The sequence below is a fragment of the Balearica regulorum genome, chromosome 18 (assembly GCF_011004875.1).
Source record: "Balearica regulorum gibbericeps isolate bBalReg1 chromosome 18, bBalReg1.pri, whole genome shotgun sequence".
In the NCBI taxonomy this organism is placed as follows: Eukaryota; Metazoa; Chordata; class Aves; order Gruiformes; family Gruidae; genus Balearica; species Balearica regulorum.
This window is the reverse complement of record NC_046201.1, coordinates 6,726,161-6,988,214: the sequence shown is the minus strand read 5'-3', so window position 1 is coordinate 6,988,214 and position 262,054 is coordinate 6,726,161. Positions and strand designations below refer to the sequence as shown.

The 262,054-nt window shown below is 42.7% G+C and overlaps 7 protein-coding genes and 2 long non-coding RNA genes across 27 annotated transcripts; 5 read left to right on the top strand and 4 right to left on the bottom strand.

Annotated features, from left to right (window-relative positions):
- The first annotated feature begins 13,046 nt into the window (after positions 1–13,046).
- Positions 13,047–18,635, top strand: WFIKKN2 (WAP, follistatin/kazal, immunoglobulin, kunitz and netrin domain containing 2). Its single transcript, XM_010298393.2, has 2 exons — positions 13,047–13,718; positions 15,931–18,635. The coding sequence occupies exons 1-2, from the start codon at positions 13,521–13,523 to the stop codon at positions 17,440–17,442; spliced, it is 1,710 nt and encodes a 569-aa protein (XP_010296695.1). The 5' UTR covers positions 13,047–13,520; the 3' UTR covers positions 17,443–18,635.
- Positions 18,636–39,503: 20,868 nt separating this feature from the next.
- TOB1 (transducer of ERBB2, 1) lies at positions 39,504–44,406 on the bottom strand. Its single transcript, XM_075770405.1, has 2 exons — positions 44,138–44,406; positions 39,504–41,449 (listed from the first exon to the last, which is right to left on the bottom strand). The coding sequence occupies exon 2, from the start codon at positions 41,310–41,312 to the stop codon at positions 40,335–40,337; it is 978 nt and encodes a 325-aa protein (XP_075626520.1). The 5' UTR covers positions 41,313–41,449; positions 44,138–44,406; the 3' UTR covers positions 39,504–40,334.
- Positions 44,407–78,703: 34,297 nt separating this feature from the next.
- Positions 78,704–83,954, top strand: LOC142604453 (uncharacterized). The gene is made up of 3 exons (XR_012838333.1): positions 78,704–78,922; positions 83,209–83,371; positions 83,687–83,954. It is a non-coding gene; the product is annotated as an uncharacterized LOC142604453 (long non-coding RNA).
- Positions 83,955–109,956: 26,002 nt separating this feature from the next.
- SPAG9 (sperm associated antigen 9) lies at positions 109,957–175,196 on the bottom strand. Of its 6 annotated transcripts, XM_075770902.1 has the most exons (30): positions 174,681–175,196; positions 168,084–168,204; positions 157,055–157,125; positions 148,426–148,520; positions 143,417–143,570; positions 139,140–139,350; positions 138,526–138,625; positions 137,268–137,389; positions 134,079–134,136; positions 133,356–133,508; positions 133,217–133,268; positions 132,656–132,786; positions 131,356–131,412; positions 130,317–130,490; positions 129,430–129,559; positions 129,083–129,175; positions 128,644–128,811; positions 127,719–127,890; positions 126,613–126,840; positions 125,616–125,811; positions 124,315–124,437; positions 123,679–123,759; positions 123,119–123,186; positions 121,744–121,892; positions 120,414–120,585; positions 119,317–119,430; positions 117,546–117,584; positions 116,498–116,674; positions 115,566–115,703; positions 109,957–113,650 (listed from the first exon to the last, which is right to left on the bottom strand). In XM_075770902.1, the coding sequence occupies exons 1-30, from the start codon at positions 174,984–174,986 to the stop codon at positions 113,535–113,537; spliced, it is 3,969 nt and encodes a 1,322-aa protein (XP_075627017.1). In that variant the 5' UTR covers positions 174,987–175,196; the 3' UTR covers positions 109,957–113,534. The 6 variants fall into 6 exon arrangements, with proteins under 6 accessions (XP_075627017.1, XP_075627018.1, XP_075627019.1 ...); XM_075770903.1 differs by lacking the exon at positions 117,546–117,584; XM_075770904.1 differs by lacking the exon at positions 126,613–126,840.
- Positions 175,197–175,294: 98 nt separating this feature from the next.
- On the top strand, positions 175,295–184,389 carry LOC104629446 (nucleoside diphosphate kinase). Of its 4 annotated transcripts, none has more exons than XM_075770808.1 (5): positions 175,295–175,425; positions 181,003–181,135; positions 181,658–181,759; positions 182,507–182,619; positions 182,954–184,389. In XM_075770808.1, exons 2-5 carry the CDS (start codon positions 181,007–181,009, stop codon positions 183,069–183,071), a joined length of 462 nt encoding a protein of 153 aa, XP_075626923.1. In that variant the 5' UTR covers positions 175,295–175,425; positions 181,003–181,006; the 3' UTR covers positions 183,072–184,389. The 4 variants fall into 4 exon arrangements, with proteins under 4 accessions (XP_075626923.1, XP_075626924.1, XP_075626922.1 ...); XM_075770809.1 differs by lacking the exon at positions 175,295–175,425 and adding an exon at positions 179,967–179,990; XM_075770807.1 differs by lacking the exon at positions 175,295–175,425 and adding an exon at positions 180,138–180,296.
- On the bottom strand, positions 181,760–185,597 carry LOC142604423 (uncharacterized). The gene is made up of 3 exons (XR_012838283.1): positions 185,203–185,597; positions 184,537–184,615; positions 181,760–182,337 (listed from the first exon to the last, which is right to left on the bottom strand). It is a non-coding gene; the product is annotated as an uncharacterized LOC142604423 (long non-coding RNA).
- LOC104630957 (nucleoside diphosphate kinase) lies at positions 185,523–188,278 on the top strand. The gene is made up of 5 exons (XM_075770811.1): positions 185,523–185,654; positions 186,036–186,168; positions 186,759–186,860; positions 187,497–187,609; positions 188,028–188,278. Exons 2-5 carry the CDS (start codon positions 186,040–186,042, stop codon positions 188,143–188,145), a joined length of 462 nt encoding a protein of 153 aa, XP_075626926.1. The 5' UTR covers positions 185,523–185,654; positions 186,036–186,039; the 3' UTR covers positions 188,146–188,278.
- A 3,814-nt stretch (positions 188,279–192,092) lies between these two features.
- MBTD1 (mbt domain containing 1) lies at positions 192,093–228,187 on the bottom strand. Of its 11 annotated transcripts, none has more exons than XR_012838280.1 (20): positions 227,659–228,187; positions 225,881–225,928; positions 219,315–219,516; positions 218,034–218,173; positions 217,066–217,180; positions 216,887–216,972; positions 211,153–211,270; positions 210,373–210,507; positions 209,802–209,890; positions 208,240–208,474; positions 206,908–206,963; positions 206,524–206,628; positions 205,512–205,659; positions 202,833–202,915; positions 202,286–202,520; positions 201,575–201,652; positions 200,542–200,623; positions 194,142–194,228; positions 193,824–193,884; positions 192,093–192,871 (listed from the first exon to the last, which is right to left on the bottom strand). XR_012838280.1 is itself a non-coding variant. In XM_075770800.1 (17 exons), the coding sequence occupies exons 1-17, from the start codon at positions 227,677–227,679 to the stop codon at positions 192,753–192,755; spliced, it is 2,013 nt and encodes a 670-aa protein (XP_075626915.1). In that variant the 5' UTR covers positions 227,680–228,186; the 3' UTR covers positions 192,093–192,752. The 11 variants fall into 11 exon arrangements, 5 of the variants coding, with proteins under 5 accessions (XP_075626915.1, XP_075626916.1, XP_075626917.1 ...); XR_012838278.1 differs by lacking the exon at positions 200,542–200,623 and adding an exon at positions 196,605–196,796; XR_012838279.1 differs by having other exon boundaries at positions 193,824–194,228.
- A 143-nt stretch (positions 228,188–228,330) lies between these two features.
- Positions 228,331–237,847, top strand: UTP18 (UTP18 small subunit processome component). Its single transcript, XM_075770805.1, has 14 exons — positions 228,331–228,693; positions 228,916–229,043; positions 229,145–229,240; positions 229,911–229,990; positions 230,222–230,307; positions 230,952–231,077; positions 231,958–232,132; positions 232,472–232,572; positions 233,367–233,457; positions 233,783–233,906; positions 234,807–234,981; positions 235,640–235,782; positions 236,988–237,047; positions 237,717–237,847. The coding sequence occupies exons 1-13, from the start codon at positions 228,388–228,390 to the stop codon at positions 237,010–237,012; spliced, it is 1,656 nt and encodes a 551-aa protein (XP_075626920.1). The 5' UTR covers positions 228,331–228,387; the 3' UTR covers positions 237,013–237,047; positions 237,717–237,847.
- Positions 237,848–262,054: the final 24,207 nt, after the last annotated feature.

The window sequence follows — 262,054 nt, the reverse complement described above, 5'->3', positions numbered from 1 at the left end:
CAGGATGAGTATCCTACTCTCTCATGTTTGTGCCAAGCCCTGTTAAATGCAACTCGGGTTCACCATTGCTTAGTTACACAATGTACTTCTCCCCGGAGTCATAAGATTTCCTCCCGCAAGAAAGACTCTGCGGAAGAGGATTAGCAGCAAGTCCCTTGATTTAAAACTCCCCACTGCCGCTATGAGCCTTCCTGCTTCCGCCTCGCTTGGAGCCTCAGGCCTCCTCCATGTTTATTGGCACACGCGTTGCACAACCAAAACTGAGCAAAGCCGAGACCATGTTCTCTCCCTGCTCCTTCCCTCCCTTTTCCCATCTGGCAGCTGGGTTTGTGCCCACGCTTGGCAAGCCCCTACGGTGCCTGTACCTGAGCAGGGCACACGTGCCCTACTCATCTCCCTACTGAGAGCAGCAGGGGCTGCATCTCTGTGCGCGGATCCGGAGGCACAGAGGCCGGTGCCGGCGGAGGGCTGGCCATCGCCTTTGGAAGCTGCTGGGAATCACACCCGCTGCTGCGTGCTCATGGCTTGGCTGCGCAAAAGCGAGCAGTCCCTTCGCCTCCCAAATGTCCCTGCTAAATGTCCTTGGCCTTCAGCAGGAACACGCTGAGCTCTGAGCCGCAGCAAGAGTGTTCGTATGAGGAGCCCGGATCAGGAATATGTTGCTGTCTTTGTGATTTACAGGTGCTCAGTGCTCCCTGTGCGTTCACCACTCGAGGGGGAACCGTATCCAGCAGCCTCGGGTGCAGCCCCGGCAGCCTGCAGGCGATGGTGGGAGCGCTGGGACATGCCTGGCAGCGCAGAGCCAGCCCTTCGCTCTTACGCGCTTGAATGTCCTGCTGCTGCTTGGAGTAACCACAAGGGAGAGTTGGGCCATTCTTTGTCCTCAGAGCAAGTTTTCCAGATTTTATTGGTTTAGTTTTAATATCTGTCTTTTTGCAAGCTTCTGACTGTGACTGAACCTCTGGATTGGTTCTTTTCTCCTTTTTTGGAGAAACCATGGTCTGCCTGTTTGGTATTTGCTTCTGGTATTTTTTTAAGCCTTATGAAGTTTTTCACTCCCTTTGTATTTCAGGTTTCATTCCCCAAGTTCTCAGTCATTTAAAATTATTATTAAACATCTTTTTAAAGGCTTAATTCCTAGTTACACAGTGATACAGCTGTGCGATCGTATCTGAAACACCCAGTCCGCACCCAACCCCAAAAATAATGTTTCTGGCAGTTTCAACCAACTTTTCACTTGTGTAAAGGGGTTAGAAATAAGATTTAGGGATAGTCAGAAACCGTAAACATTATCCTTAATGTGCATACACACAGAGAGATTTAAAGCCCTTATGGCATTAAAGCTCAGGGAAATGGCAGGACTGGTGGAGGATAAAGATGGAATAAATTAAAAGTGAAGCCACATATTCGCCTAGATTTAAACTAATTTATGCTGCTTGCTTTGGGCCTTTCACCGAGTGTTTGAATGCAGAGGACATGGTCTCAGAAAGAGACGTCAAAGTCACATGGGAGAAGCAGTTTCTATTATACCAGTGTTTGTGCTGGACCCGTGGAAGTCCCTGTGTGAAAGTTTGTAGGTGAATTAGGTTCACTTCAAAGCTCCACGTTATCAAGTCTGAGCCTGCGTCACCCAATGCTCGCTTCGTGCCCATGGGAAGAAACATGCAGCACAGAGGCTGATTCATCTCATCCCAGGGCAAGTGTCTAAGAATAGCGTAGACAAATCATCCTCTGGAGATACCTATTGTGTTCTACCTCCTGTCAAATGAGCCAAAGGTAACAAGCTTTGAACCCAATAATTTCCAGCTGTCGGGTGTCGGGAAGATGAGCACTTGAGGCAGGGCGGCTGGGGCCCTTCCTTTAGCTTCTCTATTTTGATGGGATAAATAAATCCTTCCAGTGAATTGCAAAGTTGCAGGCAACTCGCCGATCACTTTTCTTTTGACCTTAAATCATGGCTCTTTTCACCAAATCACCAAGCGGCAACGCCGATAGTTGTACAAAGGGCTTGGACTTAGGACAGGTCTTAGCCAGCTGGAGCATCCCTGGACCACAGTGCAACCAGCTATCCCATGGTTTTTTAGCCCTGCTGAGCATCCTGCAGGGCCTGGAGGGGAAGCTGAGTGCCTTAGGAAGATTTTTCAGGCAGTGCGAGCACACACACATGCACACAGACGGACACGGCTGCAGCACGGAGTGAAATTTGGTGGGGGGTTGGAAAACGGCATTGATATTTGGGGGAATGATTTTCTGCAGGGGAGGGATCTGCTCAGGCAGCCAAATCCCTTTAGAAATCAGGCATGGTGTGCAGCTGATTTTTTGTTCATTTGTTAATTTAACATTGTACCTTTTTGTAGGACAAATAAATCATTTCTGAACAAACAAGTCAGAGAACTGGAACCTGATGGGGGTGGTACATCAGCTCAGGGACTCGTGGTTAAGAAGGCCAATAGATTTTGATAACAACTGGAAATTGTTCAGTGGATTAGTGTCTAAAGCCAGGTTGGCTTCAAGTAATGACAAGCCTGAGCTGCAGTGCCATGGATCCAAACTTCTCTCCCGGAGGGTTGTTGTTGCTTGTGTTGGGGCTGTGAGTAGGGTCCCCAAGCGTGAGCCCAGTCCCCCCTGAGCTAAGAGATGTCCTAACCCAGAAAACTGAGCAGATGAGGGGCCACCTTTGCTTTTTCTCCAGACATCTGGTTGCATTCCTCTCTGCCTGTGTGTGCAGTCCCTCGCTTTGCTCTCCCAAGCCATGACACAGGCTCATCTGGGGGACACAGGGCAAATGTATGTAGTTGCCCGACTCCTCCACAGGGCCATGTCCTATCTAGGTGTTGGGAACCAAAAGGCTTCTGTGGATCTTGTCCCAGTTCATCTCCCGCAGGAGCTGACTTATGTGGAAAGTGCACATGCTGTTAACAAGATGATGGAGATGCTTCACCTGCATTCCTAAGTAAAAAATTGTTTTGCTAAGACAAGGTCTACATTTGTTTCTGCAGGGCTTTTTTCTTTACAAGAAGCTGGCTCCATGCAGGAGACCAGATCAAGGTGTCTGGATCCTCCTTAGGTTGTGTTTTGGCCTTCACGGAGAAAGCCACAAATGCAAATCATAACTGGTTACACTTAGGGGCTATGCCCTGTGCATTCTTCATGGTCCTGAGACATGGCCAGTCAATTAGAAACTCTCCACTGACTTGGATGGGCTTTCAACCAGACGCTATACAATTCAACAGAGTAATTAGCAAAGCTGTAACTAAAGATGTCTCCATGGAGATTGACAGCATCACCTCCCAGCTGGTACATTCTCTGCCTTCTATTCTAAATTTGTTCTCGCTGTCTTCCTGGCTCTAATCCATAAGGTTAGCTAAATCTTCCAACATTTGTGATACATCAAAGCAGTGGAGAGGACAAAGGCAGTTGGGAGGGGGCAGAGAAAGAAATATCCCGGTGCCTTAAGGAAAGCAGCAGAAACTGTTCAGACACATATAGTCAGAGTTTCAAGAATGGGATTAGGCAGCACAGCACCTCTGCCTGCCTGTCACTTGCAAATTCTTGCTAATACTTTAGGAGCTTATTGGAGGTCAGCACCAAACACCCAAACAGACTAATCTGTATTATAGACACATAATCAAAGTCACAAGGTTTTACATAATATATATTGGTGACACAAGAAGTGTTTGTTCGACTAATTTTGTCATCAAGATTAGTGGCCATGAAAGCCTCTACTGTGCACTAACCTGGTTTTCTATGGCCATTGGTACGCCAGATTCCTCAAAGAAGTCGGGAAGGAGCTGGGAAAGTACAAGCCAAGTATATGTTCTGAAACAGCAACAGTATTAGGTTTCTAGCTATGGTAAAGTTAACAAAAAAAAGTATATGTGTGTGTGTGTGTGTGTGAGCTAGAAAGGGTTGTGCTTTAGCTGCAGCTTAAGACACGGAAACAAATGGTGGTAGATACAATTTTTGCGTTTGTCATTTTTTTCAGACAGTTTTGGGGTTGCAGCAAATCACACCTCACACTCACACATCACTTCTGCAGCAATGGCAAGAAGTGGGGATTTAGAAGACAAACTGATGTCACTTGACCCACTTGTGAGCTTTGTGTTCCCCTTTGGAGAGGTGGAAGCTGTGGCAGCGAGGGAGTAAGCAGTCTAGGCTCACAGAATAAATCAGTGGCAGAGACAGGAATGGGTCCTGTGTAGGTAGCAATACTGACAAAGCCAATTGATTTTAAAAGGGAATTAGTTCATGGAAACGTTTGGAAATGTACGACAATAACTGATTTTCCACCCTGCAGAACTTTGTAACTACAGTGTTAGAGAAAGACAAAAGAAATAGCTGTAAAATTACAAAAGAAGAAACACAAAAGAAAAATTAATTCAAGACCATTTTCTCTGTCTCTTGTCTAGGAAGAGACAAAGTCACAGCTCATGCCATGGGTTGCAGAGAGGATGTAAAGATTTTCCAGGCACATAGGCCACCTTGTTCTTATGGCTGACGCACAGCAAAGCCAAAGGCTTTGTGAGGGTACCCCAAATCCTCCTGCCCCACTGCAGGAGTTCACCCCACCAAACTGAAGTACCTAATTAGGAATCCCATTGCCCCAAACTTCCCCACAGTCGAGGAGAGAGCAAGAGCGATGCCAGCCAGACATCTGCAGAAAAGAAATCAGAACTTGGGAGGGCTGAATAGGCCTCTGGATTTGCCGCAATTCACATGCTGCTACCATGTGAACCCAGGGCTAAAATCATTCCGGCGGCTTTTACAGGACTCCTGAAAGCTCCTTTGTGGAAGCAGAGCTGACTGAACTGGCCTTCAGGTCAAGAAAAATCAAGCGCTGGGTGGGATTTCCAAGAGCGTTTGGCTGTAACCTCACCCCGCTCCCCTTTGAAGTCAGCAGAATATTTACCATTGACTTCAATCGGAGAAAAATCAGGACGTTATAGAGCGTGTTTGAAACGCTCACCTCTAACGATGCTCCGATTCCTTTATACCTCCCTGCTCAGAGGCAGCTTGCTGCGTCTATCATTAAAACACAATCCTAGCAATTGGTTAGATAATGCAATGAGCCCAACGTGCAGGCCCTAGAGGCACAGGAAAATTGTAACGATTAAACCACGTGAATCTCTTAAACATTACCTGCAATCGCTCTGCCGGCCACCATCACGTCAGGCAATCAAGGACTGGTTATCTTCAAAACTGCCATGGAAAAGAAAGTGCTGCATCTCAGTGAACCCTGCTACGATGTACGCTGCAGGTGGACTCTTCACGCTGCAAACAATAAAAGATCAAAATAAAAACGTATGTTGAATTAGCTGAAATCAGAAAGAGCAACAATGAAAAAAAAGCCATTAAATGCCATGACAAACATCCCATTGCCAGGGCAGGCAGGATTGGCTTGCTACGCTAAAGATCAGTGGAAGTAGATCATCAGTGCTTTGCAGACATGACTGGCGCCTCTAGCCTGTATTCAGATCTGCTGCGGAGTGAATGTCGGGAGAAGAACACCCTGTGTACACCCGATCTGCATTTAGTCTCCGTTGAGCGTGTGGAGTGATGGTGTCAGTGGCCCAGAAGGGATTTACTAACTCTCTGATGGCCATCATCTGGGTTCAAGCAATGCAGAGCATAAGATGTCTTGCATCCGGTGGTAAAAGAGTACCCAGGGCAAAGTGAGACAAAACAGTTCACCTCTTGGAAAGGCTGTTAGTATGCCCGAACACCAAGCCTTTAGGTCACACTTTGAGCATGGTCAGAGGACATGCTGTGCGATAGCCGGGACTGCGAACAACCAGCAAAGCCAAACGAAGGCAATAACTCTTCAGTTAAAAAGAGTTATTTTGTCCTAATTTAGATTTAAATTCCAAGAAGGCAGAATTGACACTAAAAGGATTTCATGATATTTGCAGAACTGGAAATAGTTCCCTGTTGTGAAAATTAATTATTGTTTATAGCGAAGTTTTGGATACCAAACCCTCAGAGGAGCTCTGGGACTTCCAGGTTGTCTGGAGAAGCCAACGCTCATTGCCTAATGACAAGCCCAGTCGCTGGGAGCTGCTCCGCATCTCCTGGAGAGGCTCCCAGCCACTGCGAGGGCTTCCAAACTTCAGTGGATTCAGGAGTTTGGTAAAGTCTCACGACGAAGCACAAACCCAGGCAAATCTGCAGCAGTTTTATCTCATCTTACAAACTGTCAGCTCAGGCCTCATCCACTGAAAGATTCATAAACTTTCTAAATGGATCAGCTCAGACTGATGGTGAGGTGGTACCTTCCTGCTGAAGTCACGGGGAATTAAGGCTTACAGAACAAACCAGGAGAAAGTCTGGTCTTTCAAGGAAGAAAGATGACAGCTGAGGGGGTTAAATTCAATTAGCACAACAGGTTAAAACCTTACTGTTTATATAAGTTGAATCACATCACAAAGAAACAAAAGCAACATGATATTTCTATATTGAACTAGCTTTTTGACAAGCAAATGGTGCCTCTGAGGTTGGAAGCAGGGTCTTGGGACTCCAGCCTTTCCAAGTGATTTTTCTCCCAGCTTTAAATTCCTAAAAGTAAATAAGGGAGGTTAAATTAGGGTCATTTGCAGACTGAACTGAATCTGTGCAATGGGTTTAATAATATTTATTAGCCTCCTACATGTGGAACTAAATTAACCACGGTCCTGGAGAAACATGACTGGCTTTGGTGAAAGATGTGCTGAGCACTCAGCCTGAGCGCGCACCCGGCCCGCACCTCGCTTTTATTCTGAGCCTTCATTCGAATCAAGCTGGAACCAAGCAGAAAAACTGAAAATCATAAACAACAACAACAAATGTACCAGTTCAACTCTGAGGTTTTCATGCGATGGCTTATACAACCACAGCGGTGCTGCAAGATGTGGGAACATCTCCATTTGTACACCGTGGATTTGGTGCCAGAGTTTCCTAAAGTGCCGTTACTGAAACTGGCCACAAAACTAACCACTAGTTACTGAAACCTGCAGCAAAATGAGGTGCTCAAGCCTCTCTGCCACAGCCGTGCGTTTGTGTGGTGCGGGTTTGCCCATGTTCCGCAGGCGCCGGTACCTTTGTCCAGCCCGTACACCATGCAAGTAGATAAAACTGAGGGGGCCTAACATGGAAAGTGCCGGCCGTGCAATGATGCCGCTGTGATTTCTGATTCTTGGCTTTCCAGGTTGCATTACAGAGCTCAGATTTCTCTAACTCGAAGCTTAACTGGTGGAGCAAGTCTCGCTCGATGGTGAGGGTGACAGAGAGCAGGGCTGGAAGGGACTTGGGGAGTGACTTTAAGACCTTCCTGCTCCGAGGCAGGATGAACTCATTCCCAACATTTGACCTTGGCAATCCAAAGACACCACCTCCGTGGCCTCCCTTAGATATAGGATATCTAAGGTTTTGCCTCTGAAAGAGAGAACAAAAGACATGGGCCAGTGAAAGACAAGCCTCTGAGCCCAGCTTTTCCCCATCTCTCACTGATAACTGGTTGATTATCTCCCTTCGTACCCTCTTTGCCTCTTGCTGTGCTGTTTCAGATGGAATAAACCTAGCAATAATGAACCATCATCAAACTGGCAATTGCTTCCTGCCCAGCTTACGTTAGCAGAGCAAGAGAAAGCAAATGATGATTAGTCGTATGTCTGCACTCAAAGATAAAACCCCTGAGCAGAAGCCATCTGCCGAGGCATAAAATAATAATTCTGGCGCTAGCCTTGTCTGAGTGCAATGCCATCAGCTCTCACCGAAACACAATGTAATGCAGGCCTGATGCTGAGTTCTAGCAGGTGGCCCATAACCCTGTAATAAACTCCCTGACATTATTGATTTTTCCCCCCAAACTGAGCCCTTTTGTCTAACTACATTAACTTCTGCTTACTGAGCATCTGCGCGTGAGGCAGAATGCACATAAACAGCAGCTCATTTCGGTGAGCAATCGCTGCTCTAAATGTGCCCCCGGTTCCCTGAGCCTGTCCGTACACGCTATTATCTGCTCGGATGGGTTATTTCAGAAGTCAAAACCAGCACTTGTTAGTTACGGGCGCTTACAGGGAACCCTGACAAAAATCTTAACTAGGGGGAACTGAAATATGCTTCCACTGCTAATTATACATACAAACGGCCCCAAAAACAGGACCCAGGCATGCCATTACCAATGTATACCTTCAGCCCAAATCTGCCCCCATCATATGCATGTGCTTCCAAAGCATGTGGCCAACGCAGCCTTTGCCTTTGCTTTGATGTTCTGAGGTGCATCGCACGGTGCCAAAAAATCCTGCATGAGACACTCACCCTTCTGAGGGATGTGGAAAGGCGTCCAGGCTGGGCTCCCCAGCCGTCCCCGCAGCCCAGGCTCTGAGCAGGGCCTGCTGATGTTCGTGGGAGCGGGGCATTGCCCGAAGGGGAAGATTTGGCCCTTTGCAGCCCAAAGCAAGCTAAAGGCGAGGTCCTGAGGCATCATCTGGATTTCTGTGTGGGTTTGGAAGCAACGTTACTGCTTGAGGCAAGCGGTTGGCAGCTGTGCTCCAAAAGGGATCTGGCAGTGACGTTCCCTCTCAAATGTCTGGCTATCAGCTTTAAGTGCAATAAGCTTTACATACAGACTGGAAGATCGTTACTTCCTGATTTTTTTAAATTACTTTTCTGTTCAGGCATTACATTTTCATCTGTGCTGTGGACAAGAAGCCACCTAAGGAGCATCAGTGGTGATGGTGAGGATGAAGAAGAGCGTGTCCTTGGGGCTGCCTGCGAGATCCAGGCAGGTTTCAGTGCCTTGAGCAACAGGCAGGTCGCTGGCGGGGGCGGTGCAGGGCGTCCGTCCCAGGTCCTGCTGTGCCTGGCTGCCCTGCAGGGAGGAGGATGGAGGGCTCAAGGACCAGAGTCTTTGCTTTAAGCTAAGCTTAAAGGCAGAAGAGGTCCAGCGGAGGCACGCAGGTCCAACCTGCAATGCCCAGGCTTGCCTCTCCCGGCGGTGGGTGCCGCGGGCATCCATGGCACCCCCGGCACAGAGCAGTGCCCGCTCCAGCCATCAGCCCTTGCGTGAGGGCTCTCGATGCCGCAGCGAGCGAACCAGCGATGAATCACAGCCATGCCGGGAAAGGAGGTGGTTTGTGTTTGTATTGGCACAACTGGCTGCGAGTGGCGGCAGGCCCAGACAGCACGAGAGGCCGAATCTGGAAGGGCCCCTTTGCCGAGGCAGAGATCAATGGGAGATGGGAGGTTTAACATCGCAGTGTGACGGTTCCTGCCAAGAGCCCTTCCACAATAAAACCAGCAAATCAATCCACCATCCGCTGAGTAACTCCAGATGCGGATTGCTTGTTTTGCCTAATAAATTCGATCAACAGTTCGCTGTTCCTTTAACCGTGGTTTAAGAAAATAGCATGATACAATTATACTTTCCAGTGTATCAGAGAATCCTGTTTCCCTCCTCGATTAGAAGGGGTCATACCAAACACCGGGTCAGCACCTGGTACAGCAGAGAAGGGCAAGGACATCCCATAGGATCTCGGGAAGAGTAAGAAAAAAGGCAAAGAAATTATCATTTACAAAACCAGCCACAGTTAAACCAATTCTAGATCAACAGCTCTGAGGAGGACCCTGGGCATCCTGGGAGGGCTTTTTGGGACTGTGGTGTACAGACGGACATCTGTGGAGCACAGGCTGGTCAGAGACCGCGTGTCCCACTGCCGGGAGCAGATCCGGGATGTTGCTTTGTGGCATCAGGGCTCAGGTTTGTCCATCTGAGATCCACAGACAGCTCATCCCAGCTCCCCAGCCAACAGACTCAGATCAACATCTTGAGCAAAAAGGGGGATTTTTGGGGTAGTAGCAGGGTTTCTTCTAAGGCTTGAACTCATTTGGGAGGATCTTTATCACATCAGTATCTGACAGGGATGAGACAAGATAAGCTGTAAACTCGGTGATCATAATATATTTTTTTATAAAAATGGAGCAGAAGAGTTATTTTATTTCTTACATAAATTAAAAAAAATGCACAAAGCTTTATAAACAAGGTAGAGCAGAAAAACTATGCCCAGGGACCTTGACAAAGACCCTGATTCACAGCTGGCATTAGTCGGTGTTGTTCTGAGTACCAAGTCAGATCCTTTGAGGTCAGTGGAGCTAAACTAATTTAAACCAGGCGAGAAAACAGCCCTCGATGAAACCCAGGAGATACTGAGTGCATTAGGCAAAGCTTGGCTGTCCGTGCTGGGACAATCAGGGTCCCCGCTGTCCCCGAGCCAACCTGGGGCAGCCTGCATAGTGGTGTCCCCTCCTGGACGTGTCCCTCAGGTTGGGTAACAGCAAGCCTGGGATGTCCTGGCAGGGACGGGGCAGCTGTCGAGGGTTATTCAGAGTCCTCGCTGCCTCCTCTGACCCCAGGAGCTGCCTGCCCGCATTCACAGCGAGATTTATAGTGCTGTTTTCCTCTCTCTCCTGGCTGTATTCTAGTAGCCAAGGGACTGATCCTTCATGGGGCTGAGCACTCCCTGTTCCTGGAGCAATGGGAGTTGGAGGAGCACAGCGTCTGTCCGGTTTCCATTGGATTAGGCCAGGATTTGATTCCCCAAGAGGCTTCCTATGCAAAAGTTTTGCTGAAAGCATGATTTCTCAGTTAACATGAGTTTCCTGTGCCTCATTTATAATGTTAGTGCAGTGACCTAACAAAGCCATCATTGTCATTAATGATAATTGTTTTGTACTTTTCCCCAAGCTCGTATGGGATGTCCCTGCCCGTCTCCGCTGTGCCAAGTGCTGGCCCAGCATTTGGGGTAACAATACATCAAATGCAGCCATTCAGATGGCCTTTCCTTGAACGACCCCACTGACCTGCAACAGGAACACAATTAAATCAGCTGAGTTCCATGTCCTGTGCAACTGCTCCTTCAGCTGGGCTCATTAACCTGTCACCTCTTGAGCTCTACCATCCTGGCCGTCATGCACTGAACATGGTACCTGGGTGCAGAAAGCTGCAGTGAGACTTACCTCTCCCTGGAGAATAACCCTCTGGATGGAGGAGGACATATAGCAAAGCAGAGGATTGCTCCGTCTATCTGATGCAAACCGGTGTCTGATTTTTCAGAGCCCCACTCCGCTCCCCTGCAGCTGAAATGTGCCTGTGGGTAAGGGATCCTTGATCTGGGAGGGGGAAAAAAAATAAGATAGTGTTATTTTTCCCACCTTGGAAAGGAGTCCCACCTAGGGTGAGTCCACACTGGTGAGTCTCTCACTCAACATGGCGAAAGCTTGCAAGGAGGTGGCTTTCTGCCACCAGGAGAGGAGACGGAGGCTGCAAGAGCACTGTGAAGCCATCAGCTCCCCACCTCTGGCCCAGCGGGTAAGGGGTTAAAACAGCACAAAAAGACTCGAGATATCAGGGGAAAATGACATCCACCGCTACGCGATGGCAACATCACGCACTGAGGGCAAATTCCCTGCACATACAGCAGCTTTTGGGGTCATCAACAGCAGCTCCTCCAGCGCCCGGGATACCCGCACTCTTTGCGACCCACATACAGCTGGTTTCAAAGCTTATCTGTAGTCAGTTTTACAATATAGAGTGTCTTTGTTTAGTCAACAGAACCACTAATACATGTGATTTTGTTGTTAATAGAGCTGTAAGAATTTTAAGTACCTCTTGGGAATGTGTCATTTTTGGTTGGCTTTTTTAGGCATCACAGGGTGCTGCGTTTGTCTTTGTAAACAAGTATTGAATAAAACATTTTGCGCACAGCCGCTCTTTGTACAAGTGTCATGCAGGTCTCTAAAGTTTCAGAGAGAATAAATCAACGGCACACTGCTGCCTGGCAGTTGACTTCACTCCTTATAAATAGCTAATTTGGACAACTTCTCTCTGCACGTCACATGAAATTCAAATACTGTGCATATCGTTAATGCGGTCACACAAATCAAAACTGCTAGTTCCTCTTTTATAAGCCTGAGTTGCCACAGAAATGCCACATCCGAGGGCAGACCAGCCCCAGGTTGCTCTCCCTTCCTTTCAGAGGCAATCCTCGGGAAACACCAGCAAGTCACTGCATGATGCTGCCTTGCCCCAGGGGAGGAGCAGGAGCCCCATGGCCTGGGGCAGTGCCTGCATGGTGGCCCAGTTCACTGCTGGTTGTACTGGTTGGCAGCCGTCATCACTCAGGTGAGAATTAGGCCCAAACTCAGCCATGAAGAACAACCCTGGTTTAATAAACCCAACGGAAAAACTTTAGAAGTAAGGGTTGATTGCGCCCGGGTCTGACGGCTTTGCAGATGCACGACCTTCCCTCCTCCCAAAGCGCAGCGCTGCTGGGCCGGCCCTGCCGAACCCCGCGTGGGATGCAAACTTACCTGGTCCTCCCAGGAGGCTCCGAGCACCATGCGGGATCCATCCAAGCTAGCCCAGAACTCAGCCCAAAGGCTGTAATCCTGGAAGGTGCTGAGCAACTCTGACTTCTGCCACTCGTCTCTGGATTTTGGCACGTGTTCAGCACGAGCAGGATCAGCCCCTTGCTGTAAGAATCAGGGAACGAGGATCTCAGCTTGACTGAATTTCCCCCCCCCCCCGCCCCCAAATGCAAAAATGCTGTACATTCCTTTATGCAGGTTTCCATAGAGTTGAACTTCTACTATTTTTTTGTTGTCGCTGTTAAAGGGGTCAGCAATGCACTGTACAATGGGATCTGGCTGTCAGGAAATGTGGAGGAATTCGGGGACACTTTTAACATCTTGCTGGTGGGGTTGGAGGGCAGCATTAAAACCTGCATCCTGGAAATCTCCCCACCAAAGAGAAGAAAAAAGCCCAGAGGAACCCCGGGAGAAGTTATGAAGACATACTGTTTTGCCGATTCTAAGTTTAAATAAGTTATTTCTTCCCTACTTCCTTTGTTAAAATATGATATTCTAGCTTTAATTGCTTCAATCCTATTACTTGTTCCTTTTAGCAAGTGATTGTGTAGCCCCTTGCCGTGGGGAAATCCCCTGACCGCGGGTCCGTGTTATTTAGACAAGTACTCTTTCAGAAGTAAATGCCATTCTTAGCATAGGGAAGTACTTTAGGTCTAAAGGGGTTAAGAAGGCCTCCCTGCATTCAGAAACATGCAGGGGTCCCACCGTGCCAGTTCCAGCCTTTTAAACTCTTTCCAGCTTTTTTTTCTTGCAACAAATCTGTCTGACTGCCACCAGGACATAGGAAGCGTGTGCCTGTCAAAGAAATCAAGTTTACTTTTTCTGACTTGTTAACAGAGGCAGGGTATAAATAGAGCTAACTCTGCTCAGACTATTAGCATTTCTCTTAAAATAAGGGGGTAACTTCCTAGGACCTTTAATCCAATGAGGTCCAGACCAAACTGCACTATCAACAGAGGCAGCAAAGGAGCTTGCTGAAGTTTTTACAGAAGTCAGGTGCATTTGGGTTCCTCGAAAATTTAAGGCTTACCAAAAAAAACAAAACAAAAAAAAGAGCAAGCCCAAGCAAACAAGAACGACCTCCAGCTCAGTCACTGCCATTGCCCTGGAGAAGTTCTGAGATGTTGGTGCTGTTCACGCGGTGGATGTGGATCTTGCTGGGGAAGAGCAGTGTCCTGTTGCTTCTGGAGGTCTCTCTGAAAGGGAGAGCCCTACCTCCAATCCGGTATTCCCACGCTGGGATATGCCCCAATGACATGAACCCCAACCTGTGGGTAGATGCGCAGAGCACTTGCAAGAGAGAATGTGAAGCTGATCTGGTGAGTGATGCACATTTTTATCTCTCTGCAATGCGGGCGATGGGGTTTGTCGGTGGGCTTGTTTGCACCGCAGTCTGTTTCTGTTGCAGATAGAAAGGCGCCGGCACCATGCAGGACTTGATGCAGACAGCGCACGTATTTAATTGACCCGTGACCTATAGAAAATGTTTGATGAGTTATCAGTGAAGTGGGGAGGTGTGTGGCAGCTGTCACTTATGCCGATGTGGGTACAGCACTTGCTCCGTTGCATCATTTTCCATACTTTCTTGTCAAAAGAAACATCCGAATTTGATGCTCCAGAACTCAGCATGCCTTGGGGTCAATCCACAGTATTTTAGCAGTGTCACCATGTTCTTTGGTGGTGGTGGCCATCATCAATGCTTTATATTCCTGGGAGGAATCATGTATGAAACCGTTTGATTTAACATGTAAAGCATCAGCCTTTGCTGCACTTGAAACACAAAGTGTGCTTGGAGTGCAGTGCAGGGGCATGGTTAAAATGACCATGCAGACGTTCTCTGTGATGCTCCCAGCTCAAAATGTGCTTAGCTTACAACCTCAAAATTCATTTTTCAACCCGTCAGCACTGCCAGCTCAAGCTGGCATCTGAAAATACCTGCTCCTCCTGCCTCTTACATCATGTCCGACGGCAAAGGTCCTGCAGCCCAAACCAGGCTGACAGCACCGTGCACCGTGCTAAAACAAGTCATTGGGTTTGTGTTCTGTAGGCAGGTTGCTTCTGCAGTGCTAAAAGGAGTTTTGGAGGTGTAAGTAGAGAAAAAGGCTGGCCATCAAGTAAACAGTTTTGCTCAGATGGATCCCATGTGTTCTGAATGAAGGTGCTGGTTTTACTTTTGCCATTCCCAACTAAGCCCCCTTTATTTCAACTACCAGGCGCAGCAATGAATATTAAATCATCCGCAAAAACTCAGCAGCAGCAGCAGCAGCAGAGGACATTGTTTTAATAACTTACTGGTCAAAAACTGAAAGCCAGAAGCCACTGGTTAAAACTATTCGCTTTTGCCTCGTGGCAGCACAGCGTCCTGGGACCTCGCATGGAGTGAGTGGTCTGCAAGCAGCCAGGGACTCTGCCACCAGCTTTGCTAAAGCCACGCTCCTTACCCTCAGCTGAAACCGTTACCCGTTCTGGTTTCTAGCTTTGCTTCTGAAACCTAGTAATGTGTCGCTGGAAATGGGGAGAGAGTTATGTTATTAGGTCATCTTTTTTCCCAATAAGGAAAGGATAGTGGACTCAGGGGAAGCTATTTAGTTTGGTAGCTTAAAAAAACATTTTGTTCTCACTTAGGGAGAAAGCCGTTGGATTTCAGGGGGGTTGTAGAGGTTTAACACATGGTGGAAGTGTGCCCCGTTGGGTACACGGTAGCAGTGTTCATGGTCCCTTAAAGTAATCCGTAACAACACAGCAGCTGTGATCACACATATCAAATACCTTTTCTGCACAGAAGATGAAAATTATGCTAAAATTAACCGCAATTTAGAGCTGACTGTAGCTGAGACGGGTTGTAATAAATCACTAGAAGAGCAATGCTGCATTTGAAAATAGGACTAAAATAGGACAGAGAAGCCATAATGAGCTGTTTTGGGTTTGTTTTTCTAAATACCATAGAAAAATTATTTTTGGAGCAAGAATTTCCTTACTTTTGAGATACTCTATTATTTCCTCTACAATGTGAACAATTACAAATCCTTGGCAGTTTCACCTCCAAGAGTAGGCTGTTAGTCTCAGGGAATTCAAATAATACTTTACATACTTCTGTGGAAAATAAGAAGGATTACTGCCTACAGCCATATGATAAGACTTTCCATCCGCTCTTGTTTCTCAGGGCTTGTCCTCAGGCATTTCGGAGAGTGCGGAAGGGGGGTTGTTGGTTCGGTAGTCAAGAAGTCCATGTGACTCTAGGAAAGGCTTATGATGAGGCTAGTGTTTAAGAAATACATTTTCCTTCTCGAGAGTCTTCTCTTGAAGCACTTCAGAAACCCCAGTGTGTTTAGACACCTCTCGGGAGAGGCTGGAGGGATGTTTCCACTCATTGCCAGGTGGGGACACTGAGTTTCAGACTGCAGATATCTGCGGCAGACCAGGTCCCCTGAGCTAACACCTTGGAAGTTTCTGGTCTCTTTGCTTGCTGCGTCTCTAAAAAGGACTTTACTCTGTCCCCAGTAATGATCGGGTTCTTTTCCTTCCCTACAGGAGTGTGAGACCTTTGAGAAGTGCTGCCCCAATGTCTGTGGAACGAAGAGTTGTGTGGCGGCTCGGTACATGGATGTCAAGGGGAAAAAAGGGCCAGTGGGAATGCCCAAAGAGGCAACCTGCGACCGTTTCATGTGCATCCAACAAGGCTCAGAATGCGACATCTGGGACGGGCAACCCGTCTGCAAGTGCAAGGACAGGTGTGAGAAGGAGCCGAGCTTCACCTGTGCCTCCGACGGGCTCACCTACTACAACAAGTGCTACATGGATGCCGAAGCTTGCATCAAAGGCATTACACTGAATGTAGTCACCTGTAGGTACCATCTTACCTGGCCAAACACCAGCCCTATCCCACCAGAAACAACAGCTCGCCCTACTACTGCCTATTCCGAGACAACAGTCATTGATATCTTGCCACCCGCCCTAGTGAACAACCCCGTCCATCAGTCGGTCTACGTGGGAGAGACCGTCAGCTTCCTCTGTGATGTTACAGGGAGACCCAAGCCAGAAATCACATGGGAGAAGCAGGTTGATGGGAAAGAAAAAGTCATTATGAAGCCAAATCACGTCAGAGGGAATGTCGTGGTCACCAACATTGCCCAACTGGTCATCTACAACACGCAGCTCCAAGACGCAGGCATCTACACCTGCACTGCCAAAAACAGCGGTGGCCTTCTCAGGGCTGATTTCCCCCTGTCAGTCATCAAAGGAGAACCCACATCTAAAGAAGCTTCCCAAAACAAAACACATTTTCCAACCGATGAATGCCTGAAACAACCAGACAGCGAAGACTGTGGGGAAGAGCAGACCAGGTGGTACTATGATGCAAAGAAAAACAACTGCTTTACTTTCATCTATGGGAACTGTAACAGCAACCTCAACCACTTTGAGACCTACGAGAACTGTATGTTAACCTGCATGAACGGCCCAATCAACATTTGCAATCTGCCAGCCCTCCAAGGTCACTGCAAAGCCTATGAGCCCAGATGGGCCTATAACAGCTTGACAAAGCAGTGCCAGTCCTTCATTTACGGCGGGTGTGGAGGCAATGAGAACAACTTTGAGAGTCGGGAGGCCTGTGAAGAGATGTGCCCTTTCCCGAAGAACACGCACTGCAAAGCTTGCAAACCACGCCAGAAGCTGGTGACAAGCTTTTGCAAAAGCGACTTTGTTATCCTGGGCCGTATAACAGAGCTGACTGAAGACCAAGACTCGGGACATGCTCTGGTGACAGTGGAGGAGATTCTCAAAGATGAAAAAATGGGATTAAAATTCCTGGGGAAGGAACCACTAGAAATCACGCTTTTGAACATGGACTGGAGCTGCCCGTGTCCCAACATGACCACGGTGGATGGCCAGCTCATCATCATGGGAGACGTCCACAATGGCATGGCTGTCCTACAGCCAGACAGCTTTGTGGGGACCTCCAGCATCCGGCGCGTGCGGAAACTTCGCGAAGTCATCCACAAGAAAACCTGCGAGCTTTTGAAAGAGTTCCTAGGATTGCATTAACCTCCTTCACGCGTGTCAGCCTTCCAGACCCGTGTGTTACGTAGGGCTAACGAGCGCTAGGCTAGTGCACAAACTAAACAAGCTGTTTGAAGATACACCGTAGGAATTATGCAGAACCCTTATTTTAATCCATTAATGATGCTTAGCAACAATGTAGTATGGTCTTTGGCAAGCACGTAAAACAGGGGCAAAAGGCTATTAATCTTGCATTGAAATCAATTTGTCCATATAGGAGTGCCATTTAACTAGATGACTCACTGCAGTAATTATACAATTTTTATGTAGCTTCCATCATAAATGACGGAATTCATAGCATTTGTTTAGCTAATTGGTACACAGCTAAGTAATATATAATGTCAACTTAATCTGTCTCATTTATGGTATGGAAATGCTATGGTAAGTCATTATAAGTAAGTCACACTCTTGTCTCTTTATAGCAGCACTAATATTTCAAGAGAAAAGCCTGTAAATTATTGTCTATATTTACAATTGTGCACATTTAACCAATCTATGCATTATGAATTTGCTTCTTTTAATTGAAATTTTCCTAGCCCTTTTCTTTGGAATGTACCTCATTTTTAAATGGCAACTACTACCTATCTTGCCATCTTTACTGGAGAAAAAAATTCCCTTGATCCTATGCCCAGGACAACAGGTCCCTGTAGAAGCTCAAGGCACAGTCTCACCCCGAAATGACTTTTCTGTCATCAGAACAAGGTCAGTGAACACCCTCATTCCATTGCACTTCCCTATTCTTGTTTTAATCAATATATTGTCTGTCACAAAAAGTCCAAGGCAGTAGGATGGCAGTGTGCTGCCAGCTGTCTTGCTTTTGAAAATCCTTTACACCAAATTTATTGCTTATTTTCATTAGAAATCCTGCTTTTATAGGTGAGAGAGTAAAGTAAGAGGAGTCAGAACAAAATTCAAAATAGAAAAGTGCAGTGCACGGTCTGCAGACTGTATTACACAGACACAAAAGCTGCTGCAACCGAACTGCACAGGCACAGACGCAGCGAGTGGACACCCTTTAAAGGCATTTATCGGTTTCACCCTTTTAGAGCACTCTTTCAAACCGTGGAAAACATTTTCCGCCAGGCCACTGTATATACGCGTATGATTAAATACCCTAAGACAGACAGCACGGGCTGTGGCCGTGAGCACGTGCATACACATAGGATCGATCTTTTTAACGTTTGCGTGTCCAAAAAATGTAACATTTGCCTATGCAAAAATCCTTAAATAAAGAAAAGGCTGATCCTGGAAAAATCCTGCCTCGCTAAGGACTGTCATTGCAGGGAAGGGGGAACGTGGTGCGGCCAGCCTTATCACTGCTCTTTGTTCCCTGGGTTCAGGGAGCGACCACGGCGGTGCCCGGAGCTTTCTGCCTTCCACCAAAGGCCGGTGCGCAGCTGGCCCGGTGTCAAGACGTGTTCGGGCGGGAGGAAGGACGGTGCAGTCGCACTGCTCCATGGTGCCATCTGACGGACTTGCTGCGGGGCGGGCGGCAGGACGGTGGCTGGTGCCCGGGCGGCACGTGTCTGCTTTTGCAGGCATGCGTTGGGGTGGGTGCGATAAGGGCTGGGGAAAGGACATTAAATAGGCAGATGCTGGGCTTCAGCATGACCTGCGAGGCTCCAAACCCCCCCAAAGCCTTCACACCTTGGGTATTTTGCTGAAGAATAGCAGTGAGGGTAACAACCTTGAACGTGGGGGCAGCTGCTTTCTGTGAAGGCTTTCCGTGCCCCGCACCAGCAGCCGAGCTATGGGCAGAGACCACAGCATGATGGAGACCTGGGCTTCTCTCCCAGTGGTCTGGGCTTGGCTCGTGTCTGAAATGCGCCGGCAGCAGGAACGGATCTAAATCTCCGGTTTTCTGTATCATTCCAGAAGAAGCTGGGTGGGAGGGAGAGGAGTCTGGACTAGATTTGCTGGCCAAGAAAATACCTGCTTTTTTTTGTTGTTGTTGTTGCACCTTTCCTAAGTGTACCTGAGAAAAACTCCAATTAAAGGTCCGTAACGTTTGTGTATGTTCTTGTGAAGACTGTTTTCTGGAGCCAGGAGATGCCAGCCCCGCTGCCCTCCTCTGCCGGATCATCCCTGGCTGTGGCAAATGCCAGTGTTTTGATGGCTCATCTGTCATTTTTCAAGCAAGCCGTAGGAAGTGGCATGTTCTTGCCATACTTTCTAACACAGAGGCATCGAAGGATGAAGGTTTAATAAAGACTGGCTTTATATGGCTCTTTTTTTCCAAAAGCTAAAAGATTTTGCAAGTGTGGGAGTGTTGGAGTGACTCGGGAGACACGTATCTGGTTGTTCCAGCAGAGCTGGGATGCAAACGTAGCTGAGAGCAAAAAGCGCACGATTCATTGCTGCTCCAGCTAGCACATTACAGCACTTAAGCCTGAGGTCTAAAATGCATTCTTAACTTCTGCTCCTAGTTAAACCCCTGGGAATAAAGCCTGCACTTAAAGCGAAGTGAGCGTGGAAGTGATCTGCTGCGTTGCGACCCAGGGTTGTGCAAGGCATAACGTGCCTCCCAGCCCCCTTTGGGCATGCAGTCCTGGTGTGCAAGGGCTTGCTTGCACAGGGGACATTTTGGATCAGTTTTCCAACGTGGTGCAGTGCAAGGGGACACCGAACAGGCCAGCCCAGCTCCCAGACATGGTACGGCCACGCTCGTGTAGCTCCTGCCTGGACCCACGGAGCCCGGCTGCTTCCGAGCCCTGCGGTATCTGCGGGACGGCTCAGTGCCGGGCAGACGCACCCTTGGCACAGGGCAGCACGGGCGAGTGTCACACGCAGCTGCCATTGCACATCGGCCCCGCACGGGCACGCAGTCCCTCTCTGCGCCAGGCCAGGCCGATCCGTTCAGTCCCATGGTGCCACGCAGACACGTCGGCCGGGACCAGCGGGGTGCCAGCCAGCAGCCCCGCAGTGACAGATCACCCAGAGAAGACAAATATTGACACGACCAGCCGGGTTGGGAGTGACGAGCTGTGCTGTGACCCCCTGGGGCGCACAGGGCTGTGCTCCGCTGCACAGCACACCACGTCTGCCCCGGGGCAGGAGGAGCAGTGCCACGGGCATCCCCTTGCCCGCTCGACAGGGGACGAACCGTCCCTGGCCATCCCGGGAGCACCACACCTCCCTGTGGCATGGGACTGACCCTAACCCCGAGCCTCTCCACCTTCTGACCTTGAAGAATTTAGCTCTCTCAAAGCTAGTATTTTAGTTCAGCCTCTTATTAAATCCTTAAGAAGCCTAAAATTCAAGTCTGACCAGTCAGCCAGCCTGAGGAAAGCCTACGCACAGGGTCAGGCGCTGAAGCATGTCGTTAAAGCCTTTGCAAGGCTAATAGGTACTTGCATGTGGCTCCTGATCAGAAAATCCCTCTTGTGTTGCTCATGCACTCAGTTTTCCGTCCTGCTGTCTGGGGTGCATCTCTCCAGGCTGTCAGAAAGCTGGAAGGAAGTGCCAGTATGTAAAGTTTGCATTAAATGTATGAAAGGAGAGAGAAAAGGAGAAGCCTGCTTGACTCCTCTCCTGGCACGGCAGCGGGCTGGGAAGGAGCACGAGCGCCTGTTGGAGGCTCCAGGGAAGAGCTGGAGGAAGGATGTCACCTCCAAAGCCACTTGGCCACGGCCAGCAGCCGCTGTCAAAGCTCTCCTCTGTGCGCGGACACCATTTCCCGCAGACACCAGCCCGGGAAGCAGCAAGGGAGCAGACCCATGTTAGCTGGGTCCAGGACCTGCAGGAGCTCCCCAGGGCTTGGGGATGGATGTGACGGACACTTCTGGGGAGGCAGGAGGATGGTGCAGAGCCACTGGCACCAGCGCGGCGTGCTCACCTCCCAGCCTGGAGTGAAGATGAAAAGTGCAACAACATGAATCTGCAAACCCTGCAGCCAGAGCTCAATGGAAACCATCCGGCATATGGATCTGAAAGTGAGTCACAGGTATTGTGCAAACCGTCTGTGCAGCCCAGCAATAGTAACAGGGGGGCACAATATCACCAAAAAAGTGATGGTGTGCAGCCTCTGCACAGGGACTGCTAGAGCACGTCCAGATTACAGCTGGCGGTGCAGGGCACGAGGGCCCCGCATTAGTGCGCACGAAGAGATGGCTGGATGGTTATTTAGAGAGAGGATCCTGCATCACCACAAAGCCCAGAGCAGCTGAGGTCAAAGGAAAGAGGAAATTGAGTGTGTTCTCATTGCAGGGGCTTGAGATGAGGTCAGGCAGTTTTTATGGGCAACCAGCTCCAGAACTAGGAGCAAACAGAGATGGTGACGCCATTGGAATATGATTCAGACGGCAAAGGTATTTAAGAGCTTAGCTCCTAGTTGTTTCAAAGGGAATTAGGGACCCCTGCGAGAATTACTGCCTGGCCACAGGTCTCTCGGTTCCTGAGGGAGGTGGCTGTGACGAAGGTCATGCACGGCTTCAGCCAACACCTAATGACTTCCTGCAAGAAGGAGGAGTGATTCAGCTGGCACTAAATTAGCACCTTGCAGCACGAGACCCACTTCCTCCACCTGAAGCACCTTGCTCCCCGGTTCGCTGTAATTCCTGCGGTGTGCACGTGCTGTGAAATTCTCGTGTAGGTAATTACCAGGAAAAGATCATGGCCAGGCTGGGTATCAACACCGAGGCTGGATGGAGCCAGGTTTCCGAAGGCACGGCTGTCAAAATGTCACCCTGAGTGAGAACTTCAAGTTTAGAGCCTGTGTTTTTATACCAAATTTTTAGTGTTTTCCCCTTTGTCGGACTGGTTACTGATTGCCTACGAGTGACCTCCAACTGCCTTATTGATTTGCAGTGGCTGTCAAAGGACAAAAAATGAGCCCCATATCCAGGATCTGAGAAATACTCTGAATGGAGGTTGCACAACTGAATAAATGTTCTGCCAGCTCTTTAAATCTTGAAAACGAAAAAAAAAGAGAAGTCAGCTTGAGCTCCTGATCTACAATGCAAACACCAGTGGGATGTGAAGATAACGCTGCCACACTAGCGGACGTATCTATTAGCCAAAAAAGCAGCGCAGCCTGTTTAATTCACAGCTATTTATGGCTGGGAGAATGATGTGACATTCAGGCCTGAGAGTTTAGAAAGCGAATGGAAAGTCTTCCGCAGGCTGCTATGTGGTTCGGGTTTCAAAGTCAGGAAACTCTCAGATTTCGGTGTTTTACATCCCTATGGCACCTTTCTTCTCAGCTGAGCCCCACGGTGCCTGCACTGGGTGCTTACCCATCCGACCGCTGAACTGTGAGCCCAGCCCACAGCAATTCCTGCCCCCTCTCACTTGTGCCAGCGATGGCTGGAAACGCAGGAGGAAAGGAGAAGGCTGGAGCAAAGAGAATGAGGAAAAAAATTCATCTAGAGGGAGGAGGGAGAGCATTTTTTTTTGCCTTAAACTGGCATGACAACATGGTAGTTGGACTGGATTGACTGGCAGAAAAAGGAACTACCCATAGGCTTGTGCCTCCTCTTCCTCCTTGGCTCCGCTCCTAACACACCCAAACCAGGGGGGTATTGTAACATGTGTAAAGGACATGACTAGCTCGACTACTCGAAATAAATAGAAAAACAACAGTAATAAATCTCTGGGATCGGATGGTATTCACCCAAGGGTAAAAGTACTCACATAAAAAATGGCTTAACCATTAACTGCAGTGGATAACCTTTGCTTCAGTCTGCGGCAGGACCAGAGGATGGAAGGTGGCAAACATGGGGCTAATTTTAGAAAAGGATTCCTGGGGGCTGGGCATGAAAACTCAGCAAGTCTAGTAGAAACCGTAATAGAGGATAAAATTCACAGCTGCACGATAAATATGATGTAAAGAGGAAGAGGCTGTGGACTTCAACAGAGGGAAGTGATGCTCTGTAACACTTAACTTTCTTTGAAGCAATCACAAGGACAGAGATGGTCCAGCTGATAGAGTTGATTTGGATCAAGGCCTTGGAGCAACTTCCTCACCCAAGGCTTCTAAAGACATTTAGCTGTCCTGCAGGGAGAGGTAGGGCTGTAAGGCAGTCCCTTGAGCCAACAACTGGTTGAAACGTCGGAAAGAAAGGGTAAGGCCGAAAGGTCAGTTTTCACAATGAAGGGAAGTCAACGGCAGCGTCCCAGGGGATCTGCGTGAGGGTCTGGGCTGCTTGATGGTCTGGAAGAGGGATGGGAAAGGTGCATTACAAAGGCTGTTAGTAAGATCAAGTTATTTAGGGCTGCAAAAATGCAAGCTGACTGTGAGGAGCTGCAGAAGGGCATCGTAATACCAAGTGACAGGATGATAAAATAGCAGATGAAATGCAATATTGATTAATATACATGGGGGGGAAGCGAGTCCTGGCTGTGCATTCCTATAATTACTTCAAACAAGCTGTTCCCATTGGAGACCTGGATGATCCACACAAGGATCTGACCAGGGTGGCTGGTCCACCCTGCTTCTGGAGTGCAGGCAGCCCCCGGAGCAGATCCTGCACGTCGCACCTCTCAAAACAGCACCAGCAGCTTAACGACTTGCAACACTCCCATTAACAAGCACAAAAGCCTACGGACATCTCAAAAACCCAGCAGCGCTTGCACATCATGCTCAGGCTGCATTGGTTACTGCCTTGCTAAGAAAACACTACTTGCTGTTAAAGACTTGCTCCTAAGATCATCAGATAAATCCCAGCCACATCCCAGCCCCATAAAGTCAAATCTTGATAAAATAGGAACCTTACCTCCATCCGCCTCCACAAGCGCACCATGCTGCAGGAGGGACAACGGTCATAGTCACACACCCTTCCAACAACGGAGCCCAAGTCTCTTTAGAAGGTGTCCCGCAATTGCTGCATCTGCGGTGCTTGGGGAACGTGCTGGAAATCACAAAGCTCCATCGGGAAATGACTCCAAGGTTGGCCTTGGCCAAGTGACTCCATCCCTGGACAGAAAGCAAGGTGCAACCAGGATATTATAGAGACAGAGCAGGGGAGGCCTCGTTGTCCTCAACAGGACTCACCATATCAACAGGCAGGGTCAGGTTTTCCATCCATTTATCCAACACAAATAATTTAATTACACGAGCCAAAACCAAGCACCGGCACCCAATTAGTCACACACACAAGTATTGCACCCACCGTGGCCCCGGCATGAAGGACCCAAGGTCTTCCTCGCACGGCCACGTCCTTCTATTTTTGCAAGATTTGTGGTGCAAAGGGAGAAGAAAAAACCTCATCCCTCAGCACTGAAATGACGTCAGATCGCTGGAAACTGGGGCAGGAGCGTCCAGCTGCTCCCAGTGCCCGACACGAGATGGCGTGTGGCATCACAGATTGGGGACCTCGCACTTTCCATTGCATCCCCTGGTTTATTTGCTTCTTAAAGTGAAGCGTTCTCCAGTTGTGGTTAGGTTTGCCTTGCCCTAGTTAATTTAACTGTTGCACAGACACTCATCTGTATAACTTAAATTTTCGAAGGCGAAAGCACCCTCCCCCGAGCTGGATGGCTGGCTCCCGTTTGACTGATTTCATCCTTGCCTGGTTAGTAATACAGCAAGAGAGATTTTAGGTTTATCAGGGCAAAAAAAGAGATATAGTACGGAGTGTGATAAGGCAATCAAATCCATTTCCAGAGCCGCAGGAAAAAGACATAATGCATAATTTATTTGAGGGTTTTTCTCTCCCTGTTTGCAGATTGCACAGTTTCTAAATATATTGGTCCAGTAATTCAAAATTATTCATGAATCTCTTCAGTGAATACTACTTGACCTGCAGATCATTGCAAAAGTGAATATTGCAATCAAATTCCCCATTTCTGCTGTAATTTATTGTAGCGACCAGATGTATACTACTCAGGTAATTAACTCAGGATGAAACTCAAATTGTATATTTGATTATAATACTTGCAATTCACAATTTTTACTGTGCTAGCCAGCTCCAAAAGTCATCTAATCAAGAGATGGGCAAAAGCATCTTATCTCTGACATAACGAAATTGCTACTTTTATCAGTGGGTTTGGCGTTTCGGCGAAGGAGCAGCCGTTCACGAGCACGTGCGACCGGCGCTGCAGTGCCGGAGGGCTGTATATAGGCACAGCAGGCTTGTGCAGCATCAGCAGTGAATAAACATAGATTAAAAGGCAAAAGTTAATGGCTTTCTCAGATCTGCTCCTCTAACAGGTGTGATAAGCGGGACTCACACCAAATTCTCCTTAGCTGTCGGGTCTCTCTGATGATGCTTTTTCCCCTGAAAATATCGGGAGCAGGGTGGGATGGGCATTTTTCTCCCTGACTCGTCCAGCCCATGTCTGTGTTCAGGATTATTTACCGTGGAGTTGCCTGGTTCACGTCACTGTGAACAGCGACGGAGAGCTGCAACTTACCTGCGGAGAGCTTACGGACCACACGGACGGGTGACGGGACGGGGCGAGTGGTCCCTCGGTGCCACGGCCCGGCGGAGCATCCATGGTGCCGCTCGGAGGGGCTGGCAGGGCTGAACCCCCTTTCTGCGATTGTTACTTGTTGGGCTTTTGCTTACAGAAATATCTAAGCGTGCCTGGAACCCAAAGCATTTAGGGATTACAGTCACATCTCCCAGTGTCACAAACTTGGCTTTAAAAATCTTGTTATTTCCTTTAAATAAATAAATTCTTGGGTGTTTCGATCGTTCTTTTAATTTGCCTTCAGACTGCAGAGCCTTTCAGCGATCACAGGTTTATGCTTTCCTTTGCCACCGCCAGCATTCAGCGCATACTCTTTTTCTCACTTTTATTTGTGAATGGAAGTTAAGGTCTCACTTAGTCACCAAATCTCCAAAGCAGGAGCTTTCGGAGATCTATCAACCACGAGGAGACTCACAGGAGGGTCGGGAGGAGCAGTGTTGCCACCTAGGGACCTTCTGTGAGCTCGAAAAAAGTAATTTTCTCCAAGGTAGGATGCTCTGCTGCATTTCGCTCGGGTTGTGGCTGTTCGCCTGCTCGCTGTAGGTGTGCTGGGAGGGAAGCGGGTTTTGATGATGGTCTTTTTGGCTTGGCTTTTGTTTTCCCGCAAAATTATTAGCCCTCGTGGTTCAGCAACGCGTGCCAGCCAGACATCCTGCCCCACAGACACCAGCCGCCTCATAAAGCCTGTCACCCTCCGTCGCGGGCTCCGGGAATATATTCATCCCAAGATGCATCTCTACACCTGTTACTTATCGATTCAATTTTTCATGTTTACCTATAGAAGTTTTTTGGCAGACAAAAATTGAAGGAGGATTTGCTGCTCCTACCCTGGCAGGAAGATTTACACATGAGCAAATGATTTGTAACAAATACAGTGTAAGATAGATGGAGCTGCTTCTCTTGCTCACAAATTATTCACAGACTATGGGCTTGAAGAGGAAGAAATTTTTTCCTTGCTTTGTAAAATACACACACATGCATTTTTATTATTATTATTTATGGCTACTTTCACTGTAAAAACCACTCCTGAGAGCATCTTTTGCAGAATTATTGTAGCTCACAGGTTGTTTAGTTGGTAATCTGGAGAGAGGACAGGTTGGGTGGGTTTTTTTCCTTTCTCCTTGTTTTAGTAACTGCTGTGACCAATGAAACTTTTGTCCTGGGTTTGAGCCTCTGGGCATTACAAGGTCATAAAATTTAAGTTCCTGGCCTCCAGTTTTCTCACCAGTCTGCTCAAGGGAGCGTATCGCAGCAGCAGCTCCTGGATTTTGCTGGGCGAGCACAGCTCCTTAAATCAAGCTCCAGGGTAAATGCTCATGGCCAACCATTCAGGATTGCGCTCTGCAAGCATTCCTGAGGTGATGAAAAAAAGCTGTTTCTACAAATATTTCTGGCTAGAAGGGAGGTTTCTAGAGCCTCAGGTGCCACCACAGAAGGAAGCGGTGGGAGACGGACACGTAAATAGAAACAGGGACCCCGACACTCTGGAGGGCTCAGAAAGATATTTCCAGACAGAACCTTTGGAGTTTTTCTTATATTCCGTATTTCCCATATAAGGGATTAGTTTTTCTGGATAAAGCTTTCTTTTCCATACTTCCATAGCTAGAATTAAAATGCATCTCCATGTACTTGGCAATGCTGTGAGCGGGGGCAGATCCTCCATCCAGCTGTGCTACACTCAGGTGTAATTCGGAGTTTTCCTTCGTGGCCAGCCAGGGGAGTGAAGCAGCTCCAAACGTCGTTCTTGCGGTAGCTGCATCCTGGCAGGAGTCACGCAGCCCAGTGAAACCAGCATTGCTACAGCCTGGCTATTAAAATCTAACAGTTCATTAAAAAAAATAAATAGAGAAATATAATATTTTTGCCTTGAAGATCCAGACACTGCTGGGTGCTAACTAGGTCGCTATTCAAATCCCTGTCTTCACGGCTTCTGCGTTCCAGATGTGAGCATGTGTGTCTACGCTACGTATCGATTTGTGCAAATCATGTCACGTATGCAAAACTCATTGGCCTGTGAGCTGAGCAAATACACAACCGGTCTGTGAATCCATTATTGGCAGGAGCAGATGGGTTGCTTGCTTAAATAAATGCATTTGCAAACTCCTCTAGGTCTGCATTCGAAAACACCAGTTTGTTTATACAACGTGGTGTAGCCAGGCTCCTACACTCTCTGCTCACCAAACCTTCCCTGGCCTGCAGTTCAGGTGCTTTCATTTTTGCATAAAGAAAATCTGAACATGAATACGTTTTTGCAAACATAACTAAAAAAAAAAAAATAGTCTCTTTTGATTTGTGATGTATGAGTAAAGCATTGCTTATTTTCATGCACTGTTAATTGGAATCATCCATTAAACGTCAGTCGGAGACAGAGCAAAATAGACACAGAATAAAAATATCTGCAGTGACCTGGTCCTGCAAATGCTGAGTAACTTTGTGCTCTGGAGCAGAAGTGCCTTGAATAACATAATTTTATTCATTCGTTCTGGAGCTGCACATACGGGATGGCTGGAGTCGGCAAGAGCAAGGGAGAGAAATCAAGAGCGACATTTTCTTCCTCTGCTGTTGCACCCTCAGCTGACAAAAACAGTCAAGGGGCTGGGGAAAAGCACTTTTGTTTGCTCTGCGGCTGCTCGGGTGCGTGTTGCTCCTTCACCTGGGGAAACCTATTTCCACCCTATTTCCTCCGTCCCGGCTCGACCCAGCCAGCTCTCACACAACCGTACAGCCTGCAACCGGCCACCGCTCCCCAGACACCCTGGAGACCTTCTGCTGGAGAGGAGGAGGAGGAGGAGGAGGAGGAGGAGAGCACGCGCACGTGGCTCATCAGCTGCCTGTGCAAAAGCAAGCTGGTGGTTTCAGCCCGGTTCCCACAGCACAATCGCTGCGAGCACACGCACGGCGGGCTCTCAATGGCCACCTTTGTTGGCAGCCACGGGGCAGGAGCACGCAGGCTGCTGACGTGGCACCCGGCTGTGTCACCTTGTCCTGTCCCCAGGCGCACCGGGAGGCTGGACCGGAGCAGAGCCCTGCCCTCGGCCACGAGCAGGGGGTCCCACTACCTCCTTCCTAATTTTTATGTTCGCTTTTATGTCTGAAAATAGAAAAGAAAACCAAATGAAGAGTCTGGCAGAGGAGGGAGGAGGTGGAGGCATTTCCCCTTCGACAGATCCTTCCTCTTTCTTAATTTCCTTATTTTCCCCCTTCCAGTTTCTTCCCCTACCTGTTGAAACGGGGTTACCATGACACGATGACAGAAAAGCTGCAATTTTAATGTGTGAAGCTGTTACAATTTTAAATAATTGCTATAAAAAAACCCCCCAAATTCAAAGAAAGCGATCCCCCCCCCCACTGCTCTCCCATCCGCAGCACCCAGCGCTGCCGACCGCCCCGCTTGGCATGCCGGCGCTTCTCGGCAGACACACTCCCACCCCGGCAAAAGTCAATGTTTACATTTGTCACATATATTTTTAGTGCGTCCTATACCCAGCCATGCCTCAACCCAGCCTGGTGGGCCAATTGCCATGTTGAAAGGCACCTCCCAGCAAGTGTTACTTCATTTCTGGAAGGACCGAGGAAAGAAAAACCCCCAAGTGAGTCCTGGCAGGAGCTGGCTGCAGGGTCCCCGTTTCACCAGTCCTGCAGGTTCTTCCAGTTCACGAGGACAACGTGCACAGCAAAGGCATTTGCTCTGCAAGTGGCCTCCCAGTACCTGACCTCTGTGAGTGCAAACAACACTCACAGCCCAGCACAGACCCTTCACCTGGGGCTGACTGCACCCCCGAGGGATGGTCAGGATAAATTCACTGGGTTTTGGTGGGCTTTGGGGGTCTGCTTCTAAGAGGACTTCAAAGAGTTACAAGTAATAGTGACCAATTTCCAATTTTCCTTCATTTTGTCTTGACTGGCTTGTCCCTGTACTGGCAGGATGCTGTTGAGTGTTGTACACCGACTAGCATCTTCACCAACTAGCATGAGCACCGCACAGCCCGGGTCATCTCCAGCACAAAGGATTTGTGCCCCGTCTCATTAAGTGACAGCCACTGCCATTTAGTCCCACTTGACATCAGCTCCCCTGAAAACATCCCCGTAAAGCAGCTGTCCCCCGTTTAAGCACATCCCAAGGATATTGAATGGATGGAAAGCAAATAATGCTTTGTCTTTTCCCGTGCTGTGAGAGGGATCGTGCATTTCACAGGAGAATAAAGCCAACCTTCACGGTGCCAAAGTCCACGGCTCACCTCATCCCCACTCCACAGGGGATGGCTGGCGGCTCCTCCATCCCTCCTCTGCCCCGTCCCCACCCTGGGGATGGGGACAGCGATGTCACACAGGGCTTTTCTAAGGATAAAAGTCTGTTGCTGACTGGGAGGTGCTTTACCACAGGCTCACCCAGAGCTCCCAAGCGAGAAGGAAACCTCACGGCAGCGCTGCAAGGCACAGAAACGGGGTTATACCTCGTGCTGATGGGGAACAGAGGCCCAGAGAAATCGGAACTGCTGCTGGAAGCCAGGAGCAGGCGAGCACGGTGAGCAGGTCACATCCTTTCATTCGCAGCTCTCCACGGCACAATTTATCAAGTGGTTATAGAAAAAAACAAGCAAATAAAGAAAGAAATAACTGGCTAGAGGTTATACAGCCTGGGCTCCCCTTTGTCTTTCAGCCTGCCCAGATGTGCTGGTTTGGGCTGGGATAGAGTTAATTTTCTTCACAGTAGGTAGGATGGGGCTGTGGTTTGGATCTGTGCTGGAAACAGTGCTGATAACACAGGGGTGTTTCTGTTACTGCTGAGCAGTGCTTACACAGAGCCAAGGATGTTTCTGCTCCTCACGCCACCAGTGAGTAGCTGGGGGTGCACAAGGAGTTGGAGGGAACACAGCCGGGACAGCTGACCCCAATGACCAAAGGGATATTCCATACCATATGATGTTATGCTCAGTGTATAAACCTGGGGGGGGGAGAAGGAAGAGGGAGACGTTTGGAGTGATGGCATTTGTCAAGTAACCTTCCTGCTTTCCTGGAGATGGCTGAACACCCACCTACCGATGGGACGTGGTGAGTGAACTCCTTATCTTGCTTTGCTTGCGCGTGCGGCTTTTGCTTTACCTGTTAAACCACCTTTATCTCAACCCACGAGTTTTCTCACTTTCACTCTTTTGATTCTCAGCCCATCCCACCGTGGCGGGAGTGAGCCAGTGGCTGCGTGGGGCTTAACTGCTGGCTGGGGTTAAACCACCGCACCAGATAAATGTCGGTATGGGAGAGGCTGGAGACTGGATACAGCCCTCAAGTTCAGGAACTGTAACGGAGAGTGAAAGAAAAGGCTCTGGATGAAGATAACTGCAGCAGTTACATGACTAATCCCAACATCTATGGACATTTTCCCTTCTGCCTGTAAGACTTATGTGATCCTAAACATCCTTAAGGAAAACCACCCCGTTTTGGCTAGCAGATGACTAACTCCTTGCAAATAATACAGATATCTTTTTATATACGACAAAAGACCAAAATACCCAAGATGACAGTGCCCCACAGAAGTGACTCAAAGCCGGGCACAACGTGAGACCCGCCCGCAGTGCTCCCAGCCAGAATGAGCCTTTTGTTCAAGCAAAGGCAAATGTCAGGAGAGGGAAGGGGCCAGTTGCCACCCTGCAGCAATGCCCCCGGTGGCAAGGCCAGGCTGGGTGGCCTCGGATCTCTCCAGAACATAGGCAAAGTCCAAATCCTAGCTCTAACCACTCTGACTTTCGGAGAGAGTAATCTCAGTCTTGCAGATGATCCCCTTCTCCACTTACTTATCGCTCGTTTTCTAATTTTGTCAGGCAGACGTCTAAGTATGTGGAGTCCATTTGTGCAGGCATCAAAAAGCCAAACTCACTGGAGATCTCAGACCAAAATGTATTTTAAAATACATTATTAGCTGCGTATTACCCACAGCACATGTGTAGAGGGGAAAAGTTTCAGCGATTGTTAAAGGCAAAAATCTGTCCTGCATAGCTAAGGTTTCCCTCCCCACCGTTACCTCTGCTGTAGGTGAACGGGGTCATCCTCCTCTCCATCCATCCTCCTCTCCTGAGCCTCGGTGGGCACGGGACTGTTTCAACAGCAGTGGCAGAGGCCATGGAAATCAGCCGGGGCAGGGCTTTGGGATGCTGCAGAGAAGGAAAGGGAGAAAGTACATGACGTTACTAAGCAGGATTGTTTACAAGATATAAGAGTCCTGTGTTGCCATTGACAATCAACTATAGATCACCAGAGGAACATCATTCTCTACCATAACTATGTGTATTTTTAGATTAATGTTCCACAAATGTTTTGTAAAGGAAAGTTCTTTGCCTAAAGCATCTACCTCTTCTCAAGCCTCCAGTGGTACAGCATAAACCATGTTACTAATAACAATTGTTCCTGCATTTGTTTCTTGAACATAGATCACAAAATACACAGTTTATTTGAAAGCGTCTGTATACTCCTCTATTTCTGTCCTTTTTATTCAACCCTGTAGAGTAAAACAGGCAACTGTGAGTCTGGAGAGGGACACAGCCCTGCCCTGAAGAGATTACAGTCTCCATCAGATAATACACTGCAAATTATACATGGTGAGGCACAGACCTCAGAATGGGGAGAACAGCTTGGTTTGGGAAAGAACCTAAGAAAAGTAAGTTTTAAGGAAGACCTTGGAGGAAAACAGAAAAATCAAGAGGGGGAAACTTGGGAATTTCAAACAATAAACAAGGTAAGAGAGTTTGTACAGCAAAAAATTTGAAAAAGGATTGATTCGTAGAGATGAGATCCAGACCCTACATTTAACCGACCTTCTGATATCTGACTTGGGGCAGGTAAGCTGCTCCAAATACTGAGTTCTTAAAGCCACAGAGACACTAAGAAATAATGGAAGACAACCGTACTGACCTCTGGCAGTTCATCACCCCCAAATGTGTGCCATCTACTGAGATGATCAAGTCAGCCTTGCTCACAGGTCTCTGGTGTCACCAGCAGATTCGCTTACCTCCCACCAGCCACTGCCACACGGCACGCTCAGGGACAGCAAGGCAATCTCATACAAGGTGGGACGGATGGCTTATAGACCGAGCAGCTCCACCACGTGATGCCTACGCTTACCTCCTATTAATTGGGCTAGTAGAGTACCTCCCAGAGTAGCTCCTCAGGGCTATGCCTTCGTTTGTAGACTCAGCTGAGCAGGAACAAGCACAGTAGTTGTGTTGTAGCGAGGACAGTGCAAGACGTAAGTGAGGCAAGGGCAGGGAGAGGGGACACGGTTTATTAGGTCAGCTGGTGTACTTGGAAAAACTAGACATGCTTTCAGGCGCATAAGGCTTCCTTAGGTCTGAAATAGAAGCAATAACCTTAGAGCTAAATACAGGTTGAGAATAATTGTTCTGAGTTAAACTTCATTATATTAATGAATTAGGCAATTTGAGAGAAAGGATGATTGGTTCCTGTTGATCAAAGGGAGGATACTAGCCAGAGGACAGCTGATAATGTCATTTATGGCACAAAGAGAGGGTGAGAGAGACAGGAATGATTATTGCCTAGGGATGGCTGGTGGTAGCAAAAATTATAATGTAATATGCAATCAATATCTGTGTGATTTTTATATCCTAGAGTCAGGAATTTTAGTACTTGGACTGTCTTTTGAAGCAGTTTTAGAGACCTTCCTCGCGGTCAAAGAGAGGTCAGAGATGCGGTGGTTGATCTCTTACCAAGTGTCTCTATCCTTTAAAGTTTGCACACCTTAACTCAGATTGGTTGTCTGCAGTCGCTGCCACCAGACTGTCAAATCTGTGATGCAAACACTCAGTTCTTCTATATCACTCGGAAATCTGATTGCATTAAGCAGCTGTGGTTAGTTGCCAACACTTCCGTGTTCATCACTATCCCTTAGACATTCTGTTTCCTGTGAAATGCCAGTCCCAGGGAACCTGTGATTTCCTAAGAATCAAAATTTTCACCTAAAAATTAAGTCCTTAGGGGACTTGTAGAGAACAGCTAGAACATTCTGAAGTCTATTTAAGTCTATACCCAGAAGATAAATTAAAAGGGTGTGAGGTTGATTATTATTTACAATTACCTCATAATTTCTAAAATATTCTTGGAGGCCTGAATCACAATTTCTTGAGTGATTTGGTTTGGCAATACTGAAATGAGCCTTTAAGGACCGCACCGTAACAGTCTGGGAGGCACAAACACAGAACATCGTTATGCACTACTTAAAAATGAAACATCAATTGTTCTCAAGTAAAATACGATCTATGGCTCAAAGCAGTTAATAAATACAAGATGAGATTCACAAATATCTGCAAAGTAGGTAACTGCTCCAGGTGTTAACAGTTTCAGCCGCAGTCAGGAATTTTGCATTCTTCCCACTAAATTGCCAAACCGTAGTGCTGCACATACCTGACGAACCCTGAGAGACACAGACGGACTGAGAACCAAAAATATGTTGCAGTTATCTACAACATCTGAGACTCAGCAGGGAGTTAAAGGCTCAAGTATGGTCTTAAAATCATCAAAACTACTTTTGACAAGGCTGAAGCGATCTGTTGAAGACTGGGCAGACAGTTCATAGCACAGCTGGTGGCAGAACCCAGCAGCCCTGTCTCTGTGCTGGCACACGGGATGCTTAACCTTATGGTCTAATGAAAATCAAAGGGGAATTTGTTTTAGTTTGTAAAATCTGTATGCAAGTCTAATTTTGACCAGCAGCAACTTCAGTGAGTAGGCTGGTGTAAAATTTTCACATGATTTGTACTGGAGGAATATATACTTCCATATCTATAGAAACACCCACAGAAATTCTTTTAGAGAATCACAATAGTCAGTATGTGAGATCTCACTGCTCCGGAGGCCTTCTGCTCCAATGGTGGATGAATCAGACTCCATGTACCATGGACAATGAGAATCAAGTGCTTTACTTTTATATGCATGCCTTGTTTCAAAATGTAAAGGTCATCTAATACACGTTAAGTGAACTGTACAACGGAGGAGACTCTCAAAGGCCACAGACACTAAAGGCAATAAAAGGAGGGAACGGTAGGTCAACCTCAGAAGATGTTCCTGTGGCATACAGAAATTGGATGAAGTTCCTTATTGACAGCAAAAAGACAGCAACAGCCAGCTAACGTCTGAATTTCAATGGAGACAGAGGAGGAAATCAACACAGAAAAGGGCAGTGACTTGCGCAGAGTCAGATCCGGAACGTGGGGTGCCTGAGTTGTCATCTATTATACCATGTTCTTCACTAACCTGCCACCTCCCATTTCCATCAATGAGCCTAAAAACTCCCAGGCTGTTGCATTACTGGATGAGGCTGCCCAAACAGCAAATTCACCCAGTTTCATGAGACTGTGAGCAACTAATATAATCCTTAACTGTATTCTGACATTCAGGAGTTCTTTACGCTATGTCTTTAGAGATGAAGTCAAGTAAGCCTTAGCCTACATGGGGCAGAGGAAGAGGGTACCTTTCGGTGGCTAGAGACTTGTGTGATGATGTCTCCCATGGCACAGCAGTTCCCGGCATCGAGCAATTTAAAAGATGAGGTCAGAGAGAAGTGGAGTCTCGGTGAAGAGAAGAGCGGCGTGAAAGCCTGGTGCAGCAGAGCAAGTAGTGAGAGGCAGCAACGCACAAGCCGGTCCTTCCGAGGATGCTGTGGGAGAGGCAGAAAAGACAAAGGAAAGGGTCATGAGTGTAGCAGGGAATGAATCTATTCTGCCATGGAAAAAAAGGTGGGTTTCCAGCTCTGTTTTTAATTGCATTAGCCTGCCCTATTGATACAACCTTCCCAAAGAAGCTCACAGGGGCACTAAACAATAATTAAGGCACTACGTTCCCAGAGTCCTCTTTTGTTTTATGCTATGGGTAATCGTGAAGCTAAGGGGGAAAGGGAAAGCAGCTCAACGAGCTCCATGGGGGCACGGAGCTGACGGACTGTTTAAATGTAATGGTGTCTCAGCTCTTGGAGGAGGAGAGGATCGTCGATTTCAGGCCTCTGAAGCGCTAAATTACCAAACGAAAACTGCAGCAAGTCCCACCAAAAATGCAGCCATCAATACTACAGATCGTTTTTAACCAACAAAAGTTGACAGAATAAAGGATGGAGGTTGAGGGATGTCTGCACTGTATGCCAACGTTTTTCTAAAAATATTTTACACCTGCTATTCGTTCCGCACACTGATCATATTTTGTCTATGAGGTAGAGAACTCGTAGTGCCAAAGGGAATGTGGTTTATGTTCCCGAGTCTTAATGCTTTTTCCCTTCTGTAAGGCAAAACTCCTTACTACCGTCACTAAAATAAAGCCAAGAGGACAAAAGTCATACGCGCACTGCCACGGTAACAGTTTAACTGTTCCTCTCGCTGATCTTTGGAAACAATCCCTTCAGCAGGATTTTACAGCTCTGGCACTTCGATTTAGCGAACTTTTTATGCAGCTCATGAGAGGAATGCAGCCAACTCTGTACACTCAATTTAAATCAACTTGCTGATGATATAAAAAAGAGTGCTGAACCGCCGGTTTGCTTCATCTGCTCCAAAACTACCAACAGAAACTCTGAGGTATTTATTCCTGAAACGTTAATAGAACAGTCTGGGGCGTCAGATCAGTAAATGAACTCTGGTTTGATCCCAAGCCGGTCCAAAGAGCTGATTTAACAACTAGTTGTTTGGTTATTTGATATTTCAGAAATGCAACCAGGCTGTTTGCTACTAAGAGGCTTTTGCACGTTGCAGTACGGTGGGAGCAGCGGGTGCAGCCAGACAGCCGTGCTGTAGCTGGGTAATCACCTGCCACGGTCATCTGGAGCAAGAGACCGTACAAGCAATGTTTAACAGCTTTCTAATTTTGCATGGTGAAGGAGGGATGGATCTTCCTGTGGCTTACACCCAGTCCTTGATTTGTCTAAATTATGATAGCTTAGTTGAAGTTAAGAGAACCACAAAACTTGTACTCACCGAGACTCCAGCGCCAGCCCGTGCCCTCTGGATTCAGACCCGCAGCAGGGACCTTTGACCGCACGAGGCGGTAAGGAAGCACCACGTATCGTGAACTCCACCTGTGAGCTGGCTCTCCTTTGCAGAAATAATCAGATCCATTTAATTTTGGTGACTGCTACTAGACTTCTGATCAAGGTCTGTCGTCTACCCACAAAACAAACACAGCACAGATGGTAGCCATCCATCGACTCCTCCCTGCCCTGCCACACCAAGTGCCTCTGAACTCAGTTTCGCAGATCTCAGATTAGGATTTGCAAAAGTTACCAACTTGTGCTGAACTGGGTGAGCCTCACGGATGAAAGTGCTTTGAACTTGCGCTTCAGTGGGGACTTGGAGTGAACAGACAGGATGCACTAAGCAGCATTGGCGGGGGGGACGGACGACACGGTTTTAACCTTTCCTTCCATGTAAATGAAAGACATCTTCTAAGGTTTAACTTACACCGGCAATTTTACGGCAGTAAATTGCGCGTTCATGAAAGAAAATACAAAAGAACTCGCACAACTGAGCAAATGCTTCCTTTTGCCCCTTCACGCCTTTTCAGGTCCTCCCTCTCACAGCAAACGCGTTTACCTGACAGCACGGCTCAGAGTGCTGGGTGCGTGCAAAGTAAACCAGAGACTGACTTGGCACTCGCTTAGAACAGAATGTTGCAATGTAAATGTTTGATCTAACAAATTCAGCACCAAACTTTAGCAAAAGATAAATAAATGGGTGAAGTAGACTGAACAGAAAGCGCACATCTTTAATTTCTATAAGGAGCAAGAGAAAACATTCAAAATCTGCCCATTTGCATTAAGAAAACTGGAAGCTCTCTCTACAGATTGTCTCCTTGCACAGCACCACAAACCAACCCAGCTTATTCAAATCTTTATATTAAGAGGTGCTGCAAAAAACCAACCTTGTTTCCAGAGATTCTTCCTTACTGCAAACCACTGCCTTTCATACGCAGAGCTCGTTACAGTGGAAGTGAACAAATCAGCGTGGGAAGAGGATAAGCCTTTAAGACAAATCATCTCAGTTTAAGTCACAGGAGTAGAAATATTACAGAACACGTAGAATAGTCTCCACTGTCAGTCGCTCAACCTCCTAGGCAGTTTAGGTATTATTATTGTATTGTAAATGGGAAATTCTAAGTCTTAAAGCCTAGGCATACAAATAGAAATAATACACAGAGCTAACAGTCTCCATTTTCCAGTAACTGATCGAATATTTTCTTCTAATTTTTTTTCAAATTCCTTTTTAGAGCAAAATCATCCACTTAAAATGAGATACCAAGTGATGCACTCCTAAGTATGGTTCTGTCCACTGATGGGCCATTAGTGGAAAGATGAATCAGACAGCAAACTCAATAAAAAGCAGCCAGCTGAAGGCAGCCAGAGGAATGCCTAAAAACCCCTTTGCTCCATTATTGCTTTTGAATTGGTTTTCATGGCATTAGAAACCGATAGCGTTGTCAGCCTCGCATCTCCACCCTGTCCATTTCTTCACAGCCTCTGCCCAAAGATCTCACGCTGGTGGTGAAAAACACTCTGTTCCTCAGAGCACTATTTCCACCAAAGCTCTGTGTGCACCAAACTGGGGGTGCACACGTCCGTGGAATTTACACCTTTTGTAAAATCACGGGCATCGAGCAGGAAAAGACTGATCTTCAGCCTCAAAATCCAGTTGCAGAATACTAAAGATAATTTTAATCCCATACTCCTCCTGTAGCTTACAATTCAACATCATCAGCCAAAAGACTATCCACTTGGCATGTATCTACTCTGTACAACTGCAACTGCTGTGGAAAAGAAGTCAAAGTTTGTTAAATTTATGGACTAAAGAAGAAGTTTCTCTTTCCCTTGACATCGTCCATTAGCCAGGAACACTATTTCCCAAACAGCCGGAAAAGAATAAGGGATGCAACTTCAAAATAGCCCTGGAAAAGCTGAGTTGTTTTGTCAGCCTCTGAATTCTTTCTCCTCCCACTCACATTCATGTTTTGAGAATCTACTAAGTTAAAATCGGTAAATTCCACTAAAATAAAAACCTTAGAATATCACATTGTAGTTGCATTACATTTCTTTTTTTAATAGAGCATATAAAATGAAAGTTTACAATGAGTTTAGTAAACTGTACATCAGCACTTTTATTCAGTCTTGTTTCTGAGCTATTAATCCCCAATACAGAAACAGAACGCTGATGCATTGGTCTAGGACCTCTCCAGATAATAGTTCAAATCCATTCTGATGAGATGGGAAGTGAATGTCATTCAATCACCTGAGTCCCTTCTAGATACGTCATACTGCACAATAACTCAACATTCACATAGCTTACAGTCTTAACTCTCACGGAAAAAAATAAAATAAAATTACCTCTGGCTTCAGTGAGCTGCAGTTATGAAAAACAAGTGAAAGTTTGCTCAAATAATTGTAGACAAGTACTTAATCAGGCTACATGCTTTGTCAGTAGTATTTTAGGTAAAGCAACCCATTATTGTGGTGCATCAATACAGCAACCCTTTCCATCGCTCCTTTGTGATGCACTGAGTCAGACTTTTTTGCATCATTAGCACTGACACCACAATAAACGCAGCACTCTGATCTTCAGCAGAACAGTAAAAACACACACCGCAACAGTCAATTAATTTTAAAGAATTTTAATACAAACTTAATATAAACTATTTCAGTCCCTCTTAACATGTAAGACACTGACTCAAAATACTTTTATACCTTTTTTCAAGTATTGCACAATGTAGGTACAAAATTAATATTTACGATTACATTTTCTTCCATAATATATAGCAAAAATCTTTAAACTTTTAACAGAAAATACAATTTGTGTTTCTTTTGAAAAAAGCAAATATTTCGTACATTTTAATTCCACCACTAAGGAATATTCTGTACACAACTTTTTATTTTTTTTTTAGAATTGATGTCTTTAAGATGGATATCTTACAATTTCAGTAAAAAAAATACAACATGAAGCTGCTGCAGCTGTCACAGATCACTGTAGTAAAAAGATATAAATGCAATACCATGTTGTAGAAACAATATATATACTCTGATATTTTACAAACTTTGTACTAAATTAAATTATACAATTAGAAAAAGACCAATAAACCCACCTATTAGTGCCAATTTTTTAAATATATATACACATATATGTTTGTGTACATATATATATACACACATGAAAAAAATTAGCCACATCCTTGCTATATCTTAAATACTGTAAGAGGCCATATTTTGAGAGTATATTTTTGTAATGTACAGTCAGTATAAAATAATTTTGTGCTTGGTTGGCAAATGAAAAAAATGATGCATGTTGTATTTATCTAACCAAGCCTGAATGTATTCATTACTATAAGCCTTAAAAAAAAATCTCAAGAGGTGGAAAAAAAGATACACCCTTGGGTACGTGCATTTTAACTTGTACAATAGTATTTACTTGTATTTCACTGTCGGTTTATTTTTAGTTAGCCATCACTGGCTGGAATTGCTGGTTAGAATACTGCATGTTGTTTAAACTAAAATTCAAGCCATCCACAAAAGACTTCTCATTTAGACCTCCATACGCTGCAAACATATCAAAGGCATTGCTGTACTGGAGAGGACTGAGGTTAAGGGGGCTGTCACCAGGAAAGATGCTACTGGTACTACCTTGACCCTGCATGTTGGGGAAAATGAACTCCTTTGCGTTAGGAGAAAGGGCAGAAGTCTTCTGCTGTTGTTGCTGCTGCTGCTGACTGCCTAAGCCCAGCCCGTAGAGAGAGTGCATGGAGGAGGAAAGGGCTTTCTGCTTCAACAGGTCATTGACATTCAAGCCAAGGTTGGTGGGAGAGGTGCGGGCGACCTTGTTGCTACGGCCGCTATTCTTCATTTTGGTCGAGCCAAACTTGGTGGCAGCAAATGTGGCAGTGGTGAAGGTTAAAGGCTGAGTGGAGCGGGGCATGAAAGTTGGGCTCACAGCAGCAGAGTGACCAAAGGGAGGAGAAGGAGAACTAGACACTGAAGATGCTGGGTCACTAATTGGCATGAACACCTGGGCCTCTGGGTTAAAGCTGTTCTTGATTTCCTTATCCAACTCACATCCATTTTCATTATCATCCACATAAAGCACTTTCACTGGTCCCTTTTCACCGATTTGGTATGAAACCTCAAACGGGTCAATCCAAACACTAAGATCCTGAGGCAAGTTGCCACGAACATCATCAATGTCCAAACCACTCTCTTTGGATGCTTGTTCTATGACCGGGTCCACTTTCTCCCCTATATGTATACATCTAAACCCTGATCCTTTGTATGGCTTTTCTGGATACCAGTGCCCTTCATACTTCTTCTTAAGAAGTCTTTCAAGCTCTTCACCAAAAATGTTGACACGTCGTCTGGGAAGCTTATTGTACAAATATGAAATAATAAAATTGAGTGCTACTTGGATTTCAAGCTGCATAGCTGCTATGCCACAAAGTTATAAGTCTCTTTCAAAACCCGAAGAAGACAGTGTTCAAGATGCCACAGGGAAACAAAATTTCATTCAAAGTGCTGATTCTAGTTGATTATTATCCTTCACCTTGAGTGCTCTTGTTCCTTTAAGAAAAAACAAAAGCAAACACATCCAAATAAGGAAAGTGTAAGATCAAGCTCCAAGGCCTATTCTTTTAGCTTCACTTTCTCATAAAACAGGTTACTTAAACGTGCATCAAACTATTTATGTTCATGCCTGCGGAAGGTGAGGATGTCAACTACATTCAGTACGACTTACAAACAATACTGCAGAAGATGCGCTAGGCATGTGTTTACATATACAGCATGGGGCATTTCAAAATCACATGAGCTTGCCGTTTAGTTATTCACAAAGCTGCAAGGATATTTTTTTAAGACATCACAGAACTGCCAGGCCTGTCAAGGGTTCAATTACCAACGCGTATTTGGATGATTTATAGTACTCAGCTGCAAAATTTAGCACCAGACTATTAGTTTAGCTTGAAAGGTCTTAGTCCAAGGGTCATTTATCATTTTAAAGTTTGCAAACATATTGGTTGCACTGCCAGCTACAGAATTATAAAAATGTTAACAAGTTGCTTTAGAAGACTTCACACAAATAACTACAATTATGCAACATTTACTTGAAGTCCAAGCAAACCATCTGCATAAACTGCGTGCTGGCAAAATTATGCTAACTGAAGAGAAAATGTCCGCTGTACATATACAACAATTCTTCCTCAGAGTAGGTAAAACGATAATGCGGTCAATGCATACAAAATAGATGCATGTATCTTCTGTCATAAGGGTGGCAATGACGGTGAAATTATTACAATACATTAATTCACAAATTTTTCCCTTTCTACAAATTACTCTGTATTATCAGATACAATATATTAATAGATACTAAATTCATATATTGTGTTGCCTATAGTACAGATTTCAAAAAGTTACTGGAGCTAACAGAGCTTTTGACAGCCTCAAAAACAATTGCTTTTCTCCTTTTCCATGACTCCATTTTATATTTAATATAAAATATGGTTGCCACTCCTTCCAAAGGACAAAAGAGAAATTAGCTAGCTGAAGTTAAAGAAGGGACAAGAATCAAGCGTTAGCACACGTACTGCTAACGAAAATTCCGCAGTACCTTTGAATAAGGTACTCAATCCACAGGAGACACCTTTGTTCAAAAAGTTCCAATGAAACAAAATATGTATTTTTTTGGCTCAAGTTAAACACCCAATGAGAATTTCAGTGTGCGTGCTCTTCTGCACTGCATCACTAGGAACAAAATTTAGTATAGCTGTCACTAAAGATTAGAGAAATCAAAGTCAACATCAAAATCTTTTAACAATATGAATACAATGTTATTTTATTTCCTGCTCCAAACAATCTCCTTTTAAAGTCTGGAACCCTATTTCCAAGCCACTTGTGTTCTCCCCAACATGGTATGGGAATAGTTTGAAAGCCTGTACGATAAGGCGACCTTTAAACGTTTGCTGGATCAGCACTGGGTGGGGATAAGGAAAAGATCAAGGGCAAACAGAAGATATTTACAAAAGGGACACAATCAGTACAGAAAAGCTGATTGGGTGGTTATAAGGGGCATTTAAAAATGATTTATTAATCCATCTGTTTTGTTTCCCTTCCTCCATGTCCTTTAGGAATGAAATGATCCTTTCAAGGTGCACTGGGCAGACGCTATAAATTTTTCTAAGCCCCAAAACTGATCCATGGTACAAGCAGCTGATCAAACAAATCAGGTTGATCATTTAAAACTTTTTTTTTTTTTCCTTAAATTTAAAGAGGACAATATTTCTCAGGGATCCGAGCCCATTTACTGCTCCAGTAGCAGAGCCCTGGCGCTGGGGGTTAAAGGCAGGAGCCTTAAGCAGTGTGGGGAGTTACATAACCAGGCAGTCGGGTCTCATTAGATTTCTGCTCACAGCCCTGGGAGCTCCAGCAACAGGAGGAGGAGGAGGAGGAGAAGGAAGAGCATTTTCTGAGCCCATAAGAAAGAAAATGAAGAAACGGGAGATGACTGGGAAAAAAGGGAGGGGGGGGGGCTTAGGCAAGGCCCCTCTCCTCAGCACACAGGCCGGTACCCCGGGCCCGGCGACACCCCTCTCCGTCCCCCCGCTGGGGCAGGGTCCTAGAGGACGGCTGCCAGCGCTGCCCAGTGAGGCCCAGCGCAAGCAGGAGCTATTAGTCAGCCGGCAACGCTCACCCCTCCCAGCCTGAGCGCGTCCAGGGACCGCCTTGGGAGGGACCCTCTCGCAGCCCGGCTCCCCGGGCCGTGCCCTCTCCCCCAGCCCCCTCTCTGCCGGTCTGCCGGCGGCCCTGCCGGCGGCCCCCGCGCCCTCCTCCCCATCGGCTCCTGTGCCGCTGCGCCCCTCACGGCACCCCGGCCCTTCCCCTCCCCGCGGGGCCGTGCCCGTCTCAGTCCCCGTCATCGCGGGGTCGTGACGGCCTCAGCACCTGGGACTGCCCGCCGCCTCACGGCCGGGCCGGGCCGTGCCCGCCTCGACACCCCCGCCTTAGGGGCCGGGGCCGCCTCAGCGACCGGGTCCGGGCGGTGGCTGCTTCGGGCTCCCCGTCACGGCGGCCGAGGCCGCGCCCGCCTCAGGGCCCGGGCGGTGGCTGCCTCAGCCCCTCGCTCGCTTGACGGACGGGGCCGGACGGGGGCTGCCTCAGCCCCCCGCCTCACCGTCTGCCTTCGGCCTAGCACCCCCCCACACCCCAGCGCACACCCCCGGCCCGGCCGTCCCCCCGCCCTCAGCGAGCGGTACTCACCCGGGTGGGTGTGCGGGGGTTAGTGCAAACAATCCCGGCAGGGGTGTGAGTGCGGGGGGTGTGGGGGGCGCGGCTCAGCACCCGACCCCCATCTCCGAGAGCCGGCTCCCTCGGCGAGGATGGGAGGGGAAAGGAAAGAGAGAAAAAAAAAAAAAAAAGGGAGGGGGAGGGTTGGAAAAAAAAAGGGGGGGGAGGGAAAGGGGGGGAGGGCTGCGCTGCTCACACCCCCACAACGGGCTCGCTCGGCCGCCGCAGCTGGGCTCCTCCTGCTACTGCCTCACCGCTCGACGCGCCCCTATATATCGCCTCCCTTCCCCCGCCCCCGCCGCGCCCCGCCCGTGCGCCCCGCCCGGTCCGGCCCACCAACCCCGCCCTCCAGTGGCTAGCGTCCGGTCTGGCCCCGCCCACCACCCGCCGGGCCTCGCCCACCACCCGCGGGGCCTCGCCCTGGCCCGGCCCCCGGCGCGCAGAGCCCTCTGCTGCCTCCCCTTCCCCCACCCCGGCGTGGAGGGGCTGCTGTCTACGTCAGCTCCCTCCTCACCTCACAACACCGTTGCGTCATTGTCTACGTCAAACCCTGCCCTCGCGCCCCTCATCTCCGCAGGGAAGGGGGGAAGAAGGGGCCCGCGCTGAACTACATCTCCCATGACCGCCGCTGCGGCGCGGCACGGGGGGCGGGCGGCGACGGCCGGCAGGGGCTTCGGCAGCGGCGATCGCGGCTCCGCGGGGGCCGGCAGCCAGCCTGGACGGGGCGGGGGGGAAGGGGGGGAAAGCGAGGGCACCCCGCAGCCCCTCACGCTGAGGGACGAGGGGCCGGGCTGAGTCCCCGAACCAGGGGCGGGGCGGCCCCCCCCTCAGCGAGGGGCCACCGAGGCCCGGTGACGGCGGGAGCAGCCGCGCTCGCCCTCACAGGAGGGGGTACGGAGCGGTACCCCCGGTGGGCCCCTCACGGCCCCCCCTCTCCCCGCCGCGGCTAAAAATACTCCCCACAGGTAGCAACGCTGACCGATTGGCTGCCTGCCCGCCCTGGTAGCCGCCTGATTGGTCAGTCCGTATCGAGGAGGAAGACGTCAAACCCCAGTTTTGGGGGGAAAAAAGTTACCGGGAGGGGGGTGTGAGGGCGCAGCCGCCGCCTCAGCCCCGCCGGGACCCGCTGAGGGGCGGCGCGGGGCGGTGTGAAGGGGGTCAGGCAGCCGCCGGTGCCACCGAGCCTGATTTGGGCCTGTGGGGCACAGCCGTGCGGCCCGGCCGCCTTTTAATTTTAACGTGGGGCACGGCTAAATCCCGAGGCAGCGGCTGAGGGAAGCGGGGGGAGCCCGTCCGCCAGCGCCGCCGCTTCCTCCTCCCGCACCGAGAGCCGGTTGGAATGAGAACCGGTGGCGGGGAGAGCCAGGCCCGCTGTTCATTAAAACATCGCTGGTTTTGCTCTTTAAATATCACCTGCGGGTATTATTAGGTTTGGGGTTGGTATGGTTAGCTTCAAACCGGCCAGCAGGATCGGGGTTTGGAGGACAAACCGCCGAGGTTTTGGTTGGGTTTTTTTCTCTTCTTCCTCCTCCTTTTGCTCTGTGTGTGTATAATAATAAAGCATTTTGGCATAAACGCTGCATGGGCCCCAGGAGAGATTTGGAAATACCAGTCAGAAGAAATGCCAGGACTTTAACCCTTTGGAGCTTAGAATACGTATGAGACCGCACGGGAGCCTGAAAACCAAAATGTTAAGGAGAGGAAGACAGCAAGGACGGTGGTTGGGATTTTCCACAGCTGAAAATTCCTGCCAGAAGGCCTAATTCATTGTAAAACACATAGGTTTTATTCAGCTGTACGAATGTTGGTGCTACCAGGATTGCAGTATTGCAAACAACTTGAAAATTTTAATTAAGACTCAAAACAGTTACAATTTTTCCCCCCTATTTTTCATTCTTTATAACCACAAAGGGTTGCATGAGCCTTCAGTAAAAACTGGGTCATGTGTCATCACTGTGCACCCCGAATGGAAAATAAAGTATGAAGATTATAAAATTAAAAACATTGGCAAGTGGGAGACTACTGAGAATTGCTGTAGCACAGCCAGGAATCCAAATGAGAATCTTGGATTTTTTGTTTTGAACAAGTTGTCATTACTTTTACCACAAAAATTACGAGACAATGTAAAACAACTACTGAAACAGCTAAGGTGAAAAGACAAATACAGGTGTTTTGTTTTTATTTTAATTAAAATTTCAAAATCTCCCTGGTACAACGAACGCTGAACAAATTGACAGATAACATCAGCTTTGTCAGCGAACGGTTCAACGTGTCACTGGTCTCAGTTCTGCGCCGACGGGGGTAGCACCAGATTTCCCTTTGAGGTGGGAAAAACAGCACAACTCCGTAGATCGAAGTTTTCCAGTGAGATTTAGTAAGGAGCTTTACAAACCGAATAACTGTGCTGCTGAGTTACTTAAAAAACATATAAATGAAGGGTTGTAAAAGCAGAGACTTTCTTTTAAAGGGCTTTAACACGACATGAGAAGCATTAGGAACTGAATTAAATATACAGAGCTAATACATTTATAATCAAGGCAGCTGTGGGACCCTTTAAAGCGTAAAAATGGTGATGTACTTTTCTGTGGCTTATGTAAAGGAAGCTTCTAATACAGTCAATGCTAAAATTGCATGCTATTGAGCAAATCTGATGTTAAATGTTAAAGTCAGGTGCTTACCCTAAGAATAACCTCTTCAGGTCAGCAAGAATCAAGCCTGCTTCTTTCTCGTTGTCCAAGGAAAGTTTTCATTTATCCTCATTTGTCTGAAAATTCTGACTTTTAAAGTGCAGGGATCATTATGTCATCCACATATAACACATCAGGAGCAGGTGACCAAACTGTAGTGATGTTAAATTATTAGCACCTAAAACCAGAGTCCAATCCAGGATCACTTGTATTCTTAAAACCCAACTGGCTTTTTGATCCAGAAAGAGGTCAGAATAGGGCCTGCAGTATTTTTCAGTCCTTCTGATTAATACACAGCAATAACAAAATGTCTACCTCTCCTTGCTAGAAAAAATCTTTAAAAATGCAATCAATACAAAATAACAACTCCAGCAGCAAAATTTTACTCCTGTTGCCAATTCTATTCAACTGAAAGATTAATCTTAAAAGAAAAGAAGATATATTCTCGTATTTCCTGACAAACCTCGATGATTTTTCTCCCCAGCAGAGCAAATCAACGGAAGTATTTCAGAGCATGGCAGGGAGGCAGGAGGGAGATTAGAAGTAAGGAGTTTCTTAATCTATAGTAAACGAGAAGGCTTTTGATCTCGTCCCCTGTTTGTATCCGTATCCTGCGATGCTGGCCAGCAAGACAGCCATTACCAGCAAAGCAACTACAATTTCTAATTTCTAAGTCTAATCTCTAGAGCCAAGATCTCTGCGTTGCCAAAGACCTGCATCTCTACAAGACTATATAGTCTCTACAAAGGGGCATTATTTTTTCTACTAAAGCAATCTAAATTTGGTTCTTAAAATAATTGATAACACTTTTTTAAAATCTAAATCAGTATTATTGATCAGTACAATATCTAAAAATAAAATACAGTTTATTAATCTTAAAAGTTTTTTAAAGGAATTAAAAATATCTTAAGAAAATTTCTACTAATCTGTCAACATGGACAAGAATTCTAGAGCAGTAGAAAGCAAGGCTCAGAATTTCCACCACCCATCTTTGTCCTTTTCATCTTCTCTGCTAAAGGAATGTTGCTCTTCCTTACAGAATGTATAAGATTTATCCTGACAGTGGACATAAAACTTTGTAACGTACATTCCTGAATATAGTACAGTTTCTTTTTTTACATTTTCCTATTTAGGAGCACAATTCTCCTTTTAGCGTGGGAGCCTGGGCTTTGATTTTGAAAAAAAAATGGAAAGTTTTTCCCATTGTATTCATCCCTCTCTAGCCCAATTTTATCCATTTGCTGATTTTAATACATGTTCCTTTTCCCCATCATCTATCAGAGTGAGCAACCAAGGCTGGCTGCTCTCCAGCATGTATCTTAACAATGATTTTGAAATGTAGCGTAGATTCTCTTACATTTAATTTTACCAGCTTAAGCAGGGGTTTTTCCGTAAACACAGATTATAGAGGGTGTATATACCTATCAGACATTGCCCAGCTTCAGGAGCTCTCTGACCAAAAAGATTTTTTGAGATGGGAACAACAAAATTAGCTTGTACGTAATGTTGTTTTGATGGAGTAAAGAATAACCAAGAACAGAATTCAGCCAAACCCAGAGCAGTTCATGGGGCATTGTCCCAGCCAGGTCATCTTCCAGGAGGGACCCAAGTTCATCTCTCATTACGTGAAGAGGGCAAGTTCAAGAGCATCTGGCTGGCAGGGGCTGCTGCGTGCAACTTTATATGCCAAGTTAAGCGCAGACATGGCAGATGTGTGTGTCATAATTCTTGTTTGTAGGCTCTTACCCCCAGGGCAAACAGCCACAGTCAGCGACTTGCTGCAAACCAAACCGCTGTGTGCCTCCACAGCAACCCAGGCTGTGCCCAGACTTGTTCCTCTGGAGCACAGGGGGCTGAAGAATGGGATTAGTGTCCTGGGGATGTGGGAACGTGCGGGGAAGGGCTGGGAGGAAGAGGACCAGGCGGTTAGGTAAAAGTCCATCGGTCTTGACGGAGGTGCAGTTAATCCTGCCACAGAGGGGGAGAAATAGTCTTTGAAGTGGAAGGAGGGAAATACTGTGGTAAAAGGGGGAGAAGGGAGGACAGAGGGTACAGTAGTGAGGGGCTGTGATTGTCAGGACAGCCCAGCGTTGTGCGTCCTGTCCTGGAAGCCCAGGGTACCGATCTGCATGGGATGCGCTGGGACTGGCTGCGCCTGCCCCACACAGCTCAGCCAGGCGGGCAATGCCAAACACCAGCAACAGAAGGTCCTCTGCTATTACAGTGTGTGACGTTGGTGGCTCTGATGATGCCAAGACTTTAGAAACTTAGCTATCAAGAGCTGGAGCTTGTATGCCAAGGATTGAGAAGCAGTTTCCAGATCTGGGTCTCTACAGCTCTGTGCAGTCCGTACACTCTGAAAAAAAACCTTCTAAGCTGGTACTTTCTTAGATATTAGTGACTCTTCTTTAAAAAAAAAAAAATTATTTTACTGGGCCAATATCAGTAAAGGGACAGATCTGCAGGAGCTTGGAGCTTACAAGGACATCATTCTCTCCTAAGTGGCACGCTACTAATGTTATAGCTTACTTGGCAAAAGTCCTGAGCAAGACACAGAAGGCAGCTGCTGGGTAAGAAGGAAAAATAAAAACAGGAGAAACCTGACACACTTTAATAAAGAGTGCACCAAAGCTTTGCTCTTGCCAAAGTTTCAGCCACCTTCAAAGATGAAATAAAAAGGGTTTTTTGTCCTGAAGCTGGTATGAGGCAGGATCTGTTCTTGAAGAGGAGCCTGATAAGTGACATTTTGAGAATGGGGTACGGATCCCAAGAAGGCTGGGTAAAAAGAGTGAAACAAGCAGTAAGGGATCTAAATAAAAATGCTGAGAAAAATAACGGTGACAGGTAGATAGATACTGTAATAAGAGGGGGGAAAAGAAAAATCGAAATATTTAATGAGTATCAGAATTTTCTATAGCTATGAATAAATGGGCTGAAGAAGAAGGAAGGAAGATTGATTTTATACCTTAGAGAGGTTAACCTTTGAGAAAAGTTTTATTAAAATCCAATATAATTTTTTCCTCGAGTTCACCTTTGCGCTGGGATTGTGCCAGTTTAATGTCAGTTAGTTCCACAGTATCTGCTAATAGATAAAGTTAGGAGGTTGAGACTGTCCTAGCTGATAGCCATGTAACGTCTTAGATCATCAGCTTCAAATGCTTTACTATGCTCGTTCCAAACAATGATTCATAAACAGTTTTAAAGAGACAGAAAACTGCTTTTTTAAACAGCTGGAAGGATTACTTCTTGTGCCAATGTTTGCCACATCACCAATTTGTCATGAAGAAGCAACTGGAAGATTTTTGCAATAAAATCCAGAGCAAAATAGAATTTTGACATCCCTAGAAGATCTCACCTGGTTCTTGACTAAGAATGTAGAGCAACCAAGAGCAACACAGCTCAGTAAGAAACCATCCATATTTTGAGCTTTCAGGTGATAACCAGTCAATTTTTCTGGAGTCTGTGGCCATTGACTGGGTTCCTTATGCCTGCCTTTTGCAGTACTATTCCTATCAGTAACAGTGTTTTACACAGCGCCCAATACTTGCTCAGGACTTTGAGAGTTTACTTAGTGACTAGTAGATGACATGCAGAATATCACATTTAGGAAAGCTAAAGGTTACAGGTATTGATACCGGCTCTGAGAGCATTAATTTGAGAAGCACCAAGTTAACCTCCTGTGCTGTCAAGCTGTGACAGTGTGAATGACAGTGACTTCAAAGTAAAGCGAGTTCAAATGTCAGTGGCTTGATGAACACAGCTTGATGAAAATCATTCTCATGAGAGGATGATCATTGAATACTATCTTCATATTAATAAAAAAGCAAGGGTTCTTCTTTTCAGATGAACAGAAACCTAGTGACTGTGTTTGTGCAGACACGAAGAACTAGCTGAGTGGAAAGATGCCAGCTTATGACAGCTGAAGGGTTGACCCTGAGTCTTTAAGGGTATTATCCACAGGGGAAGAAAAAAAAAAAAAGCCAATGGAAATTTCTCTTCGAGTTCACTGCGCTCCAGATCTGGCCCTTATTCAACTCTTATTAAAGTCCATCGAGTCATGGCGACGGGAATAATGGAGGGGAATGAAGATTCAAGCTGTGTGTTTGCTCCTGAGACATACAAAGTGGATTTTAACGCAGTTTGTATATCCTGTTTTTAATGCAGTTCATGTATCCTGTTGATGTAAGGAGCAGTTCACGGAAGACTGAACCTGTAACTGGCATTGAAACAATCATTCAGTTTAAATCATTGATTCAAAGCATAGTAAATCACTCATTTCCTCTCCAACTTCTGATTCCTAAAGGTATAATTCTCCAAAATAATATAACACATGCCTTAAAAGATTAAGCAAAAGGCCAGATGAGCATAATAACATCTTTCCTGAACTGATGGCAAAACGCTGTGCAAACCTGGAGCCTCACCTTGAAATCTCCCAGGATGGTACTCTTGGGACATGCCAATGGAGCAGCAGCAGGGAGAGAACACGGGTTCTTCTATTTCACAGGTCACAGGTCTTTACTGTGTGATGGACAGACTGAGCAATCCTCATGTACCTACATATATATAACTCACTTCATGATAACAGAATGTTTTCTCTTGAATACACAAACCAGTAGGAGCTATTATCTCATATGCTATTATTAATGTGCAAGACTTCAGACAGTATCTGCACACAGTGGTGGATCTGTCTAGTCTCAAGAGTAGCCGTAACTAACAACTTCAGAAGAAGGGATAAACCAGCCATGTTGCACAATTACATTGGGTTTGGCAGTGGGAAGAGATTTCTTCTTGATCCCACATGATGATTATCTTATACGCTGGAAAATGAGCACTCAGAGTGACATAGTTTTTATTGTAGCTAATGTAACTCAGATTTGTGAAGGTGATTCTGCTATGTGGCCATATTATCTAAATTGCTTTGTCGCCAACGCATAGAAAACTGAATATAAAATTGCCTGAACATAATTGAGTGCTGACTCACCCTCTGATTAGGGTAAATGGTGCAGTGTTCCAGGGCGTCTTGGAGCTTTCTATAGTCTCACAATCCTATGTGAAATCTCCAAGCAAACTTATGTTTCATGCTCCTATTTGAGGCCAGATGCTACAAATCCAGCTGCTGTCACAAGACATCTTCCCCCTGCTTCGTTATCTTGATCAATTTTCTGCTGAAACTCTCATCTTTCATCCTGGCTGGTGCCGTTGCCTCCCTTGTGATTATTCCAACTCCCGGCTCTCCATATTCATAGCCACTCTCTGAGCTCCAACTCTAACTCTTTAGTTTCTAAGACTACATAGCTGTGAATATTTTCTCACCAAACGCTTTTCCATAAATTCTCACAATTTCATTTCAGTCCAATATGAGGCTGCATCATTTTACATACGTGACACTGCTTATAGCAGACTCTTTTAATAAAAGCACCTGCAAACACGGCACTAAGTATTTTAAATGGAAATCTTTTTCTTTTAAATGGCCTCATATCACAAAGCTCCATTTGGAGGTATAACTATCCTTAAAACAAGAACAATTTTGAGGTTTTGAAATGAAGTGGAAGAAGGGCAATTTTAAGAAGCAATGCCAGAGACCCGAGGTGAACTGAGCCATGGATACTGGGCAGAGAGCTCAAATTTAGCTGACTGTGGCACTAAGACAAACCAGCCCTTGTGCCTTTGGGTAATCCCTGTTCCGACTCTGTCACTCAGGTAGTGAAAAGAAGGAGCAGAAGAAGGGCCATGACCTAAATAATTGGGATAACAGCAATTATTAACCAGCAATCCCACCCACAAGGATTTGCAGAAGATGCCAGCCCTGAACTGGAGGATCTGGGATGGAACCAGTCACGCAAGTGCCAGGACTTGGTTTAGTTTCCAGCTAGCTATGAACATCTCCTTTCTTGCTGACTGAAGTATTTCATTAGTAGCTGTTGAAAATCAGGTAGGGAAGAGGCTGAAATTTGTTTCTTTATACGTGGCACTGATTTTGTACCAGGTAATAACTCAGAAACGAAGGGTAACTTCAGCACGCATGTCAGGCTTAGGTTCTCCAGAAGCACTTGTTGCTGCACAGCCCAACCATGTTCCTTACCAGGAACTTTGACTTTTATTCTCTGGTAATAAATCATACCTGCCTTGCCCCAAAGAAGATAAATCTCATTTATCTCTGACTACAGAGAGATAATAATGCAATTGTTACTGCACACCAGGAGACCGAGGGTCTGTTACCTAGAAGTTCTCTTCCAAGTTGGATCGACTTTTCTCCAAGTACTTCCTTCTGCAGAGTAAAGAGAAACTCTGCTGGAATGTATTTCCAGAGACAAATGAACCCCCAAGATAACAGAATTGATTGTAAAAAAACTCTATAAATATGGTATGGAGGGGTGAATGTGAAATTCAGAGCTGATCTAGAGCTGGGTCAGAATCTGGCCAGAATTAAGGATCAGATCTCCTCTGGTCGATCTGCACAAACACAGTACCTTTGCAAAATACAGACATGTTTAAAAGACATAATAAATTTTAAAAAAAAAAAAAAAGAATCTCCAATGGGGAAGAAAGCAACACGTAAAAAAGATAATAAAAGACTGTCTGAACCCTTCAAAGGTAGCAGTGAAATACATAAAAATATCCATGGCTTCCCCAGAGGGGTTACGGTTGGTTGTTACTCCCAGCCCAGATCTCTCACTTATATTACAAGACGTGCGTTTTCAAAGGGGAAAAAAACCAGACATTCAAGCTCAACATTCCTAATCAGATTGTTCTTGCTAAATGTTTGACACCAGCCTGTCCAAGTGACATCCAAATGGGGATGGCGGAAGTATTAATGTCCCCGATTCAGCTGAATCAGGGAAGTGCCTAGATGACAAGGAAGAACATCTCCGGGAAGACTCGAGGGAGGCACCGGGGCATTTGCGGCACAGAGCGGTGTACGCCGACGTCTGCGTCTCAGCAGTCATGATAGCGACTGAGCGTTTAAACTTCTCGTCTGTAGTGACCGGAGGGTCCCCGGCTGCAATTTACCGTTAGGCTGCTGGGAGGAGCGTGGGCAGAGCGGGGAGGCAGGGGACCCTCAGCTGAAAGCCTGAGCTAATTCTGCAGTGAAGATAAGCCCTCGGATAGAAATTCTTCAAAGGGATGTGACCAGGCAGACTGTCACCCTGGGGGTCTTGAAGCAGGCAATCAGTCCTCCCTTTAATAAATAGAAGAAGATACAAGATGGTCAGGGAAGAGTACACTTCTTAAAAGTGCTGGAGAAACAAGGCTGAAACATCTCTCGTTACTGATCCGCAAGGCTGTGGAGGTTTTTGAAGAAGCGGTAGTGCCCGTGTAATCAAATAGGAGCAACTGTGCTGGTCCTGCCCTGAGGCTTGTGCTCTAAACTATAACTAATGAGTGTAAAGGCACTGAAAAAAAAAATGCTTCCACAGAATCCCTTTTCTAAGGCCTTTGATTTTACTGGAACATGCACAGCAGTAAAATTCACATAGCCAGTGGGAAAGCCATGTCCTGGCCTGACCCTGCCACAGAAAACAGCAAAACAAAGGGGCTGGGATTTGGGGTCATGTTTGGGGAGGATCCATGATTCAGCACGTCAGTTTACTAAATCTCCTCTAATTTGTCACATAATGAGGGAACGGGGTAAATACCTGCAGCTCCAGGCTGCTGCTTCATTGCAAAAAGGCATGGCCCAGACAGTGACGAGCGTCTAAAGAATAAATGACTCTCAATTAGGACAGTAGGTCAGAAAGAGCAAGATGATTCATATCCAAGACACACTCCAACCATCCACAATAACACTCAGCAATTCTATAGAGCTTTACATCTTCAAAGCGCCCACAAACACCCTGTCCTTTCAATGGCGCCGGCAGGTAACAGGCAGCGGGGCTTGAAGTGTGTGCTTGAGACCTGCTAATTCCTGGAGTAATTGAGCTAAGCTGGGAAAAAACGGCTTCCACTGTCCCTCCAGCAATAGGAAGGAATGAGACAGCTCTGTCCTGGTCACAGCATGCCACCACTGGTCTAGAAATCAGGGGACATGGAGATTCACACCCCAAAATTAATAATTAAGGTGCCCAGGATTAATAGCCTCTTTTAGAGAACCGGCTGCATGCAGTTTTCCCAGCAGTAAGCCACAGGTCATGGCAGACGGGGTTTAGGAGTGCTTGGCTCCCAGGTTAGCAGCCTGACAATGCCTCCGCTCAGCTGTGCAAATCGTATTTTACTTGCTTGACTGTGAGTTGCTGGGCAGTGGGATGTAATTTTCCACACTTGCAGCTGGCGCTCGGTTTTACCTTGACTTGCATTTGACAGTGCAAGCTCTGTCAACATTGTTTCACCTCTTAGAAAATAATAATTAAGAAGCCTGGACGATAGGTCTGTATTAGCACCCAAGAATTCCATGGCCAGCTCTAACCTAGTCACCACAGTTTATTACTCTGCAACAAAATGTCTTTTCCAGATTTACCTGAAGACTGGGATATCAGAAAAACTCAGGGATGCCAGACATACACTTGGTTGACTTTGATCTCTCTGAAGACAAATCTTTTAAAGTTTAGATCAAGGAATCTTTTAATGAAACAAAGAAATCGTGCCACTTGTATCAGTTCCAGATATAAATAAATCAGCTAGAAATAAACAGGAGCAAGGCAAATGTAAGGGAGACAGCCACGCTCTGCAATGTCAGTCCAAAGTGACTGTCTGATGGATGATAATACGGCTGGCTCGGAAAAAAAAGAGTTTAAAAGTCTTGCTGCCAGCCATCTGGCAAATCTTCCAAAATATATTGCAGTAAACCATCACTGAATTGCTACCTTTTTTGCATCTCCTGCTCTCAAGACAGTCTGTTTATTTTTTAAGTGTAGTGAGGATTTTGAAATCTCCACTAGGACTCTCTCCTTAGGGACTCGTTACATTCCTCCCCACGGCCAGTTCGTTGTTCCTTCCCTCCACCAGTCTGCCATACATGCATAGTCTTCCCAAAGTAAAGACGCTCTTATACATTTAGGGGGTTGCTAAAATACCGAGCACATCTAACTGTCCAGGCTGCTGCAGACGCACGGTCTGTTCAGAGTTCGCAGGTGCCGTTCCCTTGCGCTGCAAGAGAGGCAGGTCATCGCAGCGGGATTTATAGCACATCCATCCTCTCGCTCCAGAAGCATCATTAATGCTTGGAACTGAAGGGCAACATTTCATACTTCTAAACACTGTAGGGCTTATTTTCATAACTGAGTAATTTGGACTCTGCACCCCAGAAGGCAATAGTAAATATTACCGCTAGCCATTTCCTAATAATCTGTAGCAACATAGAGCGATAAAAATTTATGATCGCTTTAAAAAAAAAATCCTTTTCCATTTCATGAAAATTAAAAATGTCTTTACAGAACAGGCTGCCCTGCTGAATATTAATTAATTTCTTTTCCCTGCTTCATCAGCTCCTCCCACTTGGTCCATAATCAGCTGTAATCGAGTCCACGACCCTCCTGAATTGCTATGAGGCATGATGGCTTGTGGCCATAGTACTGCGAGTACTGGAACGCAGATAACCCTCCGACATGCCGTCTGAGAGGCAGCTGGAGATCCTATCTGGTGACCAGACGCTCCTGGGTTGTAACACGGACTCGGTAAAAGCTATTTTCAACTTAAATGATCTTTGATACTGAAACTAGAGTTATCCTGGGTGGTGAGCGGAGGGGATCATCTGCTCTGAGAAATAAACCAAGAGAGAAGGGGGAGGGAGAAAAGTAGGAGGTAACAAAGGAGAGGGACTCTTTAGGGAGAGGAATTAAATTGAAAATGTGCACTGATGGGAAAAGAAACACAGGAAAAAATATGTTGTTGCATCTCCCCATCACTACTGATCAGGTTGCTGTCCCCCCTTGACTGTCAGCCATCCTCATCGTTTGTAATTCTCAACCTTCTTAGACAGATGGAGCTAAGCAACAAAACTGTCTGTTAGCAGCCCTCCAGCTTGTCTCACCTTTGTTACAGCTAGTTTTAGTAATTTTTAGTCAAATTGGTTTGGTTGTTAATAGGGGCTTGAGTTTAATTTCACCATGTACAGCGGTAACTTGTTAACAAGCTGCTCCAGGAGATCTTGATAGGACAGTGGAAAGCAGGGAAAGGAAATAATTACAGCATTTCCACCTACGGTACTCTGCTTCAGGGCAGGTATAAATAGATCCATAAGTGTTTGTTCACTTAAAAGAGAGTTCAGCCTAACTGCTTTTTCAATTGCCAGCAGCAGAATTGATGGGTTTTTTCTTAAAAATGAGGGCAAAGATCATCTACTAAATATCACCCTCCCTTCCTCCAGACCACAAGTAGCATTATAAAAGTTTCAGAGTTTTTACCAAATCCAGATGTTGAGTGTATAAAAGTATGGGCAATTTTTCAAAACCATTATATTTTTGGGGGGAAGGGAGGGCTAATTAGATCAGAAAACTCAATTCAGCTTCAGAACTAAGGAAATTAATGAAAAAAAAAATTCACATTTCATTCCCTTGGACCATCCAAAAAACTCTGGACTGATTCACGCAAACAGTAACTCCCTTTGGAGCCCCACCACAAAATTTTGAGAAAGCACTTGCTTAAGTGTCTGAAAAGGCCCCATTTCTTGTCCGTAGGCAGCCGAAGAGCAGCGCAGGCACAACGCAGTGCCCAATCCAGATGGGACTGGGGTCCCAGCAGGTCGGGGGGGGGGGTCGATCTGCAAGCAGGGCAGCGGGACCCTTGCTTCCAGCTCATGCATCCCATAAATAACCTGTCTGGCTCGAAGAAGATTAGAAAGCCTCTCCTCGGGGTCCAGTGCACCTTGGTGTGGGAGGAAGAGGAGCCCAAGCATGGGTGGCCCACCCTGGGGTGCCCTGGACCTCTCTCCTGGAGCAGCACTCCCACAGCTCCATCTACCGTCCCACAACTCCGGAGCCCAAAGCCCCACCGACATCCACCTTTCCCTGCAAGAATTGTTTAAATCAACTGCCCCGCTGTGGGCTCGCAGAAGTGCAATAAACATCATTTACGTAGGCTCCTGGGTAGCTCTGCTAATGGGCCGGTTATAATGGCATGACGAAGGCTCTCTAGGCAAATTTGCTGTACTCTGCCTCTGGCCTCGCATGTTAAAGCCTCACCTCCGTGCTCCGCTGCAGCCCATAAGCGCACAAAGCACGTACTCTGCCACTGCCTATTGTTCAAGCTACAGGTACTATATTTAACTGAACAATAGCTAATAAACAACAGACATTTTAAGTGGTTTGTGGTGTCTGCTGAGCACCAGCTGCCCTTTTTGTGTTGTACTGTGTCTTCAGTCCTGATGCTCAGGTCTCCTGGGTCCCATTCAGCTGCTAAAGCCCAAAGCTACAGTGAGAGGAACAAACTAACCTGATAGGGAAATAAAACAATTGATGGCTCATAAAAGCAAAAGGGACAGATATTTGAAAAGGAAAAAAGCAGAACACATTCCAATCTAATTGTGAGTCCTACTACAGGAGTGCCATAGAAGCAGCAAGTTCCTCCATGTTCCTCCGCTCGTGCCTCAAGCCAGCCAGCTTCACAGGTGCCACGACTCAAACCTGTGATTCCAGGTAGCATTAATGAGGTTTAGATCTGAATTAAGCCACTCTTCCGCATGCCTGGGGATCTGATTCAGACCTCCGGTCTTGTGGTGTGCGGCAGCCTTGGCTGCTTCAGGCTGCGCTGAAGCATCTGGAGGTGCACATTTGTGGGTCCCAGCCCAAAGCACTGGGATGGGAGCTGCGTGCAGCCACGGGAGGTGAGATCTGCTGGAGTTTGCAGACAGCCTGAGGGAGGGAAGGAGCTGCTCCCAGGTTTCCCATGGGGAGCTGACTCCAAAATCAACTGTTTTGAAGTCAACAACAGCACAAGCCCCCCCGACAGCGCAGGGATCTGTGCATGGCTCTAGGAGAGGAGGACAGGAGGCTGAGCCCACTTACCCGAACACCCCCTTCCCCCTGGAAGGACGGTGGGTACAGTCAGCTGCTGCTTTTCAGGGGAGAGAGGACCCTGGGACTGGCTCAGAACCCCCCCCCGTGATGGGGGGTGTCATTCCTGGGGCTGGCAGGGACCCCCCATGTCCCAGCTGGTTCAGCTGCAGTGCTCAGGGCTGTCACCTCCCGAGTCCCTCCTCTCTCCCCAAGGCAGCGTAACGAGGCCAGCGGAAATCTGAAGTAGAGAGATTGACTTTACTCAAGGATTCCTATTCAAAGTTACAGCTATTGACAGATTTTTTTTCCTATTCCTACGCACGGTGGGAAGAAGCTGATAATATTTATTAGGCTGATCTCAGGCACCAAAGCTTGATCCTAACTCCAGATACGCAGGCAATCATCAGAGTCTGTTGTGTCTGCATGAATATACTAATCCTGACTCTGCTTTCTGAATACATAAAGCCATGTATAGGACCATTCATCTATCGTAGAGTCTTCTACATGGCTGCAGAGGGCAAGACAGTATTTTTAATATGGAGAACTCCATGGCAAGCTATTTTAGTACCTTAGAATCATTAACATTTTTGAATGTCTGAGAAGCTGCTAACATTTATAAGACTTTACAACCAAGATCCATTCTCCCAAATGGAGAAAGAGCTCGTATTTTTCACACACACTTTAGATATTGATAATTTTCTCATTTTCTGATATGACAGGGCTAGGGGATTTTTTTTCCCCATTGAGACAAGATGACTGACAGAAGGAGATGAGAATTTCTCATAAAGAGAAGCAATGCATTTTTACACAGCCGAGGCTGGAAGAAAGCAATAATTGTTCTAATACGCAGGCACGGTTCTCCAGAAAGGCTGATGATTTATTTCAAGAGACACTGCTGACAAAAATGCCAGGCATGTCCTCCCAAGCCAAGACGCGAGCCAAGATCAGTTTGAACAACCCTGCTCCCCTCTGCCATGCTGCCGTTCGGTGGCGAAGGTGCCGCGGCCGGGCAGGTCCAGCCAGGGACACCCCGTCCCTGTGGATCAGCGGAGCTTCACCGGCACCTCTGCCACGGCGCGTCCGACCCACTGTCACAGAGGTGGCACTCGGCACACGTGTAGTTCAGTGTCAGGGTCCTTCCCAGCAGATGCCGGGGCACTCGGAGGCCCCGGGGAGCTTTAGGCAGAAGTTAGAGCTGCCGCTGCTGAACCCCTCTGGGCTCTGCTTTAGAAAAAAAGCCCAAACTCAAAAAATGGAGAAGCTGCCTGCAATGCTTGGGCCAGCGCAGAGCCTGTGCCCGCCGTGGGGATGCCTGTCCTCGAGGGTCCCCACCACTTCTGTGCCCCCACAGCAGCTGAGCAGCTTTGCTTTCTGCATGGCTCCTCTGCAACCTCCAGCATTTCCCAGCACTTGGCCAGGCCTTGCAGGGGCTGTAGCTGTTTCACTGGTGCCAAAATTTACCCCCCCCACACCTGCTTTCCTCCCAGCCTCCTCTTCCAGCTGTTCTCTGTCTCCTCTGCCTATCTGCATCTCATGTTCTTCTCTGCTGTTCCTAATAGCTTTTATCTATGCCAAGTCCCATCCTACTCATCTCTCATTAAACCCCAGACCTTTCGCAGAGCTTTTCTGCATTGATCTCCCAGCCAGCTTTTGTCTCTTTGACATCTAGGTTCTCCTCGTTTGTACTTTTCTCTCTGGATCTGGGAATAATTCTGCTTCTAGTGACGTTACCAGATCCAGGCCCTTATATTTTATTAAACTCCTCAGGGTAAGGGTCATGGCTTTCAAGGAATAGATGCGTATCTTCTGCTTTGCAGATACGACGATGGGTATGACTGCTCCCTGCGCCAGCAACACCCAGGGTGTCGCGAAAGCCTCAAGAGGCTGATGTGTATCACACACAGTAGGACTCTTATCCTGTGCTAGATACTGGCCTGAGAGAGACGTTATCCCTGGCAGATACCAGCTCCAGAGAAACATTTTCCATGGCAGCCCTGCCCAGGAATAGATCCTGACTTCATCTGAAAGAGGAGCGGGAGCTGGTTGTACAGGGTTGTGCCACTCGCTGAGGATGGCGCGGCCAGAGCGAGCGGGGCAGGGGTGGCCTCTGCCACACCTGTGGTGTATCCACCTTCTCCTGCTCCTTCCCTGATGGCGTGTTTTGCTCTCCTGCAGCCTCAGATCAGTATCTCGATAGAAAGCTGTGGCTGTGAGCAGCCCCTGCCGGCAGCGAGCACTCCCCGGAGCACGAGGGGTCCAGGAGCACGTGCTCTAAGCAGATCTCTTCTTTGGAAAACTAGATGGTGTTGACTATTTATAAACCTAAGCTTAGAGCAAGGCAAGGCCAGCTGGAAAATATGCCACCGTGGGTGAGTGAAGGTGCTTAGTTAGGAGCAGAGCATTGGAGGTTTTCAGCCCCGAACTACAGGGCAGCAGTGAGCAAGCGGCTTTCCTTTTTCTTTTTCCCCTACTGATTTAGCTTGGAAGCATTTCAGAGGGCATTTTCTCCTGTTATACGGTGATAAAACCCTGGGCTCAATAACTGAGCTTTGCTGTCTGGCATCAGAGCAATACAAATAACAATAAAAGAAACAAAATAGTGGTGAGTCAGGCTGGTTTCGACTTGGAAAAACATCAGTTATCCTTATTACTCACCAGCTCTGTTGTCTCCTCTGGGGGACTCTACCGGCCACCAGTGAGTCTGCAGTCTAAGGGAGGCTGTATTTAGCTCAGGCCCTCCTAGAAATGGTTTTCCCTGGGGTTTCGGTGGGTCAGCGGCTGCATACCCTCTTCGTTGGGACTGTGGGTGCAAGCAGCCTTTTGGCAGAGCAAGAAGCATTTTGCAGCTGAGCCCAGTGGGACCACAGGGCTGTAGATCCAACGTGGCATGGAGGGACCACAGCCCAAGGTGGGGTGGACAATCCTTGAGGCCTGTGTCTTCATCCAGGTGGAAAAAGCAGGAGAAGGAGCCTGGAGGGGGGCCATCCCGATCCCTGAATGCTGTCTGTGGTCACCCATGGGCTCCTGAGCGATGTGCAAGCCACAGCTCTGTTGTGTCCTGCAGAGCATCATCACCGCACCCAACACATCCAGAACATGCACAACAGGCCAAGTCCAGCTGGAAGCTGATTTTTGCTATTGAGATTTGTATTTATTAATTTCTAGCCCATTCGCTTTCTTTTGGCACCATTTTTCTCTGCAAGTGAAAAATTTACCCTGAATCACAGGGTGTTATTTCCACTTGTCAAGATAAAGGTTAATGAAATACCAGTAACTGCATCACAAATCTCGCTCTGTATCTATCAGAGATTTTCTATGGCATGTTATACTGCACAGCCTATGCTTAGAAAAGGCTGTGATTAAAAAAAACCCCAAAACTGTCAGAGGTCAAGAAATTCACAGTTAGAGCAGCTGCACGTCTGCCCTTCACTCCTCACCTCTCGCCTGTAGCATGAGGAAAAAGCCCTCCCGCAATTGGCACAAATAAGCGTGGGTTGAGATTTAATCCAACACACGAGATTCTGCAGGCCTGTGCTATTTAAACAGCATTTTCCCATGCAAACATTTTCTGCCTCTGGATAATGGTTACTTGGATATTTATACACTATGTAAATAATATATAAATTACATATATCATAGAATCATGGAATATCTGGTGTTGGAAGGGACCTGTAAGGATCGAGTCCTATAAATACATATAGGATTTAGAAGCAACGTAATGCTATATTTGACATGTAGTCATCTTCAAAGAGATTCGTACCAGAGGTGCAAAGAGAATTTTACATACTTGCTGCAAAGAGTTTCTCATGCCCTGAACGTGAAACCAGGGCTGGCAGAAGGACGCATGGTGAGCTGCTCTGTGCCCTGGGAGTTGAGGCGAATTATACAGTGACAAATTCCCCTCTGGGATCTGCAGGCACAAGATCAGACCCTAAATTAAATACTTGGACATACCGAAGATGCTCCCGTTCAGCAGCAGCACGAGCACGTGAGCTTTCAGGAAGGAAGGGAGGAGCTGCTTTGTTTTCTTCCTAGGGAAGGTCGGTGACGGATGGGTTGAGTGTCAGAAACTGCCGTTTGGGATGAGTCAAGAGATTGGCATGGGGCGGTTTGCATCAATACCGGTATGAACACATGCCAAAGAGGATTTCCAAAGTTCACAGCCAGTTATTTCTTTTCTTGTCATAGGGTTAAAAAATCCTATAGCCTGTTCTTCCACTCCAAGGCATGCAATCAAAAGCTTGCAGAGATTATTCTAAGAAGGCTTGCTTGTTCTGTAAATATGTTTTTGAAATCTTGAATACAGATGACTAAGTTTAAAAAAAAAAACCCCAAAAACTTCTAACAGAGTGAACCCTCTCACCGAGAATCTTTTCCCTCCTCCGAGATGGATTAAAAAGCATTGTTGTGAAATCCCAGTGCAGATTTTATTATGGGCTGAATCAAAATGCTTTGGAGTTTTTGGAATTCACATCTGAAGTTCATCGTTTCAGCCCATATGCTCCATATAAAAGTAAGATAAAGAAAGGGATGTACTTTCTCTTCCTTTTGATATGCAAAGATTTAGATGAAATACTTACTTTCCAATTTGCTTTTTCAGTAGAAATTCACTAGAGATCCTATCGAACATGAAATACCCTGCGGAGCCTGAGGAGCTCCTGAAATGATGGATGACATCAAGAGCCAAAAGAATACGTACAAAGCATCTGAAGAAAGAGATCCTTAATCACTCTGTGAAGCCTGTTGATTTGTTGCCATCTAGTTAACTTAAAGCTTGTGTTGTCATATATCTAACTTTAAAATTTAATGAACCATTTGGAGAAAGGAAATCTCTGTGAAAAAAAAATAAGCAGTTCTGTCCCTTCAGCTGAAGTGTGAGCAATAATACACTTCATCAGATATTCTCAGCAAGTCCCTCGTTAAAACATTAGCACCAGAGGAGATCTAATTTTCCTAATATTTACAGACTACAATGCAAGAAGGAAAATATTTAAGATTTTATGTATTCAGGAATAGTAGTAAAATAAAACCCCAAACAGTGCAAGCTTTCTCCCCCCCCCCAGATTATTTACTGGACCTCTTTCATTTGCAGGTATTTTACAGTTGAAATTGAATATCGATACTATTTTTATTTTTTTAAAAAACTTTTGCCCACTAGATGGCTGTAATTGTTATGGCCATGCTTAATTTTTGGTATCAAATTCCCATCTTTAACAAAGTCTGTTCTTCCTTTTTTGTTATTCTGTATTACACGCTGTCGATCTCCAGCACGGTGTTTGAAGCAATGGGCTCCTCGCTTTGCAAATTCCAGCCGTTCATAGAAAATTTAGGTGTTCAAAATGGCTACTGCAATGGGTTTGTATCACATCTGAGGAACAGAAAGCCGCCACCATTTTGAAGGATAAAGTGGGAATTCTTTTTTCACTATTGAAAGAAATACTTGCTTTTCTGCTAATACGAGCGATCGAAGACTAAGAGCCCTTCGGAAAGGCTTTTCCAATAGCGTGCCATTTAATGCAAGCAGCTTGTGATTACTGTTGGATCACAAAAACGTTGCAAATCTGATGGATGAGAGCCCAGAAGGCAGGATTGAGCATCTCCCGCGTCCTAGATTCATAGAGGAGCTGATGTGAAAAAGAAGCAGGATCTGCTGGAAGGAAAGCTCAAACGATATATCACAGAGAATACAATTTCCCTGCTGTTTGCACAGGCTCTACTCCAGGAGAAGGAGTAAGTCTGCGTAGTGGATTTGCACAGTGTTTGCTGGCTGCTGTTCCCCGTGGCTGCAGTTTTCCAGAAGTTCCACCTAAAGAGAACGACCACGTAGGCTCAGGTGCAGAGAAAGACTTTCCTGATTCAGCTAGCGAGATGTGTTTGACAACTTTTGACTACAAGATACATGGAAAGGGAATCGGCTCTCTTCTCACTTTTTAAGTCAAACACGTGTTTTTCAGCAGTATGGAGAAACATTCATAGCATCTCACCACCAAACGCGAGCCCATGCGGATTCACCGAGCATCACCGCAGCCCCTCAGCACGGTGCATGGTTCTGCTAGCGGCTCTGCAGCCCCGTCCCCTTCAGCTTGCAGATAAATCTGCCCTTAATGGGAATTATTTGTTATTCGCCGAGGAGTTTGCCTCCCAGTTCAGTACTGCACCAAAGGGGGTGATCAGGGTCCGGCAGGTTTCATAAGACTTAAGTACAACTTCTCAATTAATTGTCCGTAAAGAGGGTTTGCTCAGCTGGCGCCTCGTAAGCAGCTTGAACAGAGCAGCGCCTCTGCCTTGGTTACAAGCACCGCACACCCAGCACCGCAGTTCTGCAGATAATCTGGCAGAGAAAGCACCTCTGGCGTAGGAGGTGCTGCAATAAGATGTGGTTTAGAAGAAATTCAGGACCGCTGTAACACGCCGGTTTAATATTTGTCAAGTAGATAATTTCACTTATTGCTCACTCTTGCAGAAATACCACGTCAAAGTGCTTGGCGGGTGCAACTGCAGTCAAAAGCAGTGCGTCCCCTCGCTTTACCTGTATTTCTTCTTCATTGCAATTACACACTCTCTTTTTCTGCGTGTACACACAGGTCCGTGCCAGGACGAGAGTGTCGGCGCACCGTGGCTCGGTCGCGCAGGCGCTGGGCACGCCTGAGCCTTCTCCCGAGAGCAGCGCCAGGCGTTGCCCTCAGCCCACCTCTGACCCGGCTGCCTTCTCGTGGCGTGGGCAGGTCTGCCTCCTGCCCTTCCTGGTGCACGCAAATCCAGCCTGCCTGGATGTTCAAGTCAAGTTCATGGCCGTGCTAGCTGAACACCTTATAAAGTGATGTTAATCAAGAAAGAATAACAAGCTTTCACATTCACCTAAGTAAGGACAAAGTGCTCAAGTAAACCGGCTCTCATTCTAAACTGGTCCTTGTTTCTAAGGCTTCTGCATCTACAGAACACGATAAAGTATTTTTTTGTTCTGTAGCAAACCATTTTGAGACTAATGGATGAAAAGAGCTAGGTACTGTTCAGGAAGATGGAGATCTTTTTTACCCTCTCTTCCTATGCTCTTGAAAGTAATTCCTGCCATCATCCTATGAAACAATCTGAATAAGTCCCTAAAACTCAAGACACTTCTTTGAGATCCCCCAACTTGCTGACTTTTCCGTCTTTCTCGGTCTACAACGAATCTTACTGAACAGGTTTAAGCAAAATAATCTCCATGCAAACATTCTGCAAATAGATCAGTTCCGAATCTGGTATCAAACATCCTACCCGGAGCCCACTGAGTAAGTGGATGTCTTTGCTAGAAAATTATAAACCAGAACTTCATGTAGCATCATGACCATACAGATTTGAAATAATTTAACTTTCAGCACAGACTTGTCAGTACTGTACTAACAGCAGTATAAATAGCCACATTTTCTGAGCATTGCAAGAGATAAGCGCTTAAGGTCAGCGTCCTCACCAGACTATCTGGAGCAGACTATGAAAGGTGCAGGGCACCTGTTAAACTGTGACAGAGTTGTGGATGCTTTGTATTTTCTGGCAATCACTCTGGAGAGATTTTAAGCTGTGCACACAAGAAACAGAAGTATGCACAACGGCAAGATATTTTTGAATAACAGAAGCTCGCTTGCAGAGGGCACAGGGCTGGTTCAAGATCATGGCGCTTGTTCCTGCAGGTAGCAAAGCTCCCTCCGAGCTCCGCATTGTCCCGCTGGAGCACACCCTCCCACCAGCTCGCCTTCACAAAGCAATATCAGCACCGGAGAGAAACAGAGGAAGGGCTGTAACAGGCGCTCCTCACCTCACGTAACTCGCCAGGGGAAGATGCTCAGGTATCCGGGGGGGTGACACACATAAGACCCTAACTGAGACGTGTAAGACCGCACCAGAGAGCCGTCTGAATGGTGACAGAGATAGCCAGCCCAAAGAGCCTGCGGGAGCCCTGAGGGCTGAGAGCAACCAGGTTGGGTCAGATGGCTGCTGGCTTCTCCAGGCAGAGGCACGTTAGGTCCCGGGTCCGGAGCCAAAGCCCCCGCAGCCGGTGTCCCCAGGCGTCGGACGGGGCCTCGGGGTGGGCCACACGCTTTCTGAGAAGGGACGTCTGTCACCTTCATTAATCTTATCTTGTGATTGCTCCCAAACAAAGCGTTTTGTGAGCCTGAACAAAAACACCGAGGAGCGCTCAGTGGCGAATTCTTTTGCACGCTCCCTTTTTGTTTTGTATGATTTCCAACATTTCTGGCAAAAACATTTCCTCTGACTGTTTTCCTTCTAGAAACAGCCTCTTCCAGACAGGGCTGCTCTGCCACTATTTAGCTGGGTAGACACGAGGCTATTTAAAACACAGAGCTGGAACATTAGCAAAACACTTGTCTCATTCCAAGACAAGCAGGGAAGGGGAGGGTGCGCATCGCTGGGGTGCAACCTTGCTCGTCCCCGGGAGGTTTATGCCTGCGTCATGCCGATTTGTGCTGAATTTAAGGCTTCTGGGGATGGAGTCTGTGACAAAATCTGACAAGATTTTTTAGAAGCCGCTAGTTCACAGCCTTGAGTATTTATGATTTTTGGCTGCCGGCTCTCACGTACTCTGCGGTCAGCAGTTTAATTATTTACCAGGCTATATACGGCACCGTTCAAGTAGCAACCATCAAATCCGACATTTTGATAATGCGAGGGTAATTGGGTTATTTTTATTTTTTTTCCCCCCTCTCACCAGCTCAACCCCCCTATTCTGCTGGGAGATGCAGAGTCATAGCTCTGCTGGATTGGCTTCCCGCCACCTCGCTGCTCCTTTAAAACCCCATACCTCCCATTGAAGGAACTCGGTGTCCTGTTCGCCAGGAGGACGTCAATGTTTCTATGGAAACTCTTCCCAAAGATTCTCGCTCCGCGCTGCCGCCGCTGCGTATTGTATGACCAGCTTTGTACACTGCAATTCATTATCGAGGCTGTGACGAAAAGGGAGCAGCTTTCTGCCCAAAGGGAAAAAGCATTTAAAAAAAAAAACACAACAAAAAACAAGAAAAAAACCCAACTAAAAAAATCTCACCTTAATATTATTAAAATAAGCCACTAAAACCAAAGGTGCTAAAACTGTTTGGTATTTCAGTTATGAATGGAATATGCTCTCCTGTGCTTCTTGAAATGAAAAATACCATTTCCTGAATAATTAGCTCAGCTGAAGAAGCTTATAATTCTACATAAAGTCCTTTTTCTTCTGAGTAGCTAGGGGAAAATTTTCCAGCTCTCACCATTAGAGTCACGATGATGGATGAGTGTCACGTAGGTAACAAATGGACCTGAACAGGAACCTGGTGCTTGAACGGCTTTCAGCACAGGGGAGGCTCAAACCCAGGCTCAGATTTCATATTTGAATTAACATCTGCACAGAATTAATAGGCTGAAGGAAGATTCACATTACTTTCCCATTTTCCTCAATAACAGGAAATCGCTGGGACCAGTGGAGAACGAGTTGACGGCGTTTACATACACCTCCCTCACTAATTACATCCAAAGGTGGCCAGATCGCTCACCCTTCTGCAAACGAGCACCAGGCATTACGTACTAGGAAGGCAAAAGGTCTGGATTTTGTTCCCACTTCTATTGTAGATTTGTTGTTATTTTATATTCAGAGGTGACCGTTGACTTGGAAAAATCTGAAATTTCTAGGTGCTGGTCTGCAGGAGCCTGGGACCCAACGGTCAGCAGGGCTGGGAATCCTTAGCTCCTGCTGAAGCAGCAGCAGGCTCTCGGCATCTCAGGAAATCAGATCGCAGGTGTCCCAAAGCAGATACCCTGAAACCAAGGTACTCAACTAGTGCCACCTGCAGAAGGGCAACCCCTTAACCCAGCAGAAGTTTGAGATCTCTTGAAGAAAAACATTACGTTCATCTACTATGCTGGGAAACGGCACCGTGTAAAAACCTGAGTACAGAAGAGGATGAGAGGAGACAAGTATTTTATTTTTAAACCTTATGAATTTCTGAGTAGTTCTGCTTTGTCGCTTTCCTAGGGAGGAAGGCAGGGTTGGGAAAACAGGAATTTCAGACTCTGGTAGCTCCCTGATACCGTGCTAAAGACTTGTATTACCTTTAATTGATGTTTCTGAGTGCATCCTCATTGATTTACTCCAGCCGCGCTCTTTATGCAGAGAACGCTCTATTCTCAGAGCGTAATCTAGACCCATGCAAACAATATAGATGTTTCCTGATAACATCATTTAGAAAGAGGAGATGTAATTACTGCCTATGCTGAATACACCGCATCTCTGTGCTTGGCAGTGCACCGCGAACCCGTGACCCCTTTCGGAATCCGCACAGGGAGAAACTCCCAAATCGTCCAATGTGGTTCTCATTTTGCTGAAAGCCTTTTCCATCTTATTAAATATGCTGGTCCTCGTGCCTTTGATATTTAGCTTCCTAACGATAGCTCATGCTGAAATTATTTAGAAGGATCTCAAAGGCTCTTACAGATGAAATTCAGGGATCATGCCTGTGGAAATGTGTCTATTCGTGGAAGAGGGGACAGCAGCAACGTGGGCATCTGCTACGGAGTAATGGGGAAGGGAGCAGGCAAGTTCTCCCTGTGGTAGCTTGTTCTTTTGAGAAGTGCAATGAAGCAGGTTCTTGCTTTTAAGGACTTCTTTTAAATACTCGAAGAAGTCGGAACTCATCTGACCTGCTCCAGAAAAAGTCTGCTTGTCTATATGTAGTCCAATTGCCGTGATTTAAGATGAGTACTTGGAGCGCTTTGGTCTTATTAATCATCCCACAAGCACTACGTTTCATTGTCTTCTTGCTGATGGAAGGATATACAGGGTAAGACTTTACAATCTGAATTTTCATCTCGGGGGTCAAATCTGTCTCAGTTCAGTAGTGGCTGGAAAGCATTGCTCCTTAGTGGGGTTTTATGTGAAATAAGCACACGTCCCTCCAGCACATGGTCAATTGAGAATCAAATCACAGAAGTATCACCACTGTAATTGCTCCCTGTATCAGCTGCCTCAGGAAAAAATAAAATAAAATAATAAATTAAAAAAAAATAAAAATCAATGACTGAATTGGCCCTGGAGACTCAATAACTCTCCTCTCATTTAGAGAGTGGTCCCTCCTGAACACTTTTCCACATTGCAAAGTCACCACATAATGGAACAATTCAGCTCCACTGACAGCTTCGGCTAAAATAGCCCCGGAGCTGCACGGGGAGATAGGAGAGGTGTTGTAGGTTAGCGCCGAGGTGCTTGGCAGGATTGTCAGCGGGAACCATGCCCACACTAAAAGAGTTTTTCAAATGACTTCAGCGAGACCAGAATTAGCTCGTAAGCCTGATGCAATGATTCAGTGCGAAGCCCTTTTGTATTTTGAGTTCCTGCTCATCAGGTATTGGCTTCTCCCCATATTCTGCAGCAGCGGTGGCAGCTTTCCCGTTGGCACTGACAGCTGACGAATGGGTCCACGTTGGGTCTGGGACCTCCTGTCAAAGGAGAAGCCCCAACTCTGTGGTCTGTTTCCTTGCTGGGATCTGATGGAGCCTAAATTTAATTTGCTCTATGATCCTGAGTAAAGGCCAGCTATGGATAAAAAACGTTTCCTGTTTAAATCTCTTTAAACGTGGTCCTAAATAGGTCTTAAGAACAAAAGGTGAATATTGCAGTTATACATCGGTGTCTGGATTGGACACGGGGGGAGCTAAAGAGTTCAGCAACCATTGGGATTAAGAGAGAGCAAGGAGACCAACTTCAGGGTAAAAACCAGCAACCAAATACGTTGCGAGCCACCAGAAAATACAAGGAAAGCGGAACCAGTTTACTCAAATGAGGGTAAATATTACCGGCAGTGTTAATCTTTTAGGCTTCATACTGCTACACATCTTCCTAAATCCCAAGTCTGGTGGGACCGGACAACCCAGAGGGTTTGGTTTAAAACCAGTTCAGGTTAATTCTGTAGAATTAGCATGGGTATGACTAAACTGTACAGCTCAGGACATAACACTTTTACCCTGTCCATGATAAACCAAACTGAAGTTTAATCTGTTTTTTTAAAAAAAAAAAAAAAAAGCAATTTTCTAATAAGGCAGAAGAGCAGATAAATCAATGACAGGGAGGAACTAGAGGTGAAGGTAGAGAAATATATATATATAAATATTTTTATTTTTAAACATTTTAATTTAAAGTCACAGGAAAACCATCTATGTGTACAGCTCCTGGGGTTTCTTTAAACAGGGAAAGAAGATTAAAATACTAATCTCCACCAATTTTCCTTTGTAGCAGCAAAAATGAGCGCGGCTAGAAAGACTGACCTATGAGGAAAGATTAAGACGAGCTAAATTTGTATAGCTTGGCTAAGCAACAACAGCGAACGAGGGACGCGCTGGCAGGGTGCAAAACCAGAGAAAATCGAGTATTATTTAGAAAGACAACACAGTTAGGGGCTGAAAATTAAAAAAAGGTCAGGCAGAATGCTAGAATAATGTTCTTTAAGACCCAGACATGTATTTTAAGTAATGAAAGCCACGGTACTCTGAAAATATAAGCACAGGGCTGAAGTAAACGCTGGTGTGAGGATCGCTGGATGTGACCAGTGACTTGATGCGCTTCTATTCTTGAGTTTCCAAAGCAAATCACCTTTAGAAAAGTGACAGCTCAGCTCGTACTATAAATCATTTCTTCTCAAGCTAGGCATCCAGCAGCCACTGATCATTTCTTAACATCTTGAGCAAAAAATAAACCACAAGGAACAATCCTGCACGCTGAGGGAATGGACAAGCTAATCTAATACATCTTTGTCATCTCTGGTTTCCATGACAGTTGCATAATCAGACATTTATGTAAGTAGAGGTTTCCTCCTTAAATAGCAGCCTATGATCTCATGTGCACCTACGGTATAACCCATTTGAATGGAAATGACATGCCAGTTGTGCAAAACTAATTTTTTTAATGCTTCTGCCTTATTTTTATTTATTTATTGTGGCGAGTCAGCCTGGAGAGTACCGCTAACGCATGACTAACTCTTCTTGTTTTGGTCTTGTGGTCCAAAAATAACCGCAGTCCCCAAGTCCGATGAAGGGCCGGGCTCCACGCTTGCTCAGCAATTCAGTGTGAAGAGCGACAGCGTATTCCGAAATCCGGAGCCCAGTGCAGCGCTGAAACCAGCAGCCTTCAAGCAGCTCTGACCTGCAAAGGTTACCGGCTGCCCTCAGACTCTCGTTCGGGTTTGCTGGGAGGTTGGGATTTCCTCGCCGTATCCCTCCCGGCAAAGGACCGGAGCGATGGCTGTGATGGGAGAGCTCCAAGGGTTTGTCTTGGCCAATTTGGGATTTCTCAGGGTGGGAGGAAAACGCCCAGGGCAGCTCCGCTCCCACTGCAGAGACTTCCCTCAAGGCTCCTCTGAGCTCGTGCCTATGCTGAGTAGCATAAAGCAATGCCAAAAATACAGATGTCTTCCCATATGCAATATTAATTGAAATGAAGAAAAGCAGAACCGGTCTGTGAAATCTCAGCCCTACTCCCACCTAAGTTCACATAATAAGACTGAAATGCAAGACAAAGTAACTGCAGTTAAATCTGCTTGGAAGGAAAAAAAAAAAAAAAAAAGAAAAAAAAATCAGCTACCTGGAAGAAGTGGCTTTTATCTAAAGGCTGCAGACATCAGCAGTCTAGGGAGCTGATCCCAGCAGGCAAATAGTTCTTAATATGGATATTCTGGGGTATCAGAGACTCTTCAAAACCTGTTTAGAAGCCGTGTCCGGTTAGTTGATCCTGAAATGTAAGTGGCCCTTTTCAGACCGTCCTCTTAGTACTTTTTTTGCATCACTCTGCATCAGCCGCTGTATGCAAAAATATCCTCTGAGAAGCGGAAAGCAGGCAAGAACAGAAATCTAATCCATTCTGCCAGCCTCTGCAGCCTCGACTCTGTGGGGCTCGTGCCAGCCTCTAAACATTGCAGTGCCTTCTCTCGGAGATCCTGCTATTAGAATAACACCAAGTATATTATGGACTATTATTCCCAGTGTCAAACAATCAGCAAAAACATCTCCTCTTGCTCCTCAGCCTAATCTCCCTTGTCCCACCGGAGCTGATTTAGTAACAAAGATACAGAAAAATAGGGTGGATTGGGGTTTGCAAGTGATTGTCAATTGGATTTTGTAAACCCAGCAGTATCTCGGAGCAGGCTTCAATTTTCCCCGAACCCCCTGCAGCTCCTATTAGCCTCGATAACTGGTTCTAATTTTGGCCAGGACATTTGCCCAGATTTTTGAAAGGGGGGGGGGGGGGGGGGTTCATTTACTTGTGCAAAGCAACTCCTACCTCCATGCAGCAAACATAGGCTGTGTAATGGCTTAATTACACCGAGCATTACTGCTCCGTATAGCTGGGCTCTGACGCACGTTACGTAACTGGATTGTTAATGCTTTTTATATGTTGGCGGAACTGAAATTAAAAGAGGAAATTATTCTCCTGATGCTCAACTCTAATCCCCATCTGTCTGTGTTTTTACTTTTCTGCACTTGCAAAGCTCCCTGATCAAAAGGTCTTGAATAGATTCCAGATTTCCAATTTAGTTTGCTTATGCAACCCAAAATATTATGGCAGTCTTTCCTGGGGGCGATTAAGCATATATTTTCAGTTCCTCCAATTCTCTCTGTTCCAAGAGCGCTAAAAATGGCATAAAGCTTCAGCTCATTCCATACCGTTAGCACCGCAAACAACTTTTTTTTTTTTTTTTTTAAAGACTTTTAAAAAAGATAGGAATAGCCAAGAGCTTTGCAGAGAAGGAATATATCCTGGAAAAAAAATATGATTTGTTAAATGTCCCCCATGCCTTGGCAAAAAAAAAAGCAGGGAGTCTATAGCGATAGAGCTGCGCAGCCAAGGCAAACAAGAGGGGACTAGACGGGCGAGGCGGCAGCTACGTCTTCAACAACCAGGGCAGATTCCTGAATCCAAAAAGCTTGAGAGCTCTTTGGATCTAGACTTTTGCTTTGTCCCATCCTAAGAATAAGTTTTGGCCGGACAGCTGGGAATAGGTCTGATCTTTCTCGTGGTACTTGGATCATCCCCCTCTGAAAATTGGCACTGAGTTTTTTATCCATTGACTCTTCTTTCCCAGTCCCCAGCCCTTCGCCTGGTGGTAGAACTACGTGATCAGCAGCTGGGTTTATTTGAGGGAGCGAGGAGACTCCTTACACTGGAAAATGTAGCTTTTCACCCAAAGCGCCAGCAAACGAACCCGAAGCACCACTGCAACAGTCGCAGTCTCTACTCTGCGGCACGGGAGCAGACGGCAGGGAGGATGCTTGCTGCCATTTCTGTTGGGTGCACTGTTCTTACAGAGATTATTTTTTTTTAATTTTAAAACCAGAAGGAAAGTCTTTATTTACCCATGGCTGATGAGCGCCTGCTCCCATGGGTGACAGTGCCTGATGCACCCGATCGTAATGCACGGGGTGGCGTCACCCCGTCTGGCCACCGTTACTGCCTACGGCAGCTATTAACTGACTGCATCATGGTGCAACTCTGGATCAAAAATTTGAACGGCGCTTTTTCCAAATTTGGATTACGGAAGCTGTGATTTAAGGCTGTTGCTGAATCCCAGAAAATACCAATTTCTGGCTCAGTCAGGGCTTTGAGCCTTTCTGCTTTCCAGGATAATTTGATTTGCGACTCCGAGTGCTGCCAATCTCGCAGAGAAGCTCAGCACAGGAGATGCCCAGGAACCGGACAGGTGACCTCAGGGGAAGCCCCACTGATCCAAACCTGCCTGGTTTTGCTGGACTCAGCTTCAGACCATCTCTGCTGACTATTTTGACAACCCGCCAAACTCTACCCAGAACGTATCCAGGCTGAGCTTTCCCTCCGGTGAGGTCTAGTCTTAAACACACCGACACGCTCGAAGCCTGGAAACAGAAAGGCTGTTGTAGAAATTCCCACCACAACAGCCGCATCCAGCGAAGGGAACAGCGCTCAGGCGTCCTCAGCAAAGCGGCTCCGGTCGAATCACACGAGCCATTTATTATCTGTATTTCAGCAACACCCACAGGCTTCAGGCAGGGACCTGCGCTCTGCCTGTACAACAACATCCAAATATAGAGCAAGATGATGCTCAGTGCAACCGCAAAGCTTCGCTCACTTGAAAAGCATCCCTCCCTGCCCTGCCACGGCTCCCTCTGGCCCCGAACTGGGGAGGACGGTGTGGGACAGCCTGTGCCGCCGGGGAGGAGCTGCTCTTGCTTTTACCGGCAACAGGATATTTTAAGGTATTTTTAAAATGTTTTTAGCAGTGCGATGGATCCACCAGTGCTAGAAAGGCAGGAGGGTAATCATCTGCCAGAGCTGCTCGGGTTCCGGTATTTAAGCAGATGCTAAAAATCCCTCGTCTCTGGTTAAAGTGAAGCACGTGTTTAAATGCTTTGCTGAGCAGAGGTGGACTTAGGGACATACCTAGCTTGAGGCAGGTGCTTAACTACTTTGTAAAATTAAACTGAAGATGATCAAGTGCTTTTGCTGAATCAGGCCCGAGTGCTTCTCAAACCCCCATCCTCTTAAGCAAGGTGTCTTTCATCAACGTTTAACTGGAAAACATGCTCAGAAAATAGTGGTGGTGTTTTTTGAAAAAAAAAAAAAAAGTTACAGAGCCAGGAGCCTTGAGAGAATGGAAATAAATAACTAAAAATATCTGAGGAAATCATTAAACTGCACAAACCAGCAGCGGGCTTTAGAAAAAGAAACTTTGACTTGTGCTAATTCAGCATTTACACGTAGATGAAAGATACTTCGGCTCCAGGAACCTGATTTGCGATGGATTTTTTTCTCCCCAACTCACACTACAAAAGCTGCCACCGGGTCAGCAGGTTCAGCCTCACACATTTTCCCTTTGGTCTGGCCCAAACCCGGGTTATTTTACAAACCGGGGTGGGAGGGACCCTGCGGGTAACCCCCGTGCCCTGGAGCAGGCTGTGCCTGTGTGCCCCCGGGTGCGCGGGGGCTCCGGCCGGGAGAAGCCCCCGATCAAATGTTGCTGCTCTCAGCGACGAGCACCCCGCGTATAAATAACCCCAGATCCCCTTACTTCACGACCTTCATTTCTCAGCCCTGCCAGACCAGCTCTGTGCAACCCAAAACTTAGCGTATTCACACCTCCACCCCAGACAAGCCGTCCCTGTGGTTTTTGGGCTCCCATCCCAGCACGGGGTGATGGCGATGTGTCCCCTCACACCCCCACCCCCCCAGGGAACCAGCCGCCCCCAAAGCAGCCGTGTGGCAGCAAGGGGATCGTCTCCGGATGAGCACGGCTCAGGCAGATTCAGTTTCGGCGCCATTGGGGGGGGTTTGCCAGGAGATGGGGTGTATGGGGGGGGGTTAACCAGTGTGGCTTGATAAATGGGGTTCGCGTGTTCTCAGATGTCCTAACACAAAATAGGAAACTTCAGGTAGAGTTTACATGAAACACAGCTGTGCTTGGAAAACTTTTTTTTTTAAAAAACAGGTCCTTTGAATGCTAAATTCACTGCAGATAAAATTATTGAAATGCACGTCACAGAGCGCAGATCGTGCCCTCTCCCCCTCCCCAGACTTTCATCAAGAGGAGATTTCCTGGTTAGACTTAGACTTTCAAATCTTAGGCCAGGCTGGCAGCGTTTCAAGTCGACTGGGGCTGATTTGGAGCTCGGATGCATAAACTCGGTGACCCGAAACAGAAGGAAACGTGGCTGTTCCCACAGCCGAACCTAAAAGGTGCTGCTGAGTGTCGGAGCTCGCTGTGAGCGTGCAGGGTGCGTCTGCCCGAGGCACCCAGGGGAAAAGGGCACCCCGAAAAACAACCCCCCGGCCAAATATCTGCCTGAGCACGCACACAGGCTTATTACCATTTATGATCCATGCAGCGTTCCTCACCAGCTCAAGAAGAAAATGTTATTTCTTTAGGAGACTTGCATTTCCTATGAAGTATAATTGCCCAGATAAATCTCAAGAGCTAGCACAGCTGATCTGTTGGGGTTTTTTCTTGCCATAAAGCATCTACTACCAGGTGTTTTCCTCTCAAATTTGATTTTGAAATTTTATCAGAACAATGAAAATGAATAATGTATAATTCTTTCCTGAGCAATTTATTGTAAATATTAAAGGCTTTAAAAAAAAAAAAAAAATCAGGGTTACCATTGCTATTGCTAAACCTCATGGCACACTTCTGTCCCGTTGCTGGAGTGGCCTAAATCCACCATTTCTTTTTTTCTTTTTTTTTTTTCCCCACAAATACTTAGGAGAAATGCAAAGTTTAAGATTTGCTCGACGCCAGCATCGGCTTTAAAATTCCTGGAAGCACAAGCTTTTGCAGAAGACAAGCGAAAAGGAGCCCTGTGCTGCCACTTCCTTAAATACTCACTAGCAGTACTGGTCAGCTCTGTGAGTAGCAGAACAGAACGCTCAGGTGCATTTTCATATTTGCCACTGCAGGAAAATCCCATTTTGAAATCTCAGCGCTGTCTCATGGAAAAGCTTTTGAGAAAAAGGTTTTTTTTGAGATACAAGACTCTTGGGATTCAGTGACCCTTCCCATACGGCATGTGGGCTTCACCACCACGTCTCTGGGAAACCCACCGGCCGTCATCCCTTCAGCATTGAAGGACATCGAGGTGCTGGAGCGTGTCCAGAGAAGGGCAACAGAGCTGGGGAAGGGTCTGGAGCACAGCTCTGATGGGAGCGGCTGAGGGAACTGGGGGTGTTTAGTCTGGAGAAGAGGAGGCTGAGGGGAGACCTGATTGCTCTCTACAACTCCCTGAAAGGAGGGTGCAGCCAGGTGGGGGTCGGTCTCTTCTCCCAGGTAACTAGCAAAAGGACAAGAGGAAATGGTCTCAAGTTGTGCCAGGGGAGGTTTAGATTGGATATTAGGAAAAATTTCTTCACTGAAAGAGTAGTCAGGCATTAGAACAGGCTTCCCAGAGAGGTGGGGGAGTCACCATCCCTGGAAGTGTTAAAAAAACGTGTAGATGTGGCACTTCAGGACATGATTTAGTAGACATGCTGGTGCTGGGTCAACAGTTGGACTTGATGATCTTAGAGGTCTTTTCCATCTTTAAGATTCTATGATCCAAACCCAATAAAAAGTGCTGGGTCACAAACTTTTGACTACGTGGCAAAGTGAAATATAAAAAAAACCGGCCTTGAAAAGTTCATGGACTTCTGGGTTTGTGCCTTCAGACCCCAGCTAATGCGCAACTTGTGTTACATGTGCTGACGTGAGGGCGAGGGGGTACGCCTGTGCTGTTTGCTGGGGCTCAGCAAAAACCCGCATCCTGCAGACAGCAGAAACAGCAGATGTCAGCGTTTTGTCCCTGCCAGCAGTTCTTGAAGGCTCAAGAGCTTTGCTTTGGTTTTAAAATGGTTCTTTCAGCACTGTCAATGCCCAGGGATATTTTTAAATTAAAAAAAAAAAAAAAAAAGTTGAAAGAAGGGGTCCAGAAATTCTCTTATTTGAATTCCTCATTCAAGCAATAATTCCTTATTGAAGGAATAACATCCAGAACTTTGTAAATTTTTAGTTTTTTAATGGAATGCTCTAAGGGCACCGTACTTTTCAGATGATGGTTCTTCACAGCCAGGGGTTTAGAGCTGTGCCTATTTAAGAAACCAGAGCGTTCAGGCGAAGCCTGGGTTCCTCAGTATTTATTTGGCCAAGTCGGTTTCAAAACCAGGTATTTTGCAACTCAGCACCATCAGTTTGAGACTGAAGCTTTGCGGTGTTTCAGCCGTGCCTGCTTTTGGCAAGAAACATCAGCTGGATCTGGGCAAACTCCTGTTGTGTTTTAAGCACAAGCTGTTCTTCACAGAGGTCTTAATTTCTCTATATGTGAAGGTTACACATATCTCTCTATGTGTAACCTTCAATCTTGGTAACACTGAGCTGCTGCTGGACACCGAACAGCCATCGGGGTCTGAATGGGCCAGTGTTGTGCTCCACAACTTCAAAGTCATTTTAAATAGTGAGACCGCTTGTGCTATTTGGGAGCTCGGAGGGAATCCCAGCTCATCCCAAAAATATTTCCATGGCGTGCTCGTCCTGACCAGCAGCAGGTACCCTCAGAAACACAGCAAGATGATTAATGGCTCCACGAGGCATTAATAGTCCTGTCAAGAGTACCTACCCTAACCCATAAAGGTAACCCTAACCCTAAGATATAATCCTTAAATGTAATTTTAATTCTTTAAGTCTAACCGTAATGTGCATTTTAATGTCGGTATTATAACTTTAAATTTTCGAAATGGCTGACTTCCGGTTCTGTTGTGGCACTTCCGGTCGCGGGGTGTAGTGTTTCTAGTCGGAATTTGGGGATTTCCGGTGTTAGTGGAGGACTTCTGGTCATGGAGACTGTTGTTCTGGGCGTTTTGGAGGGTACTTCGGGCAATGTTTCTCGTCGGATTAGGAAGACTTCTGCTGTCCCACGGAGGACTTCCGGTCATAGAGTAGCTCCTCTTGGTCATAGAGCTTTTAAAATGGAGGGCTTGGAGGACTTGGGGATCATAGAGACTGTGGTCGTGTTGCTGGACGGGATGAGTTTTAGTTCCTGTCTATGGTGGTGGAGCTTGTATCGATGGTCTTTTCGGTCCTAGGAGGGTTCAATGTTGTTTGATTCCTCTTGCGTTTTGCTGGAGTCCTCTTGTAGTGCTGTGACAATGATTTTTATTGTGGGGGTTTTTATATTTTTTGTAGTATACATTAGGGGTTTTTTTGGGTTATGTTAGTGTTGTTGGAGGTTTGTGATTTTTAATATGTGGGGTTCTGTGGTTTTGTTTTTTTAATTGTTTGGGTTTTTGGGAGATCTGTGTCTTTGGGCCTTGCAGTAATTCGTTGGGTTAGGTGAGACATGACCGCAAGAGACAGAAACATCTATGATGCTCTGCATGCCAAACAGATCTATGGTTTAAGCTATAACTGCAAGAGAATAAGGGTGATTGATGAGCACACCACCGATGAGGACAGGTATTCAAGACTCAGGAGGTCTAATAAGGTACCTGCTGATCACAGAAAGCTCTGGAGGCATCAAGACCTGAGGAAGGGATGGTGTAGAACATGGGACAGCACAACCTACACAACACAACCACACACAGGCTGGAGCGGCCCTGCCTGGCACAGACTAGCATTGTGCTGACAAGTAACCCGCTCCCTTTGCCTGCCCAAAGGGGACTGCTCCTGGGCAGTCCTCTCCTATACATTAACTTTAAAAAAACCATCTCCTGCAACTCCCAAACTTGTCCCGACCCGCCTTCTTATGGTGCTCTGCTCACCTCCTCTGCCGCTCTTTGGTGCGCATCTTGTCTGTCTGCATCTGAAGAAAAAAAAAAAAAACCAAGTTATTAAACAAGTCACCGGGATGCTGAACTAGAGCTTAACAGTTCCAGAGCTCTTGTTCCCATTTAGGAATACCATCCAGAGCCCAACTACAGACCACCATTAAAAGACACCCCCAAACTTTAAGCCCTACACAGACAAGCCTTGGACACCTTTGAGGTTCAGTCTGCTTTCACTACCCCTCAACACCCCCCCGAGATGGCTCCCGTCATCTCCACAGACCACTGTGGAAAAAGACACTCCACACAGCCTGCCAACGGCTACTCCATCTGAGGCGACTACACAACCTTTGCACAAGGAGCCTGGGCATATCGACACACTAACCAGACGCTCTTATTGCTATTCCACCTAACCCTGACTCGACACCCCCAGGCAGAGCAGTTCCACGCCCATCACATGCACACACAGACCAACACTACGCAGAACGCTACAAACAAAGTGACTCAAGGATGAGAGAAAACTCTCAGCAAGAGGAATGACTCCTGGACCAGAGAGGCTGCCAAGCAAGACAACCTACGGGGCGCAACGCCCAGGTGAGGAAGCTCTATGGCAAGCCCAGAAAAGAATTGACTGTGATGGCCCGTTATAAGAAGTTACTGTCAAAACTGAGGTGAGGGATGCGCAAGATGCCTGGCTTCAAGACCTAAGAATGTAAGGATGCAGGGAAGAAGCCCCAGTCCCTGAAAATAGATGGCTGGAGAGCAGAGCTCCCAACGCAGCCTGGGATGAGGCTGCAAAAAGAGGACCCACCAGAAACTTCTGAGATGCAAGACTGATCCACGGTGTAAGCTTGCTATGCAAGCAAAGAAGCGCCCGACGGGCCCTAAACCGATGAGTACAGGCATTCGAGACTCTAGGGATGGCGCCCGAGAAGTGTGTCGTGCCCCTTGAGCGCAAAGATGGGAATTGAGACCTGAGAAAGGGCTAAGACACAGAGGACAAGATACACAATAAACATACCACAGACACAGGCTGGAGCTGCCCTGCCCAGTCTAGCATCATGCTGACAAGTAACCCGCTCCCTTTGCCTGCCCAAAGGGGACTGCTCCCAGACAGCCCTCTTCCCCTACACTGACTTAAAACCCCTCCCCTGCAACCCCCAAACTTGCTCCCTCCTCATCCCACTCCCTGCCCGGCCATGGTCACTCAACTTAGCTCCTTCTCAGGAGAAAGGTCAGACACAAAGTGCAAAATTAAGCCAGAACAGGAGCAAGCTGTGTTGGGGTGGAACACAGGACTGGAAGTCAGGAGGGCCAAACGATGTCCAGACTTGCCACAAATATTGTTTAGTTTGCACTACAGTTGCTTTTAGAAGCCCTGACGTTAACCCCTGGCACTGAACTGCACAGAGCGTCCCTGCTCCGAAGATCTAACTATTGCACGGAGTTACTGTGTGCCTCGGAGGAGGGCTGAGGCTGCACAAATGCTGCAGGAGTGCCTGGCCTCTACACGCAGAGGCCGTTTGGGTGTCACACTAATTGCCCTAGCCATGTTTTTGTATAAACTGCTGTTAACTGGCAAAGGCTGAGCAGGCTGCTTGCCCCATCCAGCGTTCAGCGCAGCGGCTTTGTGAGGCAGAGATACAGGGGCCCTTTAAAACTTGCATGAATGAGGCTCTCATAAATTCCATATTTGAGAAACTCTGGCCATGTCCTTTGGTCATAAAAAGAAATTAAAACTGCATATAACATTCAGTACCCTGTAATCCTGCTGCACAGCCTTGTGCCTGCATAAATCAGAGCCGCTCATGAATATTGCACTGTACCTGCAGCTGCCTGACCCACATGTTTAAAAAAAGATAAATAAAATGAAAACAAAGCGACAGTCACATAGAGGCTTCACAAACAGCACCTGCTTTCTGAAAGCCTGAAAGGTCACCAAAAGCAACCTGAGAAGTGCACAGATTTCAGGGACCTGATCAAAGCCTTAAAAGGAGGAGAGAGCGTATTTTTTTCTTCCTCTCTTGCAACAGCGAAGAAAGCCCTGTAACACACGACAAATCCTCTGGCAGGAGTTCTGTGGTCATGGAGAGGGACAAGCTGCAGAACACCCTGAGGGTGGCAAGGAGCAAGGAAGAAAAGCTATTTTATAAGCCTAGGGGGGAAGCAAGACCTGAGCTTCAACAGTAAGATGTTTTTCCACCAGAAATAACTCACAAAAGTTTAGGATTTCAAATTTTGTCTTGATAAAAGATAAGGATCCATTCCATTTTTTTAATCCCCAAATTTTACAGAATAAAAATCTAGCTGCTTCTCCAGCTCCAAAACAGCGACCAGGGATAGCTGCTATTAGCAACTTCCCGGGAGACCTGGAAAACTCATCACAGTGCTCAAGGGGTGGTTTTTGTTGCAGAATCTTGAGTAACAGGTAGCAAAAAATTCGGCCAAGACATCCTCCTCTGTCCCCTTCACCTTCCCCGTTTTGTTTGCTGCCCAGCAGGTCTCACTCCCAGAGTTTGTGCATGGGAACAGCACAAAGGCAGGTAAGAGACAGTGAAAAGCACAGGGTAAACTCACCTTCTCTGGACGGATCAGAGACCACAGCGCAAGATTGTCACACTCTGGCCATTTACCTGCTTCACAACCTTTGCCAGGTTAGTTTGCTTCTGCCTCAGTTTCCCCACTTGTGTGAATAGCAAACCTTTAGCTACTTCAAACTCCTTGGCGTCCACCAATCGCCCTAGAAGGTACCTGAGCTTTGACCTGTACGATTTTACGTGGGGGGTTGTACAGCCTTGCTGCATACTACCTTCCCACCAAACAACAGATTTTTTTTTTTTTCCTCTAGTAACAGCAACCTCCTTTCAGCTCCTCACTGCTACTCACGTCACAGCTTCTCCTACATCAACCAGAAACACAACGCAGCATTGTGACCCCCCCCCATTGCTGTATTGCAAAATCCTGCCTCTTAAAACATTAAGCAAAGATTTGTATTGTAGCCAATGAAAGGGTATTGAGTGCTTTTTCCATTGCCATTAATTGAGTGAAGAGAAAACAGACTCTGCTGCTGTCATACCACATCAAAATAATTAGCTCAACTATAAATAGCTCAGCTTACTTTTTTCTTTTCCTCTTTTTTTTTTTTTTTTTTTTAAGGTCAAGACTGCAGCCAAAAGGAGCAGCAGCACATCCCAGAAGAACATCCCTCTCTTCTGCTTGGATTCAGATAAACCAGTGAGACAAGGAAGTGCATCTGTAATCAATGATCCCAAGGCCACACAATTACATCATAATTAGAGAAATAATTAGTCCCATTTAGGTAAGAAGAGGGGGGAAAAGACTGTTAGCAGCCCACATCTATGCCAATTCATGTTAGCTTAATTAATGAGCGTTTTCAAACCAATTTTAGCTAACTGCCTTTGTTTTTGCTGGATGATGCTTCTGTATCGTTAGCTTATTCTTTAATCACTTCAACATTAAGCAGAGCTTCTACATGAGTAAAATGAGTGGAACAAGCTGTGACACCAAGGCATTTTCTTCACCTTAATTAAGGGCTTTCAAACCCCAAGCCAGTGGGAGCCCTGCCCTTGCATTTGCTGCAGCTGACCCTCATCCCCTCTGTCACCCGTTAGAGGTTATATCCCGAATATCCCAGTACCTCTGGATGGCACTGTATCAAGGTACTGTGAAGAGCAATAAAAATAAGCAGTTGGAGCAACACAGCACAGTGCAGGCTCTTTTACTCTGCTCCTGGACATATAAAATGGACATGGCTGTGAGAAAGCTATCTATTGCTTGACCCAAGTGGCGGCCACGCTGCGTTCCCATACCTTTCCTGCTGCATTGGCTTTGCCATCATTTCAGGATTGTCACCGTGTCACAGCAATTAATTGTTGTCAGCAGCCAACAGATCAAATCCACACTAGATGCATATAATATATAGTTGCATTAATTAGAAGAGGTCCCTGAAGTTTCTGTAGGGGTGGTCTAACAGAGCTGTTTGTGTGAGGTTATTGTTATCCCCTGGGAAGCCCTGATGGCTGCACTCAGGTATTAAACTCCTTTTGAGTGATGTTTATTTTGTGCAAGACACAGTCTCAGTTCCAATCCGAGGGTTGCACAATGGCATATTTAGATCTGTCTCTAGCTGCTGTATGAAACCTGAAATACTCCTTTTCTTCCGTTGTAATTTCCCAACTCTTTGTAACATTGCAAGTCACAGAAGCCTCACCACGCTCACTCAGGGCCTTTCTGCAGCAACGTGCGAGGAGGGACTGAAGTCTCCACTGTTCAAAGCGAAAGAAGATTTTCTGCAATCATGGAGTTTTCACAGGAGCCGGTGGGAGTTAAATATCCAGCTTGAAAAATATATTTGTGCTCTGGCAGGTCTTCAAGTGGTTCCTGACTTACCCGCAGATATTTTTTCCTGCCTCGTCTCACATGCAACCATATTTTCCAGATACACTTATCTACCTGCCATATGCAATGATGTATAACCCTGAAGAAAGCAAAGTAGGTGATTACCTTTCCCCAGTCAAGTGCAGCAGAAAGGTCAGATTTAATATGAAGCTGAGAGGCGATGAAATGACACAGAAAATGTACAAAAATAGAGCATAGCCACACTGAAAGGCAAGCGTGTCTGCTCGTCTGGGTGAAACACCCAGCAGCACAAACGTACCATTCATCTCCACAGAGGCTCTTTATGGCTCCCTGGTCTTAGATTTGGGACGTGGCTCCGCTTCCACAGGAGATACGTTTTTAGGAAGATCCTGTGAATTAAGCAGGTGAATCATTGCCATCTGCGTGGCCTCCAGCCCCCCCTTACTTCCCCCCCGGAGAGCCCAATCCTGGAGCATCCCCCCTGCCCTGGCCAGGCTGCGTCCAGCTCCGCGCAGAACCAGTGACATCCAGCGGCCGGCCGGCTCCCTCGTCTTCCCCCAAGGAGGGCGGGGGGGGGGGGGGGGAGCTGGATTCCACTTGGATTGTCCCAGGCTTTTACAATGGAAAAGATACTTTTTCCCAGTCCCACCCTTCCAATGGCTGGGGAGCTGCCACACGTTCTATATGCAGTGTTACAGTTATTTATTTTAGTCTTGGTAGTGTCTTAGTCCGAGCATTGCTGGACTCTTAGAAAACAGGCAGTTTGTTGATGTAAATGGAAATAAATGCACAATGCAGCAGCTCCCTGCGTGCAGAGGAATACAGTGGCAGACCCTTCCCATGCCCTAAATGCGACGGGATATTTCACAGCTTCCTTATCTAAATTAGATTCTGCTATGCACATTTTTTATTCCAAGTCCCCCCTAAAGCCTGCAGCAGATTTCAAGGAGAAATTCTGACTGCTCACTAGGGTTCGAGCCCCAGATCCAAAACACTTATGTCAAAGATTCAAGATCAGCCACAGAACATAGGAACACCTTTTAAAAGAATTTTGCAGTTGAGAACTGGCTCCTGCTTTTACTCTCCTGCCTCATTTTTGAGTTCAGGATTCAAAGTGCCTTTCCAAACTCAGCTCCGGGCAGACCTGCTTGGATGGATAAATGCCCTGAAGGTTATGGGTAAGACATCAAACTTGGACGTGGTTATTCTTAAAGTTAAGAAAGGAATGTTTCTGGAGATATCTCTGATAAGTCGATAAGAAATAATGGAGAATTGTTTCTTTTAAATACAAAGAACAATTCAGTCATAGTATGACTCGTGATAGAGACATTATGAAAGTTATCAGATGAAAGTCTGCATGCTAAATCTTTTTAATATTGAAGAGACATGTAACAATTTACTGTCCATGCTAAAGCCTGAGCTTCCTGGAAGAGTATCTTGGCTTGCTTCTGCTGCTCTGCATTCCGCCTATCTGCCTCTGTCTTCTAAATGAGTGCCATGAATCACAGTCTAATAATAATTTTTTAAAGAATTACTTCTTTCCTAGGAAGTCCGATCAATCCCAGTTAAAAGTGAACTCTGTGAATCTGCCAAATATTTAGAGAATAAATCTAAAACCCAATAGTGATCTGCTTCCTTTATCTGCAAATATTGGGTGTGATCCAGATACCAGCACTCCCGTCATCTCCTGTGGGCCCACGGGGTGCAGCTTATCAGGGGAGTTTTCACGGAAAAGGAAAAATTACATGTAGAACCAAAACCATATTCCAAAAAACCACTAACAGCTAATTCTGGCCAGCTAGAAAATCAATATATGATCTAAACCAGTCATCTAGACCTTCCCTATTGAAAGTCTGCTTTCTAGCAGGGCCCCTCTGAGCACACCCCTGCTTCATCTGAAGTGTAGCACTGCTAACGAACCAGCTGGTTTCAAACCTCTTTAAGACCCATATGAAGAGTCTATGCCCTGCAGCAAGTTTGGCAGTCAGCACTTTTAAAAAATAAACTCAGCTACAGAATGATGATTTGCATAGTGCATGGTGACTAAAATTAGCCTGCCTCGACTCCATCTCGAGAGGAAGTCTGACTTGCCATTGCAGTTTCAGGTTTCTTGGCTTTAAGAGAAATTCATAGCATCCGAGGAACACAGACGTGTCTTCTGTGCAGTCCTGCTCCTCTTGGCTGGCCGTATTCTCCAAAGCTGCATCTCAAAGCTGTCCTACAGCACCAGCAAAAGCCTCATTCTTCCTAACATGGGAAACCAGAGTATGCTGAAACCTGTGAAAGCCCTGTTTTCAGTATGAAAATGTTTAGAAGGTGATTTATTAAGGAGAGAACGCGTTACAGGTCACAGGATGGTCTGTCCTGGATGTATGAAGGATAAAACCTCTCAGAGTTAATCACCATGTGAGACAGAGGTTTCTTAAAGCAGAGGTGTGCTGAAAGGCGCTCTGCAGAAGACATACATAGTGTAAAGTTGGTTTAGGGTTCATAGGTTAACCTTCATTAGCTATTGGAGTACCGTGAGATACCCCAACTTGATTCTCAGTCTTTGCCCCACATCATCCTTGCGTAACATCTCATGTTCCTCTGTCATAATTTAATATTGTGATTTGGCTGGCCAAACGGCTCACACGCTTGCTCTGTCTCATTTAATTCTGCAGATGAACGGATGTCCATAGGAGGTCACGCTCGTCCACCATGGATGTCTCTGACAAATTTAAATTATTCAACAAGTCAGTCATCAGCTAAGTGGTAAGCTGGGTTTTTTTTCATTTCGGCTTGAGATGTGGGTACAGCTTCTCTCCCTGAGATGTATAAATAATTCATTTAGTTATGTGGTGGGATCACTCAGGACCTGTGCTGCAGAGTGCTGCTTGCACAGATCTCCTCACCTACTGCACGAACTCAGCTCAGCTAAACCGTGTTTCATCCATCCTCCACAGCTGACGTTTGGGGTTGGGGCCTGAGCCCTTGGACCACGTTTCTCAGGGGTTTAGTTCCTCCATCCCTGTGAGGTTCCAGATACCTTTGAATCTGAGATCATAGCTACCAGAGGTTCATGGCTTAATGCTTGTGTTAAATTTGTACAAAATGAACTTGCTGTAGTGATGATCCAGTTAAGTATCGGGTTTTATATTTTATATGAATGTAAGCCAGCATCTAATTTCGTTTTCTGCTGTGCTGTAGAATTGAAAGGTAATGATTCACTCTTAAAAAATACATTTAAAATTAGTTAGTTACTAGTCTGACTACAATATATATCTTATGGAAGGAGCCCAGAGTAAAAGCTCGCTGATGTGCAGAGTCCTGGCTGGTTGCAATTAGGAACAGAACAGCCCCATGACATGAAATCTGATGATACATTGAACTTCTGACCTATAGGAGAAATCTGATCGTCACAACCCAGCTTCTTCTTCATTTCAGCTCTGTTCAGGAAAACAAAAGTCTTCATTCAACATTCAATTTTCTTTGCCCTTCACCACTGGAATTTTTATGTGATCTGAATTAAATATGCCAGACTTTGAAGGTAAACGTTATAAGTGGCTAAGCAAAATCCATGGCGTCTTTCTGTTTCTTTAGCTATTGTCATTATCTGATGAGGCCCTACAGGAAAATGAGGTGCTACTGCGTCCAACTTCACTGTGGTTTAAGCAGAATAAAATACTGACTCTAGTATTACTGGATAATTTTTTTTCTGGGCTGGAGGCAATCATTGCTCTTTGCCAACCTTAGCCACATTCTCTGCTCCCAAGTTTAAGAATTAATCCTGAAGTCCTTATTCAGGATTCCTAATACCCGAGGGAAAGTTTGAGCAAGGCACAGGCTACCCAGAGTTTAATTACCAGGCAGCAGTGGTGAGTTGAGGTAGAAGTTACCCAATAACCTGCGGTGTGTCACAGCCATGGAGCTGACACCTCTGCAGTGTTGTGTGAAGATAATTAGGTCTTAAAAGACATGCCACCATGCTGGATGGAGTCCAGCTCAGCAGTCCTTCTTATCTGAGTTTCTGCTCAATTTTATGCCCATGCACTCTTTGCTCATCAACGGCCAACCTCCATGGGAGCCAAAAGTGTGTAAGAGGACGAGGGCTTTACCAACCCACACTCCTGATAAGCTAAAAACAGATTGAAAGTCTAAGTCAATTACACTTAAGCATGTGATAAAATTCTTTTTGCTAAACTGGGGCCTAAGTCAGTGTGATCTTAGGGTGGAACCCAAATAACTGCTCTTGGAGGAGGAAGGACAGGCACAAGAATGGAGCCAAAGGTTCTCCTGGGGTGACAGGCTGGGGTGAGTGGCAAGAGCCTGAGCAAATGGGAAAACAGCGTGATCTGAGAGAAGGAGGGATTGTGTGACTGGCTCCGTGGCTACAGCTTGGGAGGAGGAATTTCCTCCTAGGAACATTGCCAGGAGGGTGAGGAAATTGCTTGTTTTTCTAAGCAGAAGCGACTAATAAAGGAGGGGTGAGAACAAAAGTTCTCGCCTGTGTTGTAGGCAGTGTCACTAAGACATAGTACTAGTGGCACTTTGAGTTGTGTTGTCTAAAATAGCATGTTTGTTTTAGACTTTTAAAAGTAGACTAAAGATGACTTTATTCATCTCTCGTAAGCATCTGTGATCGCCATTCAGGAGGTCTATGGCAATGGCTTGTGTCATCGAGAATAAAAATAGCCCAGGTCTAAGATATCAGTCCCAGATTTCATCTTAAGTTCTGGAGACCAAGTGTTAGCTAAGTCCCTGGAGCTCCTCATCACACCAAGCTGCTTCTGCTGGGCTGCCTGCTCCCTGTTTCTGCACTTACTTTGGGGAGCTTGGGCCACCTCTCAGTTCCTTGTTCTAAAACATGTTAAAACTTCATCAGGAAATAAGGGATAGTTTCTGTCCTTCTGAAAGAATTTGTGGGAAAGGCATGGAAGGACTAGAAAAGATTATCAACACTTACATGTTTCAGGCTTTTGTCCCTTTTGGAAAATAAGTAAATTGCAATCTGGATAGAGGGGACCTTGGCTTCCCTGGACAATGTTTTAATACATCAGGAACTAAACGCTGAAATTGGTAGAGCTGTGTGTGCAAGAACCCAGCTTCACGACGCACAAAGACATATTAGATGATAGAGCCAGAAAATCTGTGAAAAACAGAAGTAAACAACCTCCCCAAAATGACCCACTCTCCCCAGGGGTGGCTTTTGGGCACTGTGCTGGCCAAAAAGGGGCTTGGAACTATGCAGAAAAGCTGTTTCTGGACATATTCCTATGACATAGAGAGAAAGAAGGCTCCATGCCTGAAGGATCTCCGTGATTACATCTCCATTTCATAGGCACCATCTACAACTGGTTAGAACCTAAAAATGGTAACTACTTCTGCTCAGAAGAGACAGCAGCTTCTTTTCTCCCCTTATACCAGAAAAAAATGTTTTGAACTGACTCTTCTAGATAAATAGCATTTAGAAGTAAGTGTAGCGCTCGTGATGAGTCTAGTGTAGGGGTTTGCAGACACTTTTGATGCCAAGGATCACAAATTAATTAAGAAAATCTTGTCGCTTGGAAACTCTTCTATTCACAGCCACATCAAATCACTGTAGCAGTAACTTACATGGAAAAATAACATTAAGGATATTTTTATTTTTAGCTGTCTTAATGAAATATAGCAGATGGAAATAAAGAGGAGAAGCCCGTCCTATGTGACTAGCCATCTGTCTGGGGATCAGCAACAAGTATTTCATGCATCACAGCTAGAAAATTAGTGGGTAATTAATGTCAGTCTTCAGGCTACCTTACAATTCTTCACTCCCTTTATTCTACTCTATAGAGTGGCTTTCAAATGCCGCTCATATCTTACCCGGCCACGAGAGACATGCTGATAGCACCACCCTTAGCTCTAGAGTACTAAACCTTGGGTTGAGCACCACCGGTTCCCTGAATCCCTCCCTCACGCACAGATCTGCAAAGCTGTCAGCGATCACGTAGCCATCCACTCACCATGAGCTCAGCTACCAAGATCCTAAGGACTATTCCAGGTGATCTAAATTTGCCTTAAAGATATTCACATCCCACCCTTGGTTCTGTAGCACACCAAGCACTGGGACCACTGGGACCTGCACTAGGCATGTCACGGAAACCAGGTTACTAACTTGAACATGGAGTAAAGAGCTGTTATCCAAAACTAATTTTTTGTGTTGGGTTTCTTACCAACATGTAGCTTTTCCAAGTTTGTTAACTAGCTAGTCTGGAATCTAGCTCTTCAAAACTGCTCCAATTACTTCTACACACTGTTCGGTTGGAGGAAGCCTGTCTTGTTTAATGACATCCTAAACAGACACACAATCCTGAATGCTGCTAAAGGTCACGCAGCCCAAGCTTTTGGAGACTAGATACTTATTCAATGTTGTCATCTCAGTGCTCACACATGCTGCATTACGGCTGCAGTTTGTTCTCCCTTTCCTTTTTGGGAAAATCAGTGCCTTGTCACTAGAAAGTTTTTATATTTCACCATTACAGAGTATTGCTTCTTCTTCTCCGGTAACAGGATATTGTTATCAGGCTGTTTTAACTTTGTTTATTACCTCCATTCTGCCAGCTCCTACCATTCACTTGATACTGTTTTGGTTATTTTTATGCTTTGATTTAAGAACACTGTGCTCCAAGACTGCACTTTAAGAAATGCCCTGAGGAGCAGAGCCAAGGGAGTCATCAGCTTATTTACTGGACTGTACTGAGCCCTACGCGGCGCCTTAGGAAATACCTCTCTTCCTGGAAATCCACGGCTAGCTGGTAAGACTCTACTGGATGTCATAAACATCATTAATCTTCACAAAACCCTAGACGCACAGTATCTGAACCTGATGTGGCAGGTGAAATTGTGTTATTCCTCACACAAGGAAAGTGGCCCCACCGACAGAGCTTAAATCTAGGAAATCCTATTTGTAGACCTACTAAGTTTTTGGCTATGTTTTCTATTACTTTTGTGGCCTTTTTTTTTTTTCCCTTCTGAATGAGTAAGCAATCTCAGTTTGCTGACAAATGCCAAATATTTGCAAACATGTTTCAGTCAATCCTTGACAAGCCTGCAGGTACATTTACAGGTCCATGGCAATAACTTCACCATCTCATTCCTTTTCCTTTCAGCCCATCCTAGGTTAGCCAAAGGCGCGGGCTGTGCTTGGCAGTGGGGGCCGAGCCAGCCGGCACGGCAGCCGGTCCTCCACAGCATTGCACACGCCGAGGACGTCGGGGCTGGGGGGGGGATTGGGATGTCAGTTAGAGGGAGGCCATCATTCAGCCCCTTCCTTCCAGCTTTCCTCTGAAAACTCCCGTAAGGAAATTATTAAAATGCATCCCGCTGATCCCCCCCCGGCCTCATCTACCGAGGTGTAAATTAGAGGAGCAGATGTGTGAGTTAGGCATGTGCTGCTTTTTCAGATGAGCCGGCTCATCCACCACCTCCTGTGCCAGCGCCGCGGCCGTGTGCTGTGCGGCACCTGGTCGGATGGCCAGGCTCAGCCTCGCGCTTCTCGGCGGGGGGAACACGTGTGTGAGCGAGCGGTGTTTTGCTTTGATAGTTTATCTGCCTTAAAAATGGGGATTGTGTAGCTTACCCACATGATAAAGAAATTGTGAAGATCATCTAATTAACACTTGGAAGCGTTGCTAGAGAACCAAGTGAGAACTTATGAGACATTTAATGCCATTTGCTTTTTAATGAAGAAAGGGTGAAGAGGTAATCTTAAAGACAAACGTATACGCAGTGTCATGTGCCTTCTGCATATCCTTTGCATGTAACCCAGTTTCTGGTTTGGTTGCGTGTGTACATCTGGGTGTGCACAGCCTGGCTGGAGGGGAGGGATTGGGCATCCTCTGCTTTCTGCTTCCTGGAGGCTGGACAGACATAAAAGCGACCGTGCAGAGATGCTTGCTGCCCAGAGTAGAGCGATCCCTGCTTTACTCCTCTGCTACACCGTTGGCTGCACTTTGAGAATATGTACAGCCAGAAGACTGACTTCCCTGATATTTTATATCCAAATTAAGGCAGTAAGATGGCAGAGTGGCTCCAGATCTCTCCCTCTTTTCCTCTTCTCCTAAAATTTCAAGCAGCCAGAAGGTTGCACAGAGACCAAGATGAGAATTTCTTCATAAGCTTTACCTAAGCCAAATCCCCCAACAGTTCTCTCAAAAGCAGTTTTTGAAGAGCTGTTAGCTCTTTGGTGCGGTTTCTGTTCCAACTCCAGGAACAAGGCTGAGCCTTCAGTAATGCAAGCAGCACCTCGTTGCCCAGAGGGCTCCAATGGCGAGGCTGGTGGTGCCAGCAGGTCGCAGCAAGGCAGAGCTCAGCACAGGCTGCAAAACCTGCCGGAGCACTGGGGGATGGCTAACCCACCCGGCCCCACCGTGCTGGCTGGTTTGAAGCTAGTTTGGGGCTTTGGGCACACACCTGGGGCCCTGCGGTGTGCACATCCCCAGTTTGCCTCCCAAGGACCATGAGGAGCCTTTGCCAGGTCTTACGTTACCTTCTTTTTTCCGTTGCCTTCTTTTTTCCACCCATCTCAGCCTGCTGTTGACAGTAGTCGTAGCAGCAGTTGGACAGCACGGAGCTCATTTCAAAATCCACCTCTGCTTTTGTGGCCAAATTACCCTCCCAGCTCTCCAGGAATCGGTAACAAAACCTCATGGCTTCATGGCCTTGATGGTCTGTCAATGACGCACAACATAATCATTCTCCCTCTCCATGCTGCCATCCCAGACAAAGAAATCCAAGCCTTTTTATGGTGCATTTAACCTGGAGCTCTACCTCCCTGTAGGGGTATGGCTGGGATTTTCGAATGAGACCACTGGGAATTTGTTGCTCAATTCCAATTGTGTTTCAGGGGATTTGGCAAATAACTCGCAGCCTCTTTTAAAAACTCACAGAATGGCAATGGAGATAATTTGCAGGTTATCCACAGAGGCAGACTGCTTGAGGTTCATTACAATACCAGTTATATGTTATTTATCTCATTCATTGTCTCATTCTAGTTACTCATTTCTCCTAGAAAGCCAAAGAGTTGGACACAAGAGTTGGCTAGACAAGGTTCCTCTTTCAACTGTCATTCTCCGTTTAGAAATAATACCTAGAAATATCTTTTTCTACAGAGTCTCAAGCCTCCAGCCAGGGCAAACAACTGCTTATTACAGGAGCTCAAATCCAAAGTTTACCACCATTCATGGGGAGCTGGATCCAAGGTTTTGGTTTGGCTGATGATAAAGAGAGGCGAGCAAAACCGAGTGAACCCAGATCTGAACTCCTCCCAGTGTCAGTGGCCAGGGACTGCTCTGCTTCCAGCTTATCTTCACAAAAGTCCAGGGCCTGAGCTGCAAAATCAATTCTGAAGCATCAGAACAGAAGCATTTAGGTAAAAATGCATTGCTGTTATGAATAGTAAATAAATATATAAAGTAAGACCTGCTGCAGAAAAGAAAACTGCACCTGAGCAGTGATGTTTTGAGCACCGAGCTGCACCCCCAGGATTTGCACCCTGGGCTTGCCGGGTAGCTGCCATCCCGGGGAGTGCAACCCGTCCCAGGCTTTTCTGAAAGCTGCAAGTGTTTCCTGGGCTGTAATCCAGCCCAAAGGCCTTCAGTCACTGGTTTAGGTGACATACAGCACAGCTGCTTGGGGCGCGGGAGAGAGGCAAGAGAAATGCGGACGGCGTGTATCGTGCTATTTGATCCATGGAATCACAGCTGACCCACCGGCAAGCCCGGACAGGCATGGCTGCTCCTGTCTGTAAAAGGGTGGGGAAAAGCGCTTTGCAGGGGAGAAGATTACCCGGCGCATCGGCTGGATGCTACTCCAGTGACATAGCAGCCGACCTCCATCACAGAACAAATTCTCCCCCTGATCCCTCACTTCACTGCACAGATACAAACACGAACTGGCCTTTGCGGCTGAAGGAAAAGGGCAACTGGATTTCTTCTCTCTGTCAACCCTGTCCTGACCGCTCAGATGTTGTGAGTTAGAAATTCTCAGTATTTTTTGAAGTCTAAGGCTACTGAAGTGCAACCTGTTCCCTGCCATTGACCCTTTAACGTTAATGTTTGAGGACTGTTTTCGTTACAGTAATGGTAAGAAACTATAAAAGCAAAAAAACCCAAACCCCACATTTTCCTTTAGTCACACATCAGGAGGCAGATTTAGAAAAAGTGACTGCAAGCCTTAGCACAGATAAAATGACATTGCAGAAAACTCCATCCTACTCTTCAGCACTTAAATTCTCTTTTCCAGTAAAACGTGCCTACTGAGCTGGGGTGTTTCCCAAGCGAAGGCAAGTTTCTGAGCCGTGTTTTCAGATGCCATTCCAATGGGCACGCGCCTGAATGCTCTGCTGAACCTCTGTCTGCCAAAGTACCTCTCAGCTAAGTACCTGGTAGCTACTGGAGCTCAGAGCATTGAGGATCCCTGTGGGACAGATCCTTCATAACCTACTTCAAAATATAAGCAAGCCAGTTCCTACTGGGTTTGGTTTTACCTGCCCTTGCCAAAATATCACCTTCAGTTTCCAAACTTGCTGCTTTCTTAGGACGAGGATGATAATTAGGCTCATTAGGCTGGAGGATCGGTGAGTCCGGGCTCTCATCCCTCTTCGTCAGTACTCAGGAATTTTACTCGGTGGTCTGTTTTAGCCATATCCTAAAATAAAAGAGGTAACACATGAAAAAGGCAATAAAAGCAATATCCTTACCCAAACGCTTAACGAAGCGTGAGGGCCCTCGTGCCCACACTACTCTGCTGGCTGTTAGAGTTTGGTTGCTGCTTCTCTGGAGATGGGTGCTGCAGCGGGTCCCCTCGGTCACCCTCTCCGTCCTGGGTGACAGGCTCATGCAGCAGTACCTGCTTCCTTACAGGACATGTGCATTTTGATTTTACTTGTTGGTTCAAAAATAGCCGACTTGCTTTATTTTCACATCTGCTTCAGTAGCACAGGGTCAGGTGGGCTTTGTGTCTATCTCAAAGTGTTGGAGACCAGCCCTAGTCTGGAAGGTTTTTATGACTGTTTTATGCAATGGAAAAAGTCTGTGGGGTGAGAGAAGGAGGGACCAAGCCAGGAGAAACTCACTGCTGCTTCCAGACAGTTCTTACTGAATGCTTTTCACATCTTTTTTTTTTTTTTTTTTTTTTTAATTTTAACCCATGAGCAAAAGTTGAAGTTGTGTTTCCAATCTAGAAGAGCAACACCGAGTTAGTGCTCTCTGCAGCACAGCTCCAGGTTATCTCACCTGCCTCTTTGAACCTGGCTTTCCTACCCAGTCTGTATATTCAGAGATACAGGGACATTCCTACCGGCAATCCTCAGACAGTGCCTTGCCCAGGGGATCAGGTGAACCTCCTCGTACTAACGGAATACAAATAGAAAGACCTTGCCATTGCCACCCAAATTAATGGCTGGGAAGACAAAATGCAAGCATTAAATCATACTTAGCAGTCCAAGGGATTAATTGCCCTGTTCACATAAAGGCTAGTGGAAAAAATAAGCTCTCAGAGGGTTTAAGTTTTGGCCCCATCACTTTGCTGTGCATCTGGCCCTCCCACACCGTCTGGTTTGATGTAAATCTGTCACCCAGGGACTCTGTGTGCTCAGAGCCCTCCACTTCCACGCGCTATCCGCAGACAGATACGTGTGTGTGTAAGTGCCATACATCACCAGCCTGCGCTTTCCAACAAATCAGCAGAAATACCACGGTATTACATTTGCTGTGGTCTGCCTGTCCATCAAGGAGACTCCCATGGTCCTTTCTGATATTCGTACCAGGATTGCAGCCGTCCACTATTTGCTTCTAAAACTTGAGCCTCTGTCCGTGAAGACTGATGGAAGCATCCAGCTGGTAACATCTCGCACAGAAACCCTGGGCTTGGTCTCCACGCTGCCCGGAGTGGCTGCAACAGCACCCAGCAGCAGGGGAGCTAGATCATAAAAAGTGCACTAAATAAACCCAATCTTAGCACCAAGGTTGATACAAAAAGCCATAAAAAGCAGGGACAATAAAAAAGAAAAATGCATGGCAACAACAAATCCTAGACGCTGACGTGAAGTGATTTCGTTTGGAAAAGACTGCCTAAAATTCCCTCTCCTAAAGGTGATTGGCATGTCCTGTCCTGGCAGGATTATTGCTTGCACATACATGCATACGTCAGCTCGTATTCATAGCCCTAAAATGTTCCTGTCAGTTATACGCTCCACAAATACCAGCAAGATTTGAGATTCTGCTTCCCCCTCGCCCCAACCCACCTCTGTTGTTGTTGCATCTGCTTGTTTCATCTATCATTGGTCCCATCCTCTTCTTCGCCTGAGCATATGTTATGGGAGGAGAAGTATAATTAAGTTTGGAAAAAATCATTTGAGGTAACCAGATGTCTTGCACCACCTTGAACGTATTTCCCACACCTTAATTAGCAGAGGGAAAGTCACTGCCCGTGGCTGAGTGGCGCTGACTGCAGCGGGGGCTGTGGGCAGCCCCTGCCTCGCCGCGGAGCAGATGGGCATCGCTCTCCGACACGGGGAGGCATCCTCGCCGGGAATGCCTCCTGCAAAGGCTTTTGGAGTGCTGTCCTGGGTTTGGAAAGGACTCAATTTCTGGCATTCATCACCTGTACACATTCTGATTGCCTATATACAGCCTTAAGCTGTGACTTCCCTTTGTTTTGCTTCAGGGCTGCGTGCTTGATTTATTACAGTCAGATGAGTGTGGTTACGTGTTCGTACACTGAATCCACCTTGTTAATTTGTGTAGTTACTTCTGGATGCTTGCTGGGTAACTTGGTGGTGGATGGGCAGTAACACAACTGTACGCGGGCAATGCAGTCACAGGAGCTGCACACGCTAAAGGAGGATTAGCTGCGTGCCCACATCACACTTATCCACCAATAACCTGTGAAAATGGCATCTCTATGTTGCTGGTTTTTTATAAGAAATGCCTTGTTGTTCTGTAAAACATTGCAGGAGACTCGAGCCTGCCAGTCAGGGCCAGATATTTACAGACCAGCAGTTTGCATGGAGCAGCTCTCTGCAAAACCCTTTCATTCCTCTGCCAAAGCCTTAAATCCCTCTGACGGCCTTCAGATGAACTCCTGGCCTACAAAGAGAGAAGGGATTGTGCAGAGGGGATGGTGGGGAGCGGAGGGGAGAAGTGGCACTGCTGGGAAGAAGCCGGACGCTGCCCAGGTCACCCTCCTGCCAGCCCAGAGGGACACTCGCTCCAGGGGAGGGTTTTCCCGTCTATGTCCATGCTGTGTGCCCGCTCTCTAGGGAACGGGGCACCGGTTATTTCTGTACAGCTGTCAGCAGCCAGGAGCGATGGGGTATTCCTTTCCCAGCCCCACTCTCTCCCCCAGGGCCAGGTTTCCTCCCCTCTTCCCATCCAGGTTGCTGGGTCCCTGCCAGAGGCCCCGGTGCCAAGGGAGGGGTGACGCAGCACCCGTCTCCCCAGCTGGGAGGGACGTGGAGCTCTTCTCTGACTTGTGCCCTTGGCACCCTCCTACTCTCATCGCTGCGTGATCCCACTGCGTTCATGCCGGGATGACCATGCCGGTGTTGCGTTTCCACCAGGGATGCATCTTCCCTCACCAAGAGCACCCCGCTGTTTGCCAGCCTCACACATCAGCTGTGCAAAACCCAAAACACCCCCCAAAACTGACACAACACCCCATTTCTGTATCCTCAGCCATGTTCGGAAACAGCTGAGATGAACCCGCCGCGGTCTCTGTTTCCAGCAGGAGCAGCTGTGCCCGTCCCCGCGGTGGCTGTGGCAAAGCCATGCCAGGGCAGGTGGAGAGGCACGGGTGCTGCCCTGGGACAGGGCTCTGATTTTGGGCTCAGCTGCCACACGCTATCTGCAACCCCGGCTAGGTTTCAGCTGCTGGCCGAGCAGAGCAGTACCCATCCACCTGCACCCCGGGAGCCGTCTCGTTGTGCCACACGGAGACAAAAATACTTCCCCAGCTGCTGCCCACCTGGTGCCTGAGACGAGTTTAGGAAACGGCAATAAGAAACTGAAAATAAAAGGCCAAAAAGAGATAGATACAGGGCTCGCACCAGAAGTGAGAGCACTAAAAATAGCAGTGATATGATCCATCAGAGCTGTAGGTCATAATTAACTGCTCTAGTGTCTTTGGGCATCGAGCAAATGCCTCTCCAGCAATAGGAAACTCACAGGGGTTTAACAGCCGAGACAACGTGTCCTGGGCTCCCGGCGTGCTGCTGCCAGAAATAGGTGATGTATGGCCAGTCCCCTGGCTGGCTGATGCTGGGCACTGGTGGGGCATTATCCCCCCACCCCGTGTTGGGGCCCACTAGGCTCCTTTCACCCCCCGCCATGGAGGTGCGGGGTTTTCCAGGGGATGAGCCACCCCCTCTTGCAGGGTGAGGGCCAGGGAGGAGCGGGCAGGCGCCAGCCTGGGGTCACCATCACCCCTTCGGGAACAAGCCCGCTGCCATATTCCCAGTAGCTCTCAGGGGCTGGGTGCACGGACAGGCGACGGGTGCACGGACAGGCTGCAGGAGCTGCTCACAGCGAGCCTGGGTAGGTGTGGGTGCCACCAGCGTTTCCCTGATGGTGGTTTGGGAAAGAGAAGCCGCAGCTCTGGGTCATCTTTGAGCCTGGAGCCAACGTGATCGGTGCTTTCTCAGCTTCCCCACGCCGGGTAGCAGCACCTTCCCTGGAGACTTCCTAGTGCTCCCACACAGCCGTCCGCCCCTCGCTGGGACCAGCACCGGGGCGGGGGGGGGGGGGGGGGCTTGGTTGCAATCCAAGCTTTTGTCCAAACCCAACTTGGTACTCAAGTGATTGAAATGATCAAAGCAAGAGGCCTAGATATGTCCTGTCCCCACGCCCCCCCCCCCCCTCAATCCCCTCAGGCAGAGCGTTGCAGAGCACAGCAACATTCCTGCAGCCGGGAGGGACCCCCTGTTCCTCGGGGTGCCCCATTTCACCAGGGAAAAGTGGTTTTATACCAACGAGCTTCACCAAGGGATGCGCAGGAGGAGCTTGTGAGAAGCAAGTGCAGTAACGCTGCTGCAGAGGGAGGGTTCGGCTCTCGGCCCCGGTGCTGCGCTCACCCCAAAGCCCTGCGGGCCCAGGGTTCAGCCGACTGCCCGTACCTGGCGGTGCTGTAATAGTCACAGGGGTGGATCTGGCAGATCAAAATATCACAGTCAGTTAAAAGGCACCTCTCAAGTCAATTTATGCCTGATATTTAGTTTCTGTAAATATAAGATATTGTGCATGAGATCAAGTGGAAAGTTTTTTCTTTAATTCCTCCGGAAACAGAATTATTTAACTGAGCTGCTATTCCCTGGAAACATTTGACTCAAACATTACGACACTGCAATAGAGGAGAAATTCAACACCACGACAACAGCCCGCGGCTAATCCATTTCCTTTTCTGGGACCGGGAAAGCTCAGACTGCAAGAAGGATATTTAAAACCAGTTCAGCTCTAAGAGCGAGTGGTAGTTAAAACCAAAATGAAATAGGTAGGGATTTTAAAAACAAATACATGACTTAATCATGATCCTAAGTGAAGTTAAAGCAGCTACAAACCATAAAGAATGCGGTGGGTTTTGGTGTTCCTTATTACCTGTGCAGAAGCCTGATGTAAGCCGTGTGCTGGGAACAGCCCTCGCACGGCACGGCCAACGCTGAGCTGTATGCAAACAGCCCGAGCTCCAGCTATACCAAAGCTGCCCGTGACCGCCGAGGTCAGCAGGAGAGGCGAGTGCTGACGTCTTTGCAAAAGCACATTTCAGCTCACTTGGGTACCCACTCAGATGCCAGTTCCCCAGCTTGCATCCCCCCCCCCCCGCTTCCTTTAAATCCTGCGTGGAGCCTCTCTTACCTCTTGTGTGACTGGCCCTGGGGGGTTCACGCCTGGCCCAGCAGATGCATGTATCCCATACATTCCCTGGGGTGACGTTACATGGTGGACACCAGACGCAGCCCGATGCCTTGTGAGAAGGGCCGGCCACAGGGACAAGCCAAGCACCCAAAGCGAAGAGGGTGGACAGCTGGGCTTGAGCCCCCGTAGCTATGCAGGGCGCCGCGGGACGGATACACAACGGATTTATCCTGGGTGTGAACAACTCAACACTTTCTAATCAGTAAGTTCACATCTTGCTCTCACGACTCCTCTCCCTGCCTGCAGGTCCCGGTGCTGCTTCTGCACGGCGTATATAGGGTATACAAGCAGGCTGAAGGGCATTGCAGCCATCTGCGGCTGAGATTTAGGAGAACTTTGGACTTCGTGGCACAGCCGGTGCAGTCCTGAGCAGCTCGGGCACAGCACCAGGACCGGGAAGAGGAGACCAATGTCGGCTGCGTGGCCATGGCTAAGGGAGCATCCCCCAAGGGTGCATCCTGCTGGGTGCCCTGCAGACCGAGACTGGTTTGAGTCAGAAGAGCTTGAAAGTCACAATTTTATTTTCTCTCATTCTCCCTATTTTTGGCTTCAAATTCTTGGATGTCTCCCACCTACTCCCCAAATATGTGACAAGGAGTAGGTTTGAGATAGTAACAATATTAAAATGAGTCAAAGTGCGGCATGAGCTGAAAGCTAGCGCAAATGCAGAATAAAAACCTCTCAGCAAAAATAACAGCCAAGGAGCAGGCAGGCAGGCAGGACATCCTCAGGAAAAGACCAGGGAGCAAGGGAGGAGCACAGGCTCAGCAGGGTCCCCTACGCTGCACGGTTTAGGGAACCTCCTGGGGACTGTCACACGTTAGATGTGCTCTGCTTGGCACTGCTCAGACTGAACACAGGAGCCAAAATCCAGAGAATAATGGAAATGATCAGAAAATAGGGGTCATGAGGAGAGAGAGAGAGAGAGAACCAGGGTTTTTAATCGATGGAAGACCAAGGGAGATGTGGTAACAGTCTCCTGAAGTTACTGCAAATAAGAAAGGAATAAAATTGGTTTCTACATACAGTGACTGTGAAAAGGGTAAGACTGTCCTGACTTGCTTTGCATGATCTCCTGAAAAGCCCCGGATGAAGGGACACCGTATCTGTGACATTTAAATCTACTCCCGAGTCAGTGGTGAAAAAAGCTGACCTGCCTCAGGCACAACACGGATCCCTCCGGAGCCTCCCTAAGTCCCTCTTCCAGTTTAATTCTCCTCCAGCAGAGATGCAGAGGCCTTTCAGCCAGCTACTGCTGCGTTTAACATAGCTGCTGGTACGATGGTGAATGGACCCCAGCCCAGCTGTGGTACCTGGGGAGGCAAGGTGGGACCTGATTTCTGGGGAGAGCCACCAGCACAAGGATGGAACCGACAAGCTGAGAAATGGGGATTTGCTTCGTGCTGATCCCGCAGCAGGAATGGGTTTGGGGAGGAGGCGAGTCATTTACAGCTGCCAAATCAAAGCTGTCTGAGTTAACAGTTGACTTCTTTAGGGAAGAAGCCAAGAGCCTTAGCTACAGAAAACATACATTCATTCAGAGTGACCAGTTTAAAGGCTGTTCTTGAGCCAGATGCTTGAGCGTGGAGTGCTGTAACGGAGTTTAACTGCAGGAGCTATGGGGCAGCACAGGATACAGCAGCAGCCTGGGGGAGTACAAAAACTTCATGAAAAAAGTGGGGAACAGAGGAAATGCAAACAAGCCAACTGTTAGAGGGATCGGTCAGACCGTCGAACAGGCTAAACCGAAGCAACAGATGCCTCATAGTTCGCGCAGATGCCAGTTGAGTGGAGAAGATGGCAAACCAAGATTACAACAAAGTGGCAGGAGAGATGGGAGAAAAATGGCTTAGAAACCTTGTGGACAACCTCAGCGTTTGTTTGCCAAGAGATGTATAGTGCCAGGTAATGCCCCTCGCTCCTGGTTGGGGCAGTGACCCAGCCCAGCGCGCTCATGTGCTGCAAGAAAGAGCAAAACTGACATTCACCTTCTGGGTAACAAGCACTGGCTTGTAAGTCATTTCATTGAGGAGGAGGAAAGAAAGAAGACATTTCCCCCATTTGCCAAAGGTCCAGCAGTCTAAAGTCTGCCCTCGATTTAAGGCTTGCAGCGTTCTTAATCCCGCAAGAAGTGAAGCGGACGCTTCCCATGGGCCCATGAATAGCTCCATTGAAGTCATGTGCTGCGACTTTATGTGCATGCTTAGGAGTTTGCAGGATTGCGGCTGTTGAGCCCAGGGGTCATTTTTGGGAGGAATGTCCCTGACACCCCAAGCACCCCACAGAAACTAGATGTACCCAGACCATGGTTTCAAAGCCACTCATCTAGCGGGTATATTGAATTTGAAGCCTGCTCCAGGAGGCTCGATGCACAGCACAGTCTGGGCACCCGTTCTTGGGCCACCTCTTGGCATTTTGCTCAGCTCCAGTGCTTGTCACAGCCCCGAATGAACCAGGACAGTCCCTGAATTTCAGTTATCAATAGAAAAGATCTAATTATCACACTTCCTAAGGCATCCCAGAAAGCACAGTGCTGTCGGGCAAATAAAATCTCTAAATAACTCCAAGCTATTAAAAGCCAGTAGGTTCTTGCACCCTCCACAGCCATAAAACCTGTGGAAATAAAGATGCCGGATACTGATGCTATTTAAAGGGAGGGCACAGCATCGTGTCACCATATGGTGATGTGGCACTGGCCAAGTCCCTCGATTACACTGTGCCCGTGGCAATGGCTCCTTTTTTGCTAGCGTCCAGCTTTCCTCTCGGAGCATCCCCGGGCTTCCTGCAGAGTGGACCCCCCTGCTCGCGGGATGAGGAGCTTTTCCCAGCACAGTATTTGTGTTAGGTGATCAACTGGCTTATTCCAATCACATCGTGTTTTTTATATTTTTAATCAGAAGCTATAAAATCCAGGAAACGTGGATAAAAGGTTTAGTAGAGCTATGACCTACTGGCTTATGTAACTTTACTTACTACTGGCCTTAGATGGGGCTCCTGTTGCAGCGATGCAGTAAGCTCATTTTGTAGCACTTCTTTATTTGGGCTCTGTTAAAGACACAGCAACGTTAGGCAGTTGGAGGGTTCAGAGATGGGGGCTTAGGGGGTGCATGGGCGTCTGCTCCGAGGTGCAGGAGGGCCGGGCAGTGCCGATGTTCAGCTTCTCACAAGGAGCGTGGCTGCACTGAGTGGAAAAAACCACCCCAGTCTTGGCCCTTGGTGTTTGTCCTGGACACAAGGTGTTTGCTGGGAGGGATGGTGGGAGTGTTCCTTTCTTAGCCCTCACCCATCCTTTTAGGTGATGGCAAGTCAAAATCTTGGGGGTAGGGGGTGGGGTGTGTGCATCTACCTCTGCTTGCAGGAAGAGCTGGTCCTGGAGAAGCGGTGACCCAGGGCTTTGCAGCGTTCCTCCTGCGGTGCTGGAGCTGCAGGGATGACCCCAGAGCATTTCTCCATCACAAGCCACTCTGATACCAACATCACCTTGGAGGCTTCCCTGCAGATTTGCTCCTTGTCCGGCACCAACACATTCTTCCATTAAGGAGCAACATCTCCTGATTACACCCAGCACTGGCAGCTTCCACCCACAGGGCATTGCTCCATCTGCCAGGAATTTGCCCAGTTTGCCACCAGCCCTGTCCAGGAGCTCCGAGCAGTACCGTGGCACCGCGGCGTGCAGCTAGCTGGACCATACCCACGATACAAATCAGTCCCCTCCTCTCAGGACTTCTCCTCTACACCCCAAATCTGCAAGTCCAACGGCTTATTAACCCTCCAGGCTGGTTTGGCTCCAACTGCTGAAACTCTTCAGGCAGCACGCGTGCAGGCAAACGTCAGCACCCACACCAGGACCCGGCTGTCTCCACGCTGCAGCTCCCACCTCTGGGCCAACGCACCCAAATTTGAATAATCCCAAACTCCATCTGAACCAGCTACAGGCCAGGATGTCTTCATCCCAATTGCTTGGTAACTTCAGTGCCCTTGAGAAAGCCGCTGCCATTGTGCAGGGTGATTCATGGCTGGAGGGGAAGGCAGGATTTGCAACATCAGTGATTTATTTGGTTTTTGATGAGAAGTGACAAGAGCTGCCCGAGATGAGCATGCATGGGGCGTGAGATATACTTAAAAAATGGAATTTGTACAAACAAGAAAGGAAACTGCAGCAGCAAAAACTCCCGTGTCTCTTGTCCAAACACCAACACATCCCTAGAGGAAGGTGTGCTGCACACTGTACCCTAAGGCCAAGATTTGGGTATAGAGCAGCCGGAGGACCAGGAAGACCACCAGCACTGAAAAACCTCCGAACTGTGTCTGTCTGGCCTGCAGTTCCTGTGAACCACGACCATTTCGACTAGCTCTTTAACTCTGGTTTTCTCTTTTGGGAATCGCCCCAAGAACAGACCTATAACTTACAGTGTGTAGATACCGGCCTAAAGCGACACTGAGCAAGCAGTCAGAAGTGTGGTCCAGCTTCAGATTGTGCAACCCAGCAGCTCAAGGCACAAGCAGCTCAGCAAAGCCGGCTTTAACCATGGGAGGGGACACAGAAACTAATTGTCACTTCAGCGGCAGGGCAAGCCCAGCCAAGTGCTGCTGGCTGTTCCTTCTTCGCAAGCTGAACACCCTCCTTAGGACCTACTCCGATTTACTTCTCCTTCCTTTGTCTCATTTAAGATCACACCTTGCGGTGCTTGCAAAACCCAGCTCACGAGATGGGAACGCTTTTAACACCCAAGTGCTGCTGTCAGCCTCAAACACTGCTGCTGGCTCAGGCAGAGCTTTCTTAAAGTCTCTTCATTCCTCCAGAAAGTTTCCTCCATGCTTCCTTTTGCACTGTTCGTGACCCGTTTGTACGATTCCCAGGCTGAATGACGAGCGAGGGCACGTCCCAGGCGAGGCTGGCTGCCCTGGGCTCCTCGGGGACCCGCTACAGCCATAACCACCCCTCCTGCCTGTCACGTGAGAGGGGCTCCGATACCTTTGGTCTCTCCACTAACCCCCACAGCAGTTACAGCTCCTCCTTTTCATGAGAATGGCCTGGTTGCAGGCATTTTGCCTTCCCAATGCCAAATAAATGGCTTTTGACCATCAGAGCCCTGAGCCTCTTGCAAACTGGGACCATAGCAGAGCCCAGACCGGCAGGGCCTGAACAGCCGTAACTTTTCCCAGGAGGACCAGCCCCACAGGGACCGTGGTACAAGCTCCAACTCGCTTTGCATCTGGAGCAGGAGCTACACCGCCCGCCCCCCATTCCCAGCTCACCGCAGCAGTTCAGCCATGCTTTGGCCCAAAGTTGACATTTTGGGCTTTACTGTAGATGCAGGTTGCTATGGTGAAATGACCTTCTGAGTACCCTGAAAAGTTCAGAGATTTGGCTGAGAAACAACTCTTAAAGGCTTGCAAAAGCCAGTCATCTGACTCGCTGTGTCGAGCTGATGGCCGGTCGGTTTGACAGCACATCGTCACCCAAAAGGCAACAAAACTGTTTCCTTACCCTCACTGCATCAAGTTTTTACTCTGTCCTGGTGTTTCACAGCCATGGTACTGCCAGGGCATTGCCAGGGATGTTCCTGGTGCCATCTCCCCCTCTCGAGATGCCCTTCCTGATTTTCTCTCCCCACACAGGGGTAACTACAGCCCCCTGCAGCGAGGCGAGGGTGGGCACCTCGTGTTTGGTGCTCTGAGTTTGCGCCGCCGCTGCTGGGGGCTGATCCTGCTCCCCCTGCACCTCCGAGGTCTGGCTGGGCACATCCTGCCTTCCTCCCCAGGAGGAATGAGATACGGGCACATCTGCAAAGGGCAGCAGAGCCTTTTTTGCTAGTGAGCACCCACACGGTGTTTATTTGTGAGTCAGCTGGACTCTAATGGGATGCCACACAATTCACCTCTCTCATCTCAGGGATTTTCATTACCTTTTGGGCAATTTTGACAAGAATTCAATTTTCCCTGCCCACACACACATCCTGCTGTTCTCTCATTGAACACATCAATTAGCAGCCAAAAAAGTCCTCAGCATCTTTTCTCTCCTGGATTCAGCCTCCTCCATCAGCATTTAACACCATTTCCCAGTGCAATTACCCACCCCAAACCACTGCCAGGTCTGACCTGAAACTCTTCACACCTGATCCATGTGGTTCTCATCCCCACAGACGTGTCTCTGCCACCCCGGGGAGCGGAAACCACTGCCCCAAGCGAGCAGGGACAGAGCCGTGCATGGCACCTGCATGTGCCAGAAGCAGCAAAAATGTGAGTGGTGGAAGAAGCGGGAAGTTTTATCTCATTTTCAGTATTTACCATATCTAGAGGAGCATCCAGAGGGATTCCAGTCGCCTTTGCAACCAGCGAGCTCTCTGTTTTCTTGCTTTTTGTTCCTGCTGGGATGCAGAGCTGCACCATTTTCCATCAATCCGGGTGTTTCCACAGGGTAGAAGCTGAGTCTTCAAGCCTGAAGGTGTCGCAGGCTGCAGGTGACCCACAGCTCTGCCCCGTTCTTGCTTTCTCCTCCAGGCTTTTGCTTTCAGCCATCAGCAGACAGGACACCGGGACGTGGGTCTGAGCCAGTGCAGCACTCACCAGCTTTTCTTTGTTCTTCCTTAAACTCAAAGCAAGCATCAGCCTAGTTTTATTTTAAAAGGAGACTCCGAGAACCACACCTGCAAGCCAGGCCACAAGATAAGCGTAACGATGACACCATAACGAAGCACTGCCACCGCACTGGTGTGGACACGGGGACGTGGCTGGCAGCAGCTCCGTCCCTCCCAGCGCAGAGCCGGTGCTGGGCCCCAGGGCTGCCAGGACGCAGCGCTCCCCATCTCGGACATGGGCACGAAAAGGTGGAAGTGAAAAGCAGATGCGGAGTCGGGGAAGGTTTCCAACATGGGGGTTTTTTGTTGGTTTGTTTTTTTCTTCTTCCTTTTTTCCCCCCTCTCATTTAACTGGAGACAGCCTACAAAGCAGGAGCCCCTGGGCACAGTGGCATTTTGTGCAGAGGTGGCAGCAGCAGCGATGGCAGCATGGCTCCCTTTCACTGCAGAAACCACCTGCATGTCCCAGAGCCGCTGGTCTCAGGAAGGGGAAGGTCTGTGCCCAGAGGAGAGGAGCACCAGCCCCCTCACCATCACAGCTGGGGCTGCTGCGTGTGTGCAGCTTAGACATCGCTGTTCTGCGGGCAGGGTGTGAATTAAGGGGGTCATTAACGTCTCACCTGCAAACTGGAGCAGACTTTCCCAGAGCTGGAGAAGGGGCAGGCAGGGGGACGCTGCAAAGCAGCAGCTCGGCCCCAGAGCATGCCGCAGGCAGTGCCCACCCTGCCCGGGGCACAGGGGCTGCTCAGCGCGATCCTTTTGAAAGAAGGAAACCTTTTTCCTTTCCTTTCTCTAAGCATTAGGTGCAACAGGCTGAAGAGGTCACAGCCCTGGAGCGGCCGCCTCCAGCCTGGGCTCTTAGCTGGGGCCATAGCAGAGGCAGGCAAGTCCCCACCACTGCGGAGGTGAAGGCAAGGCAGAGCATCTTCTGAACTCTTCGGTGATCGAACGCTCAGATTCTCCTTTCCTTTCTTTGACCGCTGACACAACAGCGTCACCTTGAAGCCTTGTTAGAGGAAATGTGAAACCTGGGTGTTGAAGGGCAGGGAGAAGACAATGCTCCAGCCTGAGTTTCTGTCCACATCTCCATGTTGTGTTTGAATTGTAAGAGCACCATCTTGTGTTTAAACACACCGGACTGCGCCCAGGCCTGCGGCTTTCCGTCCTGTTTACAGTCACAAGCAACAATCCACATTGCTTCTCGTCAGCTCCCTTCTCACCATCGCTTCAGTGTTTTGTAAAGCAGGAAAACAGTTCTCATACTTGGGTTTGTCACCTCAAAACAGCTTTTTAAGAAGTTAACTATAACCACGCAAAATTGCAACGAGTCCCAAACACCGTGCCATGAATCAGAGCATGGTCCAAGGCCACGAGAGCCCCTCAAAGCTTCTTTTACAGTAGGCTTAAACTCATGCATCAGAGATCATCATGGTGCTAAACAACATTTACAGACTATCGCCCAAACAGCTTTCAAATAGATTACAAGATGATAAAAAGGGAGGTGAAGGCAAAAAGAATTCTTGTTTGCTATTCCATTGTAGAAAATCGTATCAATAAGTTTGAGGTTTAATTTCTAGCAAACAAGTATTTTCCAATAAAGACCATTAACATTAAAATATTTTCACTTCCTGTGTGATTATTAACACTTTATGTATTCTGAATACCTCTTTCTATACTGATACAACCATGATAATGTTTTCAGTATCTGCTACAGCAAGTGGGAGTGCTTTTCCCATTATCACCATGTTCACTGCAGAAGGGCCTGGGGTATTTACAAGGCCATAAAGCTTCAGTCTCCAAATATAATTTATAACACCTTAACCTAGTTCACTATTCTATTAGCACTTCTCTCAATACAAGATCTGAAAAATTAAATTACTTACCCACAGACCTGAGGCGCTGCCAGAAATGCTCAAACACATCCAGAGTAAAGATTTACAAAGCTTCTTTCTATTTAATACGTACACAGTGCAATGATGTGACATGCATGTGAACGGACACATCCCGAGAATAAACACTGCCGAGGAGAGGGAAGTTTGTCAGTACACCTGCTCTGGAGAGGCAAAAATCTTGTGAGAAAACTCCCGTAAATGAGCATAAAGATTTATTTTCTTGTAAGCACCAAGATGATGACATCTCAAGGTACAACACTGAACAGGACACACTGCACCTTTGCACTTCTGAGCCATGGATGATTCCTGCGTTTGCACGTGCAAACAGGAAGTATTTGCATCCTAGAGGTATTTCAAAAGCAACAGGTTCATGTAGGCCCTCCCTATTGCCCACGAGAAGCAAGAGTGACATCTGCTTGCGCGTTCGCACAGGCAGGGCAGGACAAGACAAGGGACAGGAGGGCATTGCATCCCGAGCACGGCGAGGACAGGCCACCCCAACCCCTCCTCACAAGGGTTAACCGAACATTTTCAGCGGCACAGCCACTCCTGACATACTAATCCAGATAAATTGCTGGGACAAATGTGGTTAGAAAGTGGCAGATGAGCCAGGAAAAAATTAAAACCTCGCTTTAGCCAAGCGTTCTGTTTCTGCAGCAGGAAGGAATCTCCCATCACCGAGTCCTCATTCTTCTGCCTTATAGAAGTACGATTTCCTTTGCCATGCGGTAACCAATGACCGTGTGTTTGAGCTTAGATGAATCTTTGGTAAAGTGTTAAGAAAACTTGAAAACCAAATTCCAGTGCCAACGCCTATTTCATCAGAGCTGCAGGTCAGCGGATCTCCCCGGGGGTCTTATCCTGTGGGCCACGCGGGAGGCCAGGAGAGCGTGGCGTTGTTTGGGAGCCGGTCAGCAAACTAAGCGTTTCTTCCGAGCTTTTGCTTAGGCCCAGTATGAGACAGCAGGATCACACTAGTTGTGGGCTGACTCAAGTAGATTACTACCTGTATTTATGATGGCAATTATTTGGCTGCCAGTGTAAAAACCCAATTATTATGCCTTCTAGTAGCATCGAACCCCTTTGAACTTAACATGAGACTACAAAAACCACACCAATCCGATGCATGTTTCATATACATATTTATATATATTTCATGTACAAAGTTACATTCTGAACCCCATGGATTCAATAATAGAAATAAATACTGAAATAACTACACTGCTATATGAGCTTTTCTGCTCACAGAAGAGAAGCCTCAAGTTTTAACAGACAGCAAGTTTAACGCTGTAGTATCCATCTCGGATTACAGAGGCAAGTAAAATTCAGCGTAAAGTGTCCAACAGACAAAACTTTCAAAAATTACAGACCATAAAATGTTTAAAATATATGTTTAAAAGATTGAGAAATGTGCATCAACAAAATTAATAAAGGAAACTTAATCTTGTTAGAGGGCGGGAGAGACATTTAGTGTATAGAAAAATGCTTTGAGGTGCAACATAGGTTGTTACAATATGGCATAACCCTGTTAGAAAAACATTTGATTTCCCTAAAGAACTGTATTTGAGTTTACTGTGTCTTGCTTTACAGAGCAGGGCCTTCACCAGACCCTGTCTCAACAGGGTCGCTTACAAGAGTGCTAAGTCAGGTTTAATCCTTTGGTAACTTTTATAATACTCACATGGAAATAAATATTCAGTTACACAGCATTTTAAAAGACACACGTTCTTTAGAACAGTTAGTATAATAAAACAGATTTAACATTTGTTTGTTACTAAGGCAGCCTATGATAAAGTGTCTACGCTCTGCCAGCTCTATCTGATCCAACGCAGGAAGACCTTTACAAGAAATGGACAATGCAGCAGCTTATACAACGCGTTTCACCTTTACCATGCAAACACCCTTACCCAGGCAAGTAATGTGCTGCATATTTTGTGCTCGAAATGTTTCCAAACTATTAACAAGCTGTAGCTATCAAGAGATTAGCTCCTATTTATATGATGCTTTAATCACATGAGTGTATGCATAAACACATTCTTGAGACGGATTTGTAGGGGTGTATTGTCATCCCACTGCCTGGGGTTTTACGGGCTTTATTCACCATTCAAAGCGACCTTAAGTAGAGTTTATCAATCCCAGTGCACTGTGATGACAATAGGGACCCGCTTAATCTACTGTACCTTAGGACAGGGGATAAAGTTTTTAAATGAGAAATACAGAGAAGTGCACAAGCCTTTTATCTACACCCACAGTGGTACATAGTTAACCTATTGTTTTCTTGAAAACCCTTCCACTTTTGGACAGAAACAATCATTCTCTGAAAAATTTGCAAGAGTTGGCCCACTGATGTGACGAAAATGGCACGGTGGACCAGATACATTTGGCAAAAGACCAGGTACGCACTTGCCAGATTGAACTGCTCTATTTGATAGCAGTAGAGCCGTTCAGAGAAAACGGCTCATCACTAATGAAAACTAAAATGCTATACAAGAACCAAGGAACAGAATTGTGCGCTTTTTTTCTGAGAACATGAGAATGTGACAATCAACCAGTGAATAAAAGCTTTGGAGACTGTGTTTTCAAAAGAGGAAAAAAAAAATAAATTTAAGAAAACGGCAGGAGAAGCAATGAAACTGCACCACTCACAGTGACGATTCTGCACAACAGTAAAAGTTTAGACAGCATTTTTCTTAGACATCCAATTTCATAAGTTAATTCAGACGTGCTTCAGGTTCAGCACACGTGTCTAAGTTTTAAATAGGTCTTTCAAAGACTGTTTAGTCCGTTTATTTTCTGTATTTGTATAATTTTTAAAAAGCTCCCAGACTTTATATTTAAGCCAAAGTACTTTAGGAGTGACGTTAAAGATGAATTTGGAAAGCAAATTATGAACAACATGCTCTCATCACTTTTGGCATCTTGAAGAGAAAAATACTACCAAGATATTAGACATCTTTAATAAGGATTTTTACTACATAGTTCATGTCCTAAATACATATTTACGAGAGAACAGCTGTGTACAAAATATGTCGCTTAAAAAGTATTTATACATATAAATCTAACCAATAGACCTGATGGAGTTTTTCTGGTTTATCAGCTATGATATGCATTTGAAAAAGCTGCCTAAATATATATTTACACAATAGACCTCAGCTAAATGTGTTCATTTAAAAAATTAAGAAAATATATAAACACATGTTTGCCTGATAGACCAGAACTGCTCCTATTGCATAAAAATGTTTAGGCAGTTTTAAAAAAGTGTTTCTATATTTAGTCCTCTGAAACTGTTCAGTTCTCTCACATAATCAAGTTACTAAATTTCTCTGCTAATCTGAACAGAACAGTCCCAGCCTTTTGGGGGTAAATGTTGGATGTTTGTTAAAACCCCTCAAAACTTTTACTTTACAGAGACAAAATGAAAGAGCAAATCTGGGTTTTAAAATATTCTGAAGTACAGAGATCAAGAAGTGTTTAACTTAGGTCTGATATTAATGTAGGAAATTCAATGTAAAAGGAAGACAGTCTTCAACTCACGCTTATGGTTAAAAAAATAGATGGTGAGTAGACAGAATGTCAGCCTAATATTAGAGTCTCCTGACTTTCATCAATTTACTCAATCTTAGTGTTACCTGCTAACATTGTCACTAATTTTTTTTTTTTTTTAAACTAAACTGGGGTATGCAACTACCAAAAAATACATTTTGTACCTAATTATCTGGCACTAAAGTTCCTTTACAATCTCACTTGGGCAGAATGCATTTTTCCTGTACACTCTCAGTCTTTTCTCATGCTCTAATCGAGGTCTCTAACCTTCACACATGTAGTGCCTCATGAGTTTGACCAGCTAGGCAGAGAAGATCATTCTAGTGCTTAGGACATAAGGAGTTAAGACAAGAAAAGAACAAAACATATCCCCTGTTCAAGAATTTTACAGTTATTTTCAAATTTAAATCATCCTAAGAATACCCTTTGGAAACCAAGTGCTTCCATGTCGGGGAAATGGAAAAACACTATGCTCAAAATTGCTCATTATTGAGGGCAGCAGTTCTCAAACTTTGAAGTTCGATAGTGAAAACATGTAATTTTATTTAAATATTGTAATCTTAATTCCTATACAATTTCCTCTTCCCCCCCTGAAATTCAGATGAATGTAACAAATTAAACCATATACACTACGTAAGCAAGATTTTCCAGGTTTGAAAACAAAAGCTGAAATTTACAGTTTGCTTTAGCCCTCACTGAATATTTGGATGAGTTTTAATAATCCATCTTATAATTTGTCATTTTTTTTAATACTCTGGGAATAACTCTGCTGTTTTACCCAATGCATTATACAGTGAAATGAAGCTCAGTTGTAATAAAGCTGAACTCAAGTGAGACTACCAAAGAAGTGAACTACATTAGATTGCTGTGGTACAGTAAAACTGTCTCAGTTGCTTACTATGGTGTGCACACCAGTTTTGAGAAAGATCTGATTTCATTATACTGTTCCATGTAACACGGGTGCAGTAAAACAGCACAAGCTAATTCCTGTATAGTTAAAGGTATGACAGATTTGCAATATAAAGTTAAACAGCAAAGAAATGCTTCAACATCGTGTAGTGAAATAGGTTTCACAAAATAAAAAAACATGCAGAAGCTTTTTTTTTTCCTTTTTTTTTTCCTTTTTCTTTTTTTAAGGTCTCCAGCTGCATCCTACAGGCTCACTCACTGCCACACATTACTTGCCACACTATCAAGTGACTCCTCTCAGCTTTGGCTACAGAAGGTTCAAGTTGTAGAGCTTCTCCAAGGAGTTCAGATTCTCCACCCTCGTCACCTGAAAAACAACAGCTTTGATTCAGACAGACAATAAAAAGCAGTATTGACACCAAATGCAGCGAGACAAGCAACATCTACGTTTACAAGAAAACACTATAAACAACAGTAGTTGCTATATGCTCATATGAAAGTATATTCAAGATTGTCAATATATACATTACAAACTGAAAAGCCGTTCATAATTATTTCAGAGCCTACTATTCTGATGGTCATATTCTACAGTTCTAACCCTCCAAGTTAACTGTAGTTTAAGTAACCATTTTCTACATGTTTCATTACTTGCAGCTCTTTGAGACAGAGAAGTGACAACCTGATTTGCAAACTCGCAGTCTCTCCCAGGCAGAAACAGAGATGGTTATGCTACAAGAAAGTGTGCTAGCATAAAGACATAAGCCAGATAAAGTGCTCTGGAAATAAGAGCAGTAACTGAGCACAAGTGAGACAATGCAACATCCATGTATACGACGAACCTTTCCTCCTTCCCTCCTCTTGTTCCAGTTATTGTAGCTTGTCACAACTCTGCACACACTGGCACCAGACAGCCTTAAGCCTATTCTCCGTTATTGCTCTTCAAAAGAGCAGAACAGGTTTGGAACTGTGTCTAAACTCTTGGTGAAATGAGCTGACATGGATCAAAGGTGACAAACTAACCACTACATAAAACTGCACGTAGACAGTAATAAACATCAATACAGTGGCAGTCTTGTGGTACAAAGAACATCAGTTTAATCAGATGAAATGGGAACTGACCTACAACTTCAGGAAGGTTTCAAGTCACAGTTTGGCTGGTTTTCTGGTTAGACTACTTTGGAGGTCTGAAGAACATGAACATCAAATAGTCTAAACTTGCTCTTGAGCCAGTTTGCTGCACTAATGTGGTAATAGCTGAGCTAATGCAGCTGCAGTACTGACGCTTAAGTTCATGGCTTTGCATCATGCCACGAGGACAGCAAAACGCAGGTTTGGTATGTGGTTATACCAGATTGCTCAGAATACGTGCAGGATCTTTAATACTCACTACAGCGCGGCACAGAATTGCCTCAAGTGCTGCTGTCTGTGTAACTCCGCTGGGGTTACCAGCGGGAACTGGTTTTTCATTGACTAGTGGGATGACAGAATTCGGGCTGGCCTTCATGGGTTTGTCTTTGTAGTGGCTTTTGTGGGTTTTTTGTTGTTTGTTTTTTTGAAACACACTATAGACAAATTTAGGCAAGAGGTCAAAACAAGGTCTAGCAGTTGCAACTCCTTTTTATGCACTTTTTGTCAAAGTCTCCAGCTGCAGATTCTAAGCACAGAACCACAACCACTCTCATTTTGTTATATTTCCCCAAAAGCTTCAATTAACAAAAAGTATTTACACAAGAAATCTCTTATGCGCTAGATCATGCAGGAGTGCTATCCAAGAAAAGCAGTGATCAAAATAAAAAGAGCATGCAAAGATAACAGTGAACTACTTTTTCACTTTTCACTCAAAAATGAGTAAATTTTAGTTTTAGTGTTCTTCACATAATATATGACTTCTTTTATAGTCAGTCTGCACATTTAAGTAACTAAGGACATGTTTTCCAGCAGTTTGAGACAGAAGGCTAACCTGTCAAGGTAAGACTGACAGCACAAACAGCAAGGTGATACATGGTTCCACAGCAGAGTTTCAAATAAACCTTTTTACACAGTCATCTCAGAGGTCATGGTTTATTGGGAGGAGGAGGAGGAGGAGGAGAAGCTGCAGAGGTATGTGTGTGAGAGAGAACATAAAGATACTTCTATCCTCGCACTTCCTTAGTACAGACTATATACTGACTGACCACACAAATGCACTCTGCAATCCCAACAGAAGTTATTATACAGTTTATACAGTTAATGACTTTTCAGTATGAAGAGGTTACAACTGATTTTAAAGTCCGTTTTCTTACCCATTCTGAAGTCAATATATCCTTCTCCACCACTTATCACCAACATTGATTTTAAGGGACTCTGGTTGAAGGACTCTTGGGCTGGTTTATCAGCTGTTAGTTCTGTTCCACCACTACTTTGTGGGCAAACAACCTGACCTGAATTAAAAACAGAACACATTTTTATGCCACATCTCACAGAATAATACCATCTGTATTTACTCATTGGATGACATACTTCATGCCTAATGATAGACTTAACTTTGATTCTAGTATCTCTTCAGCGAGGGACAGCAAGCTAGCTTTGTTCCAATTTCATCTCTCTATAGAGATGAAGAATCTGTTCAGGTCAGTTCAATGGAAATCAGAGAATTAAATGCCCCTGGATAGATTTGACAGCACAGGCATGCAGATCTAGAGAATGACATTGAAACAGACTTAACGACTTTCAGATGCACAACTGAAATGATTCAGCACACATCATCCCATTAAGCAAACTTCTGTCATTTACTCCCAGCACACAAGGTACATACAGGCACTGAGGGGGTATTCAGCCAGCACTGCAGCTTCTAGGAAACTCTTAGCTTTTGCAACTGAGTGTCTTTCCTTTAGGGGCTTCTCCCTTAGTAGCTCATCCTTCCTGCAGGATGGCAGGCTCTTAAATCAGACCTTCCATCAATTGGCAGTTGACTGTCATCTTAACAGGCAAGTACTCACTCATCACAGTAACTTTTTCCCAGAAGCAAAGCACTTCTTTCTTTGTGACCAACCCTTTTCTTCCCATTAAACAAAATTGCACTTAGGAATCAGACAACTCTTGTAAATAAAACAGAATAAATTGTTTCTGAATGTATGATTTCATACACTTGCTATCTTTGCCTGAACAGTACATTTAACTAAGCAAACAAGGGTGAAAAAGAAACTTCATTTGAAGAATGGTAGTAAAACCTCACCAGGTACTGCGACAAAAAATTTAACAGCATCACGGTGCCCATGGAAGCAAAGCTGTGCGTGTGCCATTGAACAATATGGTATGAATGTTCCCGGAGTCACTTTGTCACTGTTTTCATCGCCATATACACGTATTACACTCCCCGGACGGTTTCCGGAGCCTGCTGCTGCTTTATTAGCTGTAAAAAGAAGAGAAGTGTTTTCTACTTGAAAATACAAATTACAGAAACGGTTATTTGTTAAGAAACCTTATGGTACCATCTAAAAGCTAAAGCCAACTTAGATAAAAATGAAACAGGAGGGCAGCAATGCCAATTCAAGACAGAGCTGGAAAGAAAAAAGATTGCATGCTTCGTTATTTTAAGTACATCAGAAAATGGAGCAGGATTCTTATTAGTCTAGCATAAACACCAGATTTTAATATCCTACTTTTGGAAGAAAATAATTTGTGAAAGGACTGTATCTTTCATAGAAAATAAGTACCTCTAATGTGTTTCAGTATGAGCAAATTCAATGTTCTTAAACATATAATTAAAGACAGTTCCATTCCAACTAATCATAGGGTATCCCCCTTGCCAGCAAAAATTCTCTAAAAATAGCCACCTGTGGGCACAAAGGAGCTACCCTATTATATTTCTACATCTAGTTTTTACTGAGAAGTTTTAAAATCCATTAAAACAAAGAAGTACTCATGCTAGACATACAAGCCATCTCCATTCCAAAGACTATCAAAGTAGTGAAAGAAACAGTGATTTGTAACAAGACAGTAAATGATGTGGATTAATGACAAAGTTATAAGATATGGTATCACATTGGCTGGAAGAAAAACAAAGTCTGTATGAAAGTTCAGCTGCAACACAGGATGATATACTAAACTGCTGAGCAGATTGGTGGCCATTTAGCAAACATAAAACTGCTGCAATGCAGTAACTGCAAGTGGAAAAACATTTAGGAACATACAAAGGGTAAATCTATAAAGTGTGGGAAACAGCCTCGAAGTGGCTATTAGAAGCCTGAAAATAGATTTTTTTGTTCAGGATCTGCACTTACCCCTCAGCCCCAGTAAACGTCCCTGGTGGAGGATTACAGCTAAAGTGAGAAAGGAGGAAAGGGGAAATGGATAGGTATGACAGTAGAGGAGAAGGATTAATGAGAACCCACCACTCTTGTATTTTGGTTTTTGATAAGCAGAGCTTAAAATTTTAGCTCCTAAAACCATTAAATACCTAATTACAGAAGATTCAATAAAAAGTCACAAAGAACAGCATCTTGTTATAAAAGTTTCAGTACAAAATGGACAACGAAAGCACTGTCACTTTCATGTGCTTTATCACTATGAAGTTTGTTATAGATTAGCAATGTTTCCCCTTTCTCTCTTTCCTTGGCAGGAGGCCACCAAAATAAGATATAACAACTCATGTTTTCAAGTGCCTTTTTGAAACATCATCTGCAGATTTGGAAGATGCCCTGCTACTGAGATCCAGGGAACAGAGATATGCAATTCCTTATGCAAGGATGCAATTGCCTTTGAAAACCATGACTATTTGTAACAAGGGTTCAAACCCACTATCAGGCTACCCACAAACAGTTGTTCCAATTCACGAACAACTAAAAACTGAAATTAAACGGAATAGCTTTAATAGGGAGCTTTTTCTGTTCACTACTGTTTTAAAACAACCTCCTCTGGAAACATTAAGTTAAGCTTGATGCAAATTAAGAGCTATAATTTTTGAAAGCATGATTTAAACTATTTCAAATTCACGATAGGAAGTCTGTACTTCCTTAGTACACTCATGCAATGCAAAAAAAGACATTTACTGAAGGCATGGACAATGTAATGGAACAGTATGAGAAACAATGCATGTATGTGCTGTTCAACAAAGCAGGTACAACATGAAGAGTTCTATTATCAAATTCCCCTAAAATTTCACCTCTCAGCCTGTACTACTTTTTATGTAACAAGAGCACAATTAGGACTATCAAAGTACTATATTTTATTTTCTGAAACGTCTGTGTGTGTGTGTTAATGTTAGCGTCAGGCACAAGTGTTGGGTTTTTTTGTACTTTTAAATGCAATCACTTTACACAGATTCTTCTCAAGCTTTACCTATTTAAGATTTGTTTTGCCCTTGAACTGGACTGTTCTCCCAAGGTTCAACTGCCCATGTCAGAATGCTTCCCCTCCCATCCCCAAGTAGTTTCAGCCTATGACAAGAGTTTGGGGTCTGTTATTAAGCAGATACTTGGATTTACATTACTGGAATTTTACCTAGAAGTTGGTGCCCTATTTGTAGAATGTGTTTACAACTCCTGGAACTTTAAACATGTCCTTTAAAACTGTCAGTACTACTGTTGCTCCAGTCCTTTGTAATGAATTCTCAAGAACTAAAGCCAATTGAATTGTATTAGCAACAATACCAACTTGCTCGAAACACACAAAAAATACTTTGGTGATCATATGGCAATCAAAAATAACATTAATTAGAAAACTATAGCCATCTCTTACAAGCAACGAACTATCAGTGCTGTTGATGCACATAACACCTTTAAGGCTACAAAGCGTCTCTCATTCAAGCCACAGCAACTCTGCTCAAATTGAAGGACAGGAGATTTGAGATGCGTTTTTTTTGCTCAGAGTAATTGTAACCATGTACATGGATTAGATGCTAAACATCACACAGGCCCAATCTGTACAAACCTGAAAGATTCAGACCAGGCAGTAAAGTTTTCTTTTTATTAGCAAGCATCTGAATGGCGCTTAATATTCTCTTTTTGTGTCTACAGCATATTGCACAGTGCTATTCATTTATATTTTACTTACTTTCTGTTAATGGAATGGAGATGATGACACCATTTCCTGTTCCTACCCATAAACGATTACAAGACACCATAAGAGCTGTGATTCTCACAAATGAGAATCCCAGTTTACCAGTACCTAAAAACAAAAGATGCTTTTCATCAAAAATTATGAGCAAGAATAGTTTTAGTTCCATAACAGAGAATCTTAACTCCAACTCCCAAACCACGCGGACAAATAATTCCCTCCCACTTCAAACAGAAACAGGGTAGAGGAGTACATTTAAGTTGTAAAGATAACCTAAAAGGCTAAAAAACTCCGTGTTAATTAAGTTATGAACCTATACAGAAAGAGACTAACATGAACTGTGAGAAAGCACAAAAGGTGTAACAGCTCCCTAATGCTGCACAATAAAATCTTTGGGGGCTTACGGCATCAGGGCAGCTTTCCAAACAGGCAAAAAGTAGTGGTGAGTTTACAGATCTAAGATAATGGTTTCTCATCCATTAAAATTAATTTCTTATCCATCAGCACCAGGAGGGGAGCAGAAGGCAGCCAGATGCAATGACACAGTAGTTACTTGTGAAGGATTTCCCATGGCCTGATTACCTGTATTTGTTGTGTTACACAGGTGGTAAAACTGCTCTTATACAAACATTAACAAAAAATAAATCAGAAAGGATATTAACTTCAATAGCAATAAAAACTTGCTATTTTGCATTTGTATTTTCATGAAAGAGGCAATTTTTCCAGGCAAGTAACAGACTCTTCCCACTTTTAAGATTTGAAAAAAAAAAAAAATGCATCAGCACAGTAAAAAAGAGAAACACTTTAGTGTCTCTATCGATTCCTGCCCAACCCAACCACCCTTTTCCTCATTAGTTCTGAGTTTTTAGGGACAGCTTAGACATCAGGTAGGATCAACAGACTGTATCAAAAGGCCTATCACGATGCTTTGCAGACTAACTTAGACTTCTACTTGCAGATTCAAGTTTTCATAGACAGGATTTGACTAACCTTCCACCCACCCTTCCAGGGAGAACCCCCTGATCCCTAACAGGAAAAGAAAGCTCCAGACAGCAAGAGGTGTAAGAATACAACACTTTTTCTCATCAACTTACCTAGCATTTTGCTTACGTAAGGTTCAATGTCCACATCCTGTAGATGCTGATAGGTGTGCGCATGATAGAGACGCAGGGTGGAGTCCAAACGAATAGACACCCATACCCCGTCACCCACCCACGCCAGCTGTCTCACTTGGCTTTCTCTTCTTGGGTGTGCATCAAATGACTTCTGTGAATGATTGGATTTTAAATCAGAAGATGAAACAAAGGAAAAAGATAGACTTCTCTGTTACTCTTACACTGTCAATACTGGCAATTTGCTTAAGTCATCTATGACCCTCTGATTTGCAAGATCACAAGCAGATACAGTGTTTATTTTAGTTACAATTACCTTTTGATGCTGGTAAAGCAATAGTAAGAGCACTGATTCCCTTCTCTAGAGTGTGATCTCAAAGCCATAGTTTCCTACTGGATCTGCATTTACATTTCCTATCCCAGCCTACTCTGCTTCTGTCTCCGTTTTAACACGGACCCTTTCTTGTATGAGGTCCTCCAGTCACAGCACAAGATACATATGCTGAAAAAGTGGTTTTCCTAGTTCTGTCAAGCCTTGCTCCAGCATACAAACCAAACTCACCCGTGCAAAATACACACTATCCACCAGCAAAACAATTAATGTCACTGTTGTACGACTTCCTTCATTCCCATTTTCCCCATATATACTCTTCTTCACAAAAAGAGCTTATTAACTGGGTGCTTGATATTTTGAGAAGGGCTGAGCAGTCATCCTCAAAAGGTCTGGCCCATGTCTTGGGCCAATCAGCAGAAGCTGAAGCATTAATCCTGCTAATGGCTTTCAGAAACCTTTGCCACTTCCTGTACTTGAGAGGTGTCAGGTACACATACAACACTGCAGTAACAGCAGCTTACACACCTTATGCACAACTATTTATAACTGGAGGAGAGTACATTGAAAATTAACACTTATGAACCTCTAAAGTATGTAAAGACAGATTATAGAGAAGGCTACAAGCGGGTGGACAACATGAGGCGTACACGTAGAGGATGTGCTGGGAGCTAGCTGTACAAGCTCTGCTCCCAGACACAAGGACACTCTCCAGTTCCTGGCCAGCTAGAAGTGGAGAACTGAATCCCCCCAAAATTGGTTTCAATAAGTGAGAACTGTCTCATCATGGCTTAAAATCTTCCAAAGCAATGAAAACATCTTAAAATGTAATAGTATTTCCCAAGACAAATTTGTTTGGCTGCTTGTGTCTATACTGATGAACAAATATCTGTTCTCTGGAGTTACGCTGGAGTTTGAGCTGCAGCATGAGATGGGATTAAAATATAACATTTCATTACTTTAAACACCATTTTAACTTGCCTCTATTTTCATGGCCTTTGGTTGAACAACATAGATTTTGTTCCTGTAGCCACACCAGACTTTGTCATGTACCACTGTCATGCACCTTATCGAATGATGTGGCCGGCCCAGGTCTAAGAGGTGATAATTTGTCAAATCCCACTGGCCATCTTTAAAAACAGAAGGAAAAGAAATAGCAAAAGAGAGCATAGGTTCCTATGAGTTTAAAAATCATTGAAAAGTACAGGCAAGTATCTTAACAGTCTATTTTTTTTAAAAGCACTGTAACAATCTGGAAAAGTTAATATAAATTTATGGCTAGGGTCCTCATTAAAAAAAAAATGCAACTAGTTATATGAACTACCAACATCCCAAACAGTACTTTGTTTTTATATAACAAGGTTGTACACTGACTCATGTTCAAAACACATGAAAACATTTTTAAAAACAGCAATTACCTAGTACTAACTGGTTTACTTGGCTAGGCATCAGTATACATTACAATAAGCAACTACCCACACAGCGCTAGGCACTTGCTGCTTGATCGAACATAGAAATGTTGGCCAGTGCATCAAGATTTTTTTAAGCATGCTGCAAGATCTTAGGAGTGGCACCTGAAATCTACTAAAAGCATACTAAATTGGGTCATTCGACACCAAGGAAAATTCTTCTGTGGACTGAGCTAAGCTACCGATCATCACTGACATTTACTCAAGATCCTTAAGGACTGTAAGCCACTAAAGTGAGTTAAAAAAATAAAAATAAAGAACACTAAAAACATAACTTCATCTCAATATCTGCATTAGTGCTGTGCAACCTCTTTAATTCTTCTAAATGTTGAGCACAGGGATTTAAAACTGCACGAGGAAAAAATAAATGAATAGGGATTCTGTGGAAATAAGCTAACAGGTAAGTTCTGGCTACTCATAGTAAGACCTTTCCCTCCAGGTCCTTATTCTGGAGGCTGAAGAACGGAGCTTGTCCCAGGACTGGTTTGGGTAGAAATTCTGAAGGGACACTTACAAAATTCTCATTGAAGGATTTCACCACAGACAGTTATTAACACTAATAACAAAACAGAAGCTTAACTATCGAGCATGATGAAAAAGCAAAAGAGATGATGATCCAAGTGGACTTTATCAACTAGCTTTTTGCTACTTAGCTCAGACATAACCCATTCTTCTTCTCAGATTAAGAAAAAACATTCCAGGAACGCATCAGGACAGTGCAAAAATGGTACCTGAAACTGCAACTGAAATACCAGAGAGATTTCTCAAGGCAACCTATGAAAAGGCCATTGGGGAATACATTTTCAAAACACTATTTATAAATGGCACATTTCTTCCCTAAACACTGTTACAGCTTCACTGGTTTCAAGACCTAATAGAATGCTTACCAACTCCTCGGTGAAATATTGCTAGTGTTCCATCAGCTAGTGCAACTAATACTATTCCTTTTACATGTCTGTGAAAATAAAGGAGGCAGGAGAATATATACCGTTAGACTGCATTTCTCAAAATGCAAGTTTAAAGTAAGGTAGAAACATTTTGTATTTCAGCATATTTTTATATTCACATTAGCCCTAGTATTTCGATTTCTACAATATAGCTCAAGAGAATGGACAGTAACAAGGGGTCAAAATCCAGTTGAGAAAGCTTAAAATACAGCTATCTACAATGCCTGAAGAAAACATCAAGGATAACAACCTATAACTGTTTTGAGTATATAGCTACAGCTCATCATTTGAGCTATAGTATCTTCAATAGATACTATTGATACACTATCAAAAGGTCACTTGTATTTTCCTTAAAGCCCAAGTTATTTCCACTGCCCCTCAAAGGCTATACACGCATTTATGGGAACTGACATTCCCAACATCTGAGGACAAAATATAAAATTACTTTGCAAGTATTTTAACAAACATTGTTATTTACATGATTTTCTTTCAGGACTTACACAATACTGAGAATAGAATCTTTAAGTTTAATGGCATGAACACATTTCCTCCACTGGGCCACTGACGAATGAACATACAAGCTGCAAAGACAAATCAGGAGGGATTAAAAGCACTAGGAAAGGTCTACCAGCCAGGAAAAAACCCAAACAAAACCCCTATAATTGAAATCCACCACCAAAGGGAAAATAGTTTTCAGTGGAAGATGAAAACTTATGTATAGATTGAAAGAACGAACTACACGAGCAGGCAGAATGTTTTTTCAGAGCGCTAAAAACATTACCAACTCCTTTGCAGATACATCTGCAGTAAAAAGGGCAATATATTTTTCTAGCATAGTAAAATATTGAAAGTTATGGAATTACCAGACCACAACAATTCCTTTGACTACGAAAAAAAACCCAACCAAAACTTTCCACAAATAAGTGTTATCCATCAAAGAGAGCTTGCTAATCAACTATGACACTTTCTTTGCGTTCTGTAATGCCTAAATGTAGCAAAGCATACAAAGTTTAGGCTCTCTTGAGGCCTTCTTGCACTTTATCTTGACTCAAGAGAGTTATCAGGCCTGTGGGCACAAGAAGCATGTTTAAAATATTTTTTTCCAAATAAATTTAACAAGATTAACATTTTCTTACCATCCATTCTGTGCTCCAAGCCACATTGTCGGTAAAAGGCTACTCATTTTCTGTGCTTCTTCTCTAACTAAATCTTGCTCATTTGGCAAAACCGCAACGTCTTTATATAACTCTGACTCAGTACTAAAAAAAACCCAAACCAACAGTTAAAATACATTGAATAAAGTGCACAGATTACTCAGATTATAGCCTAGGTATTTACTTAATTGCTGCTAGTTTCTACACTGGCTTTTGAAGTACATAAGGTATTTAAAAAAAAACAACTGTGCATGAAAGTACGATACAGATGATGAAATTCATTGTTATTGAGGTTTTCAAGTGGCCATTTACTTATACCAGGAAATTTAGGTTCCATTCAAGCCTGTCAGTATTGCCAATATCTGTGGGAAATGGTGGAAGAGAGTCACAACATCAGACACACGTTAAGAGAAACACTTATAAAAAAGTTGTATAATACTTTTGCGCCTGTATGTGGAGAGTGAAGATTCCTGAAGATTTGAATTACTGATTACTTTCAAGCTTCTTCTCCACTCCTCTAACTACTCACAGATTGACTATTCTGAGAAAAGAAACATACATTTGAACAACCAGTTGATTGGAAGAAAGGAGTGTAATTTTTATTTATTTTGACATCAAACAGGGAATTGAAATGGGCATGTCTAGATCAGCACCACCGTCTTGGTTTCAGCACAGATAGTTTTCTTCCTAGAAGCGGGTATAGTGCTGTGTTTTGGATTTAGGATGAGAACAATGTTGGTAACACACTGATGTTTTTAGTTGTGGCCAAGCAGTCAAGAACTTTTCAGCTTCTCACGCTGCCCTGCCAGAAGGCGGGGGGTGCACGGCCAGGACAGCTGACTCAGACTGGCCAAAGGGATATTCTATACCATATGATGTCATGTTCCATATATAACTGGGGGGTGGGCCGGGACACAGGGCGGCTCAGGAACTTGTTGAGCATCAGCTTTGGGTGGTGAGAAATTGTGCTGTTCATCATTTCTTTTGTACATTTTTATCATTATTACTATGTTCTTCCTTTTCTGTCTTATTAAATTGCCTTTATCTCAACCCATTCTGGCGGTGTCTGAACTCAAGGCATACAAGTTCACAGACAAAAAAACCTCTTTGTACATAGGTGAACCTTTCACACAAGCAAAGCATAGAGTATCTGGTACCAAGACTACTTATATAAACCTCAACATACTTAAGAAAAAAGTAGTTATTCTGTCCCCATGTTGTGTTCCTGCAAACATTATGTTTTTCTTTTTAAGCACATTTTAAGAAGTATGAGGACTATGTACCTAGGCTGGTACACTGGAGATGCCTCTGTTGTATTCTGCACTCCCAGAGGATCTGTAAAGACATGCTCCGTGTAGACTCCAGTTTGTGCAATATCAGCTGAGTCTTCTCCTGTCCCTGCATTAACTTCTGTTGCTTCTGTTGCCTCTTCTGCTGTTGGAATGTTCTCATCTACTGAATTACTTTCAGTTGCAGTATCTATGGAACAAAAAAATTCAAGAACTTTTAACAATTGCAAGAGAATTCTCAATTGTTTAAAACAGCCAGAACTTGATACTAAGTGAACAAGTGTAATAACCAGTCACAATCCAGATTTTATATCTCATCTTAAAAAAATTAAAAAAAAATCAGATCTGAAACAGTGCAACCTACTAAAGTTTGTGTATCAACAAGTGTCAAATGCATTTTAAGTATCAGTCCAGTGACTGATGGCACAGATTGCCCTTTAAGTGATTAACTAGAATAGTAGTGAAATCCAATCAATTACAAACTCTGGCAACAGTATTATATGCCATAAGAAAAGAAATGGCATTCAAGTCCAATAAACACATATCCATTAACAATCATATCACCATACAGCTCTGAAAGGTATATGACAGAAAATATTAAGAATGCCTACAAAGTAAACAGCTTCACTTAAATCTCTATTACAGCTTTACAAGATTTAAGGCATATACTCACATTCTCTCTATCATCTGTCAGTAAGGTCTGCATTTCAAATACTGAGTAACTTAAAAGCTCTCTCTACATTGTGCACAAGATAGAGTTCTCTTCTTTGAAAGAAGCAATTGCCTATGCCCGTTTAATGTCACCTCCACAAAGTTTCCAGCTACAATTACAGTGCAAGTTACGTCAGACTGATGGGCCATTTCCCACAGAGTACTTGTGTGTTATCATTGCTTACAGACAAACTATTACATTAAATATTTGCACCATTCATTTCTCAGTTATACCTAATGGTGTTTGGCCATCCCTGGCACACTTGTAGGACTGTCGTACCTGACTGTTTATCTGTCATTGGCGAGCCACCATTTGCATCGTGAGCTACAGGTGCTCCTGTGATACCCTCAGCAGTACAGCCAACCACTGTTATTCCTCCTAGCAAGCTATCTGTTTCTGCAGAGCTGTTGCTAGTCATACTTCCACACAGAGATGATTTGTCCACTTGGCTGGGATCTGCTTCTTGAGACCCTTCTTCTCCTGCAGGATAGTCTGTTTCCCTTGCCCCTGAAAGAGATTAAACTCGCATGTTTCTTGTGGGCACGAAGGGAAATCACTTTTTTACCTAATAACAAGCTACGCTTTCAAACTGAATGAACTCTCCAGCAACTGAGATTTAACATGCAGGTACCTATCTACAAGCTTATTTTAACATGATCAGCAGACATTACAGATGCTGTCACAAAACTCAAAAAGCAAAAGCAACATCTACACATGCTGCACATCTGAATGTCATAAGCTGTATTTAAAATCTGCAGAGTTTTCCAACTAGTTTATTTCTATTTCAAATACATTTTCCATTAAAATTAGATTTTTTGACAGTGCCTATATGCAGGGATACCTATCCACATCTTTATGAAGATTTTAACTGCAATAGATCCTTTGTTCTGGAAGAAAAGCTGCTTTTCTCTCCTACAACCCTCTCAAATACCCTTAAGACTTAAAATATTCTTGGTTTCTTGACATTTTTATTGTATTTTACCATATTTTATACTGTTTTGATTTTACAAGTTGTACATAGTTTCAGTGGAGTAAAACCTCAAACTTCAGTGGAAAGATATTTCTTCTGAGCTCATTAAACAGAACTGCTTCACTGGAACTAGTGCTATGGACTTCTATAAGTCTATAAGCCAAGAAACAAGAAAGCCAAAAGCACAATTAGTTCTTCTGCGGGTTCATAAGATCCTTCTATTAAACCTCCCTCAGTACACTCTCCACATACACTCTCAATGTAACAAGGATTCCCTCTACAGGAAGCTCCAAGACTTGCTACTTATTTTCAAGATACATGTTATTTTATCATACTAATTGACAAATCTTTGAGTAAGAAAATCTGAATAAGATTCAGTTAAAAAAGCAGGAGCTAAAATATCACAAGTCTTTACCTGGTACACTAGCAATACAAAGCACATGAGAATTGCAAACAATGAAACTGTCCAGAATATTTCCTGGTTGATTAGCATCAATAATGATAACTTTTGTAGCAGAATGTGTGCTAGTGCAGATCCACACTAGACTGGATAATTCTTCCTGATGTTTCAGCTCCTTCTGCTGGTCCTGAAGGAGAATAAAGGCAGAACAGAGGTGAACAACAACAGGAAGGTGGGCAAGAATAGAACTACAGCCTTTGATCTTGTGTGTTCTCATATTATCAACTACAGAAACATACATAAATATCTTTAGTGCCATTGTAAAATTACATGTATTTACTTGTTCTCTATGTATTTGGAATATAAAACCCTTAATACTTCATACTTGTGTAGAAAACTATAGAAAGTAATTTCACAATTATACAGTTAGACAAATACAAAGCTACACAAGAACACTGTTTAGGTGCCAGCTACCATACTCAGTACCACCACAGCTTAATGTGATGTCCCAAAGCACTTCAAAATTAAGCCTTTGATTCTATGCCCTTAATATGAATTCTATTCATTGCTTCATGAAATCATGAAGACTACCACATTTTTTAGACAATGGCACAGACACCTAAAAACCCATTTAAATGGCAGCCAGAACACGAACAATTCTGTCACAAATGTTTTTTAAAGCAGGCAGCACTGGCATAAGCAGTGAATCATTTCAACATAAAATTGATTTGCTCCTCAGATTTGCCAACAAGCTGGCACACAGGAAAGAATCACAGTAGTTTTGTAGATGGATTCAATAACCCAAATATATCTTGGGTTGATGACTACCCAAGAAAAATCTATTCGTTACCAATAAACCTGATTACAAAATATATTATTAATCTACAGAGTAAAGGTGTTCAACTATTTAAGTTATTCACCATGCCTTATGTGATCTTACCTTGAGCTCTTGGTCTAGTCTGTCTAAGCTACTTTGAGATCCTGTTTGCTGCTTGTTGCCATCTGCATCCATACCAGTCACATCATTGTAGAATACGCTAGCACCAACCACAGACCCGCCGTCTCGTGTTTTCCCTCCTGATAGGTTTACTCCTACAGCACACCACAGCTTGAAAGAAAAATACATACTTCACTTAAACATTAAACTAAAAAGACACACCCTTTGTTCAGTATGTTGTTAAATCAAAATTATTGTATCTCTGCAGTTCATTTTAAGGAATTCATTAAGATTAATGTACATTTCTACTGAAGCTTAAATTCTGATTCACCTGTGCTTTAAAAAGAAACTTTATTTAAAAAAGAAAATAATTGGGTCTAAAATAAAAATATTCAAAATATAGGTTGTCCCATTCTCTATGTCAAGGCTGTAAATATCCTACCTTCATAGAGGTATCCTTCTCATCTAAAGGTCTCAGGTAAACAGGTACAGGCAAGTTCTTCATCTTATTGTCACCCTGGCCACCATTTGCTACCTAGGCAAAAAAAACAACAGAAAAGCTTTCCCCTTCAAAAGAGGTTTGCAGTCTTTGGAATCAGTTCATCAGACTTTATTAAACATGACTAAGAGTTTTGTATTGTGATTTTCCTTAGAAAGAGTCTTTTAACTGCAAAAGTTCAACAAAAAAATGCTGGAATCACTCAAACACAAGCTGTGAAATTATACACTGTTCAAATTTCACAAAACATGGAGTTGTTACCACTACATATGAAAACATAAGCATGATACCTGTTTGTACTTCTGAGGTAGACTCCAGCCAAATGCTTGCACTCTACCATCCTCTTTCTGAACATGTGCCTTCACTTGGCGATACTGCTCTCTTTTCTGCTCTCTGCGTGAGGCTAAACTGGCTTCAGTTCTAGGGAAGAATCATTAAAGAACCTGTTATTTACGCTCTTTAGAATTATTTGTGTAATCAAAATTGCTATTAAACTCAATAGACAAGATCTCTGTGGAAACGTTGGGTTACCAAAGAGATCCCTAGTTTTTCCCACACATCACCTATAGAACAATAGGTTTCCTGTGGGCTATTTCTAAGGCACTTGTGAAAGACAGGCAAAACCAGAAAGTCTATTGTCAGTATCCTTAAAGAAAATGAACTTGAGTTATGTACCTCTACTAGAAGCTTTAAAAGTTGTAAACCAAAAGGATATATTGCCAAAAAGAAGCAGAGGAGAAAAAAGTAATTACAGATATTTGTTAGCCTGACTCATACTGTTCTGTCTTTCCATTGAATTTACAGTGACAGTATGTGTACAGTTACTGCTTAGCTACAACTCTTGCATACAAAAGCATACTGAGTGCTGCCTCCTGTGCCTAAATGCACTCTTATGAAAGGCAGCGATATTTGCCAAACAGACTACTACTGTCAGGTACCCAGATACTCATCCACTGCTGCGCATTTCAGTCTGCACTATATTGATTTCTTATATATCAACATTCACTTCAGGAGAACATTGTACTTCAGTATAATGCGAGTGATCAGCTGTGTGGTGGTTGTAGCTGCCTGCCGGGTTAAGCTACAACACTTAGCAGCAATGCTATTTATCTCAGAGGATTAAAAGAGTAAATACTCAATAGAGCATATCTAGTATTATAAAACCAAAATGTCTTACTCTTCACTGAGAAATTCAAAGGCTTTAGATTTGTCACTAGGTAACTGAGATAAGGTGCTGCTTCTTTTCTTGACTGATGGAGTAATATGTGAGGTTGGAGCATTATATTTAACATTGACAGGAGGTTCTGGTTTCTTAGCTGTATTGCTAGATGAACTGAAGAGCCTGCTAAAACTAGAAGAAAAAAAAAAAGATGAGAGTTAAGATTTGTAAGATGCATCCAAAATTTGACTATGCAGGCAAAACACTGCATATGCTAGTCTGCTCAAGCCAGTTAGACTAAAAAACTGGAGACCAATATAGCAGCAGCCACCACACACTCAGCAACACTCTCAAAGCACAGAAACTCATGTCAGTAAGCAAAATTCTTAAAGAATTATTATCCCATTTGTTTATCAAGTTTAATGGGATCTTCATCTTGAATGAAAATTTACAGGGAACCAACAAAATTAGGCTGCGAACATCAGACCTGGAAGACAGTTTTATGAAGCATATTAGTTCATGCACAGAGCAGTTTAAAAACTCCATCATTTTTTGGGCTAACACACAGAATAATTGTCAAACCACATCGAAAAGATTATTTGACAAATATCTTGTTGTGAATAACACCGTTTTAAAGAGCCTCAAGTTAGAAAGGAAAATTTAACAATCAGTAAGCTGTACTTCATAGAGGGAAAGGAAGCTGAAATAAATGCAATCCAAACAAGTTATTCAAGTTTCTATTTTTCATCATAAAAAAAGAATCCAGAAAAATGTTCAGAACAAGAGTCCTGGTGCATATTCAACTAGAAAAAAAAAAGTTACAGCACTTTGGCATTTAACTTCACAAAGTGCACAGCCATTCACTATGTGATGCAGCTTACGATACATTTTGTCTTCAAGAACAGTCTTACCGAGCTGGCACACTAGATAACAAGAGGAGAACAGTTAAGATCTCTTCATCTGCCAAAAGATAATTAGCTAACATACAAAAATGTACCAGCTAATTGGTTAGGGTCGTTTATTTATTTTTGCCAGCGAGTTGTGTTTCAATACTTACAACTGCCAAATGCTTGATCTCTTCTTTTCTTGCATGGCTGGATTTTCTCTTGATGCTCTACAAGAAATGAATTCCAAGTTTACTGAGTAAGCATTAATTAAAAAAAAGGAAAGGAATGGAACAGTGTGTAACTCATTCAAAAAGCCCAGGATAACATATCAAAAGTATCAAAGCCTGTTTCTTCAGATTGCTGCTTCTTTTCTGATCAGAGCACAATACTGAAATTCTCATTAGATGAACTGAAGTTCCATAATAAACATCATCCACATTTACTTGCATCACAAACACAACTGGTGAGTGCTTTCAGACAGAAGAGACAAATGTTTAACACTTCGCAATGGAAACAGACAGAAGACAGCAGCAAATGATTTTAAATTCTTCCACCTCCTGTTTTTTAATATTTTAACCATGGCCTTTTATTTTAAAGCCTCTTATTCTTCCACACATCTGTAAATAAATGATAAAAGTGATCATTTCTGAAGCCATAGATGCAGAGAGAGGAGAGGATTTCTACAGGAGAAATAGCTATAGAAAAGCAAGCCACGTCTGCTTGGCAATATGTATTTTTCCTCTCAGACTCCAAATGGCTCACAGGTATTGAGGACAATGAAAACGTTAAATGCCATTGTCATACGTGACGGGCAGGCAGCACCGAATGACACCATTACCTCTGGACGCAGGCACGGCTCGGGGGATGCAACAAGAATGAGCTGGGCTGAGCTCCGAGGCAGAAGACTTTTGCTTTTAAAAATCACACCCTCAGACAGCTCAATATTCAGGACGCAAGCTAGACCAGATCACCATCTTTACTGCTTATATTTAACAAACGTTGCACAGTTTTAAAATTGCGTTTTTTCCTGAACAACTCAAGTCCTTACAAATGGATTATGCTCAATCTGAAGACTGTACATTATTCCTGTTTGGACATCTCAGCTGACAATTGGGCCCACTGCTTTAAGGTATGGGCACACACGGAGAGTAATTTTTCCTGCTCACCAAATTAATGTTATTTGCAATTACCAAACTTTTTAACCCTTCCAAAATACACACATTTCTTCAAGGGGTGCTTACTTCACATCACATGAAGTAACATATCTTCACTGATGTCTCAGCAAGAACCCATTTTCACGAGATGTTATACACACATAACTTTAACACAAGTTTATTTGTGTGCATGTGGGGAGACAAGCAGATGGGCAATTAAGGCCTCAAACTACTGACCAGATCACTCTGCAGCTAAAAATCAAAACCTTGTAAAATGCAAGGAGCCCTGTCAAAGATTTTTAAAAGAGCCTTTTACCTTATCATCTCAGTCCATCGGACAGCTTCCTGAAGCTCCATCAACCTCTCTTTATACTGATTTCTTTCCATCAGAACACGGGCCATTTCAACACGAGTAAAACGCTTCCGCTGAGCGGTGGGGACATCACTCTGAACACACAAAAAGGAAACATAGGACAAACAAAGGAGCACAGTAGGGCCTTGCAGAGTCAGCCTCTGCCTTCCAATAAGAGTCAGTTTAGGGCACAATTCCAGATTCCAAATCATTTGGGGCTTTGTATAACTAACTCGATTTTACCTTCCTCTCCTCCCATCCTTTGTATGTAGTATCATCTGAATAAAAACCCCACTTCTTCCAAAAGAATGTGATACACAATAATGGGCAGAGAGGAAAGAAAGAAAACTAGACGTGGTCTGTTTAAGTTTACTTGTACTCTTTAGATCTTCTATTTTTTTCCTATACACGGAGGAAGTTTACCACTACTTAAGCAGTAAAGTTTAGTAGCACTAACTCACGTGAACTTCTAAAGTCCCGCTGTGAATTATACATACAAAAACACACATACACACATACACCTACATCATCATCCTCTTTAGCTTTCTGTCTTGCTTCTTCTGCTTCTGCACGAGCTCTAAATACAAAATTAAAAATAGCTACATTAGATACCACAGTGGGTGGTTTGTTTTTTTCTTTTTCACAAACATGGAATTAAACTTACTTTCTCAGCTCTTCTTCCAGTTCCTTATTCTTCTCTTCAAGCTTTTGTTTTGCTTGTTTTACAGCCTCTAATTCACCTTGTAGTACGTCCTTCTCACAGGTCAATTCATCCACCTTTGCTATCAAATCATTCTTCACTACATTCAGTGCATTTCTACACAAACATTTAAAATACGCCATTACAAAGATGACTATGGTCTCATAGTTTAACTTCAGCCTGATTTTATTCTTGAATATTCTTTTCTTACATAGAACTGCTGTAAAAAGATAGAGCTTTCTAAATCAGGTTAAGCCCTCTCCCCCCCACCCCCAAATCTCAAATGCTCAAACACATTCACACCCCTGTATTAGAGAAAATACTGATAAATCAGAACAGTTTGCTTAGAGGTTGAATTCCTCAGCAGTACTCCAAAGTATTACCTTCTGCAGTTACAGCTGTATTTCTAACAGAAAAGGCAGGGAGTTGATCTCATTAGGACACAGCACTGCATTTCTTGTAGCCTTACAAGGATAAAAGCAGCTTTTGCTTCTTAGGTCCCTAATTTCTAGAAGAATACCAACTAAGCTATACATTTAGCCAACTATACCTACAGATTCAAAATACTTATACCAACACTACTCTGAACTAGAAGCACATTTGTACAATTTCAGCTTTCAGTATATGAAGATTTGAAGACATAAAATAGAGAAGGTCAGTGGGTTTTATATTCACATTCTCACTTACTTTGTCTCCAACAGCTGAGTGTTTTCCAAAATAAGGTTTTCAACCTCACGACCCATTCCTTTCCAAAGGAAACATATAGTTGAAATTAGCCCATGAAATGGATATTTTTACAAAACCTATGTTTAGCCATTGTCTAAAACCAGTTGACTTTTAAGTATGACAAACTTGTCAGAAAACCTGTGAGCTAGCTGAAGTTTCAGGACCTACCTTCTACAATTAGCTTTCCCCTCCACCTTCTTCCCAATCTGCCTTCAGTTAAAGCCTAAAGGCAAGCCTGGCTAACCATAGACTAGTTCTACCTTCGCCCAGTCTATAAATTTTGAAGAAGTTACATTACTACTAAGTCAAAAACCAAACATGGCATCACTGGGGAAGTATTAGTCCACAAAAAGTTAAGTTTAAAAACCTCAGCTGTTTTTTATACCATGTTAGATGCAAAGGTACATCAGTTATAGACACAAGACATGCTGAATTATAAAGCTCAAATTGCAAAAGCCCTGCAGATCTCCCCAGAGCAAACGATACCTTACCAAAGAAATTATGGTCTTTAAAGCCCATGCATTCCATGTAGAGCAAAAACAAGAACAAGAAACATTTCATGTAAGGTGTAGTATGAGTGAAGAGCAATAAAATATTTAGACTTATGAAGTAAGAGTGAATTAAAACAAAGCCACCACCAAAAATTTGAAGTGGAATGTGATGTGATTAGAAGCAGGATTTGTATGAAAGACAGATGTTAAAGAAGTTGTCACAACCATTTCTACTAGTTAGACCTCTTACAAAAATCAGTAACTTAATAAATAAAAGTCTATCTCATTTTCTGTGAAATAATTTAGATGCATAGTACTTGGAAGAAATGCTAAGCCATTCAGTAAGTGTTTAAAATTAATATACTACTATGGAAAACAGTGAACGTAACTCTTTATGTAACTACTTCAATGTTATTTACATTTCTGGAAATTAATTTCTCACCCTATTGTTTGCATGTCTAAAATAGTATGATTTGCAGATTTGTAAAAAGATAAAACTTTCAGGCAGAAAATAGTTGTCTTACATCTTGCATGGCAAAATAATTAGCACACTGCTATGGCAGAAGTTATGCTAATCCAAGATTAACACAACAAAGGAAACTGGTATCTTAGTGGTGGAGGCCTTTTAAAATACTTCATGAACACAATCTTCTAAGCAACTCTGGTAACAGGAGACTTAAAAAGATATTTGGATAACAATGAAAAAAGGTATCTAAAAATAGACATGCAAGTCAAAGCTCCCTCTTCAGGAATTTGTCTCTCTGGGTTTTGGATTAAAAGTAAATGACATGTAATAGTGAAGGAATTTAGATCAGGTATTGTTATTTTATCAATATCTAGAGAAATCCCCCCACACTACGGTCATCATGAGGTTTTATTCAAGTGACTATTGCTTTTTAAAAGTTTTCAATATTCACAGATAAAAGTACCTAGGATCACTTCCAACAGGTTTCAGATCCTTTATAATGCAAGAACGAAAACTAGAAAGCCAGAGTGCAAAGGCAAAAAAAAATGTTACCAAGCAGGGAAAAAAATGCAGAGAATGTATTTTATGAGAGCAGCAGCCAAGAACGCCTAACTGTAGAAGCAACAGATTTCAAAGAATTTTTTTAAAAAAAGAAGCATACACACCAGAATATTCCCCTGGGTATGCAGCCCAAGAGAAAACAGATTAGAGAATCCCAATTAACTACTTTTACAGAACTCCAAACTAAAGTTTAACGGTCATTTAGAACAGATCCAAATGCTTGAAAAACACTGACTACCCTGGATGCAGATGTGGCTTTTAAATAACAGAGTAATTTGGAGTATGGTTGCGCTCAAAATGAAATGGTGATTATATAGTAAAACTTCTAGACCAACACATTCTGCATAACAAATGCAGTTGTAACAACGTGTTTATTTTGCACACATCAGTGTTTACAGCCATAGTTCTATGGAAAATAGTAATGAAGTCAGTGACGAACTTTTGATATGTTATACTAAAAAGTATATTATTTTTGCCCATGGAAAGCAAAGCACCTATTATCACGAAGTCCTGACAGTAATTTGATTTCTTTAAACAATTTATCATGTAGATAAGGGATGGAAGTTGCTACACGTTAATACTTCTTCTCCAGTATCTATATTTTTTGCATGCAGAATGTGTCATTAGTTGTTCCTGTGAGAACAGAGTGCAAGAGTTTTGGACGAAGTATGTTCCGGCAGCGATGGGGTGGTTCTCACTGCTCAGGACTCAAAGCAGCAAAGAGTGACAACAAAGGAAACCCATCTCAAACTGGAGATAGGCCTATTACTCCCAGTGAGTAATACTTTGCAGAAATGTCACCTACTTGATGTAAAATAAGTTTCAGGTGGAACACTGAACAACCAGAAATCCAGATTGCACACACAACTGTTCTCAATAATACTGCTAACAATCTGTATTTCTGCCGGGTCAGACGACAGAAGCAAACTGATGATTTTCTGTATACAATGCATTCCTAAAACACACAGAAGTTGCATTTGCATTTTATACATTCCATAGTACCAGCTTTCATTATTTCAAAATGAGGCCTGAACATTGATATGTCCAAAAATATCTTGTTATAATATAAGGCACTCATTGTTCAGAGAAAGATCCTTCTTTTAATGACCTTTCTGCTCCTGCTCAACTCATATTCCCAGAACCTACGTTTTGTTCCGTCAGCACACAAACAGCAGCAAGCTGCTTAGGGAGAGGAGAAATGCGAGTTCCCCCTCCCCTTTTCATTACTGGTTTGATTCTCAAATGACCACCACTGCATTCTGCTGCAATTCTCTTACATGTTAAATTCCATAGAGAGGTGATAAAGCCAGGCCATTACAGATCGGGCACAATCTGAATTAAACTACCTAAAACTAGTTCAATATAAAAAAAATAAATCTTTGTGTCAGAGAACATAGAGGGAAAACTGAAATAGAGAATAGTGCAAGAAGTGCCCCAAAAGATTAAGGGTGATATTGTCATATTGAAAGAAAGAAAGAGCAAATACTTTCTCCTGGTTTTTGTATTCCTAATAAGCACCTTAGGATGATACTCAAAAGTTTTTAATGCAAATGAATCCTAACAATAAATCCAGCAAGGATAATTAAGTACTGCACTAACAAGGAAAATTCCTCTTTAAATAACCTTTCTTACCCAGTAAATCTGCACCTTCATCCACATCTCCAATTAGGCCAGAACCAGCAGATGACAGCTCTTCAAAGAGTGACTCTGTATTACGGTCAAATGCTTTGTTCTCTATGCCTTTGGTAGGAGTGCTATTGAAAGAATTAAAACAAGACATAGAAAAGCAGAAAGAAAACATTCCCACATTGAAGAAAGTTTTCTCCATGTTTTTACCAGCAGTTCATTTGTCACCCCCCCAAAAAACGCCAAATCCCAAAAAACAGAAGTAAAATTTTCAGAAGCATTCAGTTGGCTTACAGTCCTAGATTCTGTTTTCAAGTTCTACTTGAGCATCAAGATCCCAAATTTGAGGTCGCTATTGATATTGAGCTGATCAGTATTTTAATAAGTTAAAGCATATCAAGTTTTGGCATATAGAAATTCAGCCCTGTCAGGACTTAGCTCAAATGCCTGAAGAACAGACAGCTCAGCCAAACTGAAAGTCATTTAATACAGCAAGGGTACAAAAGAATCAAATCATCAGAAATCAAAATATTCCTCTGGCCAGAAAAGAGGCTCCTTTCACACAAAGATCTCGTGTCACTGATGTTCACTATACAAGGTATTTTTTTCCATCTCATCACAAGAATGAAACACACAGACATATAACATATTTGAAGGACTTATGGTGAGACCCTGAATTGTTCAGGGCTTACCTAAAAGCTCAGGCACTCCCCATGCTTTATTTTTTTAATGGGGCTTTACAGCTTTTGAAAGAAATGTTACCCTTCACAAGCAAAAGCCTGCAAGGAAGCAGACTCATGCAAAAGCATTCTGCCAACATTGGGATTCCACCATCAGAATCTGATAAAGAAATGCTATAACACTGGCACGGTCAGTCATAAGTCCAGATTTTCAAGACATAGGTGAAAACACAAGGTCCCAGCTTAGAAAGTGCTAGTTACCTTGAAATCCAGATCTAGGGAGAAAAGGCCTCTTGGTATAGACCTTTTGTTTGAAATATGGAAAGAATATTTAAGCATTCTTAAGTCTGCTGTAACATGAAGTCCCCTGAACGTTCATCAGTTGTAGCAACAGAACGAAGAACTGCTGTTGCACATAAAACCTCCCAAGGAATTTGGGGAAGTAAGGTCACAGGAGTAGAAGATTTATTATATAATGCATGATCTCGGTCTGGTAAAATTTCTAAACAAGTCATGAGTTCAAAACTGAAGTCTGGTACCTTCTAAAATTGTTCTTCCTACTCAAATCACAACACACAACCCACCTGGAACCCTTATATCCACTGAGATCTTTATCCATATCCAACTCTGGAGTTGACTCAATGATTGCCTGAACTTCAGATTTTTCTTCATTTTCATTTCCACCTAGGGAAAAAGCAAGTGGTACATCTCCATAAACAAAATCACTGCAACATATGACATTAACTACATGTAGTTCTTACTAATTAATCAACAACTCAGTAAACTTCTGTTCAAAGCATCATCAAGGCAATTCAATGAGAAGACCTATGGATTTTGATACTCTAGGGCAGACACCTGAATTTCTAAACAAGTCTCTCCTGAATTTAACTTAAGTAAGTCATCCAACAATAGTTATTCCCCACTACTTCTACTTCTCTAAGTAGATGGTCTTTCGTCTTGTGACTAGATGAGTGCCACTTCTTCTGTTTACAAGGAAGTGTCATAAATAACTCCGATTCTAGAAAAATAAGGACTAAATTAACTTATAAACAGACTTGTATCTCTTACCAATATTCTGTATTGCTAAAAATAATACATCAAAAAACATTTCTGATTTGTGGCACAATTAAAGAAATTTCATAACAGATTAAATACAAGCTCCGTAGTAAGCATATACTAAGAAGTTAAAGCAGCTCACCAGTAGACACATTTCTTGTCTCTTGAGCTACCTGTACTTCAATGTTCTTGCTTACGTCCAGCTTCTCATTCGGCATGTCTGTGCCCTTTGCAAGTCCTTCAACATCTTCCTTTTGAGGAGTTTCACCAGGCAGCACAGGTGCATCTGAAGCAGCTGTGGATGCTGGAGTAGTAGATTTTGAGCCTGCTTGGCTGACATCAGAGAGCTCATCCTAAAATTGAATGTTACCATTAAAAAAAATGAACACAAATAAAAGTATTATTAGAAGAGCTAGGCATATAAACTAAAGAACAAACACCTAAATTACTGTATTTTACTGAAGGATATGAAAATAAGCAGGAACGGAAAGAATACTTTAAGCCAGTACTGCCAAATTAATCTTTAGACTATAGCTATGGTTTCACTTCTATTAGGGAGGTTATAGCTACATAAAACATGCTCTTATTTTTAATACTAATCCTTGCTCTCAGTTGATAAAGTATAGTCACAACCTTTAGGATGCTTTTCTGTTAGGTCTTCAAAACAACAGGCAGCATTCCCCTATTAATAGTTCTAGCTGCACAATGAATTGCTGAATCTTCCCAAAGCTATTCTAAAAATTTTAACTGTTCAACATGTGCACAATATCTTAAAAAATCTTCTTACAAAGTAGACATCGAAGCACTGATGCAGACATGGATTCAACTGGTATAAAACCATAGTATTTGCATGTACTTTGCTCAGACTGTTTTTATGCACTTTCCAGTCTCAACTATAAGCCCTGGAAGACCTTGGAAATGAGACACTGAACTGCAGCAACTACTTGCCCGGTTAGATTTCAGATCAACTATGGAGCATCAGTAAATGAAGCTAATTCCTGGCAACACTTTACATTACAGAAACACTATATCAGGAACCACAAGTATGGCTATTAATCCAGCCTCTGGACTCCGGATTATGATCATTACCCAGACAAGGCTGCATCGGGCACTGTATTTGATGTAACTAGAGGCTACTATCTGATAATACTAATAACCCTTTTCTGGACAGCGTCTCCTTTCATTTATATTTCATTCCTCTTTCATGACCAGAGCCATACCAGCACCCAGACATCTTAACTATGACTTAAATAGAATGAAACAACAAACAAGGTATCACTGCAGATATGAAAACAAATCGGTCTGTTTAGGTCAGTATTTTCTAGCATGCAGTGTTACAGGAATCTCCTTGGGAAAAATCTAGATGAAACATTGAGGCTGGTATGTGCAAAATGAAGGCAGGATGGCAAGTTTTGATAAAAAGTTCTTTGAGGGTTTTGTTTGGGAAGCAGATGTGAAAGCATGTCTCCTAGGCAAGTCTGTGACATTTAAAGAGAATGTATCTGTTAGCTGAAGAAACCAAAACTTGTCAAGAATGAAGCAAGCTTAGATTTTGAGAGACATGAATTCACCATAGTGCTAGTACACCTTTTGGCAAAGGAAGTGAAACTGAATTTTAAGGTTATTTTAAAAAACCAAACAAGACAGACCTGCATATAGATACATAGTCTCTCATTTGTACTTAGTGTAAGATTATCAGTAATTGTAACTTCTAATTTTTTACTTTTGGAACTTTCTGGAAAGATAAGATTTTAATTCGTGGTGGCAGGAAAGAAAACACACATTTATCCAGATCAGCATAAATGTAAAGCCTGCATCTTATAGTGACATCCCCATGTGAATTTTGCAAGCACTAGAAAGAAAATTCAGCACTTTCAAGACCTGCCTATGAATTACTTCCAGTTTTCATCATTTTTTAGTAAATCCAAAAATAATCAATTTTTAATATTTGATAGTCTGACAAAATTATTCAAAAATACAGTCAACTAACACACACCCCTAAAGGAATAAAACATATACACTTACCCACAGTTATACAAGGCAAAACCCACATACGAAAGTGTTATATGAGATACGTTACGGCCATTAAAGAAAAAAAACTACACAATTGACCCAATTGTCTTTTGAATTGGTGAAGTTCAGCCGCTGGATAACAATTCATACTTCAGCAAGCAGAAACAGAAGGAAGGAAATGGTAGCCCTTACAGAGGGAGTCCAGAGTTCACACAAACAAGGAATAAAACCCCAGAGTTGTTGGCTCTGTTCAAACATTTCTACATCTTTGTATTCCAAAAGCATCCACTAACTGATGCAGCACAGACTGATCACTGACTTTCACACACAAAGCTCAAGAAAAACAACTTGATAGCACCAGAGAAAACAGTGAAGAGAATTGTCCTTTCCTTAAAGGAATTTTAAATAATACCATCTATTTTATATTTCTGACTTTACTGTATTTTTTTAGCTGTTGGAAACTATATTGATTAAGCTATCATGAATGTTTGTTCTAGAGCTCATGAAAATGAAATGGAATTCCATTCAGTGACAATGAATTACTCTCAAATTAATTAATTTAATTAAAGAATTAATCTCAAAGCCTAAGCATTTGAAAGTCAGTGCTGGGTTGACTTCACAAATTTGACTTTTTATGGCAATGCTGCCAAAAGACTTTTCCTGAAAAAAGAAAAATTAGTTTCAAAATTAGATAATTAAATCTGAAGAAGTAGCAGCGCATCTGCAACACTTTGCAGGAATAAGCAGAAGAGAATGAATGGTACATAATTCTATGTTGTCATACAATGACACCCCGCAATGGCACTACAGGATACCCCATCTTTTTAGTCTGGGTTTCTCCTTGACACCTCCTCTTTGTGATACTTTTAGAGGAAACACTGACCATTAATGAAATGCTCATGCACGAATGGAAAAGAGATGCCTGAAAGCAACAGAACCTTGTTTGTGCCTTGTACTTGATGTTTAAAGTATTTACAGGAAATAAAAGCACTAAAGAAAAATGTTTCAAATTCTGGTTATGACTTCAATATATCATGTAATTCAACATGTTCACTTCAGAAATACTTTACATCCACAGCTAAAAAGCAAAGACGCTGCCTTGGACCTAAGGAACTTATTTTGACTAACTAGGTTTGAAAAATTACAGTCTATGCTGTTTTGTAAATTCTCTTTTAGCAGCACATTATTTTTAGAAGAACTATACCAAAAAACCTACTTTGACAATATATAGTAATTAGTACAATTTTCTGAGGAGACAGGATGGGATCAGAGACCTCCCTTTACATCTCATCTCCACTTACTCTTAGTCATACCTTTAAGTTGCATTTCAGTCAGCTCTCCTAAAGTCTGTCAAATTATTGATGTTAATTGACAAAGGAGAAAGGTAATAGGACAAATTTAAGGTCCAAAACCAGTCCTAGCCAAGAGTTTAAGTGACAAATTTTTAGATCCAAAGTCCTGTTGTTGCTTTGATATGTTTATAATTAACCATTACTTACACTTCCCATTATCTCCATATTACCTCTAGGCAAAAAAACCCCCAAGCCTGGGTTCCAATTATTTCTGGACAGCTTTTGAATTCTTATCAGTTGGATATTCCCCTGTTAGGCATTAAGTTCACTTAGGAGGCCATTCCTCTCAGCTGTATGCCTTTCAGAAATAACAGTACATCCAGTCTTCCAAAAAACCTCCTCATCATAAAGATACAGGGAGGCTTTACACATTCTGGAGTTCTTCACCCTGCAGATCCCTCCTCTTACTGTGCTGTTAGTGCACCCTCATCCTGACTGCCAGATTCATCGCACTCCAACACCACACCCCCATTTTTCCAATTCTGCAGCTTGTTCTACGCCACCCTCTCACTGTTGGAACACAGAACAATTGCAGGAATTATAGCCAAGCTACATGTAAGGGAAATCATAATCACAGGCTAATTTAGGAAAGTTAGGTCATTCTCAACTCTGCAGTATACCTACGCTATACGCCTGATAGTAGGCAGAGGCTGCAGTAAGAGTATTGCCTGTGTAGTAAGCAAAGCTTTCCTTCTAAAAGGATATTAAACCAGCAGACCTGTTTACACTGTCTAGTTACATATCCAGTGCGTAAAGAACAAGTGACTGACCTTTGGAAAGGGTCCTTAGTCAGAAAGGAAAAACCCACTTCTGTGAGCAAGAGAAGAACTAGCCTGTATTACCGCTCGTTCAGAAAACGCAACCCAAACTCCATTTCTTCCAGTAAATAAGTTCCCTTAAAGCTCATTTGAGAAAGCAACATACTTGGCTTACACAAAGATGATTTAGAGGTTTCCCTCCTCCCCTTCAATATGGTTTTTCTCCCCATTAAGGATCTACAACCTGTTTATGGGAGTTTCTCCTAACACACCAGGCAGCTGAGCCGAGTGCTCACCTTTAGGCTTGTGTGGGACCGTGGCTGGCTTAGCTCGTGGAATTTCCAGTGCTCTGACCCAGGCGTTTCCCCCGCTTCTCTCTGAGTTTCAGGCGTGAGTAGCGCATCTCCTGGAGGTAATGGGAAGATGCCCAGTGATATCGGACGCTCCTTTCTGTTGGAAAGAGAGACGGGTTTCATCAGCCATTTCAGATGTCACACAATTTATTTTCCTCTATGCCTCTGAAATCAGCAGGAAAGTGGTAAAATTATAGGCTCAAACATTCCTACACTATGCTCTATTAAATATACAATGTAGCACACACAGTTTGTATTACAGCACATAATTCCTCATTTCACATTATTTAATTGCAAATAGTCTATTTCATGGCTTTAGGCAGCAGTTATTGATTGCACCAAAGCTAATCTATAGTAAACAAGTTTTACACAAATGGAACAAACAGGAGCAGCATGATGAAAATGTCTCCTTATTACATTTTAAATTTCAGTTTTCAGCAACCACTCTCAAAAATACCTTTTTTTTTTTTTTGCAAGATACAGTACCACATAACTTCCACAACAGCCAACAGCTAAATCATTAACTGAAGCATTTGGGAAAGTTATAAACAAATCAGCTTAAAGTCCAACTCTTCTCAAAATTTATGGTATTTTTTCTTCTGAAGATCACAGGAATTACACATATTCGTGTAACTGAAAAAACCTGGGTCAAGGAATTACCGATGTTAAAACTAGCCCAGCCAAAAACTGCATAGTCTTAACCAAGATCATTTCACTCTACTTCACCCTAAATCTGCACAAAAGCTTGTGCCAGTAAGGCAAATGACTTCATCCCAACTCTTCACCATCTCTGCTGTCTTTATCACTTCTCTATGGCAAACAATGTTTGGAAATTCCAAAGATTCACATTAAAAAAAAAAATCCTCGAGTCAATCTTGCTGTCAGTAATGTGATCGGTGAACAAAAAGACCAATTCTTCCTGCTAGCAAGAGACAAAAACATTGTGCAGAATGCAACTCATAGGATGCTACAGCCAGCCCTGAAAAGGAAAAATATCAGCCAGGCATAGAATTGAGATAAAGCAAAGCATTTGTTCAGTCAGAACAATGAAATACAGAAAAAAGGACTGTAATCAACTAGCACAGCTTTAAGTATACTGCAGAGAGAAGATAAAAGTGTGCACAAGTGATGGCAGAAAAATACGCTTCTTGAGAGAAAGTATTGCCTGCAAGTATCCCTGCAGAGACAATCCAGACAAAATATTAAGATTTGAGAGATCTCACATTTTAGCATTATAAAAAGTCAAATCACAACCACATGTAGTTTCTTTTGCAAGGCTTCTCACAAATTAAATGTAACCTAGGCAGAATTCCGTGCAGAATTAGTATCTGCATGTAAGTTATAAGCAAAAATATGAAAGGGCATGCTGAAAAGCGAAAGCTAAGCACTTTTACAAATTTGTTTTGTTTACTTAGAAAAGGTAGGCAAGAAGGGCTTGTATTTAGCAATTAAGTAGCAAACTCCTTTTGGTAAGTGTTACATCACCAAAAAACCCCAATGCTCAAATAGTAAACAATTTTAATTGGCATAACCTTTCCAGTACAGGTGTACAAAAACCACTTCCCGTCACAAAAAAAAATCTTTGCAACTAATTCTCACATTGCACGTATCTCGGCCCTTCATAAATATTATTCCAAGCTACATTATTAATTCGGAAGTAGTTTAGCAGAGTAAAGTAGGCAAAGCAAGTAAAGCAAAATTAGCCAGGGTTACAAAATAAAAAGCATCAGATACTGTTCCAGCACCTGCAAACCAACTGAGCTGAAAAGTCTTTGTGAAAAATGGCCCCAGAACTAAAGAGAATTTGATTCCAACGATCCTCGCTATTGTAACAGGTTCTGCTTTTCTTTAGATTTCCCACAACTCCAATGCTGTGGGGAACAAAAGACACACCACATAAGCTTAGATTATGTTAAAAGACAGGCTGAGCCCATTTCATTGGTTAGGAAGTCCAGCAGCAGAAAAAAAAGGAAAAAAGCTGCCCTTCAGGGGCAAAGCAAGCGGCGATAAAGCGTGCATTGTGAAGCGCCCTTCGCTTTGGAAAACGCCTCCTGGAGCAATGGCTCAGAGCAGGCAGATTTGCCTACTTGCAGGATACGCTACAATGCTTATCTTCTTCGAGTCTTCAGAAGAGAGAATTTAAACAAAAAGAGATACCAAAAAATTTCTCAACTGACATTTGCTTTTTTTCAGAATAGTTTTAAATAAATTTTATAACGAGCCCGTTTTGAGGCGCTAAAACACAGTTCAGGTGCACTGCAATACCTCGCAGTAAATGAAGGTTGAAAAGGGGCTTATTTTGGAAACAAAGGCTGTCACATGCATGTCTGCATTAAAAGAAACTGATTAGACTGAAGCAATTTCAACTTATTATACTGGTTGTTGACCAGAAAGCAAAGAACTCCTACTCCCTCAATGTCCAAGAAATGCCTGAAAATATGTCAGGGAGCAGAAGGTAGGCACATGTTTTAAAAACCTAAACTAATATTCTAAAGTGATGTGTTGAAGCATTTACAGGAACCTTTAGGATAAGCAACCAGATGCTCTTGCCTAAAATCCGACTAGTGTTAAAAAATAGAAACAATTCTTCTACAGTTAGATTCCTTCATCCTATAATTTCATCTTTTTTAAATGGATAAAAGATTAACAAACCGAGTTCCAATTCCTGTAATTCCTAAATCAACAAATTACTAGGGGCAGGAAAAAGCATAGCCTCCCAAAATCCCTCAAACCCATCAAATATTCCCCAGGGAAGCAAAAGCACATTACAAAAAACCCCCTATTTCTTAAACCACCTCACTGCTTAAATACGAAAAGTCTAATAAAGTTATTGAACACCAAGTTCAATATTTTGCTTTGGTGTGGGTTGTTTGTTGGTTTGGGGGGGGATTTTTTGGGGGGTTTTTGTGTGGTTTTTGTTCCACCACCCCCCCCCCCCCCCCCCCCCCAAGAGTTGGGGATTATTTGGTTGGGGTTTGATTTTTCCCTCCTTTTAAACAAGGGCAGCCTTACTAACTAGATCAGTCTATAGAGAGTTACACTTCATTTTATTTCTTTGTATTTAAGTATTCACACACATATACTGATTATCATTGTTATTAATTATTGGCATTTCTTTTATCTATCAATTGGCTTTAAATCTTTGGAACAACCCTTCTGTGCTCAGAGACACAAGTTAAAAGCGTACCACCATACAAAGTCTACATGCACCATGTATTAAGGAGAACAAGTCACATGTCTCTTTCAGGGAACACTATTTCCAGCATTTTTCCTTCCTTAAATATAGTTTACTATTCAATTTACAACCATAGTTAAAGTATGTCAAGTTTTCAGGTCAGAAAGCTACATTTTAAAACTTTTCCAACTGTTTTGTAATTTGTAATTATAGCACTAAAACGTGTCAAGATTACTTTTGGTCACAATATTCTAATGCATCTCTGCTACTGCTCCAGGCAACTAGGACAAACAGAACATAACTTGAGGGGGACAGAGTTGGCAGCTTGCCATACGAGTACAGAAAAAAGAGGAGAGGATAACATTTGGCTGAACAATAGTGAATAGGCTTTAAGAGCTCTAATGCTTAAATAATGAAAGATTTTTTTTCCCACCAACCAATAATCAGATTTTTTTTAAAAAATAACGTGATCAACTAATTACTGTGGTTTTGAGCAGATCATCAGTTAACTGATCTTATATAATTCTTTTGATTTAAAAAAGTGGAATTTAATAGTACAAAGCCTCAGACTGCATACATTTATGGCTACACAAGATCAGCCAAGTACCTGACAATACACTAATGTGAGCTTTATCCATGATATTATCATCACAGCTTTTTTTGCAGGTTACAATAAACCAATGTAATAGCTTTCAACAAACAAACCAACCCATACACTGACCCTGTACTTGCTTAAATACAAGGCAATGAAATTTAAGTGTATAAAAAAAAATATTGCCATATCACAGTCCATGAATATTATGTATAAATTTCAAATTCTTCTGTAAACATAATTCACATCTCTGATTTAGCCTTGCTCTTTCTGTTTGAAAGGAAAACAGAAAGAGAAGAGGAAAGAGTGCACAAAGCCAAGGTTCAGTAGGTCAGAGTACCTGAGTATCCGTGGTAGGTTCTGCGTCAGAGCCGGCACACCAGTAGAAATAGAAAAGTGCACGAGCAGCAAAACCGAGAGCGACACCAAGATAGCCGAGTTAATGACCACCGCCCCGCCAACGAAGCCAAACACAAATAGCAGCATGCATCCAGGATTCATGGCGCTGCGCTGGCATGGTGAAACGCCGGAACCAAGAAGGCTACACAGGGGCCGAGGGTGTATCTTTGTAGGCAAAGTCTGTCATTCAGCCACTGCCACAAAAACAATGCCATCAGCAGCAGCTTTCCACTCTTCTGCAGCAGCTCCAGAGCAATGACATCACCGCTCTCCTCCCCCTCGCGCCGGGAGCTGCCGGGCTCCTCGCAGCATCTATGCAGCGACGCAGAGACACAGCCAGCCCTGGAGCTGTTCTCCCCTCCTTCCACGCAAGGTTCATAGGCTAGAAAGCTTCAACATCTGCATAATATATTCACATCGAGCCCATAGAACAAATGGGTACCACATACATACCTCCATCAACCTGTACACAAAGCCGTGGCAAGATACCAGTAATTTTGGGATGGCTGCTGACATTTTTCCTGCCTACCTGAATTCAAACACTCAAAAAAAGCTGAAATTGTTTAAGGCTAACATACAAAGTATATCTCAACGTTTAGCAATACAACAGCAAAAGCCTCTTTCTACTGATTTCTACACTATTCTCTTACTGCATTCCAATCATACAACAAATCTTTCCGATTCAGCTGAACTGTTGTTGTAGGATTAAAGAACAAAGTCTTGCAAACACAAATGAATGGATTTTTTTTCTTTCATTTCAGGGTGAGAGCGTAATAAATAGCTTACCTAATTCTACTGTGTGTTGTGGATTCTAGCTGATCACCCCCTGTTAGCTGATGAAGTTTGGTTCTTTCCAAGTGCTCCATATAATTGTGAATCATCTGTTTAAAACGACAGAGAAACAGCAAGAAATATTTAGTAACATTTACTTTTACTGCAACTACACGATTCTTCACCAATACAATATAATCTTCCCCTGTAATGCTAAAAATAGTCAAAGCATTCAGAAACATTAAAGAAATAGATAAAGAAGCAAAATTATACAGTGTGTAAAAGCACAAAGCAGAATAGAAGCCCATAATAAATAAAAATTTGGAGAACTTGTGCATTCATGCACAGGAAACATCCTAAGGGCACACAATGTGCATGTGATATTAGAAACAGGAGTTTTGAACAGAAGTACCATGTCCAAATCCATTTTGGAGGCTGTTTAAGACCTCTGTGTCCAGCAGATAGTAAAATTCATTATGCGACACAATACATTTCACTATAGCGTAATTGCAAAGTACTGTGAAGGTCAGACAATATGCACCTCAAATATTGAGCATAATGAATCCACAAACTAAGAATCCAATTATTTCCATAAGCAGAAATATGAAGTCAGCATCTCTTTTCTTTTTCTTCTAACATTCAAATTAAATTTAAGCTTTCCATATTTTCTGGAAGTGAAGTTTGGTTTTAGATTACCTCGACTGACATCTCATAAAAAGGACCAAGTGCCTGTGGATTTTTAGCACTTGAGAACTTTGCTTGCTTGCTCTTTCTTTTAAGAGCACCACAGGCCAGCCTGCTGACTCCTGCAGTCATGACTTATTTAATGAACCCCAATTCCAATCAGCCAAAGGGTGATGCTACTCAGCATGTAACTGATCCGGGACATGCATGTGGAGAAGTAACAGCTATCGCTGCATCACTCCAAAAGGTTAATTTGGACATATGCCTTTGAAATGAAAGATGGGAAAGCCTGAAGAGAAGCCTACGTGACATTTGGTATTTCTAGCATTTCTGCACTTTGCATTCAAAGATGAATAGGGCACTCAGAACAAAACAAACAAAGACATCATAGGTGTACTGCAGAAGAATTTAGTGTACTCTTTTCCTGAGACACATTCAGGTCACATCTCAAAGGCTTCCTCTAGGAAAAAAATACCCCTATTCTGGAAAACTGTTATTTCTCCTGCAAGTCTAGAAAGAGTATACACACCCTTTAAGAGGAGTGTTATTAACAGGCATTTGTACAACCAATGTGAGATAACCTTTTATTTTGGGGGCAGTTGCATACACTAGGACTGCGTTCAGCAGGACGTGGAACCCTGCATCTACATGGTACTTTCAAGTCAGGGTTGATGTGCCCAAGGCCGCTAAAACTGACATTCGGATGCTACAACTTCAGTTAATACAAGCTTCTCCAAAAGCACTGCTTGCCAGCATTAGCTGTATATGAATAGATATTCTTAGTCTGAATTTTTTTTGGTAGAGAACTGGCTTAAGATATCCTGAATGATAGATATTCTATAAATCAGTAACTTATATGGTAAATACTGGTTAGGTACAGATCCTGGGTTTCCCAGCATTCACCTGAAATAATTAATATAATTCAGACCAGAAAAAAATCTTGCTATTTTTAGAGAAATATTATATAATATACTTTAACCGCTGTCAAAAGCTTACAAAATTTATCCTCCAACAAAATGATATAAATGCAGTGTTTTACTAGGACTATCTCATTTGCTTTCTGATTTTTTTTAATGCTTGCTCATATACAGAAGCAATCAAAAGAATTGAAAGCTCCACCGTCAACTATCCACATTTCTTGGTTTTCCTGTTTCCATCAAGCAACCAAAATTACATGTTCCACCAGTTCCTGTGCGTAGTTTTACACAAGTTTATTATAATCCAAATTAATTTAGAAATTCCAGGAAAAAAAACTATACATAACTTTGAAATGCACATTAGACCATTCTGTATCCTGTTCATGTACTCCCTCATCATGGGAGGGAGATATTACTGAACAGCAGCTGACCTACCTTCAAACACTTCTTTTTACAGCATACCAATTGTTTTCTTAAAGTAAAAATTTAAACAGAACATCTGTGGTGCTTTTTAGCTAGTGAACAGCAGCTGAGTAACTGGTACCTTTCCAGGGAACAACTAACACATGGAGGGGAAAGAAAGAGTAGGGTCAGTAAAACCCGCACAACTTTCTTGCAAAGTACATGGTTTAACCTACTTTCTTCCCTCCCCTCAGTCTATTCTTTTGTTTACTGAAATGTCTCATCATATTTATTACCCACATATAGAGGCCAGAGGGAACGTCAATTTAAAGGACTATGTAGTTTAGTATTGTTCTGCAGATGAAAGTGATGCTGATGGTAAAATAAGCAAATCCGTGTATCACATACTTCAGCATAGAGTACATAAGCTATATGAATACAAAAATAAGATGAAAAACCAAACGTATGCATCACATGGCAAATTCTCCACAGATCCAGGCTATCCATGCCTGCAGCATCCCCCCAAAAAACAGAAAAACCATGGTACCACCATGTAGCATCCACACACTGCCTCGATCCAGGATCCCAAGGATAAAAGTTGACAATACTGGAATATTGTCCACAAGGACCAAAGCTCCTCACACTCCCTCTCCACCCTTGGGATGGGGGACTACACAGCTGATGCTGTAGAGTCATGGATTGTCAGCTTCTAGAAATCAGTTAATCAAGAGGTTGAAATAATATCAAATTCAATACTGTAGCTTATTGGGAAGTTAGCTCAGTGTAACTGCTTATCTACAATAAAATTTTGAAGACTCTCCAAAACCATGTGGATTTGAACTACATGACCTCCAGAGATCTTTTCAATCTAAATTACTCTGAGACTCAGCATATTCTTGAAGTGCCATCCTGATTCCCTCCCTCCCCACCCCCCCCCAAAAAGTCTAACAGATTGCTGCACTAGAATTTTCATGCTCAAAATCTGATCAAAAGTTTTGCTATGTTTTGAGATTACTCAGCTATCCAAAGAAAAAAGTTTTAATGTTACTGACAATTTAAAAATAGCCTTAAAAGGACTTAATTGCTCTACTCAGCACAATTCTTACCAAAGTTACACTAAAGGACAGATGATAAATAAAGGACTACATCTACTACCCTTCTTTTCAATAAACACTGCAGTCAATATTTAATCATCCATAACCTTTTATTACTGAAAGCTCATCTTGCTGCCCCTAAAGTCCACAAGTGTATTGAATATGACCAATTGTTCCAAGGAAGACATCATAAACACCGACCTCTTCAGCACTGTTGTAATTAAATACATTGCTCAATTACCATTAGCCGAGGGGATTAAAGATAAACTCAGAACTTGGAAGAATTACCTTATTTAGTTAACAGCATTTCACAGTTCACACGTTAGCTCATTTTAGGAAACGTGCAAACTGACTACAATAAGCTTTTAAAGTCATTACAGCATGAATACATAAGTCATTCCCTTCAAATTCAAGTGACAACCGTGCAATGTCTTTCCATATAAAAAAAATACGCAGATTGGTTTCTTCATACAGCACGTGACAAGTTCTACAGCTGCACAAAGTGTTACAGGTTTTTCTACACCTTGAATTTCAGCATTCAGTGAAAGACAATGAACATCCTGTCTCTAGTGTCTGTTCCTACCCTTACAAATACAACCACTCCCAATGTACACAAGTCTGAGACTTTCTTTGTCACCAACAAATGTGTATATATCACGTTGTGGTTACTGTTACCTGCATTTCTTCCTTAACCAGGTTGAGAGCATCTCCTTTATACCTTCCTTTCTCTTTCACGCCTGCTGCCTTTTTGTGTCACTTCTTCAACTCCCCCGGGACAGGTTTTAGTAATTTTTTTTGCTGTCAGGCCAGGCTCAGTGCTACAGCCTTCGGTGTTCATCCTGCCGACTCTATCAGGTTTGGCACAAGTGGCTCCTCCCTCTGGGAATGCACGACCAACTGTGTATATATAGATCTTTCTGCGTCCCACATAATCTAGATTTATTGAGGTAACAGACGTTTCTAGAATCTCCTTGATTCAGTACGAAAGTCCTAAACATACTTCCGTGTAACTACCTTTTACCTTTAAGGATTTGTGGTGAGCTTGTCACCTAAGTAAAAGCATCGAGCTCCCCAGTGGGAATGACACATCTTTATCCACATACAAGATGATGTTGCTGGCAGATACAGTAGTACATAAAGATGTTAAATCCAGGCTTTATACATCAAGCTGTTAATGCTTAGCATAAGGCTTTAGAAACTCTTTGCTTGAACAGATATCTAAAATCTAATCTCAAAAACAGTGACTGGTACCCATGCTTAGCCACAACTGTAACTAGACATCTCCACTTGGTCTTCTTTTCCCATTTCCCTATACAGGGACTTGCTGGGGATATCTGTTTATCCAAACGAACCTGACAAAGTACATTCCCAATGCCAAAGACAGGCTCGCCATTCTGTCACATTGTATCAGTGCAAAGCACTGAGAAACTTCCATGGCCCAATTATGCTTCATTAAACTAAACCCATATTCTGTGTGTCAGGGAAAGAGATATCGAACCATCTTAGCCTCGTGTTTCCCAAAGGATAAAGATTCACTTCCTTAAATGGAAAAGAAGTTTTATTTTGGAAACCTATGCAGAGAAGTGCCACAAGTGTCAGTCAACTCTCAAATTGATGCTAAAGTACTGCTTTGCCTCACTTTCCCAACTGAGTAATAAACGTAAAACGGTCTTCAGCCAAGCCTTTAAAAAGTCAGTGCCATCATTAGGAAATGTGCCCCACTAACAATGCAGAAAAAGAAAGTAAGACCCTTTAACATCCTACTCAGGGGGTTTGCTCTGAAAGAGTCACTAACAGCCATGTATCCTAACAACATTTGAGATAAAATCTATAACTGAGTAACAAAATTCCTTTCTAAGTCTATAGGGTAATGGTCCAAAGATTTTTGGGTTAGACCACTATCAACCGTTCCACTTTCTAGCATACTGCCCTTGTGGCTGTACGATCGTTTCCTGCATCTGGTCCTTTATAGCTAGAGGAAGATGGAAACAAGACTTTGCGTAGTGATAATTACACAAGTTCAAATTCAGGAACTCCACCATGATGCTTTATTGCTCGTCTGTTCTGAGCATTAGAAAAGAGCGAGATCAGCACAAGATTAAAATATGTTGCAAAAGACAGACAAGGGACCAGACCACATTAACTATGCAGGGAATCACAACGTGGATGGCAGAACATGTTCAGGCTGTCTTCATACATTCTGTTCTGACTGAACATGTTATCTACTACCTACTACAAACACCCAGCTACTCTCCACCTTCCAATCCGTCAACTCAACTGCTCAGGTTATCATACCCTAATCCATTTAAAATCAAGCCAGTTAGCTCAAGCACAGACTTACCAGGGAGGAAGCTTAAGGGGATATATTCCACTCACACCCATTAGCTCATCTCCCACTCTATGTAGAGCAGCAAGACAAACAGAGGCTAATTTGACAGAAGGGTGAAGAAGGCCAAAGCCTCTTCCGAGAGCTTTAACAAGTCAAGACAGCCCTGCTGTCTTAGCAGCTGCAAAGACACAGTGTTGGTAAGGCGGGCAGGCGCCCTGGAGCTGCAATGCAGAGCCCTGTCTGGCAGGCTCAGCTCCAAAGAGCACTCCCAGCACTCATCACAACACATGCTGCAGGTGAGGCATTCAGTTCTCCAGTTCACATCACTAGTGCAGCTTCCCATGGCTTAATCAGCTTAAGAAGGTCTTCATCCATTTTGACAGAAATTATTTAGGTGAAACTGCTGAGCCAGCAATCTTGCTGGGCAATGATCTCCAGCAAAGAGGTAGCCACAAGCAGGTAGGGTTAGTGCTGACAGAGGACATGGTCACAGAACCTCAGTGAAGTCAAGAGCTGGAAGAGAAAGCCATCCAAGTCTGAAACAGTAAATTGTGAATTAAAGATGGGGGGATGGAGGGAAGCAAATACTGAAGACAGGCAGAGTAGAGAAAAATTGCTAGAAATTAAGATTGCAGAAAATACAGTCAAGTTGCATCTTTAACCGACATCTGTCAAATTAATCACTGCCAACATCTTAAGAGATAAAAAAACCTTTCTAATGCTTTGTTCATTATTTGGTCAATAGAAAGAAAAACAATTGCTGTTTCAGTAAGTACCAAAGATGGATCACTTGCAGAGATGATGGTGAAGCTGCTTCAGAAGGAAAAAAACTATTCCTTCCTAGAAAAACATGGAAGGAAGAAAGGTTTCAGAAACAAGTATTGTGATAGAAGTATTTAAGCCAATAAACTTGGTAACTTCATGCTTGAAGTAGGTTGGGTATTCACCAAAATTTCTTGCAATAGAAGAAAAAAGTTACTATACAGACCTAAGACACTAGAATTTGTTGGGAGAAAGGGAAGCAGGAAATCAAACAGGATGGGGAAGACAGGCACTATTATCAGACAGTCCTTTCCAGTCCCCATGGATTTCAGTCCTTGAGTCTTAAACACAAACACCAGATATCAGCATTAAAATCCTGACCTGAGACAGCCTATGACTAAAGTACATCAGGAAGTTTGTACTTTGCAAGATTGTCAATGGTCCCTCCAATTGTGATCAAAAATGTCTTTGCAAATGAAGATAAGGAGGATCTAGTTAACTTCCTGAGGTTAGTCACACAGTTGTTAAAGGCTCCCAACCTTTCATAAACAATCACACTCCTGGTAGCTATTTTCTGTCCTTAGTTCCCAGCCCAGTCCTAAGCTTTTGCAGCCCAAAAACCCATTACCCCATCAACTCTCCATGTCCTATCTTGCATATATTGTTCTACTTCAGCAGCTGCCAGTCTCAGAATTTTGGGTACCTCTAGTAACGTGTACACACACTTGTCACCTGAAGACAAAGATCAAAATCTTCGTAGGAAAAAACAGAAATAATCTAAGGTAGAAGCTATGTAACATAAAGGGAGAGAGGCGAAACATTCAAAAGAAAAAAGTGCGAGACTGGGCAACAAAGAAAGAAGAAAGTAAACATGCTGAAAGGAAGGGGCACAGAAAACATAAGACCTGATTTTAGGAGCACAGAAGTATGACTATACCATGTTGCATTACAACTTATTTCTTTATGAGGAAAGGACATAGTCACCTCAGTAATAATAAAGCCCAAGGAAACACCTCTCCCTACACCAAAGAAAGTGAATTTAAGATGTAAAAGCATTTAATAAATTGGAATCAAACCAGCAGAGGTTGTTGTCCATTTTGGAGCAAAACCTACGTAAAAAGATATTCAGAACATTTCATTAGCATTTCAGTGAATTAATGGTGCCCAATACATTTAGTTATCTTGAACTCTGCAAAACAGGATTCAATAAAAACCTGTCCAATTTCCATTGTGATAGTACCCATGGTTTCTAACTAAAATAAACTAAAACTTTGCAAGCCCACAGTACTCTGAAGTACTTCCAATTCAAAAATGATATAAAACTTAAGTGGGCAGCATTAAATTTTGTCACTTCCCCCTTTACTTAAATTTCCAGTTTTCAGCAGATGCAGCATTCTACAGCAACTATTTAGTAACAAACGTGATCTTAAATACATTATGATTTCAGTAAATATATGGATATTTTTAAGAGCTGCAGAAATCTTGTCATGCAATACTCAGGAGCTATATGCTGGTTGTGCTTCCAAAGCCCCTTTCAGCTGTTGTCAGGATAACATGCTTATCTTCAGATTGCTAGGGAAGTATTAAAGGTAACCAAATTAGACATCTGTGTTTGCTTTCCCTTTCCCCACACGAGGTCTTTTGAACAGTCAGTATCGCATTCCCCTCTGTTAGTGACTATCCCAAAAACAGCTATCTGACCTTTCAAACAAAGGCAAAGCAATCACAGTAAGGAGAACAACTGTGCTCAATACTGGGGCTTCAGATTAATCAGAATTATTCAGAGAACCTAGTGATTTCCTTACTAAAGTATACATGCTAGTTGGGCAGTAAGCATCCCTGCACGGGAAAGACAACCTGCTGCTAAAAATCAAAGCATCACGAGTCCCTTTACACTCTAGAACCAAAAGCGTGGCTGTTATTTAATTTAACAAAGTCAATCTTGTCCCATCTTCATTAGCAAATACTGTTTCAATAGCTATCAATAAGTATGCCAGGGACTTCTTTTAATCATGAGTCTCAGTAGGAGGTCAATTTTTGAAGTTATTTGTTCCTTCGATGGTACAACTAAAACCAACACAGAAAACTGCTGGAACGAGTACTAAGATTGCAGTTACATTTCTATTTCTTTGAAGTTTGTTAGTGCGCTTTGAAGAATTGTCTTTGAAATACGAAAAAGCAAATTCCTAGTTTTCTTTGAAACTTCTGAGTATCTGAGAAAGCTATACAATTGACCAACAGGTGATCAAACTAACATGGAGAAACAGGCACTTAGATGTGAATTAGAAAAACTACACGCCAAACGAAGCCTGGTTACAGCCAACATTACCAGTACAAACATCCAAGCATCAGGGAATAAACTAAAACATCCGATAATTTTCCCAGTTGTTCACAAAGTTGTCCATAGATCTAAATTTTTACAGATACCCTGAATTACTCTTGGCATAATGACCTACCTCTGTATGTCTTGAATGAAGTGCATTGTATTCTTTCTTGAGTTCTGCCTCCCTCTCCTCAAGTCTGCTAACTGGAAAAAGAAAAATTAAAAAAGGAATTAAAATTAAATTCAGAGTTCTAGTACGAGATTGTGACTTGCCTAGGAACAGGCAACCAGATCAGAGGTGAGAGTACTCTTATCAGTGAATAGCAAAGAGAAGGAAGAGAGCATGTTGGCTCTTGTGTTTTTAAACTCTCACTTGAGCTTTCCAAGTACATCATCATCAGCACAACCTTACAATCTGCTGTCCTCAAAAAAAGCCCAAGTACTGTTTTCCCTAGCTGACTGCTAGCCCAACAACAGGGGATTTTTATGTTCAAGGACAGCTTACTGTTCACATCAATCCAGATTGTTTCACACGTGCACATGGAAAACGTAGGAAGAGGCAGAAGCCACATCACATAGCTAGACTCAATCTCAGACAAGAGCTGTGAGCTCCAGTTAAAGCACTACATTGGTTTCCTAGAACATAACCACACAATCTCCAGAGATGTTTAAGTAGGACAAACATAAACAAGGCATTTTTTAAATAGCTTCAAGTCATATGTTGTGGTACAGAAATAAAGACTTCTGCTGGCATTCACTCATATTCCACTGAGTATTAAGGCAATAGATTCAGGGAAAGAAAATATTTAGATATTTCTGAAGGTATTCCAAGAAATTAAAAATACATCTAGCAGGTTTAGTAGAACTTTACACACTAAGTTCGTATTAAGAGGAGATGAGCTGGAACAAACTATGCAATTACTGTGCAGAAAACTGAAGAGAATTCAGAACTTTCTTCACATAACTAACTCCTTCCATTTAAACAGAAAACATTTCTGCTGTTTAGATGTGAATTCCATCTTTTTGTTCAGGTATTTTTGAGCACAATATCTATTGATATAATCATGTGTTTCAAGTTCTGTAAATGAGCTTCTCTTATTTCACTTGTCATGTTTAAATACCCTGTGAAACTTCAAATTTATAGTTACTTGTCTCCAGAGACTCATTGCCAGATATACATTAGCTTAAGACAAATGCTTGCATCTTCTCTGCCATTTGCACATTTTCATAATGCCAACTGGGTCTTCTGAAAATTAATTCTCAATATACCATTTCTTTTTGCTCCATAGAGCTGTATGTTGGCACAGTATTTTATTGTAAGTCAAATCAAATAAAAATATCTTTGCCAGAGTCAAATGCTGGAACCAAAATACGTAATTGTCTACTCAAATCTGCATAACCATTCTTAGCTCCTAATCTAATCTTGCTCTTATAAGAGCATTAAGTTCCTTGACACAACCTTTTGCACGCCACCAACCTGACCAAAAGCATTACATCAAATTTTATTTATACTAATGCAAGATGGAACACTTTCATTTCTGCACTGTTATCAGACTGATAACAGTTATTGGGTCAAATAGCTGTAAGTGATATACAAGTGTTTACAGCACAACATGTATCAAAATATATTTTACAGCACAATACATAAATATGTATTTTTGAGATGCAATGCAGGACACAATATATGATGAATAGAAGATTTTAGTTTATTATTTTTAGGTCACCGATGTTTTAAGGCTGCTTATACATTTAAAGGGAGGTTATATGGAAGCTTGTGGTAAGTGCCTACAGAAACAAATGTCAGAATTTATCGTTACAAAGCATGACATGACAAACCATATTTTATTCACTATCTTTGACTGACTGGTATTCTAATCAGAAATAATTACATTTTACAACAGTTGACCAGAGACATCCTAGCAGTAACCAGTCAGTAGCTACAAGGCAGAGCTCAGCAGTTTTAGCTGCCCACACCCCATCCAGCAACAGCTCTGCTCACTTGTGCCTCCACCATCTCTGGGCTTTGCATTACAGTTCCCGACATCTCTCCCTTCCCTGCAGACCAAGGTAACATTTCTGCTGTGCTAAACCTGCTTTAGGACAGGCAAATAGCCTGGAAATCAGGAAGAGCATACTGCATGACTAATTGGCTTTGTGTTTTGTGAAGCCCGTTCCCTCCCCTAGAAACTGCGCCCTGTTGCAGCTCCATGCCCACGCTGCCACCCTGTGAAACGCTGCTGCTTCACACCAGACACTGAAGTCACTGTTCAATGCAGCCTGACCAGGAACCTGCAAAGAAACCACAGTGATGCACCCCAATGTTGTTCGGTACGCTTGTGTCTAGACAGCGCGTCCAACGCTGGCTCCTAGTGATTGATTTTACATGCTGGATTCTGGGAAAAGTACTTGACCCAGTGCATTTAATGAAGGTTAATGCCACATTAGGTGTTACAAACACCCATCTCCATAGCTGACCGTAACCTACCTTGATGAAATCCACAAAAGTGTTTCCCACTGTTATGGATATAACAAACACCTTAACAACAGTTGAGGTTCCATAACAAAGCACATTGTCTCTTTCTATGGCTCAATTTTAAATAGTTCCTTAAATCAAGTAATAGAAGACAAATGTACCTAGGTATTGGTATTGCATAGTCAAGGAGGGTATCTCCACTAAGTCTGATAACTATTTTTGTTCCATACAAAGGTCAGCATTTTCTTGTGGAAGATACTTCCAGCTGTGCAACACATTACAGTCCTACAGCTGGAAGTTTGTCATAAATGGATGTACACTAAGTTTTTATACCCCCAGACACCACACTAACAGTCCTCAAAACAGGCTTTTCCAATACCAGCAGGATGACACACAACATCAGAAATCTATTCTACCCAAAACATGCCTCCCATCAAAGATAAGATCTTGATGAAACAAGCAACAGAACACGCTTCCCTTCTCCAGTTAAACACTGTGGAAGAGATGAGATATTCCCTGAAGATCAGAGATCACCATGGACTTGAAAACAGAAGATACTTGAACCTAGCGAAGAACAGCCAGAAGAATTTTGAGGAAGACCACCAGATTCTTGCCCCAAAACCTTGGAGAAACTTATTAAGTCACTATTAAAGGTACACTCTCATCAGCAGTTACAGGAAACTCAATGGGAGATAAAAAAAATGCCTTCCCCTGGCACCCAGAAGTACATTTAAAACCAAATTGTCACCAGTTCCATTTCACTCCAACAGCACACAGAAGAGTGGAAGTCTGGCACCACTCTGATAACATCCCCCAAGAGGAATGGAGCTGGGCACTAGCACTGCCTGACACACACTGGGTCCGCAAAGTGGCAACCACAGTTCCCAGCAATCTGACTTAACAGTACAAAAAGCTCCACTGATATTTCAGTCTAAGACTTTTTTCCACCAAGACGTCAAATTCTTAATGGGTAGATGATAAAAATCAGTTTGAGGATATACATCCTAAAAGCAAAATATCATTGTCTCTGTTGTAATATGTCTTCATAAAGCAAATATATCCTTGTTACATCATGGAAGATATTATGTTCCAAGATTACATTGTAAGATATTACATGTGCAAAATATACATATCAAAAAAGTTTCACTACTCACAGTTACAAATCTACATGGAAAAATTTTAAAGGTCTTCCAGCATCTTAAATATGAGCATAAAATGCAAATATTTGAGTATTTTTAGGCTGATGAGAAAGCATCCCACTGGAACACCACCACAAACTCATACCTGCAACCTTCTCCAGCACTGTCAATATCCTAACACATTCAATGACCTGAAGTACTAATCCTAATGAAAGTTTGATCAAATCAAACCAGTCAAGCCTAAAAATGGGAGATTAAATATTACAGCAAACTAGAGAGAAGCCCCTGGAGTTTCTGCCTGACAGCATTACGAAGAATTAGGCAGCGAAGCTGCCCACCCTGCCTGTTCAAAAATCAGAGCTTACCTCCCAAGTCTGATGGCTTTTACCAAGTTTGGAACACCCTCCATCTGTATGTTGTCCTCTGCCTCAAACTGCTGATAAGCCTGAGGGGGAGAAAGAGAAACAGACCTGCTAGAATGCCAAATCCAACCAGCATGATGCCTTCAAGAGGAATTACAAGTTCCTGCTACAAAGCCAGGACAGAGATCCAGCTCATTAACAAGCCTTTCCTAGCACTAAGACTATCTGAAGGCTCTCCCTGGACAGCTTTCATCCAACTCCATTCTTAAAAGCAGATCCCATGCCAAAGTTAAGATATAGATCAAGCATAATCAATCCCATGATCCAGTAGGACCTTACAACCTATAAAGAAGTTGCTAAGCAGCACACACATCAACCATGCACTGGAACAGGGACTGAAGCCATCAAACAAGTATTTAACCTGAAAGCCATAAGATCTGGAAACAAGCAGCACAGAAAACTGATTTGTAAAACAAGTGATACAATCAACTCCGTGGCAAGACCGACATCTTCAAGTAGCTCTTTGAACTATAGGCGCAGTTCTGTTTAAGAAGTAGGGCACTTTCAATTATGAAGATAATTTAGCTGTCAAGAATGCTCTGTTGATAGCAAATATCAACACATACAGCTGCATGGTCTTATCCCTGACACTTCTGGCCTGTTCAAGTATCCACTATGTCTCAGACCCACAAAATCACTGTAATTTTATCACCAAAAACTTGACATAAAACTTAAAAAAAAGGTCCTTAAACTTTCTGCTGCAACCACTTAATATAAAGACAACCATATGCCAGGAGACCCCTCACAAAGGCTGAGATTCAAATGAACAACCACCAACTTCTACCCAAAATCAAGTTAAAACAAATATCATTTGGACCTAGTATCAATTTCTTGCCTAGTCTCTGGCCAGAACAGTGTTTCACCGAGAAAAGCTTTGACTGACTGTTTTGAAAACAGTGGGATGCTTCATTTACACTTTTGGCTATTGAAGCAAGTAGCTTTTTGAGAAAATCCAACATGAAGCCAGTATGAACTCAGAAGCTACAGCAGATTGCATTGTATTTTAAAGCCAGGTAACCAGTGACGACTCAGGAACCTAAGACTCTCAAAGACATTTAAAGCCTTTTTCTCCATTACTGCAACAGTTGCAGCAAAAGAATTATTATAACAATCAAACTTCAACACCTAGACCACTAGCACAATACCTCCATTTAAAAAAGTACATGAGCAGTTAATTATATGCCAGTGGATTTCAACCTCCTCTCACCACTTTTGTTCAGGTATATTAATAGAGGAGTTTAAAGCAGGCCAATCACTGCTCTAATTTCCTACTCCATTTTATTTTAGCCTCCAGTCTTGTAGCATGACTTCGTGCAACTCTGGAGCTAACTGTACCCTCTGCTCCATCTAGTGGACTGCAGATTCCCACATCACAATACAAAACCAGCATCTGCCTTGTAATCAAGCCAACGTAGATGCATTGAGAAATGGCTGCACTGAGAAAAAAAGTAGCAAACAGTAAGCTCCAAATTTGTTAGTCAAGAAATACAAGAAGCCAAACCGTTTTCTTCCTTCTCTGTTGGAAATAAAATTAGTTCTGCTGTTCTCAGCCTTCGAAAAATACAGACGAACAATCCAGACCCCCACTGAACAAATCTTAACTTTCCAACTTCTTTCAAGATCTATTGAAAAGCTTTCTTGTATCCCTTAGAATAAACACTACAGCTGAGCCATGCCTAGAAATAGCACTACTGACAGATGTATTTCATATCAGTTTAGTTATTCACATCATCACGTGCGCAGATACACAAGTCACAAGTCAAATCTCAAAACAATGTTAAGCTTCACAGCTGAAAGTTCATATTAGAATCTCCTTGTTAACTAGACAGTTCTGTGTTAAATTGCTGCCGCAGCTCTACATAGGTAAATCTCAGAGTACTGGGTGTCTGGAGTACTGTAGAGCTCAGATAAAAACAAAATACCAAATAACATCCACAGAAGACTCACAACAGAACTGGTCTTGCATTTTCTCTTGAAGCCAGTGAAAACACTAGTTCTGTTTAGCTCCCAAGGAAAACAAATCTGTTCGTTTCTAGGTCAGCTGCCAAAACATTTGTCTCATATCCCAAATGAAACCTATGGCAAGCAATATCAATTGCTGCATGCTGTCACCTGATGTGGGAAATGAAGTCATCCCAACAGTCGCATCACATTTGCAGCTCTGAAGATGAAAAGGTGTTTCTGGGTTTGATTTTTTTTTTTTTTAACGCATGTAGTTTTCCACAAATATAATCCAACCTGAGCATAAATTACAAAGCTAGGATTTGATAAACTGAGGTATGGAAACATATCTCTGCCTTGGTTATCCTGTCAAATGCAGTATGTTACCTTGGTTGTACTTTAGCACTAAGCAGATATAGAAAAAGAACCAAATCTTTCAACTCCCACAACCTACCACTCCATCAGAAACCACATCAACCATGCAGACATCATGTTTTTCAGATTCTCTCGTAAATACTCTGAGAATGATTCCTCCATAAAGCATACTCCAAAGCTGTTCCATTCCTGTAGTAAGCCAAAATACACTATGGTTGTCTTTTACTCCAAAAAAATTCATTAACTTACAGCCTGTAATACATAAAAAAAGAACTGACATTCCCAAAAATGGAGGAAAGAAAGGGAAATAAATTAAATCTCTGCAGTCCCCCCAGAATTCAGTGGCACATTATGTGAGCACCAAAAGGCACTTACCCCTTTTGGTAATTGGAGACAGAGCAGTATCCAAAGCAGTATCACGTGCCCTCATGGAGCGTTGCTGGACAAGCAAGATGCATACTGCTATTACAAGTTTGTAACAGCTCTAAGTGCCTAGCTTTCCAGATTCAAGGTTGAAATTTGAAACGTTCTAATGCTGCAAACTAATCACAGGCAGAGCTAGGGGTCTCACCACAGCAAAGACTTGAAATAATGTGAAAGTCAGATACATTCAAGCTCTCGTAAGAATTAAGATTATATCAAAGACTGGTGTCTGCCTCAGACACGTGATTGAAGTGGAAGGGAAGAAGAAAAGAATTTAAGTGTTAAACTTTTATTTTTTTGAACACCTGGCATTTCCACGCTTGGTGCACCTCCACAATATTCAGAGCTGCCCTCTGCTGCTGAGAGAAAAAATAATCCACGGAAGTCAAGTCAAAACCAAAAAAAAGACATTTGCTCACACTCAAAGCATGTGTGCTCATGCTAAAGGCCAACAGCAAGATCTTCTGAAAACTCTGCCTGTACCAACACCGTCCCTAGACACATCTCCAGGAATGTTGTGATATTTAACTTCCTTTAACAAGCCACAGGCTCCCTGAGAGCACTGGCACTGTCTTTCCTCTGTTCCCTGCCCAGGTAATGCAGACAGCCAACACACCAACAAGAGGGCAGAGGTAAACCATGGAAAGTTACAGAGAAGAGTAGCAGTGCAAAATGAGATGAGGACACAGATCACAGGCTGAAGAGCCACATCACTGCAGCGCATTCCTGCACTCAAATAGAAGTCGCAAATCCTTACACCTCTGCTCTCCTTTAAGGAGTTGTTAGAAGTTTACCAAAACATCCCAGGATGCAACATGTTGCACCATTTTTTGGCAGCAAACTTTACTTAGGCAACCGCCACAACCCACCAAATACCAGGACCGAGTGCTATCAATTGTGCAAGAGTGGTAACTCAATGACTCAATGTGTATCTGCCCCTGTCGTTCAGGATTTCATCATCTACTGTGGCTCACAATCCTCCCAGCAGTGCTACCAGGCCATGCTGTCATCTCTCCCTCCTTCCATTTCCCCCTAAGAAAGAGCAGAGTACAGTAGTTCACTCGTCTGGGAGACAGCTGACAGCAACTGGTTAAATTTGTAATGCAGGGACAAAAGTCAGTGAACCACAGGAACCTGGTAACCGGTTGACACAGAATAAGCTTATTTCACTTCTTTAATTTCAAATGGCAGATTTACTGTAACCCAGCTGATTGAATATATGGCTATGAACGTAATCCCACATGATAAATTTAAGTGCAAAGAAATATTTCTTTTTTTGTTAGTGTGACAGTCACTAAGACCGCAAAACCAAGCACTTATAATTCAGGACATAAAGCTATGGCTTCTTGAGAGATTTTAGCTGGCATGCATGTTTAAGCACATACAATCGTGCTGAACCTTACCATGTAACTTAAGAGCTGCCCTTTCCCAGGGCTAAGTAGTCTTCATTAAATGCTCAGGATGGACAGTGTTCAGGGGAATGAGTTGAAACATTTTAACGGACAGAATTTGTTCTCATACACCTTGCTTATTTGAGGAAAAATGCATATAGCACAGGAAGTACTCTACAAGACCCAAAAAGTCTTGTAGTTGAAGTATTACATGGGACTGCATCTTACCTGTTTTCTAGTCTAAACTATTACATCATAAACTCATGTTGCTATGTCAGACTCTATACTCCCAACACAAAAAGCAAGGCCAGGTTTTATTTGCTTACTTGCTCCGTGCCAAGCATTTGCAATTCCCATGATCAAGGAAAACACCACTGCTATTTTGAATGTTGATGTGCTAACAGTTGGCAATACCAAAGACTAATACAAATGCACAGACAGTAGTACAGGAAGTAGAAGAGAAAAGAATTATAGCTAGAAGACTTGTAGCCTCAGCCTGTGAATTAAAGTGACACATTGGTATATTTGGTATTGTAGGACATATAAATCCTATAAAACAGAAAACAAGATAACACAGAAGAGCTGAACTACTTCAAGAACATGTACACTAGCGTGGTTTTCACACCCTAGAAATTTAGATCACTAAAAGCAGTTCACTTGCGTAATATTAATCACGTGTTCAACAACTGTGTCTATGTCCCCTTTGATCTTGCTCTGCATCAGCAGCATGTCAAATCTTTGAAACAGTCTTTCATGTTGTCCCAGGCAAGTTATCAACCCAAATCCTAAGCAAAACTCAATGTTCAACACACCTCTACTGTTTCTCCAAAGTTACATTTTTGCTATCTCAGAAGGGTTTTCCCCAATAAAAAGATTTTGGAACTGTTTAAAAGTCAAGGTTCCAACACCAGAACTTCACGCTGTTACCATAACTGCTTTAAAAATATTGTTTCTAAAAAAGTAGTTCTAGCCAACACTCAGCAGTTCTACTGGAACAGTTGAGTTTCTCATGCAAATACTTTTATTAAAAACAATATCACACAAACAGATTCATAGAACAATATAAAATGGCATTACATACATCAGCATGTAAGTGCAATTTCTAAAAAAGAAACTCCAGGTACAATGCCACATACATTGCCAGGAATCCAAATTATTTTTCTTTTTTGTGCAACTACTTTGTACTTTTTATTGTATTAACAGAAAAAGTAATGGCATATATGACACAACACAATCTCAATGCCATAATCCTGTTGTCAGAGCACAGGGTTTCCCATTACAAATTGTTTGGGCTGTGGGCTCAGAGCACAGGCCTTCTGGAAACAGTGTCCTTTGTTACCAAAACACACCACTCCACTCTTGTTCCAATGTTTTCTTTTCCCCTCTTCTGCTGCTTTTAAACACACACATTTCCATTCACAGGAATCATAGCATTTCTGATACAAGTCTCTACAATATGCTTTACGATTATCCATTTTAGCTTGACTTGATCTATAAAGATACACTCCTGGCAATCATTCGTCCTAGTTTTTACTAGAAAAGACTGCCTGAAGTGTTCCTCCATCAATGTCTGTACAGAGAATATTTTAACTGCAACGGATCTGAAGAAGTACATGCTTCAGATTTGCAAACAGCATTCTAACCGTTCAAATTTCAGAAAGATTCAGCTCTGCATGCCACCTACGTTAATCTTAACACTGGTGCACTCATATTTTGACCCTGCTATAGACTCACTTGTGCCACTGAAAATTAAACTTCAGAGGAAGATTATTATACCTTAAGTTGGAGGAAAAAAAAAGAAAGAGCGCTGTAACTTGTTGCATTTTGTGCAGGAAAAGTAGCCGAGTAGAAATAAAGGAAGAAAGAATAGTGAAAGGTGGTTTTTTTGGAGTTTTTTTTTTTGTTTGTTTGGTTTTTTTTTTTTACAACCAGCATTCTGCTTTTAGGAACTGATCTTATCTCAGCCTTATCAGGCTATCAGGCTTGATACAGTCTTACTTTACATTTCTGCAGGGCCCAGCAATAAAAGCTGTATATCAAGTGATAGACATGCGTGTCTTATGTTAAGAGACGTTAGCTTAGGAGCTTGACAAAACATTCATGTTAATTCATATTGATTATTATTTCTACACTGTGCTAAAAAGCTTAAATGAAAACAAAAATCATAACCTTCACTGCATGTTTAACAGACTCACAGCAAAAAAATATTAATCCATCATTAGCAGCACAGGTCTTTCATCTTCAATTTAAGTCTGCAGGGTGGGGGAGATGAAATAAGACGACAACTGTGAGTATTTTTTTTTTCCCCTGTATCTGTTACTCAACTGGCAGTAGAAAAACTGGTGATGGTGTTTCATTCAATGACTATGTAACCTGGATGAGAAGCAGTCCAGCAGAATGTCTAAGCTACAATATATTCACATTTTAACTTTCAGTATTTCAGGAAAACTGATCATTATCATTTTCCAAAATTTACACAAGTTTGTGAATTACACAGAACATCTCTAAAAGTGGAAATGTTCTTCCTTAACTTTTTTCCTATAAACACTAAATGCTTTGAAAATAAATAATTCAACAAAAATTATACAAAAGCTAATGACAATCTACATCAATGGTATTCTCATTCCAGTAGTGCTTCTAAACCCAAAGATTACATTTATTTTTAGCACAGACAACAATGGGAAGTTAGCTTAGTTTACCATCATTAACAAGGGAATAAGTTCTAACTATCTCCTGAAAAAAGTTACTAAACATGAAAATAGCATGGTCTAAAAGGAAAACAAAACAAGGTAGGATACCAGAAGAATCAGATTACAAGTCACAAGCTTATATCTAATTTGTTTGCCTTAATTCTAAGGAAAACAAACTTGCACAAGAGTTAAACCTAGTTATCTGTCAAAATACAGGAATTGGATAACACAGATATTTAGCATTTTACAGAACAGAATTTCAAACGCATTAATATCACTTTAAAGGGAGTGCAATATATTTTACTTACTTTGATCAGCATAGTTTTTTGCTTTTAGTTCAAGCTGTCGAGTTTGTGATTCTAACGCTTCCACTCTGGTCTGCAAGTCCTTTTTCTCTTGTTCTTGAGAGTCTTCAAACTCAATGAATTTCTAAACAAAAAAAGTGAAGTTAGACTCACAATTACAGATTTATTTAAAAAAAAAAAAAAGCCTGAGCAAATTTCTTTCTCCAAAAAGAAAGAACAGATACATAGCCAGTCCTAGATTTGTTTTTAAAAAGACTTTCACTTCAAGCAGCATGTAGTAAACAACAGAGCAGCCCTTCACAGCAAAGAAGGGTGACAGCAGGTTTCCAAAACAGAAGAGATCTACAGCCCACATTTAAACATGAAGGACACTATCGATATTCCAGTCCAGTGTCCATCAGTCAAGCATTCCACCTAGGTTGCTCTACGTCATCACTATCAACTAAGTGCCAACTACCACAGAAAAGCCTGCCTGGGACTAACATAAATATGAACTATTTCATTCTTCCCTAACTTCACACACTTGCCTGCCAATGCTGCATGTGAATACAGAGTGTCTTGGTACCCTTAGATTTGGCTGAACATCGGTGACATTGCATTCACCTGTAAATCACAAAGGTATGGACACAGCAGCAGCGCTAACCAAAATTATGTGCTATCTTTTCATTCTCACCCAGTTTGTTATTGTTTGATACGTTATAAAATGCTCACGCCCTTCATCAAATACCTCATAACCATCTCCTGTGATTTGTCAACTGCTTAAACAACTATTCATGGGCACTCTGCAATTTTGCTGATCATCATCATCTTCTGCTACACTGGTTTATCAAAGTGTCTCATGATATTATGGACCCACTGATGCATATGTAAGTGTTTACATTTTATAACATTAAAGTTATCAATTCCTCATTACAGCCATTTTAAAAGCTTTTTTTTTTGCTATTTATGTCAACAAAAAACTTAAGAAATTCAGTATGTACCAGCCACATAAAGAATACTTCTAATAGCCAAAGATGCCTTGGATCATGCAGTACTCTCTATGCTGCATTGCAATGAGAAGGCAAGGCCATGAACACAAGTTACACAGAAGGCTCATCACACAGGGAGGAAAAGCGTACCAGAAGCCTTTGCATAAAAAACCCAACCAAACAAACATCAAAGACAGCTAAAGGGTCAGAAAGCAAGCTGCAGCTGGGTACCACATGGAAGCAAAGAGACAGAAGAGGCAGCAACTTAAAAATAGTAATGTTGCAGGTGATTTGAATATAGATTTTTCCTATGTATTGCTAGGAAAACCTAGTGGAAACAGTACTTTGAATGCTCACACATCAACTTTTAATAAGCTACTATTAAGTTTTAACCAATGGGTTTTACAGCTTTTACAAAAGCAGAAACTCGTAACCCTATGAAAAAGGCTTCAGTTGAGCAGGGTCATCAGAAGTTTTGCTTAAAAATTTCTTCAGATGTAGAAATGCATCAAAATCTATGAAGTGGAACAAGAGTTTCTTTCAGACAAGCTCTCCTCGGCTATCACAGGACAAGGCATGGTGTTCATATGACTGTGCTGGAAGCTAAAACATGAAACAATTGAGAAAGAGCTGACACTAGCCCAGGTAGGACTGTTTCGGCTTCTGTGATTTAAAATGAGTTCTTCCCCCACTCCAGAAGGACAGATGTGCAAAAGTCTTTCTACCATCTCAACACAAAGTTTGGGAGTATTATTTGACAATGTAATACTGAAAAACTCAAACTTTTAACTTGTTTCATCTCTCCTTTGTAGTAAACGATACAAGAGTTTTGCCCCTTTAATATTAAAGATTCAAGTCATGTCTGGCTTATTCATTCTTAGCAGACTCCCTTCTTAAAAAGGGGCTTCAAAGTTTGACACAAGTTTGGCACTGGGGCTAAGGACCAACACGGTTTGTTAAATTAAACATGGGAAAACATGAAAGAAGAATTATAAAACTGTAACATCTTTGTTTAGTTGCTTCTCTGATGATTTCCCAGTCAGATGTGCCTCATAACGTGCAAAAGCCAGTGACAATTATACTTGTCAACAAACAGACGCTCAAAGCTATCAATGTCATTGTCACTCATGAACTAAAGATAGATATAATTTTGTATTTCCTCTCAAGTTCAACTGCAACTATTAAAAGTGATTTTGTATTAAAGGTAAATGGTTTCGTTATTTACCACTAGTTTACCTTCATTTTGTTAAAGTTAGAATTCAAGGTACATCTCTTCAAAGTATTTTTATCATTAGAGCTGGATAATTTTTTTTCCCCTCTGCTGAAAACTGTACAAGATCATCACGGATTGAGTACTTTACACTGTGAAGGTTTCTGTTTGGTTTCATCTCTCCTTCTGCTGATAGCATTAACACAGGCAGAGCCCCAGGAGATTGACCATCTTGTCCTGACTAAGCCTGTATGACTGATGGAAGGACTAGTCAAATAAACCACAACAGCAGCCAAGGATAGGCTGAGCACCTATATTAAAAGACTTTTTTTTAATTTACATTGACAATACACTCAAATATTGCACATCATCTGCATAGCCACTCAGTATATGGATACTGGACATTCTCTTATTTCAATCCAAGCTACTGGTTACACAAAATACCAAGGCAGACATAAAAAATGATAATAATCTGGCTTTCCTTATTTTAAGTGACATCTTGTCTAGGCCAGAAAGCCATATCTCAACATCTCTAACAAGGAGGAAGGTTTTTTTGGCCTTTTTTTTTTTTTTTGAAGAACAAGCTGAGGGACACCAACACATCTTAGAAACAACTAGACCGAATACCACAAGATTACAGAAGATATGGCTAGAACAGTCCTTAAAAGGTCATCTTGTTTCAAGGCTCTGATGCCCAGTGTTGATGGCTGGATCCTAATTTTGATACATAACAAGGTGTAATACAGGATATGATGCACACCTCCTTCTGCATGTGCCTGCTGCTGAAATCCAAGCCTGTGATACTTTCACAAACTATGTTTGGTAACTCCCATTTAATCCTTCCCATTTTCTCCAGGCAGTATCAACTATGTCATTTCAGACACACATTGGTCTGACCTGTTCTTAAAGACCTCCAGTAAAAAGTACTTCACAAATAAGATTCAGAAGTCTTTATGTAATCAATTTTAAATCTATTTAAAAGTTTACAGCAATAATCATTGCAATAAGCATGAACTCAGGCTACACAATGAAACGGCACAGCGTGTGGAGCCCTCTCCCACAAGTATAACCATTTAATCACTTCATAATACAGTACTAACCAAATTAAACATTTTTTTCCTACATTTATGTCATCTTCTGTCTCCTTAAATTTTAACTTGTTTTCCCAGCACACGATCCAGGTGCAATACTAAGCATATCTGATGTCACGGTTCCACCTCCTCAGCAGTTTTTATTACCCTATGACATGTACTTGGGTAACTTTTACTGCAATGATGCCAGCTTTTCAGCCAATGGCATGTTCTTCCTGGAGTAGGTAGAGAAAAATTAATGATGAAGTCAGCTCAGCTGGACTTGGGGTAGAGAAAAATATACGTAACTGAGAACAACCTAGTAGCTTTTACACTATTTTAGGAAGCTTTCTGTGTAACGGATCTCAATTTTGTTCTCTCATAAATTAAAAGTACTTAAACTCTTACTGCAGTGTTTACTTAACACACAATCCTAAGGAAAAAGGTTAACTTTGGGAACAGTAAGAAGAGGCAGCCATTAAGTCCACACTATTAAACTAATTTTCATGGCAGTAAACTCTTTTTTATGGTTGCAAAATTAGCAACCATGTGTTGAACATCAGATTTCAAGAACAGCTTTATCCCACCAACAGCAGAAAAGCTAAAAGTGTATTAGACAGCTTGGCACTGCTAAAAGCAGTAGTTTTTATCCTGTGTCCAAGTGCACATGAAACCCCTTCTGCTAGCCACACATACCCAGGTATGGAGCAATATACTTCTATAGAAGTAAAACTTATTAGTGTATAAAATAGCAGAACCCCAAATCATAAAATAGCAGAACCCCAAATCCTTCTTCCTCTCCCACTTCTTTGTGGTAGGGCATGCTGCCTAACATTCACCAAGTGGGAAGATAAGTTTTTCTGCTGTTCTGCTTACAGTTCTGCATAGCTGGTTCCTCTATTTCCTTAACTATATCACAAACATACCCCATTAAAAGTCAGACAAGTGACTTCACAGCAATTAAAAAGACCATGGCCGTTACTAGAGGACCAAGAAGTAGGCCCAGAACTTCTGAAATAATTCTTCTTCTTTTAAAGTCACTATAATAAAAGCTCACAGGCAACAACTTTCAAGATGTTTCTTTAGTGACACTTTCTAACTACAGGAAAGAAAAGAGGCAAATTAGGACAATGGTGTAAGGAGACTCCTATTCAAAAGGTAAACCATTAATATTCACCAAATCACAGAAAATAAAAATTCCTACAACAGCAAGCAAAAAGTAAAAGATATGTTAATTCTTCAGGACAGTTAGAACAGATGATAAGGAATACTGAACTCAGTAGCTCAAAAGTCTCCATTTTGCTATCACAAGCAACCTCTGCAATAAAAGGCAAGAAACACACTAAGCCATTAACTTGTTGCCCAAGAAAAGGAGCGCTACATTCGTGTGCCCTCCTTTCATTTCCACCATACTGCACCCATCAGATTATTGCAGCATTCAAAAAAAAAGTGGTTGCAACAGTCAAGTTTGACTAAAACACGTACCTCTCACGAACATACCGTGCTTTATCTATGACAGATATTTTCACATACGTACAGCATAACCGACTTCAGCACATACCAAGAAGATGACCTTTGTACTTACAATCAGAAATACGGTCTTTGGTCTAGTTGCACTTTCGAAAGCATCAATAAGCTGTCTTGAAGCATGAGTACCAGTTCTTAGACTGCATAAACCTTGTCCCTCTCAAGTTAATTTATCATGACACAAAGAAATGGAGATCGCAGTGAAGTACACTACCAACATAAGTACATTCAGCTCCTGAAGAGCCACAGGAACACAGTTAATACCGTATTCTATTTCATCATATTGTTATGGTTTCTGTTCTGCTGCCCAAGGCTTGCTTTTTTTCCAATCTGGCAAATGCTGCCCATGTTTCACGCCTGTGATTTTTCTCACAAATTAGTTCAGAAAATATTTATCAGTCTCTTACTCTCTTAATAAAAATAAAATATGTTTTCTAAAAAAGCCTTTTACACACAGCTTGTGTCAGAACTAGTGATTAAGTCTTTATGGCAATGGTCCCCAGACTGAAGTCCATAAAGCACTGTAAAACAACTACATGTTTGACAAGAACGATGAATGGTCTGTTGGTCCAAGAGTTCGGGGGACACTCTTCACACCACATTACTTTGTAGCAAACTACTGAAGTCCTGGAACAATTTGCAGACAACATTTTTCACTCGCTTATAACCATAATGTATACAAATATTTGTACAGGGCTAATGTTTTTCAAATTAAGTTTTTGTTGTCAATATTGTCTTCACCCTCAGTGTCGTTATTTTTCTGATTCTTGGAAAATTTAGGGGGTAAGCACAACCGCGGAGATAAGCGCAGGACACCAAATCTGGAAACAGACTTATGACTTGTTCTATTACAGGTAATGCTGTCAATCCAATTTCCTATAGGAGTTTGGCGAGACAATGAGCTGGAGGAAGTTATCCTGCACAGCTGCTTTCTTTTCTATTGCTTTATAATCTCACACGCTTCACAAGCTTATTTATGCTGAAGTAATTCTTAGATATTTTTATTTCAACTTTTGTAGTAATAACCTAAGCCAGAGTTTATGCCATTGAGCAGTCTGCACCACCTGTTGCTGACTGCAGCTTTTATGTACCAACTCTGAAGAACTACAGCCTAGACTGCATGTATTTCCACATTTTTTTGCAATGCCTCCCCTCTTTTTTGTAAATATCCTCGACAACTGATCTGAACTGGACAATCCTCCTCCTGCCACGGAGGAAATCCAGAGGGAAAGCCAAAGAGTGGTGCAGTCAGTACGTGGCTCCGTGCCTGCTCTGCAAAAGCAGGGCTGTTTCCTCCTACGGACCCGGTGACTAGAAGACCAGCGCTTCAGAAGAGTTATTGAAGAGTCCTCCAGGAAGAGCCGTGCCGAGGAGAGGGCCCGGGCACACAGGCGGCAGAGCTCTGCCATCAGCTGCGCTCAGCCCACACGGCGCTGCCAGAGCGGCACGTACCAGCCCCTCCGAGGCGCTGGAGGCCAAGCGAGCGGAGCTGGCAGGGTCGGAGCGCTCTCGGCCTTCCCTCCTCCCAGAAACACGACCTGAACTCGGCGGCTCCCGGCCCCTCGGACAGCAGCCCCCCGCCCCCCCCCCCCTTCACGGGAGCTGGCAGGAGCCCCGGCCGGGCCGCGGGGCACCCCGGGCCCAGGTGCCGCAAGCACCCCGCCCTCGGCGACCCCGAGAGAGACGGCCCGGCCGCCGCCGAGGGCAGGAAGTCCCCCCGCCTCCACAGAGGAAGCCCGGCGCCGCCGCCCCTCTCGGGAACGGGCCCCCGCCCTCCACCGGCTCCGCTCCCGCCTCAGCCCCTGGGCCCGGCGCCCGCCCTCACCTCCTCGGCCTGCTTGCGCAGCGCCTTCTCCCGCTCGTACTGCGTGAGGAGCTGCTCGTTGTCGTCCCGCAGCAGCTCCAGCTCCACGCTGGTCTCCTGGCTGTGGGCGCACACCGAGTCCAGGTTCTCCAGGACGGCCACCACCAGCGGCATCAACTCGGCCACCACCTCCTCGTCGTAGCGCCCGATGAGCCGCTCGAACTCGCGGTAGATGGAGCCCGCCAGCCCCGACACCCGCTCCGACATCATGGCGGGGCCGGGGCCGCCGGGGTCCTCCTGGTACACCACGCCGTCCGCCAGCTCCATGGCTGCCGGCGAGCGCCTTCCCTGTCGGGGCCCGGCGGGGCGGCAGCAGCTCAGCGCGGTCCCGGCGCCTCCTCCTCCCTCTGCGGCGGGGCCTCGCCTGCAGCCGGGCGAGCGGGAGGCGCGGGGGGCGGAGAGCGGCCCTGGCGCACGGCACTGACCTCACCCGCCGCGCCGGGGCGGGGCCGCCGCGTCACGCGGGAGGGGCGGGGCGAGCCAGCCACCCGCAGCGGCGCGGAGGGCGGGACCTGGCGGTGAGGTCAGCGTGGGCGGGGCAGCGCGGGAGGGGAGGGCGGCGGCGGCGGCGGCGGCGGCGGCGGCCGGCCCCTCCCGTTCTCTCTCAGCTCCCGCTCCGCAGGAGGCGGGCGGCGACAGCGCTGGGCCAGGCTGTCCGCTGCGGGGCCGGGTGTCTGCGGCACGTTGCGGGTCACCGGAGCGAAAGGCGAGGCGCCCGGTGTTGGGGGCGAAGGGGCGCCGGGCCCTCTGGGAGGGTGTTCGCCTGAGGGGAGAGGCGCAGGCCCTGTCAGTACCGCGGGGGAGTCGGCCCGTTGGGCTGAAAGGGGCCGAGGCCCACGGGCCGGGCCTGCGGGGAGCCAGCCACCCGTGAGAGCGGCCCACGGGCCCGAGGGATCGCACAATTAATCTTCATCTCTTTGAATAGAAGATTTAAGGAAGCGTTGACAGTTCACATGAAAGCATTATTATTTATTTATTGCACCCACAGAGGCATAAATAGATCAAGTGATTCATTTAGGGATGACTGACGGAGCTAAAACTAGATTTCAGGACTTTGCACCTCCCAAACCATGCTTGGGTGACTCTGTTGGCTAATCTCTAACAGCAAAAAGACCTTTTATTTCTAGTAAGATCTCCAGATAATATAAAAAAATCTGTTTTATTAGCAATAACACAACTTAGAAAGCATCTTGCGCTTGCTAAGAGAGATTGGTTTACCTAGGATTTGGAACAGCGAATTCCATTCTGGATCATGTGTTTTGCCATGGGAATAACGTGAGCTGTTCTAGACGCTTACCGTAAATTTGAAAACATCTACTGAGATTGAAAAGTTTTAAGAGTTGCTTCACATCTCTCATTTTTATCATACAAGTCCTATTTGGGGGAGTAACTATTTTTCATTAAGTATTTCATGTACGAGGGAGCTAAGGAACCTCGTGGCCTAGCAGCAGTACAGGAACAAAGAAACGAGTGTTTTTAAAAATGAAAAAGCCTGAGAAGTGGTGGAACTTTAACTGTGGTGATTGCATTTATTTCCACTGGAGAGCAGTAGAGGTTTTCACTATTGTTTTCTCTCCTTTGGACTGATTCTAAGACAGTAACTGTGCTTTAAATGCATATGTTGCGTTGTCTTTTTACATACTAAGCTAGTGTGGGTCTGTGCAGGAGTAACAAGAAGAAAGACATAAGCCCCATATATTGGATTTTCCTGTGAGTTCTGTTTAGACATCATCCTCCTAAGCTAATATTTAACATAGTGCAGCCAAGGCATCGGCAGTTAAAGTACAAATTTATTTATAAACACAGCAAAAGGAAAGAAAAGCTATTTGCCTTTTAATTATGACCAAAAAAAATTACATCATTTTAGCTACAAAATAATTTAAAAAAAGGACACAATGTGTACTTTCCTACTCACATCTCCTCAAGTGAAATTTTCATTTAAATTATTGGAAATGATCCCTATGAAAAGATTATTTTTTTCATGTTTGTCTTTAGCTGTTGTCCACTGAGGAAAAAATGCAACTTCTCCGTGTTCACCTGCTGTCTGCCATGGATTACAATCTTCACTTGATGCAGGAGTGTGGAGGGAAGCTGCCTTTTGGAATCTCTCTCTCCCTTTAGGTCATACCTAGTTTCCCATTTGTCTCAGTTGTTTGTATTGCAGAGGGCACTGAGCGCCTTTGGGGTGGGGGTTATTGACTTGTGGGGTTTTACTGAGCCTGAATAAATCTCGTAGAGAAGCCTGCAGACAGCCAAAGCTGAGAGGTAACTCCGTTCTGCTCTCAGGACAAGGTTGGCAGGCTGTACCTAACTGCAGTGGACTTTTAACCTAGACCTCATCATGTCATTCATGTGCAATACTGTATAATGCGAGGACAGCTCTAAACAGCTGCAGATTATTGTGAGGATAAAAATACCAATCATCTTGAATTGTAGCAGAGATCCTTTATCTATGTAGAGTTTTATAGTTATTGCCATCATACTTGGCAAATTGCATAAATCCTTTAGCTCAAAAGAGGTACGTTCTGACAGACAGCAAAAATGGGTCAAGGTGCCTGCTGACAGCCTTTAAGGGAAGGGGTCTCTGAGGATGTGCTATTTTTATCCTGTTTCTATTAGAAAAATTGATATCTGTGGTTTTCTTTCACAGCTGGAGCGAGTCCGTCACTGAACAGGCAGGCTGTTGCCACTAGAGTCGCAGTCAGACTGACGAGTACAGGTAGAAGAGAGCTGTTTGTGGTCATGTTTTGTTTCTAGTCACCTGGGGGTTTTCTAACAGGGATAAATGAAGTATTTAAAAAGAGGAATATGAGAAAAAATTACCTGAGAGCCAAGTTTCAAGTGGTGTAAAAATGTATCTTATTGACAGTCTTATTACCGCTGTGATCATGTTTTATGATGTGCACCTAACAGACAGTGTGAGATCAGAAACTCAGGGATGGATTAAAAATAGAACAAGTTATGGTATTATATCCTAGTTGCTTGCCAGGAGATTAAGAGACTTTGATGACCTGACAATTTATTAAACTAATCAAGCATATGAAACAGCACGAAAGAAACCTGATAGTTTTGTCTTTGTAGCTTGAAAGCAGTGACTGTCTGTGGTAACTACTAGAGTAAAATGCAATTCACACTCTTGGGGAAAGAACTGCCTGAAAAAGAAATCAGTTTTCTAGATAATAAGAAAAAATATAGAAAGAACAGTTTATTTGAAAGTAAATTGATTTGCAATTTACCAGAGAAGAAAATTGGCCCTTGAATTGGTATGAGGTGAGAAGAGCTTAGCTGGGACTTTACCCAGAGGAAGATGCTGTTGTAAAAGCTTAATTCTATGGTGCTTTATGTCTCAGAGTGCAACAGAAATCAAACTAAAACCAGATGAATGATAGCAATACTTAGCTAAATGAAGAGTTGTATAGCCACGAGCAACAAAACATGTCAGCCTTACGAGTCTTGTCGTAAGGAGCAAGAGGTGCACAGCCCAAAATGGGAGTCCTGATGAGAACTGCCTGAGTGTTCTGAGTGGTACAGGTATAGGCTGTTAGCTGAAATCATTATGAAGCTGGGGTCAAAACAACAAAGCTGGGAGCTGTGTTTAAATTCTCATGAAGTTTGGAGACATTCAGAATCAAGTCTTCTGCCTCAGACCTGTTTTAAAAATCTCTACTGGATTTAAGTAATGTGTAAATGGCTTGAGCTCAGTAATTACAGTTTATTCACTCAGTGAAGACTTTGAAGGTCGTTTTCTCTTCCCATGATCAGTCCATTTTTAGGAAATTATTTGTCTGGACTGACTACTTTTTTGCATTTTAGGAAAGTGTGTAATTTTCAATATAATTTAGTAATTTTGGTAGAATTTTCAACCCGCAGAAAAGCTGCTTGTTTATACATTAAAAAAAAAAAGGAAGCATGCTTCTGTAGTGTTTCATGTACTATATAATGCACAGCATGCTCTGCTAATCATGGATTAATCTCAAAAGTGACAAAGATGACCCTTATTTAATGAGGTTAAAAGACTTGGCAAAGATCACAGAGCAGATCTATGGTAAAGCTGCAAATAGTGCTTGCCCACCTTATGGCAAGTCCTAAGCTTTAATCGTTAAATGACATGGTTTTAACAAGGCTGTAAATAGATGTCCTATTGCTGCTTTTAAGCAAATACTTCTCTAAACGTCCTGTTTCTAGAGACCTTTTTTTCTATTTTTAAATATTATTTTGCCTTAGTGAGGATTACAGCATTAGAGTTTGTAATAGTAGTATGAAAGCTCTTAAATAATGTGTATTGAAACAACATAGTGGATTGACATTGTCAGGAGAATACTCAGAAATTCTAAGTCCAAAATAAGTTCAAGGGGGACTTGCTGGAATGTACAATGCTGTGTCTTTTTAAAACATCTTCCATTAAATCAGAGACCTTGGGAAAATGAATACACCATAGTAGGATCATTCCTGGAAAAAAAAGACCCTTGCATAGTAGTAGATAGGTTGTTTGAATAGATGCTTATGTCAGCTTCAGATTCTCCCACCAGAACTACAAGTAAGACATGGATGTGTGACGCATTGTAGCGAAGAAAAGGGATCCCAAGGAAGGAAATCCACACTATCAAAAAAATGAACTTGTCCCCGTTCAGAGGCAGCTAAGTCCTGCCCGGAGGGAAGTGAAATCCATGCTATTTTGCTTTCAAGAAGAGCCAGGGAGTGGAGCCCAGGAAGTTCACCCTGGTTTGAGATGAAAACCAGGACGAGTGCACATTTCCTCTCAGCAGGACACGCTGAGAACGCAAGAACTTGGGCACCCAGATGTTTTATCCTCAGATCTCTCAAAGGGAATAAAATGCTCAAGGCAAAACAGTGAAGTGGTAAATTGTTGAAGGGTGTTTTGACTTGGAGATCTAAAATAGTATAACCAGCAAAAAAAAAAAATTTGCCTTCTCTAAAGAGGAAACTCACAGAAAACAGACCAGTATGATAATGAGACTTTTATTTGAATTGTTTTGTGTGCCTTTTGTTGGATGAAAAATGAGATTCAGCAGCTAAGACTCAAACGCTTAAAAAAGGCATTTCCCTGGCGTCCCCACTTTAAATAACCTGGAAAAGAGAAAAGAGTAGCTGCTGGTGCAAGCCAACAGCAAACGCTCCGAGCTCGGCGCTGGGGCGGCCAGGCCGCCGTGCCGGGTGGGAGGCGGTGACGGGTCGGATGAACGGGCCGGGGCCGCGGCGGGAGATGGAAGGGAAAGCGGAACCCGGTCCCACGAGCGGATAGGGGTGAAGGTGTGTGCTGAGGCCGGAGGAGAGCTCCAGGAAGGGCTGGGGACCCTCAGCGGCCTGAGGCCGGAGGAGACCCCGCTGCCGGGGGGAGGCTCCGGGCCCGGAGGGGCTGGAACGGCGACTCCCGCGGCCCAGCGCCCCCTGCGGGCGGGAGGCCGCGCCGTCGCCATGGCAACCGGCCGCCCCGGCCCGCGGCCGCCCCGAGCTGGCGGCCCCGGCGGCCCGCGGGGGCGGCTTAGGGCTAAGCCGCGGCTTGGCGGGCAGCGGCCTCCGCCACACACCGCCAGACCCAGCCGGGGCCGCCAGCAGGTGAGAGGGGGCGGCGGCAGGGGGGCGCGGGGTGGTGCTGGGGAGAAGGGAGGGCGGCGGCGAGGGGGTCGTCCGGCCCGGGCACCCCCCGGTTCCGCGGGGCAGAGGGCCGGCGGGCAGGGCCTCCCCGCCTCACCTCACCGCGGGCAGGGGCTACACCGCGACCCGTTTCAGCGCTTTTCTACAATACTGAACCGGCACCTATCGCTGCGTCCCACCGTGCGTCCAGTGCCGCCCCCCCGCCTGTCTGCCTGCATCTCCCGTCCGTACCTGTACGGCCCTGCCGCAAAGCGGGGTTCAAACCCAACAACCCATAATACCGGTTTGCACATGAAAACGATGCACATGGATTCATACAGCCTACTTTGCCCTGAATTGTGAGCAGCAGCTTCCCATGCTGCCCTTGGAGATGCATCAGTGACAGTCTTTACCTTCTGTTCCATTTAGGGCTTGTCTGATTTTAATATTTGCTAATTGCTTGTTTCTATATTTGGCACACTGTTATTGTTTTAAACTTACTTTTGTAGCATTTGTGAAAACCCGTGTACAGTGATTGATTTATCAAATCGGTGCAGATTGTGGGTTAATGACCTTCAGATGTGGCCGATTTAATTATTATAATAGCTGATATTACACGCGACACAGGGCTGTGATTGCATTTGCCTGCTGGTCCTGGAATAATAACTTTTATTCCCTTCCTCGTTAGGACGATGGCTTCAATCTCTGAGCGCACGTTCATCGCCATCAAGCCCGACGGAGTCCAGCGGGGACTGGTGGGAGAGATCATCAAGCGGTTTGAACAGAAAGGATTCAAACTGGTGGCCATGAAATTAATACACGTAAGCTTTCCTTAATTTGTATGTCTCCATTTTCACATAAACCGCAGCCTTAAAATAGAGTAGCATGCTATAATGATAAATGTAGTCTTCAGAAGCATTAAACCTGAAATTTTGAGCAGTCTTTGGATACGTTGGAAAAGTTCCAATTCCCATCTCTGGCTAAATGCCTTAGACATGCTAAGCACACTAAATTTAGTAACTTGATGACCTTAGTCTGAAGAGAATATTCTTTTAGGTGCATCCTATACCTAATAAATATCTCTGAATACCTTCAACAAACCCCAGGTCACATAAACTGTCTATATGGGCAAAAGATACTTTTCAAAGTTCAGCTGTGGTTAAAGCAACCAGTTCAAATTCATATTGACTGAAAGCACTTCTAGGAAGTTGCTATAAATGCTGAATTTTCAAGTGCGTGCAAGTTTTAGGATTAATAGTGCTCTGTGGTTAATCTATGTGATTTCAGTATGCTCTTAAGTTCTTACTGTAAGCTTTTTTTGTTTGTTCGTTTTTTTAATGTAGGCCTCTGAAGACCTTCTGAGAGAACACTACATTGACCTAAAAGACCGGCCGTTCTATGACGGTCTGGTGCAGTACATGCACTCTGGACCGGTTGTAGCTATGGTGAGTTCTTAAAAATGAAGGTCAGCTAAGAAAAAGAAACTGTTTTAATTGTCTTACCTGCAATAAGATTGTTACCTATTGAATTCTAGTTTACTATTAAAAGGCCTTAAAAACCTAGATTCAAATACTGTAATGAGGAGGATGTACTGTTAACTCCTTTTTCTTTAATTGTTTTTTCCTAATCTTTCTCTCCTTTGAGTCAGTATGTGGAGGAAGAGGGCAGGGGGAAAGGGGGAACCAAAGCTGGGACCTGGAGCAACAGTGAACCTGCACAAAAAGCCCACCATGAAATACCATGCATTAAGCAAGCTGAAAAATGATGGTGGAATATTTTTACTATACTCCTAAGCTATAACAACTTTGAAAATCTTTTTCAGTCTAAGTTCATTAGAAGGGATTTTCTCTTTTTTTCTTTGAGAGAGTATTTGTAAATAGTTGAACTGGAGGTCTAGATCTTCAATGAGCAGACAGTTTTGAAGGCTGATTACCATGTTGAGATTTAAAATTGTTCTTTTCCCATCCTTGGTGAGGAGAGGTTTTCTGCAGAAGGGGAGAACTTCAGCAGATGCTTCAAGAATCTGTCAGAAAAAATAGGAGATAAAATCAGTCCTGCTACTAGAAACGTTCAGATGGTGATTTGTGCCATGACGGGCAGCATTGTGTAATTGTGGAAGGTGTGATTAACTTTTGCTGCTTTACCTACTGCTAAGATTTAATAATCTCAATGGATTTTTTTTTTTTTTTAAGGTGTGGGAGGGTCTTAACGTGGTTAAGACTGGAAGAGTGATGCTGGGAGAAACTAATCCATTCGATTCAAAGCCTGGCACTATTCGTGGTGACCTCTGCGTTCAAGTCGGAAGGTATATTTTGAAACTATTGATATCATCTAAAGACACCAAATGTCCAGTGGTATGTCAGGATATATGTAGGATTTGTGCTCCATTGTTCTCGATCTTATGCACGGAGCTGCCGTTCCCAGTGCCCAGGTAATGTTACGATCTAAAGATGGAAGCTGAGTTGTAGTCTTCCCCGTTGACAAAAATGATGAGCAAAGCTGGGCCTGCCTACTCCGTGCCTGGTGCTACTTTACGGTTACTTACAGCTTCTCTCCATAAAGGAGACCACTTCAAAAAAAGAAGCTTGCTTGGCTTTGAGGATTATATTACTTTTGTATCCACCTTTTTCTTTTCCTAGGAACATCATTCATGGAAGTGATTCTGTAGAAAGCGCTGAGACAGAGATCAATTTATGGTTCACTCCTGAAGAACTGGTTGATTACAGAAGCTGTGCTCATGAATGGATCTATGAGTAAAACTGAGCCTATACCTTTTGATATCTTACTGTCTGTGAATAGCTGATAGCCTCTAGCTAGTTCAAAGTCCTTCAGATAAACCGGTAGAAACCTGTCTCAGAAATCTGTGAGGGTGCTCTGTTGTGAATATTAAATATAGTCAGTGTTTGCTGCTGCTTTGGTTAAAAGGCTGTCAAGCTCTGGATGGAATTGTACTTTTAAAAAGCTGCTTCTGGGGGTGAGAGATAGGGGATTAAAACACACAAAAATAAAACATTTGTTGTTAATGACACAGAATGCATATATTTTCCTGAAATGCTCTGTAGTCAAAGAGGATATTTTGGTAAATAGAAACAAAATTGCTAAAAATTTATTTGGTAAATAAATATGCAAATGGCTCAGTGTCAAAGGTTAACTTTGTTAAAATGTTAAGGGGCAGCTGGTGGTATGTAAATGTAGTGATAGTGTGCCCAAATGTTGAGGATTGAACTCTATATCAAGCGAATCCCCACGCCCAAAACAGCTGCAGAAAGCAGCTTATTTCTTTCTCCAGAACGTGCCGTGCATGCACACAGAGCATAGCTGTGCTTAAAATGAGACCTCTTCTCTCCATTGACACTGTTTCTACTTGCTTTCCCCCCCACCCCGGGATTTATTTAGCATTTTGAGGGAGGATTAATAGGCCAGGCTTTCTGAAATGCCCTGTTATGTGAAAAGAAGATGAATGTGAGGATGGATGAGAGAGATTGCACCTTCAGCCACATCGCTGTAGCAGTCCTCTGATGCTGCACAGAGCGACAACGGAGCGATGTTTGCTTTACGGGCTGAACAGCTGACAATTTAGCTATGTCCTTATTTGTGTTCTTTCCTTTATAGCTGGAACTCCAAAGCAAGCTGTTCTTGGGTAAGGCATTCCAGAAGTGATTTTAGCATTATTTTTTTTATTTATTTAATCATGTAAAGAAATGCAGTCATAATGCTAAATGTTTTTCAGTAGAGGTGTCTGCTTCTATCAGAGAAAAGTATCGGCCCCTCGCAGAGATATTAACAGCAATTATTTACTAGCTGTAGTGGAGGAGGAAGAAGAAATGTGTTGGGGTCAATATTGTGTGCTTATTTACCTGCAACACTGTATTAAAAGCAGGAGTTTCATGAAATTATTTGTTCAGACTCCTAGATTTTTTCCTACAGTGAGTTCTTGTTTCAAATAGTAAACTGTGCAATGAATGTTGAATTCAATGCTTATGATACTTTATGAAGATACCTAACTCCTAAAAAGAGGTGGTACAAAATAAAACAGCATTTACTGTTTCTTAAGTGAAATAAAAGGAAATTTTCAGGATAATGTCTTAGATCTAATTAATGAGTTTAAGGAGAAGGAGCACATTCCCTAGCTACCAAACCGTAGGTGAGGTTGCTAGCTTCTCTTCTGAAGCTATTCAGTGTTATAGATGATAAGTTAGAGAAAAGGGAACACGTGACAAACCTGTGCACGAGAGTAGTAGTCTCCAGTTCCATTTTTTGCTTGAAGAATTACTTGAGATTTCTTTTTCTCGATTTGCTTACTACAAAATAGAGAAATGTGGGTTATCTGGAGACATGGGGGCTGTCAGAAAGCTACTGATAAGTACTTCTAATGCATCGAGACCGCGAGGAGGTGGAAGTCAGGCATCTCTCGGAGCACTGTAATACTGCTGCACATCTGAGATGTCTGAGCACGTCCAGTTCCACTAGTGGCCAGTGGCGCATCAGTAAGAGACTGCGTAACCTTTGCAAAGGGTATGTCATCGATATCACACTTGCAGTGATGGCATACGAGTATAACTAGCTCAGGAAGAGAAGAGGCCTTTTGTAAAGGGCCAAGGGGTAAACATCATACAAAGTAACAGCACTCTTCCTCATTCTTGTAAGGACACGGGTCCAAGGACTGGGCAGTTCCACACCTGCCTTTGGACACTTTGCAACGTCGTCTTCCCGTATCCCAACAATATCACTGATAAATTTCCTGGCTTACAGATCCTCTGTCACTTTTCTGCGTGAAATACAATTTCAAGCAGCAGTGAGCCGTGCTGTGTTGGTTAAGCTAGCTGAGCAGCAGCAACCTTTAGTTAGCAAACCGGAGGAATAGCTCTGAAAACAGCAAAGCAAGTACCTCTTAGTAAAATATCATTTAGTATAATTAAATAACCTTCATCTTTTCCGTGTGGAAAAGGCTTACGCCGCCGTTGCTGCGGCTGAAAGATGATAACCCTGCAGGGCGGCTGCGAGCAGGTGAAGGGGCCCGGCTGCCGCCAGCCGTTCGGCACAGCCCGGCCAACACCTGCCCTTGCCCGGCACGGCGGGGGCTCGGCGGCAGCTGGGCCGTGTCCCGCCGGGCGCTGAGGGAGCGCAGCGGCCGCCAGCAGCACCGACCGGCCCGGCCGCACCCCCGCAGCGCGGGCTGGCGCCGAAGCGAGCCGCCGGCCCCGGCAGGCCCGCCCCCAAGCGCCGCAAGCCGGGCGGCTCCTCCTCTCCGCAGGGCGGGGGATCCGGCGACCGCCCGCCGCCTTTTCCTCCTCTTTCTTCGCCGGCTGCGGTGCGGGCGGCTGCGGGAGCTCCGGCGAGGTGAGGCGAGGGCCGGGTTTCACCCTCCCCCCCGCCGCGCTCCGGTCCGCTCCGCGAGGGGAGAGGAGGCCGAGGGGCTGTGGGCCGCGCCAGCGGCGGTCACCCCGTGGCGGACGGGCCGCCTCAGCCCCGGGCGCGGCGGCGGCCTGCGGGCCTCGGCGGGCGGCGGGGAGGCGGGTGGGGAGCGGGGCCCCGCGGGCTGAGCGCGGCAGGGCTGGCGCTGCCGGGCCCGGGGGAGGCAGAACCCCAGCCCGGTGCCACGTGGGCCCGGGCGGGCGGGCGCCGCCATGGTGGGGCGGGCGGCGGCTCCCTCCGACCTTGAGGCGGTGCCGGAGGGGCGGCGGGGCCGGCCTCAGCCGTGCGTGTTCTTCTGCCCCGCAGCGCGATGGCTGCCAACTGCGAGCGCACCTTCATCGCCATCAAGCCCGATGGGGTCCAGCGGGGGCTGGTGGGAGAGATCATCAAGCGGTTCGAGCAGAAGGGCTTCCGGCTGGTGGCCATGAAGTTCGTGCACGTAAGTCTCCGCTCCGGGCATCGCCCTGCGGCCGCTCTGTGGGAAACGCTTTTCCCTCGCCTGCCCGAATAGAACCTCCGTGTGGCATCTGCCTCTGCCGCTTCGGCGTCCGAACGGGAGTCGGATGTTGAATCCGCACAAGAGCTGGACGCACTGCATCGCACGGCACCTTGGGCCAGGCCTCCTGTCAAGCACAAACGTTTGATCTCTGCCATTTCCTAAGCAAACAAAATTTGCTCAGATGGCTTAATGCAGTGTAACTGAGAGCTGAAATGACCTTGACTGAAAGGTTGTATCACATAATGTCCAGACATCTCGAGCTCAGCTTATTGTTGAGGATTACTGTAACGCAAAGAAATAATTTTGACAGGTCACACCGCTGACACTACTGCAGAGAAAGCCGCAGTGTCAGGCACTCCTTTCACTGCACAGCAGGAGCTTCCACTGAAACCCCCGTTAGCGTTGCAGCAACTCCCGATAATGTCAGTGACCGCTGAATCCAGGCACTAGCTGTTATCTTACAGTAGTAACTCCTTCTGCACTGTGATCTTGTGTAAGCGATATTTAAAGTTACATCTGTCCCTTTAAAGGCCTCTGAAGACCTTCTGAAACAGCATTACATTGACCTGAAAGACCGACCGTTCTACCCTGGTTTGGTTAAATACATGAACTCTGGACCTGTTGTGGCCATGGTAAGCAGCTTGATTTTACTTAAAGGCTACTTTCTTGACTATATTTGTCTCGCTCTGTAAATGGTTCTAAAATATTCAGATACACTGTTAAGGAAACACTTTTTCAAACTACCCAGTTCTGATAGGGGGAAAACCAAAATTAAAATGAAGACAATCAAGTAAGAAGTTACTTTTAATTAACAAGAAAGGTGTGCATGTATAAAATGCATATTAAAATGCTTAGCATGAACTGAGCAAAATTTCTGAAAGCCAGTCTTCTGCATCAAAGAATCTTTTTTGGATTTTGTGCTTGCCCTCCCCCACAGAAACCCATCTCCTGTGTCATTCCTTTTTGCACTCCCCCCCAAAACAACAGAATTCACTGCAGAAAGGTGGTACAGCAGTTAATGTTGAGGCTTGGTAAAGTGTCTCCTTCACCACTGTGACAGCATTGGTAGTCCTTTTTATATAAGGATTTGCAGGTTATGTGAGTTTTTCCCTAGTCTCTACAGGCATAGGAGAAAATCTAGGCTAGATTTATTTTTCTGCTGGTGGAGCCCTTGTTTCTTTACAAAGTATAAGTTATTAGCAAAGGTTAATCTCTGCAATTTTGTATAAGCATGGGTTAATAAGATTTGTTTGTCTGTTTTCCTTAAGGTATGGGAAGGACTCAACGTGGTTAAAACTGGGAGAGTGATGCTAGGGGAAACAAACCCTGCAGACTCTAAGCCTGGTACTATCCGTGGTGACTTCTGCATTCAAGTAGGAAGGTTTGTGCTCAGTTTGTTATCAGTTGGGATTGAAAACTCATTGTTGGTGGTCTTTTGGTCTAGAAGGTCAAAACTGTTGGTAGCTAGCCTAGTCTGACAGTATTTTATTTGCAGGTCACAACCTGTAACTGCTACGTAAGAAAATGGCATGTTGGTCCAAAACTGAGTTTTCTGACATACAGCTGCTCCACCAGAGCTTTGAGTAAGACCAGTCGGTGGCATTGGCTGCTGTAGTGAAGTAGCCCCGCTCAGCCCTGCTAGGCTTAATTTGCTCTTAGTGGGGGTGTTTGAATTCTGTACCTGAAATAGTGTCTTGCAGCTCTAGATGCTTCATCCAGGTTTCTGCATATGGAGAACTACTATTAGGTTACTGAAAGTGTATTTTGATTTGAAACAATGTGTTTGTCTCCTTCCACAGAAACATCATTCATGGCAGTGACTCTGTGGAAAGTGCACAGAAGGAGATCAACCTGTGGTTCAAACCTGCAGAGCTCATTGACTTCAAGTCTTGTGCACATGATTGGATCTATGAGTGAAATGAGTTTCCCCAATGAATTGTGCCTTCTTAACACATCATCTCATTCCAGCTATTGACCTGGGAGCAATTATCACCACGGTTATCTTAGTCATTTTTCAGCAGTGTCAAATAAATGGATGATATGAACTAAATCATTGTGGCGCATTCACTGTGAAACAGACCCTGTGTTCAAATAGTCACATAAGTCATTTTACTCAGTCATTCAACATTCTCCTCTGGTAGGAGGGATAGTTAACGCCAACTCCCAAGTACAGGCATATCAGAATAAAAATTCAGTGACTTTTCTGCTTTGAAAGTTGCCTTGAAGGCTACTGAAATAGATGGCGGTCGCAGTGCCCAGCCAGCGTGCAGAGGGAGCTAAGGCACACTTCAGCTACTTCCAACTCAGCAGAACTAAACTGGCAGAAGAATGTCACACCACTCCACGACAAAATTTTTTCGCCTCCCTACACAACTATTAATACCAACCGTGAGATACGTGAGTGCAAGTGCAAAGCTTGCTCTCTATTAAACGCTTATCTCATGCCACCTTCTCATATTAAAAATCTTACCTCATGCTTTATTTGTGCTCAGAGTAACAGCCCCACTTCCCTCTAACATTCACAGTTGTACAAATTGGGGATTTTTTTAATCTGCATTCTCCTAGGAGAGAAACAAGCTGGAATGTGTTTATGTACCTGCCAAGGAGTGCCTTAGAAACAAAATAACCACTGTTCAGAAAAAAAGACTTTTTATAATTTTTATTTTGTGTAAAAAAGGCAAATTTAGTGAATTATTTTCATCTTGTACACAAAGTTATAATTTTAATGCTTTTCACATCCATGCTGAAAATCTGCAGTCTCGTAAAAATGAAAGTAACATTAATTTCTCCAAAAGCATTTTTTCACTTAGTTATGTACATTGCATGAGAAAGCTTTAAATAATCTCTCTCATCGACCACACAAATTACCAAGAAAATAAAAGATTAAATTTGTACAGATATTGATCTATATATCAAATACATACAGAAATGATGTAAAAACCCTATTGGTTTAATCTTGATTCCCGCCCCAACATTTTCCCAGGGGCCAAAGCTGATGCCTTTTTTGTATAAATGGCTGTGGCTTTTTGTTTTAAATATGAAAATTAAAAGGAAGAAAAAAATTCAGTTTAAATCACAGTTTTTCAAAATCCCTTCCCAATAAAGGATTGTTACCAAATATATTAGCACCATCGTACAAATATTGACAGGAGAGGGTATTCACATCACATAAAACAACAATAAAAAACAAACAAACACTGAAACCCGTGTTAGTATCCGTAGAACAAGGAATTGATAACTGCTTTAGCTTTCCTCAGATGCAGCAAGGAAAAGGTTAAAGAGTTGTATTTAAAATAACATAAAAATCAAAAGATCAGCAGAGAGATTTTGAGCACTACAACAAGGGTAGCTGCAGAGTAAGGTACATCTCTTGTGCTACCTTATGGTTATAAAAACCTGCTATGCCAAATACTGAAATTAGTCTGACCCCAGTGAAGATTTCAGATGTCCAACACTTTGCTGCTCTTTTAGCCAAGTAACTTGGCTTAAAGTAAAGTGAAGATAAAAATACCTCGAGCCATGTTACTAACCAATGCTTTACAAATACAGTGCAGCCTTACTATGGATACCCCAGCAAAGAGGTAACCCACTCTTTGAGGGACCATTCTCTAAATACCCAGTAGAATTTTGCTCAGATTTTCCTTAAACCTCTCCTAAGCAAGTGACTTCCATTAGTTCTTTCCGTGGCTTGCTCAGGACAGATTTCACTGTACTTGACAGTTACACAATTTCAGTACATTTTGAATTCAGAAACATGAGAGAAATTTCACCCATAAATCTCAACACCCAACTTCTACTGAAATCACGTGTGTATCTGAGAACGCAAGTCAACTCACATACTTTAGTGTTTAATGAATAAAATACCTAGTTTTAAAGAACTTATAAAGACTGACAGACTTCAAATCCAATTCTTACATTTCTCCAACACAGAAATGTGTTCAACCTAAGTGCTGATCTTCCCTCTTGACATTTGAAGACGATAACTCAGACATCAGGTGTGACTGGGAAACCAAGTTCTGAGCCTGGGCAATGCACAGAAGCCCAAGGTTTCAGGAGGTGGCAATGTACCTCGCTCACGACTAGCCCAAATTTTCACATTATGAAACACAAATCAATGCAACGGCTTTTCTACTGAAGTCAGAAGCTATCGATGAGAGAAGAAAACAAGACCGTGCCAACCTTGTTCCAGCTGACTAGGACAATCTGCAAGTTGTTGCATTAAAAAAAAAAAACAATAGTGATGTACTTACCAAAGCAAATCAATGCTCGCAGACAGGAGGTAATGGAGAACACAGGAAAAAGAAAACAATCAAGGCTTAAAGTGTGATTACAATGGTCTCTAATCATACTTCTCCAATCCAGGCCGTTCAAAAGAAACGTCATGGGTAGGTCAGAATCTGAGAGGGTATTTGAAGTCTACCAAGCCTGACAAAGTCCTTTTAATGGCTGTTTTAGAGAGCTAAAATGTCTTTACCACCTGAAGTTACAGAGACTTCTAATCTGATAACCAGATTCTGTCAATATAAGCTGTTGTTAAAAAGGGGTCATTATTTAAGAAATTTTACCAGTAAGGGAGAATAGAATTCCAGACATTCCTACACTATACAGGACATTTTTTTACTTCCAGTAGTAAATACAAAACTTTACATAATTAACCCCTCTTGCATAGAATGAGGTAAACCTGTGCATATTACCAATACTATGTACCCAAGTTAGAGCAATATTTTAGAAAATAATCAAATTGCTGGTTTTCAACTTTCTATGCACTTTTTTTTAAGCTCAAACAACAATATACAAAAATGGTCTCCTGGGGCTCTGGGGGTTGATATCCTTAAAGCATTTCTTAGGCTGTAGGAACACAGGCATTAATCACTTCAATTCTTTTTTTGTTTTAAGCCCTAATTTATGGTCGAGTCAGATGATCATTGTACTGCTCTGAAGGGGACCTGCTAAGACCCAGAAGCACTTATAGAACATACGCAGTTAATTCCTGAGAGTTTAGTTAATGAACCTTACTGGTAAAAGCTAAAGCTCTTGATGCACATCTTCCCAGTCACAGCTCTGCAGAGCTGATTAACCAGTTTACTAATCAACTCCATGAATGACATCATTTACAAAAATGTACAAAGTTTAAAAATACAGAAAGATAAAATCCATGTTGTTAAGAGCTCACATTAAAATACTTTGTATTTTACTGGTAGTCATTTTCACCCTTTTACATGACTTTGCCTTTAAAAAACCTGGACAGTTAAGCAGGTGAGGCTAATGGGGTACTTGAAGTGAGACACAAGGATTCCAGGCAATAAGCAAATCCAGTTTATGAATTCTATACTAGACAATGTATGATTTATACGCTGTTCTCAAGTCTCGACTTCCATATTACACTATTGCAGCAAGAAACGAATATTGCAGGCTGTGGAGAACCAAACTTTTTTTAACCCACAATGTACGGCTCCTTTTAGCTCACCTGAAATCACGCAGAACATCTGTTTTGAATGTTCAGAAATAAATATTTAAGATGGTAAGGAAACACCTAGGTCTTTCTGAATGGGGAAAAAAAAATAATCAGAAGAATACTCAGAAGTTCCTTCCCACTACCAAGGTAGGCCTGAGTTACTGTCCATCTAAGCTGCTGCTTTAGTCTAAATTCATAGCTAAAACTAATCTTCCAAATGAGGGAATTTTCTGAAGTTCCAGTATGGCATAGGGCTCTGTAAACAGTTGCTGAAGCATTCCAAGACTACAGACATTCATGTACAGACAAGAGCTTTATAGTCCCAATCCAACGCCCACTGCAGTCAGTGGCAACAAGGCTACTGATATTAATGGGCACTGAATCAGACCCTAAGGAACTTTTTTTTAAAAAAAAAATCTTCTATAAAAAAAAGTATTCTAAACTAAATAAAGACATCTTGAAAAGTTAAAATCTTCCTCAGGCGATGGCTCCATTGCAATCGGGGCTACTCACTGAGTAGAGCTTTACAAGACTATCTTCCACATACAATTTATGCCTCTCAATTAGGGCTTAAATGCCTTATTTCCACAATAAAAAGCAGAGGCGTGACCAGTGCAGTTCACAAGAGTCTAAAAGTCTCCCAACTTGTACCAAAAAGGTTCATTTGTTGTGACAGTTCATTTGTATTTGCAACTATATCTTCCTCCAACCGCTTCCCACAATCATGCTAATTAAACTTTAATCTTACAAAAAAATTAGAATTTCAGTTCTTGTTAACAATGCACAATAAATCTGAACTTGAAAATATTACAAAATTCTTTCAAAAGCTTCAAATACAACACAAAAGTGTCCATTTTTGTTTTTAATAAATTGAAAAATCTTTTTCACTAAAATAGTTTCCCCACCCTTCCAAAAAATTCTGAACGGAGTCTAACTCATTACAGTTAGCAAAGTGCCCCAGGTACAGTCACCTGAACTGTACCATCCAAGTGGGAACAAAATCAATCAGTCTTGGAGAAAGGCTCTTTTCCTATCACCAGTATTCTGCCCCTCACTTTTCTGAGCTGCCTCATGGTTCTTGTTTGATGTAGTAACTGGCAGATCCATTGCTTTCCTGATCAGATGCTCCTTGAAGGTAGCTATACTCTTCTCCATCTAGCAACTCCTCCTTCAGTTGCAATGAAGTCACTAAAAATAAGAGAGGAACGTTTAAGATATATAAAATTCAAAGTACAACTTTTCTTTAAATCTACTTAGTATTATTTAAATTGGGAACCAACCTCAGATTTCCCATTTTCTTACATTCTGCATTTTAGTGATTCTTCTTTTAACACTCAATATCTCACAGAAAGTAGATGTTTTCTGACCGTAAACTGAACCTTAAGTTATGCTCTAATAGTAACATATTTGAACAAATTACTTTCAATAATATATTCTCTACAGGGTTTTCACAAGAATTTAGTATTTTAAAACACTGGTTTAAGAAGGTAACTGTGCCATGTTAATAGAAATAATGACTACGGCTCAGAAGAACGTTTATTTTACTGTTTACTCTTTTGTTTATGCTTTACTTCCTATTTAGTCTTTACGCAAGTAAAAATAAGATTAACTGTTGGCCATTTACAATCTACAAATCACGTTACTTTGCACAATTACTGTAAATGGTCTATGTGAGACAGGAACAGAGATTTCTCAATAGATCATTAAAATATTAAGATCCCAGAAGTTTCATTGAAGCAAAACATCTTTTTTGTAGTTTTAATCTTCTCTCTTCTTTTGTAAATAGAAAACAGAAATGAGATCTAAGACATAAAAAAAAGATGTTATGAATAGCAGTAATGTCACAATTACTTTTCCAGGTTCATTAATGAATAGTGATAACTATCAAAATATGAGCACAATGAAAAGAACACTGAAAACAAAACATGTCAAGACTTTCATTAAAGGTGCAGTACCCACATTAAAGGGTTGATTATACAAAAATAAATAGTTCTCCAAGACCAAATGAATGACAAGAGTATTAAAGCTTACAGCTACTGAATACAAAGTTTATATGCAGAAATATGCAGTGAAAGCAAAAAAACCAACCAACCACCCAAACCCACAGCCTGTTGCTACTAGTAGCCCTGCAATAACTTACAAGTCATTTGATTATTCTTTTATTATTTATGTCATCTTCCATGTTGAAACAAACTCTTGTGCTAAATAAAAATAAAATTTGAAAATTAAGAAAAAATGTCAAAAAGTTGCAGCAGAATGCAAGCTCTCCTCATTTCTTTCTTGAGTAGATACCTACATAGCCCACAGTCCCTCAATCCCCTGCTTTTTATTTTCCCCCCTAAATACTTTTCCCTGTATTATGCGCAACCTTGATCAAGAATCATGGTCTGTGGAGGACACAAGAGTGCTGTCTAAATGATAAGACACATAATTGGATACTTGGATATGCTGCTACTACCTTAAGCAAAGGCTACACAGAGGTCAGGGATACAATCCACCAGGCATGTTCTTTTTCTTCTCTACTTCCAGTGCTTGTAGAATGCTTCTGCAGGTAACAAAAGTAATAACAAGTCTCCATAATTTGGCTTGCCTCTGGCTAATTTGAACCTAAATCCTTACATTTAGATATTTAATGATGCTTTACTTCATTTGTCCCTCTTATACAGTTTTTAACTACAATCCTACATAAGAAAGGCTTAGCTGCAGCTATACAACAAGTTACTTTTTTTTTTTCCAAGTTACTTTAAAAAAGAATACTAAAAAGCCAATGGAAGTCATCTGACTGATCATCTAGGAAGTAACAGGGATGCAGAAGCACAAGGTACTCCCTTTTTGAACAGTCTCAGTGATTTGCCTGGAGACAGACTGTCTGATGCAATGCCATTCAGATCCCCAAAACATCAGCAGAGAATGGAGCAATATGGTCCAGAATACGTGCAGAAGTAGAGTGAGTCTCTCAGAACAGTCTCCTCCTCTGACAGGCTGGCTACAGGCTCTTTTGAAAAGTGAAGCTGTCCAACACTTACATTTCAGTGCTTAAAAGATCATTTCACATGACACAAAGATGCGGAGCACTCGTGCATGCTAAAGCACCGTGGCTTTGCTAGAGAGCAAAACCACTTCAATACTATATAAGATGAAGAAGTACTGAAACCTTCTGTGCTTACGACAGTACAAAAGGGGAAAGAGTTGTTTAATGAGCCTTATGGAAACCTCTGATAGATGAGAAGTTTTAGAGCAGACACCTGTCTCATTACTAATCTTACACTACTTCCATTCAAAGCCGTATAAACACCTCCTGCAATGTGCCTACATCCCAGCTACGGCTACTGCAATGTAAGGCAGCGCACAGTGCTGAGGAGTATGCATGCAATTAATAAGTTCCGGCTGATCTCAAATGTGTTCTTAACTTACGATATCAGGGTGATGCCCTCTTTCCCAGACTTAAAGGGTGTGGTCTTGCTGGTTTCAATTTAAATTTAAACATCTTTGGACAACGATCAGGCTACATCAGAAATAAAACTAATTTTGTCCAGCCCCTTACAATTCAGAACTTTGAGAAGGTCCCCCAAAATTATCACAGAAAGCAGCGGGTGTCAGAAACCAAAGGACACAGGTATTTTGTATGACTGAAAACTTAGACTGTGCATGTCAGTGCACTACAGAAATGCACTGCAGGTGTAGATTTGCAGTAGGAGAAGAAAAGCTGTGCAGAAACAAACGCTGCAGAACGCTCTCTCCTAAGCAAGGCTTCTCTTTTCCGTCAAAGACTCTCTTAAAAGACAGGCATGTACACACGAGTAGGAAACTGAAATAAAAATGGAGTTCTTGAGAAGTGTACAGAAGAGACACAAGATTTTCCTTGGGGTCTAAAGGTGGCAAGTAGGTTACCATGTCCCGTCGCTTAATGGATAACGTGTGGGCAAGAGAAACTGTTCTGGATGTATTCTGCAGTCAGTGACAAGTGCCGATATGGCAGCCTGCACAGACTACAGCAAGTTTAAGGGTAAATCAAGCAAATCTGAAGCTAAATCTATCAACCTAGCAGCTGTCCGGCAGGGAAAGCATAATCCATTTTGTCCGGCAGATCATATTGCTACAACATATTTGTTAGAAATAATTTGTTTAACTGCTACATTATATTGCCATACCTATCAGGAAAACAGGAGAGAAAAAACTACCAGATCCTTGCAGTAGACTTCTATAATCAAATGTTGATTACATTACATAAACTGTCCTTAAATAAGCTCAAAATTTTAATCTACTTGCTCAATATTACTGATAAATGAATTTTTAAGAGTTTTTCCTCCGCTCACTCATACAGATGCACAATTACACTGTCAATACTCAAACCAAACCCAGGTTTTGCAGCAAAAATAGGGAAGAGATCAATTCTAAAAGGACAAACTCTTTTCAAATAATTTTCTATATTAGTAGTCTACACAATTTCAAATAATGCTTACATTCTGAAGATCTTTTCCCAGATAACTGCCCTTTTCTGACACAAAGGCAAAAATCATCCCTTATTTACTGTGTAGTTACTTTCTCTGCAAGAGATAATCCACACTAACTTCCTGCTTACATCAAATATTCCCTAATCCACGTTACCATGCAGTTTCAGAGAGTGCATTTTTGTTTTTTAAAACTCTGCAGAGCTCCTCTCTGCCTTTGTGCCTTGGTAACCTACAATGTAGCCTCCTATGGACTTCTAGCACAGTTGCAATCCTTTTGTATGATTAATTCAGTGACATGGTGCATCAGTGAGAATGAAAAGCTCTCTAACAGAAAAAAAAATTAAAGAAAAATAAAAGAAAAAAAGAAAGATTTGATGAGTCAGCATGTTGCACGCTAGACCATGCTTAGTTCCCCACCCTGTCCATCATTTCCTTCTGCAGTAACAGAGACTGATGCAGCTAGTTACCTGTTTTGAGGCTGGGACTGAGCTCTCAGCTAGTCCTGGGAGGCTGGAAGGCCTCTGGGGCTGTCTGTGCTGGAAGGGTTCGATACGGAGGAGGAGTCAACTCGTCATCACCAGAGAAGCTCCTCCGCACCTCACCTGTCATGGGTGGGCTGGACAAACTGACAGGTTTCTTCCCAATTGGTATCTTCCTCTCTAAACATCAAGTCAAACTAAAATAAACACTTGGGTTAAAGTGCATTAGGTAACTCAGACTGTTCACTGAGAAATGGCTCTGCTTCATAATCACCAATTCTGGCCTGTACAATGGCACCATTCAGTTATTGGGAATTCTGTTCTCAACAACCACGCTTTAGTTATTGAATTCTAGAGACTGGCTGGTAGGACTTTAAGTGCATTGCTTAAAAACTGGATCCACTTATTTCATACTTTATCAATGAAATACAAATGCCGTAAATGGCTTCTGCTGCAGCTACACTGCACAGTCAGCATGCAGTCCTCTGGCTAGACACCCAAGGCATATGGGCTCGGTTTCAAACTGCAGTTGTTCCAGTGTGTGTGCCTAAGAGACAGAAAGGATGATTCCGGGGAAATAATCCAGCCCAAACAAAGTTTATCACCTCCAAAAACCTAGTTTAAAAACACATACTCTTAATTACTTTAGAACAGTGCTTCCCATTCTTACAGTGCCTTACAAACATCAACAAGCATTTCAGTGTTTAGAAAAAATACCTTCTAAAATGCTTTCCAATTATTAAACATTGCATTCATGTAAAAATGTTATGAAAACATTTTCCATGCAGATTATTAATGTGTTCCTCCTTTATCACTGAGATGCTCTGATTCTGTGCCCAAGGAAACTTCTTTACATCGGGGATACAAGCACTATAGTACATCATCTCCATTGCTTTCAGCTGTATCAAAACTATGGTTGCTAATACTTAAGTATTCTCAGCACTGCAATGTAAAGATGACATGACAAACAAGAGCCTAGCCCTGAAGAGAAAAAGTAACTAGACTGTGCATATGCGAAAGACATCACCATACTTAAATATTATTCTTACAGGATAAGCCTTTTAAAGAGATAACACCATAATTAGGCAGAATATTGTCTGCGGAACCCTAGCTTTTAAAACGTTGAGGTCACATTATCGTTTCAACAACCTTATTCTAATATATATACCTACTAGAAAGCAGACAATAGGAGCAGATACTGCATACTACATTATTAATGAACTGTCTAGGCAAACTGAAAAGTTACCCTTCAAGCATTCACCTGCACAGCTTCCTGACCAGAGGGAATTTAGTACAAAATCCCACCCACTTGAAATAAACACTACTGGAAACAAAATTGGCAGCAATTCCCAAGCATTAACAAAAGCAAAACTTATGTTTGCAATTAGACATTAATAAGTAACACAATAACTAGCCAGTAAACATACAAACTACATGAAAGTTGATTTTCCTTCCCTTGAACAGAAGCAAGCAAGCAGCAGCGATGGACACGCTGCTGGATGAGAACAGTGAAAAAGCAGAAGGCCCAAGGCATAATTCAAACAGTCACCTGGTACCTTGCATGCATACAGAACACATTACAGTTATAAAACATTCTAAATAAAAGTAGAAAACTAAAAAGCATAAAATAAGCATATCTTTACAATCCAAATGCTAGTGAATGAGGTCACTGTCAACATGACAAGCTGCTTGCATAGCAGCATAATAAATCTAAAAAAAATAGTAGCTTTATTGAAGGCAAGGCCACGTAGGATGCTACTTAATTTCCACTCCCTCTTGGACAGTTTCCTTATTTAAACTAGGCCAAAGACATTGTCACAGCTTTTAAGAACATTATTTCACACTCTCTGTATCAGTAATCACACCAAAACAAATTGTTTGGGCATCCCCGACTTTTAACAATAACAACAAATGATGCTTAAAAGAAGTCCTAGGAACATCTGTATTATGATCAGCCTCTACATAAAAGGGGTAACAACCTGACATTTAATTTTTCTATCTTCATTACTAAATATGTATGCTCATTAACTACTTGTAAGTCACAATGACAGAGGGGGAAATTAACATTATGCTGCTTGTTGTGGATTTTAAAGAAAAAAGCACAGCTGTATTCTCAGCTCCAATTATACTTGTTTTTATGGATTAAGAAATTGTCCTAAATCAAGATATCTTAATATCTCCAAAATCCACATCACCTATAGGAAGTCTCCAATCACAGCACTGTCAGTGATATTGAGGTCATCAAAATGATCGATATTTTATAAAATAAGGCTGTCCAGAAGTTAGGGAGACCACATCAGGATTCACCATCAGAAAATACACTTTACTGAGAACAGCTGCAAAGCAGCTACAGCTCACATCTATAGAACAACACAGCTTGGATTTCAACAGCCTCTGTATTTCAGAGTCAGTTTTTAAGGGATGGGGAAAACTGTTCTCCTATCTTTCAGGGAATGTGCCTTAAAATTTTAATTTTATACTTGGATGAACTCAAGTCTCAGATCAACAAAACTCTCTGGAACCAAGTCTAAATAAGTCAAGATGATAGTGGTTCTAATAGTAAAAAAGGCCTAACATTCTCACTTTGAAGAGTATTTCACATAATACTCTCCTAACATCTCACTAAAGACTGTTAAAGACTATTGTGAGTCAAGTTTGCTGATTTGCAGGTAAAAAAACTTTCAACATGAACAAAAGTGTTGATTTGATTGTCTGCTAGGCTGTCCTATCAGAAAATATCTTGACAACGAAGCAAGGCCCATTGAAGATGACAGATTCTAGACCCTTTTCCGTAGCTGATATGCCCGTATGTCTGCCATGTAAAATACTGCACCTTCTTTCCAACTCTCCGCTGCTTCCAAGGAAGCACCAAGAGAATGAGTTGGCATAATGACTGGATGCTCCAATGTAATATACATAGTTAGGCTGTCTGGAACTAGACTAGAATCACAGAACAGTTTAGGTTGGAAGGGACCTTTAAGGTTGAAGCAGGGACAACTTCAACTAGATCAGGTGGCTCAGAGCCCCATGCATCCTGGCCTTGAACTCTTCGAGGGGCAGGGCATCTATCACCCCTCTGGGCAACCTGTGCCAGTGTTTCACCACCCTCATTGTAAAAAATTTCTTCCTTACATCTAGTCTAAATCTCCCCTCTTTTAGTTTAAAACCATCACCCCTTGTCCTATTCCAACAGGCCCTGCTAAAAAGTTTGTCCCCTTCTTTCCTGTAGGTCCCTTTCGGTACTGGAAGGCTGCCATAATGTCTCCCTGGAACCTTCTCTTCTCCAGGCTGAACAACCCCAACTCCCTCAGCCTGTCCTCACAGCAGAGGTGCTCCAGCCCTTGGATCATCTCCATGGCCTCCTCTGGACTTGCTCCAACAGCTCCATGTCTGTCTTGTACTGGGGACCCCAGAGCTGGATGTAGTACTGCAGGCCGTGAGGTGTCATGAGAGCAGAGTAGAAGGGGAGAATCCCCTCCCTCAACCTGCTGGTCATGCTGCTTGTGATGCAGCCCAGGATACGAGTAGCTTTCTGGGCTGTGAGCACACACTGCCAGGTCACATCCAGCTTTCTATCCACCAGTACCCCCAAGTCTTTCTCCACAGGGCTGCTCTGAGCCCCTTCATCCCCCAGCCTGTATTGATACCGGGGGATGTCCCCAAACCAGGTGCAGGACCTTACACTTGGCCTTGTTGGACCTCATGAGGTTCACACAGGCCCACTTCTCAAGCTTGTCTGGAACTAGACCATCTACTTCTATCAAGACAAACTATTCATTCTTATGTGGCAGAAAAAACCTCCCCCTGCAGTTGTAATTGGTTCTTTTTTAAAAAAAATACAATATTGTAAAATCTTGAGTTAAACATAATTACAAATTGTGTAGCACTTAACAAGACTACAGGCTTACACTATGGTCTCATTTACCATGTCATCTCTTGCACATTTCTTGTACAATGGCTGCCATGTTGCTGCTGCTCCTGACTCCAGAGGTAGCTGCCTTTCAAAACTGTCAAATTATTGGAAAAATGGCTTGAGAACCTTTGGAATAAGACTGCCATATGAACCTAGAATATTACTTAGAGAGAATACAGATGGATCTGATTTCCAGAGAAGAATGATGGGAGAAGGCACAAGGTGCTCTTACGATTGGTTGCCTCTACTCCCTTTATGTTACTCATACAGAACAGATTTTCAGTTTAAATCAGAGTAATGAAAATAAAAATACAGAGGAATGCAAAATGTGTTATTTGTGCAAATTCAAACTGGTTGTGAATTTTGAAGATAATTTGTTCCTAAGGGAAACAATTACTATGGAAAGAACCTGAATACTTCAGATTCTTAAAAATATCTTTACTGTGACAAGAATAGTCACACACAGCAATGCTATTTATTGTTTCTGAAAATAATATATTAAAATATTTAAAATAAATTATTTATAAATAATAAATATAGAAGTTTTATTTAAATGCAGCTTCCCACAGATGTCTGTCTCATCTAAAAATCTGGCAATTAAGTAACTTTTTAAACACAAAAAAAGGAACCAGCTAGATGGTAATTTCAATTTTCTGCATCTCATTCTTTCTGATCCAAGTAACTTGGTTCTTATTCCTACAGCTGTGTTACAAAGAGCAGAATTAAAACTGTGTTAATTGATACTTGAGTATTTTGTATAAGGTACATATAGTCAGTGTATTAACTAAAATGATGTCCAAATACCAAAACTATTTTATCAGTTGTCCACCTACAATTCATATAGATTATTATTAGTAACATCAACCCTGTTGCAAGTTATAAAAAAATGGTTATTCTCAATGAAAAAGTTCCTTTTATGGCATACTGCACCTTTAACCATAACACCTGTTTACACACAAACATTTCCAAATAGAACAGGAACTTAAGGAGAGACCACAAACTTTTTAAATGACAGGAAAAGTGTAAACACTAATTTGTCACCCACTTTTCTTATGGCCTTTGTACTGTTGCGATTTAGCTTTTTTCTTCTGTTTTGATGAACTCGACTGGCTATCTCTTGATGCTGCAAAAAATTAAGAATTTAAAATTAAAGATCGGTATTTTGGAAAAACACTTCAGAATATGTCAAAGCTGCTACACAGCTACAGAATTTCTCCTTGGTGACTGAACGAAGGCAGGATACCTTTATTGTGGGAAAAGCCTCCCATTAAACTACTATTACCCTCCCACTAAACAACCAACAGTTCTCCAAATACAGTTATCAAATATTATCATATAACTTGACCTGACAGGATAAGTCTTAATGCATCAAATAAAATACAGCCTTCTCACGAATAGCTATGCACACGCTGAGTTCCATGAAATCCAGTATGCAAAGCATATATATTTGCAACCTTAAAGCCATATATATTCCCAGTGATATTATCCTGAATTGATGAGTAACAGGCTTTTTCCCTGGATAAAATAAGCATCTTCTGGCATTAAATGTAGGAAGTAGTCACAGAAATGCCCAGAAGTACTTTAAATGTCAAGGTGGAAGAGATTAGAACTATCTACGTCTAAGCATTAGCAAGATTTTGTTTTATTTTTGTAACACCTGGTGACCCAACTAGAAAAGGATGAAGTTAGGAAAATCATCACCCATGACCAAGGACCAGTAAGCAACTGTTACGTTATTTACAAAACTGGAACTTACACTGTGGTGCTGGAGGCTGTAGTTGATATCCAGTTAGCTGACACCATCCCACTGGATAGAGGTCTGGGGACTCGCAATCCACCCACTGATCATATTCATCTTCCCACCCATCAAAGTGTATCCTCAAAAGACGATGGATAATGCGAGTTACTGTGGCCACACATACCAGGCGAGGTTCCATCAGATCAACAGCCTCCAGTTTCATTCCAACATGAAACCCATGGTTTGGAACTTCCTGAAAAAGCAAACATCAGTAAAGAAACATGTTAATTAAGATGGTTTAAGCACAGTGTTGAAGTGACTTTCAGTCATGTTAATGAGGAAAACACCAAGTATTAGTTATGAAGTTTCATGTACCCCTGTATTTATTTAACATTTCAGAAGCATTTAAGCTTAATATACTCAAATGGTTCTTATTTCTAGAAGTCTCTGCTGTCTTAGCTTTTCAAAATTCTATTCACAGAAATGGGTCAATCCCATGGACTATGGAGACAGAAATGTAAAGATAATACTAATTAGAGTTTAAATATACATGTATGTTTATTACCTTATTGAAGAGCTTTACAGGGGCTGCTATTGAGTCAGTTTCCCTGAGGTAGTCAAACCATTTAAAAGGGAGTTTTGCATAACCTGTGAATTTCAAACAACATTTTCATACATCAACTGCAAACTTCATGCATAAGAACACAACAAAAATAGTATATTGGTACTGTGTTATGGCTAAAAAGACAACAAAGAAGCAAAACATTAACATCAGAAACTTCCACTCTCTGAGCTTTGGTCTAAGGGACAGGACAGTCATCTGGACATAGCCCATTTGCCACAAACAAGATGAATGAACCTCTGGATAATATAGAAAGTGTCATTTAATGTTAAGATTAATCATTCATACTTGAAGCTTTCTGTCCACGTAGATCCCGGATCTCTATAAAGCCCCACACAAATGACCCAGAACAGATCAATGTAAATAAGCACATCCAGTATCTTTCCTGTGGGGAAAGAGCTCCACTATTGAAACACTTCGATTGTTAGGAATGGAGTGGTAAGAACAAGCATGGATATTTTAAAACTTAAATAAGGCTAAAAATACCAATCAGATGGAAAATTACAGGATTTCCCCCCCCCCCCAATCTAAAAAGCTATTATAAAGGGAAGAAAACAATCTCTCAAATATATTTAGCTTTTGTGCATCTACTGAATATGCCTAAAACACGCAGGACTATTTTTTAGTTTGGGCAACTTCTACAACTGCTTAAACCAGTAATTCTCAAATTCTAGCTGGAGCAACAACAGCTTGAAAGATTCCTTTGCAGTACTATGCAGTGATGGACATTCCGAAAAATATCGCAGCATAGCAGGCATGGCATGGGGAGCTACAGGAAACAGCTGGATCTCACCTAAGTGAGGGTAGAGAGCTCCCACTGAGCCACAGCTCAGCACCACAGGGCCAGACTCATAAGGTAGCTAACATTCACAATCCAAAACGTAATCTCATTCTTGAAAGTGTCTAAGCAGCTTCATCTTCTGATTTCAGCAAGAGATGAAGATGTTTGGAACAAATGAATTTAAGTAAGCTGCTGTGAAATCACTGGGCTTTAAGCTATCCACACTGCTAAATGCCATTTGGAAAAGAGCGTTCACATTAGGTACATAATATCTGCATGAACAGGTGTAGCTGGATAGCTGACAATTAATAAGGGTAGTAACGTATCAGTTTTGCATATTAATGCTTTTCTTGTTAATGCACAGTTCCTCTGGCTAGACCAATATATTTGTACGTAAGTCCTTTAACTAACTTCTCATCACATGCACTAGACACATGTGCATGTGGTCCTTGTTAGAGTAGTCAGAGTTAAGGAACTGTCCATTTTCAAGCCCATAATTTGGAAAGCAAAGAGCCAAGAAGCTTTGATCGCTTTAATCCTATTAAATATGTTAATGCACATTATATTCTGCATTTTACTCATGTTAATTCCTCTTTCAAATTACTTTAGATTATTGCATGTGTGATTTATTATCACCTCTCAGTGGATGAACAGGACTGTTACAGAAAACTGCAGTAGGAGGAGAAATACACATGTAGATAAAGAATAAGGTTGCCACGATACAAGAAGCACAGAAGTATCATAAATATGCTAACAACAAAATTCACATACTGTTGTGTAAGTAGTATTTGTAGAGGAAAGAGGAAAGTTTTCATTACAGAAGGGAGGGATTTTTTCCTATTCTACATTGTCAATTTAATGTATGTATTTCTAAATTGATTGATATATATATTGATATGCATGCTTTTTCCTCCCAGAAAAAAAATTTTCTATTGCAAGAGACTTCCACCACGTATTTTTAAGAGGTGATTATGCCCATGAATTTCTAGGCAATAAGGTCACTAAATGAGCTGACTGAAAAATAATAGTAAATCTGTCCAACTGCACTTTCCACGTACTCAAAGATGACAGATTCATTAGCGTGCAATAATGAAAATGATATGAAATTATTTTCTTCGTGTTGCATTACACTCTTTGCAGTTATTACCTAGAAAAATAATGCAATAAGTACAAGTAGAGGCCTGCAAAAATGAGAACGGAGAAAAAAAATCCATAGAAAACCATTATTATCTGCTGTTACACAGCTAGTTACAATCCTCTTTATAAATTGCTAGACCAAGACAATAAAAAGGAAAAATGAAGGCAACAGAGTCTTCCGTAGGCATACGTGCTAGTGGACAGACAGCTTTTTCTGACAGAAGGGATTACTCAGCATCTAGCTCTACTTCCTCAAAGCTCAAGTTTGTGCATATTCTTTAAAAAAATTAACTGGCATTGGTGAATTAGCCTGAGATTCTTTACAACGTTTGTTAGCCCTTTTGGTGGCCAGGACTTCCCAAGCAATGACATATTCTGAACAGTCCTTTTAGTGACTACCATACTTCCCATTCACTTAATGGATATACTATTCAACTAGTGGCTATCCTCAATTTCTGACTGCAAAAGCAAATTATTTTAGCCAGAGAATCAATCAGATGTTCAATTTGACTTGTTCTAAATGAAGTTTGTTATCTCTGTTTTAGATTACTTTGAAGTTACGCTGTTGTATTTGTTTCAGACTTCAGAAAGTCCTAAGAAGTGACATGAGTTTTGTAGACTGAGTTAAGAAACAAAGCATATGGCACATACAATATCACTGAAAAAATATTCAAAATAAAATGTGGTCAGAATGCTATATGTACCTCTGGGTGGAGTTAGTTCAATCATGTTAATTTCACAGAAACCAACAGGGAAAATAGAAGGGGAAGTGGCATGGTAACAAAACCAATCAGACCCATCTGCTGCTTCTGAGCCATCAATCCCAATCATAAGATAGCCATCTGCTAAAACCTTTGTAAAGAAAAACAAAATTTTACATTAAATACCTTTAACTCTGTGATAAGGCTAGAAAGAAAGCATGCCATGTTTCAAAAGAGTGAAAAGTAACTCAATAATAATGGAAGTACACTTAGAAGGACATTTAATTGTAACAAAAGAAAAAACCCCAAATCATACCTGTCTCCAAGACCGTGTGTTCTATTGTCAAATGTACCTTTGTTAACTGCAAACTAGGAGATGAACATTTCCTTTTTCTGATCTCTAGTTTATTTTTCTTGTGAACTTAAGCTCTACTTCTAAAGCTTTATAATTCAGCGTACTCTTTAGCTTGCAAGGATATTCTGCACACCATTAGTAAGAAAAGACTCAAAATCATAAACGACAGTCCACAAGGTTATGCAATTCTGCTAAGCTACTTTTTACATTTTTTTCCTCTTAAAACAGATTTCACATGTATGGGATCCCTTTCAACCAAGCTAGGAAAAAAGTACATCCTTAAAATGCCTTCATAGACTTTTGCAAGCAAGCAAGACGAGGTTTCTTTCTGAATAGTTGCAAAACATTTGGTATAATTACCAGAAGATTGTCCTGCAAATTAATCTCACAAACATATTCTAATTAAAGGTAAGGATGAATTTCCAGAGATGAATGTAATTTAAATTAAAAAAAACAACAACAACAACCACCACCTTACATGAGTATATTCTTTTTCATAGCAGTTGCATATAAATAATTAATGGACATATTCCATAAACATTCACTGTGTGAATGAACTGCATTTTTTTTTGTTTTGAGTTTTTTGTTTCAAACCTGAATAAAGGTGAGTGAAAAAAGAACTCCTGTCTACCTTCCCAAAATACACATTTGTTTTCTTACCTTTCTAATAGTGGCCACACATATTGCCGAGAGGTTTAAGGGGTCTATAGCTTCCAATTTCATTCCTTCTTTAAACCATTCTCCAGCTGCGTCAACCTCTTTTACCTAAAGAATCAGATAACAGCATCAGAAGCTAAGAATCAAATAAGCCTGGAACAAAATACAACCCCATACCATCAAAGCAGCAGATTGAAATACCTGTTCTATCATCTCTGCTTACGTCAAGGAAGCAAAATTAGGTACGTGTTTGAATAAAAAAAAGTAATGCTTGTGCTGGTCCTATTTCCAGGACTGAAGTAGAGTTTCAGGTCTGTTTTACATGTCCCAGGAACTAAAGGTCCTCAGTCAACTCTGAGGAAACAGTGTCCTTGCTAGCAAACTCACCTTCATAAATAAATGTGGGGGTGCGTCAAAGTGTCCATCCTGTTTCTTCGTAATATCTACGAGGCATAATAGTACATATTATTCAGAAGTTTTGTTAATACAGTAGACTGTGTGTTTTTCTGAACATGCTAACTAGTAGAATGCAATCATTGGTGTGGGAGGCCCATGGTTTATAATAGGGCTACCACAAAAATATGGAGGACATAGTCCATCTATTTTCCTTACTGACTTCGACCTGAAATACCTCTGTAACACAGTTTCATTTATGAAAAAAAAAAATCCAGTATTTACAAGACCACTTGATTATATCACAGACTGATACAAATATACATAGACGCTTTTGCAAAAAAATCGACAAATAAAATCCCTTCATTATGTTATGACAGAAAGTTATATTTGCACATTTTTTATATAATTATATGTAATCACTTTAAATACATAAGCATAGCTGGGTTTGCCAGCTCTTGAATACTGCTTTCCAAGGGGAATCCCTGGAACTGTTAGAGCTGGGAAGTAGCTGCTGGGAAGTAGCACTGTTCCTGACTTCTCTTAACTACTCTCATTTACAAATGGTTTTAGTGAAAGTTTAAGTGCTAGGAAAATGGAAGGTTTTCCTGAAGGGATGCCTTGTGGAATGTTTTACAGAAATTCCGTTTCTGACAAAGGACACAAACTCAATGGGGCACAGAAATATTCAAAAAACCCAGACTTTTTTATTTAGAAATCTTAAATATTTCATACTACAAGGATTTTTGTCTTTTACATAACAAGGGTATTAACTGTGTACCATCTATTAGACTAGCACTACATCTTCCCTGCCCAGCTCCTAATGCCCTCTAACACATGTAAATCTTGCGATATAAAAATACTAGACAGTAGTCCTTAAACTTGCAAGTAAAAAAAAAATCAGTATCTAATAGGATACTTGTCCATGTTATATTGTACAAAAAGAAACAAACATGCAGACACAAGGAGTTTGTGGAGCAGGACTGTGTAATTCCAGGTTTCAGCATGAAAAATTGAATGCTTGAATACTGCAGTTCACAGTTTTCCTGCCTAGACTGTTAACCACTGTTTATCGTTGAATCTTTCTAGATATCGACATGCTACAAAGCAACTAAAATTTTCTTTCGGCTTTTCCAATGCTATAAAATACACTAATTAAACTGAAACTATTGAATGTGATCTAACTGATAAAAGCCCTGGGCCACGTTATATAAAACATATTTTTTTTAAAGATCATTATTCAGGCGGTTTTTTAGTACCGCTTAAGTCAGACTTCTCCAAGCCAACACTGCCCACAAAGACACCTCTAAACCACAAGCAGCTTACCAGATCTTTTGAATCTGTGTCCTATACTTCGAGACCAACCGATATGATGAATGAGTGGACTGTACATATGGCACCAGAAATCATCAGTTTTGTCTTCGCTTTCTTCATACACCAATCTTAACCGTCCCCCAATGACGCTTTCTACAACCGCTACCCTTGTTCGACAAAGGTGCGTTTTGTCAACAACTTCTACTCTCATGGACGTTTTGAATGGGTACTGCATACTCTCAGACACCTTAAAGCAAGAGGAAAAAACCCATTCTGTAAGAATATACTTTTTTTTCCTTAGTCATCTGTCTTCAGCTATTAAAGTGCAGTATCACTGCACTTTTCACTTAACTCAAGTACTTGTTAATCAACCTGCAAAACGACACAAATGATTTCTCTTATATTTCACTGTACACTGGGAAAAATGAAGCAATTCAGAAAACTAAGTAGAATAGATCCTACAATGCTTTAATTGTATCAAATACAGCCCCTAATACAATTCTCACATAGGTTAAAGGAATTTTCCATTGACTTAAGGAAAGCTTGTTCAGTTGTTAACAATGGATCAAGTTTCCTGAAGAAACAATTTTAACCAAAAAAAGAAGACACCAATTTTGTGGGTTTTTTTTTTTGCTTTGCCACCCACTCAAACATAGCACTTTATTTTAATCCTTTTTTACTTTATTATAAAAGGCATGGAAAACAAACCTTCAACATAATTAAAGGTGGTGACTCACAAACATATTTCTTTACAATATACCAAAAAGAAAGGAACAGAATGGAAATAGATGTCAATCTGCCTTGTGACAATACATTCTGTTTAAAAATCAGTATCTGTCACTTGCCATTTCCATTATGAACTCCCCCCAAGTGTTGAGACCGTGCCAATTTAATTTGGCTTCCAACGGAGCCGATTTTTAAATAGAAACGAACAACTGCAGAAAGGTGTGGGGTTTTTTTTTTCTGAATATTAGATGCAGTGTAAGACAACAATACAATAAGTCTCCTATTCCTACTGAAAGCTGTGTACCATCTCACAATAATAGTAAACTTATAGAACACTATACAGGCAGCTGCCACACTTAAAGACATGACAAAGACAGCAAAAAACTCATCCAGAGCAGATGAAAAATATTAACATTCAAAAGTATGTACTTCATTGCATCTAGATACGTGCTATATTAACAAGTTTTGTTCAGTTTCTTGAAATAGTGCATGATAAAAATCATTCCTGAATTAGAAAAATAAGTTTTCCTTTTTCTTACATATCACAGGGTAGCTTATTAAGACTTTTTTTTTCTTTTTTTAATTGGGGTATTTTAAAATTAAAAGAGACTAACCAGTTTTTAATGAAAATTACTTTCTGCTAGAAGAAACAGTTTTCCAAATACATGCTGACAAGCGTGGACATAAATGGAGAATAGAGATTTCAAGGAAAACTGTATTTAAGGGAAGAGACTACTGTATCACCTTCACTATAAAAGGAGCTAATGTGCCATTGTAAAATACTTCAGTTCTTCACATTGTGCTGCAATTTCGTTTATAGTACATCATTGATATTGCATCAGCCTTACCTTCTGAGAAAAGTCAGGAGGAAGTGTTTTGGCACCAGTAAGTCGTTTCACTAGAAAAGCTTTCCAGTTTGTGTATTTGTGTTGGATGGCTGTTGCAAATGAAGGGGAAAAAATAAGCCACTGATTTTTAATTGTGTCCATTAGAGACAATATTAGAGTCTGGAATATGTAAAGAAGAAATCCCAGATGACTGTTAAAAAGCTTGGATGACAATAATGACAAAAACCTCTTTAGAGAATGAATGCTACCCGAGATTAAGTTTATGGGTATGTCAGGGCAAAGAATTTAATCACAAAATATAAATAAAATCAGTGTATGTTCACACCACTGATTAGCTAACCGGTTCCACCTTGATCTTAAAAACTTTAAGTTGCATCAGATGGGCTACTCCAAGAAACACTTTCAGCATCAGTCAAGTCCTTATTTTTCCAAAAGTTAAAATGATTTATTTGTAACAGTTGGAAGAGTTGCTATGGTAAAGAAAAAACAAGTTTGATATCTGAACCATGAGCAAATTTAGTTTAATAAAGAAAGACTTTTATATCAATCAGTAAGGCTACTATTTACATACTTCGAGGAGGGACTAGGGGCTTCCCACTGGTTGCACACCAACCAACTGGGTGGATGTCAGACCCACAAACGTTGCACCAGAAGTCAAGACTTGAATCATTTTCAAAGCCTTCATATCTTAGCAGAGCATTGTAGCCTGAAAGAAAGCAGTCCCATTTAAAAGAGACAAAATTTAAACAAGATTATAAAAGATCTATTAATATTTCTCTACCAATCATAATGTATATTACGCTGGATTTTCTAGACTAGAACTTTTTATATAACATTATTCTTAGGGCACATTGCCACATGTTATTAATGCACAGAATGGATTACTTTGATAAATGTGCATGTGCTATCATGTAAGCCAAATTTTAATTAAAATTCTTGAACTAGAAACCTTTACAAATCACATGTAATAGGACAAAATTGATAAATTACCCACAGTATCTGCTTTTTCATATCTTAGCTACGTGACCTTGAATTTTTAACTTTTAATGAAGAAAAGTGATCCATATAACAAGGCTTACTTGTTAACTATTATACAATTTCTTATGTCCTCATTCATTCTGCACTGCTCTTACTGTACTCTTCAGCAATATAAAAATCCCAGGTGTTCTCAAGCTTCACTGTAAAACAGCATAACAGAGCGACAGAGCTAACACATATAACCTATTGACACAGGTCTGACAACCTAACCAGTGTCAATATTCTACTAACCAGGTGACCACTGACTAAATTCTTAGCTCCCTTCACATCATTGTTTTGATTATTTTAATAATTTCAACTAAAATATATTCACCTGCTAATTTTACAATTCCAGCTATCCAGAAGACTTTGGTAGGTAGGCTGCAGTCGGTGTTTGGAACTTCCACTCGCACTCCTTCTGAGATATCACCCCAGCATGTCCCCATAGGTGCCTATCATTTCAGGGGGAAAAAGTCACCAGTTCACCACACGAATTTTTTTTTTTTTTTTCACATTCATGTTTTACAAGCAACTTGGAGACAAAAAAAAATCAATATAGAGAATAAGACATAAGCGTATGTTTAGAAAACATTCATTCTATGAAAACCCAGTTTGGTTTTCATTCAAACCTTATGTGTAGTATTGTAATTGTATACTATTATTACTGTGTATTTCCTGCAAAAAATCCCATAGGATTCCAAAGTTTAAAAATCTGTAAAGCACAAGCACAAACTGCACATACTCACAGGTCAGTGTTTATTTTACTATGTTTCATCTAGGTGCATGCTGCCGATTTTAGTGAGACTGGTGTAATTCCTCTGCAATTTTACTTGCAAGAAAATTATGGTACTTTAAATTCGTAACTGTACCACAGACATCAAAATCTTCGCATTCTGTAAATCAGAAACATTCCTGAAAAAATGCCTAAAAATTATTTCTTGCATCTATTCTGACAATTTATTATGGTGGGGTTTATCACCCACTGGTTCACATCCCCTCAGAGGAACAGGCTTTCATATCACCTACAAGCGATCACTCCATCAAGCATGCAAAAAGAATAGAAGGCTGAATGGCATCTTTTTAACGCATGCCAAATGGCAATGCACAGCTAGATTCCTCACACACTGTCCTGAAAGCTTAGACTAATGTGTTAGTAACAAGAAATACAAGCTTGATGAACTATTAAGGATTTGGGGAAACTGGAAATAAAAATTATGTTTTGTTGAACAGAGCATCATGAAAAGACAGTCAAAGATGATATTGAGAGATACCAGAAATGCAATGTGCTGAAGAATCTAAAACCACAGAAGTTACTCAACTGAAGTTATATTGGTAACAAAATAGGAAGTGACTCACTCTACATTAAACTAGAGACCACCACCAAGGGAAAGATTCAGATTTGGGGTGTTTTAGAACACTAGTCATATCAACTCTAAGGTGTTCTGAAAAAAAATTACTACCCAGATATCAGAGACAATCAAAGAGGTCCCCTGGTTCTGCACCACAGTGGGCAGACAAGATCCTGAGGCTGCATCTCATTTACAAAGCTCTTTGCAAACACAGAGAGCTTAACAGCTCAGTGGGAATAGCCTCCAACTTTATTCACTTGTGGCCGTCAGCCAAAATTCTATGAAGTCGGATTAATCCTGAATTATTGGAAATCACAATACTGGAATTTTGCTGGCAATCAGCAATAGCCAACTAGCAACAGAAAAAGAAAAACTTTTCTTAAAAAGGGATACCTTTCACTAGTAGAAATATTTCACGCTAGGCATGCAAAACTTAAAACTTGTTTGAACTATTAAAGGAAAAATAAGTTATTGCAAGAATGTCAGTTTCTTAGTCTTGAAGCCTGGTCTCTTCATGTTCTGCTATGTCCCATCTACACCAGTCTAGAGTGCAGAGCTCTTTTCTGCCATCTGGCAGACAGAGAGAAAAAAAACAACTTGAAAGATGATGGCTTATTTTCACACACAAAATATGCAGATACAGCTTCTTAATCAAGTCCTATTACATATTCACTATCATCTCTAAATTAACATGTGTAGCTTTTTGAATTGAATTGGGGAATTAAACTTCTCAAACTGCATATTTTAGTAAATCTTGTTGCCTTGTATAGAAATACAGATGAAGCCAAACAACCAAAATTGCAGTGCTGAATAATTTCATAATCCAGCTGCACTTAACTGAAATATATTTTACTGCCTGCTCATCTATTCAGTTGATTCAGAATGAAAAGTATATCAAAACACTTTTCCTCACATCAACCAGTAATGAATATATCACAAATTTTTATTTCTAGAACGTGGATTGGTATAGAGGGAAATAGCAGAAAGTTAAATTTGTCCTTGTCTGTGAAAATAGTGGTTCTGCTAGTTCTCCTACACCAATCCATATGGCTCACCCTTCAGAAGAAGGGAGCCATCCTGTGTAGCATCACTACTGAAATGCCAGATAACATTTCTGTCCTGAAGGGATGGCTTACAGTATATACCTGGTATACTGCCCCATCTTTTCCTTTTTGACTCATTAGGAATATTCTTAAGGGAGGAAGACTGGATAAACCAGGGCTGTAACAGCCATCTTCCTTCATGTCTTCTCTGTCTTCATCTGATTAATCAATCTATGTTGCACAGTGCTTTGAAAAACTCACAAAGCACTACGTGAGTGTTAGGTCTTATTCATGTGCTGGCTGGAAGGATAACTCTGAAGTCTGGATTGGCATAGTGCGAACTAGCAGAACCATAATTTACAGGTAAGAACAAATTTACCTTTCAGACTCATGACGAAGAGATCCACTTCATGTCACTCCCAAACAAGGGAAGATCTGGTTCATCGCTTCCTGCTCCAGGAGATGACTTGGGAGGGTTTATCTGTGAGCAGCAGCTGCCTTCTCTGCAAGGTAAGTTGCAATCAGGAAGGTCCAGTTTTAGAGTGCCTAAAGGCTAAATATCCCCACATGCCTCCCTGAATAAAGCTCTTGTGGGTTAAACAATTGGCTTCCGAAAGTTTTGGGTGGCACCGACATTGCCATTTCAGCCTTGAATCAGGATTTTCATGGCAAAGCGATGCTACCAATTCCTGAAGCATAAGGATCCTATGCTGATACCTTGTGTGTGAACAGAACCCCCACAAAAAGTAATGCCAGAGAAGACAATGTGCAAAATGGTGTAAAATAAAAAAGTTCAAGGCAAAGCACTGCCACCTAGTGTAAAATCCTGGAAATGCTCCCTTAAACGATTTATCTATTTAAATAGCAAATAAAAACCCACAAAAGAATGAAAATATTTCAGCTCAGAATAAAATTCACCTGGAAGAAAGACTAAAAAAATTCTTAACTTCAGAAATTGTGCATCTCACTAGCAACAGAGTGGAAAAGAATAATCAGTATTAATTGTGCATCAAGTTGTACATTAAGCAGTACTGATGAACAGCTCAAAAGCACTGTATTTGCTTTCATTTCTATGAATGATTTGGGCTAGTAAAAGCAAATATAGAAAGTAAAAACTGTTTAGAAGGAAATGAAATTGGAATGCAGGTTAGCAATGAGCACATTGTATGTTACTAAACTATAATGCAATATCAAGAATATTAAATTTAGGGGTTTCCTCCTTGCATCAGCTACTGCTGCGTGTGTCTGATTAATGCCATTTGGCAAAAAACAAGCTGCAAGGTGCACAAACTGTAATTCTGGCTTGTCACAGGCTTCCTATATGATACAAACCACAGCAGCTTCTGTACTTCAATTTACCGAACTATAAAGCGGGCATAGTTGTACTATGAGTGAGTGTACTAGTGAGTGTCCTTAGTGTTACTCAACACTGAAGTCTGGAATAAAGGTAACAGGGAAGTACAAAAGCCACATCAAAAGACTTTGAAATTAATTCTTCTCATACAGAGAAAGAGATAGAGAGAATTTCAAGATTTAAATGCTTTAATTCTAAAATGTAACTGTCTTGAATTGAAGAGGAAATAACTCTCCAGGCAAAAAAACTGATCTGGAAAAATTACATCAGATCTGAAATAGTGAAGTATGCCAGGTTATTAAAAAAATAAATCGATAAGCCAAGTCCCATATCTTATAAAACCCTTAAATTTTCTTTAATATTAAATACCAATGTTCCCTATTAAATAGCCATACAGATATACACAGTAGAACAATATACATATTTTATCTAATAACAAATTTAAGGGTAGATATGCCATAATTTTACTGTCAATTCAAGACTTTTGTTTTGAACAGAATAAGCTCTATATAATCAATCTCACAGACACACACAACACATGCATAGAATCTATAACATGGATGGTAAACAAACATCAACGAATACAAACTTTTACAAATCAAAGCAATATAGTACACCGGAAATGTAAATAATCTTTCCAAACAGACAAAAGAATATTGGGGTTTTTATTTATCAACGGGGGGGGAGAAGAGAGAAGAATCTAACAAGAGACTACTAATGTGTTTTCAGATTCTGCCTGGTTTAAATAATATATTTTTCAAAGAAATAATTACAGTAAAACTAAGTGCAAATCACACCCTTGTAACACTAACTAATGTCCACCCAAGAAGTAAAAATCTCCAAAGGAGACTGCAGGAGTTGCATTTTACTTGCATAAAAAAGGAAAATAGGGACAGAAAAGAAACATTCAGGCTTAGTAGCACTGCTGCCATGTAGTGAAAATTTTCAAAGTAAAATGCAAACATTAGTATTGTATCAGTTCACATTATTGGTGTACCATTCAATTTAATGAATGAAGCAGTAAGAAAGGAAGATAACTCCTTTTAATATGAATATTAGAGCATAATTTACAAGTGACCTAACTATTGTAGCTGTATCCTAATTAAAGGTGCCATACATCATGAGGCATTTGGTGTTACAATAGTACAGCCCACATTATCAAACAATGCCTTTTGATATGAACTTAAGAAATTATTTATTACAGCATGCACGTAACTGTGAGAGCAAAGTGCAAACATGCTTACTTAAGCACATGGAATTTGATAGAAATTCATGAAGCTATACTAATGCAAGGCTCTGTTCTGGGCAATAGTTAAGGCCTCTACACATAAAGGGTGCTATTCAGAAAGTGCCAACTGCCAAAAGCCCTCAAGTCCCACTGATTTATGAGTTGACAGGGCTCAGCATGAATTCCAGAACTGAACAGAAAATATCTCTCTTCTCCCTTACGGACAACTTCCACAAAACAAAATGTTTGTTTTGATTGCAATTTTCATCTGATAATTTTGAGCAAAATGAAACTTTTGTAAGAAGATGGAACACCTCAATTTACCAAATAAAAATAAAAAAGTATGCTGAGAGAACACTTTCCGTCATAAAGTTTTTACTTAAGAGACAGAAAGTACTGAAAATATTTTAAACAAGATCTAATAATTGGAATTCAACAGACATTAAAGATAGATGTTGCTAAATATTCTCGTCATCCCCTAATTACATTCTGTAATGACTGAGGACTTTGTTTGGAATTTTTGTAACTCATACAAAGAAAACCAACCTCTTAATTTCAGATTTATACAAAGCCTTCATTTTCCTCTATTTCTACACTACCTGGCAGCACAACTGACAGGAAGAAGCTGACTAAAAAAAAAAGCCCCAAATTCAAATACGTAACCAAAAGATCAGTTCAACATAATGGAGCAACCCTGACTCATTCTAAAAAGCCTTTCGTAACTTTTTCCAATATTGCATGACCTGGTTGGTTTGATACTCTGTAGTGGATTCGATGATTTTGCACCCTGAATGTGAGGAAAAATAGCTTCACAAGTGTTTAAGAGTCTCCTTTTACTTTTTTCTTTGTTTATGAGAACATGTACCATGAGAGTAACTGGTCGTGTTCAGAACGGTTTTAAAGGACAAAAAACCAAACATACCTATCTAAAAAGCAGCCATACTAGCACAGTTTACAATATAAGTTTCATAGTCCAAGGCCATGAAACATATTTGAATATCAATTTTTTGCAAAAATGAATTCAAGAATTAACATGGACTCTCTCTCTCTCACGCACACACACAAAAGTATAGTACCTATTGAAAAGTACTTACATGTTTAAAACAGGTAACAGGAGCTGCTGTAAAGCTATTGCTATTGATGTAGTTACCCCAGCTGAAACCTTCCACAGGGACAGCTGCTAAAAGAAAGTTATTTTATTTAGGAAGCTGCTAATGAGCCACAAATCTTGTATTACCAAGAATTTGTTTCAGCTCCATTTATATGCCATTACCTGCTTTAGTCTTTGCCTGGTTTTGTAAAGTTGCTTGGTACTGAGCATATGCTGCTAATTTAGCCACTAAGGGTTGTTTTTGTAGAACTTTAGCCTTCTTTGTTGGAGGTTTACCCTAAAGCAAAAAAAAAAAGCTAAGTAAATAAAGTCTTTCCAAACCCCCATCACCAAATTTCCATAGGTCTGTAGCCTCTCTCTGGCACATTTAACTAAAATCAGTCGACTTCCATTCTGTGTTGTTCTAAGTATCACAAAACTACATGTAATATTAAATAAATATAAAAACCAGTAGCAAATAATGTCCAAAAGATGACTTTTGTACTAGTATTCCAACTTGAACAGCATTATAGATTCATTGTTCTTTACCTGAAAAAAAGATATCTTTCAAAAGCAGGTAAAAAGGAAGAACTTTTAATTTGTACCATTGCAATTTCTTGGCATTTGTTGCAATGAGTTTGAGACAGGATATAACAATACTTCCTGACATTTCTATCTCTTTTCTTGAATGTTACTAATATATTTTCATGATTATTTGATTTATATTTTAAGTGAACAGACCAAAACCCATTTTGCAAATCTATATAGTTAAGAAAACCCTCAAAACCAAAACACAACAATGCTAAATAAACCTTTATGCTCTCTAAAGCCAGAAATACTTTCTTGGGTGTGAGAAGCATAGAATTTCAAGTCACTACATATGTGGACTGAAGATTATTCCTGATCTTTTTCTTGCAGGAGGGACACTGCAGCAGAAATGAAATAAGGAGCCAGTATTCTCTGGAATTTGCTCTGCTGAGCAAAGTAATTTGTTCATGACTGATAAAGAGTTTTGAGTTTTGGCTTACAAAATAAATCGTAAAAATTTTAATGTTAAGAAACTTATCTTAAAACATCATGCAAGTTTTACAAGTGTACATGCTTTACAAACTCAGACTATAATAAGTATATAAAGAAAATGGTGTCTGTACCGCTACCTGAAGTCTGGCCAGAATGCTGGCCTTCTTGGAGTTCGATGAATAGCTTCTAGAGCATGACACACTGCAGAAGCGTTTTGTTTTAGAGTAAAAAGCGTCACGGACACCAACCATTCCACACATCTCGCATGTAGCTAATCAGGAGAGAAAAAGCCAAATGTTAAGAGTGTAATATAGATCTCAGTAAAAATGCAGAACAAAGTCGACATAAGGAAAGTCCTGTAGGTGGCACCACCAAACAGTTTTAAAAGGGTTTGTCCCTGAAGAGAATTGCACAGACAACTTAAAATAACACCACCACCACATACGTCAGTGAAACACTAACAACCTCAAGTTCATTGGTAAAAGGGTGCCTCCTTCCTTTCCGCTCCCTATTAATTTTACCACTGGCAGAAGTGAACAACCCAGCTAAATCAGCTAAAGCCGATTTCTGTGTTTTCACGATTCTCAAGGAGACGTCTGCTTTGAATCTGGGCCTGCCAATCTTGATTTCCTCTAAATATTTAATACTTCCGACCTGAAATAAAACCAGATCTCTCTTTTGAACCATAAATTAGTATACCCAAAGTATCCTAGCCCACCAGTATTCTCTTCTAGCTTCAGAGGCCGACAGCATCACCCACTGAGCTGTTCCACAATGAATAAGAATGTGACCAACTTATGCCAATAAAACAATACCAAGATTCTACCCACAGAGCACTCTACTAATCACTAACGATTTTGGCTAAAATATTTTTTTCCCCAATAATAAAAGTAATCTTCCCTTTTTTTATTTTTTCCAGTATACGCTCGCTTACAGCTAATAAGTAGCAAACAGGTATACACTGACAGACTTTATACAGTAGCAGTAATCAAGTTTGCCAACTATGGGAAGAAATGTATTTTAATACATGTATATATAACATAAAGGGCAGAGAGAATGTATGCCCAAGCATAGAGAGTACACACCAACATCTTCATCAAAGCTCAAAGAACAGAAACAATGTACATGAGAACATATACATACATATGCATATATACACAACACACATTTGATGGGAAGGCATATGTTCCCGTACTATTTCTTTCCTGACAGCAAGATTCAAAATCTATCTTATTTCAGTTTAGCAAAAACCAAACAATTCTCCCCTCCCAAAACAAACCAACCCCAACCCTTCAGTTTTTTTGGTCCATATTCAATCAGGACCAACATTTGGGATTGGACTTTCACAACTCACAGCACAGGCTGAAAAACATAAATACCAAACTTTCTGTACCCATGCAGCACATACTTACCCATGCCAGATTTGCCATCTGGGTAAGTATAGACCTGTCCATTGTTCTTTATAATTGGGAGACTGGACGGCAAAGGAGCAACCTCCTCTTCACTCTCATCTGAACTGGAGCTGCTGCTGGTGTCCTCACTACAACTATCATAACCGTCAAACATCCCGAATGAATCACGTCTTTTCCTTTCTGCTCGTGAAGTATGTTCTGTCTAAAAATTAAAAAAAAAAACAACCACCAAAAACAAAAAAGACACCCCAACAACAAAAACCCCAAAGAATAGCAGAGTGTTCTGAATGCAAGTATTTCAAAGTCAAGCTTAAAAAGTTCCAAAGGTCGAAGTCAGCCTTCAGAAGTAGATATACTAACAAACTGCCCTATCAGCACAGAGATATGAGCCACATATTGCCAATTAAATTAGTATTAGTAGAGTCCAAACCAGCCAATTTTTGGTATTGTGATATACAGGAAGAAAAACCTCTCTCATGATCCACTGAGAATACACAGTAGCAGTCCATACATTTCTTTTCCTTGGTATCTTCAGAGTTCATTAATCCTGATGTGCTGAATAATGACAGCCACACATCTTATATGCAAATGAGCACATTCCAGATGGCTCCAGCCAATTTCACTAAAATTCATTCATTTGAGAAAGCTGGGCAGAGGAAAGACAGTTCAACCAAGAGGGCACTTATTCCATGGGAACAGAAATGAGAGTATATTATATCTCTGCTCTCATTGGCTTCTGGGGTTGCCAATAAATCAGTCAGCTTCCCTATGATTCAGTTTCTCACGTGTGAAACAGGAATACCTCCCTACCTCACAGGGATGTTCTGGGGACTAATACATTAACAATTATGAAGAGCTCAGTTACTATGGCAATAGGGTCTGTATAAATGCTAAAAGATAGAAAGGTGACTAATTTGCCACTGTCATATATGAAAACTTGTTACATAATAGAGTTCGCCTATAACAAAAAAAAATCTGAGGTCTAATAAAAACATACAATTTTGAAGAATGCATAACAGATAAGCAATTTCCAGCAAAGACATTAAAGTATAAACAATAGATTAACTGATGTCTTTTTTTTCCTGATGCACATCCAATATATGCATTTTAATACAGTGACAATTTTCACTTTATCGATATCTTACACAGCTCTACTGAAACAAGGCGACTGCTATGTGAGCTGCCCTCATTAAGCTAAAAAAAATTCCAAAGTATTTCCACTACCTTTAACAGTATCTACTAAGTTTAAGAGGAAATAAAAGAGTTAAAGAGAAGACAAAAATTCTACAACAGAGCACAAGTTAGGAGAATGAAGCACAGCCAAGAAAACAGAAAAAAAATATTAAGAAAGCCTTTGCCTCTACTTCCTTTTCCAAGAGCTAATTTTATTTAAAAGCCATTGTAGACAGAAAAATAATAATATATGATTGGACTTTTCCTTCTTAAATTGCATTTGGATTCATAGCTTTAAGATTTCATCACACTAATTCCCCAAATCCCTTTCCTAGAGAGTATATGCCTGAACATCTTCATTGTTGGTTCTCATCCGAGCCTTTTCCTGCCATGCTATCCCTTTATTGTAATATTCTCTATTCTCCTTTGCAATCTGACTAAATCCTATTATGGAGGGATTTCCTTATAGTTAAGAGGGAAAACTGATTTCCACACTGACCCAATCCTAACATTCAATTAAAAGAAAAAAAAAAACAAAAAACCAACCAAAAAACAGTAAGCACAAAAGGTTATGCAATAAGGTAAACAAATTTAAAACACTTAAAGCAGCTCTGAAACAAAACAACAACAACAAAAAATCAGTGTAATGTTAATTATGCACACATTCCTCAGCAACTATTCAAAATTATATTAAAACCAATCAAAACTTAGCATAGGGCATAACTTGACATCTCCTTGAGGGAACCGACATCTGCCTGAGGTAGCTAGGGTAACAGTCGCGATCGTTAGAGGAAACACTGCATGGTGGCAGAACCCCACCTAGTCCTGACCTGCACTGGTAACAAGTCCTACCTGTACACCATTACTGATGCTATTAGCCAGCAGATGCCAGATCAGTTATTTGTTTGTGTGTGCACGTGCACGTAGATTAAGGCAGAAGTTGAGCACAACGTTGCCATGGATACCGTGTTCTGCGAACAGTGCCCATAATTTACAGATCAGAACATGAAGACTAGTCATCTTCCTTGAGATTTCATGAACTCCTTAACGTCTCACAATACTTAACTTTCCCTGACCACAGCCTCCGCTAAGAAACAAAACGCAATACCATATTAACCATTCACAACAGTAACACCAGAACACCATGATGCCTTCTAGTATTACAGACAGATATTAGCAGTGTTTCAGAGCCCACGTGCAGGATCTCCTTCCTCATTCACTCATCCTCCCTAAGTCAGCTGATCCGGTTTCACTAAGAGATTAGGGCCTCATCCCACATAAAGGAGGACTTCAACCCTTCAGCGGAGGCTGCAGTACAAGGTAGTCTTGGGACATTCCTTTTCCATTCCAGACTGGAGAACTCTGGACCCACGCGGCAGCTCTGCTTTGCCCAGTTACTTTGCTGGCAGAGATGTGAAATGCTGTACCAGCAGCGGAAGAGAAGCACAGCCCACTCCCAGTCCCTCCGACTCCCCATGCTACAGTAGAGAAACTCCATAGCCAGCTGACCTGGTTTTCAGCTGGGACAGACTTAATTTTCACAAGATGCTGGGAGGGGACACAGCCAGGACAGCTGACCCAAATGGATATTCCATACCATATGACATCATGCTCCAGATGTAAGGGGGGGAGGAGGAGAAGGGGTCACTGCTTGAGGACAGGCTGGGCATCAGCCTCCAGGGGTGAGCAAGTTGCATTGTGTATCACCCGCTTTGTATATTCTTTTGTAAGTGTTGTTATTATTTTCCTCTTCCTTCGCGGTCTCAGTAAACTGTCCTTATCCCAACCCACAAGTTTTACCTTCTTCCGATTCTCCTCCCACCCTGACCCTGCCAGTGCTTAGCTGCCGGCTGCGGCTAAACCACACGCCAGCACTGCTCCCACTGCAAAGGAAGGTGAAAGAAGAAACAGGAGGTTAGAGGCAAGATGAAGGACCAGTGGCACAGAAGGGAAGACAGTCTGCTCTGAGCAAGTTGAAGCATGGTGCAAAATTACAATTGTAGATACCACAACAGCACAGTTGAGTCTTTTTTTTTTTGTTCTTCTTTTGCATCACATATATTTAGAACCTCAGTATTACTGCCAAGCCCTCTTTGCCAAAATACCCACAGATGAGAAAGATAACATTTTCACTTCCCGTATAGAAAGTTGGGCCCTCTATTAAGAGAATCATTCTTCAGCATTATACGAGTTCCTAAGTAGCAATCATCAAGTTTGTCGAGTTTAACTACACTGTCAAAACAAGTCACCTTTCCATTTACTTTATATTCGGCCAAATCGCCCCAGTTCAAGTTATGAATGATTCACAACAGCAGCTTTTCTTTTTTATAAAACATTTTTATCCAAGCTTTTGCCAGAAGATGACTGTGTTTGCCAGATAATTTATGTAGAACATTCTTAATGTTATAATCTGGACCACAATTCTGGGGAAATTATTCAAAACATGTTTTTTGAGACTCGAAAAAGATACAGTAATGCAACAAAAAAATTACAAAGTACTTTGTGCATAGAAGTAGGTGGAAGTTAGGGAGGATGATATGCAAATACTTATGCTGGAATTTTGCTAGAGGAGATCAAAACATTTCTATTTTGATAATAAACACCACTAAGGTTCTTTTTAATCCATGTTGAAGCACAACATTTGTAGAAAGAAGTGAACAACATGTGGAATCTCCAATAACCCTTCCTGTAGAACTTAGAGGTCTTGTTCTTTTACAAACTACATCTATCATGTGAAACAGAAAAAAGTTGGGGTACAACTCTGAACTCAAAGGCATCCTTACAAAAGGACAATAAAAAAATACCTCAAACAGAACCATAACTGGGAAAAAATCAGCTGCTTCAGTAACGGCAGCAGCCTGCAAGAGTTCTTGCAAGTGATGAGCAGCAGTGCGCCTTATCAGCTGACTAGCAGTATCTTGTCTGACAGAGGCACACCTAACCATGGTACCTACAGGACCTCTATGAACGGAAGCCTCCAAGAACAGCTTATTATCCTGCAAGGTGTTCCCGCTGAATTTTGAGACATTCTATGAGAATGCAGTCCTTCACTAACTAACAGTAGTGGCAACCTGATTTAAGAATTACAACCATAGTAAAATCAATCCATGTTTCACAATATAGGCATAAAAGGAAAAAAGTGGTTTCCTACTCTTAGAAGCTGGATTCAGCACTAAAAAAATCATGCAGAGGAGGCTGTCTTTTCCTCAAAACTGAACCCTATCACTTCTTCACCTTCTAACAAATGAGGGAATAGCATCCTGCCTATGTGCAAAACATGACTGGAGCAGGAGTCTGGCTTACTATAAAACGTAGAACCTTAGGCAGTGCCTTAAGTAGCTCCACTACTAAGAAAGTCTACTAGTACATTAAGCAGAAGCAACACACAAACAAAAGCACAGGACAAACTTTTAGGCATGCTGGCTAAGGCTTATTTTCCAAATGAGATTACTGGTTCCTCAACAGGGAAGATTTTTAGACAGAGCAATACCAAGTCTAGGATAAGCAGGACTGGCAAATAAGCCTGAATGACTATTTGCTTGGGGGTTTTCTTGCATACTTTTCTTTATTGAAGGGATGGGTGGAGAAAGGAACTCTTAAGAACTGCTTTCGTATTCTGCCCAACTTCCCATTTTCCTGTTCTTCCTCTCCTCCCTGTAAATACTTGGCAACAGTGAATTTTTAAGAAATACCCTTAATTAACCATTACACAAGGCAAACAGTAAGATAAGTAATACAACTAAGGAAACCGGTTTCCCCAAAAGCAGGAAGACAACTCTAAGCAAATATGAAAAATAACTAGTTTCTCACTCTCTTAACATACAGTGCTATATAAATACAGTTGAATTTGGTCAGCACGTTATAGCATACATTCTTTGAGTGTAATAACTGCTCTTTCAGCAGAAAAAGTTGGTCACAAAGGGTGAACAATGCATGACCAAAACACAAAATAAAACCATTTAATGTTTAATTAGACACCAAATACTTACTCAGGAGATTGCTTTAGTGTCTTGGTGAAGACTATGCTCAAGTATTGGCAAAATTTACAAGAAAGTGTTTTGAAGGTGAAAACTTGCTACAAAAGATATCCTGTTATTAAGTAACCAAACTCCTTACCCCCAAGTAAGTGCATCCTGGACAAAAGGGGATGATCCCAAAACAGTCAGAGAAAGGTTTAAAACCACTCAAAATGGTTGTTGCTACTATTGAATCAATTCCGTGCTTGAATTCACAAAGGCAGCGATTTAGAGCTTTGAGTACAAGAGCTGTAGCTTAACAAAGGCCTACCAGCACCTATACAGATAGGCATCACTTTCTATATTCAGATCTAACCCCCAGAAACATGACAGAAGCATGGACAGATGGTATTGGAGGCCAAGGTCAACAATGAGGTCACCACAACCTTGAAGCCAAGAGTCTATGATAAGACACATTTACTTAAATCACATATCCTTAACAGATCGTGCATTTCCCAGAGTCTACTTCCAAGTTGGTATTAAATTCGATGCACAGCTTTTGTTTTCAGAAGTTCATTAATGTTTTAGGCTACAAGCTTAGTTCTAGCTCTGGATGTCAGCATTAGGGAACAAGACAACGGAACTAATTTATTACAACTCTTCTGAATGTAAGCTGGCCAAAATAATTTGCCGTAGTAATACTAGCTTGCCCCCTGTGGAACTGAAGTCTAATTGTGCCTCATAGCATAACAAAAAAAAGGGGGGGGGGGAATTAAAACATGGTACCAATTTAAAGGAAACATACTTTCAGCTTTCATTAAAAACAAACAAACAAAAAAACCCCCAAAGCTAAACATCTTGGGATTCCTGGAAATCAGAACCAACCAGATTTACATTTTTGGTTTTTTACAAGCAACTCACCTCTATCTGGAAATGTGCCTTCCACTCTTATTATAAGTAAAATCTCTGCTGGAAAATTACAGAAATGTTTTTTCCTGTCTCTTCATTTGCTATGTATGACAGCATTTTGTCTGAAGCCAGTTTCTGCTGTTTGCCAATGGTTTTGTCCATAGCCTCTTCCCCAGGGGGTTTCACACAAGAGGGGAGACTCTTTCATAAAAAAATATATCAAATTAGCAGGCAATTTTGGAGGGGGTGTGTGATGATTAATATGTGAAATATCTGAGTTTTGAGAAAACTGAAAATCTCTTACAAACTCCATTATGTTTCTACAAAGCCCTTATAGGACTGTCTGGAAGAGGCAAATATTTCACTTTAAACACTGTGTTACCATTAAAAAAAAATCAATTTAAATGTAAAAAAACCCCAAAAAACAACAGCAACCCAAAACCAAAGTCTTCAACACCTGAATTCATTCCATGTGCTCAGAGCCAGATTCAGCAAAATATCACACATGCCCAGAGTGTACCAACTTACCTGAGAAATGAAGGTATGCAGTAGTAGTTTGCAGAAGGTATCAAAAGCCTTGCAAAATTAAATCAAATTTTAGAAGGTAAGAGAAACGAAAGCCCATGAGAGGGAACTTTTGTACATATTTTCATTACTGCCACACTCATCTAGCTCTTTAGGGAACCACAATAAAGAGAATTCTCACTTTCAGTCTACAAGCCTTTTGCACATGCACAAGCCACCCTCCAGAACAACACCTAAACTATTCTTGTGGCGTAAACAACTTCCACAGAGGAGAGTGTATACCTCTGCTGTCTTTCCCTATAACTTACATTACACACTTCCTCAAAATGATCCCTAGGCACAAGCAACAAGTAAGGACTACTAACCTACCAAGTTTGATTGCTTTTTAAAAGGAATATATTGGTTTAGTTCTCATTTAATGTTCCAGGTTAGACTCTCTCATAGACCTTTTATTCTAGTCCTTACAAGTTGAAATCAGACTGTGACAAATGAATACAAAAACCGAATAAGTAAATGCAGGTTCTCCAACTTGCAAAAAAACCTTAATTTAAAATACAGAAGATTGCCCTGCAGCTTTCAGTTTTAACTGGGTTTAGATGTGAAAATCACAAGGGCTGCCACCCACGTTTTAAATCGTTATTATAAAATTAATTACTTTTTCACATGCAGTACTTTCTACCATAATCAGCATATGCTTTGCAGTAGGTTGTTGGTTTTTTTTTTTTAAAGCCACACTGGAGAGAAATCGTTACACTTTAAAACATTTCCAGCAACAACCTGAAAGTGAAACTGGTTTCACGGGTTTACTGCTCCTCGCATTAAGAACAAAGTCACAATATTAACAGTCACAAAAGTTATATGGAGGGGGGGAACTAGGTGCAGAGAATCTTTAACTTTTGAAGTGCTAACATTAAAGAACACTCTACGGCACTTAAAACGAACACGACTGGAAAACTAAACCTTAAAGGCTTTAGCTATAAGAGGAAGTTGCTGAAAAACCAGCACTTCAGTGAACCACTAACAGAAGCGTATCCGAGTACGCCTGCATCGCTCAGAACGAGAGAATCTGAAAGTCTTCACTACCGACCCCGAGTGCGGGCAGGAAAGCGAAGGGGAGGAAGGAAGAGACCCGAAGCCCAGCCCGGGAAGGCCGGGGCAGAGCGCAGCGCTCCCCCGCAGACGGGATCACAACAAAGGGGGAGCCGCCGCTCTCCGCCTCCACGTGCCCGCGGCTCCTCCGCGGGTGACAGGCTCTGCCGCGCTGCCAGCACCCACCCACGGCTCCCCACGGCTCCCACCGCGACACCCCGCCTGCACCGGCCCCCGGGGGGGGGCGGGGGGCCCTCCGCCTCGGGCTGCCCCCACTCCGCGGGACGGCTCGGCTCCGCGGGGCTGCCCGCAATAAACTTTCCGCGACAGCACTCCGCAGAAAGCCGGCCCGCAGCCAGCCCCGTTCCGCACCCCGCGGGAGGCCGGCACGGCGGAGCCCCCCCCCCCCCCCCCCCCCCCCCCCGCAGAGCCGCACCGTGCCGCCCCCCCCCCAAAAGCCGGAGGGCGCTGGGGCCGCTCCCCTCCCACACAGGTGCGGCGGAGGCCGGCCTCCCCCGGCACAGGCACCGAGGGGGGCCGCTCAGCCACCAGCCCCCCCAACCCCAGGCTGCCCCCCGCACCCCACCGCAGGCCACCCCACCGCTCCCCTCAGGCGCCGGGAGCTCCGCTCGCCCCTTCAGTGGGGCAGCCCCCCGCCGCGGCTGCCGCCTCCCCAGGGCTGTGGTACTCACCAGGTCCTTTGTGTTTTCCATCAGGCCCTCATGGGCAGGAGACGCCCGCTGCCTCTGCCCCCTCCCCTCGGGTCGGCCCCCTCCGCCTGCCGCCTCCCCCTGCGAGGGGCCGGGCCCGGCGGGGCAGGAGGCGGCCTGGAAAGTTCAGCCTCTCACTCAGCCGGAGAAAGAAACCCAACTCCCTGCGCCGGAATATCAACAACATTAACATAACGCCTCTGCGCATGCGCGGCGCCCGGCCCACCGCGCGCCCTCATTGGGCTCCCAGCTGTTTGGGGCTTCCTCGCTCGCCGTACCCCTTCTGGGAAAAACCATTCGGAAACGGGGGGGTTCAGCGGCAGGGCAAAGGTTGGGAGAGAAAAGCAGCCCCGCCGCGGCTCGTTTTGTCTTTCGGTGGATGGCGGCACGCGCGGAGAGGCCGCTGGGGCGCCAGTGAGGAGCGCTCGTTCTCACAGGGGGCGGTGGACCCCTCTGGGCGCGCAATGGAGCAGCCCAGCCGTGCGCCGCATCACATGGAACGCGGAGAAGGAGGAGGGGAAAGGAAGGCAAAGAAAGGAGATCACGTGACAACTTATTGGGCCTGGGGGGCTGGCCGAGTCACGTGGGCCGAGGAGGGGCAGCGGAGCCAGCCTATCATCCCGGGGGGCGGGGCAAGAAAGGTGATATTAGGAGTCACGTGGCTAGTGGCACGCGTTCCGGTTCCGGCGCGCGGCGGCCCCTTGAGGAGCGATGCAGCCCCCGGCGCCTCGCCCGGGCCCGGCGGTGGCCGGTACGCCGGCGGTGAGGAAAAAGAAGAAAGTGAAGAAACTGGGGAAAACGAAGAAAATAGCGAAGCGGCTCCAGCCGTGCGCGGAGACGACTGAGCAGGCGGCGGCTGAGCAGCAGGCGGCGGAGGAGGCGGCTCGCCGCGCCCGGCACTTGAAGGCACTCTCCCGTACGTCGGGCGCCGAGCGGGAGCTGGAGGAGCTGGTGTTCGGCGACAGCCTCAATGCGGAGGAGGACGAGCTGCTGCAGCGCCTGGCCGGCCCCCAGCGGGTAGGGCTGTGGGCCCGGCGGGCGGCTCCTGCCCCGCGGCCTTTCCTGAGGCCCGAGCCCCGCCGGAGGGGAGCGCGGGGAGGCGGCGGGTTCCGCGGCCCCGAGCAGGGGCTGGTGCTTGCTTCGGGCTCCTTGCCCCCGCCTGTTCCCTCCGCGCCGTGTCTGTCGTCTCCCTCCACCGATCCGTGGCTGGGCTAAAACGGCCTGTTTGGTTATTTTCAGCTTAAGGCTACAGAGAGGAAAAGTCTGCGGAAAGACTCCAGTGATTCGGAAGTAGAAAACGAAGCAAAAAGTAAATTCTTGTCAAAAAAGCCAGCCTGGGTGGATGAAGATGATGAAGCTGAGGAAAAGTAAGTTCCAGTTTGGAGGTAGGAATTACGTGTCACACTTAAGAGTGACTGTAAGTGGCTTCAGTTTGATCTTCCTGTTCTGTGTGTTTTTTTCCCTCTAGTGTTGATATGACCCATAGGTATAGGAGAGATTTCATGAAAAGTGATGCTGAGAAGACACTTACTAAGAAAAAGCTAAAAAGAAGACTCGAAGAACAGTGAGTTTCATTACTATTGTTGTGGCTAACTTTATGATGAGATAAGATGCGTTTCTGTGACATTCAGATGTTTACCGCCCGGTATTCATGTGGCCTGTTTAAAACTATTACTTCTTACAGTATTTGCAGTATTTTAAAATCCAAAATAATACTAAGAAGAGTAAATAAAATGTGCATTAGCATTGTCTAGACTAATTTGTTTAATGCTTGTTTTAGTAGAGATGCACAAACTAATTTGTCTTCTAGAGAGTTGTACCAGAAACTTTTGATAGTGCTACATTGCTTTGTAAATGTAATGGTGGAAGATTCTTAGTATCGTACTATACTTAATGTGGTATATAAGAATGAGCTGAGATGTGAACATAGTCAGATAGCAAACCAGATCTTTAGATGTGTTTGGGTTTTCTTGGTATTAGCACGTATCACTCCAAAGAAGAGTGCTTTAATGTTTGGCACCAATTTTGCTTTAGTTTCACGTTCAGGAAGTCAGCAAAACACAGAAAGCTGAGTGAAATTTAAAAAAAAAAATTACATAGTGTTCTAAGTGCAAGTAATCTTGCAAAATTGTAACTATGTCTTCTAAAGTACTTAACGCATAGAAGGAAATTACTTTCTCAAAAAAGTTTGGTTGTTTGTTTTTCCTCCTCCCCTCTCCCTCTTCTCTTGCTAGGTTTCAGCGAGCTATGGGAGGAGTTCCTGCCTGGGCTGAGTTAGGAAACAGGAAGAAATCCAAAAGGACTGCAAGTGATAGTAAATAAATCCATTACTATTCTAATAAGGGTTTCTGTGTTTCCCTATTCAGCTTCTTAGAAAATAGTTATTTTTTGTTTTCTCAGTTTCAGTAGTGTGATAATACGCTGGATAAGTCAGCTTTATTCCTTCCTTCAGTGTGCTTTGATTTAATTTGTTTCAGGAATTTGTAGGTTTTCATGTGGGAGTGTTTGTGGAGTTAACCCTTTCAATGTGCTTTGTTTTAATTAGGTGACAGTGATGAAGATGATGATCTGCTATGCAGGACTGGCAATTTCATATCAAACTCAGAGTCCCTGCCAAGAGGTATTTTGAAGGTAAAAGCAAGTGTTGTCTTTCCACCTCAGTGTGACCCATATGCCCACTTTGACTTATTTGTTCTATTTGGGCAGTAAAATTAGTGATCATATGAATTTCTTCTTCATTTCTGTAACTGGAATTTCTAAAGAGTAAACAGTTGGACAAATTGGATAGTTCACATCATGCAAGCATGAAAAAATAAATTGAGAAGTATTGTTTCACATAAGAACTATTTTATGTACTCTAAAGTAGCATCTTGTAGTAGGATTTTCACTTCTGCATAGGAAGGGTGGGATTCTCCCACAACTTTGAGGCTACTGAAATGGTCTTTGAAAAGTGACAACCTTAAATGAGTGTTTCTTACACTCTGTCTTCTACAGCTAATTCACATAAGTCAGAATCCAACTAGCTTTATGTAGACTATTAATTTCAAAGGCAGTAGAAAGGCTAGTTAGTTTATCTTATATCTACACTGCTGTACTGAAGCAACTTACCAAACTTACTGTGCGTATGTTCTGCTTACGTCATGCTGTCTAAAAGTTCATCATAGAGTTTGAGATCTTGCTCTTGCAGAATAAAGAGCTATTAAACTGGCTGTTCATCAGCATAAGCAATAATACAGAAGTTGCTTTTTTTTTGAACTGCTTGCTCTGTGTTCTAGATGAGCACCTGCTTGCCTGCGAATCAGGAACGTTTTGCTAATGGAAAACTGGCAACTGTGCAGTTTCATCCATCTGCTCAAGTAGTCATGACTGCTGGACGTGATCGATCTGTGTCACTCTTTCAGGTGAAGAATTTCAATATATACTATGTAAATGGCCACTAATGCAGAGTCTTTTTTTTTTTTTTTCTTCAATAAGTATACCTAAGATAGCCTGGAACGATAGAATTTTCTCTCTTCCTGTGATGGTGGGCTCACAGGGGTTGTAATGTTTGTGGTTACAAGGGAACTTGCTTAGTTAAAGGTATCTTGTTGCAAGAAATTTTCATCTGTAACTTCATACCAATGACTTGCAGAGTATGGGCAAACTTAGTTGTATCAGGTTTTAGTTGAAGATTTTTTTTAAAAGTTTGGTTTTAAGGTTTGCAGTGATGAGGACTAAATATTTTTTTCTTAAGTTGTTTGTAAAGTCTATAGTGTGAGGAGCAGTCCACTTTCATTTAAAACTGTAATAATGCTGAGAAAGCATTTTGGGGGTGGGGAGACTGTACTGCAGCAGGGAGCTACTCAACCTTGCCCTGCTCCTCTGAAAACTAAAGATCAAAACTCTATTTAGGAACTTTCAACATGGCCCAGTATCAGTGAGGTGGTCAAAGACACAAGATGAATTTGACACTCCCACAGGGCTGCAGGGAAGAACAATATGAAGCAAACCTTTCCGTTTAGAAAAGCGAAATAGAAGTGATTATTTGAACGAAGCATGGGCAGGACAGCAGAAGAATGAGAGGTGTGAAGTATATCCCGGAGGGCGGGGAGTGCTTGATATATGGGGTAAGAAGACAAAAGCCAGGCTATTTGCAGATTGGGAAGACGGGAAGAGATTAATGCATCAAACTGGTGTACCTCTTACTGCTTAGGTCTCTCATACTGGCTAGTTGAGGTGAAATTTCTATGTAAAAGTATTTGATACATTCCTTAATATGATGATCTGGTTTCTTTTTTGAAGGTTGATGGTATAAGGAATCCAAGGATACAGAGCATCTATTTAGAGAGTTTTCCAGTCTATAAGGCTTGTTTCAGTGTCGATGGAGAACAAGTTATAGCCACTGGTACTCACCACAAAATGTTCTTTGTGTATGACATGATGAGTGGAAGTATTATTCCTATGCAGAAAGTAAGAGGTATGTTTTACAGTACTTTAAGTGTCTGGGCATAGTTGAAGCTGTCCCAAATAGAGATGACATATGAATTTGCTTTAAAAGGAAATGCAGGGAATTATTGGATGAACTGTTTTTAACTTTTCAGGGATCTTTACTCAAGTACCTTTAGCTTTAGTTTGGGATGTTAAAAGTTAATTGTCACACATAAACAAGGTTGAGTTGTAGCTTTACTGTGACAGTGTATTACAGAAATGAAAAGCTGAAGTGGGAGTCAGGTCTTACCCATGTTCATCATCCTCTGATTGTTGAAGAAAAAGAAAAAAATTATGCCAATTTGAACTTCTGAATCTCTTTTTAAAGGTGTGGAGGAAAGATTTCTCAGAGACTTCGAAATCTCTCCAGATGGATCATTTATGCTTGTAACTGGAACTTCAGGTTACCTTTACTTGTTGTCAATGAAGGTAATTTCTCTTCATGTAGCTTCAGTTTCTTGGTACCTTTTTCCTTTTGAGTCTGCTTGCTTATATTTAATCTGAAAAGCAATCTAGCTTTCAATTGAAACAAAGGTATGACGCATACAGTGACAGCCTTTAAAAATGAGCTGCTGAATCAACTAATGGTAGCTTTAGAAAATTATTTTGGGGTGTCTGAGAATTATTTTCTGACTATGCAGTTCTCTTTGGGACTGGTGGAGGTAAGGCCAGAGTTTCATGGGTTCTTTAAGCTGTCACTGGAAAAAGTTTTATGTCGGTGTTGTATTTCAGTTGATTGCATGAATGCTGTGCTGGCAAAAGGAATGGCCTCAGCATGGAAACTGGCATCTGGGGGCGGAAGAAATATAGGACTGCTTTTTTGGGAATAGCGCTAGTGCATGCTGGTGTACCGTGTTCATGAATCATGCCATCTACGGTGATTCATGTTGCGTATAGAATTTTTTCAGTTAAATTTTAAAATGTCATATGGTGGCAGCTGGATTTGTTTTAAACTTTTATGAGGAAAAATACTTTTTAAAGAAAGTTCAGTTCCATTATATAATGAAGACCCTTCAGTGAGGGAGCAAATGTATGTTTATTGAACTAACTGTGGTTGTGCAATAATAAATTGATTGTGGACTCACGAGCATCAGCTTGTGCTCTGGTCTGCAGGTACTGAAAATGTTGATGCTCAAGATTTTTATGGGACAGGAGTATGGAAACAACTTTCCTACAGATTTTTGGCAGAATCATTGTCACCATTGTTGTTCTTCATCCTATAGACAAAGGAACTGATTAGCACTATGAAGGTAAATGGAAGATGTACTGCATCGGCTTTCACTCCAGACAGCAGTAAAATATATAGCTATTCAAGTAAGTATTCTCTCTAACAGCGCTGATCGTAATTCTATTTAAATTGCATAAGTTTTTATAAATCATTTATTGTTTTACAAAAATAATTAAAAGACTTTATGCCAGTATCTGGCCTAAAAATACAACCAAGTGACCATTCATTAAAGAATGGCGTTAACTATTTTAGTATGCCTTTAGTGTTGGGTTTTTTTTTTAAATACCCTGAATTTGATAGTTGTAAATGAGCTAATAGTTGTCATCTAATGAAATTTATTTTACCAAAATAGACAAGCAATGTGTTCTGTATATATGGCTTCTATAATCTTCTACTTTATTCTGCAACCAGAGGAAGGCGAAGTTTTCATTTGGGATGTGAGAAGCAGAAAGTGTCTACACAAATTTGAAGATGAAGGTTCTTTGGAAGGAAAGTGCATTGCTGTTTCAAAAAATAACCAGTATGTGGCATGTGGGTAAGTGACTTGGATTTCATAACTTTATCCTATCTCATTTTGAAAGCTCTTCAGTAAACTTACTGGTGGCTGGTGAGAGTATAGGAACATGGAATAAGTCTGGTTTTAATAAGGTTAGAGTAGATGTGAATAGATGAATGTTGCCTGTTTTATGATAATCATTTAATTTGTCCTATGTCTATGTAAAATACCATAACACACTTTATACCAGTATCACTCCTAGTGTATTACTGTTGCCATATATGGGTTTAGCAGTTAATTTTGAGATCATACTGACTGAAATCACAAATTCTATAGTACAAATGTCAATTCAGGGCCTTCCCTCTTTTCTAGTTCTCTTTCCTATACTCCTAATTTCGCTCATGTGATATATGTGTTAGCATTTGAAAAGATGCCTCAGCTCAAAGCCACAAACTTGAAAGTGTTTCTCCAAGTATACTTGCTGAGATGCAACTTCAGCTACTGTATTCAATTCTTTTAAATGAGACTAGCAAATACTTAAGTACATTTGTGTGCGTTTTCTTAGCCCACTGTAGAAGAGGATTTTTAAGTGGACTTACTCTACAGGGTATAAAAAAAAATAAAACCCCCTTGAAGCTATCTCAGAGTCTTTTGATACCAAGCTCTCATTGCTTTCAATTCATTCTGTGAAAGAGATGGGCTTATCAGGGCTCTCCACAGTTGTGTGTCTCTTCAAATAAATAAAAAAACCCCCACCAAACCCCTCTACTAAATATTGTTACAGACTCCAAAGCAAAATAAAGCTCCAAAGAAAATATTGTTACAAACTCCAGTAAATAATTGGAAATTTCATTTTTAGTTGAGTGGTGGCTATAGATAACAAGGTAATATGTACTGTAAATGCTACTTCTTGGTACAGTCTTTAATTTCTTTTTATAGGTCAGCTTCTGGAGTCGTAAATTTATATACTACTGATGTCTGTCTCAAGGAAAACCATCCTAAACCAGTTAAAGCCATAATGAACCTAGTTACATCTGCTACATGTGTGACCTTCAATCCCACCACAGAAATTTTGGCAGTGGCTTCCCGTGAAACTGATGAGGCTGTCAAATTGGTATGTTCAGCTTCTTTACTGCAAGCTCTTTTTGTATCTTGATCAAAAATGTTCCTGGTGACGTAATAAAACTGATATTGAGCAGATAGGTATACTGGAAAATTTGCTAGACCAAGATGATCAGGACATGTACAGGATACCGTACATTTATAAGGAAATGTTTTTTGTTTTTTTTTCTTCAGGGAAGTTGTTCTGAAAATAACATCTTATGGTCTAGTTTACCTTTTGGTTTTCCCTTTTTAAAATGCCCTTATTTCAGTGCTGTAAATATAACTTGGCAACAAATATGAATTTTTCAGCAGCTGTTAACTGTAATGGTCTTACTGTGTGGTGTTTTTCCTAGTTCATTCAAAATCTTGCCAGCCTTGTCAGAATTCTGGCCAACAGCAGAACTATTGAATTAATCTGAGGGCTTGGAAGCCTATTTTTCTTGCTTAGATGTAATTACTTAAAAATAAATGAATTCCAATAACTGGTTTCATAGTGTGTTCCCTGCACCTCGTTTCTCCAGTAGAAGCCCTATATACGAGTGGTGTAGGATCGGAATAGAACTGAACATTTGAACTTAACGTTGACCTTCAATTTTAAATTTTTATTTTAATTTGAGTTCTAGTGGCTTTTTCCTAATGATTATAACTAATGGCCTATTTCTCAACAGGTACACATTCCTTCATATACTGTGTTCTCAAACTTCCCAGTGTTCAGAAGAAAACAGATTTATCTTGCTCAATCTATGGACTTTTCTCCCAGAAGTGGTTTTTTCTCTGTAGCAAATAATAAAGGCAAAGCTTTATTATTTAGGTACGTATTAAGTTAGGTTTATTAATCCTAGATAATATGTTTATATTCTGTAAGATGGGACAGATGACTGGTAAATTACAAGGTTTGACTTTGTGATCTGAATTTCACCTGATGACTTAACTGAGTGCGGAGCTGGCTTTCCCTTCTGGAGAATGAGCGTTGTTTGTTGTCTCATTATAAAATAGGCATTGCTGCAGGCATCCCTGTCAAAACTGTCATTGTCCTTTTCTGAAATAAGTAGGATGTAAAAAGCCAGATGCTGGATGCTCTCCCCATTAAAAAAAAAAGTAGTTCAGAGGATTAAGAGAAGATCTGTGTTAACATCTGTATCTGGTGTGGGTTTGCTCTAGTTGTAAAGGCAGGGCGAGTAGCATCATTGGAGGGAGGGTGACTAAATACTGGCACAGGTTGCTCAATGAGGTTGTGGTGACTCTGTCCTTGGAGACACCCAAAAGCCGTCTGGACGTGGTCCAGGGCAGCTGTCTCTGGGTGGCCCTGCTCTGGGTAGGGGGTTGGACCAGGTGACCCCAGAGGTCCCTACCAGCCCCAACTCTTCTGTGATCAGTGCTCCAGCTCGGTGAGGTTTCAAGGCTTGGCGCACATGCTGGCTAGTGCGTGGTGCAAGATGTCATGGTTTGTTGTGAGGGCATAGGAATAGATGTATTCTCTTGGCAGCTTACTGTTACATTCTAAAATCCTAGTTTTAATGTGGAAGTCGAACTCAGTGATTGATGTCTGACAGCATAAGCTTAACTTTAGCCTTTTTCTGAGAATGGAGAAGTAGTGGGAGAAGTAGTTTTTTCTGCTGGTGTGGTCAGGGGTAAGGAGCGATAATAACTCAGAGCAGGAATATTTCTTTAGACAAAGTAACTTTATGTGATACTTGAAAAAAATTTGTATTTTCAATGTGAGATTTTAATGATTTACAAAGTCTGATAGAGAGCATTTACAAAAAGACTCCCAGACAAGTCTGAAAACGTGAATAAGTCTTGTGATTTGTCCTTTATTTGAATGTGAACTGCATATTATAATGACACTTCAAGTAAATCTAGCATGCGGATGATTTGCTATTTTTTGCTGCACCTATGTTTCAGATTAGCTAAGAGTACTCATAGTGGCACTACTGAATAGTTGTTGCTTTTTTGTGTTGTTCACTCAACAAGTTACTGAAAAGTTTTAAATCTGTGTCAACTTTTTTTCTTCAGGCTGAAACATTATTCAGATTTTTAAAAGAAGATACAGGAGAAAATGGACCAGTAATCAAGGTAAAAGTAGCACTAGAACTGTTGACAACATTGTCTTGAGGAACCTTATTTTCATTTTGCTACCTCCACCTCTTTATAGATGGCAACAAGTTCTTCGTACTGTGTAATAGGAAACTGTTCTGTCTGGATCACTCATGTAGTAGGTTCCATGTGATGGGCAAGAGTCAGGCTTGTCTTATCAGTCTTAGCTTTTCTAATAATACTTTTGCAGGGAGCTGGTAGTTCAACTAAACTTCTGCTCAGTGCTGTTGACAACAGTTTTAAAAATCTGAATATATTTAAATCAAACTCCTAGGCAGTGTGGTTAAAAACAGCTGTAGGCTGGCAGATACTTGGCTTGATCCTGTTATGAAGTCATGCAAGTGTGCCCACACAAGTCTGCGTAATTGCAAATTCAGATTACATAAGTTACTGAAATTTGAAGGGTAGCTTGTGTGCAGATACAATTTTATTGTACACTTTAACCTCTTCTTGGGAAACTGGGAAGGCCTGTAGCCTTGACAGTAATACAGTAGTTCTGTTTGACCCAAAATGTGTTAATGATTGGAAGGTCAACTCATTCAGACTGGAAGCAGGTATGTCTTCTGCATGTGAAGCTTGAATAAAAGTTTGTGATGGCTAAATGTTTGGAAGATACTAACAAAATTCTCTCTACTGATCTTTCCCCAGGTGTTGTAACCTGCAGATACAAGTACACTGACAAAATCAAACAAGTTTTTTATTTGGTATGGAAATTCAAAAATACTAATATAACATCTGTGGTTTTGAATGTTGTTTCTTAATAAAAAGTTTCCAGGCAAGTTGTTTCAACTTTTTCCAATGTTTTGTGTAAGCAAATGACTAAGTAGATTTTAAGCATTAGCATTCAAGATAATGTCTTCAAGAAATGCTTAAATGTCTTTAGTTATTATGAGCATATGAAGTGTTCCAATGCTGAAACAGAAAATACTAGTTTTGTGTAAACTGTAAGCTCTGCTCCATGTGTTTAGGTTGAGCTTTTCCATCAGCCAGGTTCATTTGAGGCTGCATTGGAAACAGCATTTTGCTGGCTGGAGGAGCAAAGTAACCTGAAACCCTGCTGATAGAGGTGTGGTAGTTCAGCCCCACTTAATAGGCCAGCTTAGGGATAGCCTAAACCAAAAAGTGAGAACCACCACCCTCAGTTGTGCTTACTGCCTCCTATGTGTCACAAAAACAACTGTATGTAATGTGGGTTCAATTCTTAAGAAAGAGTCTTTCTGCTGGTTTTTAAATCAATTGTGAAATTCTCATACCATTAGGGTCACTGAGCACGGACGGCTTTACAGTTGTTGTTGCTGGTTTTTCATCTGATTCCAAATACCGCACCTCTGATCGCTTTGTTCCTGAAGTGTCCACCTCTTTCTTTTTAAATACATGAACAAAAAGGTGACTAGGAATCTGCTACAATAAAAAACACTGCTTTGGGAATAAATTGTGACCAATACATCTGTCCACGAAGGAGCTTTTTGGGCAGTAACATCAAGGACCATGGTGCTCCAGTAGCCAGTAGTGACATCATTAAGCCTTCAGTGAAAGCGGCATTACAAAAAGGTACTCTGAGCACAGTAAAAGCTAATTCTAGAACACTGTAAAAAATTCTAAATACACGAGCCTATTGTTAAATTCTTGTTATACTGAATATGTGTTTTCTGAAGTAATGGGTTTTTAAAATGGCTTTGACAGTGATTCATTGTAAGATGAGGACTTGATTTCACAATTTGGAGGAAAAGCAGAATATGCTCTGGAGGTGTTAAATTGACTACAGTGTTTAACCTTAGTGCAGTGCTGAACCTAAAGTAAAGACCCTAGTAATGGAAGAGTAAAATTAAATCATAAGCTCACTTTAAGATGCTTGCTTGCTCTTCTGTTACAAACAAATTGCATAAAATCTGGCTGGGACTGAGATTTTGATGAATTTCAGAAATGTAGATGCTGAAACAGGTTTATGACTTCACTAGAGGGCAGCACCTAATCACTGATTTGGAGACTTGACCGCTTCATGTTACTGAGCAGCCTGTCCTGTGGCAGCACTGCTGATAAGTGAGGTTTTGGTCGTGGTTATCGACACAATTCGCCTTTTTTTAAACATTTCTGTATTTCACCATTAGGGAGGTTTAAGTAGTGTGATTTTATGCACAAAACTATTAAATAATTTTAAATGAAATACTTCTAAAAAGGTAGATTTTAAAATATACTAAGTCTTTTACCAAATCTCTCTGAAGTAGCTGTGAAGTATTTTAATACCATTTAATCTGCTTGTCCTGAGACTGTGCCCTTCTTTGCACAGTATGTGCTTCTCCACTTTACTCATTAAAAAAAAAAAAAAAAATTCCAAATCCAGTGATTCAAAGCCATATAGCAAGTCATTAGCACATCTAGACTTAGAACTTGAGAATTAATGGGTTCCTGGACTTGTTTAGTTAGCATAAACACAACAGTTCCTGATGTTCTTCCTTGCCCATCCTGCTGAATTCTGGTTGTGAGAGGTCCAGATTGGATGGAGCAGGAGAGCAAATGTGTTTTAAGATGTACTGAGGTGCTGTGTACTCTTGTATCACTGCAAGTGATTTCAGATAGTGTCAGGAAGGAGAGATTAAGCATTTAGTTTTGCAAATTCTATAATGTAAGTTGCAAATGCTCTATACTGAGTTACGGGGTGCACAGCAGTACAAGAATGTTTCAGCTTTGTACTAAATACCTTAATTCTTGCTGTTGCATTTTTTTGCCTCCTGGAAAATGTAAGTTACTGCCTCATCCAATGTGAAAAAGGGAAAGCTTTTGCCTTGAGAAATAAAGGAAACCTCAAGGTGCTTGTTGCATTTCTTCATGGGTTTTGAGTAATGATGCTTTCATGTACTAAACAGGCCTTTAAAGGTTGGATGATATGAAGTATTGCAAGAAGTTGAAACTTACATGTGTGTGTCCAGGGATCTTTATTTGCAATGGGATGAATTACCATGAAGTATACCTATCACCATACTCTCATTATGAAAAACAGCTCCTTGTCAGCTTGCCATGTGTTAAGAGTACTTAAAGTTCTGACCTATTTAAAATCTCTTTGTGTTTAATTCCTTTTTTCCTAGCAGGGCTTTTTTTTCCTGGCATTTCTAAGCTGAAGTTCTTTTAATGAATTATTTCTCTGCTTTTCCTCTTCTTCCACTCTCCTTGGCAAAATAAATTTTATTGATGTAGCCCATTAAATATTTATCACCGCAGCCTTTCCCCTTCAGGCTGTGCTCTCGTCCGATTTTGCAAGCTAAAGAGAACGCGTCTGGTTAGTGCTTAGAAAGGAAACCTCCAAGAAAAAAACAAACTGACTAGATGTTAGAGGAACACTGGTTATTTCGAAGGTCGAGTTTGCTACTAAGTCTCTTGAATCTGCTTGACCCTCCTGTTTGAGAGCTGTGTTTGTGGTGCAGGTGGTTTAGCAAATTAAAGGACTGAATGATGGTTTTTTTTTTCTCCTGTGTCTCATTCAATATCTGGGATTGCTGCTCTCAAAATTATTTGGAAAGTTGCGGTTCTGTAAATCTCTTCCATGTGGAACTGTTTCAACTACTACGTGATTTTTTTTTTTCCCAAACACTTGCTGATCAGACAGCAAATTAGATTCTCCGCTTTGGATCTAGTGCTGAACCCATCTAGTGGATGTGGCAGTCATAGCACACCTTGAAATGAAGCTGCTTTCTCGCCTAAGGATGTTTCTTGAAACATTTGAATGCCTCTGGTCATCCTTTAAATCCCTTTTTTGCTGTGATTTGTAAGATCTAGGGGGAGGATACAGAGCTCTTCTGGAGTGTGTCTGAAACAAGTCTGTAGAGGACATAGTCCTCAGTTACTGCTGTCCAGTACCTCCAGGCGCCTAGCTGGTATCCATACGATGCACCGCCACTTACTCTTGCCGCGAATCCTGCTGCATTTATGCTGCATTTCCTTTTGGATCACTAGCAGCAGCAATGTGCTGGGCAGTTAATGACACATTACTGTCACTGGTTGGATTTCTTCTGATGAAACTGTGGAACAAAGATTGGGTTTTTTTCTGGAACAAAACATTTTTTGGGTACTCAGACGTTTTTGTCCCATGTTTGTGTCACAGGGAGATGGCAGTACAGCCTAACCCAGTTTGGGACACTTCCATTGAGGCAGTCTGCACCTGTGTATTTTCTTCCAGTGATTAAAACTATGCAAGTTATAAGTCTTATTAAATTATTTTGAACCCCCTTAACCTGAACGAAACCTTGTAAGCTGATCAGACACTTTGAAATGGCTGCAATATGATTTGGTATTCCTAATAGATACTGCAAAATATGCCTGAGATCTCAGTCTTCATAGTGTTATATTTTGCACGTAAGATTGCCTGCCATCTGAGACTTCCATTTTGTGTGTGCAATATTGAATGTTTTATTATGTTTAAACAGATGGGAGGAAGAGTTTGAAGCAGAGGGGAGTTTGGAAATGTGATGCGGGAGCCCTTACTCATCATCACTACCCATTGCTATTCTGCCTTGTCAGAAGATCAGGGATCTGTATTTATTGTGGGTTTAGCATGTATTTTCAGTCAGTTTCTACTGAATAGAGAGTGACTTAAGAAATTAAGCCTAGCACAATGTTGTTAACAGATTTACATGGCTAAGAACTGGGGGGAGTTGAACTTCAATTTAGGATCTTTGAAGATGCATCCATTTTATGAAGACTGAGTAACTTCTGTCTGCAAATCTTGATGCAGTGTAGTGTTTAGCTAAGGATCCGTATCACATGCTTAAACATAAGGGTTCTTTAATCTTTGTTTCAAGCTTTCGATGCAGATTTCTAAGTTCCTGGAAGAGAAAAGGTGTTTTGTGTACTTACAATTCAAAGATAATTGTTCAAAAACTTGTGTAGTCACTCACCCTCAGCATTCTGCTGTTCATGAGATTGTTTCAGTTACTTGGTGAAAAACTATTAGCCCTGATACTGGGAGGAATTGCATTAAGAATGAAATAATTAAGCCATGGGTTTTTTTCTGTAGCTTCTCTAACAAATGCATTGCAGCAGCAACAGCTTGTTCTCAGCCTCACTGCACTCCATAGCTGCATTGTCCGTCCTTGGAGAATGTTACCCTTCATTTGTACAAATGTGTTACACAACTGCAGTCACAGCCATGCTTATGTGTGCTCCAACAGACCTCAGTGCATCTGGGAGACCATGCAAACTACCTTTTGCTGCACACAGGGATTAGATTCTGGAGATAACAGCTCAGCTTGCTGAAGTTTCTTCAGAGGTTGGGAGGTACGAACTAGATTACAGAAGAAAAAACTGTGTCCCGTTGATCTCTAACACTGCACTGATTCCTTGGGTGAATGCTGCAGGGTGTTGAATTGGTACTGCTAAGTCATTCTTAATAAAAGACAGGTCTCTTACGCTGTGGGACAATTGTTACCAGGCTGTCCTAGCTGCAGTATGCTTCAGTTCAATAAGGGTGAGTTAGAGGGAGGATCACTATACTGTTAGATGAAGTGATCGTAGTTTGGAAATGAATGGAAAGGTCTTTGATAATAGGAAATTCAAGGTTACATTTAATTGAGGACACCCAAGAAGTGGTTGGGTAAATGTAATACGAAAATGACATGGGATTCATGAATAAGAGAAATTTGTGTAAGTTAATTTTGTACGTAACAAGGCCATTATTGCTTGTAAAAATATTTGTGTCTATATTAACACAAACTAGTCATTCATCTGCATAAATTTATCTAGCAGAGCCAGGCCCCCAAGCTGCTTGTAATAACTAGAGAGGAATTCATGGGCTGTCAGTTCCTCAAACCACTTTGTGCTGGAGTATTTCAGCTATGCATTATACCGTGTACTGAGATGAAGCTATAGAATAAACTGATGTGTACCAATGAAGATTAATTACTGTAAAAGGTTGAGTGTTATGGACAGATAACTTGGCCAAAATTGAGCAAATCTCCAATTAAAGTTTTTTTCCTTGCAAAAAGAACACTGTTGGACTGAACAATGCTGATGTTCTATCCCTAAATTTGTCTTGACCTATTATAACTGGATGTAATGACTTACTCTAGCATAATTGTGGAAAAGAATGGAGGCTGTACTGGGGACCCCTTGAGTGTGCAGGTTTCAGTTACAGGAAAAGCTAAGACTGCTGTTTCCAGTTGTGTGGAAAACCATTTTTTTGTGACTCTCATTCCCAGTTTAAGTGATATGTAACATCAGCCCTGATAGCAAATGGCTTACTCTAAAGATACTGAGGAATTCAGTAATACACAGATTATAATGGGGTCAATCAAGTGTTTTAAATTTTAAGTAAACTTCCCAAACAGACCTGTGTAACTTTAGGGTAAGTCTAAGCTGTTGGAGATTTGAAAGCCTTTTTGAAATTCCAGACTGTAAATTATATCCTTCCCCATTGTAGGATGGGGGATTCTGTGTTTTATTTTCCTCTAGCTTTTGAAGAAATGCTGCAGCTTCACACTTACCCCTGAGGAGTGTTGCGAAGCTGAATCCGCATTTCTAACATGGTGTTTGCATAAAGGCATGATAGGCACGGACCAGGAAAGGTGCACGTTGTTATGGTCTGAAAGAAACCAGTATTCTGCTTAAAACTCATCCTACTGTGCTTAATGTAACAGCATTTTGTACTTACTGCAGGTACAATGTCCACTAGATTTAAAGTGAAAGCACTCGGTACCTCACATCAGGGTCCTGGAGCCCAGCAGGGCAAAGTTGTGGAAAAGCGTTGATGCGTTCTCTGATGGTAGTCATCCGTGCATGCAGCCCCGTCCGTTGGAAGACCCGGAAGGGCTTTGTTAAGGCAAAGAATTGTGCATAGAAAGTAATATTAGGCTCCTGTCATGGCGAGGGGAAAGAGGTACAGAGGTGACCTGAATTACATGCTGAGTCAGAACTGGGAATTTCAGTTTAGAGTCTTGATTTCCTGTCACTTTTTATTTTAAACGCCAGCCGAGCTCATCTCATTGAGGACTATGCCTTGTTCTGGTCTTGCATGCACACCTGCTATTTCCTTTTTTACTGGCTTGTAGTTCTTGAATGATACTTAAGGTGTTTCATTCATTCTGCAATCTGTTCTCCTTCCCCAAATACTTAAAAGTGACTCTGCTGATGAACATGGTATTTAGCTATGTGTGAAGAACACTGGTTCTGTGGGATCTGACATTCGTATCAATATTTCTAACTAATCTGTCAGCTTTGGCAGGTTTCTGCAAAGATACTCGTCTTGCAAAAGTTCAGATTGTTGCAGAAAATTCAGTCTTGCACAAAAATCTGTAGGTTCCTCTGGCTCTTCTGGATACAGATGTAGATGCAATCCAGGAACACGGAGGGGGGTCCGGTGGGAAAAACAGATGCAATAAAATTGGCTATGGTCAAGGCCATGTAAAAATAACTACCTTTATTTTAAACTTACATAAATATCCTGCTGTCTGCATGTCTAATAATGCTAGAGCTGCTTTTCCACTGTGAATTTTGTCTAAGGTCCTAAATGCTTTCTAACCATCTGTCTTCATTCTGTATGAGAGACATTAAATAAAGCCTTTAAGAGAGATGGAATAAACTTCTTCCCAAATCTCTGAGAAGTAAATTTTTACACAAAGCCTGGAGGAGACTATCTTTTATATTAGCTGTCTGGTTTCTTGTCAATAAAGTGAATTCCAGCGATGTGAGGAGTAGGTCTGATAATTGGGGGCTGTGACATACTTAACAGTAGAAAGATTACCCAGCAGTTAGCAAAAAGTCTCAAAGAAACCATCCATGGGAGTTCTAATCTGCAATGATTTCTGCAGGCTCCATTGGTGCGCTGCACAAGACTCAACTGACAAATTGAAAAAAAGTGTTCAGTAACATGCAGTCAGCATTGTATCTATCTAAAATAATTACTTAATGCTCTTTTGCTTATCTGAACTCAAGGCGTCTCAGTAAACAAACATCTCACTACAATCCACGGAGAAGCATGCAGGATGTTCAGTATACTCCTACCTCTATCCAGAAAGAAGCTGAGATGCGCCTCTGGAAACCGCATTTTTGGGCCATACCTTTAAAATTAATCCAGCCATAGTAACTCACTGATTTGTTTGAATGTATCCTCCAGCGACTCACGTCTTCACCTCAGAGCAATTAAAACAGTGGAACAGAACTTCACTTGAATGCGTTTAATGCTTTACTCCTGCCTTTCCCATATGCTGATTTCCCCCAGAGGGAGAAAATCTGAGTACCATGTAAGATTTTCCGAATAGAATAATAAACGAGTGGGTGTTTGAGCTCTGAAAGGATACAAATCTCTGAAGCCGGCTTAGCTGATTTGGTATTTTAGTTACATAGAGTAAATCCAACATTTCAGGCGTGTTTTCAGCTCAGAAACCTGTGTGTGCTTATGCAAAACATGGCCAAGAACAAAGGAAGGTGAAGCACAGACGATAAATTAATGAACAGGTCAGGCGTTGGGTATCCCCTTTCCCAGCTCTGGAAGATTTTACTAACTTTTAACTACAGTAATTAACATGTTTCTGCTGAAGGGCTCTGTGAGAAGGGGAACCCCAGCCCCTCTGTGCCCGACGTGGAGCACGACTGCCTGGCCAACGCTCCTCGCACGGCTCAGCAAGGACAAGCAGCCTTTGCTCTTCCATGAAAGAGCTTCTGTTATCCTGGTCGGGTGCGAGGGGATGTTATTTGGATGCTTTTCTGGGCAAGGAGGCTCCAGAAGGGCTGGTAAAGCACTGTTGAGACAAGGGGAAGGTTCATGCTTGGCCACTGATGTGTTGCACCTCAAGGCAGAAGTTCAATGTGGGGAAGACGCTCAAGGGGAGGGGAAACCTCATTTTTTCTTCTACTGCTTATAGGTCGCAAGATTTCCAGGCACGAGGTGTCTCTGGTACTCAGTATTTTAGCAGTGGCTAACGAGTGATAGAAAGCTGGTATTACAGGTCTGGTGTGGTTCTGGGTGTATAGGTCCAGCTTACTACTTCGGTTAAAGCAGCGAGGCCTATGGCTGCTCTCGTCTGATGCTTGAGGGAGTCCCCAAAAAGTTGCTCTTTTTCTTCTGAGCTTTCCTGCCTTTCCCCCAATCTATCCGGGAACCTCTTCCTTGCTTTCAGGCAGACTCAGAAAGACCCTAGAAAAAAGATTACAGCAAGTCTCTAGCTCAGCCAGCACTCTTAATCTAAAAATATGAGGCACATAATTGCTGTTAACACTCATAACAGTTTTAAGTCTGTGCAAAGTTAGCCAGTATTTTTAATGGGGCTACTTCACAGTTAGATTATGTTCCTGATGAGTATGTCATTGCTTCATTAGTTTTCTCGCCTCATAGTTTTCCTGCATTTTGACAGCAAATGATCCTTTGCTCTCAAGGACGTAGCCAGAGCACACATTTCTGTGAAGCACATGGCGATCTCATTTACAGATACGTTTTACTATGTCAGTGGCCGTGCCACTTCCAGAGATCAGCGTAGGGAGAAGGGTTAGGGAAGAAAACTTGCAAAAATTAAGTGTCTTTAGTAAATTTTTATGGTAATGATTTTATATACATACATATATATATCATGGTGATAAAAGTGAAGAGATTGATATACTCCAGCTACTAACATATACTTCATTAACTTTATTAGGCAAAATTACTTAAGACTTCATAAACATCAAATGCTACTCCCTGCACAGAGTGGTATCATAGCATTTATAAGCGTCATTAATTGCCAGAGTATGTGCTTGCACATGTGTGTTGTAGCAGAAACGAGATCACTCTAAAGAACACAGATGTATATATTTATTTTCTGTCAAAAAACTTCACGAACACATGGGAGTTTTAAAAGGATTTCAAGGAGTTCTGCATTTCATTAATCATTTGTACTTCTGCCTTATTCTGAAGTTTTTTCCCAGCTGGGTATGTCAGGTGTTCCTGGATGGATGAAGGTTTATGGGGTCATGGTCTTAGATTGCAGAAACTCTTGATTTTTGAGATGCTGAACAGCTGTGCTCTGGCTGGGGTCAGTAGGAGAAACTCGTTACCGAGGGCCCAGGGTTCGTTCCTTCTCTTCCTGCACTCACTGACTGGAGTGGTCGTGGGGTAAACCACTTCAGACCTACTTAATATCAATTATTCACCTCCCAGCTTTGAAAATGAAGCATATATTCAGCAAGCCCTTTCAAAAAGAGGGAAAAAAACCCTTCAAAATCACAAGGCTGGGTCTTGTTCCCACAGAATTCAGAAGGAGCAGGTACATATTTCTCCATTTTAGACTATTTTTTAATGCCAGCACCAGATTTTTTCACCATACTGGGCAAAAATTACCTCTTGTACTAAAAACTGTGACCATCCAAGGTATTTCAGAAATGGCTGCACAAATGGGTTTGTGCCCAGAGCAAGGACAGGTGGAACGCATTACCACTGGCAGTTACGAGGTTAAATGGACCAGCCTGGGGCAGGTGATGTGTGATGGGGCAGGAGGAACCTCCCCTGGAGCAGGCTCAGACCGGAGCAAGGGGTTCCTGCAGGGACAAATTCACCCTCGGGTCAAGGTGTGGCTGGTTTTGGGAAGGCAGGTAAGTGTTTCCCTACAATCTAATGCTTTTCTGAATCCTTGTCCTAGAGGGCAAAGTTTTGCCTGTTGGTCCACTTAACGTAATGTGGACAAGTTGCTTTGGCGCAGCTTAGAGCTGCAGTTCCAGCTCTGACTAGTTGTTCCTCTACAAATTTATTATTTTTTACTTATTATTAGTTTTATTATTTTGCTAATAACTGAGTTCTGGAGAAGGGCGTTCCCAAGGGAATTGAAAGGGCTTTCTTGAAAGCACTGGGGATGGATCAGTGAGCATGGTGAGCTATTGGGGGTGCAGTATAATTATTGGTTGTGTTGCAGAAGCTGTATGCAGGGATGGATTGAAGCAGGATCCCTTTCCTGAGAGCTCTGTTTGCATTCACAGATTTAGAACAGGAAAGCTGTAGGGATGCAGGCCAAAAGGAATTACTGCTAGGACAGGAGACTGCTTATCTGTTTCTTGGTCTTTTCCCTAATTCCCAGCTCCTCGGTGGTGGTTTTTGTTTGCCAGGGGACTAAGAACTGCGAGTTTACAGAGGAGGGAGCAGCTGCCGTGCTCCTTTATCACCTCCCCTCTGCTCGGATTAGTTTTCCATAGTATCATCTGATGAAATGTCTGTTTGTTCATCACTAATCTGCCCTCACAAAAGTAAAAAACAGACAAAAGGATGTTAATGTGTTGCTGTGACTAGGAAATTCATGAGCCTTCAACACTTAATGTTGAGAGCCCCTGAAAAGAGTGTCCTAATTAGTCCTGCTTTAAGCTTATATGTGCCAGGGATTTTTATCGTGTTAAACCCAGTGACTCCGCATGCAGCCAGTTATCCTGAAGGACCTGCAGCCTGGTTTTAGCCCTGTCGTGTCTGCAACGTGACTTTTAAAACCAGTAAGGATGAGGAGGGAGGCAGCAGTGCTGCAGGAGCTCGGAGCGGAGGCGCATCCCTCGCGCTCCCTTCCCGTGGGTTATCGTGTTTTCCTCTCTGTGTATAGAGCCATCCAATTGCTCTCGGTGGGTGTAAAATTACCGCCAGGTCTTGCTGTGTAGTAATTCTTAACTGTGTTAGCTGCTTCTCCATGAATTGTGCTGACGAGGTTGCCGAATGTTGCTCTCCACCTCCCCTTGCCAGTTGAGGGGTGGAGCGGGCTGTTGGGGGGGTGTGTCCCTCAAAGGCGACAGATTTGCCGTTAGTACCTGGGTGCGCTTCTAAGTAACCTGTTTGGCAGTGGTTTTGCTGGTATGGTCCCTTTAAAGCTAAAGGAGCAATGGATGATTTATAAGCATGAGAAAAGGCCTCTTATTTTGTTGGAAAAAATTTTGTACTAACTCTGCAAAGAAGCTGCATGGCTTTTATGTGTAAATGTCTTGGAAAATTTCAGGGGAAAAAAAAATCAAGCTTTTATAAACAGCCTTCTGGTGTTCTTACTCAGAAGAACCATATGCAGAGTAGTCAGCGTGGATAAGCGTTCTCTCTCAGCTGAACCCTGCTACCCAAGGGAACAGGATGTTCTTTAAAGTTAAAATCAAAATTTAAATCTTTCATATGTTCTCCTTGTCTAATAGTATGGAAAAACACACAGTTCTGATATGGGGTATTTATTTTTTTATTTTCCTCTCCATTTCTCTGCTCAGGCGGAAGGATTCTTGTTCTGATAAATCTTTCTCCAACTCAATGAAAATGAAAATGTGGATTAAAAAAGGAGTGTGGGGGAGGAAGTAGTTATCCTGCCACGTGGCCTGATCTCTGCCATGATGCAGCTTTTTTGATCTCACACTGATCGTGCAGGAGTGAAACAGCTGTATGGGGCTCTCCTTTGAAATATCATCCCCGCCGGCACGTTTGGTTACGATTGTACGTGCCGTTCTGGTCTACGGCTCCCTGTGAGGCTGTCGGGCTTCCCTGGGCTAGCGGCTCTACCAAGGGGCACTGGCTCTGCTATTCCCACTTCTGACAAATGCTGGAGAAAACTCATTTGCAGGGCTAAATCCTTTTCATTGTGAGAAATTATTTTTTTTTCTCTTCTCCCCCCCCCTCCCCCATATCTTTGCTTTCCAACCTTACTTCTTTCTTTTTAATATTACTAGCCCAAGTGGGATAAAGGCAAAGAGTAAGTTGCTGCACCTTAGGTAAAATTTATAGCTTTTGAAAAGCTCCTGTGGCTCAGGATGTTAATTGTAACCTGGGACTGTTGCTTGGAGAAATAAATCTTCAATAATCTCGTGCGCTGCTGCTGGAAAGGGGTGAAAAAAAAGACTGAACAGTCTCTTCCTCTAAACATACTGCTGAAATGTCTCTTTGCAGCAGTTTTAGTGATGGCACAAAACTTGGAGTTTTTTTAAAATCCTAAAAGTAGTCCCAGGTGTGCATATACGTACTAGGGCTGTCTTGGATTGTTCTGGTGTCCAGGCAAAATTTAGTTTTGTAACGATGACGCAGGTGGGGCAGAGCAGGAGTGCCGTGCCCTTTGAGGACCGGGTGGGAGGGCTCGGCGTGCCCGCTGGGGAAGGGACTGGCTGCACGGCTGGGCTTCTGCCTCTTCTCTTTTCTTCTGTCTTCTGTTCTACCTGGGGCTTATCTTGTTTGTTTGTGCATATACATAAACCCATTTTCAGCTTTTCCCGAATTAATTTCCCTTTATATTTTTACTGTGTATTAAGATGGCAGCTGTGTGTGGAGCCACAGACCAGAGTCCCTTTGCTGTAGGCAAGCACAAAGCAAACAACGTCTGCCTGAAAAAAGTTTGCAAGGTTATGTTTTTGCAAAAGTAAATCCAGTTTCTCCACCTTTGTTTTTCATTCTGAGGTGGTAAATTAATCTATTCTGCTGTTTAGCTGGAAGTAAGACTCTAAAGTCATTTGAAGAGTATAGAAGAGGGTTAAAAAAAAATGTAACAATCTTCTAAAAATTTAAAATGAGCAGGTTTCATGACCCAGCAGATTAATTCAGAGAGAATAAAGTGATACATGGCAGAGGTAAGACATCTGATGAACAGCTCCAGTACAGGAGGGCAAATGATGTCAGCTTCATTTGAAACTAATTGGTTTTGTACATGGCTAGCATATAAACTACGATAACCTGACATTACGATAACCTGACACTACAACGTGCTCCTTGGTACAAATGGGCAGTGAAAGCAGATGTTTTATTTTAATATTCAACTAGCAGCACTTCAGTGGAACCTAATTACTTTATATATACCTATATCTATTTGAGAGAGAAAACCACTGTAGAGCTGGAATGTTTCTACAAGGACTGGTCTGCAGCTTTCCCTGACATGCAAAATGTGAGTTTATTGCTGGACTAGACATGCCAAGGAAGGGCAGGGGGTCCAAAATTGGCTCAAGAGGTAAGCTAAGGCTTAGACTGCAAATATCTTTAGTTCTCTAAGACAGTTCCTAGTTGGTAGACAGAAAATAATCACCACCTGATGGCTGCTCATTCCAGTCTGCAAAATAAGCTGTTGGTCTCATTTTCTACTTTGGTAGACAGGTACACTCATCATCCAAAAAATGCTCACCAGATTTAGCACTAATTAGCTGCCTTGCTGGCAGTCTTTGCTGAGAGACACAAATGTGAGAGGAACACAGATGTTAAAATACTCATTTATCCTCAGAGTTTGCTCCTTCTCTGTCTTCCTTGGACTTTGTTGTATTTTTCTCTTGTCCTTTGTCATTTACGTCTGTGCACTGTGACAGTTAAAGAAAGTGGCCCATTGTCCTTCAGTAAAATGATTTTTTTTTTGCAGACATTCAGTACTATGTATTTTTATGCAGCCTTGAGGACAGCCAGTGCCCAGTGGGACAAAACACTATTGGGCTCATGGCTTGCAGGTGAGGCGTTCCCAATGGGGTGATGTCACAGGTGCGGATGACTTCTGCAAGCTCTGTTATGCTGAAGAACTTTGCAAAAAGGGGCAAATTCAATGCACCCCTCCTGTTTGTAACCCTGCTGCCGTGTATCACACCTATCCTGTGATACAGAACAGGATTTAGGTGTTGGCGTGTTGGTAATGTGACTTCATCGCATGTGTATGATGTTCTGTTGGCTTAGTACATTTTCAAAAGCAAGCTATTTTGGTAATGATTAAAACTCTGCTGACTATTTGACTGGCTGAATGAAAATCTGAAGAGTTCAAACCTCTCTGTCTCTCTTTACATTTTCTGACTGCTAAATGATTTTTATTGTATTTCATTTTATGTGATAACCTTATCACAGTCTGAAATGAATTTGTCCCTCGCTTTCCTTTCTCAGACAGAAGCTAATGAGGTCTCAATTTTCCAGATAGGCTTAATTTACTGTTGCAGAAACCTCTGAACAATGAGGCTGCTTTCCTCCCCCCATTTACAGTTCCAGAGAGTAAATAGTACACAGTGGTATGATGAACGCAGCCCAGGGCTTTTCAATGAGAAGTCCCTCTTTCCAGAGCCAAGGAGTCCTTTGTCCATCAATGGAACAAGTGTAGAGGAAAACCATGGCTTCTCATCTTCTTTGATCCAATAATCTACCAGAGGTAGAGTCCCAAGCAGTACCTTGTATCGTGGTTCAGCATTGCACCAGCTACTTCTAACCTGTGTGGAGCTGGAGCTAATAATACAGGATGGGAAAAGCATGTTTCCTATATATCCTACTTTATATAGCTCTTTAAAAAAATAATAAAAATGAAGAACTTGCTTAATGAGTTTTAATTAGGCATTTCTTGGCATAATATGGACTTTCTGTACTGGGTTCTGTGGCCGCAGTTGCGTATCGACGTGTTTCTCTGCTGCTGTTTGGAAAGCGTCATATTTTTACAGGAACATAACCCATTTTCCCTTTATTGTAATTGTTTTGGAATAAGAAGTAATCATCCAGGACTGACCAACTTGCTCTACCAAACGTTCTGTTCTCAATTCTAGTAAATTGCTTTGAGAATTGAACAAAGCTCTGCTCAATCATGCAAGATATCCATTCCCAAGAACACCAGGAAAGTAAACCTACTTTAGCCCATTGCAATCATCTTTTTTTACTTCTTAAAGATAAAACTGTAAGCGCATGATTCCAAACGCACAGAACTTACGAATCTTCATTCACTGAATAAAAAAATTAGTTTGATAAAATAACTTCATGTTCATCATCTAAATCCCCAGACCTGGCAAGTGTTTAACTTTCTAATTTATTACTAATAGAGAGATACTACTTTGACGGGATCATCTGTCTGGATATCAGTGTCTTGCAGTTACAAGCGCAGGTATCAAACTCCTGTTTGAAGGGACTTGCCCAGGGCTGGTGTGTGGCAGCGTGGCATCCTCCTCCTTCCCTAAGGATCTCTTCCTGCCCCTGGGCTCCAGCTTTCCTTTCTTTTCTACACCGGAGCCAAAAAGGGGCTGCCTGCTGTGGGGCTGCTCTGGTGTTCACTTAATCCTTTGTTTGTTTAAGCCTGTGGGGTGGGGGTTTTTTGGTGTGGTGTGTGTTTTTTTTTTTTTTTTTTAGAATGGCCAGAACTTCAAAGTTTTTTCTGGTACCTCAGTGTGTAATATTAAAGCAAGGCTGAGCGTTCGGCGATCAACTCTTGTGCTATCTGGTGGATGGCAAGTGATTCACCACTTAATCTGGCTATCAGATATTACTGCAAGTTTCTTGTTTGTATCTTGATTGATATTTATTGTTGAGATACAAGCTCTAGGAAGTCTGTCTCAAACTTAACACAGAAAAGCCACTGGTTGAACTGGGAATTTTGATAGACTGGTATTCTTGGTGGGTCAGATACACCTGTGGGGGAAAAAATAGTAACGCATCGGTGTATTAGAAAGAGAATTCTTCTGCCTGAGTGTGGTGGTTAAATTCAGCACAGCTCAGTGTGGCACCTGTTGGGGGGGGGGGAGAGCTTAAAGGACTCCAGAGGAAGGCAATGTGAAAGTGGTCTCGCTTTGGCAACCCCCATAACTGTACCATAAGATTTTTTTTTTAAACCACTTGTATTGTATTGCATTCCATCTCCCTCATATGTATTTCCACCTCATGACATCTCTGGTTGCTCCTTTTGCATGCATAATGAAGCTGAGATGGAGAGAAATGGGGTGCTTTACCTTGCCCCAGTTAACTTGATAGTATTAACTTGCATTGAAACCAAAATCTGTTGTGAGGGAGTTTGGCGTTGAACTTTGTTTCACAGTGATGGGCAGGACATAGGGACCAAATGTAAATAGGAAATGTTTGTATCCATATCTGTGTGAAGAGTTTTATGATGAGTAAATATGCTGACTATTTGATGATTATTGGTGAATAATGGGGTGAATATCTGTACACTCAGGGTTCAGCATCATAAATCCAAAGTCGTCTTGGCCTGACTGAGCTCAGAAGAGCGATGGGGCATCTGGCCGTGGAAATACTGTCAGTCTTCCGGCTCCCCGGCTGGCCTGTGGCACAGGCTTGTGTGAGGAGAGGAAATAGTAACCACAGGTTGGTGCCTGGGGCTCCTCACCTCACAGCAGGGATGGTGAGTATCCCAGGAGTAACTTGCCTGTGCATTTCATTGGCAGTATGTCGACAGATACTATCTGTACCCCTGTGCTCCAGACTAAACCTCACAGGAAAATGTGTCTAGATAGCATCTTGTTCTTTTTTCTTTTGCTGTTAGTGCTCAGTAGATATTTGTATGGATGGGAAAAGATTCCCTGTGGTCTCTTCTCTTTCTTATGTGCTAGCACATTACCTGTAAGATTTGGATCTATATCTTTCAACTTTTTTTTTCTTTCTCCTCCATGTCACTTGGTGGTTGTATTTGTTATTTCTTGTCATAGTCCATTAAGTCTGAAACTAAGTGTACGGACTTCAGTGCTATCTAGTATTGTTGTGCTGATGCACAGTGTAGCCACTGGCACATGCGCTCTCCCGTCTTAGGGAAAGAAAAAAGGTAATCAAAGTTTTCACGGGAATAAGAAAAGTGACATTGGAAGTAGTTATTGTTCACAGAAACACTGCCTTTTTCCAGAATTGTGTGAAGGTTTCTTATACTTTGTCATTTCTATTTGTATGGAGGATAGGTAGCTGCTTGAAAGAAACCATCCACCTCTTGAGTAAATAATATTTTATAGGTTTCTATAGACTTTCTTTCCTCTTTCTTTTAAAGATTATGAAATAGTAAATATGACAGGAACAAAAAGTTAGGGCTTTGAAATCACTGGGGTGTAATAAGGTAATAATGATAGAGCTTTTGAAAAGGGCAGCACACCTGGGAAAACACTGGCATTTTCAGGGCCAGTGTAAATTCAGGTTAGTAAAACAGCTAAATAATGTCAGTAACTTTATCACTACAAGTGTCTTCACTGGGCAGAGTGCTGCTATGTCTTCGGTTTGTTTTTTCTTCCATGAGGCTTCTGTTTTGAAATACCAGCAGCTTTCACTAGTAGAAGCTGTTTGTGGTTGGTTCTTCCAGTTTTTACTGAAGTGAAACTCCCACTGAAAACCTTCACACCAGCCTCCAAGTTTTGAATAAAATAGATAAAATCAGGTCTGGCTTTCATAATGTAACCCTCTAAAGATAAGTAAAAACGCATTTAGTAAAATTGAATTAAGATTTCTAGCTTTTAAATGAGTCTTGTAAATAAGAGAGATAAATATCGCTTGAGACATGATATCAAATGCAATCTGACTTAAAGATCTAGAGATGTGTTTTCTCATACATAGAAATAGGGCTAATTGTTCTTTTTATACCCTGTTGACACATACAGTATGCTCTGATATTGCAAACAACTAAAAAAAAATCAATAGCACTTAGAAAAGGGGAGGAGGATTTTATTAATTCACCAAAAGAACTGTCCACCCAGAAGAGAATCCCAGAGTCGGTCTGTGCATGCTCATGGTGTTTCCCAGTGCTTTATCAGGGTTGTGCGTGTGCAGCACGGAACGCACCTGCACAGGTAATGCCCGCCGTCCCCCAGGGCCCTGGTGAGCCAGGGCCAGGTGGCTGCAGCTGCTGTAACCTGGTTGGGGGGAGCTACGTGGGGGCAGAAGAGACCGTGCTCTAGAGCAGACAGGTTGTCCTGGCAGGTTGCAAATGGTTCGCGGCTTCTTGGACACTGTGGAGATTTTGGACTGTGTGAGAGCTAGAAGCTCTACGTTCTCTAAAGAACATGCTTTTTCTAGGCTTTTAATTTTGCGTTACGGAGACTCGCTTTGCTGAGTGTCAGAGAGCTGGCAGAGCTAGGTTCTGAGGTCAGCCTTGGTTTGTGAGCTGGGATTCAGAGCTTACGCGGCAGTCTGAAAAATCAATGTGGCCCAACAAGTAAAACTTGAAGGTTTTTGTAATCTGTATATATTAATGTATAAATTGGAAGCTGTAAGTGAAGTGTATCAATTCTCTTTTGGATAATGGAGCAATCATAAAAATAAACAGGTATTCTAATGCTTTCAATAGGTACTTCCAGAAAGGGATACCATGGATGTAACTTACTTGCACCTTAACCACTGCCTTCAGCGCTATTATAGCGGGAGGTAATACAGTGGAGAGTGAAGAGAGTGTTTAGACTATTAAAAATAATAAATCAGTAGGGTGTACAGCATGTAATCTGGCTAGGGTCTGGCTAAGGTCAGGGAAAAGTGATTACCCAGCAATAGCAATGTATTAATATCAGGAATTTGGGCCAGGAAATCGAACCTGGGTGGCTGATGTATGTACAGGATGGCAGGGGACCTCTGGCTCCACGAGGTCTGGTGCTGTCCTGGGCACCCTGTTGTAAAATCCTATCGGAAGAGTAAGTGAAAGAAAGGGAACGTGGTATCCAAACAGGCGGTCAGTGATGGTGCAAAGAAAGAACTATTTATCCATGTTGCTGTTTATAGAGACATTTATAATGGAAAAGGAAAGACACTTGTAACTGTTGATGCAATAAAGTTTTGAAACAACCTTCCTATTGCAATTGTGGAAGGAAGATAAAGCTTGGCGGCTTTATGAAAGGGATGATTATGCTATGGCTTCCTGCCGCACGAGGGGTTATGGCTGGGGTTACAAAGCCACCCTGGTGCAGTGGAGGAAAAAAACCCCAACATAAAAGAAAATAAATTTGAAATGTCATTTTTTTTAACTTGATTTTTACTCAGTACTATATTTTCTCATTTAAAGTCTCTTCAGAGTTTCAGTTGCTCATAGTTATGCACATAATTGACTGAGGCTTTCTAGTGTCTAAAGAGGCACCTATGTAGCATAGTTTCTGGATTGTCTCTTTGGATAAAAACCTTCAGGAAAAAAATTGTACTTCATGATGAAAACCTGGTGATAGAGCGGGACTACATTACGTTTCTGTAACACTTTGTATTCGGCATTTTTGAGCACACCAAACTGAAGCAGAGGGGCATTAGGGAGGCTTGTTTAAAGTAATTCTAGGAGAGGCAGAAGTAGAACTAGGAATCGTAAATCCCTATTTCTTCTGTTTATATGGAGTAATCTTCCTTGAAAATTCCATGTTGCCTACAAAAGCAACTGGAGGATCGTTCCCAGTGTAGCCTGCAGGCAGCACTCCTGCATCCTTGCTATCGCTGAAGGGAGTACTCAGAGTCTGAATTTATAGAGCATCTATCTCTAATGCTGCAGGAAAACTATACGTTTCAGCCTAATGCACTTCTCAAATTAAGGCCTTTGCACGCCTGTGGATGTGTCTGTAGCTCTTGCACTGGTGATGTTGCTTGGCTGTGATGCAGAGGATGTGGACACGCTTGGGAGAAAAGGAATAAAATTTCCTATTGCCATGGTGTCATGGTCTCCTGCTGCTACACGTGTGCCTGGGTGGGATTTGAGGAGGTTGAAGACTAACGTGGCCAAGATGTTTAGTTTTGAAATGACAGATGTTCTTCCCTCTATATTTTTTCTTTAGGAAGTATGATATAAGGAACAGTGGGTACCGTCAGCTGTTCAGAAATGGCTGGTCATTAAACCAAAAAATTCTAATTTTCATAGATTTTATGAGGTTAATAAGTACATATAAACTATTATTAGTGCGTGGATAGCACTGATGGAAGCTACTTTTTTCTAGTGATGTGCATCTTAATCCTGCAAAGAGCCAATTTGACCCTATAACTCACCTTGTTGATGGTTATTAAACTGGAGGCAGCACCACCTCCTTCAGGTTGAGGCTACCTTGGGATATAACAACTGACAAGACCCTCATATGTTTTTATTCCCCCCATATTAGGTGATTTTTGAGGCATTGCCCTTGATCTGACATCTCCCCATCAGAAACATGAAGGCTTCCCTAATGCAGCTTACCCTTACGTTTGGTGGGAACAGATTAGTGATGCACTTCAGGTACAATTTTTTTTTTCTTCCATGAAGCACAGTTTCTGTTTGAGCATGGGCTACTACTTCTCCATATGAATTGTCCCCTGATAGTTGAGTTTATTCCTTCCAATTATCAATTTCATTTTTCATTCTGAATTTATGTAATTTTCTTGACCTATGAATATTTTTCCATTCAGTAATGGATGCATCTGAAATTTTCAATCATGTATCTGTTTATTTTTAATGTAACATTATTTAAAGAGGGTCACGCTCAATTAATCATGGTCTGATACTCCTGAAATTTGATTATGATGTTCTTAATGTAAAGGATTTCTGGGATGCATTTACAGATATTTTTTAACTGTAAGACTTTTCTACCATATGTGTATGTTTGTATTTAAAATGCTATGTATTTAAAGAAAGTAATGTGAATTTTACACACCTTGATGCCACGTGATGGCACTTGTCTATTCCTGTTCATCTTCATGAACTTTAGAAAAATATTTGCTTTCCACCGAAAACACTCTGTTTGGAATCAGGGTGTTGTATGATGTAAAAATGGGGGGGGGCGATGGGGACCCCAACCACTTCCCCATTGTGTGGTTTGTGGGTCTGGTTTTGTGGTGTTCTGTAGGTGGGTTTTTTCTTTCCCCCCTTCCCAGACAAAAGGAAGCTATTACACCTTCTTAGAGAAATTCTGGGAAGAGTCTCTTTATTTTTTTTTTTAAAAACAAATGATGGTCCTTTTATGGCTGCTTGGAGTATTTGAGATAATACTGTGCTACCAGAAGTAATTTTGTAATGAGAAATCTGTCCAGACTACTTTGCATGTTGATAACAATTTAATAGCAAATGATGTTTGAGGCATTGTCAGATATGATGTAAGCAACATGGTGCCACTAAACATGAATCTTTCAGACAGTGTAAACACGAGGGTCAGACTGTAAATTGAGCCTGATAATAGAGGCAGTTGATTCTTTTCCTTCAATTTCTTTCTCATTTCACTTTATTTCTCGTTTCTGCTGGCATTGATGATTGCACTGTTTGCTTTTTTTTCTTCATCTTGTCTGCTGTATCATACTATCTGCTTTCATGGTTTTGTATTCTGAATTTTTAACCCTTGTAGAAAGTACATGTGATGTTTCACTTTAGACATCGATGAATGAGCCATGTGTCTAAGAATACATAAGCTTTAGCTGTGTTAATTTGTGTTTTAAGAAGAGCATTTACTCCTTCTAAAGCTTATATCTGAGGGGAAAACTGTTTTAATTACTGCAGGGCTATGTAAGTGAAACAGGTAGCAGCCCAGTCCTTTGAAACTTAATATAGTCACAAGAAGGTAGTTCTAATTTAAACCAGCTAGCCAAATTCAGCATAGACCTTGATCCTCCACCAATACTGAATTTGAACTGATATGAAGTTGTGGCAGTCAAAAAGCTGATCAAAGAGAATGTTATCAGGTGGTATTATGGATGCTATGACCAGGGGAAAAAAAAGTCCTTTAAGTAATTTCAGGGAGACCCTCTGTCACTTTTGGTGATTTACAGCACAAGCACCTGGCTTTCAAGCACTGCAGTCTTTCTGTTATGTCGCTGTGTCAAAGACCTGCAGAAACAAACTGGTCGCACATAAAAAGCCAATTAAAATACTTGGTTTGATGGGATGTGTTCCTAGTAGCAACATCACTGCCGGAATACTTGAAGTTCATTAGGAAAGGTGCTTAGTTTCTGTTGTCCCCTTCAAACCAAACTATATTTTTCTTCCCCCTGAAGATTTTAAATTCTGCAGAAGCACTTAAGCTGAGATTAACGTAACCGAACGTTAGGTGTCTAGTCCAAGACAGCTGCCTAGACTCCTCCTGCACTTGACAGAGATACTGACAGCTGTAGAGGGCAGTTCATTTTACCGACCTTAGCTGCTGGACTGCCCAAGCGTATTTACCTACCCCAACCCCAGCTGAGGTGCCCTCTGTCTGTGGGGCTGCACTAGGACCAGTCGGTTTGGCCACCTGATAAATCTGGCTTCAAGGATGCCAGTGAAGGCACCTACGGGACAATTTAATTGCCTCTTCTGTGAAATCTCTTGGGAATTTTTACAGGAGGGTTCAATGTGTTTACTGGAATTAAACATACGTGACCAGGTCACCCAGACTTCACCATGTGCAGCCTCGTTTGGTTGTCCCCGCAGTTGGGGCTGGTGTGGAAGTGTGCTCCCTGTAACAGCAGCTGCTAAATACCAGTCTGGGTGATCAGCCACACAAGATGTTTGTGACCAGTCTTTGCCCCGGATCCCAATAACCCCTGAAATCATGTGCTGAGCTGCTGGTCCGGCTCCTACAACAGGCAAATGAAAGTTCCAAGGAAACCAGATGCAGTGTACAGCATTAACCTCTTTCTAATCTGTGTTTGCGGTCACACTTGGAAGGGGAGATCTAGATGAAAAGACTCATTTCTTGTGTTTCTGGAACTCTTGAAATTAAAAGAAAAAATGTTTATATTTGTGTATTCAGGATTTCTTTTACTGTTCTGACTGCTCACACTAATTTTGGAACACATTGCATGTCAAAGTACTGGACATTGCTAATCCTATTTCTGTGTTTACCTTTCTTTGATAGAAGTTTTATTATTGCATTTTGAATGTCCTTGAGAAAGGTAGCTTATGACTTGCACGGTCTCCCAGAGGGAAACCTTAGTGTTATCTTGTTTAAACAATGCTCATTGCTTGAATTGTTAATTGTTCATCACTTATACTGGGTAAATCCTCCAGACTCTGCATTGTCACTATTGTAATTGGGGCTTGGGATTCACCAGACCGCGTCTCTGTTGCATTGCTCTGTTTCTGGCCCCTTGATGCTCTATTGCTAAAAGACTGAGATATAATTGCAAAATCTCTGTTCCTTGAGGATAAATCGAATGTGAGGCTGGAGGGTGGTGTTTGCTCTGATTCCAGCTGTCCGCAGCCTCCCAAGCTTGATTTTACATTTTAATTATGACTTTCTACTTCGAGCCCTTGTTTTTCTTGAACTGTGGGGACCTTTCTAAATGGGGCTTTGATGGAAGTTATCGGCTTTATTTGCTTTGCAGTTTGTGTGTGTGTTTTCCTTTAGGAAGGGAGTGACTGGGCAGCAGAGGGGAAGATTGTCTTTGCTTTCCCCCAGCTGTGCTGGGGGGGAGAGGGAGCAGCCTGATCCCTGGGGAGGGAGAGGGGCTCCATGGGGACAGAAAGAAGTTTGGGTTTTTTCTTGAGAATTAGAGCAGCTGAGGGGAGGCTGTGGTGATGTTTGAGGCTGAAGGAAAGAGCCTGCCCTGCATGGATGCAAGTGTGTGTGTGGGGTGTGTTTATAGCCCCCTTTAATTTCATTCTCTTGGCCAGTGGATCCGAGTTCTGACAACTGTAAGAAGTTCTTTGGTTTAGGTCACTTAAAGGTTTGACGATTAAAACAGCACCCCACATCACTTTTTAACCAACTGCTGCAGCAGATGTAGCAGCTGCTCGTGCAGAGAGCTGGAGTTCGGGGACAGCCCTGGGCTCCCCCCTGCCCTTGGCTGCTTGGCCCCCGAATCTGAGGCACAGCCGTAGACAGATCTGGTGCAGAACTGTGAGTGGCTTTTTTGATTACATCTGTTACTACTTGTCTTTCTTAATATAGCTTCGCTTTTCTCTGATGTACTGAAAAGCTTTATTTTTTTTAAATTTTTTTACAATCGAAATTCCTTTTTTCACAATAAGCCAAATTCACGCCTAATGTTCTGCTGCCTTTTGTCTGCAAACCAATGGAGTCTGATCTGAAAGTTATGGAGTAGTTGTGCTGTAGGAAAGACACACTAATTGGGTGGGTTTGGCTGGGCGTTGAAGCTACAAATGTCATAAGATGATGAATACAGAGCAGTTTGCATTGCAAACCAAGCTACACGTTCTCACGGCTTACATAGGAGCTTTAGAAAAAGATCGGAAAAATTGGCAGACTAAAGCTTTGCGTTTCTCCTTTTGCAAACTTCGTATCGACTGTTGTTCTCCAGATGTGTGCCGAGAAAAGGAGGAGGGAACCTGAGGTCTTCATGTCCTGTGCTCGTCTCCGTAGTGAAAACAGGATTGTTTGGGAAGGGGAGGCTGAGAGGCAGTGAGGCAGCTCCTGAAGAGAGCAGAAAAGTCTCTGTGTGCGGGTTGTTTTTTGGTGTGTGTAGTCCTTAC

Excerpts from the sequence above, each read along its gene's own strand:
- WFIKKN2 (XM_010298393.2), top strand. The coding sequence starts at position 13,521 with ATGTTGGTGCTGTTCACGCGGTGGATGTGGATCTTGCTGGGGAAGAGC. Across the intron at positions 13,719-15,930 it reads GAGAATGTGAAGCTGATCTG|GAGTGTGAGACCTTTGAGAA; the intron begins GTGAGTGATGCA and ends CCTTCCCTACAG.
- TOB1 (XM_075770405.1), bottom strand. The coding sequence starts at position 41,312 with ATGCAGCTTGAAATCCAAGTAGCACTCAATTTTATTATTTCATATTTG.
- SPAG9 (XM_075770902.1), bottom strand. The coding sequence starts at position 174,986 with ATGGAGCTGGCGGACGGCGTGGTGTACCAGGAGGACCCCGGCGGCCCC. Across the intron at positions 157,126-168,083 it reads AAAAAACTATGCTGATCAAA|TTAGCAGACTTGAGGAGAGG; the intron begins GTAAGTAAAATA and ends TTCTTTTTCCAG. Across the intron at positions 113,651-115,565 it reads ATATATTGACTTCAGAATGG|GTGACGAGGGTGGAGAATCT; the intron begins GTAAGAAAACGG and ends GTTGTTTTTCAG.
- LOC104629446 (XM_075770810.1), top strand. The coding sequence starts at position 180,156 with ATGGCAACCGGCCGCCCCGGCCCGCGGCCGCCCCGAGCTGGCGGCCCC. Across the intron at positions 180,293-181,002 it reads AGACCCAGCCGGGGCCGCCA|GACGATGGCTTCAATCTCTG; the intron begins GCAGGTGAGAGG and ends CTTCCTCGTTAG. Across the intron at positions 181,136-181,657 it reads TGGCCATGAAATTAATACAC|GCCTCTGAAGACCTTCTGAG; the intron begins GTAAGCTTTCCT and ends TTTTTAATGTAG.
- LOC104630957 (XM_075770811.1), top strand. The coding sequence starts at position 186,040 with ATGGCTGCCAACTGCGAGCGCACCTTCATCGCCATCAAGCCCGATGGG. Across the intron at positions 186,169-186,758 it reads TGGCCATGAAGTTCGTGCAC|GCCTCTGAAGACCTTCTGAA; the intron begins GTAAGTCTCCGC and ends GTCCCTTTAAAG. Across the intron at positions 186,861-187,496 it reads CTGGACCTGTTGTGGCCATG|GTATGGGAAGGACTCAACGT; the intron begins GTAAGCAGCTTG and ends GTTTTCCTTAAG.
- MBTD1 (XM_075770800.1), bottom strand. The coding sequence starts at position 227,679 with ATGGAAAACACAAAGGACCTG. Across the intron at positions 216,973-217,065 it reads CCAGGCAAAGACTAAAGCAG|CAGCTGTCCCTGTGGAAGGT; the intron begins GTAATGGCATAT and ends ACTTTCTTTTAG. Across the intron at positions 206,629-206,907 it reads CCCCACATTTATTTATGAAG|GTAAAAGAGGTTGACGCAGC; the intron begins GTGAGTTTGCTA and ends CTGATTCTTTAG.
- UTP18 (XM_075770805.1), top strand. The coding sequence starts at position 228,388 with ATGCAGCCCCCGGCGCCTCGCCCGGGCCCGGCGGTGGCCGGTACGCCG. Across the intron at positions 232,573-233,366 it reads TTTACTTGTTGTCAATGAAG|ACAAAGGAACTGATTAGCAC; the intron begins GTAATTTCTCTT and ends TTCATCCTATAG. Across the intron at positions 234,982-235,639 it reads CTGATGAGGCTGTCAAATTG|GTACACATTCCTTCATATAC; the intron begins GTATGTTCAGCT and ends ATTTCTCAACAG.